This window comes from Triturus cristatus, chromosome 5_1 (assembly GCF_964204655.1).
Source record: "Triturus cristatus chromosome 5_1, aTriCri1.1, whole genome shotgun sequence".
Lineage (NCBI taxonomy): Eukaryota > Metazoa > Chordata > Amphibia > Caudata > Salamandridae > Triturus > Triturus cristatus.
In genome coordinates, this window is record NC_140587.1 from 748599918 (window position 1) to 748888275 (window position 288358).

General features: G+C 44.8%; 1 protein-coding gene across 3 annotated transcripts; it reads left to right on the plus strand.

Annotated features, from left to right (window-relative positions):
• Window positions 1-5595: 5595 nt before the first annotated feature.
• On the plus strand, window positions 5596-243246 carry LOC146831422 (aquaporin-4-like). Of its 3 annotated transcripts, none has more exons than XM_085605718.1 (5): window positions 5596-5741; window positions 179312-179726; window positions 231464-231628; window positions 239958-240038; window positions 240282-242836. In XM_085605718.1, exons 1-5 carry the CDS (start codon window positions 5710-5712, stop codon window positions 240540-240542), a joined length of 954 nt encoding a protein of 317 aa, XP_085461844.1. In that variant the 5' UTR covers window positions 5596-5709; the 3' UTR covers window positions 240543-242836. The 3 variants fall into 3 exon arrangements, with proteins under 3 accessions (XP_085461844.1, XP_085461843.1, XP_085461845.1); XM_085605717.1 differs by lacking the exon at window positions 5596-5741 and adding an exon at window positions 5970-6140 and having other exon boundaries at window positions 240282-243246; XM_085605719.1 differs by lacking the exon at window positions 5596-5741 and adding an exon at window positions 6230-6249.
• The last annotated feature ends 45112 nt before the right edge of the window (window positions 243247-288358 follow it).

The following is a 288358-nucleotide window of genomic DNA, read 5'->3' on the forward strand; positions in this document are numbered from 1 at the left end:
ATGATTCCATATCACAATGGCCATCCGTTGAATGATCTCACAATGGGGCTAAAAATCCAAGCAGACATCATCAAACAAAGGAACATTTAGCAATGCTTTTTGCTACTGATTGCTTGTGATGCGAAACGGGACAATTAGAACTGTTCTTTTCGCTTCCTTGGATGTATGTGCTTATGTGCTGGTAGTTGTATAGCGCAAACTTAGCTCAAGAGCAACAGAACAGTGAACGAGGGCATGCCCCCCTGGGAATGCAATAATTGGGAGAAGGTCAAATGTGCACACTATCAGGTCAGCAGAGGTGCTCTTGGAAGATGTGTGTCTTCAGCTTTTTTTTTAAATGTAGCAGTGTTGGTACTGATAGGATATCAACAAGCATTTGCAATGCAATAGGTATCGCATTTACGCGAGTTTAAGCTATTACCATTGTAAATGACAAAGCCTTTTATTTTTGTTTTAAAAAAGAAAACAAAAACAAAAGGCATTGTTATTTGCAATGTCAATGCTCAAAGTAGCGTAAGTTACCCACACATGCTTTTACAGTCCAGCCAAATACGGTACCATTTCTCCCTCTGAATACTGAGAGAAAAAACGCAGCTTCACGAGGAAGAGCGCATGCGGCTCAGTTGAGAGGAAAAGAACTCAAGTAAGCATCTTCGGTAACATCAGACAACGGTCTTAGCCAGGGCCGGACTGGGAACCCAAAGCAGCCCTGGCAATTTTGTTGTACCAGCCCCAGCACAGGGCGTATTGAGAAAATCTGACCACTATAATGGGAGTTTTGGGGGCCGTGCAAGTGTGAAGCACTGGCTGGCACCAGGAGACTGGGAGCAAAAGTGAGTGGATTATGCTTCCTTGCTGCTTTTGTTACTAGGAGCCGATATTGCAGCAACACTGCAAAACCAGCCCCTGGTAACAAAACTGGCCCCACCCTTTCAGCCTCCCAGGGAAATACCTAATGCCCGGTATGGCCAGTTCGGCACCGGTATTAGCACCAAAAGGGAAGGCGGGGCAAGAGGTCCTGCTTCTATTTTCGGTTTTCTAAAGGTTCTTTAAAATGTTGATATGTGTTTTTGTATAACAATGTTACGTCTATGAAATGATCTTGTCCACAACGGACTGCAAGGAAGCAAAAACATTTCTAGGAGCTTGTACGCAATAGGTGGTTGGCACAACATTCCTCACTACGCACAAACTTCACTTTGAAGGCTGATAAGGAAACATTCAGGACCATACAGCTGACAGCAGAGATGTTTGTGTCACACACAGTGTGTTGGGAGTGCTGAAGAGCAGGAATCTCACCTCCAGACCCCTTTCTTAACAGGGACTGCACGTGTACATTTATTTTTTGCTGCAACACCTCCCACAGCTTCCCTCCTGTACCGTGACAGTTTATTTTCTTTTTGTAGTTTTATAAAGCAAAAATTCAACCTGCTTCACATGAGTACCAGTTACATTACCCAAGTAGAAACGGAGTTTCAGTAACTTATATTGCACAACTGCTCACCAAGCTACAACTTACAACAAAAAACAGCTTATTATTTATCATATAGGCAAAACCTATTGCATTAACCAATGCTTAAATTACTTTTGATTTCTCTAATCTTAAAAGAAGCATTTCCTGCAGCAAAAATAAATGGATGCAGTGTCCTATACCTTGTGAAATACTCATGCAGCATGTCTTTACAAGTTCAAAATTGGCCTGATTTCCAAATGTGGGCTACTTTTTTAGCTAGCTGATTCACTAACGGGATGAGTTTTAGGGGCAGATGTACGACCCTTTCAATTAGCAAGCTGCAAATTGCGTCGTTTTGCGACTTACAATTTGTGACTCTTAAATTGGAATTTCCAAGTGTCTCAGACACTGTTGGAGATTCCTAATGGGATCGATCGCAAATTGCCTGCCTCGTTAATATTCATGAGGCAGGTGCAATTTACGACCCCATTGGGAATGGCCAGCCCCCTGGGATGGCGGCCTGCTGGGGTCAGCAGACCACCATGTCTGTGACTGCTTTTTTGGGTCTCGCATAGGCAGCGCAGTAATCAGTATTACTAGAGAAACTCCACCAATGGCGTTTCTCTTTTTTTTGTCGCTTGCCATTGGTGAAATCTGGCATTGCTCTTCTTATCTCGCTCATTGTTGGCTAGTGGTCCGATAGGTCACTTCCGTTTTCCTCCGTTTCTGGAGGAAGCAGCATCAACCAACTACAATGAACTTACGCTGCAGGGCGGTATCTTCGAATGTAGGGACCACGTCATTGCATTTTTTTTTCTATGGTGCCTGGTTCGCACATACATTTAATATGCACGGCCACTGCAGCGCGCGGGATGACGCCTCTGCTCAGCAAACACGCTCTTGTGCAGTAAATATGTCTCTTTCACGGCTCCATTGTTAATAATAACAAAAATACATCACTGAGCAGTGTTCATTACATAGTGCCTACCGCCGCACGGCCACCACGGCACGCGGGATGGCGCCTCTGCTCAGCAAACACACTCTTGTGATGTAAGTATGGCTCTTTCGCGGGTCCGTTGTTAATGATTAGAAAAATACGTCACTGAGCAGTGTTGATTACTTAGCGCCTGTCGCCCTGGACTTGCGGCTTCCCACCACTGTAAATGGCATGTTTCCATTGCCAGTAGGTGTGACTGTACTTATCAGCAAGTTGCCGGCCACCTCAGTGCAATTACTTTTCCGCCGAGGTCCGGATAATTCTTTTCCGCGTCTCCAAACTAGGCAATGAGAAGCATTCTGTGTTAAATGTGGTCATTTTAATCACGAGCCTAGTTTTCTCAAATGTAAAACAGAAGGGATGCGATAATAGGCGAAATGGTATTGCATTGAAAATGCATTTATGTAGCGCTTCATACTGCTGACTCGCTGTTGGGATGCTTTCAGAGAAAGGGTAGCATGCTGCTCCATATGTTGATAGTTGCCATGCTGTTAAAATTGTATTTATATAGCACTTACTACCCAGCCTATCTGTTCCACAAAATACAGGAGGTACAGACTGCCCAAAAGAACTTAAGGTAGGACGGTGCTCTCCCCTATCTAGCCCCATAATTCCAAGCCACATTTCCCGGGTCGGTGCGTTGATGTCTGACGTCCCCTGGTAGAATGCGTGTTTATGTTTCTCCCCCTTTCTTCCACTGTCCTATCATAGTGTCCTCTGCATACTTTCCTCAGGTTGGTGCGACAAGATTCTGAGACCGGCAGCACCTTCCCTGATACCTGACAGCCAAGGGTCAGGTGGAAGCTTGCAGCATGGGCAGCACCCGGGACACCACGAACCCCGCGGCGCGACCAGTGCATGGAAAGGCATTGACCCTATTCGCGCCATAACAATTTTACCAACACGGCCACCCACCCCCTCTAAATTCCTTGAATTCATGCATTCTCCTCTCTGTTTTTGTTTCTTGACGGTTTGTCCCCTCTTTTTGTCTGCCAAAATCACAGGCAGATAACCAAACATTCACAGCTGGTCCGTACCTCAAAAACATTTGCACACATAGTACAACACTATACATACACACACACCTCCACAGTCCACCTAGACCCATATGCCTCTCACACACATACAGACCCATGTCACATAAGAGTGACACATTTCACACAGACTGCTTTTCCACATATCACTCACATCCTACGTGAAAACCCTCACAACCTTTACACACATCAACACACTTTTCTGCTTTCCACTGCACCCCTCATATATAAAAAGCACAGCACTCATATGCACAGGCCACAGATTCTTCACAAATAGACCTTTCCAACATACACCCATAACCTTCACACAGACTTTCCCAACCGCCCCAAAAACTTTCCGTCAGCCATCACACACCAGATCGGGTTTCCTGAAGAGGTGGCGAAGGCCCAAAAATAATGTTGCCATATGAGTATACTGGCAAATAAATAATAAAGTGTCACAACTAAGGGGCATGATTCCATATCACAATGGCCATCCGTTGAATGATCTCACAATGGGGCTAAAAATCCAAGCAGACATCATCAAACAAAGGAACATTTAACAATGCTTTTTGCTACTGATTGCTTGTGATGCGAAACGGGACAAATAGAACTGTTCTTTTCGCTTCCTTGGATGTATGTGCTTATGTGCTGGTAGTTGTATAGCGCAAACTTAGCTCAAGAGCAACAGAACAGTGAACGAGGGCATGCCCCGCTGGGAATGCAATAATTGGGAGAAGGTCAAATGTGCACACTGTCAGGTCAGCAGAGGTGCTCTTGGAAGATGTGTGTCTTCAGCTTTTTTTAAAATGTAGCAGTGTTGGTACTGATAGGATATCAACAAGCATTTGCAATGCAATAGGTATCGCATTTACGCGAGTTTAAGCTATTACCATTGTAAATAACAAAGCCTTTTATTTTTGTTTTAAAAAAGAAAACAAAAACAAAAGGCATTGTTATTTGCAATGTCAATGCTCAAAGTAGCGTAAGTTTTCAAAAACAACACATAGATAAAAGGTTTGTCATTTACAATGCCAATAGCTCAAAATTCTGCAAATGAGAGACCTATTGCATTGCAAATGCTTGTTAAATAAATCAGGTTTTTCTTTTTTTTTTTAAATGCCTGCTCTTAAAATATATTTTCACTGCGAGTCACAAAGAGGAAGGTGTCCCCTCGGGACCCCTTACCGTTTGCGAGTGGCTTACCACTCAGTTGAAATGGGTGATGACCTGCAAGTGTTTTGGAGCCACAATTGAGGCCGCTAAATAATCTTATATTGAAGTGCGACTCGCTATTAGGAAGGGACGCCCTTGGCATCCCCCTTCTTAATAGCGAGTCGCAAACCCTATTTTGCGAGTCAGTAATAGGTTACCGACTCAAAAAATAGAGTTTGCAAATAGGGCAGACATATTTTGCAGTCACAAATGGGCCAATTTCCATTTCGCAACAGCAAAAAACGATCGTACATCTGGCCCCTATTTCAGAGTCCCGGAGTATTTTGTGTCCCAGTCCGACCCTGGTGACAAGATAAATACAGAATTTAAAGGCATCTTTATTTATTGCTTTGATTTTTGCGACCCACCAAAAATCGTCTCCCTCCAGTTTGGGAAACACTGTGTTAGAGTATTATTCTTTTTGAAAGGGAAGTAACATGAAGAATTTCACCACAGGCATCAAGCACAAATACATGCAGACCCCCCCCCCCCCCCATAGACCATGCAAATAGCATGTATTAAAAAGTATAGAGCTGCTTTGATTTGATCTTAGGGGGCACTTTTTTTTAATCAAATTTACAAACGGGTGCCACTTTGGTTTGGTCCCCAGGCCAATTTGTTGTCCTTTTCCGACCTTGAAGCTGTGAGGGACTTGTACCCCGTATTTAGGTAAAAAAAAGAAGCACGCGTCCTTCACAGCCTGGTCATGTATGGCACTTCTGGTAGTAGGTTCTTGTTGTAGTGTCTGAAACATGCAGTACAGAGCAGTAAGGAGGTGCATATTCCCCTGTCACAGGATCCCCAACTTGGCTAACCCTCTTCAGCTGCAAGAAAACAGAATGTCCTGCATGAAATCACATGATAAAGTGAGGGGGTATCCAGAGCTCAACTATCACCTGGTGGACTGCCACATGGGTGGCCCTCTTTCCTTTCCGCGCTTCAAAAACCCAGTCAGACGCACAGCAGTAATCTGATTCCCCGAGCCCGTTGCCGGCCCCACTGGCTGTCCTTTCCACTGCCCGTGGGAAGGCATGAGTGACAGACCTGCATCGAGAGTTTGGGGGTAAGCCCGGTCCTGTTCGCGCTGCTCTGCTGGCACGACGGGGAAAGGTGCACGGTTTAGGCAAGTGACGGTGTGCGCTCCGTTAATACGAGCTGTAGTAATACCTTGCTGCTCTCACAAATGACAGGTGCCGAGGAGGGATTAAAGTAGTTAGCGCACGCCGGCTGGGTCCGTTTGTTTCCACAGAACCGTCTGTTGCCCAAAGGGTTAAGTAAGGCTTCCGACCTCAGTCTGCGATAGAAATTAGCCACGCACGAGGGCACGCCGCTTTAGACCAATACAATGTCGAGAGCAGGGGGCGCGCGCTCACACAGATTGAAAACACAACTCGCCTTTAGAGTGCGCAGCATGTAACTGGAGGATGAGCAGCGCACCGGGGCAGCCTCCGACCCAGCCTAGGTGAGTTCACCCCCGCGACTCTGCGTCGCTCTACTGACTGAACTCCTAGCCTGCTGCTTCCGCGGAGGGTGGCTGCGCTTTCACGCAATGAGCCCAGTGAGCACGACGGGTTAGGACTGTTTGCTAGTTACAATTGCATATTTTAAAAAATAGGAGAACTTTTTGTAATATTTTTATGCAAAATAATGGCATGTTAATGAATGACTTTCAAAGGTCAAGTCAGACGTATGTGTGTTGTAAGTGGGGGGCTGTCGAACCTGCAAAATGTCATATTTCACTATTTTTAAATACCCTTCTCCATTACAGATGTGACATCCATCAGAGCAGCATGAGTCTATGGAACGGGATGACTTTTTTTTAATGTTTTTCCTATTAAGGTGTTTTCACAGTAGGCGATGCACGCACGGTAATGCCTTTCTTGTGCAATCCTTAGTGCCACACTGCAGACTGTCAGGAACGTAATTGGAGCTGATGTGGTCGTGAGTGCTAGAAGGTTAGATGGCCGAGTTAAATAGGAGTTATTTTCCAACACGAACGGTGTTATTTCGCCGAAGGCGTTCGCTCTTTTGGTATTCTTAGTTTGGTTCCTTTTGAGTCTTCTTATTGTTATGGCACCTGACTTCACTGATTGGGACCCATGTGACAACAGATGATTGATTCATGGAATTTAGAGATGGAAAGTGGTTTGGCGCCCGGTATCCTGTTAGGGGCTTGTAGTTTACTCAGTACAAAAATCCTGTCACCACATTTTAGGTAATAATAGGACAGGTGTGCAGACGTTCGCTAGTCTCGGATGGTCCCCACCTTTACCAGATGGACAGAATATCGTTACCCCTACTTAATGAAGCTAATGGAAGAGGTTGTAATTCTGGATGGATCCCCCCATGCACAGGGAAGAGATGAAATGGGAAATGGGACAATGTGATGGTTGCTAACAGTAAAACTGCATTGACTGTATCGGCCATGAGATGAAGTGTCAACCCATGACCGAGCCCCACTCATCAGTGAAAGCAGCAAGGAGTCAATAGCCACATAGTAGGTCGAAGGAACCAGAAGCCCAAGTGGCTGTATGCAGGAAGCAGACCAGCGAGGTTCAGGACAGAGAGAAGACAGTGCAGGACAGAACAAAGTGGTCCGAAATAGACTCAGGGCTGCACAGGACAGAGCAAAGAGAGCTGCTGGTTCTACGTGCCACTCATGCCTCGTTGTTTATCGTTGCCTTGGTATTTTATGGCACTGCGACTGCCCCCTGTTCTTCTATTATGCCATCCACGTCCTCAAGTGGCCAGAGTCCATTGAACCGGTCCAAGCACCCCGCTGCTGGGAGCCTTTTCACTGAGACAGCTCTGCCTGAACCTCTGCCAATGCCTGGCGCCAAGAGTCGCATACAAGGAAAGTGGGGAATGAGCTAATGCAGGGGATGAAAAGAAACTAAAGCAAGAGCAAGTGCAGGAGGTAGTCGCTTTATTTCAAAGAATCCTGTGGGGTACTAACACCTCTCTGGTGACGTAGTATAACCCCCTCCTGAAACAGTGTTAATGAAGACCACTATATTAAAAGCCATGGCAGGGTCCGTAATGTTTAACAGCACTCTTACTTTCAGTATCACAAATATTCCATTTTTCATATCAACTTTATTTTATAACTGTTTACAACTTTATGATATGGAGGAGTAGATTGTTTACATTTCTGTAACAAAACCACATTGTTGTGTTAGGCGTGACAGTGCCTTATTTGAGCCAGTGGTTTCCGGTGCTCGGCACCTATGGTAGTCTAGCACATGTTGGCGCCTCTTATCTTATTTAGAGATGAGCGGAACTACAGTTGTGTATATATTTAATATACATTGAAACTGGCTAATGCCCACCACCGAAGCCGATCTAATTGTTGGCCTGGAATAGTCTGAACTCTCACACTTGCAGGAGTGTTATGGTTAGTAGGGGTGTCTGTAATGCCATTGGCAGTGCTGGCAATGGATGGGGCAAGCTGAAGTAGCCCCTTGACCAGGGCCCTGGCACTTACTATTTTCACAAATTAATCACTGGGCTGCATTCACATTAGGGGTCAATATTAGAGACAACTTCACAGCCTAACTAATGCAAAAACCTTACTGAATACTTGACTGATTGAAAAACTGATTGAGAATGTCCCCATGAAGGCCAGTTTTATTGCAGAGAGTGATATCACATAATGATGGAGACGGATTGAGGTCGTCACGATAATTGCCATTGTTATTCCAGAGAGTGATACTAGATGATGACTGAACCCAATTGTGATTGTCACTAAAACTTCCAGCGCTAATCGAGAATGTGATGCCAGGTAATGATTGAGTCCAATAGAGGTTGTCACTATAGTTGCCAGTGTTGTTCAAGAGAGTGATGCCAGGTAATGATGGAAACTGAGGTTGACACTGTAATTACCAGTGTTAAGCCATAGAGTGATGCTAGATAGTGATTCAGACCGATTTAAGTTGTCACTGCCAGTGTTAAGCCAGAGAGTGATACCGGATATGGATTGAGGCAGATTGAGATTGTCACAATAATTGTCAGGGATATTCCAGAGAGTGATACCAGATAATGATTCAGACCGATTGAGGTTTTCACTTTAATTGTCAGTGTTAAGCCAGAGAGAGATACCAGGCAATGATTGAGATTGATTGAAGATGTCACTGTAATTGACAGGGATATTCCTGAGAGTGATACCAGATATTGATTCAGAACGATTGAGGTTGTCTCTGTAAATGTTAGTGTCATTCCAGAGAGTGATACCAGATAATGATGGAGCTCGACTGAGGTTGCCACAATAATTATCAGTGTTATCCCTGACAGTGATACCAGGCAATGATTGAGATTGATTGAAGATGTCACTGTAATTGCCAGGGATATTCCTGAGAGTGATACCAGATAATGATTAAGACCTATTGAATTGGCCTTTGTATTTTTCAGTGTTAGTCATAAGAGTGATGAAAGATGATTTAGCAAAATATTGCATATTTCACATTCTCTTCCCTCCTTGTCCCGCTCACCGTACACTACGTCATCTCAGGTTTGAGTCCTCATCATACAAAGTGTCCATCACTGGCCGACGAAAGTGGAAGAGACAGAGTTTACATTTGTCACTCAAGCACGTCCGCTAACGACCCAGAGAAGGGTTTAGACACGCTGCCATGCTTCACAGGTTGCACTGCAATGATTATGGAGTCCCAGATTGCACGGATGTCAGAATGGACCTTGCAGTTGATGTCTGATAGGTGCATGCATAAGAGATCTGCGTGAACCTGCCTGTCTATTGAGCTTCAGAGCGGTGGATTGCAGAACAGACCTTGCAGGTGATGGTCGATATGCACATGCACAAGAGATTTGCATATGCTGATGATCTCGGAAATCCCAGAAGGCAGGAAAGGCCAGGCTGTGCTCTACAGCTGATGGTTGATAGACTCGTGCATAGAGCTGTATAAGCTTGTCTGTCTATGCAATCTCAGAAAGCCCGGAGGCCAGAACGGACTTTATATCTGATGGTTGAGCGGCACCTGCAAAAGATAGCTGCATAAGGTGGCCTTTTATGGAGCTTCAGAATGTATGGAGTCCAGAATAGAAACTATAGCTGATAGTCGATAGGCACACGCATAATAGAGCCATAAGCTGGCCGCCTTTGTAGCCCCAGAATTGACCTTAAAACTGATGGTTAATAGGCGCATGCATAAGAGGTCTGCATACGCTTGTCCACTCTCATTTGCCACTATTGCGGATACTTGTAGAGTTACGAGTCTGACACAAAAAGACGGGTGAGAGTGAATGCTTGTGACAGCTTTCATGAAGGGGGCTCAGCACTGAGTGGGCATTTGAGCTTATTCACAAAAGGTTGACACGCTTAAAAACGTACTTACATATCTGCGATGAACCCCTACATTTTGATACTTTGGCGTCTAGGTGGGATTCCCCAGATGAGATGAAACGTCTGTATTCATAGAAAGATTTATTACTCCAAGTTGCAACATGGCATTTACCCTAATTTTCACTCATCTTAGAGAAGGAAAAGGGATTTCCGTTTTTACAAATCTGTACTAAGAGGGAAAAACAAATAACACTGCCAAGTGTGCTGTGGAAGCCAGTAGCTTGTTTAAGATTTGTGATAATTTCGATAGCGTTTATGCCACTGATAGGAACTGTGTACATAGCGAGGACGTGCCCTTTAGACATTGAGATCAGAGCTTGGCATGGTGTTTATTTCTGGAGAACTGCATGTACCCTTCATGCAGTGTCATTGAAATGCCACTGTCCCCGCTGACATTGATTGGCATGGAGTGTGATGGCGAGGACAGTGGCCATTTTAAGCAGATTCTGATGGAAAGAAGCCCACCTGCTCACCACAGGGAATGGGTATGAGTGGAATCAGGGCGCTAAGAGTGCCCCAGGCTCGCAATGTAGCAGGCTCTCTTGCACCCACGGCTCAGAGATACCCTGTGCCGAGTCACTGAAGAGATGCGACCTGACGATGTGTCATCCTGGCCATACCACTGAGAAAATAGGATCAAAGGTGATAAGATTCCTTCAGTGCAAATAATTATGCGTCATGATGTGGATCAATAGGTCTAGGTGTACTTTGGATAGGAAATCACAGGAAAGGGTCTGGTAATGCTCGAAAAGTCCTTGTCGCTCACAACTCAGCCAAGCTTGTAATATTTCCAGTGCTATTGCGATCCAGTGCCAACATAGGAAAGTATTCCTTTGACATCCTTTGACATTTGAGAGCTAGCTAATGCTGTGCTGGAAGGAGAATGAATGCACTCCAGTGGGAGGGAGCATGGCTCTCTCTCTTTGAATCGTTTATGAATTAGGGATATCATTAATGATGGAGTTGATGGGTTTACCAATTATGACGTGAATTGATGAAGGGGTTTGTATAGTATAGCTACAGTGGCGTCTAACAGCTTCTTTTGATCTGAGTTCTCGCCAGTCCAGCGATGTATAGAAGGCATTGGCTCACGGAGGAGCCTCTAAAGCAGCGGTTCTGCTGTAAAGCTCCCTGGTTTGAGAAGCCCCATGGCTGTCCATGAATTGATGGGGAACAAGCAGGTGTTTATGGTGCATACTTTGTTCTCTGTTAGTGATGCTCATGCTGTGCCATCAAACACAACACGTTAGCAGATGCACACCAATGTTCATCACTGTTATCCTTGTATTCTTGTATTCAAATGATTATGTTCTATTTGCGTGCAGACTGGCGACGTGACTCGCCTCAAAACACGTAAAGGAGTTCCATCAAACAGAGCAGCAATGTCGTTACTGCGTGTCCAGTCGCACAGCTTAAAGGAAATGCTCCAATTTTCTTTTGTTCAAAACTCCACTTTTATTGACTGTTATTCAAACTTTATCAACTGTTATTCAAACTTTGTCACACTTTTTTTCTTTACTCTTCACTATAAGGCTATCAGAAAACCCAATTTTTTCAAATGGAGCAGTTGTGCCCATCCAGGCCTCTTACTACCCCACGTGGGTAACTCAATTCATAAAACAGCTCAGATGTATCGATTTCCAATGCATTTCGGGCCCTTAATTTGGCCCTTCGTCAGGGAAAACTGTTTAAGAAAATGAAATAAAACCTCCGTTAAACTTCCATTAAACGAGCACTGCAATAATAACACAAATACATACTTTAGTGAAATGTTATCAAGATAACTAAACGCTTCAAACAAAAATTGGTTAAAAGAATACATTACACACTGCTGCCTACAATGCTTAAGTGAAATGCCCCTATGACAAGTGATTTACTGTGCGCCATAACCTCCCCCACATCCATCCACGATCTCATTCCTGCCATTTGAAATGCGCTGCTCAGTAAATCCTAAACCCCCTTCCAATTATAACTAAAGACTGTCTCTTATTCCTGCATTTAACCTGTTTCCTGAAAACATATATTCAATGCCCAGATATCATACATTCATATTTATACTTGGTAACTTCCCACATCCCAGTGTCAATAACGTACCTGTTCTAATTCCATTCAAAATATCTCCACCGCTCTAACACCTCCTTTCCTCATGACCGCCATTCAATCAACCTACTCCTCCCAGAACCAACGGTTTTATACTTAACCTGTGGCTGAATTCCTCCAATCACTGAGGCGCGAGCAGCTGACACTGCCTTCAATTTAAAGCTACATGAGCCCATTCTACCAAGATCAAAACTCGACCTAGGTTTTCACTCTCACTAATCCCCTCGTATATCGGACTCGAACATGCCCTTTTGACTGCGTCTACATTAATTGTGAACCTTAACTAATGACCTGAAAAACTACAAATCCCACAAACCCTTGTAATCAGACCCCTGATTTGTGCACGCTGTAAACAACAAATGTGATGCTCAATAACTCTTGATATACAGTCTTATGTTCGGCATCGGTATGGTAGACAATATTGTGGTCATCGACGTTTCATAAAGAGGGGCTAGGTCTGGATGCTGAAGAGTACAGGTGATAGGAGGGACTCCATATTCATTGTGCATGTCACCTCTAGAGAGCTGGTCACAACAATAGTGGACAAACCAGGCGAAGGAGTTTGCTGTGGCCCTGCATCTTTGCCAAGGCAGTATGCAAGATCTCTCCGGGTCCACAGTGCTAAATGTTTCACTAGGGCCTAGTAGTGCCAATAAGCAGGCATTAACTGGTATGAGCTTGGAAGGCTCCTGTTTTAGCACTGGTTGTTTGTGTGTCATGCTTTGTGCCTGATCCACACTGTTGTGAGTCCTGGTGTTTTTTGTTGAAAACAAAACAAGAGAAAGTTACATGTTTACTCAAGGCAACGTGTATAAACATGAATTGAAAATGTTGCATCATTCCTTTATGTTCTAGTACATGTGTAATGAATGTATTGCATAAAGTGCATACACAATTGTATGGTGTCCATGCACAGTTTTCACCAATGTGTATTCTCCTAAAGTTATACTCGCAACACTTATACAGTGGGAATATTATACAAATATAGGTTTAGGACAAAAATGTTTACCCTTTTCTACAAGTAAATTGTTCTTTTCTTACATGAAAACATTTATTCCACTTCCTGCAGCCATTTTGTAATTAGGGCAGTTAGACTCACCCGAAATCCTAGATGTCCTTCTTCTCACAGGCTACAGCATCCAGCCAGTGGACTGCACACAAAAGAAAGAACAGGCCTAAACATCATCCATAAGCCTTCCTGGCCCTTCGCCTTAGAAAATCAAGCAGTCCTTATCTTCATGAAGCTCTTCACATGCCACACCCCACTCTTCACAAAGCAGACTGACACCTTTTACCTCATCTATAGACCACTTGGACAGAACAGGGACTTAATAGACACATTTTCAGACTTCACAAACACATCATTCATCCCAAAAAATGTATATCAACATGGTGAGTGACTTCAACCTGCCAGACAACTCAATTGTGAAAAAATAGGAGCCACCCTAATCAACCTAATTGATATGCTTAATGTGGTACAGCATGTCATCCCATCAATATCATAAACAATTCAATGCCTGTCTCCCTTATACCTAGACAGGACCGATCACCTCACCACCACATTACCTTGTTCAGCATTCAACCAACACATCTAAGTTAACCTAAGATAAAACAAACTTTTAGATCCTACAAATCATTTCCAAAGAAAGATTGAACTCATCTCTTGCCCTGCACCCTCCACATCTGACATCATAATCTTTCTGGAAGACTTCAAGGCATTTGCAGAAAATCATATCAACACCAAGCTCCAATTAAAACACGTCAGTGCAAACATAATCATTCATCTCCCTGGTACTCCAAAGACTTCGCCAAGAATACATCCTCAATTTGCAGACAAGAAATAAAATGGTAGAAAAACAAAACCCAGGTGACCTCACACTACTGAGTTCTGTCACATAACATGCAGGCAACTCATCAGGGCAGCAAAAAAAAATAGTCTACCAAAATCATCAATGAGGCTGGCAACAAAAAAGAGAACACTCTTCAAAACAAACAAGCACTGCCCATCCCACTTACCTGGCTCTCCAAATACCAGTGCAATTCTATCAATCATTTTTTCAAAGACAATATATAGAACATCTATCAGCACATCAACAACATCCACCCTGATTCTCCTCTGACATCCACTGCTCCAGGCTTCAACCCACAATTTTCATCCTTCAAAGCCTTGACTCTGAAATGCCCTTGCTAAAACAGTCAACTCCTTCAAAGCCACCAAATATGAAGATGATCTCTTACCCTCATCCTTCATTAAATCCAGTGCTTGAGAAGCTCCCTCACCAGTAATAAACATCATCAATGCCCCCTCACTCAAGACACCTTTCCTGAGGCTCTCAAGACAGGCCAATCCTCCTACTCCTTAAGAAACATACAGTAGACCTAGACAACCTTGTCACCACCTGCCCCATCACTCATCTATCCTTCATTGGCAAGATAACCGTAAAAGATGTCTTTGCACAATTTCAAGATCACATTAATGCTAACAATCTCTTCTACAAATGTCACTCTGGGTACTTCTACCTTAAAAAGCCTAGACAATATTCTCTGGACCACAGAGAAAGATGACCACTTCCTCCTAATAAAACTGGACCTCTTAGCTACTTTCAACATTGTTGACCTCCTCGGTCTCATCGTGACCTTGAAGTCTTGAATAGGAATCACTGCAAAGGCCTTTCACTAATTTTCCTCCTACTTTTCTAACCAAGACAAGTTTATCCAACTGGGTACCTCCTGGTGGTGCGTCCCCGAAAATCAAATCAACAATATCGATGGGACACACAATATCAAGGACAGAATATCAAGAAAAAAAATACAAATAGGTAGGTCTAAAGTTTTTATACCTAATTCCACATATGTGTACCTTTGCAGTACATATATTCAAGGTATGTAGATTTGGAGTCAGGAATAGTTAACCTATACTTCCTTATGTGCACTTACCTCTTGAAATATTTTCCCTCAATATTCTGTCCTCAATATTAGTATGCCACAATATTGTTGGTGTCGATATACAGTAGTAAATACTCCAGGTCCCAAAAGACTCTGATCACCTGCGGAGTTCCCAAAGATTCCATCAGTCGCCTGTCATCACCAACTTCTACATAAAGACGCTTGGGATTCCACTCACAAATAACAACATCAAAATTCATCAATTTGCTGAGGATGCACAACTATATTTACATAGTCTCCTTTGTTCCGGAAATCCACTGCCTCAAACACTGCTCCACCTCATCCAGACCTCGATGTCAAGCACCTGCCTGAAGTCCACCAAATCAGTATGTCGGCTATTAGCCAAGAGCAACAAGCCTACACAATCATCCTCAATGACAGATAACTAGCCCAAACCTGGCTCAACAACATGGTCTTAGCCAGATTCAATACCAACTTTCACACAATGTAATCCAATGTCAAGTCACTTGGATTCACCATTGATACTGATCTTCCCTTTGAGGAACACATCACTAAGAAGACCAAGATAGCCTAATACCTGCTCTTTCTAAAAAAGAATGTAAAACTATTCCTCCCAGAAAGTGACTTCAGAACAGCTGTTTCAGCCCTTATCCTCTCATATCTGGATGGTGGCTCTGCCCTGTTCCATGTCATGTCAGACTCCAAATTGGCCTCCCTTAAAGGCATGTTACATGGCACAGCATTTATCATCAAAGGCCTGAAGAAATATGACAAATTACAACTCCCCCAAAATTAAACTCTTCTGTCTTTGCCACCTGCACCATCACCAAAACCAGCTGCTTCATCTACAAAGCCATTACAACCAGCATACCTACCTAGTTAGTTGACAATCCCACCATTTCCAGTGCACACCTACAGCATGGACACCATGAAACTGAGACATAGAAGTACAAAATACAAAATATCAAGGCAACAGGCTTTCTCATTTATGCATCCAAGATGTGTAATAATATACCCATGTCATTTCACCCTGTGTAGTGCACCCCTGAATTTCAGCTAGGTTTGTGCTATAGGAATACTGCATACATATTGTTGGACTTGGCCCTTCTGGCAGGTTCACCCCTGAACTTTTTTGCTTTTTATTGGTGACTTGGTGTGGTGATTTTTCGTTTCTGCGCACTTTCCCTGTGTCCCAGGGTAAAGTGCGTGCGCACTCTGAGTGCATGTGGTGAGATAGGCCTGCCCTCCCATAGAAATGCATGGGGAATGTATGTGTCCCTAGTAGTTCCTGATGCGTGGGGTGTGCAGGCCCGAGTTTGGTATGTGCGGACTCGTGTGATTGAATGCTGCGCGATGATGTGTGCGGCGTGCATGTACCTAGTGTGGAAGTGCCACTTCAAGAAGTGGGCACTTCGGTGTGCAGTGTAAAATGTGTGGCTTGTCTGGCGATTGGCTGGTGGAGGTCATGTGACGGACTAGGGAAATGAATGAATGAATGAATGAATGAAATGAATTTTGTAAAGCGCACGTAGCTGCCCTGGGGCGTCCAAGCGCTGGGAAATACCAACTGAGGCTAAAATTGCTTGAGGGAAGAAAACCAACCTAACTATTAATTAATAAACAAAAGCGTTTTCAGCTGTTTACGGAACGAACTAAGGTCGGGGTTGGATCTTAAATGTTGGGGAAGAGCATTCCACAATTTGGCCACGTTAAAAGAAAAAGAGCGGCCTCCCGATCTTGATTTCTTTATCTTCGGAACAATAGCCAGATTGGCAGAGGATGAGCGCAGATGTCTGACAGGCTGATAAGGTGTAATAAGGGGAAAGTTAATTGCTGGGCCTGAGGACCAAAAGGCCTGATGTGCAATACAAAGTGATTTGAAATTAACTCTTTCCCTAACGGGAAGCCAATGCAGTCTCCTTAGGCCGGACTTTACTGATGATCTGCGGGGGATTTGTAGAAGAGTCCGTGCTGCGCAATTCTGTATCAACTGCAGTTTGCGTAGAGTAAAGTCCGGAGCTCCCAGAAATAAAGCATTCCCGAAATCCAACCGTGATTGGATCATGCCCAGAACCACGGTCTTTCTTGCTTCGAAAGGGAGTAGAGGAAGGACCTTCCTGATGACTCTAAGAATGCCGAAACAGATAGCAGATAGTCTTATTGCCTGCTGATCAAATGACAGGGACCTATCCAGCCAAACACCAAGGCTCTTGATGGTATCTTTAGGCACCGGGGCCGGTCCCAAACTGGGTGGCCAAAGAGTATCAATGGAAGAAGGAGCGAGACGACCTAGGAGCATGAGCTCAGTCTTGTCTCCGTTGAGCTTGAGACAAGACTTGGTCATCCAACTCTTAACCATCTCCAGACAGACTGCAAGATCCGCACACACTAAGGATCCCCCTTCCTGTGCCAGAGAGACCACCAGCTGAGTATCGTCCGCGTAGGTAATGATCTTAATGCCATACGGCTGGACGATCTCAGCTAGTGGCCTCATGTAGACGTTAAATAACGTCGGGCTCAACGATGATCCCTGTGGGACTCCACATCCCAGAGGCTTACTGGTGGAGGTGACAGTGCCCTCATATACCTGGAAGGATCTATCACTCAGGTAGGACCTGAGCCACTCCAAGGCCTTGTCAGATATTCCGGTGTCCAGGAGACGTTGTAAGAGGATATCGTGATTGACGGTATCAAATGCCGCGCTCAGATCGAGGAGGATTACTGCCACCGATCCTCCCCGATCTAAGATCCTCCTGGACTCCTCTGTTACGGCCAATAGTGCAGTCTCGGTCCCATGCTTAGGGCGGAAGCCTGTCTGGGAGGGGTCGAGCAGCTGGTTTTGTTCGAGAAAGGTTGTTAGTAGGCCGTTTATATATTTCTCCAAGATTTTGGCTGCCCAAGGCAGCAAGGAGATCGGGCGAAAGTTGTTAGGATTCTTGGTGTCCAAATTAGGTTTTTTAACAAGAGCTCTCACCATGGCCTGTTTCCAGGCCACTGGGACTGTGCTGGTAGAGATCGAGGTGTTTAATACAGCTAACAGTGTAGGGAGGATGGTCTGAGTCGCAGAGACTAGAATGTGTGGAGGTGCTGGGTCCCTAGGGGAACCTGACTTCACCTGATGCATGAGGGAGGTGAGATGGTCCACATCCATCTGGGGAAATTCCGCCAGCACTGGGAGGCAGTTGGATATGTTTTCTTGTAGGGGACATAAGGATGTCTCCTTCAAAGTAGTCTGCTCTGAGGATGGAAAGGAAGAGTAAATGAGATTTATTTTCTGGAAGAAAAAATTGGCCAAATCTTCACAGCGGAGCTGAGGATTTTCATCAATAAGTGGAGGCGTTGGGAGATTAATAAGACTTTTTACAATCCTGTAAATCTCCTTAGAGCTGGAGCTCGCCTCTGCGATTTTGTGAGAGTAATATAAGGATTGTGCGCTCTTTATGTCTTTTTTATATACCCTAATAGCCTCTCTATAGATGGTTTTGTCTGCTCCCGCATATCCTAATCGCCATTTTCGTTCCAGTCTCTTACAGTGGCACTTTTTCATCCGTAAATCATTCGAATACCAAGGAGCTGAAATCCTAGATCTTTTTAAGACAGTTTTCTTCATAGGGAGCGTAGCATTTAGAGAGTTGTTTATCCATGCGTTAAACATTTCATTGGCCAGAGATGGAGTCTGACCAACTGAGGGAATTGAGTTTTGTAATTCCTGAGTCCACTGAACCAGCGGAATTTTTGACCAGTTGCGTGTTTCTCGCACTGTAGGTGCGAGGGACGGAGACTTATCAGTTTTCCATAGGAGCGGAATTAATGCATGGTCTGTCCAGGGGAGTGCTATAGGGGGGCAAACTTTCAGGTTGGGACAGTTGCTAAACACCGGATCCAACAAATGACCTTTGGTGTGCGTGGGGGATGAAACCAGCTGGGACAGCTGTAAAGCAGAAAAATCCCCAATTAGTTTATTAGCGATGGAGTCATCAGGTTCATCGAAATGAATGTTGAAATCGCCTAATAACGTAAAGTTGGAGGGTGAACAGGCTAGGTCAGCGACCAGCGAGGGCAGAGATTCGTGAAACTTTTTGGCTGGGCCCGGAGTGCGATATATAAGTGCACCAGAAAAAGTTGTATTAGAAGAGAATTCCAGAGAAAAAGACAAGCTTTCGCAGTCCGCGAAGGGATTCGGGGTGCAGCGACAGGTAAAACAGTCTCTGAAAATGATTGCCAAACCACCCCCTCTTTCCTTCATGCGGTCCTGTCTCACAATTTGGTAACCCTGACCCAGGGTTTGAATTAACTCCGGGTCGGATTGCGAAGTTAGCCATGTTTCGGTGAGAAAAAGAACATCAGGTTTTCTCTCCTCGAGTAGCAATGATAGTTCTGTGCAGTGTCTAGGCAAAGATCTACAATTTAAAAGGGACATTCTGAACAATTGTTGCCTGTGAGTGGGGGGCTTAGTAGTAAAAAGTATATTGCAGTCCCTGCATTGAATAGGTAGGTCAAGCGGAGGGTACTTATGTACGCAAGGCAGATTTACCTGTGAGTTAAGCAATCGTAATTCTGTAGAGGTGTATCTCCTAATATTTTTTTGTGTGGAGGTAAGGGGTATGGCCCCTGGTCCCGGCCCGTCGCGGACGGGCGCAGACGGGCTTGCCTTCGGCGCGCCAACGGCGCGCCCGCTGCGCTCGTCCGCTGCGCCTCCTGAAGTGACACATTTTTATGTGCTAGATGACGGTCAGGGGGGGCGTGGCCTCACAAGGGGGCGTGGCCAGCGATCTCGCCGGTGATGGCGGCGGGGTGTTTGCCTCTGCCCAGGGTCCGCAGTACGGCGAGGGAGAAGCGTGCAACCCCAAGAGGAGCAAGTGATGCAGTGAGTGAAGTTAAAACAGACAAAGTTAAGAGCAATAGCAAAAGTTAGCCTACTCCCGGCTTCCGCCTCAGGAGGTGTAATTTCTAGCGTCACTCGCGGCCAATAGCGTTTAAGTAAGGAGGGCGGGGGGCGTGGCCTCACAAGGGGGCGTGGCCAGCGATCTCGCCGGTGATGGCGGCGGGGTGTTTGCCTCTGCCCAGGGTCCGCAGTACGGCGAGGGAGAAGCGTGCAACCCCAAGAGGAGCAAGTGATGCAGTGAGTGAAGTTAAAACAGACAAAGTTAAGAGCAATAGCAAAAGTTAGCCTACTCCCGGCTTCCGCCTCAGGAGGTGTAATTTCTAGCGTCACTCGCGGCCAATAGCGTTTAAGTAAGGAGGGCGGGGGGCGTGGCCTCACAAGGGGGCGTGGCCAGCGATCTCGCCGGTGATGGCGGCGGGGTGTTTGCCTCTGCCCAGGGTCCGCAGTATGGCGAGGGAGAAGCGTGCAACCCCAAGAGGAGCAAGTGATGCAGTGAGTGAAGTTAAAACAGACAAAGTTAAGAGCAATAGCAAAAGTTAGCCTACTCCCGGCTTCCGCCTCAGGAGGTGTAATTTCAGGGTCAGGAGGAGTCACCCAGTGGTGAATGGGGAGTTTAGCATACTGATGGCTGGGGAGGAGTACACCTGGGTCCTGAATAGGACAGGGCTTTCCCCACACAATGCTGGCTCCGGCCCCTGTGGTGCGTCTGATGACCCTGGCCTGCCCAGTGAATAGGGAGAGGGGCTGAGCAAAACAAAGTGCTCAGGAACGTGTTGTAACTGGTTCGCCCCTTCCCTGCACCTTCAGACAAAGACTTTTACTGTATAAAAAGGGGCTGTGTCCCCTTACAGTTTGTTCTGCTTTTTAGATCCTGACAGGAGGGGGCTGCTGCTGCTGGAGGCTAGGAGGAACCGCCACTTGGGACTGCCTCCCTGCCCCGGAGGGCCCAGTGAGCTGGCCCTTGGCCCAGCCTTGCCCCCTTCCTAAAACTTTGCTGGACCTTCTCTTTTTCTTTTATTCTCCCCAAAGCGCCTGGAAGCGCTTTCATTTTACTTACAGCGCTAGGAGCGCTTCCTTTGGGACCCCAGCAGCGCTGAGCTGCGATCTCTCACGAGGGAACCCCGACGTAGGGATTCCCCCGCTGTGGCCGTGTTGGCGGGTGCCTACCCCGCCTATTTCCTCATTGCCGTTGGCGGGTGCCTACCCCGCTTATTAAGGAGATTAATATCCCTAGCGGGTGCCCAACGTCGCCCCCACCTTTGTTTAGAGCCCAGAGAGGCTCCATCGTTAAAGGCAGATTTGTTTTAGAGCGCTCGTGCGCTCCAACGAGGGCATAATTTGTTTAGAGTCCAGAGGGACTCCCAACGGGCCATATTTGTTCCAGAGCCTAGAAGGCTCCCACGACGGGGCACATTGTTTGTTTAGAGCCCACGAGGCTCCCACGCTGTTTTGGGGGCATCCTTCTTTCAGAGCCTAGGAGGCTTCCAGGGCGGACAGACTCGTGTTCAAGGCACAGTGGTGCCCAGGCTCCTTTTCCCAGATGCCCAGCACTTAGTGGGCAGCTGCAACGTGTAGGTTGTGCCCCCCCTTTACGCTTTAGCTTGTGCAGCCTGCGCAGCCTTCCCCTGACACTGTGACACAGGGCGTCCTTGCCCCGACAAGGCCAGTTGGCCTAGGGACTGCCACAGAGGGTGGCTAATGCGAGTTTGGCGCCATAGTGTTTTCCTACACCTCTGAATGTGATGCATCATGTGTAATGTGCGTTTACCCCTACAGGTATTGTGATACTTAGGTGGTTGTTTGTGTTCTCCTAGTACAGGTGGTGCTAGTGAGGTCATAGTTCCCTGCGTGACATTCTCCTAAGGTGGTTAGGGTTGCGTAGGTGGTACTTACCTGATACCAGTAGTTACTGGTTGTGTGCTATATATGTTATTTTTAGTGCTACAGTGATTGTATGTGCTATGTTCTAAAGTATTATTCTTATGTTCTAAGTGCTAATTTCTACCAAGTGCTAATTCCTGACAGTGGTCCATGTGGCCCTGTCCCCTGTAATATATAATCCCTTGTAAATTCTGCCCGTGCCTGTTGGCACATTGTAAAGTGTGTTTTTTTATCTAATGTGTTTTGGTATAATACAAAGGCTATTTTTATATAATACCTTGTGTGGAGTTTCCTTTGTGGTGGGCCTTGGGTGTTGTTGCTGGGTGCGCGCGCAAACGCTTTACACATTGCCTCAGAGATAAGCCTGACTGCTCGTGCCAAGCTACCAAGGGGGTGAGCAGGGGTTATCTTTGGCGTGTACCTTCCTTGCCCTGACTAGAGTGGTGGTTTATGCCTGGCTTTGGCGCAAGCCCTAGCCAACCAGAAATCCCATTTCTAACATTGGTGATCAGCGGTGGGATTTGGACTTGTGTTTGTGCTGTACCGCAGCGGCAACTGACCGCACTACAAAACTCTGCATTTAGATAAATCACAAGGTATAGGGATTATTGTTTTAAGTCTGTTTTTAAATGTCATTTCTTTGGAAATGTGTTTCTTGTGCACTGTGAGTTAGGTGTCCCTAGCTCGGGAGGGTAGATCATCCCCCTTAGTGCATTGTGTTTTCTGGATTCACCAGAGGGTGGGATCCAGTGGTGGCAGCGTAATAGTGTCCTGTACATTTGTCCCCCGCCCTGCGCCCAGAGTTGGTACCTGTGTCACGTGGTGGTCAGGTTGAGGAATCAGGGGTGGTAGAAACTGCCTTACCAGTCCGAGGGGAGGGTTGTGTGTGGATGAATGGTGTGTGGCACTAGGCAAGTGAGTGTGAGTTCTCTGGGATAGAGAGCTTGCTGAATCCTTTGTGAATTGTGTACTCCTGTGTTAAACGCAGACCCCTAGGTTCCCTGTGTGATCTTTTCTCTAGAACATCTGCCAGAATGGAGCCTGCTTTTGATCCCAGTGATCTAGTTTATTACAGTATGCAGGAGTTGGAAAGGTTCTGTAGAGAGAGAAACATAGGGGTGAGAGAGTCAGACACTGTGTACGAACTGAGGAACCACATGATTGGATGGCAAGCGGGTGAATGGAAACGTGAGCGCAGTGACGAAGACAGGGCCCGGGCCTCTCACCTGGAGGGTGGTGGGTCTGTGGAGAGCCCTGAAGATTCAGAAGAAGATGACAGTACCTGGACGCCAGTAGAGAGTGAGGACCCCGTAGGTAGGGAGTCCCTTGCTGGGTCCAGCGTAGGAGATAGCGCCTCATCCCTTTCCCTGTCCCCTGAGCACAGTGGTAGTTTTCTGGATTCCCCAGTGAGGGTGGAGTCCAGTGGTGGCAGCGATATAAAGTGCAGTATAGAGAGTCCCAGTCCCAGTTCCCCGAGTGTGGTACCTTGTTCCCGAGAGGAGGAATGTAGGTTGAAGTTCAGGGGCAGTAAGAAGCTGTCTCACCAGTCTTGGGAGGAGGCTGTGGAGGAATGTCATGATGCCCTGGTGGACTGGCTGGTGTTTAACCCGGAGCAGGATTTGGATGGAGTACTCAATATGATTATCAAAGAGCAGATGCTCAGTAGTTGTTCTCCAGGGTTGCACCAACACCTGTTGAGGTATAACTCTTTTTGTCCATGGGAACTTGCAGAGGAAGCAGAGCGCTGGGAAAGGGCCAGAGGTTCTCTAGAGTCATTAGTGAGTGATTCCAACAATAGTGGGTCAGAGATCCTCCAGCCCAGTGTGGTGGAGGAGGCTCAGTGTAGCCCAGCTAGGTCCCAGGATAGCGAGGAGGGTGTAGGGGCTTACTGCCTGGCTCAGTGGAGCGGGAGGAAGGGGGTGACCGAGGGTCCCCAGAAGCCCGAAACCCTGCCTCAGGACTTGGATGGTTTCATGAGGGAACACCAAGTTGGGGACCTAGGCTGTCCTGTTAGTCCACTTGAGGAAGATCTCTTAATGAGTAGAGGACCTGGAGCGCCTGTAAACAGGGCTCCTGTGGTTCTGGAGTCTGGCAGTACCGCTCCGGTAGGGAGGGTACAGGAGTCCAGCGTGAGGAGTGATTGGGGGATGAGTTCCCCAGTGGAAGAGCCGGTGGGTCAGGGACTACCCAGTTGGGCTAGGATCCCGTGTAGTGACCAGGGTGACACCACTTCTGTTCTGGGGGATCTCCGCGCACTGTCAGGTGGACAGGGGACGGGAGATCAGCGCCAGACAGACAGTCGCTCGACATATGTGTCATTTGATAGCCTCAGGGGGATGGAGTGGAAATCCCCAGAAGTCCTGGAGTGCCAGGCAATTATTCCACCAAAGGTTCTAGGCCGGAGGTTGGGAGGCCAGGTTCAGGATCAGCCTGACCTGAAGGGTGGGACGTCTGTAACCAGCGTCCCGACCGGTTCTTCTTCCAGAGGTACCGCCTCAATTGGTAGGGTGCAGGGCTCTGGAAGGGGGTGCAGAGGGTGGGAGAGCCCACCTCTGGCCCCGGTACAACCTGAGGGGTTAAACCCTGGGTTGGAATGGCGTTCTAGGTGTACCCCTCGCCGGAGGAGGAGGAACCCTAGGAGAAGAGGTGGGGGGAGGAGAGCCTTCCCTGAGACTCCTGGTCCGCCTGAGGGTGTAGACCCTAGGCTGGAGAACCAGTGGCAGTCTAGTCCTGTCTTGCAGAGAGGAAGAGTGGAGAATGGCCGCTATGTGCCAGGGGTTACTACCCCCCACTCTGTGATTAGGCAAAGACCGGTGGCACCTGGGTGGCCTAGGGCCTGGTCTTGGCCGCGGACAGCTTGGGAGTACCAGTGGGGTAGCCCAGTTGGTCCAGACAGTGGTGTTAGAAAGAATTCCATGGGTTCACCGTGGCGTAGAACCGGAGGGTGTCCCTGCAGTTGCGGGCCCGCGTCCGTGTTCTATCGCCCCAAGCAGGGATGTCCATCACGGTGGTGATTGGGCTGCCCTGCGTTTTGGCTGGAAGGGGGTTGTGTTGGACTTGGCCCTTCTGGCAGGTTCATCCCTGAACTTTTTTGCTTTTTATTGGTGACTTGGTGTGGTGATTTTTCGTTTCTGCGCACTTTCCCTGTGTCCCAGGGTAAAGTGCGTGCGCACTCTGAGTGCATGTGGTGAGATAGGCCTGCCCTCCCATAGGAATGCATGGGGAATGAATGTGTCCCTAGTAGTTCCTGATGCGTGGGGTGTGCAGGCCCGAGTTTGGAATGTGCGGACTCGTGTGATTGAATGCTGCGCGATGATGTGTGCGGCGTGCATGTACCTAGTGTGGAAGTGCCACTTCTAGAAGTGGGCACTTCGGTGTGCAGTGTAAAATGTGTGGCTTGTCTGGCGATTGGCTGAGGTCATGTGACGGACTAGGGAAATCCCCAGGGTCAGGAGGAGTCACCCAGTGGTGAATGGGGAGTTTAGCATACTGATGGCTGGGGAGGAGTACACCTGGGTCCTGAATAGGACAGGGCTTTCCCCACACAATGCTGGCTCCGGCCCCTGTGGTGCGTCTGATGACCCTGGCCTGCCAAGTGAATAGGGAGAGGGGCTGAGCAAAACAAAGTGCTCAGGTACCTGTTGTAACTGGTTCGCCCCTTCCCTGCACCTTCAGACAAAGACTTTTACTGCATAAAAAGGGGCTGTGTCCCCTTACAATTTGTTCTGCTTTTTGGATCCTGACAGGAGGGGGCTGCTGCTGCTGGAGGCTAGGAGGAACCGCCACTTGGGACTGCCTCCCTGCCCCGGAAGGCCCAGTTAGCTGGCACCTGGCCCAGCCTTGCCCCCTTCCTAAAACTTTGCTGGACCTTCTCTTTTTCTTTTATTCTCCCCAAAGCACCTGGAAGCGCTTTCATTTTACTTACAGCGCTAGGAGCGCTTCCTTTGGGACCCCAGCAGCGCTGAGCTGCGATCTCACACGAGGGACCCCGACGTAGGGATTCCCCCGCTGTGGCCGTGTTGGCGGGTGCCTACCCCGCTTATTTCCTCATTGCCGTTGGCGGGTGCCTACTCCACTTATTAAGGAGATTAATATCCCTAGCGGGTGCCCACCCCGCCAGGGACCTTGCCGTCTTGCTTAGGTGCTTAAACGGGAGCCTACCCCGTTGCTGACTATATTTCACCGTTGGCGGGTGCCCACCCCGCTGGTAACGTTGTTCGCGGGTGCCTACCCCGCTTGATACGCAAGAAAGAGGGAGCCCACCCCTCATTGCCGCCGGATTGAAATCACCGCCGCGGCCGGGCTCCCAGGAAGTCAGGCGCTGAGTGAGGACGGGGGCGGAGTCTGAACAGGAAGCGGACGGGAGCCTACCCCTCGCTCCTGTGACGGGAACCAGTAAGTCTGCGAGTAAGCGGGGCTCCCGTGTGCCAGGAGAGCCCCGCAGGCACAGAGGAGGTTGGAGCGCTGCGTGCTCCCTTGCAGCTGTCCCCATCGCCGGAGCAGCCCATCGAAGTCCGGTGAGTGAGGGTGCCGGTCGATGTCCTTGAGCCCCGAAAGGCTCCAACGTTGCATAGGTGTGTAGAGCCAGTGTGGCTCCACCATACGGGGGCATTTCCTGACCAGCGGAGCGGCCCTGAAAGGCAGCGGGCCGCTCCCACGTATACAGGGGCATTTTCTAGTCAGCAGAGCGGCCCCGGAAGGCAGCGGGTCGCTCCAACGTCGCCCCCACCTTTGTTTAGAGCCCAGAGAGGCTCCATCTTTAAAGGCAGATTTGTTTTAGAGCGCTCGTGCGCTCCAACGAGGGCATAATTTGTTTAGAGTCCAGAGGGACTCCCAAGGGGCCATATTTGTTCTAGAGCCTAGAAGGCTCCCGCGACGGGGCACATTGTTTGTTTAGAGCCCACGAGGCTCCCACGCTGTTTTGGGGGCATCCTTCTTTCAGAGCCTAGGAGGCTTCTAGGGCGGACAGACTCGTGTTCAAGGCACAGTGGTGCCCAGGCTCCTTTTCCCAGCTGCCCAGCACTTAGTGGGCAGCTGCAACGTGTAGGTTGTGCCCCCCCTTTACGCTTTAACTTGCGCAGCCTGCGCAGCCTTCCCCTGACACTGTGACACAGGGCGTCCTTGCCCCGACAAGGCCAGTTGGCCTAGGGACTGCCACAGAGGGTGGCTAATGCGAGTTTGGCGCCATAGTGTTTTCCTACACCTCTGAATGTGATGCATCATGTGTAATGTGCGTTTACCCCTACAGGTATTGTGATACTTAGGTGGTTGTTTGTTTTCTCCTAGTACAGGTGGTGCTAGTGAGGTCCTAGTTCCCTGCGTGACATTCTCCTAAGGTGGTTAGGGTTGCGTAGGTGGTACTTACCTGATACCAGTAGTTACTGGTTGTGTGCTATATATGTTATTTTTAGTGCTACAGTGATTGTATGTGCTATGTTCTAAAGTATTATTCTTATGTTCTAAGTGCTAATTTCTACCAAGTGCTAATTCCTGACAGTGGTCCATGTGGCCCTGTCCCCTGTATATATAATCCCTTGTAAATTCTGCCCGTGCCTGTTGGCACATTGTAAAGTGTGTGTTTTTATCTAATGTGTTTTGGTATAATACAAAGGCTATTTTTATATAATACCTTGTGTGGAGTTTCCTTTGTGGTGGGCCTTGGGTGTTGTTGCTGGGTGCGCGCGCAAACGCTTTACACATTGCCTCAGAGATAAGCCTGACTGCTCGTGCCAAGCTACCAAGGGCGTGAGCAGGGGTTATCTTTGGCGTGTACCTTCCTTGCCCTGACTAGAGTGGTGGTTTCTGCCTGGCTTTGGCGCAAGCCCTAGCCAACCAGAAATCCCATTTCTAACACATATGTACATACTTCACTGTCCTCCACATCTCACAACAGGTTAATCTGAGGATAAAAGGTGCTTACATAAGAGTGATGTTGGAAGTGGCCCTTTCTAGGTGCTTTTCCTCAACTATCTGCTTTTCTCCTTCCCAGCTTTCCACTGATCTAGGTGCTAGCCTTAGGACTTTGAGCGCATTTGACACTACCATTCAGTGCCAAAGCGCTGTGCTTGTCAGATACATACTTGTGATTGGTGTATACATAATTGGCTGATTCGAGTTAGCTGTAAGTCCCTTGTCTAGGGGTAAGACATATACCCAGGGCACATACCTCGAATACACCTTGGTGGGCCTGCAGCGCTGGTTGTGCCATCCTCGGAGGTAGCTCATTGATCGCGCCACAGGTTTGCCCTGGTGGGGTCTGGGGGCATGGGTTACTGTTGCTCGACTTGGCATTTAAAATGCTATGTACCAAGGCTCTGCATATCTTTTGCTGTATCAGAGTTCTCCCTGGTGACAGGGTTCAGTGTTGGAAAGGGGTAGGGCATGTGTGTGTATGCGTTGCATGCAAGGGAAGGGAATGGCACCAGAGGGTGTGTTCGGTATGACGAGGCCTGTTTTTTGCATTTTATTATCATGGGGGAATGTAAAGAAAGGCTGTTGATCAGGATTCCCTGTACAAAGTAGTAACAGTATAGTGTTTGGTATTGATGAGTTCGTAATGGCAAATCCTCTCTGGTAGTGCAAGTGGATTCAACATTACGTGTGTGTAAATGTCACTTTGGGAAAGTGAGCATTTTGATACTGCTCTGTGGGCCTTTCTGCCTGTCTCCAATTGAAATCTGGGTGCTGTGGGGACAGCCACATTTGTGCATTCCTTATAGAAGGCAATAAACTAGGGGCTAAAGGGAGACTGCGGACCTCAGACTCTGAGAGGCCTGTCTGGGGCAGTTATGTGGGGATGGAATTAGCACCTGCATTCCAAGGGCTAGGGTCTCGACCCCACTATAGATAGTGATATAACCTCCCAGGGTAGGATGGCAGACAGGACACAATTTAGAGAAGGCTTGCGCATTTCAAAGGCCTTTTGAACTGATTGTGTTGTCAAAGGCCATTGTGGGTATATTTATTGGGGCTCTGGCCTTAGAAGTTAGAGATGCTTTTGGATTTGGAACCATAAGACCCTGGTTCGGTGTTGGGACATTGACAAGAGGAATCATTAGGGCAGGAGGGACTGGAACTGGATTATCCACAGACTTGTGGTGACCTGGATGTTGTCTGGCTCCAGGAAGGGGACTATCACTTGGTGGATTTTGCCTGAACGATGCTGGCCTGTAGCTAAGTGCTGACTGTTCTGGTCCCTAAGTTCTCTCCAAGGGCCGGATGACAGGCCTCCTGACCACGAGATGCCAGGGTCACAAAGGATATTCCCAGTTCCACTAGACTGTGAGGACTTTGCAGGAGGCAGAGGAAATGGGTGGAAGTGAACATAAGTTGGGACAAGGACTTTCCTGACATACACCATCATCACACTGTACAAAGGAGTGTACTTGTAAAGATCAGCAGGCCACCTGAGGTCCCAGGACATGAGGAGTTACAGGAGTGTGGGGATGCTTGCAGAGTCCGAGGGACCTGTGCTTGCAACCAGGGGACCTGTGCTAGCTTGTACTCCAGAGCGTGTGGGTGTTTGAGGAGTGTAGGGGGGCCCAGGGCCGGACTGGGAACCAAAACCGGCCCTGGCAAAGTGCTCGGCTAGCCCCCCCGGAGGTTGGGGATGTGGCTGAGCTGTTTGCCAGGGCCGGTTTCGGATGATTTTGTTACAGGGGCGATATTGCAGCTATGCTGCAAATAAAGCTTTGTAACAAAAACGGCCCCCTGGGTAAACGCCCGGTGCCCGCTATGGCCAGTCCGGCCCTGTTGGGAGCTGAGACTGTCTTCCAACTCCATATCAGGAGAATGACAGTGCCTGACATCACAGCCTCCGTCACAAGATACTTTGTTGAAGAGAAGATTGTGAGGGGTTTCGCTATGCATTGTGAGCACCTACAACTGGCTGTCCGCAGCTACGGCAGTTCGCACCTCTGCCTGAGGGAAAACACTTCTCCATACTTAGAAGGGTGCCAACTTCCTGGGTCGCAACCTTTTGTCTATGAGGTTCCTGCCCTTGTGCAGGTGCCGCCAGGCAGCTGAAGGTCTCATTTGGATGGACAAAACTAAGTAACTGTTTATTTCCGTTTTAGGTGGTTCCGTCAGTCTAGTCAATGTTGCACCAACAGGGGAAAAGTGTATCGTTGGCTGGTGTAGTTGAGTGACTGAGGGGCTGGGTCATGAGGCGTAGTCAAAGACCTGTGACTTCTTGGCCATTGCTCATGTTGGGGCATGCGATATTGGGAATGTTGTGTTTGTTGATTATCTCTGAATAGGGCATATATGGTTATGCCATTCTGCTGCTAATGAGAAAGTTTGACAAATGAATATAACTGCAAAGTATATATTAAATGGACATTTTGTTTTGTTTCAATGTATATATCATGTTGATTTCGATGTGAGTGTAGTACAAAGACCAGTGTTTATACATATGGTGTGGAGACTTTTTGTTGCGGATGCAGTGTGTTGCAAGGGTGGTGTTCTGCCAGCACTTTACACATTGACCCTGAGGATAAGCCTGACTGGTCTATGCCAAGCTACCCAAGTGTGAGCACCTGTTATTGGACATGTGTATCATAGTAATCCTATCTAGGTCAGGGGATTTTGACTGGCTTCGATGCGTCCTAGCCTGTTGAAAACCACTGGGCCTCACAAGTGCCTAGTGCCTAGTGCCTAGTGCATGTACAAACATTGTGACTATCCAAAACCTTAATTCTTTGGTGTACAAGAAATGTGTGGTCACACATCTAGGTTCTATTGAATTTAGCCACTTTATGTTGCCCTGTTCTTCTACAGCTTTAATTTCAATGATGAGTTAGGGTCAACACTCAATTCTATATGTGTCATGCTCATGAGCAATGTAAAGCTTAGGCTTTTGCTTATACGTAGAGGATGAGCTCATTGGGCAGAAGGTATGTCTAAGACAATGTCTGAATAGAACCAGAGCCTGACAGGCTGTCCTAATTTGGAATTCAGCTTGCAGCACCTCATTTCTTTCTCTGCAACCCAACTCACCCTCCTTGCCCACACCGCTTATTAAGTATTGCAAATGGTTTGCCTTTGCCCTTCCCTTATAGATTCCCAAAAACACAATTGCATCCTATAAGCTTTGCCCGTTTGAAAAGCATGCCTTTGATATCACCACTGTTGTTCTATATAATACATTTAGGGCTGCTAAGTTTCCACTCTGCTTGCGTGTGACATTTTCATGTTGCAGTGTCCTAATGTGGAACCTTTCCCAGTCCCATGTGTGACACTTTGAGTGACACCTAGAAATAAACTTCACCCACAGGTACCAGAAATGTCCCCTGGAGATAAAGTCCGTTCCCTGCAGCCTCAGGAGTTATTCCAGCCAGCATCAGAAAATTACTTCACTGTGGCCTCTCACATAATCAGAAATTCACTGCTAGCAATCTACCCCTGAAGGCTGCGAGCCACCATCACCTGACTTGTAAATCAAAGGGCACAGCCCACTTCGGTAAGGCTCCTTGTCCTTGAATTGCACTGGTGGATTTTATGTTGGAAATCTAAAAAGATAACCAATGTTGTAGCATATTCCAGCTTTGGTGACTAAAAGCGACACAGTTCAATCAATTCACATTCACCCATTGCATTTTCATATTTGTAGTCCTAAAATATGGAGGAAAAAAACAAACTACTGAAACCAGAATGTAAATGACAAAAACAAGATTCCTGCCTCATATTATCACATTAGACAACGTTGGTTTTCCGTTTACCAAAGGTAGGCTTTAATGAGAATGTGTATTTATATTGCTGATGCTTTTTGTGTGAAGGAGGAACATTTTGCTTTGCTCACTTAACTTTAATTCGAAAATTTAGCAGGGGCAGTTTCTCCATTAGGTCTCTGGGACTGCGCCCCCTTGACATTCCTACACATTTACCTCGAAAAATATAAACTAGATCAATTTATTTAGAGATATGATTGTATCTCTAAACAAATCGATGTATGTAAGACTGGGCTGTCAATTTCAGGCTGCCTGTCATGCCTCGCTCTGATGCAGGAGACAGATGCCAGGCAGTAAATCAACCTTCTGCACTGTGATGCACGACGCAGGGTTTACCTTTTGAAAGCCCTTCATTTCCATTGTAGAATATGGTGGTATCCACTGTAGGCCAGTGGCGGTGTCAGTGTCACAGTTTCGGGCTTCAGAGTCTGCATTTCTGCATTAGGCCATACGTCTGTCGTTAAGAGGCATAGATACCACCCTTTCGCATTCGTCACATGATAGGAGCTGATGCAAGCACGTGTGATTTGGTGCCTTGTCCTCTGTAATGGTAAGTGTTATAATGCTAATCTTGTGTTATGTATATTATGCTGAGACCCCTGGTCATGCTAACCTCCCACAGTATGATACCCCAGGCCCTAGCTGCAGGTCGCTGCCCTATTTAGATGCAGAGCTGCTGTATGTGTTCCCTAAAAAATTGATCCAAAAGATGAGCTGGGTTTTTGTTCCCTTGCACAGTTGATCTAAAAATTCGAGTTAAGCGCAAAGGGAGAAATATGTGCTTTTAGTAAACACAGTTATCAGGTGTATGGAGTTAAAACTGACCCTATCTTCATGCCCTTAACAATGATGCCAAAAAACATGGACTGATTTGCCAACAATGAATGTTAAAGACATTAAGGTAAAATGCATGTCAGCGATTTATTTCCTCTCTTATTTCACGTTTATCTTAACTTGCATTCCTCAAGAATGTTAGCTGTTTCATCATGTTGTGTTTGCTATTTTTGTCTTGCATGTTATTACTCCTGTATAGTGCATACTTTAAGCTGTGCTAGGTGCATATGAGGGGCTTTGAATGAGAGCTCTGGCACTGAGAATGAAAGCAAAGCAAAGTACCTGTCAGTGGGTTGGAGCCTCTGCAGAGCACACAGATCAATGGCCATGTATCCCAGTTGCAATTGTGTGTGGAGGGGTACACAGATGTCATAATATTTACAGGGCAAAAGGAAATAAAGTATATAAATGTGAGTGAGTGCAGTGTATGTTGGAGTGGTAAAGTGAGGGAGATTCGATTAAGTGCATTCGGGGGGAAAAGTGAAACGAGGGTAATGAAGAGGAAAGAGAGGATGTTGAAGGTGTGCAGATGGACGAAATGTGCAGAGGAAAAGGGCATGCATCTCTAACATACAGGGCACATAACTGGCCTCCTTCCACAGCCCTCAATAATATTTCATTCACCTTCTCACCATTTCAGAATTGAAAAATGTCCAATGTTAAAAGTTTATAAAAAAATCATTGTTATTATTAATTTATCTTAAACAGTTAACAATCATTGACAAAGCCAATAGTACTGACAGGTATTAGGTGTATGTCAGAAGTTGTATTTTATATCTGGCTGCAAAAACATCTCAGAGAGAAACCGAAATACCAGTGGTGGTACACTATGGGAATCACAGACATTTATTTTCCATACATATTTCAAGACTATACGGTCCCACTGCTTTATAACCCTTGCCTTCTCACTAAATTCATTTGCTTTAAAATGCACCATTTGTTAGCTTTTTCAATTATGTCAAGGGAGGAGGACCCATCCTGGACCCCATGTTTGGTCATTATGCTTGTACTTACTACATAAAAGTCATATCCAACTTTTACGACCCATCACTTTCTAGAAGTGTTATGCTATTTTTCCACTTTCCCACTGTCACTTTTAACTATTCAAAGCATATTGATTGATTATCACCTCAGATTACTGTGGCTTTCAATACTGTAAAGTAACTTTAAGTGCAAAGTATTCCAGAGCAGCTAATCAAATTCTTGTAATTCTTTTATTGTCTGCTGTTTCTGGTATACATACTTCATAAATACACAGCTTTTAGCTACCAATTTGCCCTTTTATTGTGTGACACCTCCTTCTGTTTCTGTCTTTCCCATTTGCACTACATTTCATTCAGGGAATTGTAGTTTGACTTTTGCAACCAGGCTTTGATTTTAATTACCCAAATGCAAAAGTCATGTTTAGTACTGGCTGAAGGTGTTACATGTACTCAATAACTTGGCCGCTATCATAATGAAAGTCACTTACTTGATATGACTATAATGGTCTGCTGAGCTCCTTACCTTTCCCTAGTGTCAAGGAGCTTCTGTATTCTGCAGTCACCCATGACATCCCTGTCAGATCAGCTGAGTTTGAGATCTGAGGTTCCTGTGAATATGTTTTATATTTGTAGCATGCTGGCTTGCGGCAGTGGTGCTGGAACATTTTTTAGATTGTGGGTGTTGGGGGTTAGCTATATGTTGCACGTTGAGCATATCACACCCACTATATCATTAAGGTACTGAGCAGGGGCAGCTCCTCCGCTAAGGCAAAGGAGTTTTGCCCCACTGCTCTGTGAACAGGTAAAAAAGAAAAAAGAAAATTATAATAACACATTGTTATTATCATTTTATTTTTCTGTCCTTGCTCAGCTGTCTAGAGGCGGGGCAGGGCTGGCCTCTGCCAGAGGAACAGGGGAGGATTGGTGGCACTCTCCTAAGTGCGCATAAATGTTTGGCCGGCTCTCTCGGGCTGGCCATACAGTCATGCGCACTTTGAATGTTCTCCACCCAGGCTGCATTACAGCTTGGGTGGAGAACATGCCCAGGCTCCCTGTCCCCGTCTGAGCAACGAACCACGGCGCTCAGAAAAATCACAACGCTGCATTGCAGCATTGTGATCGGCTTTGGGGAGCCTGGACGCCTGTGTACTTCCTGTTCCTGCTTCCTGCCCTGGAGTCCTGGAAGCAGGCGAAACCAGGCCGAGAAGCGGCAGCGGGGGCACACAGGTGAGTTTTTCTTCTTCTTTTCATTCCCTCCCCGGGGGCCCCCCTCGCGACCCCTCCCCCCCGCCGTTAAGTAGCAGCTGCTACTGGTACTGAGACGTGGAATTAATAGTAATATATATCGCCCTATACATACTTACATTGGAGATATGGTGATAGTTGATGTAGCAAATGAGATACGTTTGTGGCTTGTTATCACTGATCTCAATATAGAATCTGCTCACTAAAATCATAGTGGCTTTGTGCAACCAATCTGTTTGAATTAATCGAGATTTGGAAGTTCTTTTAAAGTGTAAATTGTAATAACAAGTCAGTATGTAAGGGGGAAGGTACAGATTTTTAGGGTTACACGTAAAATTGTGGCTCAGATATTGGGTGAACAATGGCAAGGAATTAAAGGGTGCTATTGTCATATTGCTATTGTCATATAAGTACTAGTACAGAAAATCTGCCAACATTTTTAAAAGAGAGATTTGACCATCCCCTTCATTTCAACTGAGAATTTTAAATTATATTTCCCTAAAAGTATTACTTTAAACTACACAAATGGAGTATGGAAGAAAGTAAAAGGGACAATTTAGTCCAAGTAATGGACACACAGGATGGACACTGGATGCAAGAGATTGTCACACAGGTGAGGCACTAGATATAACCAGTGGTCTCTTGACAGGGGCTGTAGACGTAAGATGTCTGCACTCTGCATTTACTTATCACTAACAGACTTGCATTACTGCCCTAAAGTGGGTATACAGCAAACACACACATCTTAGGTCTCATAAGAGGGCAATGGCCCTCTGCTTTAGGCCACAGCCATAGCGTTCCAAGTTACACACTTGATTCACATGGAGGTTTTCCTTTAGTCTGCTCTTAGTATCAAAGTACCGCAGTCCGTAACATCACAGCAAATGACGTAATATGGCTCCTTGACATGAAGCTTGTAATTTGACCCAACATTCAAAGACAGTACAGGAAATTACAAAATACAGTCTGTGATTTGCAAACATGAATTAGCCTTACACTGTGGCTTAGCACTTTGGATATCACAGTGGCATTCAGCATAACTCCACCTTGTCTCTTGGTAAGGTCCAGTCTGACACCGCTCACAAAATATAATGCTCAGACTCACTAGTTCTCTGCTTGATATTGCTCAGGTTCACCAGTGTTGACTAGCCCCAGACTTGCCACAATAACAGGCTTCTCAAAAAGGTAGTATATGGGGTGCTTGAGCTCCGCACTCAATAAACAACTGTCCAGCTCACTGCTTGTCTTTACAAGAAAGAAAGTACTTTAATCACAGTTGTACTAAATACTGCAAAGAATACACTGGTCAGTGATCCTCAGTCCTCTCCCTTGTGGGCTACTCGCCCTCCTACTCCCTCTTTCTCCCATCTGGGTATTCCCTGCATTTCTGAGCTCCCCAACTCACTGGTAATCAGTTTGGTGTAAATTAGACTCCGGTGCAGTCAGTAAATGCCCATACTTCAATTGTGCTCCATCTATGTAGATATCTTACCCTTCAATGTGTAGGGGATATAAAATTCAAGTAGCTCATGCACTGTTCTGTACATTTATGGCCCTCCTACGCACATCAATGGGATCCACGGAAAGCCAGCATGTATTTTTGCATGCACCAGAGCTGGGCACAGGTTGCGTTCGGCAGTGCACACCCAGCCCTTCCTTCCAACATTGCAAAATCGAGCAATGATCAACGTCGTCATGGGTCTTGGCCATGGCGGGCCTTCAGTGATGTGGTGTTCTTTGTGCAGGTATAGCATGCTAGTCCACAGGTCAACTGTGGTCCCAGGCAGACCAAAAGTCCATAGATCACTTTCAAGTAGTCTGCTTCCTCCTGAATGTCCCTCAAACATGAGGACACACTGGTAATTGCTCATCCAAGACGATCTTACATCCTGCAAGGCCAGGCAATCTCCTTCTCTCTCCTAGTAGGAAAGCGGGCTTGTAGGCACTACAGGGCAGGTCCACAGCTTCTCTAGCATAAGGTCCAGACTTCAGGTGCTATCCCTTCACCTCTGGGAGACTGGCAGTCAGGCAAGCCCCAGCCCTGGTTCACAGCTGTCCTTTGAGTACTCTGCGGCATACGCCATTCAGTGGACATAACGGACTTGGAAGTGGGACAAAGTGGGGTGGTTTGGATTCCGGTTTTATACTCAACATTTTACAGGGGATGTGGATCCACTGTCTCAAACTATAAAACTGGTTCGGAAAGTTTCCCTTTCAAGTGTCCTCTCCACACTGTTTTCCAGTCACATGCTTTGTGTGGAGTGATGCTTCTCACAAGAGGTAGCACTGGGGCTGTCTCAATCCAGGACCACCCACAACAGAGGCCCAAAGAGGCATGAGGTTTCTGCAAGTGCCTGTCATCAGCCAAACTAAAAGATTAATCAGGGAAACACAAACGAGCAGGCTTCACCTTGAGTCTTACTCACCTTACAGAACACAGTTTATAGCCCTGCCTCTAACATCCCATAAAAGACAGTATTCCGGAAGACAGCAATTCATTGTTTTCCCAAAACGTATAGAATTTCTAAAGGCAGCCCAGTCTCTCTTTCATCACTTTATTATTTTCACATACATCAGCAGAGGCCTTTGCATCACTTATTGTCTCCCGACTAGATTTTGCCTACTTGTTGAGCCTCAGATTTCCCAATTACCTCTGCAGAGACTTGAAGCTGTCAGACCAGGCAGGTCACATGGTCATAGAAACTTCTATATTTTATCAGACCTATTCTATTCTCTCCTCCTTGCTTTGGTTCCTTCTGAAAGAATGCATCACCATTACAAAGTCTAGTTTATTTACTGTCCATCGCTTCCTTTATTGCCATTCTCTAGCATTTATATGTAGATGCATTCATAGGTTTACAGATCTGGGCCCAGGTTTGCATGCCCTGCTGTGACACAGAAGGCCTAACGGTGGCCCATTTGCCCAAGGGCTAGCAAACTCGGATTAGAGTTCAGGAGTCACTCTAAATAATATAATAAATAAATAATAATAGTAAAATACATATATATAATGTAAATAAAGGGGCCACGCCCGCCTAGCCACCTGTGGTAGGTTGCGGTCAGGCTCTGCAGCCATCCATTACTTCACATGGCTCAATGTCATACACATTGGGGGTTAACTGACTGTGGTGTGTTGTCTGCACATCCTGGATGTGAGCCAGTCCCCTCCACCATGTGCTGTGTACAGATGTTTTTGAAACCCACTCCTTCAACTATGCCCTCCTTGTCGGATCACATTGAAACCAGAGATCTTTGCACTGAGCTTTACTTGGTAACAACCTGCAACATTTCATACAGATCCATTTATAGGCACCAAATCTATTAGCAAACGAACACTGTCCCATCCCAGATTTGTATGAAGCTCAAATAGCAAGAGTAGGTTAAAATTGGTAAGTGTCTTTCCAGTTTTGTACAAATCTGTAGAACCTCAAAAAGGTATTAGCAAGTCAGTTCAGTTCACACAGCTTTATTCGATCTTTGTAAACAGACCATAAAAGCACAACAGTACATATAAAATTTCCGCACCAGTAAATATAAATATATATGAAGTTAAAATAAGCATTAAACAAATTTGCTGTGGACCAAATAAATCATTAAAAACATTTAAAACAATTTAATAAGTAGAACTACACAGTGCTACTCGGATGTAGACCCGCCTTTTTCCTCTTCCTAGAACAGGCCCATAAAAATGAGGCAACACAGAAGCAAACAAAAGGATCCGATAAGGCCTTTAGGAAATACATGGCGACCCGGCATTGCCTAAAATGCAGGCACCTCAAGATTGGGAGTATACATTTTTTTCTTTCCTCAGAGTAATTTGTACAGAATAAAAAGATGTGTAAGTCCATCTGTGCAGCATAATTATTACAGGGGCAGGGAGCGAGATCTGATAGTCTGTACGTGTTTTGTGGGTAACCCAGGAGTAACAGAATCATATTCAGTCAGAAGCACAATAAAATAAATCTATGCTGCGTGTTATTTATGCCTGATAAATAATGAAAATCTTCTCCTGGTATTGGCGGTACTTGATTGTAAGCAATAGAAGAACGAAGGGTACGATTTTTTTCCCTTCGCACGTAATTTGTTCTTTTTGTAATACAAATCCGTTAACCATGTCTTCGTGACCTTTTTGCATAAATCTGGGTCCTGAAAAAGTTTTACCAGCCCTAGGGCTTTCAATTCAGACTCGACATAGTTTAGCCACCCAATCCTTTTATAGTATTCTAATTTATAGCATTTCCTAATGATAGTTCGGGTCAAGTTCACTGTGGTTCTCTGCCATACTGAGAGCCACAGTAGGACTGGTGCCAATCTTATGGTGTCACTCAAATTGGGAAGCCACAATTCAAGATGTAAAATGTGATTTGGTGCTGATTGGGGTAAGGACACACACACTTTGAAGAAAGAATCTTCCATTTGCTGTAATGAGATCACGTTAGCCATCCCCCAAACACCTGCCCCATATGTTGCTGCCGACTTTCTTTTTGCTAAATAAATATTCTTAATCACATCTAGTGGGCCTCCTCCCAATTTTTTTAGCAAACCTTCCAACAGCATTATGGCTCCTTTGCATACCCTGGCCTCTTGTTTCCCCCAGTTTGGACCACTAGTGGTCTTTATCGAAGAGCACTCCAAGGTATGAAAAGGAGTCTCCCACCTGGATTTTCTTGCCTGCCAAGCAAAAATGGGGATGTTTCTCGCCTTTAGAAGCTCCAGCCAAGATTATGAATGACTTGGATTCATTAACTTTTAAGTCAAGGAAGGCCATAAAGATGGAATAGGCTTTAACTAATTTTTGTAGGGCTAACCCTGATCTAGCCATCAATACCGCGTCATCGGCGTACGCCTAGATCGGGAGGGGGGTTTGATCAATTTTGGGCACGTCCAGTGAAAGTGCAGACAGGGAGGACTCAACCCGTTCGTATAGAGAGAAAAAAGGAACGGGGCGAGAATACACCCGTCTTACTCCCTTTTCGATTTTAAAATAGCGAGTGCACTCCCCCTTCCTTCCATACCTTACACCGGCAGTGTGAATCCAATAATCGTCGGCTCAATGCCCATACCATCTATCATGGACCACATCCTAGAGTTTGACACACAGTCAAAGGCTGATGTTAGGTCCATGAAGGCCATATATAGTTTCCCACATTTCGCTTTCGAGTACTTCCCTATAGTTAGGGAAAGGTTTAGGCACTGATCAACTGTCCCCATTCCTCTGCAAAACCCATATTGTGCCTTCATGATTATGCTATGCGGTTCTGTCCATTCCTCCAGTCTGGCCAGGAGAACACGGCCCATTAATTTGGCAGTGGTATCGAGGAGGAGTATTAGCAAGTCAAAGATTCCTCCCTCCCTTTAGCCTTCCCTTCCCTTTTCGATCAGTGTGAAACCCGAGACTCTTACTTAAAGCTGAACATAACAACAGCCTTGCCAAATTAAATACAGATTGTTTAAACTTCACCAAAGTTAATAGCACATGAAAACATATTTGTTATCTTTAACCTTCCCTCTCTGTTATAGATCTGCTTGAAACGTGTCATACAAGTAGAAAATTAAACATGCTAAATGAAAGCATACCACTGCTATTACCAAATTAACACCTTTTTGCCACTGCGGACTAAACTATGCTCCCTTCATGATGTGTTTGCACCAATTTAATAATGCAATAATTTCATTAATTATATAACTGCCATTAAATAAAATAATTTTACAGATCATTGTGAAAAATGTGTTTAATCATAATAATGACAGCCCCCCTAACCACTCTGCAGACCTTTACCATTGTCAGAACCATCAGGATTGTGACACAATGGAGTATCAATTTAATTAAAAGTATTATCTAAACTATGAGATAAGAAAAGGCAAATTATCTGGCATTATTCAGCACATTTAGGTTAGAGACAACATTTTTCTGTTGACATATTCACATTTTGCGGCATATTATTTGTCTTGTACTGTAGTTCCATAACTATGCAGAAAATTCCACTGCCACAGAATCACATATTTCCACCAGCCCTGACCTTTGTATTTTGTTTTATCAACAATCAATTCAAGAAAGTTCAACAACACTTAAAACATTCTAATTCTAATTAGTGTCTGTTAGACCTGTCGTCCTTAGAATGGTCTTCTCCAAACTTTCTTACACATAAGCCACCCCTAAGGTAGGCCCTAGGTAGCCCTAACAGCAGGGTGCTGTGTAAGTAAAAGGTAGGATGTTTACTTTTATGTTTTGCATGTCCTGGTAGTGACAAACAGCTACATTTGTTTTTCACTACTTTGAGGCCTACCTCTCTCATAGGTTAACAGCGGGAATTCCTTAATATACATTTAAGATGTAATTTCTGATCAGAGAGGAGCGGTCCATTCATGTTTTATATTTTGGAATGGTAATGATGAGTCTTCCTTACTGGTGGAGTTGGATTTAATATGACTGTTTTAGAAATGCCACTTTTAGAAAGTGAAAAAGGGTCAAGGGGGTTATTGTCGAAAAAAGACACCAGGTATGGACGTATGAATACACTTAAGACGAAAAGGACAACCTGGCTGTCGGTTTATGAACCGTTATTTATTTAGGCGGACAAAAGCTAAGACTGTTCGGTTCTTACGCTTTAAGTGTCTTAATCACCTTCTTTTACCGTGTTAGACACATTTATGAAAACATTTTGCTCATGTCTGAGTTAAATACATTTTCAATACAAAACAATTGTGATACATATAAGGTGCTTTGTTAAATCAAACTGATGTGACATGAAAGTTGTGCAATCATATATAATAAACAACATTTGTAAACATTATACAAAAATTACACCAGCAGAATACTAGTATAAATGATAATACAAGGCAATTCCAAGGGGCCCTATAGGTTGGCACAGTTTAGGGAACTGCCGCCACACGGGATGAGTACTGCTCTGTGTGGTACATTAACTTTGAAAACCCTCTCCAGAGATCCAGAGCTTTTCTGAATTCCCTTTGTGGCACAAAAAGAACGGAAGTTGCCGACGCGTTTCCAATCCCAAAGAACAATCATGGGATTTTCATCAGGGCTAAGCACAGTGTAACCTGTAGGTTGAGATTGAAAAAAAATGTGTTACCTAAAATCAGTTGACCCCTTTCTCTTATGTTCAATTTAATAGCCGTTGATTTCCCGGATAGTAAGAGAACATTGTCTGCAGCAAGCATACATGCATGTACTCTCCCCTACCTTGTAAAAACAAATACTGCCCAATTTGAAAACCTAGTCCCCCATCCCTGTTTGTTAGCTATTAATTCAGTAATGGGTCCACTTAAATTCTAATACCCGCCCCACAGCTTATGTTCTGTCCAGGTCCAACCATGCCTGCTGCAATTATATTTGAGGAGCTACGAAGTGAGATGCACGCATTACTAGCAATCTTCCAATGTCTCAAGTCTGTGACTGTTAGAGGGCATTACTTTCTTGAAGTTACCATCAATCACAATGGGATTGGATGCAAAAAGGGTGAGGCTCCATTTGTGCCCACAGCACTTCTGTAAGCAGAAATGCTACATCCACACCTTGTGGGATAAGTGTGGGAAGCTAGTGGGCCCAAAAGGGCAGAGGTATTTTATGGGTACAAAGCAAGAGGAAATGAATTTGCCCTGGCGGCTTCCTATCTGATCCACATGTATTGTATATTTGCACCAGGCAGCCTTGGACCGTCCTTCAATTACTAACACACATACTTATTTAGTGAAATAAATCATGATGGTTTCTCATTGTAGGCAATGAAACAACGGTTTCTAAAATGCTGCCATTACCGGTGTTTTATTGCCCACGACAAGCTGCAGTCACGATTTATTTGGGGAAATAAGTTTGCGCCTGGTAGATTAACACCCAATGCTGTAATACAGATAAAAATTAATGGGGAAACGGAAGCTGGAAACCAACAATGTAAGCATTCCCTAGAAAAGTGTCATGCCAGAATGTTTTTCCAATTTTGGGGATATTCACAAGGACTTATCTCCGATTTATCTCCACCTTAACGCATCAAAAGTGGAGATAGACCTAACAGCCCATTCTCAAGCTGGTGCAAACTGCAGACATAGCCAGTATTCCCACGATAACTGCCCCAAATTAGATGCAGAGTGGGCGTCCCCGTGCAAAAACACACGAAAAAACCACAACACCACTTTCACAGCGGACTGCCAGATCTGCGAAGCGAACCAAAAACAGGCGATAAGCCGCGATAGCCACAGGTATTTAACACCTGCCTCAAGCAGGTGTAAAGATGGATGACTACCTGCAGTAGGCAATGGAGCCCCGCACACAGCCACACCCGAAGAACAAACAACACCATGAAGCTACTCATCATGCAGCTCGGAGCACCAACAGGGCCACAACACCCACCATCACCACCCCCAGGACTGCCACCACCCCCAGGACCCGCCATGCCGGACCACCACAGAGGCAGTGCAGAGTAAGACAGCGGACCTACCGAAAACGCACCACTCTCACAGACCTAATGCCCGAGGAAGTCATTGCCCACTACAGGCTCAAAAGGGCAACCATCCTCCTCATCGTGACCCACATCGCCCACAGTCTGATGGTCCCAACACAGCGGAGAACCAACATCCCTCCGCAGACAAAGCTGCTGGCTGTGCTGCACCTGTTGGCCTCTCGTACCTTCCAACCAACATCTGCCAGAGTCGGAGGGGTCTCACAGCCAGCCCTATCAAAGTTCATACCACCTGTCCTGGATGCCATCCTCAGCTTCCTACCCCAGTACCTTTACTTCCCCAACACTGCGCAGGAACAGCTGGAGACAAATCAAGGCTTCTACGCCATAGCCTGATTCCCGGCCGTGTTAGGGGCAATCGACTGCGCACATGTCCCACTTGTGCCCCCTGCGGATACTGCACACCACTACTGCAACAGAAAGCATCAGCATTCCATCAATGTGCAGGCAATAGTGGACAACTGGGGACTCTTCACCAATGTCGTTGTCAACTACCCAGGCAGTGTGCAGGATTCCTTCATCTTCCGACAGTCCGTCAGCGCTTCCAGGATGGCACATATGGAATGGGACTGCTCGTAGGTAAGTGCCAAATCAACACATCACACATCCCAAAGCCACCAACACACAATGCACAACTGTGGGAATGCACACATGACCAAACCACATACAACGTGTCAAACTACATGACCACCTACCAGACACAACAACACCACTCCATGGTCATCCTGGGCTACCCCTGCACCCAACCCAGCACAGCCACACAACAGCTGAATGTGTGGAGAAGCGGAATGCAGCCATGTGCGAGGATGCAAGTGACCTGTGAGTGGGAATGTACACAATGAGAAGTGCGGCATGGATGTGCAGGACAGTCATGGAAATGCAAACAACTGATATGTCCATGCAGACCACAACTGCTGGTGACTGGAGAGTAGTGAGCAGTGGACGCAACCATGTCACCCCAGGCCGTGTGACAGATAGCGGAAGTGTCGCATGCTGTGTCGCCCCCTGTGTGCGTGAGCGTAGTGGGTTGGCCCTGAGTATGCCAGGGCTGTGCAGGGGTGTGGTGACAAACCCCATTGAGCAGGGCATGGTCCATTCCCGGGAAGTCAAACGTCACTGACAGTGCAGCACCGCGCGGCCTTCCACGAGGCTGATGCCGTGAGCAGCGGGACCTGCAACCCTGTGCGCCTTCTACACCTCAGGACACTGATGCACAGACCGGGCCTGCCTGCCCCAGGGCACCAGGGCCGCACTGCTCACCTTCCGACACCATTGTGTGTCAACGAGGGCCCAACACGTGCTGGTGCAAGCACCAAGCCCCAGTCCCGCAACCTCTGCAGCCTCCGCAGACCATCGCTGCCCCCCCGACACTGGTCCACATCACTCCTTACCGGCATCCTCTTCGGCCCAGTAGGTCCCACATGTGGAACAGTGTCCTTAGTCTTGAATGGCAATGACCCCAAGTCCATGGCAGCGGCCACAGCACAAGACTCCCTTCGATCAGTGAGGCATAATTCCATATCGCAGGCCTGCGACATGTGGTGCCACTAACCCTGTGCACCATGAGTGACCGTCATCCTCTGGCAGAACATTGTTGGTGTCTGAGCCTGTGGCCTGGGGGTTGTCATCAGCAACGGACAGGTACGGACTTGGTGTCTGGCCTGGGCCTGTGGCATTCATATTCATCATGTTGCCGCACACAGCTGTCTGGCCCTCACGACCCTACCCCAGTCTCCCGCAGGTCAGCATCCCGTGGCGGTGGGCCCGTGTCGGCCGCTGTGCATCCGGGGCCCCTAGCCCTGGCAACTCGCGTCATTCCCTCTTGTTGTACTGACATTGCATTTCTGAGTGCCTGATGACTGTTGGAGTTGTTGCCAGCACCAGCTACTTCCTGAGGGCTGGCTTACACTCACCCCACACACAGCCAGCACAGGCGTCACTGTATTAGTGGGCCTGCCATCGCATCCTGCCAAACCAAGCATTGACTCTTTTCTCCCTGCACTGTCACAGGTGATCAAGGATATGCACTCTGCCCTTGGAAGATGACACCCCTCCGAGACCCAAACACACCCGCCCAGAGGCAGTACAATGCGGCCCACATACGCACAAGGGGCATCGCTGAACGCACATTTGGCGTGTTGAAGTCACGTTTCAGGTGCCTGAATGGCACAGGTGAAAAGCTCCTGTACAGCCCGGACATTGTGTGCAAGATGATCGTTGCATGTTGTGTGTTGCACAACATCTGTGTTCGCACCAATGCCCCATAGATCCCAGTTCCAGAGGTACTGTACGATGATGGTGATGATGGGGCAGGTGGTCCACATCCCACTGCAACTGCGGCAGGAATGGCCCATAGGAACTCCATCATTGACATTTACTTCTGATGATCACGTCACTTTGTGGCCGTCCATGGCACTCATGGGACAATGGAAGATGTCCAATTACACTGCATGTGTGATTAAAACATATTTGCAGGTTACAGGTTGTACTTGAACATTGTCATGTTACATTTTCATGCGGTTTCAGATGTGATTTGCCATGTTGTGCACATTTGCAGAACCAGTTGTGTCCTGTGTTCAGTTGTGGATGGGTTGCTGTTTGTACCCAGATGTTGTTAATGTCGAGGTGCACTTCTGCTTATGTGCGTATGCTGCATGGTGGACAAGTCGCTCCTGTGGCTCTGATTTGTCTGCCACTTATCTCTTTCATGCGGTGTGCCTGTTGGTTCTGTTCTTCCACGGTGCTTGGATGTTGTGGCGTACATGTTGTCCTCTGCAGTCGGTCAGGGTGCATCCGTGTTACTCCGCTGTTGATGTATTTTTTTCTGTGGCATTTTCCATATGCTGTTCTTGTGCATTTTCCCGCATTACGCGTGAGTATTGCTGCCCTTGCGCTGGTTGTCACTGTTTTCTTATCACGCTTTGGCCCGTTGCAGGTTTTTTGATGTTGAGGTTTGTGTTTTTATCTGCGTCGAGGTGGTTGTATCGCGGGCATTGGCCACGGTTTCGGCATACTATCGCATGGGGACGCCTTTTTGTGAATTCCACGTTGACACAGGGTTATTTTCCCACGATAGGCTGCGATATTGAGAGTTGCATTAAGCTACTCTTGTGGTAGTTATCACACGTTCTTGTGAATATACCCCTTTGTTTCTTAAACATGAGAAATGCATGGTCGACTTTACAAAGTAATGCATTGCTTGCTTACAGTGTTGGTTTATAGCTTCCACTTTCCCCTTTACTTTTACGTTTGCGTCAGGCAGCATATCACGCACACACTTATTTCCTGAAATAATCATGATAGCTGCTCGTTATGGGCAATAAAACGCCGATAAGTAGATAGTGCCAGCTTTATTGTCATTTTAATGCCCATAAAGAGGAGCCATCATGTTTTATTTTGGGAAAGAAGTGTGCGCCCAGTAGATTAATGTCCAAGGCTGTGTTATAAAGTATTTGGGGGAAAGTGGAAGCTGTAAACGTAGACAGTGAGCAACAAAGGTGTGCCCACTCCAGTCCTACCGAGATCCTTAGGAGAAACTACACTGACTCCATCGGAAGTAAAAAACAAAATTCAACTGCAACGTCTGTCTTCCTGGTATTCTGAGCATGCAGGCCAGATTAATTTTTTAATCTATTTATGAGTGGTGACAAATCAATGACTGGTACCTTGGAAACATGGTGATGGCCAGCGGGCCTGGATTCAGAGTGAACTTCTTGAAAAGGTAGGCCTCCATTCCAAGTATAGCCACCCTTACAGAAAACACACTCTCGTGCCTCTCTCTCTTCCACTTTGGTGCTGAGCACAAAGGGAAGAGGCGGGATAGAAGGAAAATGGCCTATCACTGCATGATTTCAAAATAATGCCATACAGTGATTGGTCTTGCTCGCTCAACCTATCAGCCCGCACTGCTTCCTATGTGCAGGGATTAAATGCCTATGCATGTCTCCTTCTGCTAATTAACCAATCTAGATGCTCATTGCTCCCTTGCTATTTGTGCTAGTAAACAGCATGAGAGGGCTACCTGGAGTGGCATGGCAAGCCATACGCTCCTTAGAAGACAGGGGACTGCGGTTGCTGTTCCCTGGCTCATTAACATGCGCAGATAGGAAGAAACCTCAAGTGAGCATGTCAGGCTGGACACAGAAACATACCTGTCCAACTTGACATGTGCACTTCAAATTCAAGACATGTCTGCTTCCTCTCAGCCTGGAGTCCTTAAGCACCACCCATACCCTCACAGGGTGGCTGAAAACGAGCACAGCAGCAGCAGTGTAGACAAAATGAAAACCCATTCATTGTATACTTAATGCCAGTACTAGACACAGGGGGGCAATGCTCCCATGCCATAATAGAGGGACCGCACCTGATCATCCTACAGAACCAACACATCGCCGCCCAGCGTCTCGCCTTTGGAGCCGATGCACTGCCACCACTGTGAGGAAAGGAATTGACTCACCCTACACCTGTGGGATCGACATTGAAGGATCTGCTGATGCATCTCACAGTTGCGATCAGAAAATGTACTTTGTTCATCGGGCCTGAGTGGGTCTGACAATTGTCCGGGCGCTCTATTGCGGTCGGCCTGTACCTTGTTTTAGCCTTGGTCCAGTGCGACCTCAAGTAACCCCTAAAGATCTATTTGCATGTAAGTGCTATTTTTCACTTATACTTGTAAAATTCATATCTCAACTTCTATACATTGGATTTACTTTGATTTGGTCTTGTTTTGTTCAGAATATAATAATCAATTTTACTAATCTTGTGTGCAGTCTTTTTGAGGTGTATTCATTGTGCTACTGTGTCCGTGTGTGTTGCACATATACTTTACACATTGCATCTTTAGATAAGCCTGACTGCTCTGTGCCAACTACCATAGTTCGAGCACAGGCTATCTTTTAGTGTGTACTTAGCTTACCCTGACTTGAGTGGTGGTTCCTACCTGGCCTGGGTGTATATCTCGGCCAAGCAGGATCCCAGTAATAACAGTGTCCATTGTTAAACAAGCTCTTCAGTGCCTCTCACAGGTAGTAAGCCTATATAAATGCTGCAACGCGATATATTTAAAAATACACCTTGAAGCGAACAGCTTCAAGGACATCTTCCTTCAGCTGACAGAATGTGCTTTTCAACAACAAACGTTTGTGTTTTCTAAGATTATCAATTCTTACCTCCATAATAATGTATTGTTCTCTTGATTTTAGTGCACATATTCAAACAGTACTTCCTGGAATTGTATATAATATTTTCAACAGCCATTTTCTTTTTTGAAATAAGCACCATTTTCAAGCTAACGGACCCAAAATGATTGCAACATAAAAAACTCAACAGCAGATAATCTGTCATAACATCCTACATTGCCATTCTGAATCCCACAATCACAGCTTCCCTTCAGGAATAGGATTCCACCCAACTCGAGTGTTAATATCTGGTCAATGGTTGGCAACCACAGTTGTTGTCCAAATCATTGATGCGTTTCGCTACGAATCCCAGTTAGGAGGGAATGCCTGCAATTCGTAATGAAACACAAAAGTAATTTTTCAAGCTGGAACGTCTGTTTGACTCACAAAATGTCTTTGAAAAAATTGCATCCTTGCACTTTGTTTCACAAAATTGTTGTAATTTTGCAAATCATAGGAAGTGTGACTGCAAAATGTATCAATACAATAGGCCCTTAGTTCTGACACACCACAACAAAGTCTGCTCTGAAGGCCAGCTGTTTCTAAATTGGCAGAGCAACTATCCCTTTCATATTTTTGTCAAATCAGCGGCTAATTGGATCCAAAATTAGCAACACGTCTGTAAAGAAATCTTATACCTAGTCAATGATACTGGGTGACTGCTTGATTAATTTATTGCTTACATATCAAGTGCATGATTTGTTGAGTAAAGAAAGTAACACTAAAATCCAATTTGACTAAAATACCCCTGTAGAATGTCAATTTATAATTAACTGCAAATGATTAATTTTGCTATACTGGTATGAAATGTTTATGCTACTGAGTGTGTTATACTCAGTTTACTTCAGTCTTTTCTTTACCGGCACCCGATCGGGGGAATGTCTCCCGGTGCGGCCATTTTATTGTGCCACGCACTTTCTAAAGTCAGCGCTCTAGTGGCTGCAAGAAGTCCTGCCTCCTTTCCTACTTAAAGGGCAGTGAACCGACGTGCAGTGCCTGACAGGTTTCTCCACCCGCTCCTTTGCACATTTACTGTTTGCACTAACTGAATTGTACTTTTAAATTAATTGATTTATACTCAGTTTACTTCAGTCTTTTCTTTACAGGCATCCGGTCGGGGTTTAGTCTCCCGGTGCGGCCATTTCATTGTGCGACGTGCTTTCTACTGTCAGCGCTCTAGTGGCTGCACGACGTCCTTCCTCCTTTCCTACTCAATGGGCAGTGAACCGAAGTGCAGCGGGTGCGACGATGGCGGCTCGAAGGCGTGCCAAAGGCAAGCCTGTCTATGCCTGTCCACGCCCATCTGGGACCAGGGGCCACTAACCTTGGTCTACAAAAGAATTATATGCTCTGCTACTCTTATGATCAACTTTTAGAGTACCGTGTTATGCCCTTGCCTAATTGCACTTTACTTGACCTGAATAAGGAGTCTACTAAATGTCTATGCTGTAAATTTACTCTTAATGGAGCCACTTTTAAGAATTCTACCTGTAGAAGAAACTCTACACAGAATAACTCCAAGATGCCTAACCATACTGATCCGCAGCAACAGTTTTCACAAAAGACCCCTCTTTATCCTATAAGGATTTTACGTTTTATAATATTAATTGTTGATCTCTTCCTAAACATAGGGCTGATATCTTTGATCTCTTGATCGATGAGCAGCAGGATGCTGTCTGTCTTCCAGAGACCTGACTCCAGGAAAGCTCGGGTCCTGATGTAGCCTCAGCACTTCCGTTAGATTATTTAATTGCTAGGAAAGACAGAGTAGTTAGGCTAGGGGGAGGCATTGCTATCATATACAAAAAATCTTTTGATTGTAAATTTTAGGCTATATCCTCTGCTGTCTGTGAGGCCGCTTTTTTCAAAATTACTCTTACCCCCCAGTTTACCTTTTCAGATATACTGGTCTATCGTCCTCCTGGACATTCTGGGCCATGGGTGGCGGCTCTTCCCGATCTGATAACCCCATTTCTTTTGAATGCTGCTAATTTCCCTGTTTTGGGTGATTTCAATCTCCATCTTGAAGACCCAACATGTGGAAAAAGTGCTGCACTCATTGCTGATCTTGAAGCAATGAACATTTTACTTTGCAATTCGGGCCGCACCCATGTTGCCGGTCATTAATTAGAACCTATCTTTTCTAAATTGCCAGATATTTGCTGTCCCACTGCCCTCCTACTATGTTGGTCTGACCACTTTGCTGTAGTCTTTCATTTGAAGGTTGTTTCGGGCTCCTCGGCTGCCATGAGGGGTATTAAGCCCAAAACAAGAAATTGGGGTAAGGTTGATATTGGAGCCTTAAATAACCTTTTAATCAATAGCACCCCCGCAATTGAACAAATGAGAATTGCGGACCTAGGGGCTTCTACGCTCTATTGACTCCTGTCTCCCTCTCACTAACAAACGGTTTAACAATCACCGCCCCCCTGCACCTTGGTTCATGGCAAGGCTTAAAAATGAGAAATCCAAATGTAAAACTTTAGAAAGATTATGGAGGAAGAATTACACGCTTGATACGAAAGGGACCTATAAAAAGGCCATAAGGGAGTATCGCTCTCTTTGCAAAGTAGATTATGCGGAATATGTCTCCTCCACTATCTCTCATGCTCAGAACTGTTCTAAGACCTTGTTCTAGGTGGTCAAGGAACTATCTGGAGCTGAAAGTCAGTCCAACCCTCCTATCCTCAATGAAACACAGAGCGAGGATCTGGCCCAATTTATTGTTAATGAAGTGGAAAACATATAATCTGCAATGATGGGTGCAAACCAGACTATTATTGCACAGCCAGCCTGTGCCTTTTCAAATGCATTCACAGACACTAGACTAGAGAATAGTAAGGACTCTAAGTCTAGCAATAACATTGTATCTTGGTCTTTACTTGATATCAGTTTGTTCAATCTTATCCTGGCTCACTTAAAATCTGGCTCCCCTTGCGATCTACTCCCTTTTTCCTTACTGAGACAACTTGAGTCTCCTTTGCTTATGCTGATTATGGACCTCCTCAATGCCTCATTACGGGAGGGAATAGTTCGGCCTGAATGGAAGCGTGCCATGGTGCTGCCCCTTTTGAAAAAGACAAATGCTGATCCCTCTCAGCCTTCGAATTTCCATCCCATTTCTCTTCTTCTGGTTTTTTCCAAGATTTTGGAAAAACATGTTAATTCCCAACTTTTTTCTTTTGTTGAGGCTCAGAATTTTTTACATCCTTCACAATCTGGCTTTAGAGCAGGATTTTCCACTGAAACTATGTTAGGAGTCACGGAACTGTTGTGACACCGTCTGGACATTGGTGACACGGTGGCCCTCATTCTTCTCGATCTCAGTGTGGATTTTGACACAATGTCTCACACCGTGTTAATGACAGCTATTGAGGGCCTTGCTCTCCAGTGGATTGCCTCTTTTCTTAAAAACCGCACCTTTCAGGTCTTCTCCAAAACACATCATTCCCCTATGGAGTGCCCTAGGGCTCTAGTTTGAGCCCTCTCCTGTTTAATATCTATGTTCGCCCACTACCCGTTATTGCTGAAGAGGCTGGGCTGTCCATTTTTTCGTATGCTGATGATACACAGCTAATTTTTACCCTTTTGACAGCAAAGGAATCTGATTCTTCTATTCTCCAGTACGGTCTGAGGAAGCTTGCGTCTTGGATGCAGGACAATCTAGTCAAGCTAAAAAGAGAAAAAACTGAAGTTCTGTTCCTAGGGAAAATACAAGATCTCTGTGGTCCTCAGTATAGGCCCCTGGAGATGGGTGCCTTACCTCAGCCTGTTCATGAAGTACGCAATCTTGGGGTGATTATTGACGTCCAGTTATCTATGAGACAACAAGTAGTGAAGGCGGCCTCTATTTGTTTTACTATTCTTGAATGGTTGAAGAGGATTCTTTGGATGCTGCCCCTTTCCATTCAGAAAACTGTAGTTCAGGCTCTTATAACATCTAGGCTTGACTACAGTAATGTCCTATATCTGCGCTGCAATAAGGAAGTTATACAAAGATTGCAGATTATGCAAAATGCAGCGGCCAGATTGCTCTGCCAAGCCCCTAGGACTGCTTCTACTTCTGGCTTCCTCCGAAGCCTTCACTGGCTTAAGGTGGAGAATCGCATTAAATTCAAAGCCTTGAGCTATATGTTAAAAATTAAAACTGGTTCAGCCCCTCAGTACCTTCAGTCTTTGGTCCAACCTTATTTACCTTCACGTACCCTTCGCTCCACTACTCAGTTTAAATTTACTGTTCCCAGAATTAGGCTGAGGCATATACGCGGTCAATATTTTGCTTACTTGGGACCCTCCCTGTGGAATTCCCTTCCCATTGCTTTACGTAAAGAATTATTTTTTTTCAATTTTCGCAAACAGCTGAAAACTTGGTCATTTAATTCATAGTTATTTTCCTTTCCCTTCCTTTTGTAAGGCTGGCGCTGGGAAACCCCTCAGGGTAGCTGTGCACCCTACAAATTCAATTAACATAACATATTTATAAAAAAAAAATTGCTACGACTGCGGGTACCATGAGGTGTAGGGAGGAGAGGTAACCAACGGTGCAAACCTGGAACATCTTGCTACTTTCTTGTTTCCAAACTTCATTAAGAGTATTCTGATATTCTCCCCTCATATCTGGTATATTATGTTGAGGCAATGTAAAAGCTATGCAATTTAAAGTCATTGGGAATGGTAACTGCCAACAATGTTTAGATCAGATACGTTTAGACAACATATAAAGTTCAACCTATTTACAGTAAATCGTTGTGAACAACAGAAGTATAGAAACGTATAAATCCTTAATAAGGTGACAAAGTAAATCAAATCCAAATGTCATAGCAGTATTCTAATGATGACTGTGATGAGCTAGTTTTGCAGGTAATTGTTTTACAATTGATACAAATGTTGAGGATTAAGAGCTGGACAAAGTAAAAGACCCAGGAGGACAGAAGAAAATGAATAGTACACAGTAATAAGATAGACATTTATTACAGAACAGAACACAGGATCAGTAGGATTGGGTTTAAAGAGGATTTACTGCTGTTCATTATTCCACGCAATAGCTTGAAACAAGCGATGCAGGTGTTTGATTTACCCTCCATTGACAGTGGCAATAGGGTGCTGACAGGTCTTGGCAATACATCTGCTGCCCCAATAAAAACTATGCAATACGTGACAGCCACATTAGTAGCAGGAGTCTGAAAGAGCGAGTGCATTTGTGTGTATGAGAGAGAGAAAAAGAGAGAGGCAGTTATAGAGCGTGAGAAAGTAAAGGGGAAAGACAGGGAGAGAGAATTAGTTGGGCAGGCAATGCAGTGCAACTTGGCAGTCAAAGTGCTCAGGGAATTGTACACTTGACACTAACAAAATGCAGTGTTCTGTTGGCCATGAGTTAGAATCCTGGCAATGGAGGCTCATACATCTATCCTTCCAAATTCAACAAATGGAGTTCCATACTTAGCAACAGTAACATTTTACAGCACTACTGCAGATGTGGAATAAGAACCATTGTATAAATAAGCTTTGTCAAAGCTAATGGGTCTATGTTTAATGTGGTAAATTGTGCAAATAGGGCTTTATCAAATTATAATCAGACACGTCTAAGAAATGAAATGCAACCTGTATTGAAGGCTCCCTTTAATTCATTACAGTTCTCTTTAAGTTTCTATGGAAACCGAAGCTCACATAGCAAAGGGACCTTCATTAAAGTCCTTCTCTCATTTGTTTTTTTTCAGTTTAAAAGAATTTTATTAAGCAGCAGAAAAGAAAAATGCAATACAAAATATCAATAGGAAAGGGAAGGGGGAAGGAGAGGAAAAGGGTGAAGAGGGAGGGGAGGGGATTGGAAAATACAATGCGTATAAGAGAATGTTCATCAGAGACAGTAAAACAATAGTCATGGGTATTAAAAAAGAAACAGGGAAATTACATCAACCATTAAAGAACAAGTATAAGCAAAGAGCATGAAAATAAAACAGCATGTTGACAAATTCTGAATGTGAGAAGGGTATCATGGAGGCTTAGGAACTTCTTGTTGAGCAGGTGATGGAGAGAAGGAACGAGCAACACAATTGTCTAGATATAACGTAATGGGGAGCCATAGGTCGGCAGGTCTAGTTGCTAATTGAATAGGAAAGACAAAGGCATTATCAAGTCTATGGTTATGACAGACATTATACCACCACGCCTTAAAGGAAATATTGGAAGCGTTTTTACAATTAACAGTAATCTGTTGAAAGGCAACAGCCAGTAATAAATCAACAATGCGAACACACATATCAACGTTGTCCCAATCAGGGGACAAACTGCCTAAGAAAAGGTGGGTTGGGGAAAGAGGAATACAAGTGTGAAAAATAACATTGACTTGAGCCCATACCTGTAGCCAAAAAGCATGTACGTGCCTGCAAAGAAATAACATGTGAAATAGGGTGGCATTGGGAGAATCACACGACCAACATTTGTCTGGGGTAGTGGGGAATCGGTTATGTAGTGTGGAGGGAGTAAGAAGTAATCTATTGTAAATAAAAAATAGCGATTGTGTCAGGGAAGCAGCTCTAGAAGTTTTACGTAGCTTTACCCAGATTTTGTCCCATATAGATGTCGGCCATTCCAATCCGAAGTCAGCTTCCCATTAAAGCTCATTTTTGGATTTAGGTCTAACAGACTCATGTGAGTGGAGGTACTTATAGATAAGAGATGCTTTGGGAGTATTACGAAGGAAAGAATGAAGTTGAAAGGTAGGAGTGCGTAAAACAGGGGGAGAGGGAAGAGCCGAGAGTCGCTCGAAAATCTCCAATACAGCAGCTTTAAGTAAAAGATATTTAGAGAGAAAGGACAAAGGTAGACCATAGGAAGAACAGATATCAGGGAAAGAGATAAAGGTAAGACCAGAGAAGAGCTGCGAAATCCAGATCAGACCTCGGACTCTCCAAGATTTCCAGTAGAAGGGCTTACCACCAATTAAGAGATATTTATTATGCCAGATGGGGGAGGAGAGGAGGTCAGCAGTGGTCAATGGGGAATCAGGAGTGACAGACAATAAAAGCTTAAGAGTGTATTTGTGAATAGAAGTAGGAATCGAAGAGGGCTTAAGGGAGAAAGCAAGATATTCAGCAAAAGAAAATGGAGATAGGAGAGTACGCTCGACCCTAACCCATAGAGGGCAGGGAGAAGTGGGGTCAAGTAACCAGAGGGAGGCTTGACGTAATAAAAAGACCTTCTGATATGCAGGAAAGTCAGGAAAATTGACACCACCCTCCGATGCAGGACGAATGAGCCTGGCAAGGGACATTCTAGGTTTTTTGGAGTTCCATAAAAACGAGGATAACGTTGAGTTGATTTTTCTAAAGAATTTCGCTGGGATAGACACTGGGATATTGGAAAGCGTATAGAGAACAATAGGGGAGATCATCATTTTAATAGTATCGAGACGACCCCACCAAGAAAGGTATAAGGGATGCCATCTAGCAGTGAGATCTGCAATCTTTTGTGTGCATTTGGACATACATAAAGAAACAGTGTCTGAAATGAAGGGGGTAATGTGTAGACCAAGATACTTAATATGTGAAGGACACCAAGTAAACCGAGAGTCACTGAAATCTTGTTTAAATGTAAATTTGGTCAGGGGAAGAATCTCGCATTTGTCATGATTAAGCTTGTACCCAGAGATAGAGGAAAAATGCCGAACTTCATCCATAAAAGCAGGAACGGATTCTGTAGGGTTGGAAAGAAAAAGTAAAATATCATCTGCATAAGCAGCAAGTTTAATATGAGTGTCTGCAAATTGGAAACCATGAATGGCAGGATTCTGACGCAGCCTGGACAGAAAAGGCTCTAAAGCGAGGTTAAAGAGAAAGGGAGACAAAGGGCAACCCTGGCGGATGCCTCTGCCGAGATCAAAATAAGAGGAAATTTGACCATTCGCAAAGACCGCCGCTCTAGGATGAGAGTATAATAGGGATACTAAAGAAATGAATCTAGGGCCAAAACCGAACCAAGTGAGAGTATGAAAGAGATAGCGCCATTCAACCCGGTCGAAAGCCTTTTCGGCGTCAAGGGCAATCGCAGCAAGTGGGTATTGACAGCGGGAAGACTTTGACAAGATGTTGAATAAGAGTCTAGTATTATCCGTGATGTAACGGCCTTTGACAAACCCAGATTGCTCCTCGCCTAGGAGATCAGGAAGAAGGTGATCTAAGCGGATCGCCAGCGCTTTAGCGAAAAGTTTACAGTCAATATTGACTAAGGATATGGGCCTGTAGTTTTTGCAGTACTGTGCGTCCTTCCCAGGCTTAGGTATGAGGCAGATATGGGCGTCTGAAAATGTCCCTGAGGAAGCACCAAGGGTAATAAAGTTGTGGAGAAGGGAATGCAATCGTGGAATCAGCAATTTGGAAAAGTGAAGGTAAAATTCGACGGTAAAACCAACAGGGCCAGGGGCTTTGTTAGGTTTGAGATGTTGCAATGCATTGAGTAATTCTTTTTGTGAAACATCAGATTCTAAAGAAGAGAGATCAATGGGGAAGTTAGGTGGTGCGCGAATAGTTGAGAAAAAACTAGCAAGGGAGCTAGGAGAAGAGTGGGTTTCAGATGTATACAAAGTCTCATAAAAACGTGAAAATTCAGCGAGAATGTCAGCATCCATGTGTTTTAGAGTGTCATCAGAGTCATAAATGGATTCAATATTTAACTTATTATGTTTAACCTTCAAATAATTAGCCAAGAGCTTTCCCGCTTTGTTCCGACCCCCATAAAATTTAGCAGTAGATTTCAATAAGTACAAGGAGGCATCCTCCGTAGAGTTCTCATTGAATTTCATTTTTGCTGCAACAAGGGCTGTCAAGCTATCAGCAGAGTGAGAGGTAAAATACGCATGTTCCAATTTCTTGATGTCAGAAAGGAGAATTTTAGTGAGTCTACGTGCATTCCTGTGTTTGTCCGCAACGTAACTAATAATAAAATCACGTGCTGCTGCCTTAAAAGCATCCCAAATAGTGTGGTCAGGGAGAGTAGCATCATCGTTAATCAGAAAGAATTCATCAAAAAAGGAAGTAAAGGTGGACGTAAACTTGGGATCGAGAAGGAGGGAGTTATTAAACGCCATCTCCTAGGGCCAGCATTTTTAGGGAATACATCGACGCTTGTAAGAACAGGGGCATGATCAGCAAGTAATATCGGGCCAATCTCGGAGTGTAAGAGTGATTGAGTGAGGTTGTGTGAAACAAATATGTAATCAAGTCGTGATTGGGATTGGTGGCAGGGAGAGTAGAAAGTATACTCCCGCAACCCTGGATTGCAAAGGCGCCAGGAATCTACTAACTTATGTTGCGAGATAGCATGGCAAAACAGCTTGTGAGGTTTGTTGGGAATATAAGAGGCCATGGACTTCCTATCGATAAAAGGGTCGAGAGGATGATTGCAATCCCCCGCTAGAATAAAATTATGATCCACAAATTTAGTTATAAGTGGGGAAAAATCAGCCCAAAAAGAAGGTTCACCCATGGTAGGACCGTAGACATTGAGGAGAGAAATTGGAACACCTCTGAGTGATAGCTTGACGTAAGCCCACCGACCAGAATCATCCGATTCATGGGCCAGGACCTGAGGATTGCCACACCATTGCGTTTGCCATCACCCTGCGAATAAAACAATTCACCAACCCAACCACGTCTAAGCTTACCAGATTCTACCTCAGGTAAATGCGTTTCTTGGAGGAATGCAATATCAACATTTAGTTTGGCAAGGTGCGATAAAATCCGCTGACGCTTAATCGGAGAGTTAATACCCCTCACATTCCATGATAGTATATTCAACGACATAACAGTAACTTATCTGCAAAACATGTGAACATTATAGCTAGTCAAAGGAACACCCATGAAGAGGAAAGGAGACAGAAAGATAAAGGAAAAACCAGTATAAACACGCTGAAATAAAAGAAAGGAAGCAAGCGATCAAGAGCGCAGGCCATAGCAGGAAAAGAAGAAGAAAATGCAACAGCGTCGAAGATAACACAGAAAGCCAGAAGTAAGGAAGAATTGGAGATAGAAGAATAGCAAAAACGGCAAAGAGTACCACTCACATCAAAAGTGAGAGCAAGAGCACTAGCACGAAAAAGAGAATATAGGGAAACATTATAGACACAAGAATAGAAAACCAGAGAGAGGAAGAAAATTGTAAAATAGGTAAGCTGAGAAGAACAAGAAATGTAACCCTTATATAGGCAAGAAGGTCTGGTCAAAGATATTAAATCACAATATAAACATATGAACAAAAACATGAACAAGGGAAGAGGGAGAAGGGAAAAAGAGGGGGAAAGACCAACAGATGCAATAGGAAGACAAGGGAGGGAATAGGGAAAAAACATACCTACGAAGGAGAAATACGAGACAGGGTGGAGGGAGGAAGGAGCCACATGGGTGGGGTAGCACATCCAGGAACGACGAGGCAGGGATCGAGAGACATCATCAAATACGGGAACAAAAACCTGTGATACGGAAAAAGGAGAAACAAAGGATTAAAACATGTCAGGGGAGCCTGTTGGAACCATGACTAACAGGGAGAACAGGGAACAACCATCATACATAAGTAATAAATAGTTAACACAGTGGGTAGTCGAAAAATCAGAAAAATTCAGATGAACTAGAAGAAAATGCAATAGCCATATGGGAAATATACAAGTAAATGTCAGCCATGAGCAGAAGATGAAGGACCGGAAGCATCCATAGCAGATGACCTGTGCGCATTAATAAAACTCTGTAGGCGCACTGGATCTTCGTAAGTGGTAGTCTTGTTGTTGTAGGTAACTTTGAATAGACATGGGTGGTAAAGGCCATATCGCGCCCCCATTGCCCGCAGATCCGCTCTAGAGTTCAGGAAAGCCTTTCGCCGAGCAGCAGTAGCCTTAGCGTAATCCTGTGCGAAGAACAGGGAAGAACCAGACCAGGTTAAATTTGGAGAAGATTTGGCTGCCGCTAAAACCATCAGAAGGTCGGTGTACTCCAGAAAGTAGATGATAACCCCTCTGGGTCTCTGAGAGGAAGAAGTAGAAGAAGGTGGTCGACCCAGCCTGTGAGCACGCTGAATGTTGAGGACCTTATCCTGTGATAGATGCAAGAGCTTGGGGAGGAACGACTTGAAAAAGGAGATTGGATCGGAACCCTCAAGACCTTCAACCAGGCCATAAATGCGAAGGTTATTGCGCCGATTTCTGTTCTCCAGCTGCTCCACTTGCTGTTGGAGATCTGAGACTTGAGACTTCAGAGTAGAGACCGCAGAGGATGTCTCTTGGAAGGACTGAACAGACTTTTCAATTGAAGTTACTCTTGTTTCCATTTGCGACCAATTATCTGTAAGAACCTGGAGTTTAATATTGGTCTCTTCCATGAATGGGCGCAAGGATCTTATCTCCTCTAACAACAGCTCCATGGATACTGGCCCCGAATGTTTTGGAGGAGAAAGAGAATTTGACTTAAGTCTCTTCATGTTAGATTTAGAATTGTCTTGTGGGTTTCTGGGAGGATCCATTGGCGTATCAGAGCCAGACGAGTTAAAAGAATCTTCCAATTGCGAAAAAGCAGAAAAAACCTTAGAGTTCTTCACAATCTGGGGCTTGGCGGAGCGGGGCAAGCGTGACATTGACTTAAATCTACCCATATAACAAAGCCGTAAAATGGCTAACTCAGTAGAGGACACAGGAAGTGAAGACGAAGGCTACACTAATATGACATAAGTGCGACGGTATCTGAATAATTCGTGAAAGGAATACAGCCAACTTCACAGCCGTTCAAGAGAGCTGTGAAAGGAAAAAAAGCAGTGATTATATGATACTATATGGTAGGGATATGGCACCCACTCACTGCGTGACCAAAAATGAGGCCAGAAAAATTGGTGAGGAGAAAAGACCTTTCGCCTGCCACACAAGAGTCCACTGCGAACGATGGAGCTGAGCGCACCTGGTATGCTTCAATACCGCAACATGTCACTAGTAAACCGTCAGAGAGGGCTCCATACCAGCAACGATGAGGTCATGACTGAACGGGCAGCACAGAAACAGCAGTATGGAGCGGGAGCAGTTCATGTGAAAACGACTTCCGTGCGCCCTTCAGGAAAAACATGTGTTCCAGTAATGCAATGGCTCCAAGTAAATAAGAGGAAATAACAAAACAGGCGAAATGAAAGTCAATTAAAGATGTGTGGAGTTAGGCATGAAGAGCGCTGGGTTAACGGTGAAGAACCGCAACATAATGCGCGTCACTCGGCGGATCCAAAATGGCGGCCGCACCCGAGTGAGTCCTGTCAGAACTTACGACAGGAGTTGCAGCGCCGCGGGACTTCAAAAATGCTTCCACCGAACATTGGGGATGTCAGGACATCTTCCGACACTCCTTCGGCCAGTCGTCCCCAGGATAGTCGAACGGGAACCCGCTAGTCTCTCTCCGCTGCCTCGGAGCTTCACTGGAACGCCGCCATCCCCTGCGGGCGCCAAGCCACGCCCCCCTCCTTCTCTCATTTGTATCTGCAGCACACATAGAAGGAGGAAAACGCCTCTTAGGACTTTTTCTGTGCAGGAAGGTTCCCCCTACCTGCGCAAAAACAATCCTGCCGACAACACAGGCACCCTTGCACCATGGTGTATGCGTGTCTGTATTGCTGCTAGCCTGTCGAAATGGCACCAGTGCAGGGGGAAAGGACAGGAATGCACTGTATTGCATAAATACAGTGCATTCCTGCCCTTTCACTTTGGAGTAGAGCAGCACAGCAAACAACACGGTGACTTACTGTGCTGCCCTACGCCAAATCCTCGTAAATGAGGGCCAAAGTGTATGACCCATGTATACAAAACATGGTCTGAAGTTGAAAATGCTGGCCATGCTTGGAAGATAAGAAATTGCACTTGCCAGTAATATAAAGGACCATTGGTTGTGTTTGGTTCATCTGAGTAGTTCACATACAGTATGACCTGCATTAAGTGCATACATCTTAAACTGTTCACATCATCTGAAGCCAAACAGTTAAGGATGCATTTTCGTCATATGCCTGGAGCAGGCAATGTATTGTGTGAACCAAACGTGTGCACTAAAAAGTGACCTCCAATGAAGTATCAATAATGAAAACTAATGCAGTCAAAAGAATACAAACCATACCTGCATTCATTAAAAATGAAAACGTAGCTACATAGTGATCTGAAAACCAAAAATGCTCTAACCAGTAGTAGAAAAGACCTTGAACGTTCTCATAATATGGAAAAAATTATAACATGTCTCTGTTGTTGAAATCTCTCTTACAGAAAATGTAGGGTTAACCAACAAATCAGTCTACAGTGAATATTCAATTAAAAACATTTTGCTGTACTAGAGCTGATGGAATCAACCAACTTAAAGTTTGTAGGCAGAGATTCATCTCTTGTAATCTGGGTCCTGGAAAACTAATTAGGGGACACTGCTATAAATTATGTACTTTCTCCAAATACCTTGAGATTCCTAGACTGTAGAAGAGATCAGGTAGAACAAAGTGGGATAAAACCTCATGTCAAGTTTTTCTAGAATAATATGTATGCTAGATACAGTGTAATTAACAGCCCATTGAGTTGGGAGAATCAAGTGGTGTGGCGAAGCATGGAGCCGACCCTCCATGTTTTTGGATGACTTACTTTATACTGCATATGTTGGTCACAATAATTTGACACACTTTCTCTTTTTCTGAAGATTAAGAGGCCCATTAAGATGTAGGGTGGATCGTCTCCGCCCGCATGGCGGAGGCAATCCGCCCTAAATCCTTCCCCGCCCGCCACCCAATTACCCCCCGCCATATTAGTATGGCGGGGGTACCGCGGCGGCCGGTCCGCCACTTTCCACTCGGTCGACAAGTCGACCGGGCGGTAAAGGGTTTAATATGGCAAAGCTTTGTCGGTTGTCGGACCAATTTCTTGGAATAAACTTCCTCTCGAGCTTAGGCAATGTCCAGAACATCTTAATTTTAGAAAAAAACTTAAAACATTTTTATTTTAGATTTAATTCATGTACCCTATGTCCATACTGAACTGAACTATAAGCTAAACTGTTGCTGCTGGTATCCTTCTTTCTCTCTCTTTTCGCTTTCTGTGCGCAGAGATACTCTGTATAGAGTCGATTCTAGCACGTTACAAACCATAAATAATAATAATAATAATAATGGTGGCGGTGTCTGCTAGCCACCGGCATCCATATTAGCATGGGTGCGGAAATATACCTTTCCGTGGCGGCGTTGCCGCCACGGAAAGGCATGCGGGATTCTCTTTCGGGGTCCCATTGAGGGCCTCCAGGGTATTGGGGGGTGGGGGTGCATGGGTGGGTACTTATGGTATCCCCCTGCATTGTCATGGACATGGTGGCAGGCACCTTGCGGTGCCTGTCACCTTGGGCATGACAAGGCACGCAGTGCATTCCCAGCATTGTGGCGGGCGGCGCTCACAGCACCGCCCGCCACAATGCTGGGAATGGAGGATGCCACCGCCACGGTGGCATCTTACTCGCATGTGCGGGACCGCATGTTGCAGATGATTGAATGTTCTGCATAACAGTAGGTCTGTTTGAAGTGGAGCACAGGGTGTGTGGCTGAAGACCATGATGAGCAGGGATTAGTGCGTGGATGAAGATCAGGCCATGCAGGCAAGTACAGCAGCTCACAGCAGGAGACCTTGTGCAGAAGGGTGGTTGTACTAATGTGGATGTAAGATAGCAACCTAAAATTCACTGAAACAATCTTAGGTAGCGGTACATAATGGTTTCTTCTGCTCACATTGAAACTTTAATGTTTTCTTAAAATACATTTCAATACTTAATTTAAAAGCACATGAAAAAGGCGTATAATTGTTAGCTACACATACCAAAATTCATGTTCTTGCCATACAAATGATAACTCTTCTCCCAAATGGAGTGTTCATTATCCCAAACATAACACTGACAGATGACATTATAAATTACGTTGTTTACATCACTGCTGACGTTATAGATAACCGTACTATTCACATTACAATCACATCATGTGAATTCTAAATCATTTCTTTCTTCGAATGCGTGCTTTTTTTTGATGATTTTATTGTTAAGTCCTTTTATTTATTTATGTAATATTACGAGTTCATGGGCAGTCAATCTGGGTGGTGAGTTATGGTTTTAGTGTTACAGGGAAGCTCAGATTTTACACACTCAGAACCATAGAAATTTAGCAGTTATAGCTATAGTTACCTCAAGTAACTAAAACTCGTGCCCTAAGGTAACTATAACACAGGCTCCTGCCATGCAGTTTTCTCATCAATAATTTCACTGTAATATTGCTGTGATGTTTTCAATGATGTCATGAGTGATGTAATATCTGGGGTAATTAGCAGTGCATGGCAAGAGCACGAGTTATAGTTACTTTAGGCCATGATAAAAAAAAGGCCATGGAGGATGGTATCTGCAGGGCCTAATAAGGTCCAAGGAGAAATAAATAAAGCCCTGTGGATGGGGTCCTAAGGACCTAAGGGAGGGGGCCATGCGTAGGTCCAGACTGGCCGTAGCAAGCACAGAGCATTTCCCAGAAAGGATGGGGCCCGTTTTGCAGTGGTGAGGGCCGGGTTTCCTCCACGCATGCCTCCATACATCCCCCCACCCAGGCTGGTCCCACAACAAAATTTGCAGACTGCTTTGAGTTGCCAGTCTGGCCCTTGGCCATGCAGTTCCCCTCCCTTTAAAATATATATAGCCCTGGGGACCCTAGGTTCTATAGTTTGCTCCCTCACCATGCACTGCTAATGTGCATAGCGAGACGCAAGTTATAGTTACCTGAGAGCACAAGTTATAGTTACATATGATAACTATAACTGGTGAACTTCTGTGTTTTTTAGAGTTTAAAACATTACATGGTTAATGAACATTTCACCTAACTTTAACGTTAATTTAACCTTTGTTTTTTCTAGTGAATATATATATATATATATATATATATATATATATATATATATATATATATATGAGAACACCCACTCTCGCCGTCACGCTGTAGCGTGACCAAGCCGTAAAGGTGAAACGCGTCGTTCTTGCACTTGAACATTAAAAAATCTGCATGCAGCTTCGGAGTCCGAGTCTAATTTTCGTGACGGCGAGAGTGGGTGTTCTCAAATATTAGGAATCCCGGTTTCCTGGCTCGGACCGCCCGTGACAGAGGGATCCCTTTTCCGGAACTTGTGGCTTCTCATATATATATATATATATATATATATATATATATATATATATATATATATAATCATACATTTTAAAGAAAAAGAAATACTTCACTGAGACCATCATTAATGTTATTCCTTCAAGACTGTAAGGTCGCGGCGAAGCAAAGAACATCTGTTTTTCCCATAAATAATAATGACTGCTCAGGGCTTGCTCTTAAATTCTACAATGTGACAACCATGCTTGTCATTTATCAAATCAATGTGCTCTATAAATAGTTTGCCCTAGTAAGCAGTGACTATAGTAAAAGGAACTTGATCTGGCTTTCTGAGTCTGTTTGGTATTAAACCCACGGGTAAGTATCACTCATTTAAAAGTTGCAATGCATTTTTCTGTAGATCTGATGTATGTGTCAAGGTCTTTACTTGTAGAATATGTGAGATGCCGACAGTTTGCCCTCCAAGCTCCTGTGCAAGGTCTTTGTCTCACCGCCTGCACAGTTGTACTTAATAACAGAAGCTAAATGTTAGCCTATCATTTACGATAACAAAAGAAGGAAAACAAACTTTCCACTGAAAGATAGGCTGAGCGGCTGATAAACGAGAGACGGACAGCCCTTTGTATTTTATTTCTCATGTGACATATTGGTGTGGCGGGCATGAACGACCCCTAGGCAGTATCACAAAACATTTTTATCTAGTGCTAACCTGTTCTTGGTGTTAAGGAAGGTGTCATTTAGGGGTAGGCAGGGGTCGGAGCTGTGACCTCTAGCTTGCTCCCTGCTCTTCCTGGCATTTTCTTTGCGACCCCTGGCCTCCGAGGGGGTAAAACCTTTCCTTCTCTGAGGTCAGGGGTCACAAAGAAAGTGCAAGGAGTAGCAGGGAGCAAGTTAGAGGTCACAGATGCGACCCCTGACTACCCCCAAATGACGTCCATGGGCGGTGCTAGATGCAAATATGCGGGTTACCACTGTATAATAACAAGTACTGACAAACCCAATAGGTCTGACCCTGTGTGATTTGTTTTTGATTCTTTTACAAATGTGCCACAAAAAGGAAAAGAAAAAAACAATAACATCAAAACATGACTGCCATATGCGTGCTTTATGAATTCTAAATTAAATAAACATTCACTAATGTGGCAAATTTACAACTGACATTTTTAAATACTAATCCTTTCAGCCGAACCGTGCATTTCATTATCATTGTTAGTTGTGAAGGATACAAAAATAATTCACCGCATAAACAAGCACTCAAATTGGAGTCAGGAACAGTGTAACTTTAAAAATAACATGGACAATCATCATCTAACTAGGCACCAAAAGTGCAGGCAAAATAAATAACTGGTATGTAAACTTAATATACATAATACATATAAAAAATTAAATAAAAAGTAAACTTTATATCAGCGTTATCACCCAAGGGAAGGGAATGATTTTTAGGTAGAAGTGAACAAAGCACACACGGTTTGAACAATCACTCAAAGTGAAGGGAGTCAATATGTAAAGTGGCTGATCCCCTACTAGCCCATGCTGGTTGGATGGAAATCCCCCCCAAGTATAAATATATATATACTCACTGAAAGCTGTAAGCTAAAAGTAAAACACAGAAATTCACCAGCTATAATTAGGAGTACTAACTATAACTTGTGTCTCCGCCGTGCACTGCTGATGTTCTCACATATTACATCACTCATAACATGTTCTATGGCATCATTTATGGCATCACTGATGACATCTCAAATGACATTATTGATGACATCAGTGATGGCATCATCAAGCTTCATTTTCCCGCATATTGTTTGATAAATTACTTTGGCATGCGAGGCCTGACAATAAGTACAAAATAGCTCAGGAGAATTTCAAGCATCAATAGTGCCATCACAGGTACAACTCCCATAGGTGTAAAAAGCAAGCATTATGTGCAACTTTGACCTTATACCATACACTTTACTGGTAGCATAATTCACATTAACAATCAACTCCAGATATATGGGAAACTCTCATTGAGTGTGGTGTTCAATCTGTATACATCAAAAAGCCAAGTTCCTAAAAATAGTGAATGTATTTTCCAAAGCAAATGCCCTACTATGGACAGCTTTGATCTGTATCAAACCCATGATACTCACCGAACCTATATTGAGAAATAAAGTTGATATTAGTAGAGAACTGGGGGCCAGATGTACGACCCTTCCATTTAGCGAGTCGCAAATTGTGTTGTTTTGCGGCTCGCAAAATTAAATGTACAGCAGTGTCTCAGACACTGTTTAAGATTTCCAATGGGGTCGCAAATTACCTGCCTCATTAATATTCATGAGGTACTTTGCAATTTACGACCCAGTGGGGATGGCCTGCACCCACAGGGATTGTGGCCTGCCAGGGTCAGCAAACCACCATGTCTCTGACTGCTTTTTAAATAAAGCAGTTTTTAAAATGTTTTAAATGCAGCCCGTTTTTCTTAAAGAAAAATGGAATGCATTTAAAAAAGAAAAATGAAACATTTCATCTTTTAAGAGTAGGCAGTGGTCTGTGGCCTGCTCTTCAAAAATATTTTCGCTGCCAGTCATAACCCCTTCCCGTGTGCAAGTGGCTTACCACTGTTTTGAAATAGGTGGTAGTCTGTGAGTGTTTTGCAAGCGCAATTGCGGTTGCAAAACAATCGTACATAGAAGAGTGACTCGCTATTAGGAAGGGACACCCTTGGCATGCCCCTTCCTAATAGCGAGTCACAAACCCTATTTTGCGAGTAAATGTATTTGTACTTATATAGCGCACTTCTACCCAGGGGTCTCGTAGCGCTGTATTCATACCGCTGTGGAACCCTTCCTGGTTTTCCTGTGAGATGTCCACTCCTGGGCACCCCCAAGGTGAAGTCAGGCATCCTAGAGCTGTGGGGCCGTTGTGGAGATTAAGCAAGCTATTGCCCAGAGTTGCACAGTGGGACCCATGATTAGAATAGGCACCGAGGCGAGAATTATCAGGTCCAGGGAAATTGAATCCAAGAGCTGCCGAGGCAGGAATTGAACCCTGGTCCCGGGCCAGACCTCTGCATCAGGGTCTGCTGCTCTAACCATTGAGCCACACTTCTCCACGACTCAGAAATAGTCTACCGGCTCGCAAAATATGGTTTGTACATTGCACAGACCTATTTTGCGGGCCGATTACCCGCTTGCCACTGCAAAAAACAGTTATATATCTGGCCTTGGGTTCTGTAATCAGTGTTTACTCTTTGCAGAGAGTTTATTCAGTACCATGCTCTTTGCAAACAGTGACACTGTCATGAGAAATACACCAGAGAGTTTAAAAAAAACTGCTAAGAACAGTGTACCCTCTATGCAACAATTGTAAACAATCATTTGCAATGCAATAGGTCTCGCATTTACGCGAGTTTGAGCTATTGGCATTGTAAATGACAAAGCCTTTTATTTATGTTTTGGTTTGTAAAACAAAAATAAAAGGCATTGTCATTCACAATGCTAATAGCGTAAACTCTCACAAAAGCGAGACCTATTGCATTGCAAATGCTTGTTTGAGTATGGGGTAAGGCAAAGGTACGTTTTAATGTGTTAGGGAAGTGACCATTTCGAAGGGAAGCAGTAGCAATGCAGGCAATATCTTTGGCTCAGGCTCCAGAGTTCATTTTCTAGATTCTGGCAGACAATGCATTTTGCAATGATCCAGAGGGTCTAGTTTTGAAACTCTCTTGATAAGATCTGTGGCTGAGATTAGCTCTAAGGAATTAGAATTGCAGGGGAAGTGGCAGGTGGAGGTGGAGCACGATATTTACCAGTCAAAGGAATAATTGGAAATGATTTTGTGACATCTTGGATTTTTAAGGCAAGTATGAAGTCAGTTTATTCCACATTGCTTAAGAGTTTAAAGTGGAGTGCAGGGGTAGCTACTGAGGGGTGATAGCCACGCTCAGATTTAAAGGAGTTGTGTGGCAATATTCTGCTGAGATCAATGTAGAAGGATCTCTTGACAGCACGTACTTCTCTTATATTTGGTGAGATGTGGTTTACAGGCTGGTTTGTCCAATTATTTGCTGTTTTTAGCCAGCTTCATACAAGCCTTCTGGTTTTAGTGGGGTGAGGTGCTGATTGACCGGGGCCTTCGGTGTGCTGTTTTTCATAGAGACTTCAGGCTTCAGAAGTGCTAGGTGAACAAGAACCAACTAGCATTTGAGGTAAAATTGGAGATGTGTAATGCACTGAAGTTAGAGCATTTGAAGGAATGTTCCTGTAGTTTCCCCATAGAAATGCAATGAGTTTGTTTGGAGGAGTGGAGTTTCATCCGGGATGTGGGTGTGAAATGAGAACATGTTATAAGTGCGTGGTTGGTACAAGAAAGTGGAGTGAAAGAGGGGTTTGAAGAGGGGAGATTGTGCTCTAGAATGAGGAGGACTGGGTACCAGGTTTGGCGGGTTGGACCTTTGGAATGTTGGGTGAAGCTGAAGGAGTCGATTAGTAAAAGGAAGTCTTTTGTGAGCAAATTAACTTTGTCCAGTTGAATCCTGAAATCGTCAATTAATAGGATTTTTTTTAGCAGTATCTCGTAGATGTTCACAAAGGCTGTGAAATTCTGACAGGAAGGTAGAACAGTGTTTTGAGGATTGATGAAGAACGGGTATATACACGCTGAGAATGCCCATGGTGTACTGCATTCCGCTGACGGGTATTCAGAAGCGACGAAAATGGTCCAGGAATTCTGTGAACTTGTCCACTGAGTTGTAAATGACAGTTACTCCTTTACCCTGCTATCTGTTGCAGCATAGAGCAAGGACGGTAGGTGGCAGGACTGCGTTTATCGTAACTTCAGTGTTTATTCGGAGTCATGCTTTTTTGATAGCTAGAATGCGATATTATGGAACTCTATGAGGAGTGTGTGTGTTTAACTGTTGAACATGCATTGATAAGGTAGTGTTGGTGGTGTCCAAAGCTCTGGTAGATGATGGACAGGGTCGAGTGCACCAAACTAAACTAGGGGAATCGTAAAAGGGAGGAGAAAGTGAAAAGTGAACTGGGTAGAGGTAAAAGAAAGAATAAGAGCAAGGAAGCACAACAGGAAAAGACAAGCATTAAAAGCGTGCGTCATCGCGATCGCTCTGAAAGCGAAAGTGATCGCGATGACGCACGAGTTTTCAAAGTGCTGCTGAAGGCTAGCAGTTCGCGCGTGCACGGTCGCATGAACGCAAGCGCTAGGCCAGTCAGCAGCACTTTGAACATTCACAAACAAAATGTCTCTCCGAGCCAGCGCATGCGCTGGGCTCAGCGAGACCTAAAAACGATGCTATTTGCCAAAAAAAAAAACAAGATCTGAAGGTGCTAAAGATCATGCTACTTGCACCCTTCATACTGTGGTGAAAACTATCCAGCTAGTCTGTCTTCTGAAGCAAGACAAGCACATGTACATATGTTAGTACCTGGTTCACACAGTCATCTATGTTATGTTGAAATTGTCATGGTAACACAATTCTCTCTAATAATTCAAGGATGATTACAAAGGTTAGTATATACTACGTAGAATCTTTCGCTTGTTGGAAACGTTTTCTCCAGAACCAAAAAACTTGTGTTGAACATAATGAAAGAAGTTAACTGTCACCTGCACACAGAATTACTCTTGAGTACAAAGAATTAAGAGTGTTCAATACCGCTATACACCTATGGTGCATAAGAAGCACAAGTGTTTTGTTTCCATTTTCACCCATTAGCTAGGCCCAAGCTGTACAAAATAAGGTAGAGAAGAAATATGGTACTTACCAGCCACTATGTAAACTATAAGACAAACTAACACATTCATTGTATGATTTCATCATTGATATCATCAGTGATTTCCTCAATTATGTTGTTTGAGATATCATCAGTGATATCATAAATGATGTCATAGAATATGTCCTGAGTGATGTCACATGTGTTAGTTATAATTAGCGCTGTTACTATAACTGGTGAATTTCAGTGTATTTTAGCTAAAAACATTATGTTGCCTTTGACAAATTCACCTAACCTATAACATTACTTTAACCTTTGTTGTTTCAGTGAATGTCTAAGGTTTAAAAACAAAATATGAAAACAGACTTTTTTTTCACACCTAACTGTAATTTTATTTTAACCTTCATTTTTTTCAGTGAATTTCTTTTTTTTTAAGGTAAAGTAATGTTTAATTACAATACGTATATCAAACCCTCTGACGCATACAACCATAAGTCATGCAAATTGGGGGGTTGGCCGCATGGTATGGCCTGTGGCCAACCCCACACATGCAGCCGACCCCTCACAGTATGAGGTTGGCAACATGGCCTGGCCCCAGGGACCCCATCCCCCAGAGAATTTTTTATTAAAGGGTATGGGGCCTGCGTGGCACCTTCCCTAAGCCTTGTTAGATCCTGGGGACCCCATTCCCGAGGACCACTCCTTTAAATAAAGGGGAGGGGACATGCTTGGCACCCATCCCTGGGTCAATTTCAGCCCCGGGGACCCCATCCCTTGGTGTGATTATCAGGTGAGGGCGGCTTGCTGCCCTAACACCCCAGACTGATTTTGGCCCCGGGGCTCCATCACTTGGGGCCTGACATAATTATCAGAGAAAGGGTGTCACACAGTGCTCCTCCCTGAGCCGATTTTGGCTCTGGGACCCATCCCTCTGAGCTGACTTTATAATCAGGGGGATGGGGACATGCTCCCCCTCCCACGTCGATTTCAGCCCCGGGGACTCCATCCCCTGGGGCCCAGCATTATTATCAGGGAGAGGGGTGGCACATGGCCCCCTCCCCAGGCTGATATCAGCCTCATGGACCCCATTGCCTGGGGCCCGGCTTTATTATCATCGGTAGGGGAAACGCAGCCCCTCTCCCTGGGCTGATTTCGGCCCTGAGGACCCCACCCCCCTGAGCCTAGCATTATCACACACAGCCCCCGCATGGATTTCAGCCCTGGGGATCTGATAACCTGGGGCCCGGTGCAATTTTCATGGGAAGGGGCATGCGGTTCCCCCTCCGAGGGCCATTATTGTCCACGGGCACCCCATCTCCCCGGGCCATGCACAATAAAAGGAGGGCATTCACCATAGTCTCGTTGGGGCTGCGGGGGGACCACCGTGGCCCCACAACCCCAGGCGGCTCACCGCATACAGTGGGAGTCGGCATTGCTCCAGCCCACACAGAACAGCTACTAATGCTGCTTCCCACGGACTAGAGCAAGTTTTTTATCTGTTTCCCTGTCTTCATCACTGCCGGCAGAGAAACAGATCAAAATTCTGCTCCCAGTGAGTGGGAACATTTTTTAAGCTTCCTCCAGCTGGGAGCGGACTAGGTGTTTACTTCCTCTTGGCTGCAGTTTTGAAAACACTTCCGCCAAGCGAGAGCAAACACAGGATTTCCTGCCCATGCCACTGTAGGTAGGGAAACCACTATGTCCCAGGGATGGGCTCCGCAGGACAGAGCATCTGAGCTGGCCTTGTGGAAAGGGGTCCCCAAGGCAATTAATGGATCAGGGATAGGAATAGGAACTGTGCAACCCCCACCCTTAAAGTAATCACCCAGGGGTGGGCTCCCGGGGCCTTTAGAGCCTCAAGAAGGGGATCAGCATGGCCACGTTGGGCCCCAGGTGATGGTGTCCCCAGGGCCAAAATTGACCTGGGGAGTTTTGAGCCCTCTTTCCCTGACAATCCTATGGGAATGGGGTCCAAGGGCCAATATTGGCCTGGGGAGTGGTCCCAGTTGCACTCCCTCCCATGTATTTAAAGGAGTGGCCCTGAAGGATCGTTCCCCATTGCCTAATAAGGCTTGAGAAAGGAGGCCACGTGGCTCCCTCTCCTTGAATAAAAAAAGTCTTGGGAATTGCAGTCCCCAGGGCCTAATAAGGTTCAAGTAAAGGGGGCCACGTGGCCCTCTTCCCTTTAATTAAAAAAAAGCCCTGGGGGATGAAGTTCCCCACGGGCTAATATGGCTTGGGGAGGGGAGCCACATGGCCACCCTCCTCCTTGAAACACATAAGGGCCTGTGACCACCCAGTTGGCTATGCGTTTGGTAATAAAATATTACTTTGCATTAAACAAACCAGAAATTCTCTGGAAAAAAACAAAGGTTAAATTAATGTTATAATTAGGTGTGATAAAAAGATCTGTTTTTGTTTAAAAAAACAACCTTAGAAATTCACTGAAAACCAAAGTTCAAGGTAGCGTAAATACATTTGAACTAAAAAAACACAGAAATTCACCAGTTACAGTTAGGAGAGCTAACTATAAGTTGTGCCCCCTCCATGCACTGCTTACAACCTCATATATTACATAATTCATGATATGTTCTATGATATCATTTATGACATCACTAATGACATCTCAAATGACATCATTGATGACAACACTGAGATGGCATGGTGACATAAGTGAGGTGGTATGGTTTGCAAAATAACGATGGCCTGAGATTCAGTCCAGAGTAACTACCAATGGCTGAGATTAATTCAAGCAGTCCACCTATCACTCTTTGTATACTTTAGCCTGCCCAGATTGGGGCATACCAGCAGTAAAATATATTTAAATTGGCTAATGAAGGTCATTCCTTGCTAGAAGCAGTGAATAATAAATAAACAACTCCAGATGCTCATTTATTATTCACGTTTTAAAATTATTTTTTGGGTGTCCTAGACCCACCAGGGACACCAACAGATTTAATATTCATTGTGGGTCATGGGGGGATCCCCAGTGCCCTGCCACCCCACCGGCTACCTGCAAGTGGTCCCATTCCACAGTAATAGGCAATACATTTTACATTTTTTTAAATCTGGGCTGCTACAGTGCCCACCCAGGGCACCCACAACATTTTTATTTTGGAGGGCATGGGGGAGCCCCAGTAGATCAGCTGGTCACCGGCAAGTGGCCCCATGGGTCACGCAGGAGCCACCAAAACTGTTTAAAATTTTATTTTAAATCTGTGGTGCCCATCTGAGGCACCCCAGAGCACTTTTGTCATTGGGGACAGGGAGAAAAAGCCCCAAGGTCCCTGCAGACCTGCTGGCTCCCTTGCCAGCACCCATCCCAAGTGTAGTGGGAGCTGGCAGTGCACCGAACAGGCATGAGCAGCTTTCCTTCCTGCTCCCACTGGGTGGAACCAATTCTAAGTTTCCCTGCTCATGATAGCATGGGTAGGGAGACTTTTGTTCTACCACCCAGCGGGAGCAGCTTTTTTCTCCCGCCGATTGGGAGCACATAAGACTTACCTGCCTATGATCTCACCGGAAGAGAAACTGCAGTGTCCCAGGGGTTGGGATCCCAGGGACATTATCCAAGAGTCTCTCCCCTTTAAGGTTAAGATGTGGCCCAGCGTAGGAGCCAAATAAAGGCCAAGGGAGAGTCTCCTGGGCCACATGACGGCTCAGGAAGAGGGCCTGATGCCCCCATCCCCCAATTAAGAATTTCACCCCGAGGGTGAGTTCCCATGGCCCTTTTTATAAACAACCGCAATGGACCGCACTCCGCTAGCTCCTCCTCCGGGTCGCCCCAAGGGAAGCTGGTACATGAAGTTCTTGAGTGGTTCACCCCAGTGGGTGCAAGTAAGTACTTGTAGAACTGATGATCTCTGATGGAGTTCTTGAGTGGTTCACCCCAGTGGGTGCAAGTAAGTAATTGTTGAACTGATGATCTCTAGACCCGATACATGTCCCGGGTTTTAAAATATCGCCCGAGACATGGCTCGGGTTTCGGGATAACTTCCCTCCTCAGAAGAGAAAATAGTTAGGGGTGGAAGAGAGGGCTGCCAAGCAACCGTCAAGGGCCTCAGTGCCCGCACAGGCACGCAAGTGCGTCGTCCAGGAGCTCGTCAGCTCAATGCTCGAGGGAGCCATTTTTATAAACAACCGCAATGGACCGCACTCCGCTAGCTCCTCCTCCGGGTCGCCCCAAGGGAAGCTGGTACATGAAGTTCTTGAGTGGTTCACCCCAGTGGGTGCAAGTAAGTACTTGTTGAACTGATGATCTCTGATGGAGTTCTTGAGTGGTTCACCCCAGTGGGTGCAAGTAAGTACTTGTTGAACTGATGATCTCTAGACCCAATACATGTCCCGGGTTTTAAAATATCGCCCGAGACATGGCTCGGGTTTCGGGATAACTTCCCTCCTCAGTAGAGAAAATAGTTAGGGGTGTAAGAGAGGGCCGCCAAGCAACCGTCAAGGGCCTCAGTGCCCGCACAGGTACGCAGGTGCGTCGTCCAGGAGCTCGTCAGCTCAAAGCTCGAGGGAGCCATTTTTATAAACAACCGCAATGGACCGCACTCCGCTAGCTCCTCCTCCGGGTCGCCCCAAGGGAAGCTGGTACATGAAGTTCTTGAGTGGTTCACCCCAGTGGGTGTGAGTAAGTACTTGTTTAACTGATGATCTCTGATGGAGTTCTTGAGTGGTTCACCCCAGTGGGTGCAAGTAAGTACTTGTTGAACTGATGATCTCTAGACCCGATACATGTCCTGGGTTTTAAAATATCGCCCGAGACATGGCTCGGGTTTCGGGATAACTTCCCTCCTCAGTAGAGAAAATAGTTAGGGGTGGAAGAGAGGGCCGCCAAGCAATCGTCAAGGGCCTCAGTGCCCGCACAGGCACGCAGGTGCGTCGTCCAGGAGCTCGTCAGCTCAAAGCTCGAGGGAGCCATTTTTATAAACAACCCCAATGGACCGCACTCCGCTAGCTCCTCCTCCGGGTCGCCCCAACGGAAGCTGGTACATGAAGTTCTTGAGTGGTTCACCCCAGTGGGTGCAAGTAAGTACTTGTTGAACTGATGATCTCTGATGGAGTTCTTGAGTGGTTCACCCCAGTGGGTGCAAGTAAGTACTTGTTGAACTGATGATCTCTAGACCCAATACATGTCCCGGGTTTTAAAATATCGCCCGAGACATGGCTCGGGTTTCGGGATAACTTCCCTCCTCAGTAGAGAAAATAGTTAGGGGTGGAAGAGAGGGCCGCCAAGCAACCGTCAAGGGCCTCAGTGCCCGCACAGGCACGCAGGTGCGTCGTCCAGGAGCTCGTCAGCTCAAGGCTCGAGGGAGCCATTTTTATAAACAACCGCAATGGACCGCACTCCACTAGCTCCTCCTCCGGATCGCCCCAAGGGAAGCTGGTACATGAAGTTCTTGAGTGGTTCACCCCAGTGGGTGCAAGTAAGTACTTGTTGAACTGATGATCTCTGATGGAGTTCTTGAGTGGTTCACCCCAGTGGGTGCAAGTAAGTACTTGTTGAACTGATGATCTCTAGACCCGATACATGTCCCGGGTTTTAAAATATCGCCCGAGACATGGCTCGGGTTTTGGGATAACTTCCCTCCTCAGTAGAGAAAATAGTTAGGGGTGGAAGAGAGGGCCGCCAAGCAACCGTCAAGGGCCTCAGTGCCCGCACAGGCACGCAGGTGCGTCGTCCAGGAGCTCGTCAGCTCAAAGCTCGAGGGAGCCATTTTTATAAACAACCGCAATGGACCGCACTCCGCTAGCTCCTCCTCCGGGTCGCCCCAAGGGAAGCTGGTACATGAAGTTCTTGAGTGGTTCACCCCAGTGGGTGCAAGAAAGTACTTGTTGAACTGATGATCTCTGATGGAGTTCTTGAGTGGTTCACCCTAGTGGGTGCAAGTAAGTACTTGTTGAACTGATGATCACTAGACCCGATACATGTCCCGGGTTTTAAAATATCGCCCGAGACATGGCTCGGGTTTCGGGATAACTTCCCTCCTCAGTAGAGAAAATAGTTAGGGGTGAAAGAGAGGGCTGCCAAGCAACCGTCAAGGGCCTCAGTGCCCGCACAGGCACGCAGGTCCGTCGTCCAGGAGCTCGTCAGCTCAAAGCTCGAGGGAGCCATTTTTATAAACAACCGCAATGGACCGCACTCCGCTAGCTCCTCCTCCGGGTCGCCCCAAGGGAAGCTGGTACATGAAGTTCTTGAGTGGTTCACCCCAGTGGGTGCAAGTAAGTACTTGTTGAACTGATGATCTCTGATGGAGTTCTTGAGTGGTTCACCCCAGTGGGTGCAAGTAAGTACTTGTTGAACTGATGATCTCTAGACCCGATACATGTCCCGGGTTTTAAAATATCGCCCGAGACATGGCTCGGGTTTCGGGATAACTTCCCTCCTCAGTAGAGAAAATAGTTAGGGGTGGAATAGAGGGCCGCCAAGCAACCGTCAAGGGCCTCAGTGCCCGCACAGGCATGCAGGTGCGTCGTCCAGGAGCTCGTCATCTCAAAGCTCGAGGGAGCCATTTTTATAAACAACCGCAATGGACCGCACTCCGCTAGCTCCTCCTCCGGGTCGCCCCAAGGGAAGCTGGTACATGAAGTTCTTGAGTGGTTCACCCCAGTGGGTGCAAGTAAGTACTTGTTGAACTGATGATCTCTGATGGAGTTCTTGAGTGGTTCACCCCAGTGGGTGCAAGTAAGTGCTTGTTGAACTGATGATCTCTAGACCCGATACATGTCCCGGGTTTTAAAATATCGCCGAGACATGGCTCGGGTTTCGGGATAACTTCCCTCCTCAGTAGAGAAAATAGTTAGGGGTGGAAGAGAGGGCCGCCAAGCAACCGTCAAGGGCCTCAGTGCCCGCACAGGCACGCAGGTCCGTCGTCCAGGAGCTCGTCAGCTCAAAGCTCGAGGGAGCCATTTTTATAAACAACCGCAATGGACCGCACTCCGCTAGCTCCTCCTCCGGGTCGCCCCAAGGGAAGCTGGTACATGAAGTTCTTGAGTGGTTCACCCCAGTGGGTGCAAGTAAGTACTTGTTGAACTGATGATCTCTGATGGAGTTCTTGAGTGGTTCACCCCAGTGGGTGCAAGTAAGTACTTGTTGAACTGATGATCTCTAGACCCGATACATGGCTCGGGTTTCGGGATAACTTCCCTCCTCAGTAGAGAAAATAGTTAGGGGTGGAAGAGAGGGCCGCCAAGCAACCGTCAAGGGCCTCAGTGCCGGCACAGGCATGCAGGTGTGTCGTCCAGGAGCTCGTCAGTTCCCATGGCCCTTATAAAGGCTCAATGAGAGGGTGCATGTCACCTCCTCTTGAATTGCAACGTTGACCCTGGGGGATCGGTTCCCTGTGTCCGCATGGAGGTTTGTAGAGGGAGCAGCATGCTCCTCTTCCCTCCAAAATAGAGTTTGTGCCCCCCCCCCAGGTCCTATCAACCTCAGGCAGTGTCTTTTTATAAAGCGCTGGAGCCCGCACATGTTTTAAGAAAACAAATGCACCTTGATATGATGGATCGGCTGTCAATTTGTAGTAAAATTCCCACAGGGTCCCATAGGCTTGGGGGGGGGAAGGAAATCCCTACTATGCCCCCTTATTGTTTTTTACTTTTTGTCTGGATAGGGGTCTAAGTCCCAAAGTCCTAAAATGGCTGCCGCCATGTTTTTGTTTATTTGGTGGCAGCCAATCAGATCTTATTTCAATAAGCTACATTGATTATTTTTTAATCCTAATTGCTCCCAAACTACTGAATAAATTGGCACCAATTCACAAAAAGCATGTTTTCTGGACCAAGATCTAGCTGTCTGCCAAATTTGATGTAATTTAGTATAGCTGTTTTGGATGTAGCAGTGTCTAATTTTTCCTATGGAACAATAAAAGGGGAATTTGTGTTTTGGTACCCCACCTTTTCTCTGCCCATGCTTGACTGGTCAGCTTTAAACTATCCAGGAATGTGCTCAGGTGCAGGAAATGTTTTTTTTGTTAGAATATTTCATGAAGATTTGTCAAACAGCCCTAAAGTTATAAACATACCAAACAATGCTTTTCCTACAGAAATGTGGTCTTAATAGTGACTATCTAGTATCGGCACAGACTCCTTTCTCAAACTGGGAAGGCACTATATATGATTAAAAATATATTATACACACCAATTAGGCAAACTGAACCAATATGATGTACTGGTTGAGAATATATCAATTTTCTCTTCAATGTGGGGATTAACTAAAGATACTTGCACATAAAAGAGAATACTATTAATCACATCCTCCGAATTGTGTCATTCTGTCATCTTAAATCAATAAAACTCTCATTGAAATAATGCAGTTATTCACTTTAAATGAACCGCAAATTCTTCATCAGTGTTAAGGCCATTTCACCCACAGGTCCCCAAACTGATAATGTATCTGGATTCAAACTGTTGTAATTAGAGCTCCACATCACCACCATGTGTTTCTTAGGTACTATGTCGATGTCAAAATAAATCAGTTGCCTGCAGTCACTATTATGTGCATCCTTCAAGTGTATCCTTTACGCAATCCTGCATATGACTGAAGTTTGTGTGCAGGGGAGGCTTGATGCCTGCAGCAGGTTGAGTGCATGGGCTTTCAAGGAGCCTAGGCTATGAGTCCAAGTCTTGATGAGGAATGGATGCTTGATATGGCCGGAGGCTATGACTGATATGTCATGAGTAATGTTGTCAATGATGTCATTTAACATGTCATAAGCGATGTAATATGTGAGGTCATAAGCTGTATACAATAGTTACAGTTAGTTTACTAATGTGTAACTGCTTGCTGTATTTTATTGTTTTTTGTATTTGTTAGCATTAGCTTATGTCTTATTCCAGCACCTAACTAAAAAGGTATAATTATATATATATTCACTGAAAAAACCATAGGTTTCACACATGTTATAGTTAGGAATTAGCATTTAAAAAACCTTGCAAATTCACTTAAAAAACCATAGGTTTCACACATGTTATAGTTAGGTGGATATTTCACTCGTAAAAAAACAATGAAATTCCCCCGTTATAGTTAGTTCAGATAACTATAACTCGCGCGCCCACAATCCACTGCTCATGACGTCACATATTACATCACTCATGACATGGTCAGTGGCATCACTCATGACATCACTGATGATATCATCCTTGTGATAGAGTGGCGGTCGCGCGAGTTATAGTTATCTGAACTAACTATAACGGGGGAATTTCATTGGTTTTTTACGAGTGAAATATCCACCCAACTATAACATGTGTGAAACCTATGGCTTTTTAAGTGAATTTGCAAGGTTTTTTAAATGCTAATTCCTAACTATAACGTGTGTGAAACCTATGGTTTTTTCAGTGAATTTGTACGTTTTTTTAAATGCTAATTTATGTGTGTATAAAACATTTTTTTTGGGGGGGGGGTTTCACCGTGCGCGCACAGTGCGCACACCCCCGCGATTTAAAAAAAAAATATATATATTTTTTTCTGCCTTCGGGGTCCATCTGGGACCTCCTGACAAAGGCTAGGGGGGCAGGAACTCTCTACCCTGCCCCCTTTTCACGTTCGCCACCTTCCTTTTTCACTCTCGCACTGAAAACAAACAAAATGGCGGCCGACACTTCCTGATTTCGACCGATTCGAACGTTGACTAACATGTAACCACCAATCAGAATTACGCTCGCGCGCGTTAGGGTGCTCGCACGGTGCGCGCACGGTGCACGCTTATAGATATTTATATGCTTTTAAATGCTATTTTCTCAGGAACTACTGAACAGATTGACACCAGACATGCAAAAGGCACTTCCCTGACCTGAGGACTACCTCTCTGCCAAATTTCAAGTAATTCTGTTCAGCCGTTCGGGCTGTACCTTCGACTAAAGGTCCTATGGAATATGCATGGGGAAAACGCGTTTTGGGACTCCCCTTTTTTCTCGGCCCCCGCTTGACGAATCACCCCGAGACTTTCAGGGTAGGAGCTGAACGGAGCACCCCATTAGTTTTGAAAATTTCGCGAGGATTCGTCAACCGGCGCCAAAGTTATTCAAAATAGAATTTTCAGATTTCCTATGGAAACTCGGTCCTAACTATAACTATCTACTGGCGACCGCCAGTAGATAATATATATATATATATATATATTCACTGAAAAAACCATAGGTTTCAGGCACGTTATAGTTAGGAATTAGCATTTAAAAAACCTTGCAAATTCACTTAAAAAACCATAGGTTTCACACATGTTATAGTTAGGTGGATAGTTCACTCGTAAAAAACCAATGAAATTCCCCCGTTATAGTTAGTTCAGATAACTATAACTCGCGCGCCCGCAATCCACTGCTCATGACGTCACATATTACATCACTCATGACATGGTCAGTGGCATCACTCATGACATCACTGATGACATCATCCTTGTGATAGAGTGGCGGTCGCACGAGTTATAGTTATCTGAACTAACTATAACGGGGGAATTTCATTGGTTTTTTACGAGTGAAATATCCACCTAACTATAACTATAACCTAACTTTTTTAAGTGAATAGTTAGCCCCCAGGGGCCTTCAGGATTGAAGGGGAATTATTTCCCCAACTTAAAACGCGCCACAGGGCTTGTTTGCACACGTTAACTCAGGCCCCGTCCCCTCCCTTCACCACTGTGTAAACGCGCCCTATGGCTGTTCTAAGTTGAGAGATTAAGTCCCCTTGAATCCTAAGGGTCCCTAGGGTCAAACTAGCCCACTAGGTACCTCCAGTATGCACCACAGAGCTGCGTTGCAGAGAGGTGTAAAAAGTGGCACGGCCTGGACCACCTCTCTGCAACGCAGCTCAGTGGCGCTTACTGGAAGCACCTGGTGGGCTAGATAGCCCCCAGGGGCCCTCAGGATTGAAGGGGAATTATTTGCCCCAACTTAAAACGCGCCATAGGCCGTGTTTACACACGTCACCTCAGGCCCCGTCCCCTCCCTTCACCACTGTGTAAACGCGCCCTATGGCTGTTCTAAGTTGAGAGATTAAGTCCCCTTGAATCCTAAGGGTCCCTAGGGTCAAACTAGCCCACTAGGTACCTCCAGTAAGCGCCACAGAGCTGCGTTGTATAGAGGTGTAAAAAGGGGCGTGGCCTCAGAACACCTGTCTGCAACGCAGCTCCCTGGCGCACACTGGAGATACCTGTTGGGCTAGTTGGTCCTCAGGGACCCTCAGTATTGAAGGGGAATTAATTCCCCAACTTACAACTGGCAAGGGGGCGCGTTTGCAGAGTGCTGCAAGGAGGGGGCATGGCCTCCAGCGCGATGCCGGTCTTTTATTTATTTTTGTTTTTTTAAGAAGGAGGGCTGTGTGGCCCCCCTTCTTTTGCTAATTTACTGGCCCTGGGGACCCCATCCCCCAGGGTCTGCACCCTAATTTTTTTTGTTAAAAAAAATAAATTTGGCCTTCCCAAGGCCTTAATCGGCCCCGGGTAACCCAACCCCTGGGTCATGGCCTTTTTTTAATTTAAATTCTTTAGGAGGGGGCTGCGTTGCCCCCCTCCTCAGGCCACTTATGGCTCCGGGGACCCCATCCCCCGGGGCCTTCCTTTGTTTTTTATTATTTTAAAAATATATATATTTATAGAAACACCTAGGACATGCTGGACAAACCGTATGTACCTATCACCATGACGATTTGCGTGATATTCATTAAAAGGCGACTATACATAGAATGAATCCACATGGAATGTATTTACACCGCTAGTGAAGCTCTGACGTGTCTGACGCCCTACCGTGCCTAATCCCGGCGCCCTCGCCGGTGGGTACTCTCCAAGTAGACACCCTTGTCGGTTATTTATACAAACATGGGTAGCTATTGACGGGCACATTTAATATACACGCACACCAAGCCATTCAAAGGGGATTAGACAAAAATTCGACCAAACTATGCAAGAAACCCCCCTCACGGTTAATAAAAAACACATCCACCGCCGGATGTGTAATACTTTTTATTTTACTCTCTGGAAAGGAGACGAACCTCACTTGAGAGTCACAGCGTGCTCCTGGCTGAGCCCAATGCTGTGTTACACCCACCAGTGCCCACCGATTGCCTCACACCTCTGTGTTGTATTCCACCAGCCCGTGCGTATGCTATGACACTCTCTAGCCCATGTGCACTGTAACACCACCCCGTGAATATGTCATGCCACACTTGCCTTTGCACGGGTTATATTGCCCCATCTAACGTGCCTTCCTCGATGTGTATGTTATAACGCACAGCGCAATGCCATACATATTACAATCTGGGATCCATATCTTTGTCACAGTGCATATGCAACGTTACACTCCCCAGCACATATTTTATATTACAACTTTAGAGACTAGTTATGTTACACAACACTGCCCTGTGCATATTACACTCCAAGGCGCATATCACGCGCTAGTGCCTGTGCTATCTCGCGCTCTCCAATGAATCTGTCATTGCGCACAATGTATTGCATATTATATTTCACGCCCCGGTTCATCTTATATCACACTTTTTGGTGCATAGTTTATAACATATACTACATCTAGTTTTCATTTTCAATCGTGCTCTCAGGACTATGTTCTATATAACACTGCGTCCACCTACCCTTTTCACGGGCATTACATTTTGCGATGGGGGTGGAGGGTCAGGGGGTGTTTCTGCCAAGTGAGCCCGGAGTCACAATCACAAACGTCCTCTTCTTCCTGAATAAAAGTGAGATTATGCTGCATACTTGTTCATATTTTAAGTAGTTCGCACAGACACACATTTTAAAAACAAAAAAGTTCCTAATACCCACCTTCTCTGAACAGTTAGCTTGCTGCCCCATCCATCTCCTCCCTATCCTCTGTTGTCTGAATCCATGGACTAGCCTCCTCCCTCCTGCCATGCATGGTCTGATGTGCTGCCACTGCCCTCCATTTAGCATGATGTACCAGTCCACTCCTCCTGCCCTCCATTGCCCAATTCTATGGCCCATCATTGACCTCCTGCTTAGCCTCTGTGCTTAGCTTGCTGCCCCTATTCTCCTTCCCCCTGCCCTCCGATGTCTTTGTGCATGCACCTGCTCCATCCTTTTTGCCCACTATGTTCCATGGACCTGCCACTCCTATCTACTCTGAGTGTTCTGTTGAGCTGCCACTCCCCTCCCACCTGCCTAGTATTGTCAGATGACTGTAACCTGTCCCTGCCACCTCCACCCTGCCTGTCCACATGCCATGCCCCTATCCCCTTCCTCCTGTCCTCCATGGTCCATTTTACTGCCACACCCTTCTGCCCTCCCTGATCTGTTGTGCTGCAACTGCTCCTCCTGCCTGCCCCGCGCGGTCTGTTGTGAGACCCCTTCCCCTGAACTCTCTTGTCTGTGCCCAGGTCCTGACCCTCCCTTCTATCCTCCATGGTCCTTTGTGCATGCCTCTGCACCCTCCTTCATTCCCATCATAGCCATTGTGCTGCCACTAACCCTCCCGCTTGCCATGCATGGTCTTCTGTGCTGCCATGGCCCCTCCCACCTTCCCTGTGTGGTCAGCTATCTGCCCCTGACCCCCTCCCACCTTCCCTCCATGGTCTGTGTGTATGCCACCATAGTTTCATTGTTGCTATCCATGGTGTGTCTTGGTTCTAGTGCCCATCCTGCCTGACCTCCATGGTCATCTTGCTGCTCCTGCCCTGCCACCTTGCCCCCAGCCCTCTGTTTCCATGTGCAGACCCCCTATTCCCTCCCTCCTGGCTTGTCTGTTCTATTGTAATGCCCCTGATCCGTCCCTCCTGCCCTTTATGGTCTGTTATGCTGCAGCTTTCTCTCCTGTCTGTCCATTATGGTCAGCTAGCTACCATTGCCTCTTTCCCATCTGTTCTCTGTTGTCCATGTGCATTGTCCTGTCCCCTCCCTATTGCTTTCTATGGATTGTTGTGCTGCACTCCCATCCCGCATGCACTGTGTGGTGTATTGTGCTGCTGCAAACCCTGATGCCTGCCCTGTAGGGTCAGTTTGGTGCACCTCTCCATGTCCCTCCTGTCCTCTGTTATCCGAGTCCATGTCCCTACCCCAATTCCTCCTGCCTACCATGATTCAATGTTCCATACTTGCGAACATTTTGAACTTGGTAAGAGGGAGATTTTGAAAAAAAACTGGGGTATTGATTTTCCCTTTGAGTTACATTGAAAAAGAGGAAATTGTAGACAGGAGACAGATCAAATAAAGGCCATTTGAGCTTAAAAACATTGGACGTTTCCTGGCTGAAACGGGTCTGTTGGCATGTATGGTTGTACTACCACTGCCTCTTCCTTCTGCCCACAATGGTCTATTATATTGCCACAGCCTCTCTTGCCAGTCCTGTATTGTTGGTTTGTTGCCCCTGCCCCCTTTCCACTGCCCTCCATAGTCTGTTGTGCTGCCACTGCCCTTCCTGCCTGCCAAGTGTGGTCAAATTGTTGCCTCTGCACTCTCCTACCTGCCTTCAATTTTCAGAGTCCGTGCCCCTGGCCTCTGCCTCTCAACAGTATCCCAATGAACAACTAGATTGCTAACATTCTATATTTATTACAAAAGTGTGGAACGCCTGACGTCATCTTGATGTAATCAAAACTGTAATACCTAGAGTATTTCCTTTAGAAATTACATATATGAGAGGGTCTTATTTGCATCAAAATTATGGTTAGTGCTCTAAAAAACTAAAATGAGGACATATTTTCTGAGTTTTCAAATAGCGACAAATAACTTTTAAATTATTTGTAATCTTTATGTTTTTTTATCCAGTTGACCACTTGATTAAATGTTGCACCTTGGCGAGAGGATGTGGTGTTACTTCCAGAGCTGCAGACTTTGCAACTGGGGAACCAGGTTGGAGTTTCTGCTTCAGCTCAACATTCTGTGATTGTGGTCAAATCACTTAATCTCCCCATGTCTACAACCAAAATGAATTTGATCTTGTGTGATGTAACCAATGCTCATGTAAAGCATTCCAATACCTGACAAATCTGCACTATATAAAACATAAGTGTTTTGCACACTTATGTCATTGGGCTACATGTGGGCTACATCTGGGTGATATTTGTGCTGCATTTAGGCTCTTTTGTGTCTGGTGGCCATCTTGGGAGATTTATTTGTTATGAAGTTTCCTAATTTCCTCATTTACTGCAGTCTCCTCAGTAGGAAATGCTTTCAGTTTTTTACTTTGATTCCATCAAGAAGGTATTCAGATATGTCACACATTTGCAATAAATTCTGAATGTTAGCACTCTAGTTACTTATTAGATCACTGTAGTAAAGCTACTGCTCACCAGGGAAGTCTGCTGCTGGTATTGAAAGTGCATGTTTCAGTCTGCGTGTCAGAAGTTCTTTAATGAAATAGAAGAGGATTTGAGAAGTCACTCAAAATGTGCCCTAATTTTTCTTTCTTCAGCACTAATCATAATTTATATGGCAAAATGAACCCCCTCATTTTGTTCCTTTTTAAATTAAATGTTTTAAGAATTACCACTTTATTCCAACCAAGATGGCTTCAGGTGTGCCATACGTTTGTCATAAGTAGGACTGTTAGCGCTCTAGTTGTTCTTTAGAACACCCTGGGAAGCTGCAGTAGAACACAAAGGAATCAACTGACAGTCTCTGCCCTTGTTGGGTGTACATGTTTTACTGAGAATGTCAGACTTCATTCTCACATGACTGAGAAAGATAATGTGAATTTACAGAAAATATGCTCTCAGTTAGCTTATAGATCACCTTCCAAACCTCTGTGGGAAAAGCATGAGAAAATAGTTTTCTCTCAAACATGATTCATGATATCACAGCAGATGGCTTTTTCACATGGTAAAATCACCTTAGAACACACGACAATTCCTAAAATGAGTATGGTACCATCAACAAATGATTTATAATGTAACTAAAGTCTTAAAACCTTCTATTAAATGCAATGCTTTTTAATGAGGTGCTATCATGTATATTGGTCCCAAGATGGCTGCCAACACTTCTTGGATGAAGTGCTGACAGTCAATCAGATCTCACGATGAGATGTGTGGTTAGGCTCCGCCCAGATATATATGTGATTTTACTTTTGATTTTCTCAGGAACTACTGAACGGATTTACACCATTTAAGCAAAAGGCACATGCCTGACCTGAGGACTACCTTTTGCATATATGGTGTCAATCTGTTCAGTAGTTCCTGAGAAAATTGCAGTTAAAAGCACATAAATATCTATAAGCGCGCACCGTGCGCGCACCGTGCGCGCACCTTAACGTGCGCGAGCGTAATTCTGATTGGTGGATTCATGTCAGTCAACATTCGAATCAGTCGAAATCAGGAAGTGTCGGCCTCCATTTTGTGTGTTTTGTGTGTGACAGTGAAAAAGAATGGTGGAGAACGTGAAAAGGGGGCAGGGTAGAGAGTTCCTGACCCCCTAGCCTTTGTCAGGGGGTCCCTGAAGGACCCCGAAGGGTGAACATTTTTTTTATTTTTTTTTCAAAAAATCGCGGGGTGCGCGCACGGTGAAAACCCTTAAAAAAACAAAAAAACATTTTCAATGAGCCATTCCATATTACAGGATACAGTCAATCTATAACTATATACATAGGTAGCTTATTGTAAAATAAATATATATAAAATATAATAAAACATACAAAACTTAGCAATTAAAAGACCTTACAAATTCACTTAAACAACCATAGGTTTCACACACGTTATAGTTAGGAATTAGCATTTAAAAAACCTTGCAAATTCACTTAAAAAACCATAGGTTTCACACATGTTATAGTTAGCTGGACATTTCACTCGTAAAAAACCATTGAAATTCCCCCGTTATAGTTAGTTCAGATAACTATAATTCGCGCGACCGCCACTCTATCACAAGGATGATGTCATCAGTGATGTCATGAGTGATGCCACTGACCATGTCATGAGTGATGTAATATGTGACATCATCAGCAGTGAATAGATAGATAGATAGATAGATAGATAGATAGATAGATAGATAGATAGATAGATAGATAGATAGATAGATAGATAGATAGATAGATAGATAGATAGATAGATAGATAGATAGATAGATAGATAGATAGATTATTATATTTTTTTTTGCCTACTGGCGGTTGCCAGTAGATAGTTATAGTTAGGACCAAGTTTCCATAGGAAGAGCATTTTTAGTTTTGCTTATAACTTTGGCGTCGTTTGATGAATCTTCATGAAATTTTCCAAATTAATTCTTTGTTCATATCAGCTCCTATGTTGAAAGTTTGGGGGTGATTCATTTGTCAAGGGGGGGCCGAGAAAAAGGGGGGTTCCATGCAATTTCCATAGGAAACTTTAGACAAGGCTACAGGTCGAACGGGTGAACAGTATTACCCCAAATTTGGCAGGGAGAAGGGTCTTGGGCTAGAAAGCACGCTTTTGTTTATTTCGTGTAAATCCGTTCAGTAGTTTTGGAGAAATATCTAAATTTGCAGATATCGATATTTGGGAATTCTGCCATCTGATTGGCTGAGGCGTTACAAGCACGAGCTTGCTGCTTATTGGCTGCAAGCTGTTGCGACTAGGAAGTGTTGGCAGCCATTTTGTGATTCCGTTGAAATGAGTAAGGGGAAAAAAGGGCGAAAAGAGTAGGAAACAGGCGGATAGGAGCACTGTAACCTCTGTGGGGGAGTGTGAAGCAAAGTAGTCACTCCTACCGGTCTGAAAGTGCGGTGTTGCTCAGAGTGACATGGCGCTGAGATGAGATGCTGCTACACTTGGGTATGAAACCGAGAGCCTAAACCATGAGCTCATTGCTGTAAAGTGATGTGCTCTGGTCTTTGTAGCATACCTGTGCAAGTAGTGTTAGTAGGCGTTTATACCATACAGGGAGTGGGAAGCGAACTACTGACCTCTACCATGCGTTTATGCTATACCGGAAGTGGGAAGCGAAGTACTCACGCCTACCAATGTGAAGACTCAGGGATCAAACCAAGCTGATTGCTGTAAAGTGATGGGCTCTGGGCGCTGTAGCAGACTGACCGCTGTAGTATAACTGTGCAAGTAGTGTTAGTGTGCATTTATACTATACAGGGAGTGGGAAGCGAACTACTCACCCCTACTGGTCTGAAGACTCGGGGATTCAACCGTGAGCTCATTGCTGTAAAGTGATGTGCTCTAGGCACTGTAGCATACCTGTAGAAGTGGTGTTAGTTTGCGTTTATACAATACAGGAAGTGGGAAGCGAACTACTCACCCCTACCGGTCTCAAGACTCGTGGATGAACCCATGAGCTCATTGCTGTAAAGTCATGTGCTCTGTGTAGTATTCCAATGTAAGTCATAGTAGAATGTTAGCATGTAATGCTACTAGAATGTAAGTATGTAATGTTAGAATGTAGGGCTGTCATGAGGGGAATCGTGGGGAGTTTGTACATGGTGCTGGAGAAGACGGTTGCCTTGCTGTCTGCTCTGGTCACTGTACAACACGTGTGCAAGTAGTGTTAGTATGTGTTTATACTAATTCTGTATTTATGCAGTAACCAATGCATCATGACCTTATGGAGCGATACCTCCTGGCGCAGCTCATACTATGTCCCGGGGTGTGCATCCGCGGGACATTTATGTTTGCTATTACAGCATGGCTTCCACCCTGTGATAGCAAATCCTTGTTTGCCTCGTTGAAGCGATGTATTCAGTGATGTCGCTGACCATGGCATGAGTGATGTAATATGCGGCATCATCACCAGTGCATTGCGCGCGCGCGAGTTATAGTTAGCTCAACTAACTATTACGGGCAGATTTCTCTGGTTTTATATGAGTCAAATGTCCAACTAACTATAACGTCCCTGAAACCTATGTTTTTTTCAGTGAATTTCAAAGGTTTTTTAAATGCTAATTCCTAACTATAACGTCTGTAAAACCTATGGTTTTTTCAGTAAATATATATATATAAAAAATATATATATATTTTTATTATATATTACCTTCCGCCAGTAGGTAGATATTGTTAGGACCTTGTTTCCATAAGAAAGACTTTTTTACTTGCCTATAAATTTGGCATCATTTTGCGATTTTTCACAAAAGTTTAAAAAAAAAGTGCACCGATGATTCTAATTGTGCATGGAAAGTTTCTGGGTGATCCGTGCAGTGGGGGCCAATAAAAAGGGGAGGTAAAAAAAGTGCATTTCCAATGTTAATTCTCTTGGAGATTTTAGATGACTACAGCCTGAACTGCTGGACTGAATTACACCAAATTTGGCAGAAAGGTAGATCTTGGTCCAGAAAGGGCCCTTTTTAGGTTGAGCCTAACGACAGCGTGCATACACTGCTCGCTCTGTGAGGCATGCTGTTCTGGAGTATGCTATTGAAGACCCTCCCACTCTCCACCCAAATTTATCATTGGCTTATGTCATTGCCCTTCGTAAAGTCTGGCTTATGATTCATACATAGGCTTGTTAGTTCCTCCTTAGTACTGCCTTCTCTTCACTTGTAACCTCCCATGAGGACTAGCCCTTTTGCTTCAGTTGTTACATGGTACGCTTTATAAGTTGGTGAGCATTACTTTCTTTTCGGGGTGGGCAGAATTTGCGTAGTCGTGCTATGCAAAGCTCCGCAAAATGGTAAAAAATGTCCGGAGCAGGCCGGAAATCCGCAAACACGCGGAATTGCTTGTTCGCGATGCTTTTTTCCTGTTTGCGAACTCTGTTTGCGTGCTTGGGGGAAAATATCTTGCGAACACGCATTTTGAGAATGCAAACAAGCAAAAAATTCCGCGAAGCCGCGGAACGCAGAATTCTGGGCAATTCGGCATTCTCCACGGAATGCAACATTACCCAAATTCCGCAAATTCCGCGAGCGGAACGGAATTTACTGCCCGGGCCTAGTTTCTTTAATGCTCTTCCCCATTCCACCCATTGCATCGGAGCACCCGCCCATTTTCTTTTCAACTGTAATTCATTTTATTCAAATTACAGCACCGTACGCTTTATAGCAGCCGCACTTATTTAATTATTTAATATACGGCACGGTCCGCATTCACTTTAGCGACTGCGCCTTTTTAATTATTTAAATATTTACTTTTCAGCGCCACCCGCTTTCACTCTAGCGGCCGCACAACAAAGTTTTTCAATATACTTTTTTAGGTGAAAGCACCATATGTGCTTTCACTATAATGGTGGCCATGCCCCTTTGTTTAGATGTCGCTCACAGTAACCTGAACATGCGAGCGGCATAAAAAAATAAAGTGGCGTGGCAACTATTATAGTGGTCTCTCATTTTAGAGAGTTTGAGCTCTTGGCATTAAAATAACAATGCCGTTTATATATGTGTTCCTTTTAAAAACATAAATAAAAGGCATTGTCATTTTCAATGCCAATAGCTTAAACGCTCACAAATGAGAAACCTATTGCATTGAAAATGCTTGTTGTTATTTGGTGTAAATCCGTTCAGTAGTTCTGGAGATATTGAAGAAAATCCATATTTGTATATCTATGGTTGCAAAGCCACGGTGAATATCGATGACCATGTACAGAGATCCGATTGGCTGCCAACACTTCAACTAGGAAGTGTTGGCAGCCATCTTGTGACTAGGCCTCAGTCAAGTCCAAAAAAGCCGTAAAAATAAAGAAAAGGGGACAGGGTAGCAATATCCCGAACCCCTAGCCCTGGTGCTGGGGTCCCCGAGGAGGGACCCTACGAAGGCAAAGAAAGCTTCTTTTAAAAAAAATGTTTGCTGGAAAATCACAATTATTTATTCATTATACAACCGGTGGGCCAGGTCCTGGAAGGGGTCTTTATATATATAAAATGGGGAGGGGGTGACCCAAGGGACCGCCACCTCCCAGAGGCAAGCTGATTTAATTTAAAGTGGAGGGGTGCCTCTCCTGAGGCTTTTAGAAGCCCCAGGGACCACCACCTCCCGGCTCTTTATAAAAAAAATGGAAGAGGGCCGGGCAGACCTCCCTCTGTTGTCGATAAGGGCCCCAGGGACAACCACACCCAGGACATGAATTAAATTAAAAGGGGGGCCGCTCAGCCCCCCTCCCCTTTACAGTCTGGGGACTACCTCCTCCCCAGGGCAGGCCCTACATAAACAAAGAAGGCACAGTAGGGCCCCCTCCTGAATCCATTAAGGGCCATGGGGACCGCCACTCCCCAGGGCTGGCTCTCTATGTCCAGGGGTTCCCACCCCAGGACATAGCTGTTTGATCTCACTTGGCTGGAACTTTGACAGCTCCCACGAAGAGAGAGCGAACAGTAGCTCTGCTCCCAGTGGGCGGGAGCAAGAAAACTGCTCCCGCTCACTGAGAGGGGATTTTTCATCTGTTTTCCCGACCGCTGTCAAGTGGGCAGCAAAACAGAAAACAGAATTGCTCCCACATGCAGGGAGCAGCATTCCCTATGTGTGAGACCATTACCACATTGAGGCTCCCCGCAGTCCCCAACATAATACACTCTGTGTCCTTGGTGGGGTACAGGGCACCCAGGAGCAAGAGGCCGGGCACTGGGAAATGGTGCCCCAGGGCTGAAATCAGTCTGGGAAGGGGGCCCACATGGCCCCCATACCTCATTCCCGATTGAATTTTGACCAGGCCCCAGGGGATGAGACCCCAGGGCCAAAATCTTACCAGGGAGGAGGGCTGTGCATCCCCCTTCCCAATTAAGGTTTGGCTGGGCCGTTCTGACCATGTTGCATATTTTACAGAAATTAAACCTCAGCTGGAGGCACTTACAAATATACACATTACAGGAGTCACAGTTGAAGCTTCACTCCTGTAAAGGACAAATGATCCTAACTTTCTGGGCTTGACCAACACAAAGCAAGTGGGTTTTTTCCGCAAGTCCACATTAAAAGATGATCCGAAATTCTTCGTGGAGGTGAATGTATAGTTGATCTATTGGAGCACAACCTGTAGTAACTGGACAGGGGGCTCTTTCTTGGCCTCTCCTGGTGAGAGCAGAGTCCATGGTTCTCCCTTTAAATTAGTAGTGTGCAAATCACCTGGAAGCTCTGCCCTTATGGCTGCGCCCCATCCACTTTAGTAGAATGCAAATATCTTCCCACCCCAGCACGTTTCCAACCAATTTTGGTGACACGTTCTTGATGCAGAAGAATGTGAGGACATCTCCACCAAACAAAGAAGCACTTGCTTCATATCGTTAAGAGGAAAGACCCTCGTTTGGTGGAGATTACCTCTTTGTAGTCATGTTCTCTTCTCTATAGAAGGATTCATGTTATCATATATTTCTAGATAATCACATTGCCGAATGCACACAAGGTCACTGGAGACATTTTGTTGTAGTCCATTACACAGATGTAGTATAGAATATGCACTGGACATTTACCCAAAGAGGTAGCACTTAGTAATTAAGCAGTAGAAAGTACTCCAGTTGGGTAGATACTTTGTACAAAACTGTGGTCTCTTGTTGGATAAAGAGGCATGTGAGGTTCCGTTCTGGCACATTCACTCACACAGCTACTGACACACCCACACTGATACTCAACCACCCACTCACACACCCCTACAGCCACTCCCATACACACAAAACTAACATACCCACTCACAGGCTGTTAGACCTGGCATCTTTTGGCGTGTTTCCCCTGTCTTTTTGCTTTCTGACCTCGGCGGTTTTAGTGTCTGTGTACTTTCTCACTGCTGTTCAGTGTTAAAGTGCAAATGCTCCTGTTGTAAATTGCTATTATGGATTGGTGTTTCCATGATTGGCATATTTGATTTACTGGTCAGCCTCTAGTAAAGTACACTGAGTGTGCCAGAGCCTGTAAATCAAATGCTACTAGTGGGCCTGGAGCACTGATAATGCTACCCAGATGAGTAGCCCTGAAAAGGTATCTCAGACCTGCCACTGCAGAGTCTGCGTGCAGTTTGTAACTGCCATGTTGACCTGGCAAGTGCATCCACTTGCCAGGCCCTAATCTTCCCTTTTCTTACATATACGTCACCCCTAAGGTAGGCCCAAGGTACCCCTGTGGGCAGGGTGCTATGTATGTTAAAGGTAGGACATGTACTGGTGTGTGTGGCATGTCCTGGTAGTGAATTACAGAGCATTACGTTTTTCAGTATGGAAAGGCCATCTGTCCCATAGGATACAATTGGAGTTTTGCTTATAACATCTTATAAGCATAACTTCCCATTGGGACAAGATGGGGAAATAGAGTTTAGTATGCTTGGACTTAGAATGTAAAAATGCATCTTTTAGTAAAGAGGATTTTTAGCTTCTGTGTTTGAAAATACCTCTATTAGAAAGTATACATTTTCTTGCTTAGCCATCCTGTGTGCCTCTGCTGCATTTGTGGATTGACTATCTGGCTTTGGAGTTGCAGAGTATGGGGATGTGCATTCTCTCAGACAGCCGCTGGGGGGGAGGTTGATATGTGTCCTGCCTTTCCTGAATGAGTCTGGGCTGGGCTGAATAGACACGGGCTGCATTCAGAGTAGTGGTAGAAGTTTTCACTAGCACCTGAATAGGTCTGGTCTGCATTCAGAGTAGTGGGAGGAGGTTTCACTAGCACCTGAATAGGCCTGGTCTGCATTTAGAGTGGGGGAAGAAGATTTCCTTTGCACCTGAATAGGCCCTGTCTGCCGTGGACAATGCTGTCTCCACCTCCTGCAGGAAAGCTGGGCCAGAGAGGACCAAACTGGTTTGGACTAAGCACAGACTCTCTCTTCCTGAGAGAACAAAGGCATTTTGAGTATAAAAATTGGTGTGTTGTTGCTTTGTTGGGTTGGCCTGCAGTTGCTGCTTCTGCCTTGGGCAGTGAAAGGACTGAACCAAACTTTCTTTACTTGTGCTGAGTATCTCCAAGGGCTTAAAGTACAGCTTGCCTCCTGTTCTGAAAACTCAGAGACTGCAAAGACTTCACCAACCTCTGGGTACTGCTTCTGGAACCTCTGTTTCAGTTACCAATGAGAAGGAAAAAGCAACCAACTTCTTCACCGGAGTTCAGCAAACTTAACAATACATTATGTATACTTTGAAACCAATGAAAGCATGCCCACCATGGAATTTTCCAAGCAGATGCAGCTGGACAGTAAATTACAAAGGAGTACTTTTCGATTATGAGGCCGGGCACACATTATCTGCTATTCAAGGTCATTCTGCTTGTGCCCACCGCTAAACAAGTGGGAGAAGGCCTACATCTAATAAGAAAGGTATGCGCTAATAAGAACAGTGTATTCATTAGTGTAGCAGAACTCAGCTCTGAATAAACGTAACCTAGAGCAGGCCGTTTCTCGGAAACGGCAAAGGATTAGTTTTGATTGCGATTTAAAATGGCGGCCATACACTAAATGGTGCAGTGACTGCTAACTTTACATAAACAATAATAAAGCATGTTTTCTATTCTAACACACCACAACCCTGGTCTCACTGATGACTACAGCTGCCTCTAATGAGCTGATGCTTGCACCGTGGCCTGTGGTCTTCGCATTCCACACCGCCTCGCTTCACTTCACCGCCCTGGTCCCTACAACGCTGTCAGTGCACGCTGACCGTGACCTCTGTGACCGCATCGTGGCTTGGGGGCACTGCTCGTAAGTCACATGACGCACCGCCCCAGCCTACACCACAGTCCAGACCGACCAACACCAGCTATCTGCAACCGGATCTGTCGCCTGCACTGTGATCTGTCAGCACCGCAATGAGCACCACTTTCACTCAGCACCACAGCCCAGGTCTTACTGATGCTGCTGGACGACCGTCACTGAGCTGCTGCCTGCACTGGGACTTGAAGGCACCGCATGCCGCACCGGTCCACTTCACACCGCGCCAGCGGCGGTTATCATGACCGGCCCGCATCAACGTGACAGCCGCAACCCAAAAGATACTGTTCATGAGTCTGTTGACACCCTTGACCAACGTGGTCAGACGGAACTGTTGGATTCTGTTGTTTACAGCACCACTGTAGCACCGGACAGAGCTACCGACATCAAGGAACTGTGTTTTTCAAGTATTCTTGCAAAGTGCATATTTTTAAAGTACTGTATGTTGGATCTTTGTCGTTTAGGTCTGGTTTTGGATATATAAAAATATTGGATAGTTTTCTAAACTGGTGTGTCCTTTTGTAGTGTTTTCACTGTATTACTGTTGGTTATGTGCGAATGCTTTACACACTGCCTCTGAGATAAGCCTGTCTGCTCGTGCCAAGCTACCAAGGGAGTGAGCAGGGGTTATTTTAGAACTGTATCCCTCTTCCCCTGACTAGGAAAGAGGGTCCCTATTTGGACAAAGGTGCCAACCATTGCCAACTAAAGACACCCATTTCTAACACAGGCCCATTCAGGCACTCTTACACTCTGTCACACACCCAAATAACTACTCAGATACCCATACAGCCATTCACACACCCATACATATACTCAAACACCCACTTACAGATCCATACAGCCACTCACACACCCACTTACAGATACAAACAGCCACTCACATGCCCATTCACATGCCCATACAGACAATCAGGTACCCTCCACAGACTCATACAGCTAGTCAAAAAACAGTCACACACCCACATAGCTACTGATGGACCCACTCATAGACCCATGATGCCACTCACACAGCCAGTCACCCATCCATACAGCAGCTACTCACACACCCACTCACAGACACATACAGCCACTCACACACCCAATCGCACAACTAAAAAAACACTCACAGACCCATAGAACCACTCTAACACCCAATCACCAATCTATACTGCCACTCATACACCCACTCTCAAAGGTTACAGGTGATAGATTTCAAATATATTTTTTTAAAGGTTACAAGCATGCTGTCGTTAGGAAATAACAGTAAAAAACTGTACAATATCACTAAAAAAACAAAGGCTACAAGGAACTTATAGTTAGAAAATAACATAAAAAACCATAGAAATTCACCGAAATAAAACCAAGGTTACAGGGATGTTATAGTTAGGAAATAAAAAACATCTTAGAAATTCACTTAAAAACAAAGGTTACAGGAACGTTATAGTTAGGAAATAAAATTTTAAAACCTTGAAAATAGTTAGGCTCAGATTTTACACACACAGAACCATAAAAATACAGTAGTTATAAGTATGTTAGCGAACTATAACTTACAGCCCCACAATGCACTGTTTATGACCTCACATATTACATCACTCATGACATGGTCAGTGACATCACTGATGAAACCACTGATTACATCTCAAATTACATCACTGATTACATCATCCAATGAGTGTAAGTGTTTTCTAAGAGTTTATGAGTGATATACATATATACTAAGCTACTACAAAAGTTAAATTAGTATACCTGGGGCCGGATGTCTCACCATTCCATTTTTTAAGTCGCAAATTGTGATTTTTTTGTGACTCACAATTTGCGACTCGCAAAATGGATTGTACAACAGTGTCTCAAACACTGTTTGAGATTCCCAAATGGGTTGCAAGGGACCTGCCTCATTAATATTCATGAGGTAGGTGACAATTTGCAACCAGTTGGGAATGAACGGCACTCACAGGGATGATGGAATGCTGGGGTCAGCAGACCACCATGTCTGTGACTGCTTTTTCAATAAAGCTATTTATTTTTTAAATGCAGCCCATTTTCCTTAAAGGAAAATGGGATGCATTTCAAAAAGAAAAATGAAACTTTTCAGTTAAATTTTTTAAGAGCAGGCAGTGGTCCATGGGAGCACTACCTGCTCTTAAAAAATATTTGCACCCAATATTCACAAAGGGGATGGTATCCCTTGGGGACTCCTTCCCGTTTGTGAATGGTCTACCACCAATTTTTCATTAGTAGTAAACTGCGAATGTTTTGCGACCGGATTTCAGCTGCAAAACATTCGTACATAGCACTGCGAGTCGCTATTTGGAAGAGACGCCCTTGATATGCTCCTTTCTAATAGTGAGTCGCAAACTCTCTTTTGAATTGGTACACCCTATAGACCTATTTAGAGGCTACTAACACCCCGATTGGCCATTTGCAACCACAAAAAACTGTTGTACAAGTGGCTTCTGGTGTACTTCTGATGAGTGATACTACTTCTAACATATATTATGTGAGTGGCTGTGTGACTGTGTGTATCAGTGTGTGAGTGGGCATTTCAGTGGCTGTATGGGTGTGTGAGTGGCTGTATGGGTATATAAGGGGGTGAGTGAGTAGCTGTGTGGGTGAGTGAGTGGCTGTGTTGGTGAGTGAATGTCACTGGCTGTATCAGTGAGAGAGTGGCTGTGTGAGTGACTGTATGGGTAGATGAGTGGGTGTGTGTGGGTGCGTTGGTATATGAATGGCTATATGAGTAAGTGACTGGGTATGTAAGTGGCTGTATGAGTGAGGGAGTTGCTGTTTGAGTGAGTGTATGAGTGGCTCTATTGGAGAATGAAAGTGTTTGAATGACTATATTGGTGAGTGAGCAGATGTGTACGTGTTGGTATGGATGTGAGAATGGGTATGCAAGTGGTTGTGTGGGTGTGTGAGTGAGTGTGTGAGTGGTTGTATGGGTTAGTCAGAGGCTGTGTTGCAGCCGCGGCCTGTATAGGGCTTGCCACTGGGCGGTGATGTGGGACGGGGAGGAGCAGGGTAGGGGGTTGTAAAATGCGGCATAAGGGCAATTTCAGGTAAGTAACAAAAAAAAAAAAAAAACTAATTTTGTTGCACGCGCTGCATCGCATTTGGCGATGCAGCGCACGCAACGAAATTCGTTTTTTTGGAATTGTTGGGAGCTCATTGGAGGCCATGCTCCCTTTCTCCACCAACTGTTTAGACTCATACAGCTACTTACACACCCACTCACAGACCCATAAAGCCACTCACAAACCCACACAGCTACTCACATGCCTACTTACATACCCATACAGCTACTCACACACCCACTCACAAACCCATACAGCCACTCATAAACCCATTCACACACCCACAAAACTACTCACACACCCACTTGCAGTCCCATATAGCCACTCACACACCCACTCACCTACCTATACAGCCACTCACACACCCACTCTGAAAGGCTACAGGTTACAGTTAGAAAATACAATTTTAAAAAATGTTGAAGTTCACTGGAAAAAACAAAGTTTACAGGGACGTTATAGTTGGAAATAGAATGCATTACTAATTTAGCTTATAGGTCACAAACACACCCATACAGGTATTCACACATGAACTCATACACCTATAGAGACATTCACACATACACCCACACATACACTCATACAACTAGTCAAAACCCCATACAGTCACACACCCATTTACACATGCAAATAGATGAATACACCCATACAACCATTCACACACCCAGTCATACCCTCAGACAGCCACTCACACACCAAGCCACACACCAATACAGTGGCTCATACACCCAGCTATACACCAATATACCCATCCACACACTCACACACCTACACCAATACAGCTACTGATACACCCAGCATACACTGATAAAACCAAATAGAGACCGACACATCCATGCACAAACCAATACAGCCACTGACACACCCAGGCATTTACCAATACAGTCACTGAAAGACCCAGGCTCACATTGATACAACCTCTCACATACCCAGACACACACCGATACAGCCACTCACATACCCAGACACACACTGATCCAACTACTGACACACCCAAGCACATACTCATACAGCCAATGACACACCCAGTCACATATATACAGCCACTTAGACATTCGTCCAAAGACTGATACAGCCTCTCAAACACTCATATACATACTGATACAATGTGTTTAATTACAGTAACAAAAATGTTATATATTTCACATTCATATATATATATATATATATATATCATCATGTGATCAAGGCTCAGGCGAGCCGAAACGCGTAATGGTGACAGAGGAATAAAGATTTTTGCACTAAACAAGTTGGGTCCGTGCCTTTCTCTTCAGGAGAGCCGCTAGTTTGGAAAGCTGCGGAGGAAAACTCGTGATATATATATATATATATAACCAATGCTGAGACTCGAAGCCTATTCTCCAGGTCTGAAGTTCCTTTCATCTTAGGCATAGGTGTCTTTTTGCTGTACCTCCTCCACTTGTAACCTGGCGCTCAGTTACGGATTGTATTTTGTTTCCGTGACGATCGTCATGTATTTACATTAAATTTTTTGCGTTTAATGAAAATTGCCATTTATTTACATTACATCTATTATTTTAACTGCACTGTTTTAACCGATGCTGAGACTCGAACCCTATTCCCCCGGGCGAAAGTCAGCATCTCTCGAGGTTATGTCACAGGCTCTATCATTGATTATGTTTGGTTGGCCAGCTCTGGTTTCCTTTGTTAGCAGTGCCAGTCGGCCAATTCCAAACCATTTACGATATGTGGTGACAAAACATTGCCCCTTTCAAGACCCATGAAGCCACCGGAAACAATTAAAGTAAACTCAATGACTGGAAACCACCACAGCCTGTGCTCCTACAGAACTCCGCTGAAGTTTCAAGGCACTACAGTCACACTGTGTAAGATAAGTGCATTATTTCCTGTGATGTTGCTGTAGCGTTCTGCTTTTACAGCTTAAAGGGCCAGATGCACAACCCTTTTTTGCGGTCGCGAACAGGAGATCGGCCCGTTTGCAACTGCAAAAAAGGCATCCAGGCATGTACAAATGCAATTTTGCGAGTCACTGGCTCGCAAAATTGCATTTGCGACTCTTGCTATTAGGAAGGGGCGTCCCTTCCTAATAGTGAGTGTCAATGCCATGTACTATTGTTTTGCGACTGCATTTGCACTCATAAAACACTCACAGTTTACCACGTACTTCAAGTAGGTGGTAAACCACTCGCAAACGGGGAGGGGTCCCCAGGGGACCCCTTCCCCTTTGTGAGTGTGTGCGAAAATATTATTTAAGATCAGGCAGTGGTTCCAGGGACCACTGCCTGCCCTTAAGAAATGAAACTGAAAAGTTAATTATTTTTTTTTCAAATGCATCCCGTTTAAGGAAAACGGGGTGCATTTAAAAAATGCTTTATTTAAAAAGCAGTCTCAGACATGGTGGTCTGCTGACCCCAGCAGGCCACCATTCCTGTGAGTGCTAACCATTCCCAATGGGGCCACAAATTGTGCTTGCCTCATGAGGCTTGCAATTTGCGACTCCATTGGGAATCACAAAAAGTGTCTGAGACACTGTTGTACATTCACTTTAGCAAGTCGCAAATTGGAAGGCGCAATTCAGCGCAATTTGAGACTCGCCTACATCAATGGTCTTACTTCTGGCCCAAAGACCTTAATACGAGTTGCCTGTTATCCAGACAACACTGTTGATTGATCTGGTACCGAGATGTGTGGTATTTAAAACATGCATTATTACCACATGAGTTTGCATTATGGACAACCAAATGTGGGTTAGCACACTCATGTGTGTTTTCTCTAGTCCCAGTGTGCACAGCCTCAGAATGTTCCGTTTTGAACACACAAATGCCTCCACGTTTTACAAGGGGAAAATCGAGTAGGCAAAAACGTGTGGGTGCAGTTAAGGCCCCGGATCTCAGAATCTTTATTGGGGCGCAGTCCTCTTTTCACCAAGTTCAGGATTACCAAAGTAGGGGTGCTGGGGTCGGTTGGGGGTAGGGGCGTGCTCTGATTCATCTGAAGGCCACTGAAAATACAGCTCCTTCGTCGTGCAGTGCACAAGTCATCCTCAACAGTTATTTATTCTTGTCTCTGCCTTTTGATTAAATTGATTTGTAAAGATCCTTGAGTGGCACTCGTTTTAACAAAATAAGGAGGGTCCATAGACCAAACAGATGCCATTCTAGCCCCCTGCTCACTCACATTACAGAGTATGCTTACCCTCTCTCTGTTGAGCCCCTGGCATCCACACAAATCACATTCTAGTGCATTACTTGGACCCCTGTGCTTAAAAATAGAGTAAATAGTGGACATGAGATTGATTTTTTTCCTCTTCCAAATTGTTACGTGTGGTTTATTCATAGTTACATTAGCAAACATTAATTTTGATAAACAATTGATTTTTAGGTCTCGCCTGACGCGGCGCATGGGCTGGTCTGGCGAGACTTTTAGTGACGGCTCAAAAAATGCTAACATGGCCAGCCTAGAGCTACAGTGCATGTGTGCGGGCGCGCTTAGGAGCAGAGGCACCATATGGCAAACCTTGTCATGCTCATTAAGCGCTCGCGATCACTTTCACCTTCACCCGCGATCACTTTCGCGGGGCCCCTTTGATGTTCTCGTTCAAAGAACATCAAACATCAAAGAACATGTTGTTGTGTTAGTGCTTTGCTGCGCCCGTTTGACCTACAATGTGCTTTCTCTTTCCACAAACTCTATGTTTGTGTTCCTTTATTTTGTTTTGAGATGCAACAACCACACACACAACCACACACACAACCACAACCACACTCACAACCACACACACAACCACACACACAACCATACACCCAACCACACATACAACCACACACACACACAACCACACACACACACAACCACACACACACATACAAACAAACACACACACACAACCACATACATACACACAACCACATACACACAACCACACCCACAACCACACACACACAACAACCAAACAACCACACACACAACCACACATGCACAACCACACACACAATCCCACACACAACCACAAACACACAACCACACACACAACCACACGCACAACCACACCCACAACCACATACAACCACACACACATACAACCACACCCAACCACACAACCACACACACACAACCACACACACAACCACACACACAACCACACACAAACACACCCAACCACACACACAACCACACCCAACCACACCCAACCACACACACAACCACACACACACACAACCACACACAAACAACTACACACACAACGACACACACAACCACACACACACAACCACACACGCACAACCACAACCACACACACAACCACACACACAACCACATCCAACCACACACACAACCACACACAACCACATCCACACAACCACACACACAACCACACACAACCACACAACCACGACCACACACACACAAATACACACATACACAACCACACACACACAACCACAACCATACACACAACCACAACCACACACAAACCCACAACCACACATACAACCACACACACACACAACCACCCACACACAACCACACACACACATACACACAACCACACACACACAACCACACACACACACAACCACACACACGCAACCACACACACAACAACCACACAACCACACACACAACCACACACACACACAACCACACACAACCACACACACAATCCCACACACAACCACACACAAAACCACACACACAACCACACGCACAACCACACCCACAACCATACACACAACCACAACCACACACACAACCACACACACAACCACACACACAACCACAAACACACACACAACCACACACATACACAACCACACACACAACCACACACAACCACACACACAACCACACACACAACAAACCACACAACAAACCACACACACACACAACCACATAACCACACACAATCACACACAACCCCACACAACCGCACACAACCACACACAACCGCACACAACCCCGCACAACTACACACAACCCCACACAACCACACACAACCCCCCCACACACAACCACACCCACACAACCACACACACACAACCACACACACAACCACACACACACAACCACACACACACAACCACACACACACAACCACACACACAACCACACACACAACACCACACACACAACCACACACACAACCACACACAACCACACCTCCACACACACACCCACAACCACACCCGCACCCACAACGCACCCACACACAACCACAACCACACACACAACCACACACACAACCACTCACACAACCACACACACAACCACACACACAAACCACAACCACACACATAAACACACACAAACACACACAACCACAACCACATATACAACCACACACACAACCACACACAACCACACACACAACCACACACACACAACCACACACACAACCACACACACACAACCACACACACACACACAACCACAACCACACACACCCACATATACAATCACACATACAACCACACATACAACCACACACTCAACCACCCACAGAACCACCCGCACAACCACACACACAACCACCCACACAACTACCCACACACACAACCACACACACAACCACACACACAACCACACACACACAACCACACACGCACACACACACACACACAACTACACACACACAATCACAACTGCACACACACACACAATCACAACCACACACACAACCACACCCAACCACACATCCACACACACACCCACAACCACACCCACACCCACAACCGCACCCACACCCACAACCATACACACAACCACACACACAACCACACACACACAACCACACACACAACCACACACACAACCACAACCACACACACAACCACACAAACAACCACAAACACACACACAACCACACACACACAACCACACACAACCACACACACAACCACACACACAACCTCACCAAGCATTGGCATAGCCAATAGGTCTCGCCTTTGGGACCTTATAAGTTTTTAGCCATGCAACAGTTGATGTGGTTGCACAAAGGATATTGTGCTGCATAACTAAATACGAGACCTATTGGCTATGCCAATGCTTGTTGCTTATTTGTTTTTATTACGTCATTTAAATCCGATAACACTACAAGTTATTATTATTTATCACAATCAATAAAAACAAAATGGAGTCTTTAGCCTCCCATATCAAACGTTACGCAACCAGTGTATTATTTTTTATTTGCAATTCAAATGCAAGGTCCACTGCTTTGTGTGCTTAACCTGTGGGAAGCCTTTTTTCACGGATGAAAGCCTGATTTTGTTTCAGTAAACCCTGCTTGTGATTGGTTAATTGAAATGGACGATAGAACTTTAAGCCTATTGTAATGTCTTGGTTCAGTGCTCCTGACAACCTAACTGTAATTAATTGCACTGATCCTGAAAGCCAAGGCCATTATTGACTGACCTTGAGAAAATGCCATATAACCATGGCTTGTCAATGAACATGAAAGCAGAGTGTGGACCTATTGATTTGCACAACTAAAGTCAGACTTTGGGAGCTTGAAATTTCTGATGGAGAAAGCCCGCTTTGTTACACGTGCACCTGCATGTTTTCGAAAGAAGTGATTGGTAGCGCACCCCCACCATGTTTATACCTTGAAGTAGTCTGGGGTCTGGTGAAAAAGATTTATTGTTCATGGAAATGTCTCTACGAGTAAACACAATCTATCTGTGTCATCCCATAAAGTGCAACAGTCCAGTGTAGTAAGTCCACTACTTTACATGGTAGGCAAAACATAGCTTCCATTTGTGCAAAGGTTGCAGTGGCACCAAGGTCTGAGGGGCCTACTGTACCCTGATTATTGCTGTATTTTATAATTCAGAGAGCAGGGGGGCACACTGGCTATGCTTCTGGGCAAAGCCTTTAAAACATGGTGTTGAGTGTAGGTTGGGAATATCAAGTCCCTAATCTCGATGGGACAGGATATCATTACAGCACCATCGAGTGACAAAATATCAAAATGTAAGTTTCTATATATTTCTATATCTAACTCAACATACCCTGATGCTATATATCTCCACGGTATGGAGATAAGACTAGTATATCCTTTCCTCCCGCCATGCATTTAACTTTCGATATTTGGTCTCTTTGTATTGTTGTAATGATATTCTGTCCTGTCGAGATTTGAGATTTACTGTTCCCCACTACATTTGGTGTAGGGATCTTCATGAGAGCCACACAGTGGCCACCTGTTCTGCAAACAATGTTTCATTGAGGGCATCATATTTCTCTGCCAGAATGGATTCATATTTCTACACAGATGTTAAAACTAGCAAAAAGAACCTGTCACTTGGGACAGCTAATATTCTTCTACATCTTATAAAGCACAATAATAAGATCGAAAAGTGGCCCTGACTTTTGGCAGACCACATTCTCCCTGACCGAGAAATAAACTCACTTGACAAGCCTAAAGACACATCTCAACTGATTAGTTGTGTGTAAAATATAGCCATTTCTTTTGCCTGTTGCAATTGGGGGAAGAGTGTAAGTAAAGCTCCTATTAAATGTATAATAAAACAAACTATTGGGCATCACTTATTTAACTCTGGTGAACTAGTCATCAGGAAAAGGAGAAAAGTTAAAAATGCCGAGGTCATAAAACTCTGGAGTGGTTGTTAAATTAATAGAAGAGACTTTCTTCATGTACCCAATGATATTTAGAGGGCCGCAGATGGGTGTACATAAGATAGACCTTATAAAAGATATATACCCCATGAACATGTACACTGCACACCACCCTCCTGCAAACATTTGCCTACAGATGTCACCCCTGAAACACACTATAGCCACATGCTTCTGGTATGCCTGTGCCTAATAGGAATCATCCTCTTTTTATCTTTGCAGATCCAAGCAGAGGCATGTTGATGTTTACCCTTTAAGTGGGGGGGGGGGGGCATATTTAAAATTGTTGCACGTTTTTGTAGATGCCCATCTTCCATTTTACAACTAAGGGGCTGATTACGATGGCTGGCGGACTTGGTACGCCTGCCATCACAGCGGTGTTTGGGACCGCCTGCCAGACATGCGGCCGTCCCACCAATGCGATTGGGATGCGCCTGCCATACTGGCAGGCGCATCCTGGGCTTTTAACATTGTGGGCGGTGCTGCTGGCTGCAGCACCGTCCGCAATGTTAAAAGTGCTTGCACTGCATTTCCCTGCACTACGTGGCAGGCACCATGCAGTGCCTGCCACTTGGTGCATGGCAATGCAGGGGATACCATGGGTACCCCCCCAGTGCAGCGACACCCCCAAAACAAGGGGGGCCAGCGACGGGCCCCCAAACCCAATCCCCACCAGCCTTTCCATGGCAGCATCGCCGCCATGGGAAGGCCTTTTTAAACCCACAGTCTAATTTGGAGGACGGTGCCTGCTAGGCACCGCCACCATATGAGTGGCCCTGCTCCGTCTGCCAGGCAATCGGTGCGATTGCTTTTGGCTGTGAAGCGGCGGACGGACTTTGCGTACACCGCGGTACCCACTGCCATCCTAATTTGGTGGTGGGTAAATCACTATGTGATGGCCCAGCCGGCAATGGCAGTCCTCCCGCCATCATAATGACCCCCTAAGTTTGGCTATATCCTGCCTTGTTCTGCTTAACCTCTCTCTCGTTCTTTACATCGGTAATTCAGACATGCACAGCACTAGTGAAATAGTAGCATATCATTAAAGCTTTGCTGCAGTTTATGCATTGCTTTGTTTCCACAACATTTGTGTTTTTTATCATAGGCTAGGGGGTGAAGATGAGACATTTGTATTTCACATTTACGGAGTTCTTTTAAAATGAACAACCTCTGGACACACAAGAACATGTTCTTTGAAGCAGGCATCTTAATCCATTGCGATACTTTAGCACAAGTGGCAACAACCACTAGATACAACTCTGATCTCTATCCTGCAGGAACATTAATTGCCAAAGTTACCTTTGCATTTTTATTGTTGCCCGAAAACCTCTGGACAGACAAAGACATGTTCTTAGCAGCAGGCGTCTTAATCCTCGGTGCTACTTTAGCATGAGTGGATACACCCACTAGATACAACTCTGAGCTCTCTCCAACAGGAACATTAATCACCAATGTTACCTTCAAGTTTTTATTGTTGCCTGAAAACCTCTTGACACACAAGGAACTCTACACTGGGTGCTTTTTAAATCTCTGATATTTCTCACCACGCTCCCCCTCCCCACAAGGTTAGCGCCAGGTGCGGCTGCACTGGGTGCACCGCCCGAGAGTCCGCCCTGTAAGCAGCGAGAGGAGGCTACCGGGTCTTCTCGGCGAACTCGATGGGTGCGTGCACCAAGCTGGCAAAAAGGATTACAAAGTAAGAACAGAAATTCTTGTTCCCTCAATGTGTTGTTTGGTGGCCCGCAATCCTAATATACATACTGGTGGAGTGAATTGTTAAATTGTTTTTGTACCCTTTCTTACTTTTTCCACAACTTGGATGGTTCCCCCTAACTGCCTTTTTAATCTTGTCGCATACAGTCTTTAATCACGCCTTTTTTTCTACCCAGAGAGCGGTCCAAATTGTGGCTAGATAAACATTCTGTTATGTGAATGCTTCAATACCTTCACAGAACATGATTTCACCAATTTAGTGGGTTTGGCTTCTGGATAGTGCATACAAGTGGCCACACAACATACCTGCAAGCATTGGTAAACATCACACATACACAGACATCCTTACCCTCAAATCCATTCCGCATAAATCCAATACACACAACACATTTTAACATCTTGTAATAGCATGCCACACAATTCAACTACACACACTCCGCACCACATCATTCCACTCCATGCCACACAATTACAAACCACCAACATAAACTACACATAATTCCACTCCACTCCAAACATATAATTACACTTCACACAACACAATTCAACTCCATATCATTTCACTACACATAATTACACTCCAACCTATATTGTGGTTCACACAACATATTTACACTGCACATATATCTACTCAATCCCATAACACATAATTAAACTCTACAAAACGAAATTGACTTTGCAAGATGCCACATAATTCCACACCATAAAATACTAGTCCACACCATGCCACATAGAACCACTACAAACCATGCAAAATAATTCTACAGAACCCTACATAATTCAATGCCACACAATTCTGAACCACACAACATGATTACACTCCACATAATACCACTCAGCTCCACATAACTACACTACACACAATTACACTCTACTTAATACAACATAAATACACCCCACATAAATGCACTCTATGTCACATACTAGCAATCCACATACATGCATTTCACACCATAACACATAATTCCAATAAGCATTATTTCGCTTAATGCCAACAATTCAACTCCACACATTTACAAAACATACCACATAATTCCACACAAAACCACATATTTCAAATACACAGTACAATTCCCAACACACCATATTCCTCCAAAACAACCACAAAATTGCTCATCGTACTACAACTAATAATTCCAATACAACCCACATAATTCCACGTCAAACTACAAACATCCACTACACTCCAAACCAAAACACATAGGTAAAAGACATTGTAATTCTCAGCACCAGTGGCTCTAACTCTTGCAAATGCAAGACCAATTGCATTGCAAATGCTTGCTTGTTTTTCAGCCTCAGGAGCTCGGTAAGAGCTTCCCCGGCTACCTGAGGGATTTTTTTTTCAATGTAATGACTATCGCGTGCATGCTGCATTGACGTCATTACATTGAAAGTGAAAGTGAAATGAGCTGATCGGCTCATTTCTCTTTCACTGCTTTGGTGCTCGCAGGGCTATCTCAGCCCCCGGAGCACCAAAGCACACAAGAGAGGTATCATTGGAAATTGGAGAATCTCCCCTTTCCATTAGGACCTCTCCCTAGTGGACTGCTGCTGGATGATCACCGCAGGAGGGCAATAGCCCTGATCTGCACCCCTCCAGAATGAAGGAGGATATAAACACAAAAATTAGGAAAATGGTCTCTCTCCCAGTAAAATCTCAAAACTGTGTTGAAAAATTTGGTTTTCTGGTTTAAGTCTTCCTGTTCCTGAAAGCTGGGAAGATGGTAATGTTAACACTGCAAACCCTTTATTGATGCCATTTGCAGGACAAAAAACAGATGCTTTCTTGTGCCACACTTTTTTCCAAATGTAGCTTTATGTTGGCTAATGTCTCGTTCCCTCCAGGGGGAATCCACAAACCCTGGGTACCTTTAGAATCCCTAGGATGTTAGAAAAAAGGACACAAATTTGTTATAGATACCTTATGTGGAAAAAACGTTATGGAGGCCTAAGCACAAACTACCCCAAATAGTCAAACAGAGGCTTAGCAAGGACACTGGCGCAACGAAAAGTGAGGGGGCCTCCCTGCACAGTACGTAAAGGGGCCACCTCTGGGATCAATCAGGAGCTCTCTGGCCAGAGTGCAGTGCCGAGGGGGCCCCTTGGTGCTTGGGCCCCCCCCCGCACCGCGGGGGCTGCAGGGGCCTGTGTTACACCCCTGAGCAAGGGGAAAAGACTTAACAACGAAAGGGTTAAAGAGCTGGTGCTGCAATATTTTGCCAACATTGAGAGTGGTTAATTGTTGTTTGCCATCCTAAGTTTAAAAGAATATGCTTCTTATGGCAGGACATGCAGCAACATTTGTTAACATGCTAAAGTAGTTAGTTATAAAGCAAAACAACAGCAAAAAACGCAAACATTACCTTGCGCTGCACAACAAAGCAAACAAAACAGAATTGAACACAACAACCATACAAAGGAAAATAACAGCACATTGCTAACAGAACTGGTACCCCACAGCAAAGCAAGCAAAGAATTGAACACAACCACCACAGTACAACAAAACAATAACGCAATAAATATTGCAGCAGGAAAATAAAACAGCACAAAAAAACAACTAATGACCACCCCAAAAAATGGCAAATATGTGCATAAAAGTGCTTGTCACTCATCACCTCTACAGACCTGTTTTCGAAATAAGGTGTTTAAATATGTTTGCACTGCTTTATTTACCACCAAGTACCTGTAATGGCGCCAGTCAATTTTTTTTTGTGATGTGTCCCACCAATCTCTGCAGACGAGTATCATTTTCCTGCACTGTGCTGGGCGGCGCCGTACTGTTCTGCTTTGAAATTAAATTACCGTGCTTGACATATTCCAAGTGGTTACATGCGCCCTCTCACGGCCACTGCGCGGTGCTTCGCGGCGGCGTGCCTTTGCTGAAGTACTCTCTCGTCTCTGTCCCTAATGGACTGAATACTTAAGGAACAAACACACTCAGGTGCACAGCCCACTTGTGACCTCTCTCAGTGGAAATATGCGTCGCGAGTGAGAGAGAGGTAACTGCGCGAGTTTGTTTGTGGATGAAAAATGAAGAGTCGGTACTTGAAAGTTCTGTTGCCAATATTGTCCTTTGCTTACGTTTTTTGATTACTCTGTGGTGCAATTCGTTTAGAAGTAACCCTTAGCCTGAACTTTAGTTTAAAACGCTGCCTTGCGGAATTTACAGGGCCGCGGCGGCAACCTGCACGTACAGCAATGCTTTCAAATGGCTTTTAAAGCTAATGATCACACCTTTGCAGTTTTCACGTTATAAACTGCAGCAATTCAAACTAGTAGAAATTCATGGGGGGAAATGTTCCTGAAAAAAGGCTAAACGTGTGGAATTTGGTGTGTTAAAAACGAGTCCATATGTTATAACCTATATCTTTTTTTAAATGTGGAATAGAAGGGATTTACCACAAGTGCTGAATACCCTACCCTGGGGTAAAGGTATTTCGCATGTGTTATAAATATTATCCATAGTCGGACAGACACATAATGAGGACCTAAATGTCTGATTTTTTCTAGCAAGCCCCCAACACCCAGCTTTTGGAGAATAGTTGTAGCGTCATTAAAGGAGTTCTACAGCACCCTGCATGAATCTTGCGAGAGACCATCATTGGCTGACGAACCCGCTGGGAAGGAGAGATTGTGAATCAGGTAGAACCTGCCTGGTTCCTTCTTTGGTACCAATACAAGCAGGGACTGGTCGAAGCCCTTGGGTTGTGAGTTATCAAAGAGGCTTTCCGATCTACTGGTCCATGCTTCCTTAACCCTGACTATTTCTGTTCCCTGCATCACAGACTGTTTTTTTTTTAGAAGGGTAGGTAATGGAATGGCATTAGATAAAATGCAGAAACCATCCCTTAAACATTAGTATCGTAGACATGCAGTTGGGCAGTTTTTATATCTCCCAAGCAAATGTGCTTCCTAGCTGAGTGCTCCTTCCAATGCTCTTTGAAACATATTGCTCTGGGATGGCCTTGAATGCTGCAATAGGAGCACATCTGTTTTAATTTAAAGTTGGCCCCTTTCTAGATGTTTCTGTGTTGTACTGCCAGCAGTGAGTGCTCTTGTCTCCTCCTGCATTGTAGCACAAAACAAATTAGGATATTATGGAGAAGGATATCCCATGTTATATTCTGCTTGCCATATATTTTTTTGTCTTTGGTCTCAGGTAGCTTCTGTGCTCATTGCCCTAATTTGCCTAAATGTGATTTTATATTGGAGCCATGCTGAGCCCATAAAGTCAGATGCATTGCTATTGGTTAAAAACATGTAACAATGTAACCAGTAGGCACCTGGACATCTGGCCTGCCACTTGCATGTGGCCTCCAGTTTCAGCTTATTCCAGACTGATCCAGTGACATCTCTGCTGCCTGGGATATCCCACCTGGATTTTCCCACTCACCATTCTTCCCACCAACAGAAGTCCCGCTTACCCCAGGACCTACTTAATGCAGGCCGCAGTGCGACGGTGCAGCGGCCGTGCCCCTGGCACGTCAAAGGGAAGCCCATCAGCGCTCATCTGCACCTGGATCGCACCCAGCACCACAACCCCTAAACCTCCCTCCCCGGAAGATACACCATCGCCGAGCTATACACCCCTGACCCTGGATGCCACAAAAAACACTGCCACCGCGCCGTCATGTTCCACAGTGGAACCTTTCACCGGCACCCACTGTCGCTTCACTTGCTACAGCACACACACCAGCCCACCGACCAGCCCCACCCGAACACACTACAGACACTGCCTGAATAAAAACACCAACTCAGATGCAGCCTTCTCAACACACGCTTACTATGCAAGCATTCCACCAAATTATGGGAGCTAATCCCAACGCTCGTACCCGACATCATCGTTCTCATCGAGAGCTCAACCTCACATCCACCCCAGATATTGCCACAGCGATCCCGGATGGATATAATATCACTCACCAGGACCGTACCAACAAGCCGGACGGAGGAACAGCCATCATCTACAAAAAGACTTTACAGTGCACTGCCACCACCAACAACACCACCACCCCCATAAAGCACCTCAGCTTCAAGCTCCACATGGATTACAAGACAACCATCAAAGGCAGCCTTGCATACCGACCCCCAAGTCGAATCTCCATCTTCTGCAGCACCATCGCAGACTTAATTGTGCCCCTAGCCCTGGTCTCCAAGGACTTCATCTTCCTTGGCAACTTAAATTTTCACATCAATGACCCCAATGACAACAACGTCACACACCTCCTCGACAGTATGAGCAGTCTCGGATTGACCCAGATTGTCCACAACCCTACACACACACACACCGCAGGAAACACGCTGGACCCCATGTCACCTCCAGCAACCACATCAAATACAGCCATGTCACAGAACTCACATGTACTGATCATTACATCGTCCACTTCAGCCTCTCATGCCCCCACACCACCAGCCCCAAGATGGCCAGTGCCCCCAACGGAGGTGTAGCAAAATCTCAGGGATTAGCTGGATGGGCGCACTCAACACCTCCAACCCTGCTACCGCCACCAACCTCGAACAAGGAGTGAAGAGCTTCAACGAATGGATCACCAATTGCACCAACAGCATCAGTCCCATCAAGAGCAACATCAAGAGAAAATCCTCCAAACAGGCCAGCTGGTACACCCAAGAACTCAGAACAAAGAAATGAGAAACCAAACAGCTGAAGAGGAGATGGCGTGCCAGCAAAGACACCTTTGACAGGGCAGCCTTCAAGTCCTCCTTAAACCTCTACCATCACCTGCTGAGGGCAACAAAGAAGACAGCCCTATCCGCACACATCGAAACCAGCGCGAACAACACCAAGAACTTTATAACATCCTTAAGGAATTCTCCAACCTGTCTGCCAGCGAAAACAACATCACATCCTCACAGAAGCTGTGCGACAAATTTGCTGACTTCTTCCATGACAAGATCGCAACCCTATACAGAAACTTTGAACCCAACCCACACCCACGGACTTCCTCAACAGATACGCCACCACACAACCCACTCAAACCAAAGACTGACTACCTGGAACTTTCTCTCCACTCAGGACTCCATATCTACCTTGAAATCCATCTACTCTGGAGCTCCCACAGACCCATGCCTGCACCACATCTTCAACCTCGGAAACCAAAGGACTGGCAAAGAACTCACCACCCTGCTCAATACCTCTATCATCACTCAATCAATCAATCACTGCATTTGTAAAGCGCGCTACATACCCGAGAGGGTCTCAAGGCGCCGGGGAGGGGGGGGGGGGGCTGCTACTGGTCAAAGAGCCAGGTCTTGAGGAGTCTTCTGAAGGCCAGCAGGTCCTGGGTCTGTCGTAGGATGGTGGGGAGAGTGTTCCAGGTCTTGGCGGCGAGGTAGGAGAAGGATCTGCCACCGGTGGTGGTTTTTCAGATGCGAGGGACTGTGGCGAGGGCGAGGTTGGCTGAGCAGAGGCTTCGGGTGGGGGTGTGGAAGCTGAGTCGGTTGTTGAGGTAGGTGGGTCCGGTGTTGTGCAGTGCTTTGTGTGCGTGGATCAGGAGCTTGAAGGTGATCCTTTTGTTGATGGGGAGCCAGTGCAGGCCTCTCAGTTGGAGTGTGATGTGGCTGTGGCGGGGGACGTTGAGGATGAGTCGGACCGAGGCGTTCTGGATGCGTTGGAGTCGTCTCAGGAGCTTGTTTGTAGTTCCTGAGTAGAGGGCGTTCCCGTAGTCGAGTCTGTTGGTGATGAGGGCCTGGGTAACGGTTTTTCTCGTGTCGAGGGGATCCATTTGAAGATCCTGCAGAGCATACGGAGGGTGTTGAAGCAGGACGCGGAGACGGCGTTGACTTGCCTGTTCATGGAGAGAGTGGAGTCGAGGATGACCCCCAGGTTGTGTGCGTGGTCCGTGGGTTCCGGGGCTGTGCCTAGTGACATGGGCCACCAAGAGTCGTCCCAGGCTGATGGGGTGGGTCCGAGAATGAGGACCTCTGTCTTGTCTGAGTTCAGCTTCAGTCTGCTGTCCTTCATCCAGTCGGCTACGGTCTTCATACCTCTGTGGAGGTTAGCTTTGGCGTGTGGGGATCTTCGGTGAGGGATATGATCAGCTGGGTGTCGTCGGCGTAGGAGATGATGTTGAGGTTGTGTTGTCGTGCGACGTCGGCGAGGGGGGCCATGTAGATATTGAACAGCGTCGGGCTGAGGGAGGATCCCTGTGGGACGCCGCAGATGATCTCGGTGGTTTTGGAGAGGAAGGGTGGGAGGCGGACGCTCTGGGTTCTGCCGGAGACGAAGGATGTGGTCCAGGCCAGGGCCTTCTCTTGGATACCGGCGTCATAGAGGCGTGCTGATAGGGTGCGGTGGCAGACCGTGTCAAGGCTGCTGATAGGTCCAGGAGGATGAGGGCGGCTGTTTCTCCTTTGTCCATCAGGGTCCGGATGTCGTCAGTGGCGGTGATGAGGGTGGTCTCAGTGCTGTGGTTGCTGCGAAAACCGGATTGGGAAGGGTCCAGGATGTTGTTAACTTCGAGGTAGTGGGTCAGCTGTTTGTTGACAATCTTCTCGGTCAATTTTGCCGGGAAAGAGAGCAGGGAGATGGGCCGGAAGTTCTTGATGTCCTTGGGGTCCGCCTTGGGCTTCTTCAGAAGGGCGTTGATCTCGGCGTGCTTCCAGCTTTCTGGGAAGGTTGCTGTCTCGAAGGAACAGTTGATTGTTTTCCGGAGGTGGGGCGCGATGGTTGCGCTGGCTTCGTTGAAGACGTGGTGAGGGCAGGGGTCCTATGGGGATCCGGAGTGGATGGAGTTCATGGTTTTGATGGTGTCTTCGTCGCTGACGCTGGACCAGACGGTCAGGTGACTGGTGCGAGTGGTAGTCGCAGGGGTGGTGGACTCGGTGGTGGGTGCGGGGGGGTCGGAGTTGAAGCTGTCATGGATGTCGGTGATCTTGCGGTGGAAGAAGGTGGCCAGGGAGTCGCACAGGTCTTGAGATGGCGGGATGTCATTGGTGTTGGAGCTGGGGTTGGAGAGTTCTTTCACGATGCTGAAGAGCTCTTTGGTGTTGTGTGCGTTGTTGTCTAGGCGGTCCTTGAAGGTGGTCATCTTGGCGGTCCTGATGAGTTGGTGGTGTCTGCGGGTGGCGCTCTTGAGGGCTGTGTGGTTGTCTGGTGTTCGGTCGTGGAGCCATTTCTTCTCCAGTTTCCGACAGGTGTGCTCAGAGATCCGGAGGTCCTCGGTGAACCAGGCGGCTTTCTTGTTGGTGTGGTTGGTTGTAGAGGTCATGAGAGGGGCGAGGGTGTTGGCGCAGTCGTTGATCCACTGTGTGAGGTTGGTCGCGGCGGTGTCTGGGTCGGTGGGGCCGGTGGGTGGTCTCAGGGTGAGGGCGGTAGTCAGTTGGTCCTCGGTGACCTTGCCCCAGCAGCGGCGTGGTAGCTGTTGGGTGCGGTGGTGTGTGGTGGGTTTTCTGAAGGTGAAGTGGATGCATCTGTGGTCGGTCCAGTGTGGTTCGGTGGTGTGGTTGAAGGAGACGTGGGGGCTTGCGAAGAAGATGGGGTTGAGCTTGTGTCCAGCGGCGTGAGTAGGTGTAGTTACGAGCTGTTTGAGTCCGAGGTTGGCGAGGTTGTCGATCAGGGCGGTGGAGTTGGCGTCATTGTTGTTCTCGAGGTGGAAGTTCAGGTCCCCGAGGAGGATGTAGTCCGTGGAAGCGAGGGCGTGGGTGCTGATGAGGTCGGCGATGGTGTCACTGAACTGTGGGCGGGGTCCGGGAGGTCTGTAGATGAGAGTTCCTCTGAGGGTGGTGTTGGGGTCGGTGTGGATTTGGAAGTGCATGTGCTTGGCGGTGGTGAGGGTGTCATCGGTGTTCGTTGAGATTTTGGTGGAGTCTTTGTGGATGTTGGCGATTCCTCCTCCCACTCCGTTGGTGCGGTCTCTGTGGGAGATCTTGTAGCCCTGTGGGATGGCTATGGCGATGTTTGGTGCTGAGGTGGCGTTCAGCCAGGTCTCCGTCAGGAAGGCGACGTCGGGGGCGGTGGAGTCTAGGAGGTCCCAGAGTTCGATGGCGTGCTTGTGAGCGGAACGGGTGTTGAGGAGGATGCAGCGGAGGTGGTTGGGTTCTCTGGCTGGTGGTGTGGAGGGTTGGATGCTGGTGAATCTGCAGTGCCGGCAGGTGAAAGCCCCCTGGGTGCGTTTCGGGGTGGCCTGGTAGCAGGGGTGGTTTCGTCTGGTGTTGAGTGCGTGGAGGGTGCTTGCGTCGTAGTGCAGTCTGGCGTTGTGGGGGGTGCGGGATACAGGGGTTCTGGCGCTGGGTGTGGTCCAGGCGCAGACGGGCGCAGACGGGCTTGCCTTAGGCGTGCCAGCGGCGCGCCCGCTGCGCGCGGCAGCTGTGCGGCCGCTTCGCGGCCTCCATATGAGGGCAGAGGGAGGGAGGAGCAGCTGGGAGGTGGGAGCGGGGCGGCCAATGGGAGTGAAGGGGGCGGGGCCGCAGGGGCTCAGCGGCGGGGGAAAACCCGGGGAAAAACCTGGGGAAAAAACGGCGGGAAAAGATGGCGGGAGAGGGACAACAGAGCACAGGGGTACAGAAAGCAAAACACAGGGGCACAGAATGAAAAAACAAAGTGGCACAGAAAGTCAAGCGCAGGGGTACAGAATAAAAAAGGGAGTGAGCAGTCAGGCGGCAAAGCGGCAACGGAGGTTCAACCCACAGGGGGCTGCGTGGCGGATGGGGGGAGCGACCTGCCTGGTGACAGGGTCAAAGGTCGCTCTCTACCACCGCTTCGCAGCCTCCATATGAGGGCAGAGGGAGGGAGGAGCAGCTGGGAGGTGGGAGCGGGGCGGCCAATGGGAGTGAAGGGGGCGGGGCCGCAGGGGCTCAGTGGCAGGGGAAAACCCGGGGAAAAACCCGGGGAAAAACCCGGGGAAAAAACGGCGGGAAAAGACGGCGGGAGAGGGACAACAGAGCACAGGGGTACAGAAAGCAAAACACAGGGGCACAGAATGAAAAAACAAAGTGGCACAGAAGCCAAGCGCAGGGGTACAGAATAAAAAAGGGAGCAAGCAGTCAGGCATCAAAAGCGGCAACGGAGGTTCAACCCATAGGGGGCTGCGTGGCGGATGGGGGGAGCGACCTGCCTGGTGACAGGGTCAAAGGTCGCTCTCTACCACCGCTTCGCGGCCTCCATATGAGGGCAGAGGGAGGGAGGAGCAGCTGGGAGGTGGGAGCGGGACGGCCAATGGGAGTGAAGGGGCGGGGCCGCAGGAGATCAGCGGCGGGGGAACACCCGGGGAAAAAACGGCGGGAAAAGACGGCGGGAGAGGGACAACAGAGCACAGGCGTACAGAAAGCAAAACACAGGGGCACAGAATGAAAAAACAAAGTGGCACAGAAAGCCAAGCGCAGGAGTACAGAATAAAAAAGGGAGCGAGCAGTCAGGCGGCAAAAGCGGCAACGAAGGTTTAACCCACAGGGGGCTGCGTGGCAGATGGGGGGGCGACCTGCCTGGTGACAGGGTCACTGCAACATTTCCCGTTGCCTGGCAACATGCCAAAGTCAAAAAGTCCTCTACAGACCCCAGTAAACTCAAAAACTATCGGCCAATCTCCCTGCTCCCATTTCCACCAAACATACTGGAAAATATCATCAATAAGCAACTCATGACACACCTGGAGCAGAACCAGCAGCTCAATGCCTCCCAATCCGGCTTCCACCACAATCACAGCTCCGAAGCTGCCCATACCGCAGCCATCAGCGGCATCCAAACCTTCCTTGACTGAGGAGAAATAGCTGCTCTGATCCTCCTTGACCTCTCACCAGCCTTTGACACTGTATCCCACACATGCTGATTGAAAGACTCCTCCACTTCGGCATCCAACGGGATGTGCTCAGATGGATTGCCTCCTTCCTCACCAGAAGAACCCAGAGGATCCACCTTTCACCTCCAAACCCAAGGATATTAACTGCAGTGTTCCTCAGGGCTCATCTCTCAGCGCCACACTCTTCAACGCATATATGACCCAGCTGACCAACATTGTCAGATCCCACGGTCTCAACATAAATTCCTACAGGGGCAACACCAAACTCATCCTCTCACTCACCGACGAACCCTCCACCACCAGAACCAACTTCCACAGCTGCATCACAAGCATCGCCAACTGGATAAGGAACGACTGCAAGCAGTTGAATACAGACAAGACAGAAGTAAAGATCTTCAGCAACTGCATCAACACATGGAATGACTCCTGGTAGCAATCAGACCTAGGACCCTCACCCACTACCTCTGACCATAACTAAAACCTCAGAATCGTTATTGACAAAAAGCTCACCATGAAATCACAGATCAACGTCATCTCCTTCACCTGTTTCCTCACTCTGTGCATGCTACCTAAGATCTTCAAATGGCTACCCCTACACACAAAGCGGTACAAAAGGGGGTGGTGATGGACGGAGCATCAGAACCAATCAAACACTCACACCCAGTCAACCGATCTGGGTTTGATCCATCACCGTTCTTTAGCCCACTCTGCCACCCCAGTTCAGACATGGCCATATGCAAATCAGTCTGACCCTGTGCCTCATGGGAACAGTCCAGCCCAAACTGCCAAGCCATGCCTTCCCTGGACCGGAAACAAGCTTCCTAGGACCGGTTTCTGGCATTTCAGCCGTCTTCAGCCAGGCATGCTTGAATCCAGTGGCAAAGTGAGCAAGGAACTCACGTCTGAGCATACCCTGCCAACTTAGGGCGAACAAAGCAAACACAAGGAGATGATGGACGGAGTACTGAAACTTTTCAAACACTCACCCCCAGTCACAGATCTGGATTGAATCTATCATCATTATTTAGATAAATTTACCTCCCCCCAATTGTTTCAATCAATCAATCAGGATTTATAAGGCACAGCTAATCACCCGAATCGGATTTCTAGGTGCTTGCAGATTCCAGAGGCTTATTTGAACAGGCAGGTCTTGAGAGCCATTTGGAATTCCAGAAGTGAGGGGAGGGTCTGGAGTTGAGTGGGGAGGCTGTTCCAGGTCTTTGCTGCAATGCGGGTGAAGGAGCATCCTCCACTTCTGCTTCGGTAGCTGTGGGGAGTATAGGTAAGTGAGAGGGAGGCAGTGCTTTGTCTTCTCAATGGTTAGTGGAAGTTCAGGTGGTGGTTAATGAAGCCTTGTGTGCATGGGACCACAGCTTGAATTGGCATCTCTTCTAGACTGTTTTGCATATAGCTGTGTCTGAACTGGGGTGACAAAATGAGATAAATAATGATGACGGATTCAACCCAGATCTGTGACTGGGGGTGAGTGTCTGAAAAGTTTCAGCACTCCGTCCATCATCTCCTTGTATTTGCTTTGTTCACCCTAAGTTTGCAGGGTATGCCCAGACGTGGGTCCCTTGCTCACTGGATTCAAGCTAGCCTGGCTGAAGAGGGCTGTTAGCCCAAAACCGGTCCCAGGATGCTTTTTTCCGGTCCAGGGAAGACATGGCTTGGCGTTTCGGGCTGGACTGTTCCCATGAGGCACAGGGTCAAGACAGTTTTGCATATAGCTGTGTCTGAACTGGGGTGGCAAAGTGAGCCAAATAATGATGATGGATTTAACCCAGATCTGTGATTGGGGGTGAGTGTTTGAAAAGTTTGAGCACTCCGTCCATCATCTTCTTGTGTGTGCTTTCCCAGGTGAATTTCCCTTTCAGGTTTTCTGAATCAAGCTCTTTAGTTGCCACTCTACCTGCACTTTAGGTTTGTTTTTACCATCTTCCCCAGTTTCCCCCTCCCTGGCCCCACCACGGTATTAATCAAATCGAACACATCACAAAGATTTCCTTTGCATTTCTTTTCCATTTTAACTGCTGGGACATGTCTGCTATAAATCGAGGAGAGGCCAACATAGGCGAGCTACTGCCAAACAGCTTTGAGCTAGAGGTTTGATTTGCTGGTGACTGGGCACTCAGTAGGGTTCCAACCACATCTGGGCTGGTGGGCTACTGAAACACCCCTGTATCCATGTCTGGACTTTAATCAACACGCTCAGCCTGTGATGTATGTACCCCAACCCCAGTGCTGTTTAGGAGGTAGCCATTGATTCTAGAATGCTACCAACTGTGGATGCTAGTTGCGTAAGCAATAGCACCTTTGATGTTGCATTGGACTACGGAGATGGGGTTGTTGTATCTAGTGTTGCTGTGGTGGTGATACCCCACGGGGTGGGAACAATGCATATATTGCTCTGACCCACCACACCCTCATTGGCTTTACTAATAGAACACTTGAATCTCTGCCTCCCTCAGGGCAGTGCTCACATTTACCAACCATCAACTCACTATTGATATTAGACAGAGCTAGTGGCAGAGGTGCTTCCCTGGCCCTAACTCCCAACAGGCTCCAGAATAGAATCCCTCTCGTGTGCTGGTACGTCTCATGCCCTCTTGGGAAATTTCTTGAGTGGCTGTGGCTCTGTCCCTCACCATGGACCCTCAAACAACTTCTGTAGTGTGTAGTCAAGGCTGCTTCCCAGAGCTCCTTGAAAGAGTGCAACTATGCTTGGATGGATCCACTCATGGCTTCTCATTCTTAGACACAATGTTAAGAAGTAAAAGAGACAGAATTAGAGTGCCCTTAAGCCATTTATAAATACCTCTCCTTATCGCCATCGGGGCTTCCTTCAGAGATCTTGAGTTAGCCATGCTCTGCTAAAGGAACTCTCTCTCAATGAGCACAAAATGTGTACCTTCCTTTTGCATGCACCACCACTAGGTTGCATCAACACACGTATAGCATAACCCATGACTAGTGGGCAAGCTTCCCTCTTTTCCAACACGCACATTGGGGATGAAAGTTTACTGATAAAAACCATCACCACTGAAAGACGGCAGTGCTCTCCTTTGCTTTTTTTCTTGCCCCCACCCACACTACCTAGTACAATCCTGGTCCTGTTCACAAAGGAAAGACACAGCTCAACCTAGCCAAGACATAGAAGATTGTTAAATTACTAAAACAGAAGGAGAACACAGATACCAGGCAGAGCAACATCCACCTCAGATGCCCCTGGCTTATACATTTCCCCATGCCTCTCTGCATCAGGGATGAACCGGAGTCAACAAGTGGCATATCTATTGCAAGAAATTGGTTCATTAGTTATGGGGTGATGGTCCACCTTAAGCAATAGTCACATTCCTTGTTAGGGTGAATCACTAATGTCAATAAATTAGCATGAACTCAACCCCCTAGTAGGTATGGAACAGAGCAGACAAGCTTAATTTAGAGGCAAAGTGTAAAGTATTTATGCAGTACATAAAGGTAATAAAGCAAAAACCCAACAAAAGAACATTTTCAAAGCAATTTAGAAAAAGCACCTACATTTTAATAAATAAAATGACAAATATTTAATAAGGGGAATCAGATATATGATTTTTTTTTAACTTTAAGGTTAGAAATAACACCTAATAAGTGCATACCACTGGCTAACTGGTCACAGTGACCAGGACCTAGGTGAGATTTCAGGCCAACCATGAAGTAGCGAAGGTCAGCTACAGCAACCAGTTATAACCAGGTGTTACAAATTGGGTTTCTGAATGGCAGAGGTATGCACCTTGTCCAAGCAGGAACCACAATCCTAGTCAATGTAAATCAGATGCACACCCTAAATTAACCTGTGCTCCGCTGGTATCTTGGTACAGAACAATCAAGCTTAAATAAAGAGGCAATGTGTAAAGTATTTGTGAACCTTCAAAGAGTAACACAGTGAATAAAACACAAAAACACTCCACAACAGTTTAGAAAAATAGATTATGATTGTATAAATAAAGCAAGGCCAAAATGAAAAAAAAATATATAAATAGAAGTCATGCTATACATTTTTAAAGATTAAAAGTGAAAAATAGCGCATAGAAGCAATAAGCGTCTATGAGGTTATCTGGTTTCGCTGGACTGTTTCAAAGTCAAGAGTTCATGCCAATCGCAATGTATTGCGGGCCAGATACAGGAGCCACACAAGGCCTGCTGAACAAAAGTACCTTGATCCTGGTCACAACAGAGAGATGTGGAGTGCAGCCAGGCAAAGCATTGGTGTCGATCCCACATTCGAGGTGATGCGTCCATTTCCTCCATCCAATGATTGAGATGTGCCATTACCAAAGAGGAAGCGCCGGGTCCGAGATGTGTTGGTTCTGCAGCCAATGTGCCAGGTTTCTCCACCCAGATGAGATTATAACATCGATTGTCTCTCACTGCAGCGGTGGAGATGTATTGGTTTCAATGCATCGGTTCTGATGGCGATGCAGTGGTTCCAAGTTTGATGTTCTTGTTTCTTTTCTGTAACAGCGGTGATGCATCAATTCTGGTCTCTTCCAATGGACCAGGCACACGGGCAGGGGGTAAGACTTTGATAACCCTGAATCTTAAAACAGGAGGCAAGCCAGCATGCCCTTGGAGATCACTTTGGGTTCAAGCAAGAGTCCATTCTTCCTCAGCAGGGAAGAGGGTAGAAGGGCAGGCCAGCAGAAAAGCAGTTCTTCCAGAGCAGCAGTCCCACAAAGTAGCAGTCCTTGTAGCAGCACAGCAGCCCTTCCTCCTGGCATAGTTCTTCACAGGTCTAGTGGTGTATGAGTTGGTGGTGTCAGAGGTCCACTACTTGTGCCCAGTTGTGCCTTTGAAGTGGGGGAGACATCAAAGACAGGCCTTTGAAGAGTCACTGCCCTTGCTGCCCGGCTCCAGATTCACTACATTTGGCTATGCAGTCCTTTGTATGTGGACAGGACACATCCTAATCAGGTGCGAGGGAGGCAGTGCTCAGCTCTATCCTCCCATCAACCCAGTTAAGAAACCAATAAGGTCCTTCAAGTCACACTTAAGCTCCCATTTTGTTTGGCTGTCTAGAGGGAATGCACAAAGCCCAGCTGTCATCCATCCTAGACGTGTATTCAGAGACAGGCAATAAGCACCTGAAAAATGGCAACTTACATTTCTAAGTTCTAGGTTTCTCAGGATGGGAGGAAGAGTACACTTTGATACAGCCCAGGTTTCCAGACTTCAGGTCAAGTTTAGATTTCAGGTTTAAAGTTAGAGTTCAGGTCTAAAGTTAGACTTTAGGTATAAAGATAGACTGCAGGTCTAAGTTTACCTTTGTGAATCGGGCCCATATGAGGCCCTATTCACAAACCTAAACTTAGACCGGAAGTCTACGTTTAGATTCAAAGTCTAACTTTACATCTAAAGTCTAACTTTATACCAAAGGTCAATCTTTAGACTTGAAGTATAACTTTAGACTTGCCGTCTAAAGTTAGACTTCAGGTCTAAACTTAGACTTCAGGTCTAAACTTAGACTTTAGGTCTAAGTTTACCTTTGTGAATTGGGACCTTTGTTTCATCACGATTCAGAATTACAAAAAGTGCTTCATTTCTGCTTTTCTAACTGCTTACATAATTTGAAATATGTTTATAGATCATCTACTAATTTTGTAATGTTTTCTATGAGAAAACAACTGACATCCTACAGCTTTTCGATTCGATTCCTGTACCACAACAGGATTGTCACCTAGATCACTTTTACAAAATCCTCTCACTTTGCAGTCAGAGAAATATAAGTACATTCCAGTTCCTAAGTAAGCAGCAATTTGTCAGAAGACATAGCCTGGCATTTGACCATTGTCTATGAATGCGCAGTAAATGTGACAAGATAAACAAAAAATGCATCTTTATTGCTCAGTAACCTTCTGAACCACAGCCTAATTGTTTCAAGGGGCACTGCAGCACTGCCAGCAACCCTACTTCCAGTGCCTATGGCCACTCCAGGCAAATATCTGAGTGTACCAGGTTATAGGGCAGGCCATCATTTATTACAATTGCTCCTAAGCAGAATTACAGGTCTGTCTGGGCAGAGGAGTGGGCAACAACATATTTATGGCCTTATTTAGAGATTGGTAGGTGGGATGGCCTGTCAAAACGTGATGGATATTCTGTCCGCCATATTACATGTGCCAAAGGCCTTAATGAACTTGTTGGATAGAGGACGGGCATCTGCCATGTTTGTGATAGAGTATCCTGTCCGTTAAAGTTTAAATTAGTCCTGACGTCTCTGGAAGTAAGTTGCCCAGTGAAGTCACTAGGTAATTTATTGTGGACTACATTCTATGATCTTTGATTGATAGTAGCAAACACTTATGTGCTCGCAGAAGTCTCAAACATGAAAAGAGGGTGCTGCACCATAGAGTGTGCAGAGATCATGCATGCTGAGAGGCTGACAGAAGGTGTTGGTGAGTGAAGCATAAGCTTTGAAACAAATTAGGGTTGAAATTTAAGTTAATGAAAAAAGATACTGCATGCCAGGAAAGTTGTCAAGAACCCAAGTACCATCCAATCAAGAAAGGGGGGAGCTAGAAGAGATAGTCATCCATTCATCTTCCATAGCTTATGTCATAAATCAAGGGGGAAATGGATCACTTGTAACTAGAAGTAGGGGTTCATAAATCTTAATTTGAAACTTTGACACCTGGATAGGTGTTTATGAGAACCCTCAATAGCGTATTTTAGAGTGGTATGGGCGGTTTATCTTGGTTCTCCGCCTTTAGAATACGCGCCAGCATTATCATTGGGTCTCTTGTTTGTCATGCTGCCTCCACCTGGAGGGAACCACTGCTTCTTAGTAGTGATCAGTAATCATGGTGCAAAAGTGATGATGGTGAGGTTAAAAATGTCACGCCCACACTGCCCTCAAGGAGTAAAATTTAATCTGGTGGGTGTGTGGGGAGACTTTTAAAAGTGATGGTGCTGTGGGTTAAATTTTGTAACCAGAGCACTATAAGTGTCCATATCAAGAGGTCGACATGTTTCTGCCCATCTAGTGCCCCAGGAGGGGGTCGTGGGGCATTCTTCAGGACCTATTTGTAGTGTGAGCTGGTAATGCCCAGTTCTAGAAGTTGAAATAAGGCTGTCTTCAACAATATGATAGATAGCAATGTCTCAAGATTATTGTTACCTGTAGAGAAATGAGTAAAGAAATAAAAAATAAAATAAGAGACAATCAATGATACAAGCACCATATTTAGTGTTGTGGTGGGCTTAGAAATTAGGTGAAGAGAATTAGTGGATAAGCAAAATGGCAATTCTTTGTGATACTGTAGAGCAACCTATACAATGGCAAATCTCTGATATAATCTGTAAGGAAGGAACCATGGAAATACATATCTATTAGTACGGTACGTGGATCATGGTGCCGGACACATGCTTTTGATATGTTTCCCTTGGTCTGTAAACTATTTGAAATCGCGAAAGTCAAGTTGAGATCTGCGCTAACTTGTCAACATGAACAGTTCAATCAGAAAAATCATTCTGTAATCCAAGCGATGTTTGCAATAAGTATACTTCATGATTGTTCAAACATTTAAACTCAATGCGAATCACAATGCAAAGCAGGAAATGGCAGATTACCTTGAGACGCGTCCGTGTTGCGGCTTTGCCTTGCCAGCATTAGTGTCTTGCCTGTATTTGTAAAGAGCGGGGACGGGGAAGACAGGAAGGGGAGGTAGGAAGGGGGAAAGGGGAGACGAGGGTATGGGAGGTTACAGATACCGTTAGATTGTTGAGCTTGGAAGCGGCTTGTTGATCATCAGCGGGATTGTCCTTCCGTACCTCATTTGCGGGCAGAGCATGACTTGTGCTGACGCTGGCTAGCAGGACTCGTGGAGAACGAGATTCCGTGTCTTGCCGGTTTTTAACTCTGTGTGTAAAAAACTGACAAAAGACTTCCGAAATGTTCGAAAGGAGTGTTCAATAAAAAGTAGTTGACAAATATTCTTATGGGTTGAAAGGGGTATAGCTACTAAGCATGGTTAGAATAAAACAGAGTTGATATTTTATGAGGGTAAGATACGTCAAATGCCAAAGTGGCCTGTGTGTGTGTACGATCTAAACTGGAAGAAAAGGAGCGAGTCAGAAAAACCACTTGTAGGCATGTAGGTCAATGTGCAGCGATTGGTCAGATGGCTTGTACATTATTTAAAAGTGAGCCAAGGTATATTATCGTTCAGATCCTTGGTGTCTGTACTAAGGCGGTGGACCCACCTCTGTTCCCTTTCAAAGAGAATTCTTTCAGCATTGTTCTTGCACCCTACTAAGGTTTCGATTATGATCCATTTTAGATCATCCACAGAGTGTCGCTGTTCAATGTAGTGACGACTCATTTTGGTAGTTTCACGTTTGCATTTTACATTACTTCTGTGTTCACAGATTCTCACCTTTATTTTCCTGCATGACATTCCGATGTACCTGAGGTTGCACGGACAGGTAATCATGTAGATTACAAAGGCTGTATTACAGTTGGTGTGCTGTTTTATGGTCCATTTTAGATTTGGTGTCAGTTGGATAATCCTCGTTGGTGTTGTGAGATGACACACTGAACACTGTCCACATGGGTAGTGACCTGTAACTGGTTGTAGGTCCCAAAGGGTATTTTTCAATTTGGGTGGAGCTGAAGGTCGTGTGTGCACCAAAATGTCTTTCATTTTCATGTGGACAGTGTTCAGTGTGTCATCTCACAACACCAACGAGGATTATCCAACTGACACCAAATCTAAAATGGACCATAAAACAGCACACCAACTGTAATACAGCCTTTGTAATCTACATGATTACCTGTCCGTGCAACCTCAGGTACATCGGAATGTCATGCAGGAAAATAAAGGTGAGAATCTGTGAACACAGAAGTAATGTAAAATGCAAACGTGAAACTACCAAAATGAGTCGTCACTACATTGAACAGCGACACTCTGTGGATGATCTAAAATGGATCATAATCGAAACCTTAGTAGGATGCAAGAACAATGCTGAAAGAATTCTCTTTGAAAGGGAACAGAGGTGGGTCCACCGCCTTAGTACAGACACTAAGGGTCTGAACGATAATATACCTTGGCTCACTTTTAAATAATGTACAAGCCATCTGACCAATCGCTGCACATTGACCTACACGCCTACAAGTGGTTTTTCTGACTCGCTCCTTTTCTTCCAGTTTAGATCGTACACACACACAGGCCACTTTGGGATTTGACGTATCTTACCCTCATAAAATATCAACTCTGTTTTATTCTAACCATGCTTAGTAGCTATACCCCTTTCAACCCATAAGAATATTTGTCAACTACTTTTTATTGAACACTCCTTTCGAACATTTCGGAAGTCTTTTGTCAGTTTTTTACACACAGAGTTAAAAACCGGCAAGACACGGGATCTCGTTCTCCACGAGTCCTGCTAGCCAGCGTCAGCACAAGTCGTGCTCTGCCCGCAAATGAGGTACGGAAGGACAATCCCGCTGATGATCAACAAGCCGCTTCCAAGCTCAACAATCTAACGGTATCTGTAACCTCCCATACCCTCGTCTCCCCTTTCCCCCTTCCTACCTCCCCTTCCTGTCTTCCCCGTCCCCGCTCTTTACAAATACAGGCAAGACACTAATGCTGGCAAGGCAAAGCCGCAACACGGACGCGTCTCAAGGTAATCCGCCATTTCCTGCTTTGCATTGTGATTCGCATTGAGTTTAAATGTTTGAACAATCATGAAGAATACTTATTGCAAACATCGCTTGGATTACAGAATGATTTTTCTGATTGAACTGTTCATGTTGACAAGTTAGCGCAGATCTCAACTTGACTTTCGCGATTTCAAATAGTTTACAGACCAAGGGAAACATATCAAAAGCATGTGTCGGGCACCATGATCCACGTACCGTACTAATAGATATGTATTTCCATGGCTCCTTCCTTACAGATTATATCAGAGATTTGCCATTGTATAGGTTGCTCTACAGTATCACAAAGAATTGCCATTTTGCTTATCCACTAATTCTCTTCACCTAATTTCTAAGCCCACCACAACACTAAATATGGTGCTTGTATCATTGATTGTCTCTTATTTTATTTTTTATTTCTTTACTCATTTCTCTACAGGTAACAATAATCTTGAGACATTGCTATCTATCATATTGTTGAAGACAGCCTTATTTCAACTTCTAGAACTGGGCATTACCAGCTCACACTACAAATAGGTCCTGAAGAATGTCCCACGACCCCCTCCTGGGGCACTAGATGGGCAGAAACATGTCGACCTCTTGATATGGACACTTATAGTGCTCTGGTTACATAATTTAACCCACAGCACCATCACTTTTAAAAGTCTCCCCACACACCCACCAGATTAAATTTTACTCCTTGAGGGCAGTGTGGGCGTGACATTTTTAACCTCACCATCATCACTTTTGCACCATAATTACTGATCACTACTAAGAAGCAGTGGTTCCCTCCAGGTGGAGGCAGCATGACAAACAAGAGACCCAATGATAATGCTGGCGCGTATTCTAAAGGCGGAGAACCAAGATAAACCGCCCATACCACTCTAAAATACGCTATTGAGGGTTCTCATAAACACCTATCCAGGTGTCAAAGTTTCAAATTAAGATTTATGAACCCCTACTTCTAGTTACAAGTGATCCATTCCCCCCTCGATTTATGACAAGAACCCAAGTACCTCATGGGCAGTGGGGCAAACTATGTAACACGAATTTCCTATTGTTTCTGCAACTTGATGTGCAAAAAAGTATTTTAATCCAACTCAAATTAAGGCTTTGTATTTGTAAAGGTAGCAACGTCGAAGAGACAAGGATCACTTTTGAAGATTGATGAATGTTTAGAAACTCAAATGCATGTACCACAGTGAATAATGCTAGATTATAATACTATCCAGTCATTGTTTTTTTGGAAAAGAATAATATGATTGGCGGTTAGATGCACATGCCTATTTTACTGTCACTAACACTCTGATTCAGGGTATGTGACTGCAAAGTAGGTTTTTCCTGTGCATTAATCACACTTTAGGAGTTGGTAAATGGTTATCCACTCCTAAAATGGGATTATGACCATATAACGATTTGCTATTTTGAACAGGTATGTTGTAGGCATCACTTCCTAATGCCAATTGGCAAGAGATGTATCAGTGTTTTGTAACTGAAACCCAGTTGCAAAACTTTGAAAAGTTACTGCCTCTCTTGTTGGGGTAGTAATCCATTTGCAAAAGGGAAGGAGTCCCAATACTCTTTACAAATGAAAACAAATACAAAAACAAATGTTGGTGTATAGGCAGTAGCATTTTAAGAAGAGAGGGGCTACATTTATATTTTTATAAAAAAAAGCTAACTTTACATCAATGCCATCGTGGGCATGGTGGTCTTCTGACTCTAGGAGTCCACTAGCCTTGTGATGGCAATCAAAAACAGTGAGTTGGAATTTGCTACCTACCTCATTATTATTTATGAGGTAGTTCAGATTACGCCCCACCTCAAATCAGAATTTTATAAATTGATCTATTATTGTATAGGTTGGTTCATAAAATTCTTGACTCGTCTCAAAAATAGTAGTTGCAAATTATGATCCGTTTTTTGCGATAAGTAGCTTTTCATAAATCAGGCCCTTACTTGTTTAAGAAAGTGATTATTTTTGAGACGGTGGTCTGTAGTTCTCCTGTGCATCTTTGGTCATAACAAAATCCACTTTAATTGAAGAAACAATTCAGAAAGGTTTACCATTTTAACAGTGAAGAGTGTTCCATTTTTCCAGAAATATTTGAGGACAGGTAGACATCACTCACATCTCACTGGAGATCAAATATAAAAGTACATAAAAGACAAAAACCTCTGGAATTAAGAACAAGGAGATTAAGTCTTACATCAGTAGCTATATAGAATATGTAAAAAGTAAGTACAGCTATGATAAAAGTGGTGTACTAGCCAACTGAATCTGCAACCATTATAGCTATGCAGTGTTTTTGAGATACTGCCTCTTAGGTCTCATGAAGTGGTAGCATATGATTTTCCACAAAGATGAGGAATAAACAAACAAACCATATTGTACCAACAAGACCTTGACCCTGCTTCTAAGGTGATTGAGAGGTGGTGGTCTTCCCACAAAAAAGGGCAAGATTTCACGAACAATACAAAAAGAATGCTGAGAAAATATTCCAATACTTGAGTGTCAGCTGGAGCATTATTTGCCTGCAAAATAAAACTATTCTTGTGTCTATCAGAAAATGGTGTTCAAATGTATCGTTGGATGCACAACAAACACATATGGTGCCATATAAATAAAGCACTAACTTTACACAGTGGTTCACTAACTCATTTAAAAAAAAATGGCAATCATAAATTGTTAGCCAGTAGAAAATACATTTGTGTTATGTATTATGTATAATGTAAATCATTGACTCCCAGCCAGTTAATAGAGCACCTAAATTCGGGTCAAGGTATGCATCTGATCTCCAATATTTAAGGGTGTTAGCAATTGTAAAAGTTTGCTATTAAAATAATCTATATTGCCCCAAATGCTTGGTGTGCTAGTCCACCATGGATGCTGCTCCAGATTTCATGTTTTTATTAAAACTGCGGGAGACCTATTTTTAAAAACGACACATTTCTGTATAAAGGAAGTCAGCCTTTTTCTTGGATTAGTGGAGTTGTTGGGACTACCTAGCAATACCAAAGGCGTTTGGGTTTCCGAATGACCATGATGCATAATGCTTGGGGGCAGATTTATGTTTGACTTGCGCCTCATTTACGCCGCCGTTGCGTCACTTTTGTGACGCAGCAGCGGCGCAAATCCTGCGCCATGGTGCGGGGTATTTACAACGTGACGCATCTGGGAGATGCGTCACGTTGTAAAGCCCTGCGCCACATGTAGGCATTCCAGGGCAGGTGGGGGTGTGCCGGCGCAGGAACGCCTCCTAAAAGTGGCTGAGTGAAATCTACAAGATTTCACTCAGTCACTTTTGAGCCCATGCTGCGTCAAAACCCTGCGCCTGCTTGAAGCAGGCGTAAGGATTGACGCAGCATTGTGCAGATGGGCCCCCCAGAGCATTGCTGGAGCTGCGTCGCGCTTACGACGCAACTCCAGCAATGCGCCACTTTTACGGCACAGATGCGTGACACATCTGTGCCGTTTTTGCCCCATGGTGCGCCGCATTATAAATGCGGCGCATCCATGATGGCGGAGCTGGGGCGCAAAATAACTGGCGCATCCCTGCTGATATGCAGGGATGCGTCAGTTAATATAAATATGCCCCTTGGTTTTTTGTACATGAAAACTTGGCCTCCAAAGACTTATTGAATCTCTGGGGTAGCTTGAATGAGCAGTTTAGACCTGGCTCTAAGGAAGTGGTTGAAAGGTTAAGACTCATCAGAGTTTAAATTAATAGTTGCATTTGAAAGAGAGGTTGAATGTCCAAACAGGATTATACTAATAACACCTTCATTATATATACTATAAAGTAAAGCAATTAGTACAAATCACAAAACATTATAAATACTATATTTGGCCCCCTTAGCATCAATTATTAGGAACTGTGGCTTTGAAACCATATCATACGCTGACGATACGCAGCTGATTGTACTCATTAGTAATGACCCCGCCAAAATGAAAGCCAGGTTTGCAACCTGTATGATTAACATTGCAGACTGGATGAGGAGACATTTTTTACAATTAAACTCCCCTAAGACCGAGATACTTTTTTTTGGCAAAGCTGCGGATCTGTGGACTCCAGACTGGTGGCCACTCGAATTGGGTGCGGCCCCCTTCCCAAGAAGCTGGGAGAAGAATTTGGGGATTAGGTTAGATAACCAGCTCTGAATGGAGATACAGGTGAAAATGCTGGCTACCTCTTGCTTTGGGACCATGCGGATGTTGAGAAAGATCTTCCCATGGATCCCACTGAGTGCGAGAAAGCCCCTTATCCAGGCACTGTTAATGAGTCGCCTGGATTATGGCAACTCCTTATTGGTAGGAATTAGGGAGGACCTCTTATCCAAATTGCAGGTGGTGCAAAACACAGCCGCCCGCCTCGCTCTTGACAAACCAGCGCAAACTCCCTCCTTGCCGCTTTTACGCCAATTACATTGGCTTCCAGTAAGGAAACGGGCCACATTCAAAATGCTGTGTTTGGTCTTTAGGTCCCTGCATGGACTGGGGTCGGTTTATCTGACTGATAAACTTAAATGGTATCAACCTACACTCCAGCTTAGATCCAGCAATCGTAAGACACTGTGTGGTCATAGAATTAGGAAGGCAAAGATGGGGGGTCGTTCCTTTTCGTATCAGGCTCCAAGCTGTGGAACAGCCTCCCTGAACAAATCCTCCAATGTTCAAATCTGGCTCAATTTAAAAAACTGCTCAAAACGTGGCTCTTCTAATGCTTTCCCCTCTCTGACTGCTAGTCTCTTTTTTCCAGAGATCCCCTTGGGGATGATTTGTGCGCGATATAAGTGACCTAAATAAATAAATAAATACTCAAATAAGCGACACGACGTACCCAAATAACGATTACAATAAACTGAGCATGTCCAATTTGCTGTGTTTAATCACATGTCCATATACAATAAGGGCGACGGTACTCTCTCTTTGGAAACACAGTACCAGGCTATCTTGTGAGAGTGGGTCTGACTACCAATCTTGACATCAAAGAAATACTGTAACCATTCTTGCCAACAAATTGCTACCCAGCTGAATCTCTACTCCCAGTAAAGCTGCTAATAATAATGATAATAATAATACTTTTAATGTACAGTTAAATAAAACCAATTATAATCTATTAAGAATGAACGAAAAGATAAAAGATACAATTGACAGTTGAATCTCATTAGTCAATCGCAATTAAATTAACAGTGGCGCTTAAACCTGCAATTAAAGCAATGAATCAGTTAGGAGGTAGTTGGTATTCCTGAGTTTATCCAATTAGTTTACTCTGTGCTATTTTTATGAATTTATTTAGACAAAAGGCATGTCTGTGGTGTTTACCAGAGAGGTGCAAGATCTAAACCCCAGTTGAGGAAAGGCTGGAATCAACAAAACTTTTCCTTCTGTTTGGAGACTATAATAGCAGCTAATGAAATGCGTGGAACAGTCGGATTTACTCTTCGATCTGCATTTTAAAGATGGAATCATAAAACTGATTTCAATGAGCCAGACTTTTTGCAGTTTTATTCTTAGGCCAGAAGCTAATTGTAGGTGATTCTTGCAAAAGTTGCTGTTTAGGCAGGCAACATTCTAGGTGCAGCTGTGCATGAGATGTAGAAGGTGTGAGAGAAAAAATGTGCCAGAATCGATTAAATTGGGTCACATCAAGCCAAGGTATTTGTGAGGCTTGGAATATTTTCCAGCCATTATTTAAAGCAGGAATGTATTCAACTCGGTGTCATCAAGCAGCAGCTTAAACACTGGCCCTGTCAAGTTGTTCGACAGCTTTATTATAGCAACCATTAGTTACTTAGGGCCTGATTACGATACCGGTTAGACCGGCTTCTGCGGTCCTGTCTGAGGCAGTCCGACTGTTGAGGTCTCGTCTGAAGCGGTCGGTCTGACCGCCAGATTATGATGCATGCCTCCTGTACTCCAACCGACCACTGAAAGACCGTTGACTCCGACAGCCATTCTCCGACTGCCAAAATGGTGGTCAGAGAAAAACAGCATCCGTAGAGCAGTGCAGGGATCTCCGACCACTGTCCAGATTACGATGTGTGTTTCCAACGACCCAACTGTGATTGTCTGACCGCCTGACTCGAGACCCCAGACAAAATGGATTTGGGGTGCATACTCACCCAAATCAGCTTCTCCCCGACAGTCTTGGACGTGGATCCCTTTCTCCAGGTCCCCCCTACACCGCAGCAGCTGAACCCCAAAGACTACAACCATGTGGGTGCCACAATGCAGGTAAGTCCGTAGGCGACATGTATCCCCATTGACTGGAATGTGCACAGATCGCCACGCTCCAGCAATGGGGTAGAAGGTGCATAAGTCATATCTACGCATATGTCATGCATGTGTGTACATATCACATATTTCCTGTGATTTTGCATGCACTTTCAGCAAAATATTCGGGGGTATGTGCACCACTGTAGATGAGACTGCTGCAGTAGCAGCACTTGCATTGTGGGGGTACATTTCCCGGCCTTGGCGTTCAGAATCGGATTACGGCCACGGCAGTTGGATGGTCAGTCCGACCAGCATCAAAATCAGTTCCTTAGATTTTAGTTTTAGTTTTTTGTGATAGCAGGTAAAACTTCCATTGACTTGGAAACAAATTCCAAGATATTTATAGCCACGTATGAGTGTATATTTTCCTAGTTGGAGACTCTTTGTTACCCAGTTTCACTTGTATCCATGTGTTAATATATAATCAGCAGTTTTGGATCTATGTCCCATGTGCCCAAATTTACCAAAAGCTTGTTTCTATCGATGCAATCAAATTATGTTGTGAAAGCACTGAAACAGGTATATAATTTCATAGATTTTGTTTTTGCATAATAGTTTGACAAAATTGGTAGGACCATGATGTTATCAAAAGTGATGCTGTTTGCGATAAACTCTGTCTGATACCACAGAATTAAATTATATAATCTGACAAATCTTTTTGGTTTTTTAACTGTAGGGATGCATAAAACCAAGCGACTTTATCAAGGAAGGCTATCATTTCATAGTTTGCTAGATCTACCATTGTGCTCTTCATATGCAGAGGACAAAGCAGAGAGCCCTTCAAGGACAGTGAAAGAGAGCCAGTTCACTGATCTTGCTTTCCTGATAGTGTCTGATACAGGTCTGACACCCTTCACTGTAGGCTGTAGATAGTGAAGGTATGCACGGTGCAGTGCAAGGGATGTCGTCTTGATTTTCAGATTCTAGGACTTTTTCTTTGCACAGAAAAAGTATATATTTTTCCAATACCCAAGCTAATGAGCAGATTGGGGGAGGTGTCCAATATCCTGTTCAGGTTATTGCCAGCATAGAAAAACAGTGTTGAAATACGGTAACAATTAATGATGCGGACACGTTATTCAAAAATAAATAAAAAATTGCATTCTTGTGTGATTCAGGTTACAAAAATTCAATCATGATGAGTGGATCAATGAACTAGTTGAAAAAACATTTTGGAGCTCTAGTCATTGTGCATCACATATATTGAACTTGTCAGAATATAATTCAATTATATTTAATAATAATATTGGAGATACATCCATAAATGGATCAAATGTGCCATTCTTATTTACATTTGAGAACAATGACAATTCATGCAATTTGTATGCAGCTATACCTAAATGTGAAAAAGGTAATGTCACTGTTGTGGTCGAGACAGAATCAACTAAGTCATCTCATAATCAAGTAAAGTTATTTATCTGGGTTAAGACCATTAGGTTAAAAAACTTTTTTTATTAACCATTGTGAGGCTAAAAGCACTGAAGGTAAGTTCTTGATCACCCCTTCTTCGATGATGTGGAACCTTAGATCAAAATCCAAATTGGAAGCATGTATGTGTATGTTTATTCTTCTCTAGAAAATGCATAGCGATAAGTGACTGCAGATCTCATCTTTTTATAGCTCTTGCATTGAGAAATATGTAATGTTAGTTTCCTGTGCTACTACTACTTCCAATCAATCTCAGTCAACAAGGGAGGATTAGGTAATATACCACCAAATTGGTGTCACAGGTGAAGAAATCATTGAAGTAGGTGTTGTTGCGCCCGCCTTAACGGTTTGATTTAGGTCATTGCATAGCCACATACATTATATTAATCAGGTATAATAACCTGTGGCTCTTGGTCATAAGGAGCCACAGTACATTTTATCATTAGTTGTTGCAAGGAAACTGTGTGATCTATTGTAAGCAACATCTTTAGGTAAGAGGTGAAAACTGTCCTAAAATCTTGTTTTCCAAATGCTTTTGCCGATGTCTAATCAAGACTTCTTTTGCCATATCATTGTATCTTATAATAGTGTCACTGTTTTTGCATTATTTTTCACAAAGTAGATCATTTACTTGCTGCTGTGAAATCTTAGTGAATAATCAGATTAGAATAATCACTTTTTGAAAAATCTCTGCGATGAGGTCCATTTTTTAAATTGGATTATCAGAGTAGTAACACCTTGCTCAGAACATTTCACCATAGAGTTATATCAAGTGGTGACTGTATGGTTGTAAAAATATTTGTACCTCTCAACCCACACTATAGCCATTTCCTGTGTCATTTACACGAAAGAAATGTCCATTGTATCCAAATTGTATGGAGTGCTGTAGGAAGATGTCCTATTCTAATTAAAATTCTTTAGTTTTGAACATATGCGCACAAAGATTTCCCTCAAGGCACCAGACGCATATTCAAAATATTGAGATTTTATTTTTCAGAGATACAACTTGTTGTTTCATAATTGTCTCTCATTTTTGTTGATGAGACCATCACCATACCAACCCCCATCCAGGTATATATATTAATCATGTAATAGTTTATTGGGCTCAAAGTCCATATAAATAACCACACACCAGTATATGTACCCCTTAATATAAAGAGATACATATTAAATGTTAACAAATAAAATACACACATCTAAGAAAACATGCCAGACGCTTAGTAAGAAGCTAGTGACTAATAGCAGGGGTTTTTGTGTCAATTTAGGACTGTAGTGTTTTTTTTACTGTGCGTTGTCCAGATTAGGTACAAACATTTACTATGTGAAGTGACTGTCTCTCTTCTTCCTTGCTCATCCACTGTTGTCACCATGTGGAATGTTTGCATTCATTGATGATGTAGTAGAATGTTGGTTTCCCTGCTCTGAAGAGTTCAGTTGGGAGCTTGGGGCTGAGCAGAAAGGAGCCTGCTCCTGGTGGGGTTTTATGTTCTTATTTACCATCTTTAAACTACTACCTATGGACATACCACCTTGTACCATCTACTTGAAATAAATACATACTTGAAACTTCATGAATCCTGATCATCTCTTCACTACAATTTTGGTGACGATTTAGTCTTTAAACCCTGCGTGGATTCAAATTCTATAGACTAACACTTTAAGTAAACTTCCTTCTGCAACTAAGAAACCTACAATTTTGGCGACGATTTGGGCCTCCTTCTGAAACGGACCTACAGTTATCTACTTCAACATGCCTCCTACAAAGACTTTCAATTTCAAGTCTATACAAGGTAATGAAGTTTGTTTTTGTCTGATAATTCACAAGCATATTGGCACATAAAGAACCCCAACAGTAACCAATTCACCAGTCGCCCTCATCCCAACAGTGCCAGTCCCTACTTCAATTATGACTGCCTTTCTCCCTTTCTACTGCCAAGAAGCGAGCATCCCTTTCTTCTTGCCCTGGGTGCACTTTCTAAACTTTCTGCACTGTGCCTTGAACGTTTACTCTGAGAGCACCTCACCACGTGTCACAACATTTGGTGAGTTTTTATCTGATCCATTTTCAGAACTAAATATGCTGTCCATATACGTGCCCATCGGACTCCCACTTTGTGACTTTGTCCTACAATGTCTGTTAGGGCACTCACATTTCAACCATGGACACTGGCTTTACAAAACAGTTTGTGATTGCACCATCAACTTGTTCATTCCCCGGCAGATTTACGAGTGTTCCTCTATGGCATATGACTGTGTTTGTGCTTATTTCCTGCGCTGAGTGAAGTTTAGTGCAACATGTTTTTTATCTTTGTTTTCATGGTGGCCAGTGCTAGGACCGGATGCCTACACCTTGCAAACTGTCACTTTCAAATTTCAAAAGTAAAGATCTGCTTGAGCTCCAGCGCGCTCTTACCTTCATCTTCCTGACGTGCTGATAGCTTTTGACATCCTCTGTGACGTTGTTGGTGCTGCTCAAAGCAAGTCTTGCTGCACCAGCATGCTGTGAACCACTCGGCATGCTGTCAAAAAACTTGCCGCCATTTTGATTTTTTTCTCCAGTCCAGTATTTCTGTTCCCTTGCTAGCACGGAGGTGGCACAATAAAGTTAAATTCCAAGGTGCGCCTTGCCTTATAAAGCTAAATTCATCGGTGCTCTCATTGAACGTAAAAGGGCAATATATTTTCTAGTCACTTCCCTGCCAAGCCCTGGAGCCTTTCGGAACAAGTTTATTAACAGAGTTATGAATGAACTGTGCATTCTGAATTTGACATCGTTCTCTTCAGCTCCTACACTTGGAAGATTAGCGCACACTCTACAGCGCACTTTTTGAAATGAAGCTACAATCTGCAGGAAACATCAATTTCACTTTTTGGACGCTGTGCAGTCAAGTGAGATAAGTGTCCGAGTGAAACATTTGCTCCTGTTCATTGCTGTGTTTACCTGCATTACTTAAATCCATTATTGTCTGTTTCCATTTTTCTTATATGCTCTTTCTGATTTGATGTTTTTTTTTTCTTACACAGTTAATGTTATCACTGGCACACCTCATGCTCTTGTCATATGTAGTACGTTTCTGTGCTTCTTCATAATTTTAGCTGTGTGGCTGTGAAGCTGTTTTTTTTTTCCACTTATAATGTGTGTATCTCGTGTTTAGCTTTTCTTCCATGTTTTGGGAACACTGTTCTTGAAATTGTTCTGTCTTTCTTCATGATGATACACATCTTGATTCTTTGTTATTCTATTGAACATCTCTTATATCATATTTCCTCTTTGACATCTTTCATAATTACTTGTTACTTGCTCTGATTCTTTTTCTCTTTAGGGTATTTATTGTGTTGGAGCTGGTCTTCTTACACCTATTTTATTTCAGTATGGGTTGGGTACACCCATTACACTTGATATACCCTATATATATTGATGTGCCTTTCACACTATTTATACTAGTTTTTAGTGCTCAAGGTGCCGTGTACCCTATTCATACATGTTTAGTGCTTGGTTCTAATTTCATTTCTATGATGCATTTCGCAGTTTTGCTTTCCAAGCTATTTAGGTGCCGATTCCGATCCTGTAAAACCCGGGTACGAATGGTCGTACGGAGCGTTTTTTCCGTCCGACTCGTACCCTGGAAAAACACCTTACAAACTCGCAAGTACGATTTGCACAGAAATACCATTTCCGTACGAGTCGTAAAAAACACCGACCGGCAAAAAAATACTTACAAATCTGATTCTGGACGGCACATACGCGACGTCCGGATGAAGTCAGGCAGCGTTCTACGGACCAGCAAGTACGATTCATGCCGACGTCACTCCGCACGCAGCAGTTTTTACGGAGCCAAAAACTGCTGGGAAATTGAGGACGACGCGAACAAGGAGCCCCGGTACGCGACGGACAGCGATGGACCCCAACCTACGCGTCATCCCGGCCCTCATAGCCTACCACCTCGTGTACAGAAACCGACGCAGACGCCGCAGAAGGTCAGAACAACCCCCAGGGGCAAAGGGTGTGTGTGTGTGTGTGCAAGGGGCAGGAAACATAACCCACACCCCACAAATTACTAAAACATCCTGCACATTAATTACCTCCATGGTCTGGTCACTTCGGGGGGCGTATCCACCAATCCCACGTCCCGCCACAAAGGAAGTGGACGTGGACGCGTACCCATCACCACCACAATGGTGGTACGGGATGTACCCACGCCCCCCAGAGCGTGGGTACGGACCGTACCACGCCTACCCCTACGTCACACCAACAATGGCGGTACGGCCCGTACCCACGTCCCAAAGGCATGGATACAGGCTGCACCCCCAAAGTTGGGGTGCCATAGGGGTACGGTCCGTACCCAGGCCATCAGCGCGTGGGGACGGCTCGTACCATGACAGTGGACACATACATAGGGGTGTGTGCCTATCACTCCCAGCAGTGCACAGACATATGAGGGGTGGGTGCCTATCAATCCCAGCAGTGTCCAGACATATGAGGAGTGGGTGCCTATCACTCCCAGCAGTGCCCAGACATATGAGGGGTGGGTGCAGAGGACCCCCAGCAGTGGACAGACATATGAGGGGTGGGTGCAGAGGACTTCCAGCAGTGCCCAGACATATGAGGGGTGGGTGCCTATCACTCCCAGCAGTGCCCAGACATATGAGGGGTGGGTGCCCATGACTCCCAGCAGTGCCCAGACATATGAGGGGTGGGTGCATATCACTCCCAGCAGTGGCCAGACATATGAGGGGTGTGTGCCTATCACTCCCAGCAGTGCCCAGACATATGAGGGGTGGGTGCAGAGGACCCCCAGCAGTGGACAGACATATGAGGGGTGGGTGCAGAGGACTCCCAGCAGTGCCCAGACATATGAGGGGTGGGTGCCTATCACTCCCAGCAGTGCCCAGACATATGAGGGGTGGGTGCCCATGACTCCCAGCAGTGCCCAGACATATGAGGGGTGGGTGCCTATCACTCCCAGCAGTGCCCAGACATATGAGGGGTGGGTGCATATCACTCCCAGCAGTGGCCAGACATATGAGGGGTGTGTGCCTATCACTCCCAGCAGTGCCCAGACATATGAGGGGTGGGTGCAGAGGACTCCCAGCAGTGCCCAGACATATGAGGGGTGGGTGCATATCACTCCCAGTAGTGGCCAGACATATGAGGGGTGTGTGCCTATCACTCCCAGCAGTGCCCTGACATATGAGGGGTGGGTGCAGAGGACCCCCAGCAGTGGACAGAGACATGGGGGTGTGTACATCACCCTCCGATGAGCAAAACCACATGGGTGCATGAAAGCATACACAATGTGCGACAATGTTGAGAGTGCCATGACAACACATCACTGACAGCAGTGTCCCACTCCCATGAGGATGGATGTCCTTCCCTCACTGCATGACACACCACATGTGGGTGTGATGACAAATTACACATGCATACCCACCCCTGGCGGAGGCAGCACAATACACACACTGAGATCATGCAACAAGACTGTATCCTCATGTCAAACACCACTAAACTAAGAGAGCCTAAGGGAACACACACTGTCACCCACATTCTAGGAATGATAGGAATGTACAGGTGCTGGGGCAGCCAACACGTTGTAGCCTCCCATGGAAGGAAAAGGGTGGAGTACAGACAGATACAATGCCCACAATTGTCAGTCAGGTGCCCAAATACCCTGCAGAACACATAACACATGTGTGTGAGGCAGGGAGTACACACATGCATAGTGCGGAAAAGGGAAAATGTCCACATGAAGTCATGTCAATATACTCCATACACAAGTACAGTGTCCAGCAAGGATGCCACAAACGATGCAGGAGGAGACATAGCAGAGCATACATGGCCAAAGTCGAAGGGATGTGTCACACACCGAGGAAATGTTGACACAGCTCAGCACAACAATTGGGAAACACCCTGCAGGGAAGATGTCAGGTGCCACAGAGGAAGGAACACACCTTGGGACAATGTCACCATGCAGTAAGAGCTAACATGACCTACGCATATCTGCAGACACCTTGTGACGGCATGCAGATACCAGGGTCCACCCCATGAGCAGCACACTACAACATTTCCCAGACACACAACACATCATCACCACCCCAACTCAGGGAGCAGCAGCACCAACAGCAATACCAGAAAAGCCATAGTGTGCAAAGGAAAAACAAAAAACCACATTCAGCATTTCGAAGAAAAGTAGCTACAGTACACTATTCACCAAGCCCATATGCAAAGTCCTGGGGGGGACACGTTGGGACGCGTCTCCCCTAGCTTGCCTGCACAGTGCACTGTACCATATCATCCACAGAAGGGGGGCATCATGTGGGGGGGAAGAACCAGGCACCGCAGGGACAGGAGGGGCACGGGTAGGTGTCGTGGGTGCAGGGACAGACGACTCCACCACAGGGGGTGGGGCAGCGCCAAAGGAGGAGGTCAGTATGGCGCTGCACATGGCAGCAAGCTCTTCCAGTGTCTCCCCTGCACCCGAAGGAACCACAGGCCCCAAGGAGGGGGGGTGGAGGGATGGGTCGCAGCGCAACTGGGGGAGGGTGTGGACAGGGGGGGGAATAAACTACCCTGCCCAGGGAATCCCTCAAACGCTTGCGGGGTGGTGTCACACTGGGGCTGAGGGACGGACTAGCCATGAAGGACTCTCTGTCCGACTGTTGGGCAGGAGAGCCAAGGGGAGTGGTTTTGGAGGTAGTGGGTCATGAGGACTGCGGACTCCTACTGTGACAGCGTGGCTGCTGTTTTCCCCCGACCCAGTGCCAGTGCCTTCTCCCCCCTGTGTGTGCGTGACAGGAGGTGTGCGCTTGGCCTTCCCTGGTGATGTGCTGCCTGTGTCTGGTGGGGTGCGTGCATGGGGACGTCTGGGTGTGTATGGGACAGGCATGGGAGTGGGAAGTGCGGATGGTGCCGGGGTAGGGGGGGACAGAGCGCTGCAGGAGACCCACTGCTGCCGTCAGTGACGAGTCAATGGACCTCAGCAACATCCGTTGGTCAGACATCGCTGATGACAAGCCCTCCATGTACGACACCATCCGTGTCAGCAGTCTGGTGTGGACATGGAGGACACGCAGCAGCGATGTCTGACCAACCTGCAACTGGCGCTGAATGTCCACAGACTCTGCATTGATGGCAGCAGGGGAGACAGGGGCAGGGGGTGCGGTGCCTGGCACGAAGGAGACATGTTTGGTGTACCCTCAGAACCCAGAACCCCTTATCCGACTAGCTTAGTGTCCCATTCTTTAGCCGAGGTTGAGCTCGGCGGTCCCAATGTATAGACAACCCAGAACAAGCGCATGACAATATTCTCAGGAATGGTGGGAATCAGACATTCCTATTCGTCATTATTCTCAGATCAGTCCACAACAGAATAGACACAGACACGGTAAAGTTGAAAGAGTTCATTCAATGAACCTCGCGTCCTAAGATGCAGTACTGTGGCTAACATAAGCAGACAAATGGTTAAGTTCAGAAGCATCAGCATTGTTGCAATATCATAGACAATGAAAGGAGCAATCATGAGAAAATGAGAGTGGAAACAGCAACGTTTCTGTCGCCAGTAAACCAATAGTAGTAACATTCGACTAATAGAAGGTCTCTAGGCTTGAACGGGGGACCCCCCACCGTACAGATGAGCTCAGTGGTATCACATCACAGGATCATCTAGTCTCTTCTCCTGCAAAAGTTCCCCATCACAATGAAACTAAAACGTGCTGCACTGCAATATGGCAAGCATTCGTCTATCAGGCATCTGCAGCTGCGTGCATGTAATGGCTAAATAGTGGGCCGATCAACCTGCACACAACAACATGCACCATCTAGTCACCCAGACTGTTTGTGTACACAATGTACAGTACAAGCTCGCCGCTCACTGTGAAGGATGTCAAACAACAGACAGTCCTCATGTGAAGCAAACTCGTGTAGGCATTTTAAAATTAATAACACGCAACTACAGTGTTGCGTGCAAAAGCAGCAAAATTGGCAAGATGGCTCACTAACAACTAACGCGGTGGTGCCAACTTAGCATTGTACATAGGAATCATCACTACACCCCCCCTTGTTCGTACCACTAACCACTAGGGGCGCAAATTCGAGAACGCAGAGTTCAAGTTTGATAGAACGGAACCAAGGGCATGAGCTGGAAGTCCATAGAAGGGAAGCGAAAAAGTCAGAAAAGAAATGTCAATTATGAACGATGTTGCAGCGAAATTAACCATGTAAAAGGGGAAAAAAAATAACATCGATGGATGCACCATGAAATGAGCAGGGCTAAAGTCAATCCATCAAGGTATAAGCACAATAAGTTGCAACAGCTTCCAAGAGGAAATCATTTGAACGTTCCGCAAAATTATCTGCCATCCAGTTCAGCAGGGGGAAAGAACACACGTGTTCCTCAACAATCGGGGCATCCAGCACCATTTGTGGACAACAGGTGGGGACATCAAGATAACTTCTGGATAAGAATTCAGTTGCAGCCGTTCCGATGTCCCAATTCCCTAGGACTCTATGTGCTGCAGCACAGGCGATAATCCTGACGCCAGAACAGTCCAACTCATGAGCCACTAAGGGGCTCATCAGTCGATCATAATCCGGGTCAGGAGACACCGAGTTAGACAGGCACAAATCCAGAGACCATTCGAATGGACAATCTAGGCAATGAAAGACAGGTTGCACGCAGGTAAAGAAGGGAAACCGGAAGGACAATCCATAGGCACTGCTTAAGGTCGCCAGCGGCAGAGTGCCGTAGAATTCAAGCATCTGTTTCCGAAGATGGAGCAGCCGGTGCATGCTGTCTTGTAACGCAAGTTGTGAAGCCACAGCGTAGTACGCAGATCAATAATAGCACCCCAGCCACGAGTGCGAGAAGCAAAGGGAGACCTCCGAAGACGCTCGAAAAAATCGAATGATGAAATGCGGGGATCACACCAAACAGAGTATGGAAGGAGGTCACGAGCCCGGAGCCCACAATTTAGAAAAAAACATCCAGGCCACTTGTTGACGAGGCATGATAGATAGTCTGAATCCGAGTCCCAAATATGTAGTGGGAGATCTGTGTCCAAAAGCGCTTGCACCTCTGTGCGCGTGTGAGCTACGTGAAGGACAAATGTTTCTCGGGATGAAGTCAACACGACTTGTTTTTGAGACAATAGAACCCTTATTCTGCTCATCTTGTTGAACTCTGCTTTCAAGGTTGGAATGGAAGGCCAGATGGATACATCGAGCCGGCCATGCGGGGGTGGGAAAAGGACGTAATGACAGAAAACCACTCGTAGTGATACAGTCACGATGTGAGGAATTCCCGGAAGCATCCCACAGCAAGCTTCATCATTGAATAGCACATAATTACCATCAGCAAGCAGCGTACAAGACGGGGTCATAACTGGCACACGAATCCCTTTCAGAATACAAGCTAAATCATGAGCGTGCATATGACAAGCACCATGCATTTGAATGTGCCTACACACCACAGAATGATCCGGAGTGGAAGTGCACCCTTCACCTTTTAAATACACCTCCTTGCCGTCTCTCACGCACCTGTTGTCGCATAGCACCGACACAAGGGACCCAAACAAGTGGGAGGGCGGTGATGGGACTGAAGGGTGCGGCGAGAGATGGAGTGCTGCTTTCAGCTCTGGGAGCAGTCTCCGTCCCCTCTGGGAGCTCTGCCTCGGACCCAGCAGCGTCATAGTCGGTGTTGGCAGTGGACAGGTCCTCCGCCTGACTCCCCTCGGCCTCCATGCCACTTGCTGCGCCAGACTCCCCAGCACTGGTGGCCCCGGTGCTGGATCCCTCCCCCACGTCCGTGCCAGTGTCTCCCTCGGTTTCCCCCGACGATGCTGTGGGCAAGGTGAAGAGACAGGAAATGATCAGACACCTGTATACATATGACACATGAGTACAAACTACATAGGACACAGCGCATAGCATGAACAGCAACATGAGTGACATCTACAATACTACAAACATATGTAGGCCCTGCACCACACAGTTGGTTTACCCACCATGCCACTGGGAAACAATGGGGAGCATGACACAACAGCAAATTACTTGATATCAATTGATACAGAGGAGCTACTCTCTGGGGACAGTCGAGCACTGCATCACTGGCATGGCACAGTCACCTACACCCGCAACTGTCCCCTGATGACAGGGGCACGGATAATAACACCTGACATGTAACTACCGGCGTTGCACGATGTGACTATGTCATGTGTGTGTCATGTGTTCCCATGAGCTTGCTGTAGTTGTTCCGTGACATGCATCTGCAGTTGCTGCATCCAACATGTGTGTGCGTGTCGATGGGCATGGCACACTATTACGCACACCAGGCCACATGTGGAATCAGACGTAACGGGTGTATGTATGCATCGCACATGGACTTGCGAGACAAGGACATATCTGCGTAGTCTCAATGTATGTGTGATCATTCCTGACATGTACCCCTTCATGGCAAGTTGTGTGGACTGTCCTATTTCAAGGACATGTGACCTGTGCCTCTAGTGTTCCGCAACGGGTCTGTATGATGAAACATCCTTCTTATGCACATATGTGGTTGTCTGTCACTCCTGTAATGCGTCTGCCTGTTCACTTACACTGGCCCACAGCTATGTCCATGGCATGTCATGTTGACCTTGAGCACCCACATGTGTAGCTGACTGTTGGTAGGGGTGTCACCTGGCTGGCATACGTGTCCTGGATGCATTGCACAGTACAGACTCTGTATGTAGCATATGTGTATTAGCTGTTGAACATGTGCTCAGTTCATTGCCAGTGGTGTAGTGCTGTACTCAATCTTCATTATTCCTTCCAAAATTCTGCAGGGCACCGCCTCACCCCCGACCAATGCCAGACTTGGCTGCCATGAGGGAACGTGACTGTATACGCCGCTACCGCTTCTCCCAACCGTTGATTGACAACTTGACCACAAGGGTTGAACCACACCTCCAACCACCACACGCACAGGAGGTAGCCTTCCGTAACCGCAAATATTACCACTCCATCAATGCCCTTGCTAACATGATGATATCCCATGTCTGTGCCTGTTTTCCAGGATCAGCACACGATGCCTACATCATGAGGCGTAGCAGGGTGCCTGAAATGATGCTGCAGCTGCGCAACGAACATGCATGTCTTGTTGGTGGGTATACTCTGTTAGTCCTGTATTTAGCGGTATCTTAATATCTTACTGCTTCTCCTGACCCACTTCTGTCCATGATGTTTCCATGTAGGGGACGCTGGCTATCCCAACATGCCATGGCTGATGACGCCTCTCCGCAACCCCAGAACAGCCGCAGAACACCGGTACAATGACACCCATGGGCAGACGAGGCGTGTGATTGAGAGGACGTTTGGCCTCCTGAAGAGCAGATTCTGGTGCCTCCACAAGACCGGCGGCGCACTCCCATATGCCCCGGTGAAGGTCTGCAAAATCTTCCTTGTGTGCTGCATGCTGCACAACATGGCAGTGGAGAAGGCTGTGCCACTCATTCTGGATCCGGATGAGCAGGATAATCCACCCGTGGAGGATGAAGGGCTCGGGCACGGGGCAAGTGAGGATGAGGATGAGGACATCCGGAGTCAGCTAATCCGCAACTTCTTCTCATGATGGTGAGTCCCTGTGTCTGAGTGTGCACGCTTAGAGCCTTGTGTGGCATGTGTTGCAATGTGTGTGTCGAGCTGACTGTGTGCTAAGTGACTTGGAGGTGTGTTCTGATGTGTCATTCAAGTGATGATGTCATTCCCCAAATTTTTGCAGGTACACAAAATTCCTTATTAGCATGGTGACAACATAAATCCTGTAGAGTGCATGTACATGTCTGCGGATTACTAGCTCTTTGCTGACTTGTTGTGTGTCTGTCCTCCCCAGGTTCCTGCGGCTGTCGTCTGCTCATGTCATCATTGCACTCTGCTATTCCTCATGAGTATTGCAACGTGTGCTGGATCAGAGTTACATGCACAGACATGGTGAAAAGTCATTTTGAGTAAGGAGTGCAGCAAGGCGTTTTGTGGGTGGTACGTGTTTGTGATATGTGGGGACTGCTCCTGTGCATGTTGTGTTACCATGGATACATATCGACTCACCATGGGCCACCTGACATGTTGCATGGCTCCCATGAATTGATAGTCACCCTTCCTGACAGTCATCTGTCATGGATTGTGGATTCTGATGAAGGCATCAATGTGTGTATAACGTCCCACAGGAACATACGGGATGCTAATGGTGGACATGGTGTGGGACATCCCCGTATGAGGCTCAATGGGGAATTGTAGACTCTCCGTGTGCAGCAAGGGGTGTGAGGCTCAACCCCTTCACTTGTGTGCCAGCTCAGTAGGATTTACCACATCTGTGTGTTGCAGGGGGTGTCCAGTGTAGGTCACACATGGTCAGCCAAATGACCTGTGATTCTGTTCCAATGGATGCAATTCCATTAGTGTGAGGCTGAGTAATAAAGGTGTTTGTCACACTCCAAGGTGCCTCGTCTCTGTCAATGCAGGTCTCTTGCCACTTGGCATGCGGCATCTCTGGCATACTTGCTGTCGATAATGCATAGGAGTCCATGTGTAGTTTAGCAACATGCATGCAGTTGCTCATGGATTAGGCTCTCTATTGGGCATGAAGTACATGGTCCTGTATGTTTTTTAGCAAGGTCGACCACACAATGGGCCATCACCAGCTGCTGAGGGTGTGTCTCCTGTGCGCAGGTCGCCCTTCAGTTTTCTGATCCGGTGTAATGGCTCTTTGGTGATTGTGCATGCATTGTCTCTGGGTGTGCCATGTGACACTGGACACTCCTTACTTTACACACGCGCCTGTTGCAGTTGTCCTTCTGACATGCTAGTCTTTGTGTGCAAAATGGGGCATTTTTCAGGGAGGTGGCGCCTGCTGCTGCGGGCCCTGCACAAGCACCCAGTGGCCACACACACAAGATGGTGTGCATCATATTTGGCTCGCTCACATATGCCATGCTAGTCCACAGCATCTGTACCTCATGCTGCAACGCCCTCTGCATTATGCACATGATCCACAGATAGATCCACTCCAAGTTACGACAGACCATCCCCCAGGTCCATGACAACATCCGTCTCATATACTGCCCTGCCCTCTACGGAGCAAGTACATCCAAACTCCCAGGAAACTGGTCCACTTCCCGGGGGCATCTGCACACCTCAGCTTCTACACCCTGCGCCCCAGCCACCTCACCGTCCACCATAGATAGCTGCAATGGATCACTGTCTGCTGCAGGATGACCTCCACACTCCCCAACCACACTCAGGAGGCAGTCCACGACCCCGACCCCAACCAACCTTGTACGTCTGTCATCCTAGATCCCGTTGGGCCATCTCCGTGCATCCCACCTTGCCCTGGCCACCGTTCTTCACATCCACCGTACTCCAGCATACAGGACATTGTTCTCCCACCTGGCCACACATACCTGGGACTCCCTCCCCGGGTACCTCCACATGGGCCATGACCTCTACGCCTTGATGATGATCTCCCAAATAGGTCTCTCCGCACAGTTTAGCAAGCCCCCCCTCAGCAGCCAGAGGCCATCACAGGTGAGTGTTGTGCTCCATGCCTACATTGAATGATACCTTGTGACCCATGTGTGTCCTGTATCAGACTCTGTTCCCAGGGTATGGATGGCTGGAGTTGGTTCGACACTCAGGCATAGTTAGACATTTCCACACACATATGTCGTTGAATAATGCAAAATGACAGCAACATCTCATGTGCAGAACAATATGAATTTATTTTTGGTGGGGTGAGTCTTTTGGTAGATGTGCTAAGGTGCTCTACCGGGGGAATAGAATCCAAAGTTCACAGGGGGAGATGGCATCCTTGGCATTGGAAGTCATCAGACTCCAGACCACAGTGTTGGTCATCATTGGTCAGACTATGACCAGCAAGTCCATGTGGCAGAGAATGTCATTGGGTGAGGTGCTGCTGTTGCGCCAGAGGGCCAGGTGCCAGGCCAGGTGACCTGGGAGATGGGGATGGTCCGCTGACTCTTACGGTCTTTTCCGTGGACGACCCACCTTCCTCCGGGGACCCTCAGATGCAGGCCTTGACGATGCTGGGGACGCTCCATCAGATGAATCCTCCTCCTCCTCCCTCCCTGTGTCTGGTGCTGGTCTACGCCTGGTGGCACAGGGAGGGTTTGCCAGACTTTGGGCGATCTGACAGAGTGATTGGCTCACATCCCTGTGCACCGCCAGGAGCTCAACCAGTCTTGCCTCCATCCGTCCTTGGTGTTGTTGATGACTGGCATGATGCTCGACCTGCAGGTTCTTTATCTCATCGAGGGTCCCCTGCATCCCGGAAAGTCTGGACACGACCTGGTCCATGCCTCTGGTGTCACGCCGGTATGAGTCCAGGATGTTGCGTATGTGTGACATACCGGGGTCCTGAGCTGGCTGGTCAGGTTCGCGCTTCCGCCTGCCTCCACTCCCACCACCCCTGCCCACACGAGTCTGGCCTGCCGTTGTGGGCACATCGGGTCTACGGGACCCCTGAGGGATGGCATTTGCAGGGTTGCCTGCCTCCTCCTGGGTGCCCGCAGAACCTTGTCCCTCCTGATCAGACTGGCTGTGTTGTTCAGTGCGAGCAGGGCTCCTGGGTGTCTCCTGGGATGTGGCAGGAGTGGGGGTGGGGGTTGGCACAGATGTACCTGACGCAGGTGCTGCAGGGACTTGAACACCAGAGGGGCCAGGTTGGTTGGGGTCATCCACAGAGTGTTGAGAGTCGTCGCTGCCGGTGGGATCGTCTTCACGCGGTGCCTGGGACTGTGATTCTTCCCCCCCAGTGTTGGGGGGAGATCGTCGACGTTGCCCTGTGTGTGAGAGAGAGACAATGTTAATGCTGTTTCATGCCACATCCATGTTTCATACATATTCAAGTTGACACAGTTCCCCCCGGTAGTTGGATGTCCCTAGCATTCCTCTCAGTGTCCACTTGGGGATGGGCATGTTGCGGGTGACAGATTGGGATGTTCTCCTGAGTGTGTGACCTGTAGATAGTTGGCTCTGATGCTTACTTGGCTCTGGATTGGTCTTGTTGTGTCACATGTCCATTGTGGGAATGTGTGAATCCGTTGCGTGCCCCGGGGGGGGGTGCTTGTGTTAGGGGGGGTGTGACCGGGCGTGCTGTTGTGTGTAGTGTGAGTTGTCATTGTGTCTCCCAGGTGATGTGTGTGTCCCCTCATGGTGCATGATGGCATGACAGTGTGTGTGAGTTCCTGTGCTAGATACCTGTGCTTGTGGAGTTGGTGTTTGAGTGTACAGTGGTCCCAGGAGGGCCTTGTGCTGCATACAGCAGGGCCCAGTGTCAGCTACCTTGTCAGTACTTTGCCAGTCCCTGTGCATTGTGCATGGGTATGTACCTATGCCATATGGGCTGAGGACATTGTTGTCTGCGTCTCATTTTCACAATGTGTTGTGTGGGGCCCACCCTCCCAGCCTCCCGGACATCCAGTCTTGTGTTTGTGGTTGTTGTAGCCTTGGACATGGCCTTGCCTTGATTTGTGAAGGGTGAATGGTGACATTAGTGGCATGGGCATGGTTTTTGGGTGTGGTTGTGTGTGGTGAGTGCTTGGGGTAGGTGCGTGCATTTGTTGTGGTTGGGGTGTGGATGCCATTCCCCCCAAGTTACGTGAGTTGTTTGTGTACTCACCAGGCTCTGCGACTCCTTTGACTCCGTGTAGTACCACCGGCAGTAGCATGGCCATCACCTTCTCCTCCCAGGGATGGTAGTGTACGGGTCTGCGGGGCGGCCCACCTCCAGTGATGTTGGTCTGGGCATGTTCTTCATTCATTTTCCTCTTGACCGCCCTGCGCAGATCGTACCACCTGGCTTGGCATTCATGCCTAGTCCTTCGGACGGGCGCAACAGCATTCACCTTGTCGACAATATCCTCTGCCACATGGCAGATTTTGCAGCTATGCTGGTCTGTCTGACCAATGTTCCAAACAGCTGTGGCTCGACTCTGATGACTTCGTTGACAAGGAGCTCCAGCTCCGCCGTGGTGAACTTTGGATTCTTGTCTGTGGGCATGGTGTGGGGTGTGGGTGTGGGTGTGGATGGTTGTGGGTGTGTAGGTGTGAATGTGAAGAGGGGGATGTTTGTGGAGGTGGTTGTGTGAAGGTGTGTGAGTGAAGTTGTCGCGAAGGTATGAGTTGTGTGGGCTTGTTTGTCAGTGGGGTCTGGCAGCAGTGGGTCTGTTGCAAAGGCTCATGGGTTGTGTGTGTGGGCCCTTTTTATTGGTCCATTTTTGGGTGTGGCTGTGTTTGAATTTTGGTTGGTGTGTTATAAGTGGTGGCTGTGATTTGGGGCCTCTGTTTGCCTGTTTGGATGTGCCAGGTCAGTCATTGAGATGTATTTTGTCATGTCGATGTGTTTTGTGGTGTTGTGCGAGTCGGATTGACCCTCCTTGTGCTGTTTTACAGTGTCCTGGTTCTGTAAGTGTATTTTTCGCGTAGGTACGATCCGTACATACGCGATGCTGGGTGAGGGTGCTGGGGTACGGTGTTGGTGTGCAGCGCGTACATGTGGTGCAGGGGTACGGTGCGTACATGCGGTGGGGGGCTGGGGGTACAGTGCATACATGCGGTGCAGGGGTATGGCACGTACATGCCGTGGGGGGGCTGGGGGTACAGTGCGTACATGTGGTGCAGGGGTACGGTGCGTACATGCGGTGGGGGGGCTGGGGGTACAGTGCATACATGCGATGCAGGGGTATGGTGCGTACATGCGGTGGGGGGCTGGGGGTACAGTGCGTACATGCGGTGCTGGGGTACGGTGCGTACATGCGTTGGGGGGCTGGGGGTACAGTGCATACATGCGGTGCTGGGGTACGGTGCGTATATGCGGTGGGGGGGCTGGGGGTACAGTGCGTACATGCGGTGCAGGGGTACGGTGCATACATGCGGTGGTACAGCGCATACATGAGGGGGTGCTGCGCGTACATGGGGGGGTACGGCGCGTACAGTTGCGGGCCTGGGGTGCAGTGCGGACAGGGTGTTGTACGGTGCTGACATATTTGGGGGTGGGGGGCTGTACGGCTCGTACATGGGCATGAGTTTACCCGTGTACATGTGTGCTACTGCGTTGGCTCCGTACGGGCCTTTTTACGTGCGATTGTGTATTCGGACGGGCGGTCGGGATCATACTTGCGCGCTCGGACTTGTGTTTTACGATTTGTAAGTGAAACTGTCCGGCTCACTTTCGTACACTTTTCCCGACGATATTCGGACGTGGACACTTTCCGACGCACTCTCATACACTTTTCCCAACACTATTCGTAGTTATTTTTCACGTTCGATTCGTACTTGGCAGTTTGTACGGTACTTGTGCGACTCGTACGTAAAAAAATACAGATACGAGTCGTACGGTATTTTTTTTTACCGGATCGGAATCGGCACCTTAATGTAATTTTCCATTTATTTCCTTTTCTACTGATTGAATGTACATTTTTGTTTCATATTATAATTGCTGACGTCAGTTTTCAACTTTGATGGTTTTGTGCACAGAACCTTCATTATTCTTCTTGATTATTCTTCTTTCATGAGCTCTGTGATTCTTCAACAATTCATATGCTAGTTTTCTCCCTAGCACAAAGATTTTATTCATTCATTTTCCTGGCAATTAAGGTTTTCCCTTAAATTTCATTTATGTTAGTATTCCTTTTAGGTGTCATCTTATCACCTTCCTTTCCGCTATTTAGCTAGAATTTTCTTCTTTCAGGAATACTTTTCGTATATATTATGGTTGTTTTCTTCTTATTTCAACGACGTTTTTTGGTGTTCATCTCCATACCTGTCTAGCCAACAGTTGTGTTTTGATGTAACCCTCAACGTTTTGCCCTGTATTTGTACTTTCTATCTCTTATTACTGTATGGTTACTTCTTCTCTAATGTTCAGGGAGAAGATTGTCTATCTCCTTTATCTTCCTTTTTCCTCTTATTTTCTATCAAATTCTTTCTTTCATATTCTTTCTTTCATCCTTACATTGTTTCTCTTATGAAATTCCTTCTCTTATCTCGTATCCTTATTTTGTTCTTTCATTCCATTCTTCCCTTTCTATTTTTATATTATCATTCCTTACTATTCTCTTTTTCTATTCTTTTCATGATGTTCCTTATTATTCTCTTTGGTTCTTTTGCCAATACTTTGTGACATCGCACATATTGTTTCAATATATAAAAGAGGGAGATGTGTAGTGACTGTCTCTCTTCTTCCTTGCTTATCCACTGTGTTCACCTTGTGGATTGTTTACATTCATTGATGATGTAGTAGAATGTTGGTTTCCCTGCTCTGAAGAGTACAGTTTGGAGCTTGGGGCTGAGCAGAAAGGAGCCTGCTCCTGGTCGGGTTTTATGTTCTTATTTACCATCTTTAAACTACTACCTATGGACATACCACCTTGTACCATCTACTTGAAATAAATATATACTTGAAACTTCATGAATTCTGATCATCTCTTCACTACACCATGCTCACCATCTCATTAATGATAGATTTCAATTAAACAGAATTGGTGTGAAACATACATTCTGATACATAATTTACTTTTTTCAGCCTTAATTCATCCTCAGACCATAGAACTGCATGTCCTCGCCGTATTTTAGGAACAGTCTAAAAGCATTTTCCCCATGAGACTGGTCATGGAGATGATTTATATTGTCTAACTTCATGAAAACACAGACTAGCTGTTAATTGTGTGTCGATAGATGATAAAAAATAAAAGTTTAGCCTTGCAGGTACACCTAGGATACTTAATGAATACAAACCAAGTTAAAAGTGCAAGCCTTCAGTCACAGATGCTGTCAGATGTGACAATGTACGTCTTAAGCACATCCCCTCTAATCTTCCCATATTAACCTTACCACCAAGACCCCACTTGCAGATGTCGTTAGATCCCATACAACATAATCTTCTAAGCAGATACCACTCAACTGATAATTTCACTAGCTGAAGCCCCCTCCAATACAGAAACCGACTTGTGCAGTGCCATGACCAACGTAGCCAAATGGATGAGAGACGACTGCCTCCAACTCAACTCTGACAAAACTGAAGTACTGGTCTTCAGGAAGAACACCTCTGCATGGTACTACAGCTGGTGGCCTGCAGAACGCAGACCCACACCAACCGACCATGCATTCAACCTCAGCATCATCCTTGTCAGTCAACAGACTATGAAACAAGATCGCCAGAGTCGCTTCCTCTTGCTTCCACACACCACATGCGCTGCAGAATCCCAACCAACACCAGAAAGACCATCACTCAGGCTCTCCTCACCAGCTGCCTCCACTATGGCAATGCACTCTACACTGGCATCTCCCCACAGCTCCTTACAACACTCCAGACTCCACTGAACGATGCAGCTAGACTCATCCTGTATCTCCCCAAATTAACTTGCATCAACCCCCACCTGAGAGACCCCCACTACCTCACCATTCAGAAAAGATGGCAGTTCAATATCTTCACGAATGCCTACAAAGCCCTTTATGACATAGGACCTGCCAACCTCAACCATCGAATGTACTTCCACCAACTCTCTAAACACCAGCACTCCTCTTTACTCGACCTCGCACACACCTCCCCACATCCACTGCAGCCACTGTGGGGGGCGCTTCTTCTCCCACATCACTGCCAAGGCCTGGAACAACCTTCACCCAGGGCCCTCTGTATCGGGCCCATGGGGGTACCCATGGGTCCCCTCTTCCCAACCATAAACAGTGTGGCAGGCACCACGGGTCAAGGTCTTCCCCAAGCACTCCTTTCTTCAATGGGAGCCTGTGTTCGCGTTCGGAATACAGGCTCTCATTGAAGTCAATGGGAGGTCGACCGAATCCGATTTAGATGCATTCGATGCATCGTACTCGGTTGGCCGGACTCCCCTGATCTGAGTTGCACAGAAAGCATTCCAGAACCAATTCAGTCGGTATGCTTTCCGAAAGCAGATACTCTCTTCCTTCCAAACACCTGAACCTGGGAAGTTTGTGTATTTACAGTAAGTTGCTGAAAATTGTATGTACAATGCGTCTAAAAAACCTATTATACTATTTTATGCATGGTTCTTACATTAATATATTATGTTAATTGATATATTTAACATAATTTTGTTTTTAAGCATACTTATTACTTCCATAATTGTGTTTCTCTGAATATATATCACCATCTTACTTTGAAGAACTGGTTTGGAATGTCACATTTCTACTAAATTAATCAGTTAAGGGATGAAAAATGGAAGGGCAGTAAGCTCTCCAGATAGACAATGTCTGTGTCCCCTGCATGAGATTCTGCTGAATTATGGTTAATACACTAATAAATTGCAAACAACATAATGTAATTAGGTTCACAATATGGTAATCAATATGTGAACCATTTTGGTTATCAGATTCCTGAAGACATGAAACTGACTTGCTACATACAATTAGAGTCAAAGAACGTCAAGAAGCTTGTTAATTTGAACAACTGAGTACTTTGCTGTGCAGTTATCAGGATTTGCAAAGTTCTGTTTGTACTCTGAAGCTCCCTAGGAATGTGGTCTAAGATAAATATGTCATCAGCAATGAAACATCAATGTGATAAAATACTATCTTTTGGGGAATACCATTGTTGCATTAAAGCTTAGGGAAGGAGTCAGTTGAGAAAAAAACGAAACCACAGGGATTTAAGAATATTTATTTGGAGTTGTAATCTTCATAGTGTACAAGATACTGGACCTACAACAAAGTGTAATTACACTGTCTTTATATCAGACTCAGCAGGCCATGTGAAATGTGCTATGACATCAGCTCTTTTTAAAGAGTAGCAGGGCCAGCATTTACCACTGCGGACATCGGTGGAAGATACCAGAGGGAATAAAAAGGTGAAACATCCTGATAGCAGGTCAAAAGCTTGCCTGCCCCCTAAGCATTGGCTGATTCTCTATGGCCCTCTACTTCAGCTAACAAAATATGAGTAAATAGTTTTGATACAATGTACAAAAGGGAAATTAACCTATAGTCTCCTGGCTCAGTCTTGACACCTTTTTTTAAAAAGGGTTGCTATGTGATCCAATCCAGCTTTTTTATATAGCATCTGAATGTATGATATAAGAAAAAAATGGACGATTTCTTTTGGCCACCATGATGGTTACAGTTTAATAACAACATTCAGGACCCCATTAGGGTCTCGAGTCGGAATCAATGACAAAGATTCAATAACTTCTATCAGTATTCATGCTATTGACAGATGTCTATAACTTTTGGTATTTCTGATCAGGGACACAAAAATTAGTTTCTTTATTCAAAGAGGTTAGAAGAGCTACCTATGCACCCACTGGAAGGACCTCGTCTGGGATAGTTTGCATGGAAACTGTACTTGTGACAGCTATCAACCAAAATGTCCTATCATTCCTAGTTTGAACTGACTCCTCCATCTCAAGTTCTTCTCCTTCGCAGTCTATTTTTCTAGAGCACGTTAGATGTTCATACAACCTTTTTTCAATGTCAGAATTCAGCAACTTATCATAAGAGGATTCCCAGAGATAAAATTGCAACTTTCTATGTAATCTAGCCTGTCAACTTGCAGTCTTTGTCAAACCAACACCTTGCACATTTGCCCCTATTTCCAGTAGAACGTGCTGTAATTCAAGGGTGGTATCACTTCGTGCTCATAATAACATTAAGCATTAGAAATATGCCTCTCTCCTTTAAATATATTTAGTAATCTGAATATTATTAATATTTTGAATAATATTCTCTTCTTTGTCCAAGGGTTTGGTGGTAATAGTCTCATTCCTTCCAAGGGACTCCAATATTTTAGAACGCAGGCAAATTATATTTGTGTTTCGCTGAATTAGCACAAGATGTGCTAAATCCTAATACACATATTCAAATGTTATTCTCTGGGTATCATATTTAGCTCGGCGGTAGAAACTGGGTTTACTTTTTTATGACGTTTCCACAATCACTAACATAGATAGCAAGACCGCCAGAGATCGGAGGTCTGACTGCCAAACTCATAGTAGGGAGGCCGGACTTCCGGTGCGGTGGTGCCCTCACCGCCACCGTGGCTATGACAGTCCATCGGGCTGCAGTAGTCTAATGGGGGCCTCCACATAAACAAAGTCAGCTGCATGTCATTCAAGCAGAGCTTAAAGCAAGGATGCCCTCTGGGTGATAGTCACACCTTATAAATACTAATAACATAACAAAGTATTACTTTTAGTTCTAGTTTAGAGGTAATTAGCAGAGCAGGTCACTGCCTGTCTGAGTTTTGATTAAAGTCTTCAATGATCTAATGAGAATTTCAGAATTTTTATTGAGTTTACAGCAGTATTGTTGCATCCCATTGCTAATCACAAGTAAAGCAGGTTTCAAGTTTAGAATTCAGACCACTATGAGGTTGGGTCTGGGTTTCCCGTTTCTGGCCCTGCTCCAAACACGAACTGCACTTTTGATGCCTGTTTATCATCCCACAAAGGAGTAGCTCCAGGATTGCTTATCCATAACATAGTTCATGGGGAAAGGAGATTGGCAGTCCTTAATGTTTTTGAATGTAATATATTCCCTTCATCTTCTGTCTGCCTTAACATAAATATAATGTTCATGACTAGCTATGGATAATGCTAAAGACATTTATACATTCACTTTTTCACTCGTATATGTGCCGATGGTTATTATCATGTATTCCCAAGATAAGGTGTGGAAGGGGCCTTCTTTAAACTATGACTTGGGGATACTCTGTTGTCTTCCTTGTTCCACCTTTTAGTAAAGGAGGATCTGGGGAGCATCACATTTCCAGGTAAAATTATCCTTTGGATTAGAGCCAAAAAGTGAAATGTAGAGGGTAACATGTGTGGCAAAGACAAAATATTGTGATGGGAGTCCTGGAGTAATTCCCTGTGGACGTCATTCTCACTAAGGGGTCGATTATGATCACATTCAGAAGGGCTCTGAATCGGATTTGCATTTGCCAAATCTGATTCTGTACCCTTGTTCCCAACTGAATCATGCACAGTTCTGATTGACTGATTACAAGGCCCGAAAACCATAAGGGCTGTCCGAATCGGTTCTGAAAGGCATTTGTATAGTTCGAGCCTTTCGGAGCCGAATCGTACAGCTCTATGGACTCGGTTTCCGTGCGAGCGATAACGATGACCGATTCGGACAGCCGTTCTGATTCAGTTTGCCCAGATCGAAACGGCTGTGGAGATCCGTCTTTGGGGGCCTGTAGCAAGCCCCCTTCACCTGGGGCCTTCCAAAATCGGGCCCGTGGGGGTACCCAGGTGTCCCCTCCTCCCAACCATGCACAGTGTGGCTGGCACCATGGGGTGCCCGCCACAGGGTGCACATTTTCCCCCAGCAACCCCTTTCTTCAATGGGAGCCTGTGTTTGCGTTCGGAACACAGGCTCCCATTGAAGTCAATGGGAGTCTGACCAAATTGTATCCGGAAGCATCCTGATGCATCCAAATCACTCAGTCGGACACCCCTGATCCAAGTCATCCGGAAAGCATTCTGGAACCGATTCAGTCGGAATGCTTTCCAGACAAGATCGTAATCGTCCCCAAAGGCTACTTTAGATAAATGCAGCAGTTATTGAATACAGTAATGCACAAATGACCATTTTTCAATTCACATGCGTGAGCATCTTAATAAGATAAATCAGCTCATATGGCACAATACACAAAGCGCTTGATTGGATTGTCAGCAGTCTGATCTCAAACAGATGTGCATGTATTTGCTGTAGGTAAATTGTTGTCATAAATTTACTGCTGATTTCCAGTGCACATACTAGGTGGAAAGCTATATGAGCCTAATGTCAATTAGAAAATGTATTTTACTCCAATGCAAAAATATATTTTCTGAATGAAAACCCCTCCCCTTTACATATGGGAGTCTTCTCTCCTAATTCAGATTTTTTAAGGGAAGCTCATTTTTGCGTGTAAAGGAGCACATTTTGGTGTTTCAAGGGTGAGCAATTGCCTGCTAAAATAATGTGAATACCCACAAACATAGAAGTTAGCGGATATTCACCGGCAGGTTACCCCATCACAAATTGCCCATGGTGCTCTGGATATCATAAGCTCACTATTTTGTTCATGCAGTTGGCTTGCCATTTTCCATATACATTGGCCAGATTCTATTGCACATTTGATCCTAGTGCAATGCCTTAACTTTTTCACACATTTTATTCATTCTGTTTTAGAACTACACTTTGAATACAGCACAAGCTATATAAACACACTGTGGGGCCTACATTTACTCATACACTTTTGAGTTACATACTACTTTTGGCTATTCACAATTTGTGAGTGTAAAGTTACTCAAAAGTGTCTTACATGTCCCTATTCCCTGAAATAGAGGGTGGAGTCAATAAGAACACAAAATTCAACTGTTAAGTTAATACTAGTAATTATATTACAACTGCAGTTGGTTTCTTACACACGTAACGAAGACCTTCAAAATACGAGAGGAGATCTCCGTATGGTAAAGTATAAGGACAATTATAAAAGTACACTAAACTATAAAAAATGAAAAAGTATTTTTATGTTTACTATTAATGTTAGTTAATTTTATATATATGATGGTAAATGTACAACATTTAAAAATGATGCAGCATTAATGTAATCTTAAATTAAAATTATAATTATTTTGAAAATCTTAATTTAAAATAACATTACTTTTTTGAAGTGTAAATAAAATAAAATTCTACCTAAATTAAAAAAAAATGTTTTATTACATATTGCAATGTATAGAATTAATTAGTAGTAGTTTAATTATTTTTAATACCTATTAATGTTACATTATATTTGATATTTAAAAGGGTTAATTAAAGATTTCAAAATAAAATAACAATTGTGTTTTATTTACAGAACAGTAACACTACCCTATGTTTTATATATTTTTACATATTTTAAATAATGTAATAGTTCTTCTGTTCTTCTGGAGTTTTATTTAAAGTCCCTACCTTCATTATTTCCATTGAGATGGTGTTGCAGTACCAGTAGTTAAAATAGAACCCCACAAGAAAAAATTTAAATTAATTTAAATTAATTTCGAATGATTGTATACATATTGTCTGTAATTTTTAATACATAAGAGGTAAACAAAAACTTTTTTTTTTTAGGTGGGATTTTTGGAATAAACTTTAAAAACTAATATATATTTTGTTTAATATATGTAAATTCATTTATTAATTATGTAAACAAAATGTTAATTGTTTAAAGTTTAAAGTTGCTACTCATACTTTTTCACAGGTACGCTAGGGTCTAAACCACTTGGGTTAAAGTATACAGAAAAGTGACTAACGATAATACATTTTAAACACAGAAAATAAATATTAATTTAACCTAGTAATGTTAACTTTATATATTAGTTTTTAATTTTATAACAATATAACACATGTTACAGCATTATAAATATAATTGAAATTTAAAACGTAACTATTTCTAATATATGAAAGTAAATTAAAAAATGTTTTCTGAAGTTTGAATTATAAAAAATCATTCTAACGTAAAAAATATTTTATTATATATTAAAAGTTTTAAAAGTCATATATCGAATTAAGGGTAATTTAATTCTATTTTAATAAAACAGATTGTTAAAATATATTTAAATTTTAAAAAGGGTGTTAAATTATGATTAATTAAAATAAAGATTTGTTTTATTTTTAGATCATTTATTCACATTAAATGAAGTTTATTTTATTTTTATTTTGAAATATTTTAAATAATTTAATTTAACATTATTTCCCATAGTGTTTTATTTTAAATCCCTTCCTCCTTTATTTTTTATTGAGTGCTAAGGGGCGGGGGTTACAGTGCTAGTGGTTGGTGGAGTGTGGTGCTATACTTAATTCAGCTCTGGGTACATATAAAACTGTTTTGTGTCCTGTTGTGAGGTTTGTAGGGCCCATGCACAAATACTCCCATTGTTACATTGTGGTAAATATTTAAATTACCTGTACTATTTTTTATGCGGAAAAGTCTAGTAAGAATAACTCAGTCAAAATAAGAGGCAGAATCCGTGGTATTAGAGGTTCTGAAAAGGGCTTTATTCCTTACAAAGGAATTATGGTTCGAACCAGGCAATCCTATTCCATCACCACGAAGGTTCGGGAAGGGATAGACAATACATTATTGACAAGTAACAATATATATATGAAAAGCATTGCATTAAGACAGATGCAGGAGGCGTAACAGCTGACAATACAGATAAGAATACACATACGTAATGAAAATGGGCGTAATAACAGGCGTATACTAGAAACGTCATTTAAAATGATGTCACAGGTGGGTGGATCCATAAGAGAATCCTGCAGTGTCAGCAGAAATATTTGGCAGAGATGCGCGCGCAGCCGCATGACGTGTGATTGACGTGCAACTAGAGGGTGAAGGGGAATTTGACATTTAGCTCTACATGTGGAGACAGAAGTCTGGGGGGGTCAGGTCAACCTAATCCCAAATCGTATCTAATATCTTTGTTTAGGGAACTGTTTTATCCAAAAGGAAAGGTCTCTCGGACGGAATCTACTCTATACTGACTGTTAGTGCATGTACAAGCGTCTATGTGTCTACATGAGATGCGAGGGGGCAGGAATCTTTCATGGTAACAGGGGCTATGAATTACTTGCATAAAGACAGCGAGGCCGAGCTCTTTGCTCGGTAGCTGGAAGGATGTTTACCTAAACTACTAGACAGGAATGCATTGGATGAGGAGCGGAGCAGATAACTTGAAGGCTGAATACAGTTTTTGGCAGGCAACAGGCCGCGTCAGGCACCGTTAGCCGCGCAGGGAGTAGGACAAAGTTCAGGGATACGGATGCAGGTCCAGGCCGGAGCATTTCAGAGGTAGAAGCAGGAAAAAGGCTTGATGGCAGAATTCAGGGCCTACTCGCCTGAACTGTAAAACGTGAAAAGTGAACCATATAAAGTCGGTGGCCAATCATACTTAGGAATGGAATATTCGACCCATTCATGGCGGATCTGAAAGAGGACAGGTTAACGTTGGACGCACATGTATTTGCGTCTTCATAGCTGGAACTGGAGGGAACATACATGTCCTTGTAGCATGTACATGGAGCCGTTGGGGTCTAAGATAGGGGACACAATTGACCATAAAAATTCATATTTCCTCATTCCCTCCTTGTTCCCTACGGACCCTTATGAAATATCCATCTTCATCAATCCATCAATCTGTTCATATAGCATCATTTGTTCTTCTTTCTTCTTCCGGGATCTTGAATGAAAATTCGAAGGCGGGATACACGATGTGGCACACAGACCACAAATCGCTGGCCCACATTGTAGACACAAGCAGCAACTGAATAGAATGAGAAAGCCAATACCTAGGAAGGATAGGATCCTCCATCCCCAGGCTGACAACACGCTCCAGAACCAACCGGACCAAGTCCAGGTGCCTGGATTCTGGTGTATCTGGCTTACGATCTTATGAAGTCGAGTTATGGCTTTATATACTGACGGCGCGTTTTCTGGTATGAAAACACAGCAACTTGATCCGATGACCCTACAAGCTCCGCCCCTATCGGCCAGGATGACGTCAAGGACAAGACGATTTTGAAGAACAACAATCCGCATCGCAGACTGCTCCTCTGTTAAGTTGCCTAAGGCGGAAGTAGTTTCATTCACTACTGCTTCAAGGGTTCTAGTTAATCTACGTATCAACTTACTATTAGTGACTGTACCTATGTAGGGAAAGAAACCTTTATTGAAATCTGTGTATTGCTCCCATGCTGTTTCGGTGTAGTCGACTATCGGGAGATCTCTCTGCTGTCTATTGTGTACTAAATGGGTATTCCTATGGTAATCAGGCGGGGCTAGGAAAACAGGTGGCAGAAGGAATGCAATGTAACAGGTACCATCCCAATCTAGGGGTAGGCGTATGTATGCGGTGTGACCACAGATGAAGTAGGAGTGACGAGAAGCTCTAAATGTAGATTTACCTTTATCACTGAATTCTATTACAGTGGTACATTTACTATGGCCCATGTGTATTGAACCATTCTTTCTTACACATAATTCGCCTCTAACTGGAAATACTGACATAGCGGGAAAGATTGGTGTAGCTTCAGATTCAACATTCAGGATCATGAGATTAAGTGTAAAGTTACCTAATCCATATACTTCATTTTCTAGATCAGTTCCTGTTCTTTTGGGAAGTCCCTCCTTGTTAGGGTAGCAGACTTTAAGTAAAACTAGGTTCAGGTTTCCCCAAACCCAGTTGTCTTGGTAAACTACTGAATTTGAATCTAGGGAATTAATCAAACTAAACCATGCTCCACAGGAGCCATTGTGGGTGAATGGATACGGAAAGAGAGGCAGAACTCCCTTGTATTTCTGATAGGGAGGGAGTCGGCCACATATCCAACAATTTGTAGCATTGCTGGTCTGATGAGAATGATGTAACATACTAATGAATGTGTTGTTGCGCAGCGCAAATCTATAGGACAACTCATGCGGGGGTAATTCGCTAAAAGAATGTTCGGCAGTAGCATTGAAAGCACGCTTGGAAATAGGGTAATACATGTGTAATAATATACTGGCAATGATAATCAGAAGACTTAGAAAAAACATAATTAACAATGTCACTATGCAGTGACTACGAAGTGATTTACAGTACGCATATTTCTTGAGCTGTTTCTGTCTATTTCTCTCTCTATTTCGGTCTAGAGGATACATGTCAGAGACAAATTCAACCGATTCACCTTGGAGAGGACTTAAACAATCAAATTGTCTGACTTGCTAGACCTTAGTTTCAGTTTATAGTTTTCCTTTTCTGTCTTGTCAACCAGGGGGAGTTTTGATTCAGTCTGTGAGGGAATGCAGGGCTGATAATTCAAGTCGGAAGATAGTCCATGAAATTTTTTGATATGGCTCGAGTGCAACCACCCTTTACGTCCCTCAATCTTCACAGCTGTCCTTGTGGTCAATAAGACGAGTTTAGGCGACTGCCAGCGAGGCTCCAGCGGGTTCCTTCTGTCGAAGTTCCTTATCAGTACAAGATCTCCCGGAACCACGTCATGGGGCTTCACCTCAGTGTTATCGGGAAAAGCTGCAGCTACCTGTGAACGACAAGATTGTAGTGCAGACATCAAGGAAGCCAGGTAATCTGTCAGCATATTACAATCAACATCAATTATTTTACGGGGTATAGGCGTCCCCCACATATTTGGTGGTCTACCGAAGATCACCTCATACGGGGATAGCCCTGTTCGAGAATGTGCTACCATTCTCATGTAAAAGAGCGCAACTGGTAAAGCTACTATCCAGTCGACACCTTTTTCTCTACATACTTTGGACAGTCTAATTTTCAAAGTTTGATTATGCCGCTCCACGAGACCTGCTGCCTCGGGATGTCGGACACAGTGGAATTTCCATTGATAGCCTAACAAAAGTGAAACATGTTTCATTAGCTCGGATGAGAACGGCTGGCCATTATCTGAGTACACAACACGGGGCAAACCATACCGTGGGAAGAATTCTCGAACTAACTGTTTGGCAGTAGTCGGGGCAGTGTAATCTGAGACGGGATACGCCTCTGTCCACCGGGAAAGAGCGCATACAACTACGAGGACATATTTGAATCCTCGACATCGTTCCATCTGGATATAATCCATCTGGAGGACTTCAAAAGGGTGATCGGGGGGTTGAAATCCACCCTGTTCTACAGGTACGCCTTTTCCTGGATTGAACTGACAACAAATCATGCAGGTACGTACTTTCTGTTTAGCTGCTGCTCGCAAGTGTTTATTGAACCAAATGTGTTGAATACTGTCTAGCATAGCTTTCTCTCCTAGGTGCGCTGGACTATGTATTGTGTTAATGATGACTTGAACCATTGAGTCGGGGAGAAACCATATAGATTTTCCCTTCGTCATCCATCCTTGATCCGTTTGGATCCCTCCTAATTCAGTCCATCTCTTTATTTCTTCTGGTGTAGCATGTGTTTGTATGTCAATTACATCAAGGGCGGGATCCTTAACTGTCATGCAGTGTGTTGGTGTCGGAACTATTGTCTTTGTCGTGTCAGTTGTATGAGTCTGATTCTGAGCAGTCTGTTTAGCTGTTCTGTCAGCTAGGTCATTACCCTGAGAAATAATGTCAGTCACTTTTGTATGGGCTTTACACTTCATAATCGATATTGCAGTCGGCAGATGTATTGCATCTAACAGAGCTTGAATAAGGGGACCGTGCTGGATGTGGGCACCGTGAGAAGTTAAATAACCTCTCTCTCGCCAAAGCACGCCGAAGTCATGGACGACTCCGAATGCATAACGTGAATCTGTGTATATGTTGACTTTCTTATTTTTGTCTTGAATACAGGCTTGTGTCAGAGCGATGAGCTCTGCTGCTTGAGCTGACAAGGTATCTATACAATTTGTTTCAATAACTTCAGTGTCTGTTGTGACTGCATAAGCGGCCACTAACTCTCCTGTACTTGTTCTCATGCATGAACCATCTACATACAATGTCAGGTCTGGATCTGATAATGGATATCTGTCAAGTCTTGTCTGGGTTTCGTCGTAATAGTGATGACTTCAATACAATCATGTGTCAATGGGTCTGTTCCACTTAATGGCAAAAGTGTGGCAGGATTTAATGTACTACAACGTCTGATTTCTATATGTGGCTGGAACAATGTCAATTCATAACCCGTCAGTCTTGCTATAGTCAAGTGTTGTGTTTGGGTCCGGTTCAAGAGAACCTCTACTGCGTGTGGTACTTGTACTGTCAATTGATGTCCTAACACTATGGCATCACTTTGTCTGATTGCTAAAGCTGTTGCTGCGACTGATTTCAGGCACGCAGGAAGAGCCTGGGCTACGGGATCTAATGTACTGGAAAAGTAAGCACATGGCTTGTGTGATCTTGCTTGTTCCTGCGTGAGTACTGACAAAGCAGTACCTTCTCGTTCTGTAACAAAAAGTGTAAAACGTTTGCTGTAACATGGTGTTGCTAAAACAGGTGCTTGACATAAAGCTTTCTTTAAGCTTTCAAAAGCTTGCGTATGTTCCTGAGTCCAAGGGAGGACAGTTGATGTCGCTGCCTCCTGTGTTGTCAACTGAATGAGTGGTTTTGCTAGAAATGCATATTGAGGGATCCACTGCCTACAGTACGAAGTGAGGCCTATGAATGCCCGTACCTCCTTTTGTGTCTTGGGTGTCGGCATGTTAACAATTAACTGGATACGGTCGGGTGTAAGCTGTCTTCCCCCCTTGGACAGCAAGTGCCCAAGGTACACAACTTGCGGGACACAGAATTGTAGCTTTGAAGGAGACACTTTGTGCCCCTTGTCGGCTAAGAAATGTAAAACCGTCAGTGATGCTTTTTCACATTCAGGTTCGCTTCGGGCGGTGATCAGCAGATCATCGACGTATTGAAGCAAAGCAGTGTTAGCGGGCATATGGATACTGTCAAGTTCTCTTTTCAGTGCTTGGCTATAGATGCTGGGGCTTTCTGTGAATCCTTGAGGTGCGCGTGCGAATTTAAAACTTCGTCCATTTAAACTGAATCCGAACAAATATTGGCTTTCCGGATCGATTGGGACGCTAAAGAAAGCGTTCTTAAGATCAATTACAGTAAAGAACGTTGCTTCTGAATCTATGGCTGTTAGCAATGAAGAGATATCTGGGACCACGGGGTATTGTGGTACAATGCATTTATTTAATTCTCGTAGATCAATAACTAATCGATATACTGGTGGTGCTTTTGGATCAGTTCGTTTAAGAATCGGAATTATCGGGGAATTACATACATTGGAGTCCGTTTCTACAACCACTCCTTGTGCAATGAGCTCGTCAATGATTTGCAGTAAAGCCACTACAGCATCTGGGGGTAACTTGTATTGTCGTATTCGTGGCAATACCACTCCTGTTTTGAGTGTGACTCGATATGGTGTAATGTGCATACAACCTACATCAGTGGGGCCTTGCGCCCATAAATGTGTGGGTAAATTCTGTAACCGGTGATCCATGTCTCTGGACACATAGTGACCTTTGAAGTCACGCAAAAATAGTCGTACTCCTTCCGGAGAACAACATATTACAGCTCCTAGAGCCTTCAATGTTTTTATACCTAACAAGTTTTCTGGGCATGATTTTGTGAGCAATAGATCTGTAGTCCGTGTTAATGGACCGACTGTGAATGCAAGTGGCTGCGATACTTCGTTGATAGTGGGCTTTCCTGAAAAACCAAGGGAAATATTTTGTGAGCCTGAGAGGGGTACCCCTGGGACTTCGCTGTGACGGATAGTGGTTCTGCTTGCCCCTGTATCGAGTAGAAACTTTCTGTCTTTCCCTAATACTTGACTCTGTACGTAAGGACCTTCTTGATCTACGGGAACCTCAATAAGGGGTAGGCCAACTTCCCTCTCTAGGCTATTTCATGTGTAGCGCTGATACTCTGGATAGTCATTTTGTGCATACTGGTACATCTGTTGTGTCGTGTTTTGTGTTGCAGCAATAGGCTGTGGCTGTTGTTGTGGTTGTTGTTGTGGTTGTGGTGCGGTCTGTTGTGGAACTGGCATAGGCTGTATATTCTGAGGTACTTGTTGTTGGATCTGATCCTGTCTAGGCGGGCGTGGTCTCTCTTTCGTTATACCCGTAGAGATATTATGTTTTAGAACTGCGCAATCGTGTATATAATGACCTGGCTGTTTACAATAGTTGCATGTCCCTCTAACAGGACCTACTGAATCATTGGACTGTGTTGTACCCTTTTTATGACCGTCAGCTGGAACTGACTGAGCAACAAGCATTTTCATTTTCGTGTCTTTCATACGTCTTTGTTCATGTTCTTGTTCTTCTCTAATTCTATTGTGATGATATTGTAACATTTGTAACATCTGTGACGGTGTGTTACCTTGCCAAGTACTCTCGAATTTTAATACTCTACTCTTAACTTGGGGCAGGGAATTCTCAACTAATTTTGTCACAAACAGATGTGGATACGACTCACTACTTGCTTTTATGCCACTATTAATACCAAAACATTTTTCAAATCGGGAATAGAAATCACTAGTGTCTTCATCTTGTTTCTGTTTACAGGCTGAAATTGCACCCCAGTCTTCCTTTTTCGTAGTTAATAAACGTGGTAGTACCTGCACTAATAATCCTGGTAATGCTGTAGTCTTTTCCCCAAGCCCTGAACCTGCAGCTCGGGCTTTTTCTTCGTTTTCTAATGCTGTCCACTCTATCTTTTGGTCTCCCACCTCCCATTCCTTTTCTTTGAGTTTCTCGTAAATACCGGCAGGTAATAGAACTTTCAATATTTTCATAATGTCAGGATAAGTATACTCTCCCATGAGTAACATGTCTTTTATTTCACGGTGGAAACCTGCTGGATCTTTGTCATGGCTGGGTACTACTTTCTTCATTTCTAATAATTCAATTTTGGTTATGGGCGTGTACACAAACACGCGTTTAAATGTATTGTCTTCACCTCTGATTGGGTGTACTTCGCGTAAGGGATTCTGTCTGTCTATGTGATACGTTTTTCTTTCCAACTTGGGGGGAACTGAAACATGTTCTGGGCATACGAAGACAATGTACTGGTGTCGATATTCTAGAATTTCTTTAATTAAATCAGTACCTGAACCTCTCCATTTATTCGTGAGTAATTCTATCAATATATCAGGTAGGGGACCAGGATCGGAACGTTGGCTTCTATACAATATAACGAGGTGTTGTATCATGTATATACCAGCTACACGCTGTTCGTCTGGGGTAAGATTCAAAAACGTGTGTGCTAGCGCATCATCACTGTATTTTTCAGAACTGTCAGCCCATTGTACTGCTGGCCTGGCTAATTCTTGTTCATCCATAGAATCGAGCATGTGATACCCCCTTCGGTCTCGGAGTAATTTATCAGCAGCCTGGAACAAGTGTTCAGGGGACTTCGTATTTAGCATAGGGGCTTGAAAATGTCTGTTACATTCTGGACGTATCGGACGTATCGGGTCATTAAAGTATCTGGTATTGTTACAAGGTCTTCCCCTACCTACATAAGCAATCGTTTCTAATTGTCCTGTGGGCATTTCTGATTCTTCCTCCTCCTCTCCCTCTGATTCAGTTTTGTCTGCCTCCGATCTGGCTTTATGTGTTCGTTCTACTTCCTTGCGGATCTTTCGGCACATAGCTACTATACATGTCTGTTTATCGTGTTTTCCCTCTGATATATTCTGACCCCATCTGGTAAGGACTTGCATTTCATCCTGATCTACCTCGGACCTATCTCTGTCTCTGATCAAGCAGTTTATGAAGAAGCGTAACAGTAGTCTCTGTACATCCACTTTCTGGTATTCCATGGCTTCGTCAATACTTTCAGGGCCTTGCCCCGTTTGGACAAAGCGATATATATTGTCTAAATGTTGAATCATTCCTGGTAGTGTCGTTAAATACATTGAAGCTCGTCGTATACGTAGTGATGATAGCAGCATTCTGTCATTTTTACCGGGCACTGGATCATATCTACAATCTACAAGATGTTCCTTAAACATGTCGGACGTTGCTATTTGTGGTGTACGTTGGTTTGCTAAATCTCTAAGAGACGATTTGCTTCGTAATGGTGGTGTGGCGAAAATTGCTGCCGCACCTCCTGTCGCACCTTCTGAGGTGCTAGGCATAAAAGGGTTTGTGGGATGTAAGGTAGAAACTGTGGATGCAGGAAAAGTTGAATTTTGCGGAGGAGTTTGTGGTTGCGGAGTTGGGGGCGGATGATCTCGGCGTTGAGCACCATCGACAGGTGGTGTGTGTGGTGGAACATTAGCATATTCGGGAGCTACATCGTCTAAATAGGAGGAAAGGAAAATATATTTTGCGGTCTTGGGATGTGCTTTAATCGGGAGTAAAGGGGGTGGCAAATCTTTCGGTATTTCCGGGGTGGCCTTAGGTAAACCTTCGGCCAAAAGAGGATACATACCATTCATAAGAGTGTTTCGTTGTCTGTCTACTTGTTCTGTTTTTACTCGGGTACCTTCCTCGATTAACATATTTTCTCGGGCTTTATTTAAGTTCTCCCTACTTTTCTCTTCCAGTCTGAGCGCTTTCTCTGTGCGCCTATGCGACTCTTTACGCCATAACTCAATGGCATCCTTCTGTGACTGTCTGGCTTTCTTTTTCCATAATTCTTCTTCTACTCTCATGATGCAATCTGCATCCCATGTCCCAGCTACGGGCCACCTCTGACTTTCTGCTAGATCCTTGGTGTAGTCCACCCATAAATCAAGATATAATACGGCATCTAGGCCATGCTTATGGTACATAAAATACCCTGGAGTGTCCTTAGGTGGAATGGGAACAGCTTCTTCGAGTACTCCTTTTCTAGTTTTGATCTGTCTTAATTTTGAAAAGAACGGCATCTTTAAACCTTGCTACTTGATTCTTACTTGAACTGGGTTTAAACACAATTTAATACAATAAACACAATAATGAACACTCATTCATACCACAATTTTAAACACTGTAAACATTTAACATTTAACATTTAACGAACAATGATAATTAGAAGAAAACTAGTTACTGACATAATACTAATACTAGATAATACTGAATTATATACAACACATACTGGATATACTGCTAAACAGTACAGATACACTGCTAAAACAGTGCAGACCGGATCTGTGTACCCAAACCCGTCAGGACCGGCACAAATTAATGCGCACGTCTAACTGCCTCCCCAGCAACGGTACTCACCGGGTAGCACGGAACGGAAGGCCTCGGAACTGAACTGAACTGGACCGGACTGGACTCGACTGGACTCGGAACTTCGGAACCTGGTGGGCCTCTGTATACCTCGGATCTTGCTCTCTCAGCTAGGCTCTGGTCGGGATAATTCGCACTTCTCACCGCCTCGTCTGGGTGTTGATCGCAGCCTTAGTCACCCCCGCTTGGCCGGAGGGAGATACAGGAAATCCTGCGGGTACGCGTTTTTGTCCGTTCAGCTGTGGCAGGGGACCGGGGCCTGCAACGCACCTCCGGCGCGTGAGATGAGAAAGTGTCCCTGTTCGGGCGCCAATTTATGTGGTAAATATTTAAATTACCTGTACTATTTTTTATGCGGAAAAGTCTAGTAAGAATAACTCAGTCAAAATAAGAGGCAGAATCCGTGGTATTAGAGGTTCTGAAAAGGGCTTTATTCCTTACAAAGGAATTATGGTTCGAACCAGGCAATCCTATTCCATCACCACGAAGGTTCAGGAAGGGATAGACAATACATTATTGACAAGTAACAATATATATATGAAAAGCATTGCATTAAGACAGATGCAGGAGGCGTAACAGCTGATAATACAGATAAGAATACACATACGTAATGAAAATGGGCGTAATAACAGGCGTATACTAGAAACGTCATTTAAAATGATGTCACAGGTGGGTGGATCCATAAGAGAATCCTGCAGTGTCAGCAGAAATATTTGGCAGAGATGCGCGCGCAGCCGCATGACGTGTGATTGACGTGCAACTAGAGGGTGAAGGGGAATTTGACATTTAGCTCTACATGTGGAGACAGAAGTCTGGGGGGGTCAGGTCAACCTAATCCCAAATCGTATCTAATATCTTTGTTTAGGGAACTGTTTTATCCAAAAGGAAAGGTCTCTCGGACGGAATCTACTCTATACTGACTGTTAGTGCATGTACAAGCGTCTATGTGTCTACATGAGATGCGAGGGGGCAGGAATCTTCCATGGTAACAGGGGCTATGAATTACTTGCATAAAGACAGCGAGGCCGAGCTCTTTGCTCGGTAGCTGGAAGGATGTTTACCTAAACTACTAGACAGGAATGCATTGGATGAGGAGTGGAGCAGATAACTTGAAGGCTGAATACAGTTTTTGGCAGGCAACAGGCCGCGTCAGGCACCGTTAGCCGCGCAGGGAGTAGGACAAAGTTCAGGGATACGGATGCAGGTCCAGGCCGGAGCATTTCAGAGGTAGAAGCAGGAAAAAGGCTTGATGGCAGAATTCAGGGCCTACTCGCCTGAACTGTAAAACGTGAAAAGTGAACCATATAAAGTCGGTGGCCAATCATACTTAGGAATGGAATATTCGACCCATTCATGGCGGATCTGAAAGAGGACAGGTTAACGTTGGACGCACATGTATTTGCGTCTTCATAGCTGGAACTGGAGGGAACATACATGTCCTTGTAGCATGTACATGGAGCCGTTGGGGTCTAAGATAGGGGACACAATTGACCATAAAAATTCATATTTCCTCAACATGTTCTCATTAAAAGTTGACATCTTTTTAGACAATGGCATTTAGCACATTTTGCTTGCATGCACTAGTGTACTTAGAAAGTGTTTTGATTACAGATACATTTCTTCATAGGCACAATATCATGCCATCGTACATCTTGTCGAATGACCAAGTACACTGCACAAACTGCCCTTGTATAGTATTGTCTGTTTGGAGACAGCTCTGAGTTGGTAGAATCAACAAAGACAGCTGGATCTGAACTCAGATCGGTGTGAATGGGCCCAGTTTTCATTATTTACACTTCCCCAAGCCTTGGTTTGGCAGAGGAGCATTTCCATGGTTTGTCATGGTGGCCCGTGCATGAATTCTGGCCCAGCTGAATCTCATCACTATCCTGAGAGGGACGTTGGCCCTTTTGTACACCAGACTGGCTTCCATTAACACACACATACAAGTAAATGGGGAGTTTGACTACTCCAAGGTATCTGACAGAACCGTATTCACCCTATACTCTATAGGATAGGTAGTACTAGATAGGAGTGCAATTATATATATTCATATAGTCAATGCAATAATCATAATGGTTGAATTATTCATATTTTTCACCATTCTTATAATGCTGGTTACAATGCTTTCTTTCCTTCTACTGATCATTGCAGCACACTCATTTTGCACAAGAATCCAATTGCTTCAAATTTTTTTGAAATAAATGCCAATTTGTGTATTTTTTGTGTCTCCATTTGAGCATGCCTGAGTTAACTAAGAAAGGGTAGATCTGTTTCCACAATTTCCTTAGGAAGAATTAGGGTTGTCATTTTCTGATGTTGCAGTTACCCTGTGAGGTTTTGGGGTCAAGATGGCCTACTGTCAGCTATCCAGGAAACGGGCAAACATATTCTGATGGTATGAGTGGACGCATTCCCCATAGTTTTGACGCTTATGTTGTCCAAATGCACTGTCTTAGTGAATTAGTAGAAACCGCATGACAGTCCCTTTTCACTGTAGTATCTTTAGGAGTGCTCTATGTGACTATAAATGTTGATCGATAAATGCAAGGCTGTCCCTCACTCTGCATCTATTTCTCTTCCAATCCTTCTATATGCAGACGATGTGGTTTTGATGGCCAGAACCCTGATGGCCTTGCAAAGTTCTATTGCGAACTACTCAGCCTCTATGGCGGCCTAGGATTTGCATGTAAATAAAACAAAGGGCTCTAATACGATACGGGCTGGATCCCCACTGCTGGGACGGCCGCCAAATATCCCTGGTTCTCCCCCCGCCATATTAGTATGGTGGAGGACACCGCGGCGGAGGAAAGACCGTCCTCCGCTTTTCCACTGGTCGAATTGTCGACCGGGCGGAAAAGGGGCACAATATGGTGGCGGTGTCTGCAAGACACCGCCATTCATATTATGACGTAGGCGGAAATTGGCCTTTCCATGGCAGCGCTGCTGCCATGGAAAGACATGCGGTATTTGATGTTGGGGGCCAGTTGCGGGCCCCCAGGCTGTTGGGGGGCTGGTGGGTGCACATGGGGGGTACCATACTCATTGCAGTATACAACGTGGCAGGCACCACGTGGTGCCTGCCATGTTGTGCATGGCAATGCTGTGCTCAATCCTTTTACATTGCGAGCGGGGCTGCAGCCAGAAGATCCAACCGCAATGTAAAAGGCCCAGGATGCGCCCACCAGTGTGGCGGGCACATCCTAATTTGAATGGCGGGACCGACGCAACATCGGCAGTCGGTCCCGTGCTTCGTTGCGATGGTGGGCGGATCGTAATAGAGCCCAAAGTGTTTTATCTTGGCGACGGGTGGTGGCAAGAAAAGAGCAATGAGGTTTCACATTGAGGGCAATAGCATAGAATGTGTTGACAAATTCTCATTCTTAAGCATTCTGTTTGAAAATAACATCACATGGGAAGAGATGGTAATAAACAGAGCAAACAACATGTCGAAAAGTATAGGCACACTTTTTAGATTTGTGAAAAATCTAGGTAATAAGCCTATCCAGGAAATGATTAAAATCTATTTAGCAAAACCCATATCTATAGCGACATATGGGGCAGCAATATGGGGCACTCCACACGTTGAACGCCTAAAATCATAGAAGACAAGTTTGCCAAAAGGCTATTGTCCATCCAGGGTTCGTGCCCCAATATTATTGCACATAAAGTACTAAGCCTGCCATACATTATCGATAGTATTAAATTAGCCTCGCTTTTGTTGTGGCTATCAATATGGAAACGAAAAGAGGTTCTACTTAACCAACACATTATAAGGGTTGTTATGAACCTTGATCACGCTGAATCCATTCCCTGAATTACATATGTGAGAGAGACCTTCGCCTCGTTGGGCTTGGCACAACTTTATGAAAATCCTGTTAGTTTTGTAACTTAACCTAAAGCTAGATCGAAAGATATCTTTTTAACTAAATGTTCTCATGCAAGATGGGAAAGGAATATGGCAAAATGCACAGTAATTGTATAGCAAACTGTCCCATCTGGGTTGCCTGGGGCTTCTTCCTATTTTTCCTTTGTTGTGAACCCCCACCATTGCTACTTGCTGACAAGATTACGTTTAAATTATATCCCTTTAATGTTGGGTCATCCGGCAAATAAATACTCATCAAACCATCTCCCTGTGTGCCCGTGTGATGCAGCATCTAAACAAACAACCTCACATATCTTGTTTTTTTGTGCTTTCCATGAAAAAGAGAGGAAAACGTGTATTGTACCTTTCTTGCAAAAATTTAGTATACTTCAAAAGAGAGGAGGAACCAAGAGCTTTTTAATGAGGTCCTGCACCGTGCTCCGAGGAATAGAGAACAAAACCAAGGGATGCAGTTCCTCTAGGATAGAAGGGGGGTGGGAGGGGGGAGAGCGATTAGTCTCTATAGAATGCCCTCACACACCTAGCAAGGTGTCATGCTTCATCATAGGGCTGTGCTCCTCGTCGGGCCGGCGCTGCAATGCCCGACGGGCTCCCGCGAAGGGGCTCTTTTTCGGAGATCTTTTATAGAGACAGCCGTATGGGTGCGTGGGGGTCAGTGCAACAGGTGTAGTGAGTGGTGGTGTAGTGAGTTAAAATAGGTATGGTATTGCCAGACAGTGAACCATTTTATTCTGATGGTATACCAGCCTAAGTAAAAATAGGTGATCCCAAGGGATTATAATGATCCCTAGGGAGATCAGACGGTCGACATGTTTCTTGCTCTATGCCCAAACGGGTCGGTGGCAATTCATCAGGACCAGGTGAGAAAAGTGCTCATAAAATATATAAATAAACTCTACTACATAATTGGTGATGCATAAATTATAAATACATCACCATGCAATCCATTGGGTCCCTAAGAGGAGTGGACCCGTTGTTGCGGTACCTAGAAGAAAAAGGAACAAAAGAGGACAACACAGACACATAAAATTTAACAGAATTTTAGAATTAGGTGCTACTGGGCTCCTGAAGGGAACCGTGCGTGTGGTGTGGCTACCCATTCAATGTGCTCACACAGTGACTCAGAACAGAGTCGTGTCCACTCCTATAAGTGTTACCACAGAGGTGATAAGTACAGAAGCATGACGAATGCTCAAGTGTGCAAAACAATGTGTACAGCTGGCACAGAGGACTAGCAGACGTGGAGCATGCCTTAACGTAACAGGCTTAACGAGATGCGTGAGGCTATGTGCACTCCATATATGCCAATTACGCCACAATGCTATAATGTGCGTGACGACATGCTCTAAGGTGGGCGGATAATGGTGAGACTACGTTCTACTGTTCAGCCCTTCGAAATCGTGAAACACACTAAATTGGAGGTGTTGGGAGATCGAAATGACAGTAGTGGTGGAAACACTGTTTCCATGGATACTAATGCTCCTGGCTCGAAGACCAAGATCGTAATGAAAGTGGAAGGTCCCGTACGGGGCAAACTCACCCCCTTTGGGACAGAACTTGTTGTACGGGTTCACCTGGCGGCCAGGGAGCGCCTGTCCTAGATTTTTAGGAGAAGACAAGGGAAGGTTTAAATGCCTGGCACGTTAAGGTACATGTAGCCAGACCCTAGGGGAGGAGAAGTACTTACAGATTGTGGGCGCATTCACGGCCGGAATAGTACTGCGGCTCAGGCTTCCGTAACACACCGCTGGGGTGTGTTACTGATAAAGGACGTGATCATTAAGGTGACTAACCTGGGTTAGCGCCGATAGTTGCAAAGATCTACAGACATCATTGTGGATACCCTAGACAAGACCCATGGGCTTGTCAGTCTGACATTCAGTTTAGACACTTGTATTTCCTGACAGAGCCTATGCCTATGTCCGACTAGGGGATATCGAGCCACATACTAGTATTATCACACTCTGACTTTTTAATTAACTACATATCCCATACACGCCTTGTCCCCTAGCGCGCTCGTGTTATGACCTGAAACGGGCCGATTTGTCGATCTTCACACCCCGTGCGCAATAAAGTTTTGTGACACCTCCAATATGGCCGCCAATGATTGCGGTCTAGTCGCTGGCCTGGGCTACGTCCGATCACGTCCTTTATCAGTAACACACCCCAGCGGTGTGTTACGGAAGCCTGAGCCGCAGTAGGATTCCGGCCGTGAATGCGCCCACAATCTGTAAGTACTTCTCCTCCCCTAGGGTCCGGCTACATGTACCTTAACGTGCCAGGCATTTAAACCTTCCCTTGTCTTCTCCTAACAATCTAGGACAGGCGCTCCCTGGCCGCCAGGTGAACCCGTACAACAAGTTCTGTCCCAAAGGGGGTGAGTTTGCCCCGTACGGGACCTTCCACTTTCATTACGATCTTGGTCTTCGAGCCAGGAGCATTAGTATCCATGGAAACAGCGTTTCCACCACTACTGTCATTTCGATCTCCCAACACCTCCAATTTAGTGTGTTTCACGATTTCGAAGGGCTGAACAGTAGAACGTAGTCTCACCATTATCCGCCCACCTTAGAGCATGTCGTCACGCACATTATAGCATTGTGGCGTAATTGGCATATATGGAGTGCACATAGCCTCACGCATCTCGTTAAGCCTGTTACGTTAAGGCATGCTCCACGTCTGCTAGTCCTCTGTGCCAGCTGTACACATTGTTTTGCACACTTGAGCATTCGTCATGCTTCTGTACTTATCACCTCTGTGGTAACACTTATAGGAGTGGACACGACTCTGTTCTGAGTCACTGTGTGAGCACATTGAATGGGTAGCCACACCACACGCACGGTTCCCTTCAGGAGCCCAGTAGCACCTAATTCTCCAATTCTGTTAAATTTTATGTGTCTGTGTTGTCCTCTTTTGTTCCTTTTTCTTCTAGGTACCGCAACAACGGGTCCACTCCTCTTAGGGACCCAATGGATTGCATGGTGATGTATTTATAATTTATGCATCACCAATTATGTAGTAGAGTTTATTTATATATTTTATGAGCACTTTTCTCACCTGGTCCTGATGAATTGCCACCGACCCGTTTGGGCATAGAGCAAGAAACATGTCGACCGTCTGATCTCCCTAGGGATCATTATAATCCCTTGGGATCACCTATTTTTACTTAGGCTGGTATACCATCAGAATAAAATGGTTCACTGTCTGGCAATACCATACCTATTTTAACTCACTACACCACCACTCACTACACCTGTTGCACTGACCCCCACGCACCCATACGGCTGTCTTTATAAAAGATCTCCGAAAAAGAGCCCCTTCGCGGGAGCCCGTCGGGCATTGCAGCGCCGGCCCGACGAGGAGCACAGCCCTATGATGAAGCATGACACCTTGCTAGGTGTGTGAGGGCATTCTATAGAGACTAATCGCTCTCCCCCCTCCCACCCCCCAAAAATTTAGTATAACCATTACACCTCACCACTTTCAGTTCTTCAACACCTGGAAACGTCATTTGTGTGTTTTGTGATAGTATAATTTTTACAAGTGACCATAACAATTTAGAAGGGCCTCCACCTTATAAATTATCCTGCCTAAATGTACCGGAGTTTGGATAGGAGGGAAATGGCTATGCACATTTTTGCACTGTTGAAATATATATTTTACTATTTATTGCAGTATATATGTCATTTACCTTTAGGAGCGCCTGCCATTAGCTGTATTGGGTTATGCTTGATTTGATATTTTATAGATATTTTAAAGGGTTATTTACTTGGTCATAAATTATATATTTTTTAAAAGACGGAGATAATGTATAAATAATTGCTTGAAATTATATTCTATGTCCTTTTATGCATTTTAATGTGCAATAAATGTTTTGTTAAAGGGTGCATGTCCCACCCTACTCCTTCCCTTACTTCTCCTTTAACCCCTTCCATTTTGTGGTAAATAGTCCCCATTTTCCAGCCACTTCCCTCTATCCCTTCACTTTACTACAAAAAAGTCTACTCACTTTTGCAGAGACTCTCCAGTCATGGCAGAGATCTCTGCAGAGAAAAAATGGAAGCAGAGGCGGAACCTCCACATTTAGGTTCTTGAATAACATTTTGTAGTACGTTAGTAGTGCTACGAGAGTGCTATCATAGTACTACTAAATGTACTGCAAAATGTAATTTGTCCATAGGCTCCATTATTATTATACTGTACAATCAAAACACAAAAGAAATTCAAATTAAAAAATAATCCGACTAACTGGAAAACACCTGCAAAGAGAAAAGGGCCAAGTCATGTTGTATGCCTGTTAATTACCTCTTTCAGCCTTCAGTCACCAGCCATCCAATCAGAAGTCATCCCCCCTTCCCACCATAAAGTTATTACAATTGAAGAAATACCGTGAGCAAAAGGGCCGTTTTTAGTTTACATTTTATTTAGAAACTATAATATTATCATAGTGCTAATATGCTAATTTGGTAAGAAAACGCCAAAAGTAACAGCCAATCTCATCTCAAATATCAATGCATATACTTCCTATTACATCACATAGCACTGAAACAAATCTTAGAACAAATCAATTACAATTTCTGTTTATCCTTCTCTATTCTTTTCAGTAAGTGTGGACCTTCGTGTAAATGTGAGAGCATCATGGTGGCTTGCAAAGGTATCTGGACGCAATCCTTCTGGAAAGCTGTTTCAGGAGAATTTATAGGTATGCTGATTTTTGTACTTCTCAGCCTTGGCTCTACAATCAACTGGAGCAATGAAGAGAACCCTCTCCCTGCAGACCTGGTTCTCATCGCACTCTGTTTTGGACTTAGCATTGCTACCATGGTACAGTGCTTTGGACACATCAGTGGAGGGCACATCAACCCTGCGGTGACTATTGCAATGCTCTGCACCAGGAAGATCAGTCTGGCCAAGTCCATTTTCTATATAATTGCCCAATGCCTGGGGGCCATAGCAGGTGCAGGAATTCTCTACCTTATCACACCGGCAAACGTGGCCGGTAACTTAGGTATCACCACGGTAAGTCGTTTTTTTAAAAAAACAACTCCTTCCTGCTTACAAAGGATTGATGATGTATGTGTTTTCTGCTTACATATTGACATTGATGTCGTTTTCAACTTTACAAATAGAAGGTTTTCAGCCGAGATATTCAAAGCCTTGTGATTACAAACCCTGTGATTTTTATAATTTCAGGATTTGCAACCAGAAAGGAGCTTTATGCTTTGCACTAACCCATTTTATGAGTCAGAAAAGTATGTTTAACTAACATAATGGGTTTCGTGACTAATTCTAAATTGCACTTACAAGGGGTTATGAAAGGGGTGTTCGCTCCTAACTAAAATTCAGAACGGTATATATCAGTGGTTTGCAATTGCAATTGTGTCCCCACACGAGTGAAAAGTATTCTAAGGAGGTGGTCACAGATTTGCAAAGGGGATGGGGTTTGCCTTGGAAAACTTCCCTTTTGGGAATAGTGTTAGGTAACTTCAGGAGGACCAGGTAGTTGTCCAGGGGACAACAGCCTACTCCACCTGATATGTTTCCAAATAGAAATGTATTTTTAAAACCACACCAGCTTATTTAAATTAAAATATTTCCCCTGAAGGAATTTCAACTTAAGGGTTGTGGTCTAGTGTTCCTGTGTTCCTTGCAGGCCACCATTCCTGCATTTGCAGTCAATCTCGAGGGGTTACAAATAGTGACCTGCCCAATTAAAATTAATTAGGCAGATCATTCTATAATCCTGCAATTAGATATTTTGTGAAATGACCTACTTTCGTATAGGTCACATCACAAAAATACATGTCTCAAAAAGTCAGTGCAAAAAGAACTTGGTAATTACTTTTGGCCTGATTACGAGTTTGGTGGTGTGACAGTGGGCCACCACGCCACTGCCCTGCTGCCACACCACCAAATCCGAACTGAGACAGCCCGCCGTTTTCCGAGTGGAATAAAGGTGGGGTGGCCCAGTGATGTCTGGCCCATGGCAGTGCCTTTTTATAGGCTCGTATGAGCCTTAGCAAGGCAGTGCCGGGGGAACGCACATCGCGTTCCTGCATGACATGGACTGTTAAGTCCATGCTGTGCCGGAACTGGAGGTGCATGCATAGAGGGGGGCACAACATGGGCCCTGAGGCAACAGGAGGCCCTGTAGGTCCCACTTAGTTTCTTCACCACCACACTTTTCATGGCGGGCTCACCGCCTTAAAAACTGTGGCAGTGAGGAAAATCATAATGCGCTTGGTGATGCCACAGCAGCACTGCCAGCATATTGTGGGCATCAGACCACTGCAAGACTACCAGGGATCATGGATCTCTGGCAGTAGCAGTGATCCTTTGGCGGCCCAATCACCAAACTAATTTTAGGGCAGTCGGATTGCCAGTGCAGCTGTGCCCGCACCGCGACTGTTGCTGGACCGCCGTAGGTTTAAATAAGGTCCGTTATATAGAACAGTGGAAAACGTCATTACCACATATTATTCTCCATTAATTGGTATTACTGTTTTTTAACTACTATCTATATCTGTTTCTTTCAACACCATGGGGGATATTTAGAGTATTGCAGGATGACCAAACTTAACTAAACCAGCTATCCTCCTATCCCACAAAACTTGCAGTTCTGCTGAGACATTTACAGGTGGAGGTACAGCAGATCGATAGCCTAGAAAATCAACTTTCTGCCCTCAACACAGATGTGGTTTTCATGCACTAGGAGCTTCACCTTATTGAGGGAGGTCCTCTTAATGTATATTTTCTCTACTGGCTCCGCCATGTGATGTATGTTGGATATAGGCAGGGGGAGAACAATGGCCCCTGATGGACATGGAAGAAAAGTCCCTGTGTGCCAGGGCCATTTTGGTTTGTTTTTTCAAAAACATACTGTTCATTTAGGCATTTGTTCCTGAACAAATAATTTGAAGCTAAGTGGTCCACACAAATATGGTGGACCACTTAGCATTGTGATTTGCTCAAAGTGCTAGCTTCCAGCTCAAGAGATCCACAACAACTTGGTGGAGATCTCTGAATATGGCATGTGGTTCTCTGCAGGTTGCCCAAAGAAGAATATTTGCTCTTTTAAATAGGTGTTGCTACTCTTCTTTTTACTAAACTAAAAAGTTCTAATACACCCTAGTCCACAACTGAGTGAGTGTTTACTGAGACATTTATATGATGTAGACCCATTTTTACATCTAGCATTAGCCGAGATGTTTTGTTTTTACTGTTTAAAAGAAATGTATGCACAGTATACTTATTTAAAGGGGCATTCAGCCAATGGTATTTTGTTGTGTCATTCACATTTTGCTTCCACCCACTACTGCATGGGGCAGGTTAAAGCTCGTTTTAGGCACTGGATCACTTCACTTTGAGTGACTGCATTTTGCTCTTTTAAAAGGAGCACCTCTGCATACAAGCTAGTTCCCTTCTGTTCCAGTGTTTTTTTTAATGTATTACTTTGATGTTGCCTTTGTGTTCAGAGTCTGATGTGACAGCGGGATTTATTACCAGATGTGAGCACAGGCCACATTCCATGCATTATCACTTCCTGTCTCCTGCCAATGCTGTTGTAAAGTCCTTCTAGAGTTTCCTTTGTTTATTGTTTGACTACTCATCTTTCACAACATAACAGACTACCTCCATTTGAAATTGTTCTATATTAAGTTATGGAAAGCTTCTATAGTATACGTGTCAATTAATAAACAGACAATTCTCCAGGACAGGTCTACTCTGGACTCAGTTTCACCAAGGGTTCTTTAATAAACGTTTCTCAGGAGGAAAGAGACCAGCCTTCATTGTTTTTAATTTGCAGCACTTGTAGCACTTTTTTAATTGCCTACTTTCCTTTCTTCTTTCTTTCTCACTTTTCTTCCTTCTCCCTTCTTTCTTTGTTTCTGTCTTTTCTTCTTTGTCTCTCTTTCATTCTTTCATTCCTCTTTCCTTCTTTTAGTCTTTCATTTCTTCTTTCTTTTGTTTATTTCATTCTTTATTCCTTCTTTCCTTGTGTTCCATTCCTTTTCTTTCCTTTTTTCTTTAATTTCTTCTTTCCTTTTTATTGTTTTCCTTTTTGCATCATACCATCTTTCCTTCTTTCTTGCTTTCCCTTTTCCTTTCATTCTTTGATTCCTTCTTACCTTTGTTCTTCCTTTTCTTTATTCTTTCATTCCCTATTTCCTTCTTTCTTTTATCTTTCATTCCTTTTTTCCTCCTTTCTTGCTTTTCCATTCATTATTTCCTTCCTTATGCTTTATTTTTCTCCTGCCTTTTTCTTTCCTTCTTTTCATTCCTTCTTCTTTGCTATCTCTCTTCCCTTCTTTCTTTCCCTCTTACTTGATTCCATTCCTTCTTTCTTGCTTTCATACATACTCTCCTGTGTTACTTCTTTTTTCATTCTTCACTTCTTTCTTTCCTCTCTTGCCTTTCTTTCTTGCTTTCCAACATTTTTTGCTTTCTTTTTCTTTCATTTTCTTTATTCTCTTTCTTTCTTTCTTTCTTTCTTTCTTTCTTTCTTTCTTTCTTTCTTTCTTTCTTTCTTTCTTTCTTTCTTTCTTTCTTTCTTTCTTTCTCTTTCTTTTTCTTTCCCGCTTCCATTTTTTTTCTCTTTCTCTCCTGCTTTCATTCCTTCTTTCCTACTTTCTTGATTTCTGTCCTTCTTTCCTTTCTTCCTTCTGCCTATGTTCTTTCTTTCTTTCTTTCTTTCTTTCTTTCTTTCTTTCTTTCTTTCTTTCTTTCTTTCTTTCTTTCTTTCTTTCTTTCTTTCTTTCTTTCTTTCTTCCTTTCCATCATTCCTCCTTTCCATCATTCTTGCTTTCCTTATTTCTTTCCTTTTTCTATTCTTTCTTTCCTTCTTACATGCCTTCCTTCTTCTGGTCCTTCTTTCCGTCTTTCTTTCCTTTCTTTCATTTTATTTCCTTCATTCTAGCCTGCTTTCCTTTTTCTTTCTTTCTTTCTTTCTTTCTTTCTTTCTTTCTTTCTTTCTTTCTTTCTTTCTTTCTTTCTTTCTTTCTTTCTCTCTCTTTCTTTCTTTCTTTCTTTCTTTCTTTCTTTCTTTCTTTCTTTCTTTCTTTCTTTCTTTCCAGTGAAACAGCCAAATTGGCATATAAGAAATCACTGAAAGATTTCCACAAATTGGTGAGAGTGGCAAGGAGGGAATATTTGGTGCAGCGCATTAATAATGCAGAAAATTTGAGTAAGGAATTATTCAGGGAATTATTCAGGGTTGTCAGCTCCTTCACCAAACCGAGGGAGCCAGAAAATGAAATTCAGTCGTCCCCCTCTCTGTGCGCAAAGATATCAGACTTTTTTTATACTAAAATCCGGAAAGTCTACAACACCTTCACAACAGTGGTGGAGACCAATAAAACAGAAGTAAGGGGGAGTAGTGATTCTGAATTTTCCTTCACAGAATTCCTTCCGCTCTCCTAACAGGAATCATTGGTAGAGATCCTGAGATGCAGGTCAGGATCCCCAGAGGATGCATGTACTCCTAAGCTATGGAAAGAGGTAGCCCATTTAGTTACTCATGTTTTGAATCATATATCGAATACATCTCTTGCATCATGGAAACTTGCCGTGCTACTCCCCTTCAGGAAGAAACCCAATGTGGATCCAGGGGAGCTTAGCAACTATCACCCAATCTCAGTATTGACAGCACCAGCAAAAATGCTGGAAAAATTGGTTCAGCGATAGTTGACTAACTTTATTGAGAGCTATGATATTTTACATGATACTCAATCTGGCTTTCGGACTGGCTTCAGTACCGAGACTGCTCTGTTGGAGGTGGCAGAGTTAGTTAGAATGTCTGTGGATATGGGATCATCAGCTATGCTGGTTCTCCTAGACTTATCCGCAGTGTTCGATACGGTTGACCATCAAATTCTGGTACAGAGACTTCAAGCAATATAAATTGGTGGGGTGGTGCTCACCTGCCTGAAGTCCTTTCTTAAAAATCGTATGCAGAAGGTCGCCCGGCAACCCCACCAGTCAGAACCAAAACAACTTTGGTGTGGGGTACCACAGGGGTCGGCTTTGAGCCCACTTCTTTTTAATGTGTACCTGGCCCCTCTGTTTTCATTCATAGCTAACTGGGGAGTGAAGATAATATCATACGACGATGATACCGAGCTGGTGTTTTCTTATAAAGACCAGTCGGTGGATTCCTTCATGAGATTTAAGGGATGCCTGAGAGACATCGCCCAGTGGATGAACAACAATAAACTTAAACTTTACGCAGAGAAGACAAAAGTGCTGTTCTTCTGCAAGGATCCACCGCCGGTAGCCAATATTTGGTGGCCGGCTGAAATGGGCCTGCCACTAAACCCCAGCAACTATGGCAAAAAACTTGAGAGTGAAATGGGAGGTAGATCTCTCGTACACAGCTCAAATTTGGCAGGTGACAGCCTCATGCTTCAGTAAATTAAGAAACCTGAGGAAATTTTTACATCTTTTCCTGGAGGACTGTCGCAGAGTCATTGTCCATGCCACAGTGACATCTAGGCTGGACTATGCAAACTGCCTATACCTGGGTCTGCCCGCTTACTGAATCAGGAGACTGCAGATGGTACAGAACGTGGCTGCGAGATTGATTAGACATGTACCGTTTCGTCATCATATCTATACACATATAAAATGGTTTCTCTGGCTGCCAGTAGCAAAAAGATTGAGTTTAAGGCTCTAACTCTGACTTTTTGAGCAATTCATGGTAAATGCCCAAGTTACCTGAGGCACTGGCTACATTTTGTTTTCATCTTGCTTTGTTGCCTGCTGTCATAGCGCAGGGACACCTTTTTTGGAGGAAGCTGTGCTTTATAAATGTCTGTATTATTATCACTGTTATTCTTTCTTTCTTTCTTTCTTTCTTTCTTTCTTTCTTTCTTTCTTTCTTTCTTTCTTTCTTTCTTTCTTTCTTCAAGGCAATAGGCTGGCAGCCAAAGCCACAATAATTGGCTTTTTTTGGTCGGTGTTAACCAAGACCTTTTGACTTTACTAACATTATGTGTATATCATAGTTACTAATGGGGGTTTTCAGCCACACTTTATCCATTTGCCTGTAGTTTCATTATTCACATTTATCTCCAAACCACTCGAGCATGTATCAAAGGGCAGCGTGTCACCCCATTCCAGACTTTGACTGATTTCACTATGAGTTATGCCATACTGCCCTTTCACAAAACAAACATTCACACACAAAGTAGTTCCATTGAGTGCCAGGATGTACGATGGTAACGTGTTCTTTTTAAAAAAAATAATCATTTTTTTTGTGCCTTTTTCAATGTAATATTTTAGATTGACAAACTCTTGGCAGCTTCCCAAACAATGAAGTTTTACAAAAGCCATGACAAAACAAAACAAGAACTGCCAAAAGGCTGGCCGGCAACACAAGAGTAGAGTTTTCTGCACTCCGTGAGCTGCGCGAAGTGCAGAAAACTCCACAAACTCCACAAATAGAGCACAATTCACCACCCAGGCCTAATATACAGTTGATAATAGCAACACTCAGAAAGTCTGCCACAGGGCACGGAGCTGTTTTTTCCTCCACTGTGCCCATATTGTTTCCTAAACCATTCAGACCGTTTCATTTTTTAAAAATATGTCTGAATTCTCCCAGGAGAAAACACGCTACTGGATATGTACCTGCTTTGATCTCATTGAAAAGATAACCATTAGCTGAATGCATTTTAGCATTTATTCCTCTCTTTAAAATGGATACTCTAGTTTGTTTCTCTTGCCAGTACTCCATGCTCAGCAAGATTTCGGTGAGCCAGTTTTGTCACAAGATATAATCTACAGTGACCAATGATATATTTTTGTGAACATTTGTAAATGTTTGTAGGTTCTTGCTATCCACATTGATTTGATTCACAAAGATGTTATGGTAAAATAAAACCTGCCATGTTCTAATGGAGCTGCAAAGTGTGGCAAGCTAGTGCCATCATTTTTACTATTTTCCTGAAAATGTATGGAAAGATCCTTAATGTCTGAAATACCTGATACAATGAATGTATATTCCCTTCCTCTGAACTTTCCCAGTTGGGTGAATAGAGGTGTAGTCCATATTTTTATAACAGGCAGATCTTTAGAGGAACAAGTTATCTTCATGAGGAGCAGAGCCCACAAGATGTTCTCTCTTACAGGGGCAAGGCTGCTTTCAATGTTATAAGAGAAAAAATAAGGGTCCCATTTGCCCTCCCTGATTGTCAACCAACTTATTAATGGATTAGGTGAGTCAATGAAGGGAGGTAAACCAACAGCAAAGTTGTCTCGGCTGCACTATTGCGTATGACATTCATTAGTGTTGACACCAAGGAAAAAGATGCATCGCTAACCTGGCTGGTCCACTACTATTTTCTGTATGTTAACAGTGTAAAGCACTGCCATGCATCTGATGAGTATTTCAAGAAAAAAGTCTAAAGTGTACCAATACTCTAAAAGTTGGGAATCCCATTCATCATACACCACTTCTTCAGGGCTACATCCCATTACCCTATATGCTGACAGCCATGCCACAGGTAAGGGAGAAATTCATAGCACACAATTTTCCCTCCATGTTACTCCTTCCATGGCAGGAGCTGCTCCTTGCCGTGCTGGCATATTATTAAACTATAGCAGCCCTTCCTTTTCCACTGTGGTGAAGGGGTGAAGGTAGTACCTCCGCCACTCTGGTGATCAGAACCTCTGCCTTGTTAAACACAATTCAGCAAATTAAAAATCTTTCACAGACTCACACATACAAAAACTCATAAACCTGGAATTGTCAGGTATTATGTCTTATCACATGGAAAATTTTCCCAGGTTCTCACATCCATCAGCCATTCAAGTAACAAAGAGGATCATATATACCTGTGTGCAATCAACATGCTACACGCAGTCAAGTGTCATATCACTTCACATGTATGTTAGACTGCTGTGCACAGAAATGCCATCAGCAATTAATAGTGTGTCCTAAACATTATTTACAAAAATATGTGCCCCATTCAGATTTTCTAATATTAACTCCATAGGGAAAAATATTTTGGTTGATGTAAATTAGGATACAATATTTCTGTAAGCCAATATTCTGACAACAATAGTCTGGTACTACATCCACATCACATATAGCATCATTTGTATATCCCCCTAAAGAGCAGTTGGACAACCACAAATCAGCTGTCATGTCATGCTCAAGTGCTTTATGCAGAACACCTGAGTTTATAACTCCATACCCAAGCCCTCTAGAACTTTGACCAAACCTTTGCTAGTAGTCATGTCACATTAGATATAAATTTTACAAATATGTCCTGTCCATTCATTTAGTTCTAGGTTAGCAGTCAGCAGGGCTTTAAGTGGGATGGGTCCCTCAAGGTCTGAGACTAGCAGAAATTGAAAACTGACTTTGAAACGTTCCCTCTCAAGGCCCTATATTGATCCTATTTAACTTTACAGGCAAAAAAATCATTGATCGATTTCGCAACAATGACTGTAGAATCAATTAAGATAATTTTTGTCAGCAATGATTTCACATGAATGTACACTGCCTTATAAATACTGGCTGGAAATGTACAAGGAAATGCAATGCTTACAGTTGAGTTGATGTCTTGCGTTTGTGTGGGAAGGCGGTGAAGTGAAGAATGTGCAATGAAGTAAGTATAGAAGATGATAGTGAAAAGACAGTACTGAAGAGGAAAGAGATACAGTTTAAGATATGCCAACGGGGATTACAGAAAGATGTTGGGAGACAATAGGCTTAAGTGTCAAACAGAATGAAAGACTTCGTAAGAAGTGATGTGAATGGAGAACAGGAGTGAGCGGTATCTTTTGCAGTGGTGTTCAAGGCGGCAGCAGAGCACCGCGATACCAATGGAAGCTGCTCCTGCAGTATGGAACGTGGCGATGCACACGGCAGCGGCCAAGCATCGAGAGAAATACAGGAAAATTCAGAGACGGAGGGAAACAGCGAGCCGCTCCAACAAGGAATCCAGAAACAAGTATCTTCAAAGCCAAGCAACCTGAAGTTGCTTCAGGTGAGTTAGATATAGGACCACCCCCATCTCATGGTGACTGTGGGCCCAATGAGGAAGGAGAACGTTTTTTAAAGGACCTGTACCAAGAAAGGAATTATCATTCTTACAAAGGAAAAGGGAGACATGACATCGAGTGGTAACACCCAGAGTTAATGCACAATTTTTAAAGTGAACTACGTCTACTCGGAGAAAGTGACATGTGCTGTGAATTGCAAAAGATATCAAATAATATTAACCGCATAATTGATTGGTGGTTAATCAGGGGTCCTGGTGTAAACACACTATCCACAAGTGTCTGTTTCGATACCCCCCAATCTTCTTTAAGGTGGCATTTCTTAGTTCTGAAAGTTATTGAATGGTTTGGATTATACCTGGGAAACTCAAACAAAAGTAACATGTGCTCTGAGGTAGAATGGATTTTAATCAATATTAAGGCTCTGTTCACATTATGAAGTGCATAGAGACATGTGCGTTGAGATAAGAGGATGTTGCTTTATGTTAAAACTTTGACTCACAGAATGAAGTGCATACTGCTCATACGTGCCAAAGGGGGAATGGTGGCATGTCCTTGTTCTGCAAAATATTGAATGGCTTACATTGTACCCTGGGTATGCAAATGAAAGGGACATGTGCTCTGAGGTAGAATGGATATTAACCAATGTTAAGGTTTCAATTCACAGTGGCATGTCTTGGTTCTGAATGTTATTGAATGGCTTAGATTGTAACTGGGATATGTAAAGAAAAATAATGTGCTCTGAAGTACAATAGATATTAATCAATATTAAGGCTTCAGTTCACAGAATATATTGCATAGTGACGTGCTTTGAGATAAGAGGATGTTACTCTATGTTAAGACATTGACTCACAGAATGAAATGCATAGTGCTCATACATCCCAAAACGGGAATGGGGAACTACAACTATGTCATAAAACACAATAGCATGCCATATTGATGTCCATACAAAATACATGATAAAATCTCATTTTAAGAGGCAATCAGGGAAAGCATGTTAAATTGCACATAAAGTACTAGCTATTTAACATGACCTGATCACATGTTATTCTAAAATGCACCCAAAGTTGTGGCAAAATTAGATTGTTAGATCTTAAGAGACAGTCAGGGTAGGTATGACAAATAATGCTTTAGAATAGCTATAATACATAGTCCTCACTCAAATGCAGATGTACATGTAGTTCTGCATCCATATTGTTCCCCCAAGGGGTTTTTGTTCTCAACATCATAATGAGTCTCGATTCCTCTTTCTTTAGTTCCTTTCATCTATTCCCTTTCCCGGAGTCCATTTTGTCAAGCTTGATCCCATAATATTTGAAACCAGCCGAGGATCACTCATGATACTGTTCAGTATGGCATGCCATGGGGTAGCTTCTATCTCAATTCCTTATGGCTCCTATATGTTTCAGGATCCGGATCCTAAGTCTATTAATCGTACTGCCCAGGTACAATTTGTTACAATCGCATCTCAGCACATAAACAACATATTCAGTGTTACAAGTGATCCGATCCTGAATGGTGACATTCCGACCTTCAAATGTTTTATATGACTTCTAATACAAACCAAATTGAAAGACCTTACAAGAGTTACACTTAATAAAATTGTTCATGTTGCTGGAGAACCAATTTCTTTTATTTCCTGGTTCTAAAACACTTGGCGTCAGGCTGTCCCCCGGTGATCTCGTTTTTCTTCAGTTTATCTGGGGTCCAGAGACAATGACCACTTTCAGGTGGTCCTCCTTCTCAAACATGTGCCAGTTCTTTTGCAAGATTTTTTAAATGCTAGGTTAGGCCTGATTGTACTGCAGGAAGAGTCTCTTTTCCTTCTCATCTTTTTGACCATTCTCCCTCTCTTTTTGATATAGTAATTGGTGCCTTTGTCTTTTACTGACCCTTTCCTTAGCATCTTTCAGGACATTCAAAGGGTACCAACGTAGGGCAAATCATTTTGTCATCTTAAGTAATTCCCCCTCAAACTCCTCATCTGTGGAACAGATCCTCCTTCCTCGCAACATCTGTCCATATGGAATACTCCATTTTAGTATGGCTGAATGACCACTAGTGCATGCAGTATAGCTGTAACTTTCCAATGTATTACAGTAGTCAATTTTTCATCTCTCACATGGAGTTCAAAATCCAGGAAATCACAATGTGTTTCACTGATTGTGGCAGTAGATTGGAGGTTCAGCTCATTAGAATTCAATATCTGTATGAAATCACATAGTTTTGGTTCCTCTCCATCCCACAGGATAAACAGATCGTCAATGAACCGAGCCAATCATGCGACCTTTCTTATGTATAGATCGTTCTCCTTGGCCCAGGAGATATATGTATGTAACATAAAATATAAAACTATTTACAAATAAATTGCAAAACATTAAATAAATGACCAAATTAATAAAAAATATAACATCCAAATAAGAGATTAAAAAGTTATATATATATATTTTTTTTTCTCTGAAAAAACCATAGGTTTCAGGGACGTTATAGTTAGTTGGACATTTCACTCGTACAAAACCAGAGAAATTCCTGCATTACAGTTAGTTCAGCTAACTATAACTCGCGCCCCCGCAATGCACTGCTCAAGACTTCACATATTACATCATTCATGACATGGTCAGTGACATCACTTGTGACATCAATGATGACATCTCAAATGACATCACTGATGACATCACTGAAGACATCATCCATTGACTGTGTTTTTCTTTAAAGTTTAAATATGTATTACATATATGCCAAGGTGTATTGAAGAATGAGTGGGTGTATAAGTGTCTGAATGGAGGATTTAGTATGTGCATGACTGACAGTTTAAGTGAGTGATTAAACATGTCTTACTAAATGCATGGGTTAGTGACTAAACTGTGTGAATGTCTGTATCAGTCTGTCTGTTGTTGTGTAAGCTGCTGTATGGTTTGGTCAATAGCTACATGAGTGTCTATATGGGTTATCTATTGGTTGCCTGAGTATTTGTATGGATGCCTGTGCATGTGGGGGGCTGGGTGGGAGGTGTGTGAGTCTGTGCATAGATGTTTTAGCAGTTTATTCACTGTGTGTATGGGTTCAAGAGTGCATGTGGAAACAGCTGTATGGGTGGGTAAGTGTGTGTTTGGGTGTGTTGGTGAGTGAATGAATGTTTCAATGGTACATGTTCAAGTATCTACATATGTAAAAAGCAGTGTATGTGAAAGTTGAAGTATATAAATGACTATTCATGAGAGTCAGTGATTGTGAGAGTGGCTGTATGGATGATTGTGTACTTGTATCAGTGATTGTAGAAGAGAGTAAGTATGGATTTGCTTCTGTTTGAATAAGTGATATGGTGTGTGTATAACTGTATAGATCAGCAAATGGAAGTGTGATTGATTCTTTGCACAACTGACTAGGTGTGTGAGTAACTCTGGATGAGTGGTGGTGTGTGAGTGTCTGTATAGGTTTATGAGTGAATATGATAGTGTTGTATTGATGAGTGACTGCATGAATGAATGATTGTATTGGAGAATGAGTGGATATGTTGGAGACCTAGGAATCAGTGAGTGCGTATGTAGTAACTGGTATTGGTGTGTCGATCATTTCAAAAATGGTAGTCTGTATTTTACAGTGGGTGTATCAGAGGTTATATTAGAGTGTGAGGAGGTGGATCAGATTTCCACGTGATGATGTCATCAGTGATCTCATTTGAGATGTTATCAGTGATGTCATCACTGATGTCACTGACCATGTCATGAATGATGTAATATGTGACATCATCAGCAGTGCACTGCGGAGGCGCGAGTTATAGTTAGCTGAACTAACTATAACGGGAATTTCTCTGGTTTTGTACGAGTGAAATGTCCAACTAACTATAACGTCCCTGAAACCAATGGATTTTTCAGTGAATATCTAAGGTTTGTTAAATGCTAATTTCTAACTATAACGTTCCTGAAACCTACGTTTTTTTCAGTGAATTTAAAGGTTTTTTAAGTGCTAATTTCGAGTTGTAATGTTCTTTAAAGCTATACTTTTTTAAGTCATTTTGAATTTTTTGGGCAATATTTTGTAACTTTCATATCTGAAAAATAGTTTTTGTAATTTTTTTGGTTTGTTATTAAAATGACATAATGTCTTCTGTTTTCTTAACTATTAATATATATATTTTTTTGAGAGTCGCGCACCCATCGTGTACCTATCTCGCTGGCTGTCTGGATTCAAACCGCCATATTGGTAAAGTCATGAAGGATGCGCGTTTCAGCCAGCCCACTCCGCTTACGCTTACAGGGAGGGAACTACAACACTACATGTCCCAGGTCTTCCCTGTAGTGATCTGCTGATAACAGGTCTAGTTGTCAGCATGCCACAGCCACTCCCTCATAGCTGCTTTACACCCATACCGCACCCATGCAGCACAGGCATCACAGGACATGTGACCCTGCCAATAAATAGGGCCGTGAGCACGTGCTTGATGCCATTTCCACTCTCTATCTGGGTGTATCTGTGTGCCTATTATGTTGGTGGCAGCCAAGGCAATTTGACCGACACTGGCCTCCCGCTACGTCGCGATGAGTTGAGGTACACAGATATGGTGGCAGCCGAAGCACTTTGCCAGACACTGGCCTCCTGCCACGTGATGATGACTTGAAGTGCACAGAGTTGGTGGCAGCCAAGGCATTTTGGCCGACATGGGCCTCCCACCACGTGGCAATAACTTGAGATGCACTGAGTTAGTGCCACCAGAGCTTAGCAGGTGTGCAGCTTCAATGATGCGTGGCCTCGATACGCTATCCTGGCAATCAAGACCCAATTTAAATTGTGAGCTCGACTGGACCGCGTGTATGCCAAAGGCAGCTGGCTGTACAGACATGACTCCTCAGCGCAGTGCAGCAGGATGCGCTGGGGGCCTGTGCTGCGAAACCCAACGACAGCTGAGGAGGTTGCTCTGGCACATGGTGGGCCCTCTTGGAGACATGCCGGTGGCGGCAGGTGAGCATTGAGGTCTGGGTGCGTAGGGTCGGGCAGTCATTGCTGGGCGGTGGACTGGTCTGGGGACCAGGGCTGGGATGCTTGCAAAAGATGTAAGAATCATGCACAGTGCCTGAGAAGTTTGCGACGACATTAGTGTACAGGCCCCGGTGGTCCAGTTTTGCCTGCACATTGTTGGAATGCATGTGGATTCTGTTGCGGTGATAGGGTGCAGTGTCGGCAGGGGCCACTAATAGTACATGTGAGCAGTCAGTTGCCCCCAACACATGCAGGAAGGCTGCTATGGCGTGGTTCCCTTACTTGGTCTCCTGTTGTTGCTGCGCAGTTTAGGTGAAGTTAACATAGATGTGTATCAAGCTGGAACGAACCCTGATGCTTACAGGTGTGATAAATCCTGCATAATGAGACAGTAACAGACGTTCATGTGGTTGTAACGTTCCTTTTCTTTCCTACGAAGGTTACGACCACACAAGCTTCTGTTACGGTCATTTTGTGCAGGATTGATCATACCTGTAAGCATTCCGGCTTGTCCAAGTGCAATACATTGTACCATATTACGTTTGTGACCATACTAACGCTTGACCATTATCTTCACTTAGCCAACAGGTTTCTGAATATGGACTTTTGGGATTTCCAGGACGATCTACAGTTATTCCGATCCACAAGTTGATGCTCCCCGTTGTTTGATGTTTTTGTGTTGTTAATTTATGTTTTTCTAATAAAGTACTATTTTTCCACTACTGTTGACTACTAGACTTCGTGACCTGGCGCACCCCCATTTCAGTGACTACAATCTTGGATCTGGAGCACGGAGGCGTCAAATAACAGCTGGAGTTGGGGTTGGTTGTGCAGGAATACGACGAATTTCAACGAGCGGGTGGTGCGGATGCAGGAGCCCTAAGTTGGTTTTGTAGACATGCATCCAAGACGTGTGAGGAAGTTTAATAGGACTGGCTGTGAGACTCCTCCGACTCTCGCAGTTGATAGTTGGAAGATACAAGAGGCCAACAGGTGCAGCATAGCCAGCAACTTTGTCTGCGTAACGATGTTGATTGTCCGCTGTGTTGGTACCGTCAGCCTGTGGGCAATGTGGCAGTTTACACCAACTTGAGAATGGAGCGATAATTTTTTCGCCACTTCTGCTGTACTAAACACTAAACTGCCAATAACTCGGCGATAAGTCCCAACTGTTGGGTTATAGGGTGACTCTAAAATGAGTCCTGGTGTTTATTAGGACTTTCTTGTAGCTACATGCGAATCACAAGAAAAAAGATGAAAAAACAAGAAAAATGGGCAGGGTAGAAACACCCTGACCCCCTAGGCCTGCTCAGGGGATCCCACAGACAGCCCCAGGGCTAGAAAATTATTACTATTTTTTTTTTTTTAAAGTGGCTGAGTGCACGAATCTGGACAAAAAAAATTAAAAAACGATGGGGTGTATCCTCAAGAACTTATCGCTGAGTTATCAGCACTTTACCGCAGCAAAATAATTATCATCCCATTCTCAACCTGGTGAATATTGCAGATATCGCCTGTTTTCCAGCGATAGCTTCCTCTATAAAACATCGCCACCAATGAGAGCGACAACTAACGCTAATGATATGCAGACTAGGAGTTACCGTGTAAAAAAAATCCATGAAAACACCACTTCCCGATATTTTCGACAACCATCGAAATCTGCGATGCGATCCAAAACCAGTTGATAAGTTGCGTTAGCAGTAGGAATTTAACATCTGCCTTTTACTGGTGTAAAGCAGGGCAACTACCTACAGTGTGAAAGGGAGCCCAGCCCAGAACCAAATCTGAAGACCAACACATGTCATGGAGCTACTGACCATGCAGCTCCGACACCCAAGAAGGCCACAACACTCACCGCCACCACCCCAGGACCTCTCCCTCGGACCACCCCCCCTACTACCACCGAGGCAGCGCAGAACAAAACAGCGGACCTTTCTAAAATGGCATGGCCCCTCAGCCACACAATAGCTGGATGTTGGGAGACGTGGGAACTAAGTATGTGTGAAGGAGGCAAGTCACCCATCAATAACAATGCACACAATGCCAAGAGTAGCGGTAATGTGCTGGACAGACCTCACTATGCAGAGCACAGACCTCTCTATTTGTACATATACTGCTGTTGCTTGTACTGTTGTGGACAGTCGATGCAACCATGTTACCTCAGGCAGTGGGGAAGATCTCGGTCATGTAGCTGTGTCATCCCCCCTGTAAGCGGAACCGGAAGCACAGTGGGCTGGGCTGGTCCAACGTACACCACTGCAGCGTAGGAGTGTGAATAAATAGGCCGGGGCTCTGGGCGTGGTTCACTTCTGGGAAGGCCAACGCATCTGCCAGAGCGGCGGCCATCACCCTGCTACGAGGCCATCGCCATGATTGCCAGCCTCCTCGACACAGGCTGCCTGCGAACCCAGCGGCACAACACCGCAGAGTTATGTCTGTACAGACTACTGCCTTCGATGTACACTGCAGACAGCAGGGCTCACAATTCAGATCGAGTCGCGATTGCAGATGACACAGTCCAGTAGGCAAGAGACATTGCTCCCAGTGCGGCCTGCCCGGACCATGAATCATCGCAGGCTACACAGGCTGAGTGCTTCAGGTGACACAAACTCAGTGCACCACAAGCCATCGCCACATAACCTTATTAAGGCAGAATTAATTAGGCAAAATACATTGCTACCAGTGCGGCCCGCCCAAACCACACATCATCGCTGGCAGCGCACACCCTGAGTGCTTCAGGTACCACTAACTCTGTGCAGTTCAAGTGAACACCACGTGGCTGTTGCCTCTTCCTGTCCGCTGCCTCTGGCCTACACTGCGGTTGGCAGGGCTGAAAATTCAGATAGAGTCGCAATTGTAGATGACGCAGTCCAGTAAGCAACAGACATTGCATCCAGTGCGGCCCACCCAGACCACGCATCATCGCTGGCTGCGCACACGCTGAGTGCTTCAGTTACCACTAACTCTGTGCAGCTCAAGTCAACGCCACATGGCTGTGGGCCCTTGCTGACCGCTGCCTCAGACCTACACTACGATCATCAGGGCTCACAGTTAAAATTGAGTCTTTGATTCATTTGTTTCAGAGTCCAGCAGACAACTAACTATAACATCCCCGAAACATACATATTTCATCTTTTGTTCCATACGCCTGCACTGCGGTGAGCAGGGCTCACATTTTGAATTCAGTCTTGATTTATTAATTGCAGAGAGAATTGTAATCTATGTCCTCGGATTGTGTCAAGAAGAATTGACAAAAAGCATTCCTTGATGTCTGTGCTGACTACTGCCTTCCATCTACACTGCGGACAGCAGGTCCCACAATTCAGATCGTGTCGCGATTGCAGATGACGCAGTCCAGTAGGCAACAGACATTGCTCCCAGTGCGGCCTGTCCACACCACACATTTTCGCTGGCTGCGCACACGCTGAGTACTTCAGGTGCCACAAACTCAGTGCACTGCAAGTCACCGCCACGTGGCCTGATTGACGCAGAATTCATTAGGCAAAAGACATTGCTCCCAGTGCAGCCCGCCAAGACTACGCATCATCGCTGGCTGTGCACACGCTGAGTGCTTCAGGTACCACTAACTCTGTGCAGCTCAAGTGAACGCCATGTGGCTGTTGACCCATCCTGTCCGCTGCCTCTGGCCTAAATTGAGATTAGCAGGGCTGACAATTCAGATAGAGTCGCGATTGCAGATGACGCAGTCCAGTAGGCAACAGACATTGCATCCAGTGCGGCCCGCCTGGACCACGCATCATCACTGGCGGCGCACACGCTGAATGTTTCTGATGCCACTAACTCAGTGCACCACAAGTCACTGACACGTGGCCTTATTGGCGCAGAATTCATTAGGCAAAAGACATTGCTCCCAGTGCGGCCCGCCTGAACTATGTATCATCGCTGGCTGCGCGCATGCTGTGCAGCACTGTTGCCACTAACTCAGTGCACCACAAGTCAACACCATGTAGTTGTAGGCCCTTGCTGACCACTGCCTCCGGCCTACATTGTGGTCAGCAGGTCTTACACATATCCAATACTGTCCTGCAAGGACACACCATCATCACTGGCTGCGCACACGCTGAGCTCTTCAGGCGCTACTAACTCTGTGCATCACAACTCATGGACCCTTTATGATTGACTTTTGTGCTGTAAACACCGGATGCAACAATGTCACCTCATGCAGCAGGAATATCCCAAAGGGACGTTAACAATTTCTTCACATCAGCACGCCCATCTCTGGTGCCCCTACGTCAGTGCACCACAAGTCATGGACCCTTTACGATACAATCTTTTTATGTGTGATTTTAAGATCTGGTACCCCTACCTTAGTGCACCACAAGTCATGGACCCTTTATGATTGAATCTCTGTGTGTGATCGGATTATCACAATTGTAGTTGTTGCCAGCACCAACCAGTCCCTGGGGGCTGGCTTACGCTCACCCCCCACGCATCCAGCACAGACATCACTGGTCGCTTTCTGAACCAAACTCTACCTTTTTGCCAAATTTGGTGTAATTCCGTTCAGCAGTTCGGGCTGTAGCCTGTAATGAAATTTCCTATGGAAATTAACATGGAGAAAACACTTTTTGGGACCCCCTTTTTTCTTAGGCCCCGCTTGACGAATCACCCCTAAACTTTCAGGATAGGAGTTAACCTGGATAGACCTTTTTTTTTTTTATTTCGCGAACATTCATCAAACGACGCCAAAGTTATTAGCAAATCAAAAAATGCTTTTCCTATGGAAACTAGGTTCTAACTATAACTACCTACTGGCGAGCACCATTAGGCAATACATATATATATATATTATATATATCCTCAACACAGGTTCTTCGAATTTCATCCAAGACAGTCAGGGCATAAATTCATTAATCATGAATATTTATTTTTCAAGGCAACACCAAGAAAACATCCCAACGCGTTTCAAAACAAAGGCTTCTTGCTCACGGGTCAGTTTACGTTATCAGTACACCACAATAAATGCATGTGATTGACCATCACCATCAAAATAGGACATAACAGGACATTCTGTTGTGCTAATCATCTTTTAACATGGGAAGAATACTCATAATTGCCCACTGCATATATATATAGAGAGAGAGACTGTAAACCCATACAGAGTCACTTACATAGCAGCTAGACTATGATGTACACACCACACTATTCATTCTTCAACCCCTGTGATTGATATGCAGACTAACCAGTTTGGGACCTAAATTAATCTTCACAGGAAAATAACAATTAGTCCCTAGTGGGCACTCCGACAATTAAATCAGTGCCCAATTTCGCCCAAGTGGACAACTTAACACTACATCCCATTATGTCCAAACATCACCTTTTTAAAGCGGGCATTGCCCAGCTCCGCTGTAGAGCATCTTCCCCGAGATATTGGCTATTTGTATTTCTTCATGCCCTTTTTGACCTACAAGAAGATAAAAACAATGTTAGATCAGCTTGCATATTTTCTCTTTTTTCTCATTCTTCTGTAAACTTGTTTCCTTCAAAACTCATGTCGAAATCAATCTCCTATTACAGGAATTTAACACACTCTCATGAAACACCTCATTTACCCCAATTGTACGGATAATTCTTCATCCCTATTAAGACCGTTTGGGAACATGGTTTCATATTTGATGATCATTTTCGATTCTAATCTGCAGAACATTTGAACTCTGTTACCCCCTCTCTCTAATAATACATGCCTCCTCGAGCTGGGGGTTGAGGGAGACCTAGGCAAATAAAAGTGACTTATTCCAACAGCTTTCGTGTACGTGCCTTCTTCTCTGGGAGCAGGACTGTTTGGTTTTTTATATATATATATATTTTTTTTTTTTTGAGACGGGCTACAGCCCAAATTGCTAAACGGAATTACCTCAAATTTGGCAAGAAGGTAGAGGTTGGTTTAGAAAACAACCCTTTTTTAAATGGTGTAAATCCGTTAAGTAGTTGCTGAGAATTTCTTTTTTAAAAAGTTTCGATATCTAGGGCAGCGATGGAGTCGCAAACCCTCCTGGCCACAAGCCTCATTCTAATTGGATGCCACGACCACAAGCTTCATTCTAATTGGCTGTCAACACTTCAAACCAGGAAGTGTTGGCAGCCATCTTGTGACACGGTAGAAGCGAGTCACCAGAAAACAGAGAAACAAAGATATAAAACAAGAGAAGTGGGCAGGGTAGGAACACCCTGATCCCCTGGGCCTGCTCAGGGGGTCCCATAAGGACCCCCAGGGCCCACAAAAATATTTTTTTATAAATGAATTTGGCGCAATACGTGCTGGGGTTGCGAATTCCACTGAAATTGTTTAAAAAACAATGAAGCACGGGTTCTTAGTGTCCAAGGGTGCCCGACCCCCGGGACATGGCTGTTTGCTGTGACAGGGCAGGAGCCGCGTGGCTCCTGCCCTGTCATAGCAAACTTGCTTTGGATTTTAGAAGCCTGCTCTCGCTTCCAAAATACAAAGCTGATTGCTTTTCCATACGGGGAGCTGCATGTCAGCAGCTCCCCGTGTGGAAAAGCAATGCCGGCTCCCGCAGAATGCTGAGGACAGGCCCCTGGGGATGGGGTCCTCGGGCTGGAATTGGCCACGGGAGGGGGGCCGACACGGCCCTCTTCTCATTTAATTTTTGCACGACTCTCAGCACGGCACTCGAGTACTTCTTAAGTCTTTCAAACAACAAGGGGTATATTCTAAAGGACACATCGCCGAGTTAACGGCACTTTATTTCAACCCTAAATGGTGATAAATTTAATGCACCATTCACAAGCTGGAGCAAACAGCCCATATCACCAGTTTACCAGTGATAGCAGCCTCAAAAAGCATCATCACGGATGACCCCGGCAAATATTGCGAATGAGATGTAGGGTAGGCATACCCGTGCAAAAAGCAGCGAACACATCACTTCGCAAGTTTCTCAACCACCAGCAAGATCGTTAAGGAGAGTACAAAACAGGTGATAAGGTGTGTTAGTAGTAGGAAGTTTACACCTGCTCTGAGCTGGTGTAAAGTCGGACTACTACCTGCAACATGAAAGGGAGCCCAGCCCAGATCCACACCTGAATGACAACAGATGCAATGGAGCCACTGATCATGCAGCTCGGACACCCAACACTGCACTGACACCCCACGCCACCAGCCCCTTGTCCGCCATCCCCCCTCACCGCCACCCCTCACAAACAAATGTGAGAGTAACCTTAGGAAATCTGGAACATAACAAATTGGGTGATGTCGCACAATTAGAATTAAGAACATGCATGTGAGGTTGGACAAATAAGAATCTCAGTCATCTATGGATTTACATATAAAACATTTTATTTAAACAAAACAACAAAATAAAAGTAGGTATAGGCATGGCGTGTCATACCTCGACAATTTGTGAATCACAGCCTGCAAAACAAAAAGAAAGATAAGATTGTGCGTCTTGCGTCCATCAAAGGAGAGAGAGAGAAAGAGAGAAAGAGTGAGAGAGAGGAAGAGAGAGAGAAAGAAAGAAAGAGTGAGAGAGAGAGGAAGAGAGAGAAAGATAGAAAGAGAGAAAGAGTGAGATGCAAGGAAGAGAGAGAGGAAGAGAAAAACAGGGTGAGAGAGAGGAAGAGAGAGAGAGAGAAAGAGTGAGACAGAGAGGAAGAGAGAGAGAAAGAAAGAAAGAAAGAATGAGAGAGAGAGGAAGAGACAGAGAAAGAGAGAAAGAGTGTGTGAGAGAGAGAGATGAAGAGATAGAGTTAGAGAGAGAAAGAGTGTGAGTGACAGAAAGGAAGAGATGGAGAGGGAGACTGAGTGTTGGCACTGGAGAAAATCCTCACAGCTCACCTTTCTGCCACCTGTGTGTCTCCAACCATGTGCCGGGACATAGTGCAGTCCTCAAGTTTAGTCATCTGAAATATAGTATAGAATCAGTAATGGCAGAGTACTTACAACTGCACATGCGTAATTCTCTGTTACGCCCCTGCGCACCCAGGCTGCTGTACCCCATTGACTCTCACCGCCCAGAGGTGTCTGTCTGCCCTGCGCACTCGGGCTGCTGCACCCCATCGACTACTGCCGCCCAGAGGTGTCTGCCCGCCTCTGCGCACCCAGGCTGCTGTACCCCATCCACTCCCACTGCCCAGAGGTTTCTGCCCGCTGCTGTGCACCCAGGCTGCTGCACCCCATCAACTCCCAGTGCCCGGAGGTGACTGCCCATTCCTGCGCACCCACACTGCTGCACCCCATCCACTCACACTGCCGTGAGGTGTCTGCCCGCTCCTGTGCACCCAGGCTGCTGCACCCCATCCACTCCCTCTGCTCGGAGGTATCTACCCGCTCTTGTGCACCCAGGCTGCTGCACACTATCCACTCCCACTGCCGAGAGGTGACTGCCCGCTGCTGTGGAAACAAGCCTCTCTGCTCAACTTCCAACACCGGTGTTTGTGTAAGAGTGTCCACCACGTGCCGAAGCAACCTCCTCAGTCGTTGCATTCACGCAGTCAAGCCAAGCTCACAATTCAGGGTGGGTGTTGATTGCAGGATGGCCACGCATCATCGCAGGCCTGCTAGACAAAAAACAAGATAAGATTGTGCGTCATGCGTCCATCAAAGGAGAGAGAGAGAGAAAGAGTGAGAGGGAGGAAGAGAGAGAGAGAGAGAGAAAGAAAGAAAGAAAAAGTGAGAGGAAGACAGAGAGAAAGAGAGAAAGAGTGAGAGAGAGAGGAAGAGAGAGAGAAACAGTGAGAGAGGAAGAGAGAGAGAAAGAGAAACAGTGTGAGAAAGAGGAAGAGAGAAACAGAGGAAGAGTAAGAGAGAGAGGAAGAGAGAGAGAAAGAGAGAAGCAGTGAGAGAGAGGAAGAGAGAGAGAAAGAGTGAGAGGGAGAGAAAGAAAGAGATGGAGAGGGACAGTGAGTGCCCAAACTATAGACAAAACCCTCACAGCTCACCTTTTCGCCACCGGTGTGTCTCCAACCGGGACATAGTGGAGCCCTCAAGCTCACTCATCTGAAACATAGTACAGAATCAGTAATGGCAGAGTACATACGACTGCGCATGTCTAAATGGCTGTCCCGCCTTTGTGCATCCAGGCTGCTGCACCCCATCCACTTCCACTGCCCAAAGGTGTCTGCCCGTTGCTGCGCACCCAGGCTGCTGCACCCCATCCACCCCCTCTGCCCTGAGGTGTCTGCCCGCCCCTGCACACCCAGGCTTCACTGCTCACCTTTCCGCAGACAGGGCAACCTCCATATCATGCAGCCCCGCTCCGCAGGCCACCAGGTCTCATATTTGGTGCTGCGTCTTGATTTTACCATGGCAGAGGACATAGCAGTGCACCCGCCATCATCGCAGGTTGCACACCCACTCAGCCCTTGCAGTGCCACTAACTCTGTGACCAGTGAGGCCATGCCACGTGGCGGTAGGCCCCCGCTGGTTGATGGCTCAGACCTACACTGCGGTCCAGCAGGGCACACAAAACCTGACCTGTCCGGACCACCAGGACGGGACCTCATCGCAGGCTGCACACACGCTCAGAACTTACAGTGCACCGAAAGTCACCATCCCGTGGCGGTGTGCCTGTCCTGGCTGTAGTGCATCCGGTGCACCAAGTCTGAAATGGAAATGGCGTGGAGCACGTGCGCCCTGTCCTTTTTATTGGCAGAGACACGTGTCCTGTGATGCCTGTGCTTGATGGGTGTGGTGTGGGTGTAAACCAGCCATCAGGGAGTGGCTGTGGTGTGTTGACAACTAGACCTGTGAGCAGCAGATCACTACAATTAAAATCTGGGCCATGTAGCGTTGTTGTCCCTCCCTGTATGCGTAAGCGGATTGGGCTGGCCTGGTGTATGCCAGTCCTGCGTGAGGCTGTGAACAATGACTCCGGAGGTCTGGGCGTGGTTCTGTCCTGGGCTGTATGAGGAATCAACTGATGCGGGTGTCCCTGTTGTAGTGCTGCTGCCAGCCGTTCTGCAAGCACCAATGTGTCACCCTGTGACCCAAGTCTAAAACATGGCCATCATGGAAGGTAGGGAGAATCACTGACCCTACATTCATCCATATTTCCACACATAAAAGATCGTGCACATGACATATCTATGTGGCTATGAATGTTTATTACATATTCAGTGGAGTGTTGCAGCTGTAGCAATACAGGGCCATGTAAAGCACAAATTTCCATTTTTGGCACACTGAGGGCAGCCAATTAGAGACAAGCTTGTGCTCGGGGGTTAGGCTCCATTAACATATGTACTTATCCAATCACTCCGCCAATTCCGAAGCACTTATAAATTCACTATACACTCTCATTGCAGTACTATAATGATCCAGTCTCTACCTATGTACTTATACAGTGACCGAGACAAAGTTACATACCCAAAGTTTTCCCCACTGCCAGAGGTAACATGGTTGCGAGCACTGTCCACAGCAGAATGTAATGTGGTAGGGCCCAGGGGCAGCATCATGCATAAATAATGAACATACGGACACAGAGATAGATAGTGGAACTGGGTACGGGCACGTGCGCTCGGCCCCTTTTTATTACCAGGGTCAATTCAATCAAGCTTTATTCGGCAATTAAGTCATAAAAGCACATTTACAAACATTACATAAAACAATTAATAAATTACCTAAAAAGTTAAAATTACAATTAAACAACCGTCAAGCTAGGTATTTTTAAAACAAAGAAGAAAAAAGAGAAAACATAATTAGTGGGGGCAGCCCATATGGACTTATATTACACAAGTATTAGCATGGTATAATTTGATGGTCACATTACTTTAGCTACCTACATATGATAGCTACATCAGATAGATTTTGGCTGGATACAATATTATTTTAGGGGGAGAAAATTACAGCGTGCCTCAATTACAGCGTGCCTCAGAGCTTTTGACCTTATGCCCCAGGCCCACCCTAAGAATTTGGCCACAGCTATACAGATCGGTGGTGCGGGATCTGTGCACAGAATGCGAAGGGCTATAGCATATCTACTGATGCCCAGAAATCTACAGATTGGTTTTATCCATATTTCCCGGGGTGCTACATACATTGGACAAAAAAATAATACATGTCCTACATTCTCACATTCTTCTACACATCTATAACACCTGTTGTTCTTGGTTCCTTGGCCCCCCAATCTGGAAGTGAATTCTGCAACAGGTAAAGTGCCCACTCGTAACTGGAAATATAATTTACGATCTAGGGTTTTTTCAATGATATCCCAGTACTTCTCTGAGAGAGGATAGGCTTTTAAATCAAGGAAACGGGATGATAGATGGGTGGAAATGCCTTGGGAGATTTCCGACTTATAGACCCATTCCCAATACATTATTTTCAGCTTTTCTTTGGATGGGAAAACAACATTTGCAGGATCTTTCCAAAGTTCAATCAAGCCTATACTACCCAAAAGAGATTCAATCCCATGTAACCATGTTATTTTATGGAACCTATCAGATTCTATTATGTCCACAAAGCCACTCCTGTAATGGGCAAGTTCGTCTGTACACCAGAGCCGACGCTAATACAGTATTGGACGAAGCTTCACCAGATGTTCAAGTGGCTTTTTGCCAAGGTCCAACAGTAAAGGTCGCAGTGGCGTGCTAGAAGGGAGGTTTGTGATCTTGCGTAAAAACGCATTTTCTAGTACCTTCAGACTGTTCAGGTTACCAAAGCCCCAGAGCTCAGCCCCATAAAGGCATGAGCTCAGGACCTTAGTCCCATAGATTTCTAAAACTGGAGAAATTGGCTTGGTGTGTGAGGTTTTAAATCTAGACAGAAGAGCACCTGATTTTTGTTTATGTTGTAACACGGCACGATCTAACTGGCAGCCCCAACGCATATCTTTCTGTAGTGTTATGCCCAGATATGTAAATGAGGTAACCTCCTCCAAAGGTAACTTGTTCATATAAATTTTTCCTTTGAAGGATTTGTGGGCATTAAATGACATGAACTTCGTTTTCCCCGTATTGATTTCCAAACCCCTTGCTGTACAAAATTCTTCAAAGCACCCGAGAGCCTTCTGCAGGCCACTTGGGGTCTTGGAAATAATTAACGTGTCATCCGCAAACATGAGGATAGGAATGCGTACTCCTGCCAGGGCCGGCGCATCGGTGGGGGTCAGTGAGAGGTGACCGGCCACCCCGTTGACAAAGAGCGAGAACAGAGTCGGGGCTAAAACACACCCCTGCTGCACGCCCCTGCCAACCGGGAAGTCCTCTGTCACCTCCCCCACAACCCCCACCGCACCCGGGCAACATTCCCCTCATGTAAGCGGATAATCACGGTAAGAAGCTCAGGTGCAATACACTTTTCCCTCAGAACCTGCCAGAGCCTTCTACGTGGAACCAGGTCGAAAGCTGCTTTTAGGTCCACAAACACCGCATATAGGGCGCCGTTCCCCAAGACCACCGTCTTCCAATACAAGTTGACAAAACGGAAAACTTGGTCAATTGTACTTGTCCGGGATCGGAACCCTGCCTGCATTGGGCTTAAGATATCCTGGTCTTCTATCCATATTTGGATTACATGGAGGAACATGCGCCTATAATCTTTTGAATCGAATCTATTAGGCTGATTGGCCTGTAATTACTTGCGATTGATTTATCCCCTTTTTTGAATACTGGGACAATTTCTGCGCCCTTCCACTAGGCCTGGGCAAAAATTTCGTTCCGTTCGCGGAAATTGCGATAATTTGACATTTTTGCGTTCCGCGGAGAGCGCGAAAATGTCAAAAATTCCGGTTTCCGCAGCTTGGCGATAATTTGTTTCTTGCTCGCGCTGTAAAATAATACATTCTCGCGCGCGCGCGATCGCCTTACCTGAATCCCTGCGTTCGCCGACAAGTTTTCTTGATCCGGTCGCGTTCTCCATGAGATGTTGTATTGTTTTTAGCCATTTGCGCTGTCTCGCGACAGTTCGCGCCCGCAGTGACGTCATGCGTTGCGCGATCACGTCTTTCTTCTCGCGATCATGCACCGCGAGAACAACTCAAATCAAGATGGCCGCGCCCGCAAGCAACCACATGGGTAAGTTGGCGACCCGCAACCATGCAGAAAATCTCGCGAACATGCCGGAAAAAAACTTCCGCATCTTCGCGATATTTCTGCTTGTTTGCGATAATTTTAAACATTCTCGCGATAATTTGCGAAGGTTAATTCCGCAAATTCCGCCCACCCCTACCTTCCACGAGGGGGAGATATCAGCTCCCTGGGCAATTGCATTAGCAAGTCGCATAATATAACTAGACCAGAGACTTTTGCCATTGATAAACACGTCCGCAGGAATTCCATCCATACCAGGAGCTTTTCCCCCAACCACTTTATCTAGGGCTCTATCTACGTCTTTTAATGAAAATATTGCCTTATCATAATAAACATGGCTAGAAGTCTCACTGAGGGTATTTTCACCGGGTGCAGCATACTGGGGTTTGAAGTAGTCAACCCATGCATTCTGCGCCACGTTGTTCTGTGGCCGCTCTGCTATGCCACCCCTGTCCCATTTGTATGTATCCCAAAATTCCTTGCTATTCTTGTTCCTGCAAGCATGAAGGATATCCTTCCACATTTCATTATCCCATGTTTCCTTTGCCTCCTTCAATATCTTCCCATAATGTGACCTAGCGGATCTTACAAATAGTGGATCTTTCTGTTTGAGTGCGCTACCAAGTTCAACCCGGGCTTCCCTACAAGCAAGATTATACCATCCCTCTTTTTTATGGTGTTTGGAATTTCTTTTTGAAATCGGTTTAAAAAAATATTTTCTCAAACCCGCAAAAAGCCTGTTATGAACTTCCACCACTATCTGGCGGGAGCTTTGGCCCTCTATTACTCTCCCCGGTACTTCAAGTGCACCCGTTACTTCTTCATTTATTGCTACCAGGGTCTTTGGGTCTTCTGCAATCCGGTCCCATTTTAAATAACGCATATTGTTAGACAGTAAATGTTCAGACTCTTGAGTGCCTTGCTGCAATGATGGATAACCAAGCAGGGACATGCTAAATGATTAAGCTAATGGGTGGTGGTCGCTCTCAATTCGGTTGACTACCTTCATGTCTCTGAAGTGGGGCCAAAGTGTAACATGAATGAGCAAATAATCTATTCTACTTGCCCTACGACCATTATCAAAAGTATTAGTCCCTAATTTATCGGACAAACTTCTACCATTGGCTGCTCTCATATGGTTGCCTAAGCACAATCCATTTAGCTGGATTGCCGCCTCCGTCCACCTTTTGTACAGGAGCGATCTCAAGAAGTGGAATTCCCCAACTAGCATCTTCTTCTGCAGTAAGCTGAGGTGTGTCATGATCCAGGGGCTCAAAGGATGTATTAAAATCACCTGCTACAATAGGTAGAATATTCGGGGGCAGGGAGTCTATTACGTCTTCCAGTAACTTTACGACTGGAGACTTTTTGCCCCCCGGCAGACCACGTGCATAAACGTTAAAGATTTCTAACTTAATCCCAGACTTTGAAGCAATCTTTACAGATAAAATATCGTCACTAATTCTGGGTCCTTGGGTAACTCGACATCCCAGGTCTTGCTTTATCCATATGGTTAGCCCGCCGGACGGGCGACCTCTTACGCTTTTTAAAGCTGGGATATAAAAGTTAGGAAATCCATTACATAACAGGGGATCTATTAGCCACGTCTCTTGAAAGAGACATATGTCAAATTTAGATATAAAACCCAACCAATCAGGGTCTACAGCTTTTGGGCCTAGACCTGCAATGTTCCAGGATATTATGGACATTGAGCCGCTCCTACTGTTTCCTCCCTTGATAGAGCTTGGGCTCCATGGTAAGAGGCTTAAACTATGCCTTTCTAAGTGAGCCAGTTTATCCTTAGTGGGAGTACTTACGCTGGTTATAACACCGAGCTCTACTTCTCTACCTAAATCTATGACACAGCTTAATGGGAATATCACCCCGGTCCCTGTGGTTGGACGGCTTTTCTCCCCTATCTGATACTGCTCAAATGTTGTTTTCTCGGCAGATTCATTACCTACTTCAACATCCTCAGTTGCAATGGTACAAACTACCCCTTTTTCTGCAGAGGTTATAACTGGTTTACTTGTTTTATTCCTCTTACTGTGGAGGTTTGGACGTCAATCACAGTCTTCCAATCCAGAGGACCCAATTGCCTCATACTGCACATTAGGTCCTCTGGTATGCCTGGGCCAAGTATCAATACCTCTCTGACTACAGTCCACTAGGTTTGGCTGTTGATGGTCACAATAAAAGAAGGACAAGGGCAGGGAAAGAATAGGAGTACGAGAATTGGTATTCTGCCAATTGCAGATGTGTTCCACTGCCCTGGTGTCTCTAAAATTAATTATTATACAGTCTCCCTCTATTGTTTTCCTCTTAGACCCTACCCAGTTAACACGTCGTGCGAAAAGGATTTCTGTTGAGACGTGCTGGGGTAAGGGGCGGTTTAAATTTAACCAGAACACACATTTATTCTTCAGTTCCCTGTAGTCCTCCCTTTTGTCTAAACCCAGAGGCTTGACCCCTGCCAATATTATCACATAGGGTCTAGACTCTGGAGGGAGGTGTATACTTGGGAATTTTCTTGTTGCCGGAATACTGGATGTTTCCCTCCCTGGTTGCTTAGCTACTAGGCTACCGCTTACTGGTACCATTGCGCTCCCCGCACTCTCTACATTACATGTAGTAATCTTGGTAGTATCCCGAGTTGTCTGCCCCGTTAACGGCGGATTAATTTTAACTACGGTGGGAATAGAAGTTGGGGCGACATTAACATTTATAACACTTTTTTCAGAGGACATAACAGGTAACTTGTCGCACGCCTGACAATTACTAACATTTTTTTGGCGAGTCTGTGTTGACGAGTACATCAACTCCAAACAGGTCAGTCTATTTTCAATGCCATTCAGTCTGTCGTATATTGGTTGGCATGTTTTGTAGAATATTGACTCTATCTTTCCCCAAAAGTCATCTCCTACGTTTTGGAATTCCTTGGGTGGGACTAATGAAGATGGTGTTGGTGCTCCATCCTTTTCACCAACTAGGGTTACTTCTGGGAGAGCGGGGGACATCTCAGGAGTATCCACGGGAGTAATTTGCCTTACCTTTGCAGTTTGACCTCCGTTTAACGGTTCTCCGCGTTTCCTTTTGGGTCTCTGATTTTTCATGCTCACCCTGTTATTTGGAGGAGGTATTTTTACCTTTGGGTTCGTGGCAGACCGAGTCTTTACACTCTCAGGCAGGCCAGCGATTTGAGTAAAGTCTGTTTGGCCCGTTCTTGGTCTGGTAGTGAGGTTAGCTCCTTCGGATTCCGGAATGCAATGAATAGAACTTCCATGGGAGGGAGAGTTATTTACCGGCACACATATCACGGAGCCCACATCATTGTCAGATCCCTGTTTTGTGTTGTGGACCGGGGAATGTGCGTAAGTCAGATGGCCCAGAGAGGAGCGTTTGTCTACAAAAGATCCCAAGGATAGGCGTTTCTCGGTATAATCTATTTCCTTATCCAAGATGGAAGACACTCTTACCAGGAATTGGTCTAATGGGGTCATATGTCCAGTGACATGTGTGCTGGATGCTAGTGGGGTGAGTGTAAGCCAGCCCTCAGGGAATGGTTGGTGCTGGCAACAAGTACAACAGTAATCATCGGATCACACACAGAGATTCAACCATAAAGGGTACATGACTTATGCTGCACTAAGGTAGGGGCACCAGATGTGAAATAATACACAAAAGATTATATCATAAAGGATCCATGAGTTGTGGTGCACTGAGGTAGGGGCATCAGAAGCATTCCGCGTGTGCACAGCTAGCGATGATGCGGGGTCCGGGAGGGCTGCACTGTTAGCAATGTCTGTTGCCTACTGGACTGCGTCATCTGCAATTGCAACTCGATCTGAATTGTGAGCCCTGCAGTCCGCAATGTAGATGGAAGGCAGTAGTCAGCACAGACATCGAGTACAATTCTGTCTGCAATTAATAAATCAGGTCTCAATGTAAATTGTGAGCTCTGCTGACCGCAGTGTAGGTAACAAAAGATCAAATATGTATGGAATACATTGTCAAAATGTGTAGGGTTCGGGAACGTTTTAGCTAGTTGCCTACTGGACTCTGCAATTAATGAATCAAGACTGAATTTGAACTGTGAGCTCTGCTGGCCGCAGTGTACACTGCCATTCAGTGTTCCTTTGGACTTGCAAGATGAATTTGGTCATTTTACTAAAGCTATAATTGGCATCAAAAAAGTTCTTGAAGCAAGGATACTAAAAGGATATTGTGTAGGTTTCAGGGACATTGTCGTTAGTTGGCTACTGGACTCTGTAATTAATGAATGAAGACTCAATTTTAATTGTGAGCCATGCTGACTGCAGTGTAGGCCTGAGGCAGCGGTCAGCAAGGGCCCACAGCCACGTGGCGTTGAGTTGAGCTGCACAGTTAGTGGCATCAGAAGTATTCAGCGTGTGTGGAGCCTGCGATGATGCGTGGTCTGGGCGGACCGCACTGGTAGCAATGTCTTTTGTCTAATAAAGTCTGCCTTAATAAGGCTACGTGGCGATGACTTGTGGTGCAGTGAGTTAGTGGCACCCGAAGCAACCAGCGTGTGCGCACCCTGCGATGATGCGTGGTCGGGGCGGGCCACACTGGCAGCAATGTCTTTTTTCTAATGAATTCTGCCTCAGTAAGGCCACGTGGTGGTGACTTGTGGTGCACTGAGTTAGTGGTACCTCTGGCGCTCAGCGTGTACGCAGTCTGCGATGATGCGTGGTCCGGGTGGGCCGGACTGGGAGCAATGGTTCTTGCCCACTGGACTGCGTCATCTGCAATCGCGACTCCATCTGAATTGTGAGCCCTGCTGTCCGCAGTGTAGATTGAAGGCAGTAGTGTGTACAGACATAACTCTGCGGTGCTGTGCCGCTGTGTTCGCATGGGGCCTGTGTCGTGGAGGCCCGCGGTTATGGCGGCAGCCATGTGGCAGGGTGAGGGCCGCCGCTCTGGCAGACGCGTTGGCCTTCACAGAAGTGAACCACACCCAGAGCGCCGGACTATTTATTCACACTTCTACGCTGGAGTGGCGTACGTTGACCAGCCCACTGTGCTTCCGCTTACAGGGGACGACGACACAGGTACATGACCGAGGTCTTCCCCACTGCCCGAGGTAACATGGTTGCGCCCACTGTCCACAACACTAAAAGCACCAGCAGTATATGTACACATGGAGAGGTTTGTGCTCTGCATAGTGAGGTCTGTCCATCACATCTCACAGCATTCAGCTATTGTGTGACTGAGTGGCCATGCCGTTTTTGGAAGGTTTGCTGTCCTGTTGTGCGCTGCCTCGGTGGTAGTAGGGGAGGTGCTGAGGGTGGCGGCAGTGGGTTTTGTGGCCTTCTTGGTTGTGGGAGGTGCATGATCAGTAGCTCTATGAAATGTGTTGGTCTTCAGATGTGATTCTTGCCTGGGCTCCCTTTCACACTGTAGGTAGTTGTCCTACTTTACACCAGTAAAAGGCAGATGTTACATTCCTATTGCTAACACAGCTTATTTCCTGTTTTTGGATCGCACCGCAGATTTGGCTGCTCGTTGAAAATATCGGGAAGTGGTGTTTTCGTGTTATTTTTGCATAGGAATGCCTACTCTGCATATTATTAGAGTTAGTTGTTGCTCTCATTTGTGGCGATATTTTTTTGTGGAAGCTATTGCTGGAATACTGGCGATTTTGGCTGTTTTCACCAGGTTGAGAATGGAATGATAATTTAAATTCACTGAAAAAACTATAGCTTTAATGAACATTATAATTAGAAATTAGCATTTAAAAAACCTTTGAAATTCACTGAAAAAAACATAGGTTTCAGGGACGTTATAGTTAGAAATTAGCATTTAAAAAACCTTAGAAATTCACTGAAAAAGCCATAGGTATCAGTGACGTCATAGTTAGCGGGACATTTCACTCGTACAGAACAAGAGAAATTCGAATGTTACAGTTAGTTGAGCTAACTATAACTCATGCCCCCGCAATGCACTGCTGATGACGCCACATATTGCATCACTCATGACATGATACAAAAATATTACTCCCTAAGGTGTATAGCCAATTCCTCATCATAATTGAGGCCCCCGGATCCTTGGTTTGAAAATCCAAAATGTATTTAGATTCTCTTTGCCTTAATCTCAACACCCTATTCCCAACCCTTGGATTAGTCAGAATTTGTTCCAATATGAAAAATCTGAGTAAAGTGGGGTCGGAGTAGTGTTCGTCTCTAAAATGGCGTGTCACTGGATATTTCTCATCCACATGTGTAATGGCTCTACTGTGTTCCAGTACCCGTTGTTTTGCCTGAAGAGTGGTGCTACCTATGTACCAAAGTTTGCATGGGCACTCAATCACGTAAATAACAAAGGTGGTACTGCATGTAAGGAATTAATTAATTTCTTTGTCAACCCCATTATAGGTAGTCTTCTTGAGGAAAGTTTTCACGTGAACAAATGATCAACATGTATTGTGATTATGTACTAAACATGTATAGTTTGACCGTTCCAAGATGTCTGCCTTTGTTGCAATATGCCTACTGATGAAGTCCTTTCTCTATGACTACAGTCTAATGCTTTATCAAGACACCAGTGTATGCACAATTATTCACGTTGTTGGAAACCGGGCAACCGGGTTAGCAGTCACCAGGTTCCCAGCACAATGGTAGCTTGGCTCGAGCGGTAAGGAAGACAGGCACCGTGTTAAGCGTACGTCACACCCTCACAATAACCATGCGTTCATCCGTTCCAAAAACGACACTACACCGTAAAAATTATGAAAGAAAGTAGTTTGTCTTTATCTTATTTTCTCTTAGTTGCAGGTTTCAAAACATACATACAATACCATAAGACTTTTCCTGAAAATAGCAGGTCAAATAAATAATACCACAGTGGGGTTTCAATAAATAGGATCAGGTCATAAATAAGCAAGGAATAAATAGGGGTGCAATAAATACAGAGGGCAAATAAATACTGTCAGACAATAAATACAATGCAGGAATAACTACAGTCAGACAATAAATAAAACGCCTTCAATAAATAATATAAGCAATCAATAACAATTGCAAATCAGATCACATTTATGAGGTAGTTTGGTTTTACTATGCCCAAGTACAGCTTGTGGTCACTGGGGTGGCCTGGGGATGTCCCACCTAGAGTGGTCAAGGCTGGGGCCTAAGCTGAGGTAGAATGAGGGTAACCTAAGGTTCTGGCTCTCCCAACTACACAGTCCCTCACACAGGTCCCTGCACCAGTCTCAGTTCACCCCCTAGCACTCCCAGGCTGGTCCTAACACCCCTCTAGCCCCTAGAATGGTCTTTTAGGGCTCCACAGGGCCTCAGATGCCCTTTCTACCACTTACTGTCCCTTCTGCGAATATCGGCTCTGCTGGCGCCGAGTCGACGCCGTGAGACAGTTCCGGTTCGATGTCGCGTCGATCTGTTCCACTTGACGCCGTGTCGATGCCGTCTGGCGGTTCCGGTTCGATGTCGCTGGGCGGCCTCGGTTCGATGTCGCGCCGATCTGCTTTACCTGATGCCGGGTCGGTGCCGTGAGGCGGCTCCGGATCGATGTCGCTGGGCGGCCTTGGCTCGATGTCGTGTTCCGGCGTCACAGGGTCACGGTCTCCCCGCTTCCGGGTGTCTCCGGAGTGCGACCTCCACTCCCGACCTCCGTCGGCTCCACCTCGGGTTCCGGCGACTCCGGAGTGCGATCTCCACTCCCAACCTCCTGCGCGCTTCACCTCGACCTCAGGCGACTCCGGAGTGCGATCTCCACTCCCGACCTCCTGCGCGCTTCACCTCGACCTCAGGTGACTCCGGAGTGCGACCTCCACTCCCGACCTCCTGCGCGCTTCACCTTGGTTTCCGGCGACTCCGGAGGGCGGACTTCACTCCCCCGTCGACGCCTCACCTCGACCTCAGGTGACTTCCTACTCGACCTCCGGTGACTCTCCACGACCTCCGTCGGCGCCCTCTCTCGACCTCTGGCGGCTCCGGGTACGACGTCTGCTTTCTGTCAGCGCCGCTTCTCCACCTCGGGCTCCAGGTCTCCAGGCTTCTCGACGTCAGGACTCCAGGAGGACACTGCTGTACAGGTCAGGAACTTGCTGTTCTTCCTTTGTAAGGCCTGTTCCAAATGTTCAGGTCCTTAGGATGGTTTTTCTGGTCTTGGTCCCACACAGGGCTCTAGGCTGGGCTTGGTCAGTAGGGACTAGCATCAAGGGTGGGTTTCTGGACCCCACTCCAAGCATTGGTTTCCACCCCTGCTGCCTCACTCCTTCCTCCTTCTGAATCTCTGTCCTCTCTCTTCTCCAGTCAGCTGCCAACTGCCACACTGAGATGGCCTCCCAACATTCTAAACTGCCTCCCTCTGTCACAGGGTTCTAGAATGTTCTGGAAACCTCCAGTGGGTTCTGGTGATGTCACAGGTGACAATGGGTGGCCACCATTTTGTGTCTCAGGACCTCAGACAGAAGTTCCAGGGGTAGGGAAAATGGCTCCCTGACCCTGCATCAACACTAAAAAAGTCTGGTGGTTCCCAAAAAGGAAAAATTATAACAGGGTTTGAGGCAGAAGTGGGACAAAATAAATAATGATGAGGAGGGACCACCCAAAGGGCTGACAGGTCTAACACACGTGATCAAGGCTTTGCAGCCGAAACGCGTTGTGAATAAAACACCTTTTGAATCATCTGATCTGGTGGAGTCTTTTGCAACTGAGAGCGCACGATATTGACTTTTTGATTAAGGATTACGTTTCCGCGTGTTCCGCCGGTGTGTGTGCCACTTCCCGCGGGTCCCGAAGCAGCCGAAGCAGTCGGAAGGAGCGTTCTTTGTAAACAATATATATATATATATATATATATATATATATATATATATATATATTACCTACTGGCGGTCGCCAGTAGGTAGTTATAGTTAGGACCACGTTTCCATAGGAAATCCGCAACATTCTATTTTGAATAACTTTGGCGCCGGTTGACGAATCCTCGCGAATTTTTCAAAATAGGTGGGGCGCTACGCTCCGCTCCTTCCCTGAAAGTCTCGGGGGGATTCGTCAAGCGGGGGCTGAGATAAAAGGGGGGTCCCAAAACGCGTTTTTCCCATGCATTTTTCCATAGGACCTTTAGACACAGCTACAGCCCGAACGGCTGAACAGAATTACTTGAAATTTGGCAGAGAGGTAGTCCTCAGGTCAAGGAAGTGCCTTTTGTAGGTTTGGTGTAAATCTGTTCAGTAGATCCTGAGAAAATAGCATTTAAAAGCATATATATATGTGGGCGGAGCCTAACCACACATCTCATCCTGAGATCTGATTGGCTGTCAGCACTTCATCCAAGAAGTGTTGGCAGCCATCTTGGGACCAATATACATGATAGCACCTCATTAAAAAGCATTGCAGTTAATAGAAGGTTTTAAGACTTTAGTTACATTATAAATCATTTGTTGATGGTACCATACTCATTTTAGGAATTGTGGTATGTTCTAAGGTGATTTCACCAGGTGAAAAAGCCTTCTGCTGGGATATCATGATTGAGAGAAAAATATTTTCTCATGCTTTTACCACAGAGGTTTGGAAGGTGATCTATAGGCTAAACTGAGAGCTTATTTTCTGTAAATTCACATTATCTTTCTCAGTCATGTGAGAATGAAGTCTGACATTCTCAGTAAAACATGTACATCCAACAAGGGCAGAGACTGTCAGTTGATTCCTTTGTGTTCTACTGCAGCTTCCCAGAGTGTTCCAAAGAACTACTAGAGCGCTAACAGTCCTACTTATGATAAACGTATGGCACACCTGAAGCCATCTTGCTTGGATTAAAGTGGTAACTCTTAAAACATTTAATTTAAAAAGGAACAAAATGAGGGGGTTCATTTTTCAATAAAAAGTATGATTAGTGCTGCAGAAAGAAAAATTAGGGCACATTTTGAGTGACTTCTCAAATCCTCTTCTATTTCATTAAAAAATTCTGACATGCAGACTGAAACATGCACTTTCAATACCAGCAGCAGTTTTCCCTGGTGAGCAGTAGCTTTACTACAGTGATCTAATGAGCAAAAAGAGTGCTAACATTCTGAATTTATGGCAAATGTGTGACACATCTGAATGCCTTCTTGATGGAATCAAAGTAAAAAACTGAAAGTATTTCCTACTGAGGAGACTGCAGTAAATGAGGAAATTAGGAAACTTCATAACAAATAAGTCTCCCAAGATGGCCACCAGAGACAAAAGAGCCCAAATGTAGCCCAAATATCACCCAGATGTAGCCCAAGTATAGCCCAATGACAGAATGTCCCAGAATGTTCTTAAAAACAACTAGAGCGCTTACTGTCTTCATTATGACAAAAGTATGGCACACCTGAAGCCATCTTGATTGGAATAAACTGGTAACACTTAAAACATTTAATTTAAAAAGGAACACAATGAGGAGGTTCATTTTGCCATAGAAATTATGATTAATGCTGAAGAAAGAAAATGAGGGCACATTTTGAGTGACTTCTCAAATCCTCTTCTATTTCATTAAAAAATTCTGACATGCAGACTGAAACATGCACTTTTAATACCAGGAGCAGACTTCCATGGTGCAGTAGTTTTACTACAGTGATCTAATGAGCAACTAGAGTGCTAACATTCAGAATTTATGGCAAATGTGTGACATATCTGAATACCTTCATGATGGAATCAAAGTAAAAAACTGAAAGCATTTCCTACTGAGGAGACTGCAGTACATGAGGAAATTAGGAAACTTCATAACAAATAAATCTCCCAAGATGGCCACCGGAGACAAAAGAGCCCAAATGTAGCCCAAAATCACCCAGATGTAGCCCAAATATAGCCCAATGACAGAAGTGTGCAAAACACTTATTATTTTGTGTTTTTGCAGTGTAATATAGTGCAGACTTGTCAGGTATTGGAGTGCTTTACATGAGCATTGGTTACATCACACAAGAACACATTCATTTTGGTTGTAGACATGGGGAGACTAAGTGATTTGACCAGAATCACAGAATGTCGAGCTGAAGCAGAAACTTCAACCTGGTTCCCCAATTGCAAAGTCTGCAGTTCTGGAAGTAACACCACATCATCTCCCCTAAGTGCAACATTTAATCAAGTGGTCAACTGGATAAAAAAACATAAAGATAACAAATAATTTAAAAGTGCTTTGTCGCTATTTGAAAACTCAGAAAATATGTCCTTATTTTAGCCTTTTAGAGCACTAACCATAATTTTGATGCGAATAAGACCCTCTCATATATGTAATTTCTAAAGGAAATGCTCTAGGTATTACAGTTTTGATTACATCAAGATGATGTCAGGCGTTCCACACTTTTGTAATAAATATAGAATGTTAGCAATCTAGTTGTTCATTAGGATACTGTTGAGAGGCAGAGGCCAGGGGCACGGACTCTGAAAATTGAAGGCAGGTAGGAGGGTGCAAAGGCAACAATTTAACCACACTGAGCAGGCAGGAAGGGCCGTGGAAGCACAACAGACTATGGAGGGCAGTGGAAAGGGGGGCAGGGGCAACAAACCAACAATACAGGACTTGCAAGAGAGGCTGTTGGAGGCAAGATCTATTACGGGTCAAGGAAGCTAGGGGCGGTCCCCAGATCCCCGGGAGCCACCACAGAACTGAGCAGGAAAGTGAGTCAGGGACAAAAGGGGCACCTTAATTTGAGCCGGGGTGCCTAGGAACGCTTGCTCCAAAAATGAAGAAAACAGACATATGAGACATGGAATTGGAGGCAGAATACAATGGCAGTTTAATGAGAAGATGCAACTTCAAAGAAACCGCAGAATAGAGACATAAAGTACAAAATACAGAATCCAGATAATCATACAGCTGTCATGATATTCTCTGTATCTCAATTAAAGTACTGACAGAGAGAGAGAGAAAACACATCTATAAATGCATCATGAGAAACAAGTTACACCAAGGAAAATGTTACCTAGGAACACTCACGTTTACTCTTAGAGCAAGCATTCCTGCAATTACAATACAAAATCTTTTAAATGCAAAAGTAAAGAGAACAATGGTTAAACATAACATGACATTTCATATAGGTAAAATAGAATAAGATACTTCAAGCAAAGCAGAGCAAGACATTTTAAGCAAAGGAAGACAAGAGCTCCCAGCTCTTGGGGAAAACCTGCACTGCCTGTTAACCTACATACAGACGGCGAGGTAGTCCGTCGATATCTGTGGGTGCTCCCTTTTTATATCATTTTGTGGGCTCCTTTGCACGCTACATCTACCTACGTATGCTACCCAAAAGCTTCGTCCGCAGATTTTACCAGACATTTCGTCATTTACCCACTTAATGCTGACAATGGACTGGGTGAAAAGGTCAGTCTCTCAGGCCAATCGCTTATCGTAAGTTCCATAGAGCAAGCAGAAAATAATGGGTATTGTACGGGAATTCAATATATTCATGTATAAAATCTCCTCAGTTCTCCTAACTTGACGCTCTGCGGTTGCCACTTCCTTAAAAGTGGGAAACCTGCCCAGGAAGCAAGTACCAGTCCAGGATGCAGCCTACTGTATGTCGACAGCTTCAGGGGGATGTTGAACTTTGATACCGAGCACGGAGCACTCGGGTAGGGTGGGGGCTACTGGTTTGGGGTAGAAGGCCTCGCAGACCTGCCTTCAGACTGCTATACACTAAAATTGCAGAGCTATGGTCAATTTAACAAAGAGGCCTACATATTGAACAGAAGGGCCTACACAGGGGTTTTATACTGGCTGAGTGGTAAGGATGTCTCAGGATAATTATATAGCAACACAGGACCCGCTGGTCAATTTAATACGGCCTACAAATGCAGCTGGCAGGGCAAGGACAAGGGTCTCATACTTCAGGTGTGGACAGAACGGGCCAGGGGCCCCCTGTGATACAAAATCTACCCTCCTTCAAGCCTGTGGCAATGTAATAGAACATTGTGGGCAGAAGGAAGAGGCAATGGTAGTACAACCATACATGCCAACAGACCCGATTCAGCCAGGAAACGTCCAATGTTTTTAAGCTCAAATGGGCTTTATTTGATCTGTCTCCTGTCTACAATATCCTCTTTTTCAATGTAACTCAAAGGGGAAAATCAATACCCCAGTTTTTTTTCAAAATCTCCCTCTTACCAAGTTCAAAATGTTCGCAAGTATGGTACATTGGATCATGGAAGGAAATGGGATAGGGACATGGACTTGGATAACAGAGGACAGGAGGGACATGGAGAGGTGCACCAAACTGACCCTGCAGGGCAGGCATCAGGGTTTGCAGCAGCACAATACACCACACAGGGCATGCAGGACGGGAGTGCAGCACAACAATCCATAGAAAGCAAGAGGGAGGGGACAGGACCATGCACATGGACAACAGAGAACAGAGGGGCAAGAGGCAATGGTAGCTAGCTGACCATAATGGACAGACAGGAGAGAAAGCTGCAGCATAACAGACCATAAAGGGCAGGAGGGACGGATCAGGGGCATTACAATGGAACAGACAAGCCAGGAGGGAGGGAGTAGGGCTGGGGGCAAGGGGGGCAGGGCAGGAGCAGCAAGATAGCCATGGAGGTCAGGCAGGATGGGCACTAGAAGCAAGACACACCATGAAGAGCAACAGTGAGACTGTGATGGCATACACACAGACCATGGAGGGAAGGTGGGAGGGGGTCAGGGGCAGCTAACTGACCACACAGGGAAGGTGGGAGGGGCCATGGCAGCACAGAAGACCATGCATGGCAAGTGGGAGGGTTAGTGGCAGCACAATGGCTATGATGGGCAAGAAGGAGGGTGGAGGGGCATGCACAAAGGACGATGGAGGATAGAAGGGAGGGTCAGGACCTGTGCACAGACAAGAAAGTTCAGGGGAAGGGACCTCACAACAGACCACACGGGGCAGGCAGGAGGAGCAGCTGCAGCACAACAGACCAGGGAGGGCAGAAGGGTGTGGCAGTACAATGGACCATGTAGGACAGGAGGAAGAGGATAGGGGCATGGCATGTGGACAGGCAGGGTGGAGGTGGCAGGGACAGGTTACAGTCATCTGACAATGCTAGGCAGGTGGGAGGGGAGTGGCAGCTCAACAGAACACTCAGAGTAGATAGGAGTGGCAGGTCCATGGGACATGGTGGGCAAAAAGGATGGAGCAGGGGCATGCACAAAGACATCGGAGGGCAGGGGGAAGGAGAATAGGGGCAGCAATCTAAGCACAGAGTTTAAGCAGGAGGTCAATGATGGGGCATAGAATTGGGCAATGGAGGGCAGGAGGAGTGGACTGGTACATCATACTGAGGGCAGTGGCAGCACATCAGACCATGCATGGCAGGAGGGAGGAGGCTAGTCCATGGATTCACACAACAGAGGATAGGGAGGAAGGGGATGGGGCAGCAAGCTAACTGTTCAGAGAAGGCGGGTATTAGGAACTTTATTGTTTTTAAAACATTGTGTCTGTGCGAACTACTTAAAATATGAACAAGTATGCAGCATAATCTCACTTTTATTCAGGAAGAAGAGGACGTTTGTGACTGTGACTCCGGGCTCACTTGGCAGAAACACCCCCTGACCCTCCACCCCCTATCGCAAAATGTAATGCCCGTGAAAAGGGTAGGTGAACACAGTGTTATATAGAACATAGTCCTGAGAGCACGATTGAAAATGAAAACTAGATATAGTGTATGGTATAAACTATGCACCAAAAAGTGTGATATAAGATGAACCGGGCGTGAAATATAATATGCAATACATTGTGCGCAATGACAGATTCATTGGAGAGCGCGAGATAGCACAGGCACTAGCGCGTGCTATGCGATATGCGCCTTGGAGTGTAATATGCACAGGGCAGTGTTGTGTAACCTAACTAGTCTCTAAAGTTGTAATATAAAATATGTGCTGGGGAGTGTAAGGTTGCATATGCACTGTGACAAAGATATGGATCCCAGATTGTAATATGTATGGCATAGCACTGTGCGTTATAACATAGGCATCGAGAAAGGCACGTTAGATGGGGCAATATAACCCGTGCGAAGACAAGTGTGGCATGACATATTCACGGGGTGGTGTTACAGTGCACATGGGCTAGAGAGTGTCATAGCATATGCACTAGCTAGTGGAATACAACACAGAGGTGTGTGGCACACGGCAGGCAATGGTGGGTGTAACACAGCATTGGGCTCTGTCAGGAGCGCGCTGTGACTCTCAAGTGATGTTCGTCCCCTTTCCAGAGAGTAAAATAAAAAGTATTACACATCCGGCAGTGGATGTGTGTTTTATTAACCGTGAGGGGGGTTTCTTGCATAGTTTTGGTCGAATTTTTGTCGAATCCCCTTTGAATGGCTTGGTGTGCATGTGTATTAAATGTGCCCGTCAATAGCTACCCAAGTTTGTATAAATAAACGACAAGGGTGTCTACCGGGATTAGGCACGGTAGGGCATCAGACATGTCAGAGCTTCACTAGTGGTGTAAATACATTCCACGTGGATTCATTGCATGCATAGTCGCCTTTTAATGAATATCACGCAAATCGTCATGGTGATAGGTACGTACGGTTTGTCCAGCATGTCCTAGGTGTGTCTATAAATATATATTTTTTAAAAATAATAAAAAACAGTGGCCGGCCCTGGGGATTGGGGTCAAAAAAATATAATTAGGAGACTGGCCCTGGGGGATGGGGTCATCAGGGCCAATAAATTAGAATAAGAAGGGGAACCAAACAGCCCCCCTTCTTAAAAAACTAAAATAAATAAAAGACTGGCATTGTGCCGGAGGCCATGCCCCCTCCGTGCAGCACTCTGCAAACGCGCCCCCAACAGGTATATCCAGTATGCACCAGGGAGCTGCGCTGCAGCCAGGTGTTCTGAGGCCAAGCCCCTTTTTACACCTCTCTGCAACGCAGCTCTGTGGCGCTTACTGGAGGTACCTAGTGGTCTAGTTTGACCCTAGGGACCCTTAGGATTCAAGGGGACTTAATCTCTCAACTTAGAACAGCCACAGGGCGCGTTTACACAGTGGTGAAGGGAGGGGACGGGGCCTGAGGTGACGTGTGCAAACACGCACTATGGCACGTTTTAAATTGGGGATATAATTTCCCTTCAATACTGAGGGCCCCTGGGGGCTAACTAGCCCACCAAGTGCTTCCAGTAAGCGCCACTGAGCTGCATTGCAGAGAGGTGGTCCAGGCCGTGCCACTTTTTACACCTCTCTGCAACGCAGCTCTGTGGCACTTACTGGAGGTACCTAGTGGGCTAGTTGGACCCCAGGGACCCTCAGGATTCAAATGAACTTAATCTCCCAACTAAAAATGGACACAGGGCGTGTTTACACAGTGGTGAAGGGAGGGGACGGGGCCTGAGTTAACGTGTGCAAAAACGCCCTGTGGCCTGTTTTAAGAGGTAGTTTTAATCCCCATGCCCTCTTATATACTAGGGGCTTACAGAGGAGGTCATGCTAATCACAGGGGGACCCCAACGCATAATGTTCCCTAGTGTATGTAGGTGTTTTCACTGTATTCTAAGTGTCTTTTAACATAGCACTGGCTCTAGGACTGGTTAGTCAGGCTCAGTTACCACCAGTATCCGTCTGAAAAAGTTGAGGGTACAGGATGATTTTGCAACAAGGCTTCTTTCTGCTCTTCTTTTTGTTCTTTCTGCACGTTATCCTTCTTCCTGCACTTATCTTCGTATTTGAGGACTTCTGTTGCTTCTTTCTGCACTTCTTTTGTTTCTTTCTGTGCATTTTTTCTTCTTTCTTCACATGTCCTATCTCTGTAGGCATAGTTAGAAATTAGCATTTAAAAAACCTTTGAAATTCACAGAAAAAACCATAGGTTTCAGGCACGTTATAGTTAGGAATTAGCATTTAAAAAACCTCAGAAATTCACTGAAAAAACCATAGGTTTCAGGGGTGTTATAGTTAGCTGGACTTTTCACTTGTACAAAACCATTGAAATTCCCCCATTATAGTTAGTTCAGCTAACTATAACTCGGGCGCCCGCAATGCACTGCTGATGACGTCACATATTACATCACTCATGACATGGTCAGTGACATCACTCATGACATCACTGATGACATCTCAAATGACATCACTGATGACATCACTGATGACATCATCCTTGTGATAGAGTGGCAGACCTCCTCTCACCCTAATATAACCTTTGATACACACATTCAAAAATAGAGACTAAAATTTTCAAAACAATGGACATACCAATACCAGTTACAACAACCTCTTCAGTAATTCTAAGATCCACATACACATCCACTCATTCACCAACAGTCCTATACAGTCACTCATAGATGTACTCACTCATCATATGTACTCATACACATATACATCCTGTTACACAATGCCACTCATCCATAGAGTTACTCACACACATAGTCACTCATGTTAATAAAGAATCAAACATACATTTACTTGCATATACAGTTATACACACACCACCATACTTACTTCTACGGAAACTTACACATACTTAGTCTTTTAAACAATCACTTATAGAAAGACATACTTATTCATACAGGAACTCTTTCAATCTCTCACTCTCACATATACTCACATATATACACCAATAGTCACATATACTAGTTTAAAACATATGTAGTTACTCATAAAGACACTATTGAGACAGTCATTCACTCACTAACACACCCATACACACACTCATCCACCCATACAGTCCTGCACACATGCTGTGTTCAACACATACAAACAGTGAGTCACTCATTCATGCACCTATGCACTACGTAATACCCCCCACCGAACCATGCAGACACTCAGACTGATACTCAAAAAAACAACTAATAACCTATATAGACACCCATGTAGCTACTCACCAACCCATGCAGCCACTTATACACAAAGTGAGAGACTGATACAGATATTTACATATTTAAACATTACTCACTAAGCCATGTATTCACTATGATACACTTAATCAGTCAGTTACACAATCAATTTTTCAAAAACAAATCATCCATTTAGACACTTATATACCCATTTATTCTTCCATCGACCTTGAGATATACATATATAAAACATATTTAATTTTCAGAAAAACACACATTCACTGGATGATGTCATCAGTGATGTCATCAGTGATGTCATTTGAGATGTCATCAGTGATGTCATGAGTGATGTCACTGACCATGTCATGAGTGATGTAATATGTGACGTCATCAGCAGTGCATTGCGGGCGCCCGAGTTATAGTTAGCTGAACTAACTATAACGGGGGAATTTCAATGGTTTTGTACAAGTGAAAAGTCCAGCTAACTATAACACCCCTGAAACCTATGGTTTTTTCAGTGAATATATATATGTATATATATATATATATTTATATATTTTGTGTACTGGATAGAATCCCTTTATTAGAGAGAGGGGGTATCGGAGTTCAAATGTACTGCAGATTAGAATCAAAAATGATAATCAAATATGAAACCATGTTCCCAAACGGTCTAAATATGGATGAAGAATTATCCGTACATATATATTGAAACAGAAGAGAATGCTGCAACCCAGTTCCAGATAACAACCACAGTGGAAGTGGCTGTATGCACATAATCCTGAGGATTTTGGCTGTAATGCATGTATCACAGGTGAGTGATTCACAGTATACAAGACACAGGTGTTTTTAAATCACTTACCAGGTGACTCTGTAGTAAAGTCATACATCTCCCAGAATGCATCAATAATGTTCCAATAAATCTCTGTACTGCAATGCAATATTTTGGTCATGCTGAATAGTGTTAAACCACCACAATTACATTTCATGTTAATTACACTGAATGCAGTGTCATTGGAGTAAGGTGACCACATGCTTTTCATTAAAAATTAATGTGCAATTGTAATAGTCTTGAAAACACTTGTGTATCATTGCTGCTGCCACACTTGTATTTCAAACACAAAGGAGTCTGAAACTGACAAGAAAGAGGTGAAAACCGCTCTCGCATCCCTTTCTCACCTCCGTAGCCAGTGAATACAAGGCTAGATGCCTAGTCTTGTACAGAGGCAAGCAGGTCGTGCCCCCCAATCACAATTTCACTGAGCAAACTCAAACGACGGGGGTCCCCGACCTTGCAGGGCGACTTCAGCTGACGGGGGCGGAGCATTCCGTTAGTGCACATCCAAACAGGAGAGAATGCCAAAGCCCAGTTCCAGATAACAAACAAGCATTTATTCACAGAAAAAGTGGCTGCACACACATAATCCTGACACGTTTTGGCTATCATTCCTTGATCACAGTTGAGTGGTTCACAGTATGAAAGACACAGGTCTTTTTATTTAAACGATATTAAGAAAAGTATTGAAGTCTGGAAATAATAGATACACTATTCCCTCTCCAGTTTATGAATCTGTGGGGAAAGCGTTGGACTTCGTAGGGCTAAGATTTACAATAACCACTCCAGTCTGTTCAACAGTAGGGAAAGCATTGGACTTTAAGAGATTCATTTTTCTATTTCCACTCTAGTCTGTGCAGCAGTAGGGAAAGATTTGGACTTCGGAGGTGTTAAATTTACTGTACCCACTCCAGTCTGTGATTTAGTAGGGAAACTGCTTCCCTTCAAACACATTACATGTCTGAATAACACTATTAATTTAGAACAAACATAAAACTTTTAATATGAACATTATTAATTAACCAACAAAACAAAAACTGTATATCTAAAACATTTAACAAATTTAAATGATTATTAAAGAACTTAATAATGAATTATCAATTTTAAAAATAATTGGTATTTATTTGTTATTTACTTAACTTTCCATATCCTACCCCCATAAACCTAGAAGCCCACAATTAAAATATAACTAAAATAAATAAGGTTTAACAGAATTTGCATAGATTATAATCCATTAACGTTTACTTAACAATTAATAATTCATTGTTAATTCATCATTACCTAATTGAAATCCAACCCTATACCCCTACAAACCTAGCAACTAAAATATAACTAAAATAGGTCAATATTACACAAAGTGCATAACTGATTAGCAATTACATAATTAAAAATACATAATTGATAATAAATTATTACTTAACTTCCCACCCTACATCCCTACAAACCCAACAGGTTGCAACTAAGATATGACTAATTTATAAAGTTATTACACAATGTACGTAAAGAATAATCAATTAAATTATCAATAATACATTTCTAATTAATTATTACATAATTAACTTTCCACTCTATTCCCCTACAAACCTAGCAGCCTGCACTCAATATATAACTAAAGAAATATAATGATTCCACCATTTGCATGAATATTAATCAATTAAGTAATAAATACTCCATTAATAATTAATTGTTAATTATTTATTACTTAATTAACTTCACACCCAATACCCCTAAAAACCTAGCAGCCCACTACGACACTATACATTACGATTAGTAATTGCATTAAAAATTATAAATCACTTAAACTTACAAACCACATTTTAATATTTTACTAACAAATATACAAACAATAATAACACATAAAATTCATATATGAACTAAAACACATTAAAATAATTGCAAAATTATATTTTTTACAATTATTTTATTGAAAATGATATTAGCAACAACAATATTCTTGATAATGATATTACTTACCTGTAAATATCAATATTCTTGCCAACGATATTTCTGCATCACAATATTTTTGTATTATATTTTTGTTTGGATATTTCAGCATCCCATTTGTTCAAATACTGCTGCAGAATGCAGCACACATTGAAAGAGGTAAAAACGAGAACATATAAACATATTTCTCCTCATTATGCCCTGGAGAGGAGAAGCATTTTGATGTATTCCCAGGCCTACCACTAATGGTAAATCTGGGAATGCGCCAAAATACATGGGTAGATGCATGGTAATACCCACACTCTACCCATGAAGTTTCTGCATTGAGAACATTGGACAGTATTACATCACTATTGTTGCTCCTAAGTGTTGCTTATTTGTATAATATATGTATAGCACATTTTTCACATATAACCACGAAGTCACTTTTTGCACTTTAATCACTTTATTATCCTACTTTGTATTGTTGTATTGACAGCCATGTTCAGTAATTTATGTACAATACAAAAAGATGTTGTTTGACTAAAAACTAATTGTCCTTGTGGTGTGTTAAAGCAGTACAGTTTGGTTCTCCAGTAGGGACGGTGAACCTTCCATATAAATCAAAGTTACTTCACAAAAAATCAAACATGGTGGATACAGTGATTTCACTAGTCCAAAGCAATTGACACCTTACCGACAGAACTACTTCTTTATATATCATCCATACCCAGGTTCTGAGGGACACAGGGTCACCCCATTTCTTTAAATGGTTCTGCAAATCCACTGGCAAGTTTTCTGTTTTAATGGCTAGGTCTAACCTGGCAACAGATTCTGGGGAATGCAATTTAAACTTGGTGTTGGCTGCCTGCATTTCAATTCCACCACCATTCTGCGTGCAATAGATGATGCAGTTGAGTTTGCAGTGTAAATCACATCCAAGTAAGCTTACAGAGTTTGGTATACTGTTTATTTCTAATGGCTATGACTTGGACTTCTTTTGCAGAGAGAGGTATGTTGGGGACCTCAACTGTTCTAACCATTGAATGAGTGACTCCTGTGTCTATTAGGGAAGAAACAGGATGTGGATTATGGAAGTCCCAAACATCATGGGAACCATACCTCCTTGTGATATCATCAGATTTTGGGTACACTTTGACTCGCTTGGAGATTGGGAATACCTCCCTGCATCTGCACTGAGTTTAAGGAATTTGGCAATAACTGAGGTTTAGGGATGATCGGGGTGGTCATAGGAGGTCAAAGTATTGGGGGAAGCTCTCCGTGGCCTGCTGGACTCACACCTTGATATTCTGTCATAATTCAGTCTGGATTGCAAAGGCTATCCCACTTCCAATGCCCCACTCTGTTACAAATGTTACACAGGGTAACTTTCTTTAGGGCACTTATACTGATCCCTGCCATATCACCTCGACCTCTCCCTATTCCTGAGACATTCCAACTGTAGTTCAGAGAGACTCCTTGATTTGGCATTCCAAAACAGGGGTCTAACCAGGTCTTTGAAATGGAACTTCGAACCCCTATTTTCATATTGAAAAGACAGTTTTTTTCCTTGTATGTTTATTGATTGGAAATTAGTTTGTTACAAGTTGCTTTGTTCCCTAACCTGGGGAGTGTTTGAAAGATGAGGCTATCATTCTGAGGAGAAATTCTGAAGTTGTACTTAGGGTTTTAGAAATCTTTCAACTCTATGGTAAATTTGTTTGCAATATCTTTTTTCTTTTTTTTTGTCCTCATATTAGCAAAGAAAAAGCTCTTGATGGGATTCCTCCGATCTATCCAAGCAAACTATTACTGACCCTTGGGTGAGGCATATGGAGAGAAAAGAGATGTTTCCCTCCAAGATGTTACCTTTTCCCACTCCTGTTCGCATTTCGTGGAGCGCCCAATATTACTTAGGAGGACAGGACCAACGGTACCTTGGCTTAATCATAGGACCAGCTTTACTTTTCCCTCCTGTCCACCAAAGCTGCCCAAATCTTGCTTTCACTTTTTTGGTCACAAGCCACATCTAATTTGCTGGTATAAATAATGTTCTTTAAGCAATCAGCAAAAATCGGGGGGGGGTTCAGATTTCCATGCCCTGCAAATTTCCCTCCTAGCAAGAATTACCACATAAAACACAAACTTGGAAGCAGATGTATTCATAGAGTAACCATTTGGTAAACTAAAAAAAATCATATTGAGACTTACTTCCATCTGTTGATGCAACACAGCTTCCAAAAAAATGCATACCTCGGTCCAATACTGCTTCATTCTTGGACAATCCATGAACATGTGAATATCATCGGTGGCAGGGCACTTACACCTGGAGCAGATATATTCCTTCCCCGTGGCTTCAATAGACTCTGTAGGCTGTGTAAAGACGGTTCCTCCTAAGTGTGGCTGGTTTAACTATTGCCTGCACCATAGAAAAAGAGTCAGACCATATTTTATAGACTTCCTTTTCTCTGCCTCTAAATTCTTTGCCCCACAGTCTTATAGTTTCAAGTTCCACATCCTCACCAGCTGCCAGGAGGGCCCAATACCAAAAGGAAACTTCCCTTTTCCATATGCTTGTTCTAGAAACTAGATCAAATTTCCAGTTCGTTTCGTCTTTGCCCCATGTCTGCGTTGCCCACCAGGAGGATAACTGATAAAACTTGAACCTAGTCAGCGTCCCTCGAGTTAGGCTGCTTAACGCCTCCCAGCTTATTAATTTCGAATCCTCTTGCAGGTCTCCCCAAAATTTTATGCCTCCCCTTTTTAGCGGTTGACAAAGTTGATCTTGTAAGCATTCCGGTGTACCCGGAGAGTCCCAGACTGGAGCCTGTGCTGCATAATACGGAATTTTCATTCTTCTCCTGATTTGCATCCAAGTCTTTAGTGCCGCCCCAAAATCTTTAGTCTGACTTTTTTATAGAACTTTGGGTCTCCATACTTATAAAGAAAAAACTTCTGCCCATACTCTACATTCTTTAACATTGCCTCAAACAAAAGACCTAATGATGAGGAATCAGTTTTGTTGGTCAAAATTCTAAAAAAATGTAAATGAAAAGCGTAACAGTAAATAAGTAGGTCGAGTAGCGCTAACCCACCAACAGTGAGGCCTCTCCTTAACTTTTTCCACGCTATCCTGGGGCTTTTTGTAGCCCAGATGAAGGAGCCTATTTTACCCTGTAATTTAGCGATATCCTTCACCTTAAATAATAATGGGACAGAGTTAAATAAAAAGGTGATTTTCGGCAAAATAATCATTTTTACAAGGTTAACCCTCCCATAGATGTTTAAACGGAGGTTAGCCCATCGTGTTAGTAAACTTACCACCTCTTTGGAAACCCTCTTCCAGTTGATTTTGGTGATATCTTCTAGATTCTGAGCTAAATTGACTCCAAGATACCTCATTTGGCTCTTAACCCCCTGACTGCCATTAGCTTGATTCCATTCCATTATTTCTGTCTTTTCTTTATTAATCTTATATCCTGAAACTCCTCCAAACATATCTGCCTTCTCAAATAGCCTGGGTATAGCTTCTGTCGGGTTTGATGTAAACAGAAGCAAGTCATGTGCATAAAGAGCAAGTTTTAACTCTAGCTCTGCGATTTTAAAAGGATGAATAGTTGGATCTGCCCTAAGCCAACACAAAAACGGCTCAATGTATAGGTTGAACAAGAGCGGTGACAAGGGGCACCCCTGCCTAGTGCCCCTTGTGATGTTAAATTTGGTTGCAATATCTGTGAAAATTAGGGGGCCAATTCCCCAAATCATTTATGATTATGAATAGTAGTATAAAAGCAGTACACTTTTATTTAGTCGTACATGCCTTTGTGAATCTGCCCTGAAATGTCCATCTCCCTATAAGTAAAAGTGCAATGAGGGCACAAACATTTCTATTTGTACTAATTCCATAATAATATTCGCACACTATTCCTAATTTATTCCCATTTTAGATTTTTTTCGACTTATTTATATAAAAGTATACAAAACAGTACTCCTAGAGTGCTATTTTATGAATTTCAAAATGTGTTTTGAATTAGGAAATCCCCCCTTAAGTCAACATGTTTGAATGTTTATATTATATTATTTTTCCTTTTTAACATATTTGACCTAAAGGCCTACAAAGTACATATTTATTTCTGTTTAATGCTCCATAGCACAATAAAATGGATTGAATATGTCTCAGATCAAATCATCTTTGTGTGATCACGAAGTGCTGGTTATTAGCCATTGAAATAATTATGTTTTTCTGTTTCTTTTTAAGATTGAGGGACGCTTGTCAGCTGGACATGGGCTGCTTATTGAATTGATCATTACATTTCAATTAGTCTTTACTATCTTTGCCAGTTGTGACTCTAAGCGAATGGATCTCACTGGATCAGTAGCCTTATCAATTGGATTTTCTGTGGCTATTGGTCATTTATTTGCTGTAAGTACAAATTGTTTTATGTTCTGGTGACAAATTTACCTCCATGTGATCTTGACTGCCTGTCGATGAGAATTTGAACTACTGCTTCTGTATGTTATTTTTAAATATGCATATTCAGTGATTTAGCGAAGGCAGAAAAAGACATTGTCTGACTCTTTTCCGTAAGTGAAATCAGAAAGACCGCATGGGTGAAATTATTTAATTTGTGAGAAGGGTCCCATGCTGAGGTATGTGAGTTCTATGGCTAAAGCAATTGGTTGGGAGGATATGTTTTCATCCCCATCCTCCTTACCAAAGTGGATTTTTCAAGGTCTTGCATCTTCTTATGATCCATAGCTGGGCTTCTAGGGAGCAAGAGCAGCTAAGAACATCTCTCCTGCAGGACTATGTAATTATACAAACTTCACCTAATCTTGAGCAATATTTGAGCAGGGATGTGAGCCCCTGGGAAAGATCACTAGCATCCAAGTTTCGTTTAGGGACTATAAGATCTTTACTTTGTTTACCCTGGGGCAATATGTGTCTGCTGTGCAATCCCTTGAGCACTTTGTCTTCTTCTGCAAGTACTATGCGCCACTAACTCGAACGTTTTTAAAACCAATTCTTAAGGTGTTCAGATTTCAACAATGGAAGCCTGCACTGTACTTTTTATGTATGTTGCCTAACATTCAATAGGGCTTAATTATAAGCCCCTTGAGCCACCACTGCATCACTTTTAATATGGGAAAAGGGGGAGTACTTCCAGTGCAAGGGGCTTGTAAATTAGTAGTCTCTAAGCGAAGATCTTTATTTATTTGTTTTGTGGTTTTTAGTATATGTAAGATTTTTTTATTGTTTTATCTGAACAACTGTGGATTTGATGTTAGTGATCCTTTTATGATTGATTTAAGTAACTGAAAAATGCTTTTTTCATGATGATGGTGATGGTGATGATGACTCCCTGTTGATGAGTATATGAACTACAGTTCCTGTGTGTTATTTTTAATTATGCTCATACAGTGATTTAGCCAAGGCAGAAAAAGACATTGCCTGACTGTTCTTTAAGTGGAATCAGAAAGACTACATAGGTAAATAATTTTTCTCATCAAAAGCAATTTATACAAACACATTTATTTATGTGTTTTAAAACCTATACAATTAGGTTATATATCTGTCTAATTCAGGATCTGCACATACACTGTGAGGGGTGATGATGACTGCAAGGAACAATGTAACATAAATCAAAAGAGATAAAAAACATTATGTTCAGATAATCCAATTTCAAAAACGCATAAGAATGCATTATCAAACTTGTAAAAGTAAACAATATTGCAAGCAGAATTTAATATTAATCATTGACCACTGTCAAAGATGATCTGGATATTTGGAATACATTTTAGTGTAGGTAGTAATTAAAATAAATAGGTCGGTCAAAATATGTGTATTTGAGAAGTCCTAGCAGAGCAAGGCTCTGTTGCAGAGTCAGGGTGTAAAGATTCTTAGCTCACTGGTAGTAGAGGTTGTTTCAGCTGAAGAAGTCACCCTCAAACTTACAGTGCGATTAAGAGTTTGGCAGGCCGGTGAATGAAGTGACCAAGGCTCTTATGTCCTTGCCTCGGCCCGCATTCCAAATACAGAGTTGACTGTGGGATCGGTTTCCACAAAACTGCTGCAGCTCACATGCCAGAAGGGATTTCAACAAAAACATGTCATTTATTTTGTTTTCTCTGAACCAGGGGTTTGTTTTGGAAAACAAAAGAGATATTCTACCTTGCATCCTGTCTGGTAACACACAATGGCAGTCACTTACAGGAAATTTTGTCTGACATGACGTAGAAACTCAGTGAATGGATTTTTTTTGATGGTTTGACACATTTTAATTATTATTATTTATTTATGATTTACCTTACCTTTCCAAAATTCCCTCTTAAGGACACATTAATAAGGCATCTTCCTTGAGGCAAATACATTGGTCTAAATGAACTCCGTCTGTTCCCTAGTCTCCAACAATAGTTATTTCAGTTATTAACTTTATATTCATTTAGCCCTCTTAAGACTTTTAGTTCAGACACCGGATATGGGTGAGTGAAGGTGTGTAGGACCTTATGAGTAATAGAAAAACATTTTCTAGGGAGCTCTGGCTTTCAAGAGATGCTACTGAAGCTTTAAATCAGCAGAAGAAATAAGTTGACTTTTTTACCCCATGAGGAATTGAGCTGCTGCCTGTATTACTACCGTCAGAGGGTAAGATGAAATTTGCAGAAGAGAGTTACCAAAGTATGATCTTGCTATCACAAGAGATTAAACCAGAGTGTTAAAGTTCTGTTCAGAAATGAGCTGATGAATCTGCCTAAGAAATGTTCGAAAAATACATGCTTTTGGCCAATACGTTGATTTTTAGTTGCATGTGACGGGCTAAATTAGGGGCCCGATTCACAGAACTAACTTAAGACAAAATCCTAAACTTACTACCATTTTGGTATTCACAGAAGGCACTTACTCATTTTGGTATTCACAGAAGGCACTTACTCATTTCGGTATTCACAGAAGTTAGGAGTCCTAAGTTTAGGACTCCTAAATGCCTTCTGTGAATACCGAAAGTCTTAAAATTAGGATTTTTCTCAATTTAGTAGTCCTAAATTTAGGACTCCTAACTTTAGGACTCCTAAATGCCTTCAGTGAATACCGAAAGTCTTAAAATTAGGATTTTTCTCAGTTTAGTAGTAGTATAGTTAGGACTCCTAACTTTAGGACTCCTAAATGCCTTCTGTGAATACCGAAAGTCTTAAAATTAGGATTTTTCTCAATTTAGTAGTCCTAAGTTTAGGACTCCTAACTTCTGTGAATACCGAAGTGAGTAAGTGTCTTTTGTGAATACCAAAATGAGTAAGTGCCTTCTGTGACTACCAAAATGGTAGTAAGTTTAGGATTTTGTCTTAAGTTAGTTCTGTGAATCGGGCCCATGGAGTTTGCCAGACGGGTTACTGCATCACAAATATAATTGTGTTATTAAAAGTATATTATATCCTATGGCACTTGTAATAAGGTGGACTAGACGCTTAATTTGGCCCTAAGTCTGTTATCTAAGGTGAAGTCCAAGGATTTAGCTCTCTCAGTGATTAAAGTGAAATTGGATGGTAAGGTTGTTTGACAGGACAAGATGAGGAGAAACACAGTATTTTTTAATAATTACATATTAACTGGCAAGGTGTAGAACGTCCTCTGGAGAGATAATTTGAAGATAGAATTGTGCATTTTAAACATACCAATAAGGTATGATTTCTGAACTCTTCAGCATGACAATAAAGGGTTTTAAACGATCGTATTATTTTTGTACCGTAGTGAGCAGAGATATGCTCATTGTATCAAATGCTGCTGAAAGATCAAAAAGATCCAGGGGACAGGAGTTGCAGGAGTAATGAAAGCATATTGCATCATCTACTACCTGGCGCACAGCAGTTTTTGTGCTGCAGTCCTGTCTGACACATGACTAAAACCCTTCAGGAAGATTGTTACCCGAAATGTGATGTGTAAGCTGCATTTCAAAACAACTCTCAAGGACTCTTGCCAAGAAGGAAAGATCTGAGCCAGCATGAAAATTGTTTAGTTAATCTGCGCCAGAAGATAATTTCACTCAGTCGAGGTGTGACTTGATCAATGTTTTGGCATTAAGGGAACACTCCTTTTGCCCAACAGAGGTTCACTAACACAGTCCAGTGGGGCTTACAATGGAAAGATACTCATGTAAAGAATCTCTAGAACCCATTCCTTGAAGTGATTAGAAGGCTAACTCTAGCCATAGTTTTTTGAAGGTCATTTTCCTAAGAAGGGTTGATCTCAAGCCATTTCAAATTGGCTTTACATAGGTTGTCTAGGCCTTATTGGAGATGGAAGATGAAATAATGAATCAATGAAGTTGACGGAGGATAAATATTGGTCACTGTATATCTAAGAGTAGTTTTATGTGGTTCTTCTTTGAATCAAACAATCATGAAATTAGGGTACATGGGATGTGGGTTATTCAGATGTTTCAGCATAAAGACTCTGTAAATAGTAAATTACAATAAAAAAATAAGATAATAAAGAGAAGGGTATCCCTCAACCACCAACAATAAATGTATTTATATGATTGTATTGTATGATTGTATTTCTCCCTTGTCTCTGCTGACTGCTCTGTGCCCTTCTCCCTGTTTGCATAACTGTTGTATTCCTCAGGTTCCCCAGTGCCCGCCGGCTCCGGATCGTCACATTCCTGCCGTTTCCAGCTTCCCGCTGCTGCGTCCCTGCAGCCCGCCCCCCCCGCTTTCCCATTGGCCACCCCGCTCCCGCCTCCCAGCTGCTCCTCCCTCCCTCTCCCCCTCTTATGGAGGCCGCGCAGTGGTGAAGGAGTGACCTCTGACCCTGCCCGCTGGTAGGTCGCCCCCACACCACCACACGGCTGCCAGCTGCTCGCTGCCTGTATCTTGTGTGCTTCCTGGTCTCTGCTGACCGGTTTTTTCTGTGCCCTTCTCCCTGATTGTATTTCTCCCTGGTCTCTGCTGACTGCTCTGTGCCCTTCTCCCTGTTTACATAACTGTTGTATTCCTCAGGTTCCCGCCTCCCAGCTGCTCCTCCCTCCCTCTCACCCTCTTATGGAGGCCGTGCAGCAGGCGCGCCACTGGCGTGCAGCAGGCGCACCAAAGGCAAGCCCGTCTGTGCCCATCCGAGCCTGGACCGCGCCCAGTGTAAGACCCCCTGGACCCCGCACCCGCCGCAACGCCAGACTCCGTTACGACACCACCAGCCTCCACGCTCTCAACACCGGCCGAGACCACCGCTGCTTCCAGGCCGCCCCGAAACGCACCTACGGACCCTTTTCCTGCCACACCTGCAACTTCACATGCAACAGAACTACCAAACCTCCAAGGATCGGACCCAACCACCTCCGCTGCCTACTCCTCAACACCCGCTCCGCACGCAAACACGCCATCGAGCTCTGGGACCTGCTCGACACCTCTGCCCCAGACGTTGCCTTCCTGACCGAGACCTGGTGGAACGGCTCCTCGGCACCTGACATCACCATAGCCATCCCGGACGGCTACGAGATCTCTCGCAGAGACCGCACCAACGGAATTGGAGGAGGAATAGCCATCGTCCACAAATCCACCCTCCAGGTCCACACCCTCGCTGACGACTGCCTCAACTCTGCCGAACACCTTCACTTCCGGATCCACACCGACCCTAACACCACCCTCAGAGGAACACTCGTCTACAGACCTCCTGGACCCCGGGCCCTCTTCAGCGACTCCATCGCTGACCTCGCCAGAACCCACGCACTCGCCTCCACTGACTACATCCTCCTCGGGGACCTGAACTTCCACCTTGAGAACAACAACGACGCCAACTCCGCCACCCTGATCGACAACCTCACCAACCTCGGCTTCCGACAACTCATCACTGAACCCACCCACGCTGCCGGCCACACGCTCGACCCCGTCTTCTCCACAAGCACCCACATCGCCTTCAACCACACCACCAAAGTCCACTGGACCGACCACCGATGCATCCACTTCACCTTCAAGAAACCAACCATGCACCACCGCACCCAACAGCTGCCTCGTCGCTGCTGGAGCAAAGTCACCAAAGACCAGCTGACCTCCACCCTCGCCCAGTACCCACCCACCGACCCCACCGACAGACGCCGCTGCCCGAAACTTCAGACAGTGGATAGACGACGGCACCAACATCCTCGCCCCGCTCAAGAAACCCTCCATCAACCACCCCAGCAAGAAAGCCGCCTCGTTCACCAAAGAACTCCAGACCTCCAAACGTACATGCCGGAAGCTGGAGAAGAAATGGCTCCACGACCAAACACCAGACAGCCACGCAGCTGACAAGGACACCATCCGCAGACATCACCAACACATCAGAACGGCCAAGAGATCGTCCTTCAAAGCTCGACTTAACAACAACGCACACGACAGCAAAGAACTTTTCAACATAGTGAAGGAACTCTCCAACCCCAGTGCCAACACCAACGACATCCCGCCCTCGCAGGATTTTGGCAACTCACTGGCCACCTTCTTCCATCGCAAGATCGCCGACATCCACGACAGCTTCAATACCTCATCCACCTCGACCGCAACAAACCGCACCCTGAACACCACCTGCACCAACCCACTGACCTCCTGGTCCCATGTCAACTACGACGAGACACGCAAGGTCATGAACTCCATCCACTCAGGATCTCCATCAGACCCCTGCCCACACCACGTTTTCAACAAAGCTAACGCAGCCATCGCACACCAACTAAGGAAGGTTATCAACATCTCCTTCAACACAGCGACATTCCCGGAAAGCTGGAAGCACGCCGAAATCAACGCCCTCCTCAAAAAGCCCAAGGCAGACCACAAAGACCTCAAGAACTTCTGGCCCATCTCCCTGCTCCCCTTCCCGGCGAAGGTCATCGAGAAAATCGCCAACATACAGCTGACCCGCCACCTCGAGGACAACAACATCCTAGACCCATCCCAGTCTGGATTCAGATGAAACCACAGCACCGAGACAGCCCTCATCGCCACCACAGATGACATCAGGTGCCAACTAGACAACGGCGAAACCTAAGCCCTCATCCTCCAGGACCTGTCAGCCGCCTTCGACATGGTCTGCCACTGCACACTAAGAACCCGCCTCCGAGAAGCCGGAATCCAGAAGAAGGCCCTGGACTGGACCACGTCCTTCCTCTCCGGCAGAACCCAGAGAGTCCACCTCCCATCCTTTTTGATCCAAAGCCACCGACATCATCTGCGGCGTACCCCAAGGCTCATCCCTCAGCCCGACCCTGTTCAACATCTACATGGCCCTCCTCGCACAAGTGGCCCGCCAGCACGACCTAAACATCATCTCCTACGCCGACGACACCCAGCTCATCCTCTGCCTCACCAAGGTCCCGCACATCGCTAAAACCAACCTCCACGAGGGAATGAAGGTCGTCGCTGAGTGGATGAGGAGCTGCCGTCTGAAACTGAACTCAGACAAGATGGAGGTCCTCATCCTAGGCCCCACCCCCTCTGCATGGGTCAACTCCTGGTGGCCGACCACACTGGGAACAGCTCCAACACCCACGGACCACGCACGCAACCTAGGATTCATTCTCGACTCCTCCCTATCCATGTCAGAGCAGGTCAACGCCATCCTGCTACAACACCCTCCGCATGCTTCGCAGGATTTACAAGTGGATCCCGACCGAAACCAGAAGACCGGTGAACCAAGCCCTCGTCAGCAGCAGGCTGGACTACGGCAATGCACTTTACGCAGGAATCCCGGCCAAACACCTGCGACGACTACAACGCATCCAAAACGCCTCCACCCGACTGATCCTCAATGTCTCCCACCACAGCCACATCACCTCCCACCTAAGAGACCTGCACTGGCTCCCCGTCAACAAGAGGATCACCTTCAAACTCCTCACCCACGGACACAAAGCACTTCACAACACCGGACCAGCCTACCTGAACAACAGAATCAACTTCTACACCCCCGCCCGCCAGCTCCGCTCCGCCAGCCTCGCCCTCGCCGCCGTCCCGCGCATCCAACAAACAATCTGCGGCGGTAGTACCTTCTCCTTCCTCGCCACCAAGACCTGGAACACCCTCCCTACCCATCTGCCGCAGACCCAAGACCTGCTTACCTTCAGAAGGCTCCTCAAGACCTGGCTCTTCGAGCAGTAGCAGCACCTCCCCCCCCCCACCCCCAGCGCCTTGAGACTCTCACGGGTAAGTAGCGCGCTCTACAAGTTCACTGATTGATTGATTGAATGATAAAAGTAATGAAATTAACTAAACCTGAAACATTATCAATTAGCATTAACTGCTTAATATGGGAAATAATTAATATTATTTCTTCACATGCTTCGGCAATAATTCTGTTTTGTAGTCTTACTCTAAAAACAAATACACGACACAACATAGTCCCTGCTGATGTAATTTACAATGGAGCAGAATGGATGTCATTGAAGGGCGGGACCACAAAGCTAACAAAATGTCCAATTCCTACCAAAAATAGTGTTGTCAAAATGCGTGATGCTGCCCTCTAGACATTAGAGAGTAGTTTGCATACTCTCCAGGACAGAAGAGAACAGTTTTGTGGTTATCTCCATATACTGCACTGATATATTCAATAGCATTTGTTGGACAACCACTGTCTGGGATGACGTTTTAAACAGTGCTGGAAGATAATGTATTATACAATGGGTTACTGTATATGGAAGGTACATTTAGATAAAAGTCAAGTTTTGACAATTGCTGTAGAAAGTGGATCTAGAATGTCCTGATTATAAGTTGATAATACAATGCTATATTTCTTTACATAGATCAATTACACTGGTGCCAGTATGAACCCAGCAAGATCATTTGGGCCTGCTGTCATTAAGGGAAAATGGGATAACCACTGGGTAATTATTTCACATTTTCACTATTACTACTATCTTTACCCATGACCATCAAGTTACCTATTTAGATTGTACTGAGTTCATGTTTTTCAGTGTTTCTATTTTGTATTAAAGAATATGCTTAGTAAAGTAAGCAAACATATGGTCATATAGAGTCAAGTGTTATGTTATTTAAACATTCAAGATGAATACATAAAGTACAAATTTTTTTCCACATGCTTATTTTTGTATTTTGCCTTATTACAGATTTACTGGATAGGACCAATCATTGGAGCCGTCATTGCAGGAGGTCTCTATGAATACGTCTACTGTCCTGATAATGAGCTTAAACAACGATTTAAGGAAGTGTTTAGCAAAGGAGGCCAAAAGTCAAAGAGAAAATGCGATGAAGTGGAAGAGAACCGAGGGCAGGTGGAAACTGACGGATTGATCCTGAAACCTGGAATTATTCACATCACTGAAAAAACTAAAGGGAAAGATCCAAATGAAGTGTTGTCTTCTGTATGACTAGAGGAAAACACTGAAAACAGAAAAGGGTCACACAAAGCCTACATAGACTTAAGTTCCATTAGGGAGACAGACCTGGTATGAAATCCATCATCTAGACAGAGCACCTGAAGTAGATAGAGAGGTGACGATTAAAAATTATTGGCGCCCTCTTGAAATTTCTTGATGGGTTAGGTAGTCATAATAAGGCAAAAAGGGTATAGTTGTATAGTTGTTCATTTCTTAATAGTGCCCCATTAAAGTGTATATAACAGTAAAACAACTATGTATATTAAAGACAATTAATAGTGAGCCTTTAAAAAGCTGTATCCTATATAAAGATAAAAAACACAGATCTTATGACAATCTAAACAGCACCCAGCTAACTGAAACCCTTCATTTACAGATTTAGCACTGAAGCAAGGTACAACTAGCAGCTGGATACTTTGAGATATTAACAAAATCACCTATTTCTCAAAGTTGCCATCAAATGTTTAGAACAATGGCATGCTGAAAACCCAGTGCATCTAAACAACAGGTAAATCTTAAAGATGTTCTAAAATCAAACATTCTTTGTACTCTAATTTGGCTCATGGTAATATAAATAAGCTGTGAAGAGGAAGAGGTAGAAAATACCTAGTGTGAATGGGTAACAGCATCCACTTAACTATGCAATAGAAAACTGTGTTCACAATAAAAGCCTTCACACTATCCAGCATGCTCTGCAGGCCTTTATAAATCTAGATTGAAGACATGAGCAAACGTCACACATATGCAAAGATGAACAACCACATTTAGCTTTAGGGAGCCTAAACAAAAGCTCAGATTATTCTCCAATTTATAAAGAACTGCTTGATAAAGATGATTGACTCTGCTATTGTAGGAAAAAAGAGCAGTTCTCAGAACTACACGCTCTTTCCCAGATATTGTGTTTGATCGAGTCGCAAGCATGCTTTCAAGCACTACACAAAGGGAGTTTATATCATGAGGCACATAGGAGCAGTTTTCAAATAAAGTCTGGAGAACATCTTGTAGAGCTTTGCATGATGTAATCCATATTCAATCTCTGTTAAGCTTCAGTTATAGGTCATTAGTGACTAACAGGTTTCTGACTCATGATCAGAGGTTCTTGTCCATAATCGTCACCAGAAAGATGTGCTCATAGTTCTAGTCTGAGAGAATTTTTTCTGTTTTCAGTGTGTATTATAAACTTCTATAAAATGTGTATGAGTAAAGATTCAGATGAATGATTTTTTTTTTCTGTCCATGGATAGTGGGAGCGGATAACCAGGCAAATCCATTTTTTGGGGATCCTCCTACTCACCCAGGGTCAGTAAAATGACGAGGAGATAGAGGTTGAATCATCCAAAAGTCCAGGGACCATTGTAAGATATCCTTTTTTCCAGTTTCCCTACCCAACCCAGTGGTACAACCTGTACCTTGTAATACCACAGCAGGATTCCAGTTTAAGTCAATCTGATTAGTCTCTCATAGAATAATCAGATTTAGATCCTGTTTTACACGATTCATATTAGCTATTTATCTGGGGCAGCCACAACATTCTTGTACTCTTAAGGCTCACTAAGGCATGAGCAGGCAGGTAAGTGGTTAATGTTCAAGCTCAAATACCACTGTTATATTTTAGTTTGCCTGCAGAGTCCATCTTCGCAGTGATGTAAAACAAGAGTTATCCACATAAGAAAACAAAGGGGCATTTGGCAACGTCCATTTTCCCAGAAGCTTTTTGCCCACAACAACTTAAGAACTCCAATTGTTCAATGTAATATATTGAAGGATTTGTTATTTTCAAATGTCAACTAATCAAAGTTTGGTTGCAATGTCTGTTTGTAGAGATATTCAGCTGCATGTGCATGCATGTTTTATCGGTGCTTGATTCTTGATGACTATTTTAGTGTAACTTTGATTGTATTTTGTTTGCTGGCTGCTCTTTTGCTAGGGTGTCAGAGTTTCAGGCCATAACTGTCTCAGCAACAATGGTAGCTTCTATTTGAAAACACTGTAATACATATTTTATTTAACCTTCTGGAGTTGGCTTGAGCGAATATATTCACATATGGTTTGAACCTTCTGGGGTTGTGAACTTCATGTGGTCATGCAGTTATTTTGATTTGTGTATGAACTATGGAACATGGTTGCATGCAGAAAACATGGGTTCAAAGACTTACCGCAATCTCCTGCCTGTTGCATGTGATGATGATGATAATACTAATAATAATTAGCTTATTATATTGAAAGCAAAATGGAATAATGAGTCAACTCTGATTGTGTATTTTAGTACATAACACCAAAAGACATAACACAAAAATATGATAATATATTTACCAAAGCTAATTGAGTTTTTAATCATATTGGAATATGTAACAACAGTTTCTTCAGCAATATAATCCAATTGAAGATGATATAATACTGCACAGCCATCAAACTTCATGTGTGCTATTCCCAGGTTTAGTGGTATTCATCCAAAAAAGTTTGCATACAGCATATGACAACAATGCATCAAGAAATCCATTTGACTATCAACCATCTACCAAGTACCCATATATTGAAATTAAATCTAATCCAATACCAAATTACAGTTAAAGACCTGGTTATTCAAACTGTGATCCCTCTTTCTATCACTTATTTTTGAATGACTTCCGCACCAAGAACATTATGCAATTGTGCAATTTTTAAATACACCATAATAAATGATGATTTATGTAGTGGTCCGTGGATCTTTTAAAATACTTTTCTATTCCTAGTTCTTTACAGTATTATAAACTGTTTACATAGCATCTCAATTAGGCTCTATGTTTCCAGTCCTTATCCATCTGTTCATAGCTTTTACTATGCTCTTAATTGCATTTTTTCGAGAAGTCAAAAACATTTTATTTCAATGAGAGCTATCCTTATAGAATGCATTAGCCTCCTTTTCTTACATTACATCAATTCTTCCGTCATTGTTCTATGTTACATCTGAGCGCCCATTAATAAATCACTGTTTCTTGGTTAACATCCTCAAAGACAGAACAGCCTTCTAGGGAGTTGTTCTTGATTGGCTCACTTCCTACTTGTCTAATTGGCCCCAGGTGGTTAAAATAGTGAATTCTATTCCACTGTGGTTATGGGTCAACAAGGTGTCCCCCAAGGCTCCATCCTTTCACCCACCGTGTTCAGGCTCTACATGGAACCTCTGAGGGCCATCCTTAAGAAGTTGAGTATCATTTATCCCCAATACAATGGTGACACTCAGCTGCACCTCAAGACTTCCTCTATTAACAATATCTCCAGCCTCTCTAAAACATTGAACTGAATTTCTTGTAATTTCACTTTCTATATTGTCACTATGCCAAATCACTGGGAGTCATTTTTTAAAACAGACTCAAACTCCAGACCAAATCAATACCTTGTTCAGGTGTTCTCCCTCCACCTCAGATGACCTTAGATTATCAGATATTGTATTCCTCAGGAGGAACAGAAGTCCTTTGTTCAAGCTCTCTTTTTCTTCAGGTTTGTTACTGCAACCAACTTCTCACATGATTTCCCAGAGTCCAATTTGTCCATCACAGGAAAGTGATGAATACAGCTGCTCGATTTGTCTCTGAAAGCAACAAGTTTGACAATATTACTCCAGTGCATGGCAATGACTTATCATTGAAGGTAGATATTTTTTTATGATAGAGTGTATCATCCACAAAGCAACCCAGTGCTATGTGGCTGAAAATTCTTCGGTGGGCAGTCTCTCCTGTGCAACTAAAACTCGCTGCTACTTGAACTGCTAGTCTTCAACTGAAGAGAAACTATGCCCAAGTCTTTGGTCTTTTTTTGGCAATGGCACCATACTTTGGAACTCCTATCCTCCTACCCTGTTTACCATCTCCTGCCTACCTACACTCAAAAAGAAATTGAAAGTTCTCTTGTTTTAGTGTCATTTCCTTCGCATGATCAAATTTACCTCTATGAACCTCCTCGTTATTGCTGCTGTGATTCGACCATCCTGCTCCAATGTTCTTATTTTTGTCTGTGCCTCATTTTGGAGGCAGACAGTCCTCTTGTTTTTACTTTATTTTCAGTAAGAAAATTAAGTTGCTAGGGCCCCAGAAGGATCAAAATCATGGTCTATTGCTGCTTTAAACATTAGGAACTAGGAGGCTCATTAGTATAGCGGGCGGATCGCCACCGCCCGTATGGCGGTGGCGATCCGCCACTAAAAACCTCCGCCCGCATTCAATTACCCCCCGCCACATTACCATGGTGGGGGGACCCCGGCAGACGGGAAGACCGTCTGCCGGTTTTCCACCGGTAGGTAAACCGCCCAATTGCCTACCGGGCAGAAAAGTAGTTTATATGGTGGCGGTGTCTGGTAGACACCGCCATCCATATTACTATGAAGGTGGGGACCTGCCTTTCTGTGGCATTGGCAGACGGTGTTTGACATTGGGGGCCCGTATCGGGTCCCCAGGGATTCTAGGGGGTGGGGGGTGCACATGGGGGTACCTATGGTACCCCCTGCATTTCAATGTACAACGCGTCAGGCACCGCGTGGTGCCTGTTACATTGTGCATTGAGAGGCACAGGCTGCCTCTGTGGCATTGCGGCGGGTGGGGCTCTCTGCACTGCCCGCCGCAATGTTGCAGATGCGCCATGCACCCGCCAGTGTGGCGGGCGCATGCTAATCGGGAGTGTGGGACCGCCACACCCTCAGCGGGCGGTCCCGTTTCCCGAGTGTATGGCGGGTGGACAAAGTCCGCCCGCCATACTAATGGTGCCCTAAGGGTCTGATTTTGAGTTTGGCAGATGGTTACTCCATCGCAAACTTGACTGATATACTGTCCACCTTATTACAAGTTTATTATATACTAATACTCTTGTAATAATGAGGACAGGATATATTTCACATTTGTGATGGAGTGTCTGTGCAGCAAACTCTTAATCAGGCCCTGTATTTATAAATGACAATATTTAATCCATCCTGTTCAGGAGGACAGGCTGGGTCATCTCTAAAGAGATTCAGGCCTGTCACCTGATGTGATGAAATCTAGGTACCAGTCTCCGTCTTACTTCTTCGTGCTTGCTCTTTTCTCCATAGTGATCCTCATTTGCAGCAGTTCCCTGCATCCTATTCTCTTTTTTCTTTCACGCCTATTTTTTAAACTATTTTTCTGCTAATCTCTGCACCACTTTCCCAATTTCCTCCAGTGATTTAGGGCTCTGGAACACAGGGGCGGCTCATCCATGTGGACGGAGGAGCGTCGCCCCACTGCTTTCTTGCAGTGCGAGAAGCAGAAACACAAAATGGTATTATAAATACCATTTTTTGTTTCTGCTTCTCGCAGTGCGAGAATGAAGAAGAGTTTGGTTGAGACGGGCGGGTGGGCAGGTCTGCTCGAGGGCAGGGGAGGAGCGGCTTGCCCAATACTGGGGACCCTGACTGTTTGGTGGACCCTCTGGGTGGACCAAACCAGTCATGTGCACTCTCCCTTTTCTCCATGTAGACTGCATGCAGCCTACATGGAGAAAATGGCCTCCCCATAGACACCTGTGTGGTCAGCGTCCCAACCAATGGCTTAGGGGAGAGGAGGGAGGCTGCCTGCTTCCTGTTCCTGAAGAGGCAGGAAAGCAGGAGCCGCCAAGCAGTGAAGAAGCAAGACCCGGGAAAGGTAAGTTAAAAAAATATATATATTTAATCCCCACTTCCCTCGCAACAACTCGCCCATCCCTCGTGACCACTCGCCCGTCCCCCCACTTGACGTGCTCCCCTCCCACCCCGTGCGACCCCGTGTCCGCCCCTACCCGTAAGCCATGTCGGCTGCGAATGCTGGAACATTTCCTTGCTTTCACAAGTCACCAAGGGAAATTCAGTTATCTGATTGTTATGGCAAAACCCAAAACTCATTCCAATGTTGGTAAGAGAGGTGTGAGTTTCTCATGGACAACCAAGCATGATGTTTAACCAGGTCTTTTCTGAACTTTTATTGGCAGGATTCACTAAGAAAATAAGGCAAACCGTCATCAAAGCAAACACTATAAAGCACTTGACTGGCCACAGCAAAATTCAAAACACAGAGCCTGATTTACAAAAGTAAACATATACTTTTGTGTATTGACTCTTTTTTTGTATTCACTAACTACAGTTAATAGTAATCAACAGTTAGGCCTGTCCTATCTTTTCACGTGCCGCCTATTCCCCCCCAACTACGGAGTCTCTGCATTTTTAAATTTACTGTTAACTCATAGTTTGTGAATACAAAAAAATTGAAAACTTACACAAAAGTGTAAGTTTATCTTTGTGAATCCGGCCCTCGTCTCTCACTACTCCAGATTTCACAAAAGGAGTAAGGCCCCCAATTAATTATATCTCGCTTCTAGAATACAAAAACTGTGATTGTTTGGTAAAATTGTTACTTTCTAAAGGTAGCAGTTGACATTCTGGGACTTATTCAGAAAGGTAAACTTACACTTCTGTGTAAGTTTATGATTGTTTGCTATTTACTATGGTATTTTACTAATAGTATTGTTACGACTTCGGTGTATCCGCACATACAAATATAGGACTGTTCCAACTTTTTATGTGCAGAGACTCCGCAGTCGGAAATATACTACTAGTAGAATACCTTTGTGAATAGCAAACAATTGTAAACTTACACAAAAGTGTAAGTTTACCTTTATAATTCAGGCCCTCGACTTTTTTCAATTCGTAGCAAAATTATTGTAGAATATATTTTTGTAACAAAACATATTGCATAGGGGCAGCTCAGAGAAGAGAGAGTATACCTCACAAGCCTGCTACTAGCCCAGTTTGTATATATGTGTTAATGATACCTTTGTATGATAATTTGATGTGTGTAGCTTATGGAAAATAACAACAGCTGTTATAACCTGTCTGCTGTACCTGTACCACAGAATCAGAACTGAAAAGCTGGTTAAATAATGTTTTTTATATCTGCCATCTATTAAATTGTTAGCTTTGCTTTATTGCACATTCAGCCATTTGACATGTTTATGGAATATTTATCTGTGTAAGTCAATAACTGTAAATAAGAACATTTAAAAAGTAATTATTTTCTTTGTGATTGAAATATAATTATTTGTTAGGAGTGCTGATCGCTACTGAGAACCAAGTAAAGAAGTAATGTGTTACTTCCGTTATTTTCAGGCACTGCGGGTGCATGATCTTCTAGTGTTCACTTTAAATTTTCTACACTATTAGCTATGCTCGTTTTTTTTTGCATGTTATAAACAATGATGTACTTTAGAATCTTGCTCCTCATACTATGATGTATTGGTATCCACATTTCATTAAAAGAAATCTTTTTATTACTTTTATCGAAAATATGTTTACCGTACTTATGTATGTGAAGTGCTGTTTAAGTCTCGTTGGTAGGTGATTAATAAAGTATATTTTGTGTGTTTGTAACAGTACGCCCACCATTGAAAGGACTAACGAAAAGAATGAATGGTACGTTGACGTTCAGGACCTCGAGACTATTCTTTGGAAGTTATTCCATCTGAAGCTGGCCCTCTGTGGCGACATTTACTGATAAATACTATGCTTCACAACAGCCACCATTCAGAATTTCGTCCTGTGCCAGCTTGACAACAGGCAACCTTTTAAAGCTAAATAAAATTGTACCAATTACCTCGATTCAAGAAAATCCGGAGAATGCATTAAGCAGTCAATGAGATTCAACTGTATTTGAAACACAAGTGCACCTTTAGCGTCACTAAATATATTGGGTAAACTGGCAGTACATGGTGGCTCTATTTAGTGAAGTCCTGGGCAAAGGTCTGCACAGACACTACTTCTGCTCTAATTTGAGTAGCATCACATGACCAGGTGGACGTGTTGTGAGGTCCATCACCCTAGGAGTATGCTCAGTGTGAGAATATGTTTAGAATACATGGGAACCTGTAATCCTGTACAGAATCCCATTTCCAATTTTAGTACCATGGAGTTGTGACATCTCTAGTCACATGGTCTCAGCGCCTTGAGACGCACATGTGTGAGTAGCACGCTTTATAAACCCCCGATTGATTGATTGATTGATGGAATAAAAAAATGGCAATGTTGCTCAACCTTAATAAGTTCCTAAATTGAGTTCTGATATCACAATCTTGCTGCCAGAGCCAACAGTCAAGGTGAAAGGTAGGTCACAGAGCATAATTATAGCCGCAGTTTAAACAAGGAAAACGAGAACTGATTTTTCCTATTTCTGAAATATTTTTCCATAAAAAGAAGAGCTCAGAAGAAAGATATCTATGTCAATGTTACATTTTCTCGATGCTGTAGTTAATGGCAGAACATATAGGACCTCTGCATGTTTCTACAAAATCTGAGCCACAGCATTGTTTAACCAGACTTAGAGGAAATTACCTCCAATCCCTTTTTGGAAAAATGACTAACTGCTTTTTGGTGTTTTTAATTTTGGAATGCAGGTTCTGCTTTTATTCTTCTTGGGCCCGATTCACAGAACTAACTTAAGACAAAATCCTAAACTTACTACTTTTGGTATTCACAGAAGTTAGGATTTTGTCCTAAGTTTGACTTAAGACAAACTTAAGACAGACTTAAGACAAACTTAAGACAAACTTAAGACAAACTTAAGACAGACTTAAGACAGACTTAAGACAGACTTAAGACAGACTTAAGACAAACTTAAGACAAACTTAAGACAAAATCCTAACTTAAGTCTGTCTTAAGTCTGTCTTAAGTTTGTCTTAAGTCTGTCTTAAGTCTGTCTTAAGTCTGTCTTAAGTTTGTCTTAAGTTTGTCTTAAGTTTGTCTTAAGATAAACTTAAGACAAAATCCTAACTTCTGTGAATACCAAAAGTAGTAAGTTTAGGATTTTGTCTTAAGTTAGTTCTGTGAATCGGGCCCCTTGTGTGCAATGATCTTGAAAGAACAAGACACCAAAGATCTAAGAGGTTCGGGGATGGGTAATCAAAATTCTATGTGTTATACGTAATAAAATACACTTTGCCATCAATGTAAAGGATATTCCAATTCACCTCAGAGTTCCAGGTGGTTCCTTTATATGGTCATTGAACTCCTCAGTGACTTGCAATATTCTTATATTTTATAGCAGGGGGTTATTTTGCCCATATATATCAGCCAAGTACACATTCTGAAATTGCATTGGCTTGTTTTCAGTGAGGGTGATGGGTGCAAGCCTTCCTTAAAAAGCAACTCAATGTGTAGAAAATATGAATACAATGAAAATTGCATAGGCATGGTTTCATTGAGGGTGATGGGTGCAAGCTTTTCGTACAAAGCAGCTCACTGTGTAGAAAATATGAATAAAATAATGTAAAAATAATCAAATGTAGGGGGCGCTAGAGGGCGCCTGGCAAGATTGCTGCATCCTGATGTAGCTCTGCCCGGCTGAGCTGCTATTCGCCTAAAATCTGCCTTATAATCGCTGCATCATAGTTGGAAAACGTACGATCTGCAAGGCGAGTCACTCTGGAACTCATCGGCGGCACTGCGGTGGTCTAAGCTCTTATAATTGGGGTGTTGGCAGTGGGGCGACTGAGAGGCGCGACAACAACATGGCGGCCACCTGCATCGGCGCTTGAATGGCGGTGCGGTCCGGTGGGCTACGGAGCGAGTGCACTGGGTCCCGGGTGGGTGCAGAACACCTTGGTCACTACTGGAGGCGGCCGGTTCTGACCCTCGATGCACAGCTGCCTAAGGAGTCCCGGGGGCGGCGGGGAGGTCGTGCCCCTCACCTACAGACCCAACACAGCTACGGCCCGAGTCTGGGTGCAGAGTGCGGAGTGGAGGAGTCGCCCAGTGCAGGTTGGAGTGCCGGAGAGTACCCGCTGTAACCTGAAAGCACTGGGGAGAGCTATACGGCGCTGGCAGCCGACTGCGGTGAGCGGGACGCAGTCTGGCCTAGGACCGCAGCTGCGGCGGCGGTCAGCAGAGCTGCGGTTGCATGCATTAGTGTATCGTGAGGGATCCACCCCGGCATGAATACTTCTGGGCACCCTGCGGGGTCCTACATGTTGGGCCCACTTAACATCATCGAGGGGCTGGTGTGGTCTCCTGTCTGTGGTCCCTGCTTCGTGGTCTGGTGCCCTCGTCACTTGCCTTGCCAGCTCCGGTCGCGGGTTGATATTTAAGGGGCCCTGCTTCTGACTTGCTTGATAGCCCTGGGTCGTGGTCTTGCCGCGTTGGATATCTCATGAGCTGAGACCTGGCACAGACGCTCACCCTGTTTCAGCGCGCTTGAGGTGGGAGGCGGAATTCAGTGGAGCTGGTGCCCCTGTCGTGGCGGGCCCTGCTGGCCTGGCCCTCGTGTGACTGATTGGCGATGGCTGTGACCACATCGGAATGTGGAGGCCCTGATCTGTATCTGCTGTGCCCACAGAGGTGCGGTGTGTGCTCACACTTCAAATTGTTTCACTGCACGATCAGCCGTACCCCAGTCCATCCTCCTTGTCTGGGTCAAGGCCCGGGATGGGGAAAACATACCGGTCTCAGCCTTGCCTCACTTTCGAGGCGCGAAAGTCATATAAAGCGCAACAAAAGGCGGCCTCTGACTCAGAGGCAGACGGCCAGAATGAGGGCCCCTCCACACTTGAGACTACACTGGTGGCCATGCAGAAGAGTTTACATGCCATCGAGGGGAATATGACCGCCATCAATCACAGGCTAGACCACATGTCGGCGCAACTTGAAAAACAGAACACGAGGATGGGCGAGTTGGAGCAAAGAATATCCACGACAGAAGACGGTCTGAGTGAGGTCGCTGACAAGACAGGAAATATGGAAAAAATGATGGTGCTAATTCAGGCAAAGAACAAAGATTTGGATGCGAGATTGCGCCCTAATAATGTGAGAATTATGGGACTTCCTGAATCCACCAATACCAGCAAGATGGAGACCTACATTGAGTCACTAATAAAAGATGTTTTTGGCACTGATCGGTTGTCCGCCATGTTCATAGTCAAGCACGCCCATCGCTCTCTGGCTGCGAAACCGGTGCCGGGCGCCCCACCTGACCCATCATAGCGTGGATCTTAAATTACAGAGACCGCAACGCCATTTTGAGATTGGCCAGGGAAAAGGGCACAATTGATTATTAGGGGAATTCGTTGTCCTTCTTTCCTGACTTTACTGTCGCGGTCCAAGCAGCTCGGCAAGAGTTTGGGACTGTGAAGAAACTCTTGCAGTCAGAGGGCATCCCCTATGCCATGCTGTATCCTGCGCACTTGAGGGTTGGCCAGGGGAACGCCTTTAAAATCTTCACCACCCCAAAGGGGACAATGGAGCATGCCAAAAAACTGAAAAGGCGCTGTGACGAGACCCCGGCTGAGATGGATCTGGAGGAGCAATGAATCGGTTGTGTGGGGACAGTTTATCTGCTCTGTTATCGTTGACACGGTTTTCTGTATATTGGGGATGACTTCAGTGTGCAATGCGGTGCTCTAGGTTGTCAGGGTACCAAATGAGGTTGAGGGCTTGTCTCCTGTTGATGATGGTTTGAGTCCTTTACTTACTGCCCATGTCCGGGTTGTGGGTGGCCAAAGCAGCAGTGCTCAGTGTGCTGGCTCCTTGTCTGTTGAGTGTAGATAGTGGCCGCTTGCTGGAGGTTGGGGTTGCATGATGGTGGTTTCAACTGTGTGTTCATATCCTGGCACAGGTAAAAGTACTGTTCAGCCACCTCCTACTAATAGGAGGCTAGTAGCTCTCTGATGCTCTCCACATGGGAGTTTCCCATATGCTGCATGTTGTTGGTTTTCTACGTTGGGGTCCTTTTTCTCAGGGCAGGGAGGGCTTTGGCAAGTTTGGCTCGCTGAAGTGGGTGGGGGTGGGGCAGGGGCAGGGAGGGGAGCAGCAACGGCTTTTCATTATGGCACTGTTTGTGAACCCTGGAAATGCACTGTTGTACTCAGATGTCTTATTGTTTCACATAGACAGTTATCTGTAGGGTACAGGTGGTAACTTAAAGTTTTTCGCATGGAATGTTCACGGCTTAAATAACACCAAGAAAATCCATTCTGTTCTGGCCCAGCTGGACAGATTAAGTGTTCAGGTAGCCTTTCTGCAAGAGACACACCTTACAAAGCTGGCTGAGCATAATGTGGGTCAATGTTGGGCGAGGGTTAGGGTTGCCTCCTCCTACACCTCCTACTCTTGTGGGGTGCTGATCCTTATCAAGAAAGGGGTTCCTTTTACTGTATTGAGCACTGAGACGGATGATCAGGGCAGAGTGGCTATTGTGCATGGCAGGATTGGAGGAGTGGGAGTACTATTAGTCAATGTGTACGGCCCGAATGTGGACGGCTATGCCTTTTTTGCGAATGTATGGCGTTGTATCACTAGATTTCCTTCCGCTGCAATTATATGGGGGGGATTTCAATACTTGCCTTGATACATCAGCAGACAGGGTGGGCAGCGGGGAGGCGCGATGCCGACAGGCGACAGACGCGCTATAGGGGCTGTTGGATGCTGGGGATCTCTTTGATGTCTGGCGCATGCGACATCCTGAGGCACGTGAAAGCAGTTTTGTATCCACGGTGCATGGTACGTGGTCACGCCTGGATTACTGGCTCATCTCTGAGGCCGTCTGCACCTGGATGGTTGATGTTCGTCACTTAGCTAAGACACTCTCTGACCATTCCCCAGTGCTGCTCGACTTGCAGGTTCCTGAGTGTGAGGGGCCCCCGTTTGCGAGGCGTTTACAACAAACCTCATTGACTGACCCAGTTTTCAAGTGTACAATTGGCGAGGTGATTTGCAACTATTTTAAGGAGAACGCTGGTACGGTGGATAGCGCGGGGCTACTCTGGGAGGCATTTAAGGTCATGATACGTGGCGTTTGCATAGGGGCATAAGCTGGGGTATTGAAAGACTTACGCCATTGAATCAATAAGCTCGCTGTAGAAATTTCAGCATTGGAACGTGACTATGAGCGGAATCCTGCTCCGGAAACGCTGACACAGACTTGGGACTTGGTCTCGGAACACATGAGACCGCAGATCAAGTGCTGGCACACAGGTCTCGCCATAGCAAGGCCCGTTATTATGGGGAGGCAGGACAGCCTGGCTGTTCCATGGCGCAGAAACTAGCCGCACCCAGAGGGCAGGATTATATCACAGAAATGCTTGACAAAGATGGTGATGCACACTTTAGTTCCCCAGAGATTAGCAAGGTGGTGCTTGATTTCTACCCTGATCCATACGGTGGTTGACCTTCGGCGCCAATTGATGACATCAACCGCTATTTTGATGACATAGCGCTGGGCTGGCTCTCTGTCAATGAGCGTGAATATCTCACACAGCCCTTTGACGTAGAGGACGTTAAAATTGCTATCAAGTTGCCACAAACCTGTAAAGCGGAAGACATTGATGGACTCCCGAGCGAGTTCTATAAGACCTACGCCGAGGATCTAGCCCCTAGACTGCTGGATGTCTTTGCTGAGGTGTATGATACCGGCAAGCACCCTCCCTCCCTTAGAGAGGCTTTAATTGTAATGCTTTTGAAACCGTATAAGGCCGCTAATGTGTGCGATTCCTATAGGCCACTTTCTATTACTAACATTGATGCCTAGGTTCTGGCAAAGATGATAGCCAGTAGGCTTCAGCCCCTGGTCCCTAACCTGGTGCTCCCGGACCAATCTAGCTTTGTACCCAGCAGATCGACGGCACATAACCTGCATACTTTGTTCGCCTCGCTGCACTACTTTGATGCGGATTTTCAAGCAGTAGCGATTCTGCTGGACGCCACTAAGGCATTTGACTCTATGCAGTCAGAATATATGTGTGCGGTGCTGCTGTGTATGGGTCTGCCACAATTCTTTCTCAAATGGATCCAGCTCCTTTACGCAGCACCGATGGCCCATGTCCGTGTGAATGGCTGGGTGTCTGACGCATTTCCAATACACAGATGTACACGGCAGGGCTGCCCCCTGTCGCCGATACTTTCTGTGCTGGCACTAGAGCCTCTGGCATGTAAGATGCGCCAGTGACATGCGCCAACAGCATTGCGGTTTCATCAGCGGCCGCTGATAGTCTCGCTGTAGGCTGACGCTATGCTGTTGTATGTCCACGAGCCAGCTACGTACTTACCAGAATTGCTCCCTGAATATTTTTTTGCCATTGTTAATCTTTATTTCGGCTCCAAGGGCCATAAAAGCAACATAGATTATCACAATTTACAGTTTAAAATATACCCATTAAATCACAATTATAAAATATTACATAAGATTCGGACACCACAGAACTCAGTGAAAACTACAAGAAATTCCTACGCTTTAGCCACATTGCATTTAGAAACCGGGAAACTGCAAAAACTATTCCCTGGCGGACAGAACACTTTCGACAGTTTTTCTACTAACTGTAGGTGGATGCCTGTAGGTTCGATCACCTGTTCTGTGGTGATTCGATTTAAGCCAACCTCAGACATTTCAATAAGATGAGGTATGGCGAGGCAGTAAATCTCTGAAATTGTGTTTTGGCTTGCAGCAATACGGGGCCATCTGACCCTTCGTCCATTATTGCGCAAAATTAAAGGTTGCGCAGATGTGGGTGCTGTGGTATCATTGCTACTGCTGCCAATGCCCCAGCTTCCTGGTTTGAATGTTACGGCCAAAGCATTGTGATCAATGTCATCACGTTCAATTACATTAAAATCGAGGACCTTGTCCCACAATCGCGTTTGAATAAAAATGTAATCAAGAATAGAGGTGTGTCCAGTTCTATTAAAAGTAGCTCGGCCAGGTCTATCAGAATCGAATCTCCCATTACATGCCCTCAAAGATAATGAAAGAACAAAAGCCGAGATTTGGAGAACCAAGGGGGTCCAGGCTTTGACCTTGGGGATCATGGGATCGGGAATATTCCAATTTTCGTTTTCAGCAGTTGGGTCATCTAGAACCGACACACTAAGTGGTTCATATTGGCAATTAAGATCGCCTCCCACTATTATAGAATATCCGGGATCCAAGGACAGGATAAATGTGTTTAGCTGTTCGATGACCATGGATTCCCGACCACCCTGTGAAGGTCTAGAGTAGACATTCAGGAGAGCCAAATAGTTGTTATTGGGCAGCTCAAGCAGGACACATTGGATATCATCCGAGGAGGTGTTAAGTTGTCTTGCTGTGGTGCCCAGCTGGAGACCCACCCAGATAGTAAGGCCCCCCGAAGGTCTACCCATACCACTAGTTACTGCTAGTGTATTGAAAGTTGCAAAGCCTACCCTTTGGAAGTTTTCAAGGGTCCACGTCTCTTGCATTATGCAAATATCAAAATTGTCTATAAAGGTGCCCCATTCTTCACACAACAATTTGTTCTTAAGACCTGCCACGTTCCACGAAAGCAGGCAAAAACTCGACTTTAGTTTGGTTGTAACTGGAATCTGGTCAACAGCAGAACTGGTGTTTGGTGGTAAGGTAGTTGTCCTATTTAGTAATTCCTGCCCAAACCCTTTTGGTGATTCATCCAATTCTATCGGTCCCCGCAAGACTATGGGAGGGTTCAAGACACTACAATTTGGGCGTCAGTCCACTTGATCAAGAATACTATATCTATTGGTATGCTGAAAAGCTTCAAGCGGAGGTAGGTTGAATCGGTCAAGCATGAGAGTTCCATTAATAGGGCAAGGGGGGGGTGGACCAACCCTACCAATTCTCACACTATCTACCCTTCCCCTATAGCGAGCATCAGTGCCGGGGTTCTGGGGTCCCGGATAAAAATAGGTGACTGGGAGGGCTTTAATTGCTGAATAAGGGATAGGATAGGAACCCGACTGGAATGTGCAGATATACCTAGCAGTGTTAGGATTCCTAAAATTAATTACTACACAGTCGCCAGGGATATCCTTGGGTCTGCGGCCAACCCAATTGACCCTCCTTACGAATAATATCTCGCTTGTGCACTGGTTCGTAAGCGGTTTATTACAATTTAGCCAGTGCGTGCATTTGTTCTTTAAATCAAGGAAAGACTCCCTTGATCCAGGGCTCAGGGAAGGGACCCCAGCAAGAACCACCGCATACGGGGCAGATTCAGGGGGGAGATTCAAGAAAGGTAGATTCGAATCAGAAGATGGCTCTGTCAAGTTACGTAGGAGATGTTCTGGGCCACTTAACTCTTTCGACGGGTTGCCAATAGCGGGGCACTTCCCACTCCTTAGGTTCCTTGTAGCCAAAGGTGAAGGAAGAGGGCACGGGACAATGTGGGGCTCGTTTACCGTAGCCTGGACTTTGCTCTGTGTGGTGGGATGATCTATTATGTCTGCCGGCGCATTAGACGCATTGGGAGCGGGCCAGGCAGACTCAACAACACTTTCATTAGTTCCCCCTCTAGCCTCCAGCCCCTTGGCCCTGTTCAATATAGAAAACATTGATTCCAAATTTGTAAGTCTATTTTCCGAGGAGTCAAGTCTATTACAGATAGGGCGGCAGGTCGCAGTTAGTAGCTGTTCCATCCTAAGCCAATAGTCGTTGTTTAGTGCAGAGCCCTTCGGGGCCTCTGGACCTCCAGCGGGTGGATCTATATTGCGCGGAGGTTCAGAAGTTCCAATATTTTGCAGTTTTTGGGTTTTAGGTCTTTTGTTAGGCAACACTGTTTCACCCCGCTTACGTTTCGCCGCCTTTTCAGACTGCTTGGCAAAGGTAGCATCAGAGCGAATGGGTTGGCCGGATCTAGTTGTTCCTTCATGGGACATGAGAATAGAAACATCAGGTCCTTGGAGAACACTTTGTTCAGGCACAGAGCAGACAGTGCTAGTTGCCGTTACAGCAGCAATTTCGCTCAGTAGCGGTACACCAATATCAGAGGCTGGAATAGATAAGTTTGAGGCTACTGGTGACTTAGCTCGAGCAATGTTACCCAAAGAGGAACGTTTATTGTGCACTAGATCGAGAGAGAGTCTTTTCTCAGTGAGTTCAATTTCCTTCTGTAGGACTGACGCGGCTCTCAATATAAAATTGTCCAAGGTTCCGGCTACTCCTGCCCCGCTAAGGGACTTTCGACCCTTCTTCGTACCAACAGAAGCCATTTAGTTTTGTGTGAGTTGGTGAGGTGCAAGTCACCGTAACAGGAAAGTGACGGATAGGCGTCCAGGCGCAGCAACTCCAATATTAAAACAACACACTGTCAACAGAAACTCAGTTACACATGGCTCACCTGGAGAACCAAGATGTGTGCCCCGTCCCGGCCTCAGTCGGTCTCTGACGGGCTCAGACGGGCCCGCCCTTGTCCCGGGCTTCGCCCGCGCTGCATTCCGCGCTGCGGAAATACGTGCGCGGGATTATGAGGATGCACTAGGGGCATGGTCCAGAGGAAGAGGCGGCAGCGGGAAGGTGGAGGGCTGCTGGGCCTCGCAGTCCTCAAATACTGGAGTCCGTTTGCACCAAACACAGCAACTCGAGCGGCTCCCGCGAAGCGGGGGCCGCGAGGATTAAAGTACTGACCAGGGGCGGATCCAGAGGAAGAGGCGGCAGCGGGAAGGTGGAGGGCTGCTGGGCCTCGCAGTCCTCAAATACTGGAGTCCGTTTGCACCAAACACAGCAACTCGAGCTGCACCTCCCTGAATATATAAAGTGAGAACGTTACTCTGGTCTGAGCACCAATTGGACAAAATCAACGGTGTTCCCATTAATGGTTGGTACCCGAGAAATAGATCTGAACTTCCCTTTGACGTGGTCCACGGACCCGGTCAGATAGCTAGGTATTTGGTTGCATAGGGATCCTGAGGTTGTGATCTCCTCGAATTGTGGCAGGGTCATCTCTAAGATTACTGACCGGGCTGCCCGATGGGCTAAATTACCACTTTCGTTAGCAGATAGGATAGCGGTTCTCAAAATGTCGGTACTACCCAAACTACTGTACCTGTTCATCAATATTTCGATTCGACTGAATATCGCCTTATTCAAAACATTGCAGTCAGCTCTGTTGTCGTTTGTCTGGGGGGGCAAGAAACATAGGTGCAGTTGGAACCTGCTGGTGAAGTCATTTCAGCGCGGAGGTTTTGAAGCACCCAATATGAAACTCTACTATTTGTGTGCCCAGGCGCAGTTTGCACATTATTGGTTTTTCCCACAGCGGTTTCAGCCACACGTTGCTGTGGAGGAGGATTCAGTGCTCCCTGTACCGCTGGTATCATCGGCCATAACGGGTGGAAGGGGTGGGCCATGGACTGAAATCAACCCTGTTCAATGCACAGCGTGGTCTTGGAAAGCTCTTGCTAGAAGGGCACAATTAGACTACCTCTACGCTCCTGCCACTAGTGGCTCACCCGCATATTTCTGTCACACAGGAGCAGGCCACAGTAGGTGTGCTGAGAGCAGCGGGGATTGCCAGGGTGGGTGATCTCTATAAGAATGGTCAATTCCGGCCGCTGTTGGACATACAGACTGGTCGGTAACACAATATGATGCTGGGGTTCACCTATGTACGTGGCGAGGCAGGCTGTCCGAGATATCTATCCTGATTATCTTGCGGAACCGAGGGCCCTGAAGCCACTGCAGGCGGTGCTGTCAGGCGGTTCTCATAAGGGCATTATAACCAAGCTATATAATACATCTATGAGGGAACTGGACTTTACCTGAAAGTCACTCCTATACCAAATGGAATGCAGAACTTGGGGCCTCATTTACGTTGGATGTCTGGGAGTTATCCACTTTAAATACTTACACCAGTTATACTACACGCCTCTCCAGCTGCGCAAATTTGGTCTGCGGAAAATGCTCGCTGTGTGAGATGCGGACAGGATGATGCAGATTTTCTGCATTTAGCATGGTGCTGCGCTGGTATGTATGCATTTTGGAACCGGGTTGCGGTGGTCTTCTTGGATGTTGTGCTGGAGGCTGTGATGTGTGAGCCGGAAGACCGCCTACTAGGCTGGGTGAAGTGCTTGAAACCATGCAATCGCAGACTGGTGGTTGTCTCTCTTCAATGGTTGCACAATGTTGGGGCCCCAAAGCTATTCGGACAGTAAAGAGATGGGTCCGTGAGCTTCTGTACTGCAGGGAACAATTGGAGACGTATGCTGAGGAGTTACCAGAGGCTTCACGACCTAAGGACTTCTGGGCTCCGCTCACGGGGTACCAGCTTTGGTCATCCAAATTTGCAATAGCTAATGTAAACAAGATACTGGATTGCTTGGGGTGCCGTGACAATGGCCACTTTCCTAGAGTATTTGTGTCTAGATTGTCTGAGACATTGGGTTCCAGGACAACTTATTAGTGCCGAGGTTCCGGGTGGGGAGGGTGGTGGGATTGTTCTTCTTGGGAATTGTTGTTTGGTGGTAAATCACACAAAAAAATGCTTGTATTGCCTATTGCTGCAGTCAAATTTCTCGTCCCCGGTTTCCGGGTTTTGTACTATTCTGTTGCAAGCGGATCAATAAAGAGATTTAAAAAAATAATAATAATAATCAAATGTATTAAATTGGTTAGACACAAATAATGTGGTATAAAGTGCTTATGTGTTCATCAGTAGCCAGTCTCACATAAAAATAAGTTCTGTTCTGATTCACACGCTTGTCATTAAGAAGAAATGCTCTTTCTTTGTTTAAGACCGCAAGTGGCATGTTTAGCAGGTCTTATCTAACAGCACTCACAATTACCTTCTAGCTCTCTCCAATAACAATAAAAAATGTTTGCAAAATGAGTGGAAATGAGTAAACACTTGCAGATGTGGGTGCATATTGATGAAAATAGTGGCGTAGAGCAACTGCTGCACTGCGCTGCGTCACCGGGAATGGCCAGGAATGTGCATTATTTAAGCAATACGGTGCATCCCGATCCTTTCCTCCCTGTGCTGGTGCTGTTTTAACAGCCTAGTGCCAATGCAGGCACCCTTGAACCATGGTGCAAGAGTGCCTGTGTTGTAGGCAGGATTGTTAAAGAGGACAAAATTAGGCGAAATAAAGATATTTATCCTCGTTACGCCTCATGTGGGGAGGAGTAACTTTTTAGCGCATTCACAGGTTTACCAGGTTTGATAAATCTGCGAATGCTTCAAAAGCCATGGAATTTGGCTGGAACACCAACCGCTACGCCCGTGGAACGCCTCTCTTGTGAATAGTAAGGCAACACAGATTTGCGTTGCGTTGCTTAACTCCAATATTATGAAGCCACTCAAAGCCGCGCAATGTGTCTTTGCATAGCTTCATAAATCTGACTTAGGGGCTTGCGTGATGCAAAATTGGTGCAAGCCTCTCATGAATATGCCCCCTAGAGTGGACCTACAAAAGACAGCCCGTAGGACACTGGTATAAAGGAAACGCTTACAGCATCTTATTGGGCTTACCAGAAGGAGTCAGTGGCACAGAACGGTAATCAGGTAACAGAGATGAGGTGCAGTTATACATACCCATGCAATGTTCATAATCAGTCTGCATGTGAATATGTGTAAATACTGCTTTCATGTTCGCTTTGTAAAAACGATTTCTGCTCGCAGTTGTAGAAAGCACATGGAAATGACAGGTACATTTGCAATAAAGATCTCCACTGCAGTTTGCACATACGACAAGTGAGCCTCGCCGTGTAAATGTACAGCTGCAAAATTCACCATTTAATGTACCCTCTGGTGTCCTCGGAGAGCTTCTGGTGTAACTTCAGCAGAGGGGGCTGCCAGTCTATTCGTTTTCATTTCATGTGCATGGAGTGACACTTGCATGATGACTGGAGTCATCTTCCTCTCATGGCTCGAGCAACGGGGACTCCAGAAGGCCACCCCCAAATGTACCCGACAGCTAGCAGGCTATACTTTGATTTTAAAAAGACAACTCAGCTTGTTATTCAAAAATTCACTTGAAAATAATTTCAGCATGCAGGCTAAAGGGCTCGACCTGTACTGCGTTTGCGATGTGACATTAAAGCAACGATCTTTTCTTTATTTGGAGCGTGACAAAATCTGTTTTACTTTTTTTCATCTGCATTTTCTCCTGCAAGTGGCCCAGAAGATGGCAAAGTACCTTGCAACCCTGAGGATACTAAATGCACGGTTAGAACTCAATGCAAACTTGTAAAAAATGCTAACAGGTTTCAAGTGAAAGACACAAGTATAAGAAGTGCAGGTTGAAAACTATACACATGAGGAATATACTACTGCAGGCTTACCTGGGGAATGCAAAGCGAAAATGTAGGACATTCAGGTTTGAATTTGGGCTTGACATGCAGGAGTACACAAAAGGCAGACTGGGCTTGCGAATCAGTTTCAGGGAAGCATGAAATGTGGACCAGAATTCACAATACAGTGAACGAGTGCATAACATACAATGGGTCATAGGATCAGGATAGTTACTTTCATTAAATGCAACCGAGGCTTTGGTGGCCAATGTGTACATTCTTGACATATAAATAAAGCTTTGAAAATCTATTCTGAAAGCATATAATGCATATTGGACACAAAGTGATGCTGTGCATAAATTACAAACAAGTTGGATTCAAAGTGTAGGGTTGTGAAGAATCGCAGCTAGACTTGGATGACGTTAATAGCACTAGAGCCTGGACTGGGGCATTACAGAGGTCAGCTTTGATATAGGAACGATTTAAAAGGCTTTGCAATGGCATGTCGCTATAAAGCGTTTTCATGGAAGGAAGTGCTGAGCAAGACAGTTTTTGAATAAAGCCCTGTCAAAGTAAATAACGCAAAATAGAGAGTGAATCAAAGTACATCAAATAATGATGGATGTGAGTCAAATAGGGGACTTATCAACCCTTGCCAGCAGTATTTAGTGCCCAGTGGTCTTTCCAGATTTAAAATGTATTCCATTGAGAAATGTTCCCATTTCTGTTATAGAATATGAGCTGTGAACTTAAGAATGAAAAGTGACCTCAACAGTACATCTGGGATTCTCTTGTTTACCTTGTACCCTAAGCACAAAGGTTATGGACATTGTTGCAGCTCTTCTGGCAGCTCTTCTGCTAGGACCATGGTGGCGTTGGATAAAATAGTAACGTTGACATTTAAATATCCATTTTTAGTTGAAAATGTGTGTGATTTGGAGAGTGTCGTTTTGGGAGTGAATGATATTGGTGTTTGGCAATAGAGGGAAGATGGTGGTTTGGGAAGGGCGTTTAATTAGGGAAAACCCCATATTAGGGCGCCAGTGTGCCTACAGTTAAAGTTTCCAATCTACTCCCTAGCTACAACCCATGTTTTATCACTAACCTCTCTTGGCTTTCTTCTTTTAGATTTGTACACGCCAAGCTTTTTTCTGAAGAGCAATTTTAAGAGCACATCGCAGTAGTTTTATGATCCCCGTTACATAGATGAGGGTGTTTTTACACATCAACATAGAGATTAAGAAACTTGACAATCAATGGAAAAAGATGCATTGCCTAGAATCAATCTTACCTTAGTACATCCTATCGCTCCTCTGCTCTAACTATGCACAAATCTACAAAGACTTTAATATGCTCTGACAAGTGCTTCCCCTATATACTAACATCCAGCTCTCTCCAAATGTAGTGCTGATCAAGGTAGTGGATTCCTTCCCCAAGCAAGGAGCTGCTCTCCTCTAAGCCCCATTGAAACTTCACCACATCGATGAATAGGATGCTCACTAAAGATCACAAATGCTGACCACCCTGAACTTTTTTAAATACCACTGCTTAATTCTTTTCGTGCTGTTGAACACGTACATTTGTCTAACTTATTCTGGCTACTGCCCTCTGAGACCTCATAGTTGATCTCCTCCTGGTTGAAAAGGATTTGCTGCATAGATCACAAATGCCGTTCACCCGGTCCTTTTAAGCTCTACTGTTTAATCTCTTCTTTTTGCTGTAGAATAACACTAAAAATCTCTATCCCTACCCCCTTCTTCCTTTTCTCCCACAGCCCCATCTTGAGACCGAACATGTACCCCCCAAACCCCTTCACTCTCCCCCTGATCCTGCTCTCTCCAAACATGGCCCCAACTCTTGGAACATCTTCTACTCGTCTCATCTCTCAAAAAGCGCCAACATTTTTTTTAAACATAAACTTTTGATTCGTCACCCCGAAACTCTAATTGTTGATACCTACCATAGCCCCTTCTCTCCTATGAAAATGAATTTTATTTTCTACCCTAAGCGCCCCTTTAAATGGAAAAACATTTTCCTTCACCACCTTACAATCTCTAAATCAATGAAAATCCCCTATGGACTCAAATGATCCACCACCCCATCCCCTACCTTTCTTGGTACAATTGACATTTCCATTTTCAAAACTGGTAACATTTTTATTCAAGCTTCTGAATACCACCTCAACATTTTTGGCAACCACTTCTGTTCCCTTTCCTACCAAATATCCCAACCAGATCTTAATCCCTCCACAATCCAACTGCCCGACACCCACATATTTTCTCCCATCCCCTGTACTGACCTCCCCTCCTATACACAGCTCAACCACCCCCAACGTTGCTGAAGAGACCCCAATCCTTTGTGCTGGATCCCCCCACACTCCTCCTTAACAATTGCTCTCTCCCCTACTCAAAACCGATTTCTTCCGCTCTGCCCCTACCCTCTACCCTGACTCTTCCCACAACTCCTCCCCTACTCTCGGGCACCTCCCCAAGTCATCACCGGTCCTCTCCCCTTTGTCCAAGCCCTCTTCTGCTCCTCCTACTCCTTACATCGTCAGCGTCAGTTCCCCTTCCGACCCCTCCTCAACCCCTGAACCTCCCATGACATCTCCACCAACTCACTGTCCTCCCCTTGGATCCCCCCCTGTCCCGTCCTCTTGTTCCCAAGCTCCCTTTCCTACTCTCTCTACCGACCTCTCCCCTCTAACCCCTACCTTCCTCCGATTCTCTTCCTCTAACCATTCTTCGACTTTACGGTCCCCACCCCGGGACTGTCCTTTTTTACTTTCCCCTATGCCTAACTCTCGATCACCTAATAGCATCCTCCCCACTCAACCCGAAGTGCTTGTTCCCGATATCCCCTAATGTCTCCTATCCTCTCCCATCACATTACCTGAATCTAGTACTGAACCGCCCTTCTCCACTCAAAATCCTGTGTTCAACAACCAGAACACTGTCCCTACTCCTGCCTCCTTCCTCACCCGCTCTCTGCTCATTAGAGTACCTTCCTCTGTCAACACATACCCCTACTCACCCCCCCCCTTCTCCACGGACTCCCTCCTTTATCTTATAGCACTGACACTAACCAACATAGACTGCAAACTCTCAGACATGACGACTGAAATATCACATCTCAGGGAGAACTATCACGCCCTCATCTCCAGGACCTACCTCAATCTTACGGATTCATTTTGCTCTTCCTCCCGCAACATTTCCCAGCATATCCGAAGGTGCACTATCCCCCTCTGCAATCAACCTCACAGACCATTCCGTGCGGTTAGCTAACTCTCCACTTCTGACCTAACAAACCTAGTCAACTTCTATCTACCTAAACCTCTAATAACTGACCACCCGTGCCCCTTCTCAAGCATTCCAGTGATTATGGGCATGAACAGAATCCCTTCCTCTCCCATCTCTCCTCGACCCCCAGCCCAACGTACCTTCATTCACTCTTGTAAACCTGCCAGAGTCAGCCCTAATCCTCTTTCTTGCTTTCTTATTAATTGCAGATCGGCAGTCCGACATGCCACGGAAATATCAGAAACTATCCTCAATGAGACTATTGACATCCCCTTCCTTACAGAAGCCTGGCTCAATGAACACCCGACAGCTATCCTTGACTTACCCCCGGCTACTCCATCATTAGGAAAGACAGACCCGACAGAAAAGGGGGTAGACTAGCCATAATCTACAAAAATGAACTCCATCTCACCACCTTAAAAAACTCTGATCATTCAACTTTTGAATACCTTGGTGCTGAACTCACCATTCAGGGCTCCCCCCCCTATTAGACTACACAACATCTACCATCCTCCTAGCGAACCTCTTCTCTTTGCTGATGAATTATCCAACCTTCTTTCACACTCCTCTCTTTCTGACTCGAAAAATCTTTTCCTAGGAGACTTCAACATCCACTGGAATAATCTTGATGATCCCACTGTCAGTCGCCTCACCAACCTTCTAGAGATTAATGACCTGAAGCAACTATGTTCCAAAGCAACTCACATCAAAGGGGCCACACTTGATACCATGATTTCCAACTCAGACTTGCCCTCCCTTTCTAGTATCATCCCCATCAACTGGTCCGATCATCCCTCATCCTATTTAAGATTGCTTCCAATGCCCCACTACCCCCTACTATATACACCAAACACTTGAAGTGGACCAGAAACCTCAAACAAATCCCCACCGGTGTTCTTGAAGCTTAACTCCAAGCACAACTTCATTCCCCCTCTCCCATAATGCTAACAAACTCACAGAACACTTCAATAAGACTATTAGCGACGTCCTGGATCAAATTCCCCCTCTGAAACTGAAGCATCAAAGAAAAATCAATTCCAAATCTTGGCTCAATCCGGAACTCAATCACTAAAGACAACAACTTAGACTGGCAGAAAGAACATGGAGACAACACTCTCTCCCTCTTATCCCTCCTCAGATCAGCTAGATCAACCTATAAGAAACACATTTTCACTGAAAAAGCAACTTGAGCGTACTACAAATAGGCCCAGAGAACTGTTTAACATTGTTTGAAAACTAACGTCATCCACCCCTCCTGAGTTGTTGGTCTCAACTGAGAGATGTGAGGAAATTGTCGATTTCCTCTTGGCCAAAATCGCCAAAATTGACCAATCCTTCCATCTACCTCTTGTCCCAACCAGCCCCCCATATACCCTTAACGTTACCAATGACACTCCCCCCTCATTAAGTCCACCTCAACCACTTAATCCTCCCACTTACCTACCCACCACAAACTCTCCCGATGACAACCCTCCCAACGTCCCTCTGAAAAACAATGCCTCCTGACATAATTTTCGTCCTATGACTGAGCTTGAAATGTTCAATATAATTTCTAAACTTAAACCAACCTCACATACTAAAGATCCTCTCCCTTCTAACCTTGTTTATGAGCTTAACCACATCATTAACCCCGTTTGGACTAATATCATCAACTCCTCCCTTGCCACTGGTTGCGTACCTGACTCCCTTCAACTGGGTCAAATCACACCCATTCTGAAAAACCTCACTGCTGACCCCAACGATCTCAACAATCTCCCCCCTATCTCTAACCTGCCACTTCTATATAAAGCACTTGAAAAATGTGCATTGCTCCAATTGGACAAACACATTGGTAATTTCAATTTACTTGACTCCCTTGAATCCGGCTTCGAGAAAAGGCTGCAGTACAGAAACCGATATGCTAAACAGTGTGGATGACATTCAAGGTTCACTCAACAATGGTGAGACCTGCCTTCTTATACCCCTTGACCTCCCTGCAGCCTTTGATACTGTTAACCAAGCTTCCTTACTGAATTCACTTAATACTCGCTTCGGCCTTAAAGGACAGGTTCTCAAATGGTTTGCTTCTTTCCTTCAACATAGAACACAATAAATCGAAATCAAAGACTGCCTCTCCAATTCACACCTGTCTCCCTGGACGTCCCCCAGGGCTCTATTCTCTTCCCATCCCGCTTTAACCTCTTTATGGAACCCCTTACCCTCCTTTTGAAAAAAGCTGGAATAAATGACCACCTTTATGCCAATGATACCCAACTCTACTATAAGATTAGATCCCACTCAGACATACTTCATCTCAACAACACCCTGAGTAAGATCCAAGCCTGGTTCTTCTCTAACCATCTCAAACATAACTCTAAAAAAACAGAAATTATTCTCTTTTCTCCAAAAAACAACCGACTCCCCATCCAAAGCTGGATCCTGGACCTTAATGTCCTCAATTGCTCGCTCTCCTTTTCCAAATCGGCAAAATCACTTGGTTTCACTCTTGATAAAAAACTTACTCTCAATGACCATATAACATTTCTGCTACAGGAGCTCTTTTCACTCTCTGACACCTCAAGAAAATCAAACCCTTCATTCCATTAGATGACTTCCAATGGGTTGTCCAATTTCTAGTTCTCTCCAAACTCGATTATGGCGACACTATCCTCACCGTAACCCCTAAAGTACATCTAGCCCCCTTAGAGCTGTGCTCCACTTGGCGGCTAGGCTCATTACTGACTGCAAAAGATTTGACCACATCTCTCTGACCCTCAAAGCCCTCATTTGGCTACCCATTGAAGGAAGAAGCCTCTACAAGACTGCATGCATTATGCACAAAGCTCTTTACCAGCAAACCCCTTCATACCTTACAAACAAACTCAACAAAGCAGGGGCTCCCAACCGATGAGAAGCACCAATGCTAACTTCCTCATTCCCCCTCTGTTTAAAAAGAAATCCACCCAATCTCGCTCCTTCTCCGGGAATGCTCCGAACATCTGGAACTCACTCGCTAAGGACATGTGCTGTAACACCTCCTACTTCAGCTTTAAAAAAGATCTTAAATCTCACCTCCTCAACACATACTTTGGTCCATAATCTCTACTCTGAACCTACTCTCTACCTCCCCTTTACTGATGATCCTTTGTGTTTCCCCTTGCTCTCTCCTCTCTCCCGACATTACACATTCATCTCTTAACTGCGAGCTGTCTACTCCGCCCAGATCTTTGACCCCCCACTTTACTCAATTGGTTGAGCTCCACCTGTGTGTTGTTATTACCTTTGTAAATTTGCTTTACCTTATTCCCTATTCTCATGCAAATTGCTCTTCCCCGTCTCTCCTTAGCTATTTAGCTATAATCCAATTGTTGTGTTTTTAATTGACTGTTCATGTCTTACCCTTATTCCTTCCTCTCATGTAAATTTCTTTTTCCCCGTCCCTTTTTTACTTTCCATTTCAGTTGTGGTGTTGTAATCAACTGTTTATGCTTTACTCTGCCCTGAGCAAATGTTTTTATTTTTTGTACTGCATCTGCTCCTGTAAAGCGCTCTGATACCCACGGGTCTAGCCAGTGCTGTATAAAACCTTTCAAATAAATACATTAAACGTGGCACACCGAATACCAAGGCCAGTAGTCTTCAATCCACTACCAGACACTTCTGCCTCTTTTTTTCGCTCTTGCAGGTTCCTGCTTTTTCCTTTTGTGATGGCGTTGCGGCCTTTCTCTTCCTCTGTCTTTTCGATCTGTATGTTTTCCCCTCTTTTTCTCCTGGTAAACATCTGATGTGGGTAAAAATAAGTGCTGGTGCTCTAACCAGTAACTACCAGCTCAAATTAAGCATGGATTCTACTATTTATGAACTAATGTTAACAATAACAATGCAGTACAATATACTCTGAAATGCATATGCAATTTTCCCAACAGTGATACATTTAAAGGTTCTTTGTTCAATAATATATAAGCTAGAACGATTTCCCATATTTAATTCCAAATTCAGTGAGTTCACTGCTCCTCTAAAGCAAAAAATAAATTATGTTAGGATCAATAAATGATAACCTATGAAAAGACAAGTAGGAATTTAAAGGGGTAAAAAGGAAGTAAATAGTGGATCTTAGAACCGTTTGCCACAAATGGATAGGAATGCTACTCTCCAATTGAGTACAGTGCAAATATTGTACAACATATGAAATGTTGGCATCCAAAGAGAATGAGGTTTGAGATAAATTACAAAGTGTTATTTAAAGTTTTGAGGATGAGAGACTCAGTCAAAAATTGGTTGCTATCCCGATCCTTGTATTACACATGCTATAGGCTATCTCACACTTGTAATATCCTAATCTATGTATTACGCGTGCCATAGGCTATAGCGCACTTGTAATATTCTGACAGAATATCCTGTCCTCCATATTCTAAATAAGGCCCTAAATAAGTACAACTTTTTTAAAGATAAAAAGTCTGTAAATTAGATCATGCATATTACAATGCATGCCTTTGCATGTTCTTTATCCCAGTAAAATTTGCAGAAGAGTCAGTCTACCACTACAAGAAATAGATAGATTTAAATTGTATATTTCTGGTGTGAGAAAGGATAGTGGTAACATTGAGCTAAAAAGCAGCTAAGTACATAAGGTACACATATGACACAAGTGATATGTGACTTCTGAGACAGACATCTAAATTTTTCAAACTTTACAGTTGCATCCAGAATTGATGCAGGTGATCGGTTGAGATGCCTCTGTTCAAGATAACATGAAATTCATCCCTGTTTCTATGAAATTTAATTCACAGATGCCATCTATTTACTCAGGGCCGGACTGGCCGTAATGGGTATCGGGTGATTTTTTATTTTATTTTCACTATTCCGTCATCTGTCGACTACCCCGCCCCCCCCCCGTTCTTACCTGCACGGAAGCGCCCAGCCCACAGTAACAAAAGCAGCAGTACTTCACACCTGCAACACCACTTGTGGGGTGCTGGTCTGACAAAATTGCCAGCCACATCGGCGATAAGAACACAAAACATGCGATAAGGTGCGTTAGCAGCAGGAACTTAACACCTGCTCTGACCTGGTGTAAAGTCGGATGCCAACCGGCACCAGACAAGGGAGCCCAGACCACAGCCACACCTGAAGACTAACAGAAGCCATGGAGCCACTGATCATGCAGCACGGAGCCTCAACAGGGCCACAACACCTACCGCCACCACACCCAGGACCGCACCCTCGGACCACAACAGAGGCAGTGCAGACCAAGACAGCGAACCTCCAGGAAACAAACCAACCTCACAGGCCCAACACCAGAGAATGTCATTGCCCACTACAGGCTCAAAAGGACAACCATCCTCCACATCCAGACCACCATTGCCCACAGGCTGACGGTACCAACACAGCCGACAACCAACATCCCTCCACAGACAAAGCTGCTGGCTGTGCTGCACATGTTGGCCTCTAGTACCTTCCAACTAACAACTGCCATAGTCAGAGGAGTCTCACAGCCATCACAATCCAAGTTCATCACTTCTGTCTAGTATGCCATCATCAGCTTGGTACCCCATTACCCATACTCCCCCCACACTGCACATGAACAGCTGGAGACCAAGCAAGGGGTCTACACCACAGCTGGCTTCCCGCACGTGTCAGGGGGGAATCGACTGCACACATGTCCTACTTGTGCACCCTGGTGATACTGCACACAATTACCTCAACAGAAAGAACACGCATTTCATAAATGTGCAGATAATAGTGGACCACCGGGGACTCCTCACCAATGTCGTCGCCAACTACCTAGGCAGTGTGCATGACTCATACATCTTCGGACAGTCCATCACCAACCGACGCTTCCAGGATGGCACCTACTTAAATGCACTGCTCGTTGGCAAGTACCAAATAAACACACCACACCCCCCAACTCCACAATCATGCAATTCACAACTCTGGGAATGCACACGTCACAGACTCACATTCACCATGCCAAAAAACATGCTCACCCACCAGACACGATAGCACAACTTACTGCAGAAACCTGGGCTAGCCATGTACATGAGCCATCTACGGCATGGCACCTCAGCCAAACAATAGCAGAATGTGGGGAGAGGTGTGAAGCAGGCATGTGCGATGGAGGCAAGTGACCCATGAATGAGAAGGTACACAATGCCAAGTGTGGCGGAGATGTGCTGGACAGACTGCAGTATGCAGACCACAGGCATATCCATGTCCACATACACCTCTGGTGTATGGAGTGTAGTGGACAGTGGACGCAAGCATGTCACCCCAGCCAGTGGGGAAGATCACGGAAATGTAGCTTGTGACGTCCCCCCCAGTAAGCGTGTGCGGAGTGGGCTGGCCCAGCATACGCCAGGCCAGCCTAGGGTGTGAATAAAAAGCATGTAGCTCTGGGCGTGGTTCTCTTCAGAATGCCCAACGTCTCTGCCAGGGCGGCGCCTCCCAGCCCGCCACGAGGCCGATGCCGTCGCCGTGAGCAGTGTTGCATGCGAACATGTGTGCCTGCTGCACGCCGGGCCGCTGGTCCCTGTCCCGTCATGCCTGCTCCGTGCAGCCAGGCCTCACTGCTCACCTGCCGACACCAGCGTGTGTCAAGGAGGGCCTACCACGTGCCGGCACAAGCCCCAAGCCTGAGGCCCGCGAGCTTAGCAGTCTCCTCAGACCAACACAGCCTCAGCGACACAGACCCGCTTTACTCCTTTCTCATTTACATACTCCACCGGCCTACACAGCTGCCAGGTCGGTCACACATTTGGAACTGAGTCTTGATTACGCAATGGCTGCGTTTATGTCACTATACTCCCTTCGATGTGGTGCCACCAACTGTGTGCATAGCATCCTGCACAACACCTGTCTGTGGTCCCTTTCTGACTACTGCCTTTGGCCTACACTGTGGTCGAGTAGGTCACACAGTTGGAACTGAGTCTTGATCTGTGTATGGCAGAGTTCATATCATTGAACGCATGGAGAGGAGTAAGAGGAAGACGTGGTGCAGTCCGGAGGAAAAAAGGATCCTCGTTATGGAGGTGATCGAACGCTGCTCTGGTGTCACTAACTCTGTGCATAGCAAGCCAACGACACATGGCTGTGGGCCCCTGCCGACCTCTGCCTCGGGCCTACACTGCGGTTGAGTGGGTCACACATTGGGAACTTAGTCTTGATTTATTTATGGCAGTTTTCATATAATTTTACTGGCCGGCCTCATCGCAGACTGCATACCCCTTCAGCTCCGGTGCCACTAAGCCTGTTCCTCGACAGCCATGGACAATTTCTGCTTGAACTTTGGTTGCGACTGAGTCTGTGGACTGGGGGTTGTCTTCATCTTCATGTCGGTGATACTAATTTCCAGGCAAAAACGAGGCCTTAGCATTCAACTCCTCAATTTGCCGCTTCCGGATGGCTTCTACCCTCTGCATCACGCCCTGGAGGACACCTTCCACTGTCACCCACAACCCTCTGCCATATTCACCTCGGGCATCAATGAGGACCCGCTCAGCTCGCGTGGCCCATCTCACATGCACCGCAGGTCACCGTCCCGTGGCGGTGTGCCTGTGCCCGCCGCAGTGCATCTAGGGCCACTAACTCTGTGCAGCTCAAGTCAGAGACACTGTCCCATGAGATATTGGATGGCCTCTGAGACGATGGCCTTGGGGTCCTCAACGCCATGTGTCTGTGGCCCTGTGCTGTCTACTGCTTCCTGACTCAAATGAGGTCTACCAGGGCTCACACATCAAATTGAGTTCTGACCGTCCCAGATGTCGCATCACCGCAGGAGGCACATGCCAGGACCACCTCCGAACGCCAACTGCCAGAGTCGAAACAGCAGTACTGGCAGACTAACGGAGTTGCTCACACCTGTTGAGGATGCCATCATTTGTCTGATGCCCTGCTCAGCACTCCAGAGGCCACTGACTCATGGGCCATTTCTGAATGAGTTGTGTGCTGTGGTGAGCTCATGCAGCAATGTTACCTCAGGCAGTGTGGGAGACCTGGGACGATGATGAAGAAGATGATGCATAAGTAACACACCCCACTGCAGCTAGATCAAGAATACCCAAAGGGACACAATCCTTGACATTTTTTCACATGAGCACGCTCATCTCTAGTGCGCCAACCTCAGTGCACTGCAACTCACGGACACTTTTGTTTGCCGATTGGGTGACCTCTGCACTTGCTCTGGCTACCACCATGATGCTCCGCAGTTGTATCTGTTATGCTGGTGTTTTCTGTTTCCGTTTTAATGGTGTTCACTGTTCAAGTTATTGCCAGCACCAACCACTTCATGTGGGCTGGCTTACACCCATTCAGCACAGGCGTCACTGTACATGTGACCCTGCCAATAAAGGGGCTGGGCGCACGTGCCCATAGCCAGTTCCACGAACTATCTGCGTGTGTCCGTGTGGTCATGATGTATGCATGAGGGCCCACGGGCCTCCAACATTACATTGTGCTGTGTACACCAGACGCAAACATGTCACCACTGGCAGTGGCTAAGACCTTGGACATGTGGCTTTGTCGTCAACCACTTAATGCATAAGAGGAGTGGACTGGGCCATCGTACCGAGGTCCAGCGTTGGGGTGTGAATGATGATGGGACTTGAACACCCACGTATGTGATCTAGTTTGGCTTCCATGAGCTCTGACCCCACCCGTACCTGTTTGGCCACCTCCTTTTGGCATTCTGACACCTGGATTGGAATCCGATGTGTGCCTAGGTAAAGCGTTGGGAACCAGCCATAGTGGCCGGTCCTCCCTGCTGTGTGGTATGTGCAGGGGCTGGGGTCTGCTCTGTGTGGCTTGACTGCCCTGCTCCTGGGGGTGGGTTGCCTAAGATGTCCATGGGCTGTTGTAGGGCGATGGTGTGGTGGTCCTCTCCAGCATCACAGATGAGTGGTCTCGTCTGCTCTGCTGGAGGTGTTGTTTGTCCATCTGCAATGTGAAGGGGATATGCATGTTGATGTTGTTTTGACATGTATGTTGGTGCATTGCTCTAGTTTACATGCAGGCTGTATGACAATGTACATTGTGACTGTTTGGGAGGTGCTGTATATTTGTTGCGGGACAGTGGACATTTGGACTACATGACGATTGTGTTGTTGTACACGTGAATTTCCATCTCACAGTTTCCTGCTATGTTAGATGTGATTGGCCTGTTTCTGCGCATGAGAGGACCCAGTTGTGTCCTCTGTTCTGCATTGTTGGTGTTGCACTTTGGGCCACATTGTCGTCGGATTTGCTGTTATTGCTATGTGTGTGTGCTGCAGTGTGCCACAATGATCAGGGACATGATCCAGGGTCATTGTGGGTGTGCAGTGTGCTACACATCTTTGTGCATGTGTGCCATTGTGCCCATCTCCCTCCGTCCCCCTAGGCCTTAGTCGTTACTCACCCTGTTGATGTTGTGTCAGGTCCTATCGAGCTGTGTCCGGACTCCCAACTCCTTGTACCGTCTCCACCCTGATGACTGTGGCCTCCGTTTTCTCCAGTTCCTCCTGTGCCGCAGGACTCCCACCTACTGTTGCCGTTGCTGCCTTTCTGTTGGCAGCGGGCTTGTGCTTGGTTTGGCTTTTCAAATCATGCCAGCGCCTCTTGTCCTCCTCCATGGACCTCCTCGACCCTCTGACATGTTTGTCATTTTGACGTTCATTGGGTGGTGGTGTTCTGTCGCCTCCGTGATGCTGATCTGGTTTTCCTGCTGACTGCATCCCATCTGCCTCTTCGTCTTCTCCTTGGCCTTCCCCGACCACGAGGGTCCTTGCTGGTGATCTGTGGGGCTTGGGGGTTCGCGTTGGCCTCTGCACTCGTTCCGGGTGCATCTATAGTGCTTCGCAGTTTCTTTTTTTCTCCTTTTTTCTCTCTGTTTTTGTAGTGCATTTTCCCGCATGCCGCGTGGGAATTGCAGGCCTGTCGCTGGTTTTTGCTGATTTTTGTATCGCGATTGGCCTCATTGCAGCTTTTTTTGTGTTTGTGTTTCGCATTTTTGTGGCATCGCATTGTCTTTATCGCGGACATTTGACGCGTTATCGTGTGCCTATCGCATGGTACCGCCTGCTTGTGAATACCTGTTACCTCATTGTTAATTTGCCCGCGATGGATATTTTTGAGACTATCCCCAAAGTGAATTATATGACAATCATCCTGGGGTAAAGGAAAGGCTGTAGAATTAAATGTTTTGGGTAATGTACAACAAAATGTAAATACCTGTAAATTAACTGTACGCATTCACCTGTTAGAAAAGTAACAATGAAGCACATTTTTTTGCAATATTAAGTGTGATGGAAGCAAGGATTTCGAAAGGTTCAAAACAAATCAAGACACTCAATTTCCATACATTGTCATATGTGTGCAATATAGTTTTCTCTGAAAAAGTGTATGTCTGTTCAAACTTAGTGGTCATTTCAATTGAAAATGTGCTGCCTGTAAATGACAGTGCGCTAGCACACAATTACATTAAAAGATTGCCCACCTCATTCTTATTAAAGCTAGGTTGGTTCCGAAAGTTTGTCATTCCAATAATTGGGTTGTGGTTTTGAAACGTTTGGAAAGTACTGAAATAGAGGACCACATCCGGTGACCCAGCCACACTATCCAACAACAGACCAATCTCCCTCCCACTATGCCCAGTAAATTAGTAAAACTATTCAATAGATGCCTCACCGACCACCTCAGCAACTACAATGCCACTCAGTTCATATTCAGGCCCAACTACAGTACAGAAACAGAACTTATTGCCACCACAGACGACATCTGCATGACCCTTGACAGAGGAGACACAGCAGCCCTCTGTCCCCTGGACTCTCTGCAGAATTTAACACAGTCTCACACCCTATCCTTATCAGGCACCTACACAAGATTGGCATCCAACTCAGGAACAGAGGAGGCTCTGATGCAATATGATGGGTCATTGTACACCTTAGGATTGATGTAAGAGAATGTTCATCCTCTGATCCAGTTTTGTGTATATGTGGGATGTGTGTGAATAGGAGTCCTAAGGAGTGGAGATGTGTGGGTGGTTGGTAGAAGGAGATGCAACTGTTCAATTGGATGGGGCCTTAATTGTGTAGTGCCCTGAATGTTTGTGAAGACTTTGAATTGAGCACTCTTGTATAGTGGAAGCCAGTGTAGTTATCTGAAGTGTGGTGTGGTGTGATGTGATTTCTCTGTGGGAGTTTGTGGATGAGTCTTGCTGCTCAGTTCTCCATGTTATATAATCTTCTAGTGAGTTGCTTGGTGATCCCAGGGTCCCATAGTCGAACTTGCTGGTGACTAGGGTGTGAGTGACAGTTTTTTTAGTGTTGCTTGGGAGCTATTTGAAGATCTTTCTCAGCATCATGAGGGTGTGGAATCAGGATAAAGTAACAACATTGACATGTCCTGTCTGCTGTCAATGATTAGTCCAAGGTTCCTGGCTTGGGTTATGGGTGTTGGTGTGGGTCCAAGTTCGACCGACCACCAATTGGAGTCCCATGGCGAGATGTTCTTGACAAAGATCACTACTTTTGTCTTGGTGTTGAGTTTGAAACAGTTGGCTTTAATCCAGTTAGCAACTTCAGTCATGCAGGTGGTGCACTTGTTTCTTGTGTAGGGGGTCTTGTTCCAGAGAAATGACTTTCCACAGCAGAGCATCCTCCTCTCTTCTTGAATTTAGCAAGAAGTTGAAGACGTTGCTTTTCAATTAACCCGCCTACACTATGCAAGGCTAGGCACATAAATCTGCTCAGCTCCAGGATATCCTCGTGGGTGATAGTGCTCTTTAGAAATACACATAACATAACATAAGAGGATTGAACCTGTTGTATATTGTGCATTTTTCACATGATGTTCTTCATAATTTAATAATTAGTTATCTGGTCGTGATACTGACAAATTTAGTTTGCAGAGAGAGGGGGGGAGCAAAAGAACCCTCACTATATGTTTCTGTATCATGAAAATGTGTATTGTCTAGAACAGGATTCTCCAACCTTTTCTATAGTGAGAGCTACTTCTGATCGTTGAAACCCTTCGTGAGCCACTGTCTAATATAGAGATATGGTAAATGTATCCAGGGGTTATATAACTTAAAGAGAGCATAAACATTAATGGCACAGGAGCTTTATCACAAAAGGTTAACAATAGGGGTTCCTAATGATCAGTTTTTCCCTTTGCTCTTGAGACAGTAAAGGGCGAAAGAGGGAGATATAGAGAGAGACAGAGACAGAGGAACGTGAGAGAAAAAGGAAAGAAAGAGAGAAGACAAGGAGAGAAAGAGCCAAAGAGAGAAAGAAAGACAGCATGAGAGACAAAAGGCAAGGGAAAGAAAGGGAAAGAAGTAAATAAGCAGAGAAATACTGGGAAAGAACAAAAGATAAAATAGAGAATGAGGAAACAAATGAACAGAGAAGGTAGAAAAATAAGGAAAGGAGATGAAGGAAGAAAGAAAGAAATCAAAAAGAAACAGAAACAGAAACAATGAGAGAGGATGGGAGAAAGTAAGAATGACAAAGGTAATAGAAAAAAAAGGAAGGGTATGAGAGAGTAAGAAATCAAGAGAAAAACAAGAGTGAGATGGAAAGCATGGAAAGGAGAAAATGAGAGGAAGAAAGAGAAGAAAAAAGGAAATAAAGAGTCATTCAGAAAAGAAGAAATCTGAGGGAGAAAGGAGAAAAAGAAAGAAAAGTATAGAAAGTAAATACAATAAGAAAAAGAGAGACAGAAAGAATATCAAAGAGAAGGAAAGATGAAGACAGAGAAAGAAGATAAAAATAAAGGAAAGGAGGGAAAGAAGAAGAGAAAAAGGCTGAGACAGAAAGAAGTAGAGAAATAAATATAGTGGGTATGTGCATGCACTGTTCGGGAGATGTCAAGGACCAGCATCTTTTGCAGAGAGACGGGAGGAGCAAAAAGACCCCTAACTTGCTAGTCTCCACTATAAAGTTCAAGACTTTACACTGCTGCGGGCCCGTCTGCACCCGGAAGAGACTGGGCCACCCCGTTTTATTATGGAGGTGACTTTGAACTTTTATGCATTCCAAATTGCTGTAAAGAGCAGGAGGGATTGCTTGGGTGGATTCACTTGTTTCTATGTGTGAGGGAGGACAAACGGGCAATTGTTTTGCTGTGCACTTTCAAATTGCTAATATGGAGCACCTAGCCCTTAGTTGCGTTTAGTTTTACACTGTTGAGGAAATTGTAGTGAGATTATTTTCAACAAACATGGGCAAAAAGAAAGCGGAAGAGCCCCCCAATGGGTAGGTGTAAATAAATCAAGTCTGTCAAACATGCTGCAGAGAATTGTGCCTCACAAAGAGAATGATGTATTAATTGAGGAGGTAGAGACAATATGTAATCAGGAAAAAAATTCAGATAAGGATGTAACTAAGAAGAAAAAATCCTCCTCTGCAAAAATGTTGGGACATATTATCAATACAGGCGATAAAATTATCGCCGCTTTAGTGGCAGAAAACTGCAGTTAAAACAGCGATAATGGACTTGATAATATGCTTTATAGAATTCCAATTGAAGCCCATGTTAGATGTGAAGGACACATAACCTGAGCTTCAATTGGAGTTCCATAGAGCATATTATCAAGCCCATTATCACCGTTTTAGCGGCAGTTTACTGCCGCTAAAGCGGCGATAATTTTATCGCCTGTCTTGAAAATATGCCCCCATATTTTTTCTTAACGATCAATCCAAGCAAGTATCCAACAGGTTTGGGTGGATTCTGATCCTTAAAATCACCTCCCTTAGGTCGATGTATGCCAGTAGGAGGCCCAAGTGATTTATTGCAGGGTGTTATATTGCATCTCAGTGGCTCTGCTGAACCTAACTCGCAAGAATCACAATTTCATCGCAATTTAGTAATGACAAATGCCCTAGAGAGTGTGACTCTGTTGTAAACCCTTCAGTTATGTATGCAAATTTATTTGCGCCATTGACTGATTCAAATAATGATAACTAGGGCTGTGGGCACCTCACTCGAGCCACTCAGCAAAGTAGTGAACACAATGTAATTGTGAGACTTGGTGCGCTAACTAATGTACTTAAAGAGATGATGGGCATATTTGTGACACTGGCAGAGAAGATACAGAAATTGGTAGTTTTAAGAAATGTTAGCAACAATGCACATTTATTTATTGATGGTGGGAGTTCATTGGGAAGGGATGGTTTAACCTCTCGCCTTATAAACCGTGAATGAATTATCTGGTACTTCTTGTAACAACAATTTGAAGTCCACAGAATTTAGAACTAAGAGGTACTCTTGGAGATTTGGTACCCAAAAAGTGGAATTATCTATTCGATGAATGTACTGAAATTTAGGAAGGGTATCAAGGAAGACATGGACTCCCTTATCAATAAGGTCATTTACTGGATTAGGAACCGGTAGCATTGGCTTTCAATTGGCCACCCAGATATAGTTCTTGCAGAACGGCTTAATAGTCCTGCAGCCTTGTCTGACAATATCAAACTGACTTTTTCAAATTTTTACCATGTAGATAGGCTGTTTTCTTTAGATGCTTGGACAACCCCTTCCCCTGGTTGTAATACTCAATTTCGACTTAATACCCTAAACTCTGCTTTACTTCCTGTTCGAAATACAGATATTCCTCAAAGCCCATATAGGAAGACCACTGGGATGTTTAGCCCTTCTGACGAAGCATTAACTACAGCTGATTGACTAAATAAGCTCCTTCCTTAATGGGAAGAGATGCCCGGATGAATTTGTGACGACAAGTTGGCATTGGAACAGGTAATGCCCCTTTAGCAGTCATCTCAGGATCCCTTAATGAGACCCAAGTAATTTAGATCAGCAACACAGATGCGAAGGGTGAAAGTAAATGATCAAGGTGGCTCAGAGACTGTTTCTAAGCAAATACATGTTTTGTTGTGGAATGTAGCAGGGCTTGGTATTAAATTGGTAGATCTAGCATGGGCCAATTTTATTGATTTTTTCAGTTTTGTTTTTTTCAGGAAACCTGTGCAATGAAGCCGATACACTGATCAGGATGTTGAATCTTTTACACCAATTCTCATCCTTCAACTATGAGCCGTGCATTGGGTGGACTTATTTTGATTAATATTTTGTTTAATCATGTTATTAAGGAATTGTGTATTCATTTTCCAGGTATACAGGGGCTGAATATTATGATAAGAAATCGATAATCAATAAACAAATAATATTTATAAAAGATATGCAACCAGGAATTAAGAGTCTACCACTCTTCTAATTTTGGAGGAATACCTACACCATCCTAGAGGTAGCTCCTTCTTTGTTTTAGCAGGATACTTTCATACAACCTTCAGCCAATTGGCTGCATTAGGTCCTTCATTGAACAAGAGGACACGTCTCTGGATACTCCCACCAGAGATGCAACTCTCTTAAAAAAGTGGTCGGTAGCTGCTATTCAACTAGCCTCATTAACTACCACACTCAGATTATGTGCTTGCAACGGTCAAACAGTGCTGGACAAGAATGGGGCTTATTCCTTCTCTAGAGGGCATTCCAAAGGCGGGATAGATTACGTCTTATTAGATATAAGATTGTGGGACAGGCTAGTGGACTTTTGCCTAGAAATGACTATGACCACAATGCTCACCATCGAACAATGAGGAAAGGCCATTTACAAATCAACATCATCCAGAACTTAACACCTACCAGTGAGCTGATAACTGGGAATAATAAGAAGGCAATCAAGTGGCCCAAGATAAAAGCTAATGCTTCCAACCTTATAAGAATATATACCCTTTTCAGTTCTGCCTTAACTCCATTTGTGGACATGCCTTAATTCCCATTGTTTAAACTCACAGCCACCTGTTTGAGGGATTAACTGGAATCTTTGTAAAGGCTCCCACGATTCGTAAATTAGGCTAAATAAGGAAAATGACTGGTATACAAGTGAGTGCTGGAAGGCTAAATAGGATCTTATTTTAATCACAAAAACTTGTGATCTGATAGTAATCCATGCTGCAAGAGGTCAATATAAGTGAATCTGGCCCACCAGTAAAATTAAATAGAATGGTGATTGTGGAAAGACTTATTAGAAGCTTACCATAGAACGGACAACAACTCAGTTTTTTCACATTTGGCACAGTGTAGTCAGCTTGGGTGTACACCAACGGATCATTATATCCAGTCTCAAGTATGGGTCAATCATTTCTCTAAATTATATGGATACTAAGAGAGAAAGTTTGGATATCTGCGACATCCGAGATTATCAAAGCACGTTTTCTGCATGCAGGGGTGATATCAAATTTTGCATTAGTGATGTGAAGGCTATTAAATCACTCTGTGGGGGTAAGGCACCAGGTCCTAACAAAGTGCCTGGAGATCTTTATCGCTTGGGTATTGCAGCATGGGCCACATATATTCATCTTTTGTCAAGTGCCATTATGGTGAGAGCTCCTATTAGTCATTCCTGGGCTGGTGCAGAAACGTTTCCCATATACCAAAAGGTACAAAAGGAGTACACTCTCTAATTATAAGACCATTCGTTTGCTGGATTTTTTGCAGCAGGTTTCCTGGAAAGAGGTTCTGGAAAATGTGCAGAAACGTGAGGAGGAGATCTTATCGCCCTTCCAGGCTGCCATCAGACTTAAAGTCAAAAGATTGGACCAGGGCTATAGACTGGCCCTTAATTTTTGGAAATACATCAAGTTATCTAAAGAACATTTGTATGCAACTTTTGTAGATTTGATGTAGACTTGTTCCCAGGGTAAAACTCTGGGACTCCCTCAAGTCAATGGGTGTCCCTCATGAGCTGCTATGTGTTATTGTAAGGCTACACAAGCATAACTATGCCCAAGTGAGATGAGAGTATCAGGAATAACCAACCAATAGACTTCCTATCAAGCAAGGCATACACCAAGGCTGCATCCTTGCTCTATGTTTTTTTCTCCATCCATCAATGACGCATTTAGATATTTATCACAATGTATTCACAATGCTCCTGAGCTTGATGGTAAATTTACCCCACCCTGCTTGTTTCAAGGACCCCAGTGGGATTGCAAAATATGTTGAACAGATTTCAAGTCTTTTGCGATTCAAGTGACTTGGAGATTACTATCCTTAAAACAAAGTTTATGACATTTAGATATCTTAAACTTTTTCATAGCAATTTGAGACTGGGGGATACCATCCCTGAAGAAATAGACCATTTTGAATATTTAGGAATCAGGCTAGACCATGCATTAACATGGTCCCAACATATACAGAAAAGTAGGGCAACAATTGTACATATAGCCTCAGTCACTGTGAAGCTGTATAGATCCAGTATAACTAGATTGATATCCACAGCTATAGAGGTCTGGGAAGCAGGAAACATTAAAGAGCTCACCATTTGCAGGAATAACTTTGTTAGATCCTTATTAAATCTACTGCAGAGCACCCCCGACCTTCCATTCCATTTTTAATGTATCCTTTAAACAAATTGAGAACCTGGTAACCATTAGACCATTGCTGTATTTGGTTAGACTGTGGTAACCCCAGAGCTGGAATCTTACAGGAATGGACTAAGATATATTTTAAGGATGGACAGGGACCTTAACCTGAATGGGTTATGTCATTATAAGTCTTAGTGTATTGCTCTGTATTGCTCTGTGGCTGGAAAGAATATGGACTGACCATACTTCTATGAATTTAACAGCAAGATATACTATAAAGAGGCCCTTTTTGGTCTATGTTGTAGAAAAGTGGTGGGTAAATATACAACCTGGTTGTCTGTTGGATATAATTTGGGGTATTAAACTAAATGCCATATTTTGAAGCACATCAAAATGAAATTGTTCCCTACAGGGCTGAAACATATACATGAAGTTTCGATTTGGCACTTTAATAATGCCTAATTGTTTTACCTGTAAGTGGGACCGTAGACAGATCAACAATGGTTTGTGCAAGGCATGTGGTTCTTGGAAAGAAAATATTGAACATGTTTTTTGTCCCATTTACTCATCCGCAAAACTAAAATGGATTTGCCCCCTTTCTTGTAATTTGGGCCAGCCTTGTGAGTATTTAGGTCTGATATGAGTACCACAATTGTTTCGGGCATAATTAAATTACTACTTTCTCCATGATTTCATCGGAAAAGATTAGGGCTAAGCTTTTAACTCCCTTTCAATCCTGTTCTTATTACCAATTTTAATCAATACAAATTGAGTGATTATCACATTGTATGTAATAGTTTTATGAATTGTGTGCATATTATCAAATGTTCTTTTTTGATGGCTTATGTGTTATGAGACATTACACCAAAATAAACTTTTTCTACTACTACCCAAGTATTTTTGAGAAAAGAAAAGAAGTAGAGAAGGTGGGAAATCAGGAAAGCAGAAGGAAAAATAAATAGAGAAAGAAAGAAAGAAAGAAAGAAAGAAAGAAAGAAAGAAAGAAAGAAAGAAAGAAAGAAAGAAAGAAAGAAAGGAAGAAAGAAAGAAAGGAAGAAAGAAATGAGGAGAGAAAGAAAGAAAGAAGAAGAGAAGGAAGGTGAATGTGAAAGATTTAGAGAGAAAAAGAAAGACTCCGAGAACAAAGTGGAGAAATAAAGATAATGGAAGAAGGGAAGACTGAAAATAGAAAGAAGCAAAGAAGACGAAATGGCAAAACATAAGAAAAGTAGAAGCAGAAATGAGAAACAAAGACTAAAGTTGCGAAAAATAGTAAGAGTAAAAGAAAGACAATAAAAAAGAAAGAGAAACATTGAGAGAGTGGACATCAAAGCAGGAGGGCAAGAAAAAGAAATAGAGAATGAAAGAAGATGTGTAAACATGATAGGAAGAAAGAGAAAGAATGAGGAAAGGAAAAAGGGGATGAAATAAATTGAGAAAGGAGTGAAAAAACATAAAGCAAGGGAAAAGGAAAGAGAAGAAAGGAGAGAAAAAGAAGTACATAGATAATTTTTCAGGCTTATGCTCCATCATCCTGAACCGTCAGCTTTCGAACCCTCACAGCTTCCTTATCAAGTAGGCACTGTATATTCTCAAGTCTGCTGACTGACATTTATCATCTATGACCTACTCAGTGGCACCCTGTGACCTACTAGTAGCTCACGATCGAACTGTTGGAGACCCCTGGTCTAGAGGTTTAATGAATGTACTGAAAATCCAAGGCTTACCTCTCATACTGTCATTGTACAATGATTTTGTTATGTCACTTCAAACGTAGGCTAGCTTCACTAGAATATCTATAGTAATTACTCATATCTAGTACACTTCTTTGTCGGGTGAGATGAGTGTGAATGACTCTCCTGTGGTGTATTCCTTCCAGACATGGGGACAAAAGGGCCTTGGGTGTGGGACAGGGTGTTTCTCTCCTGAACAAGATATCACTGATGTTTTACTCAGCCCGTTCTGACCTTCAAACAGTAGCCTCAGTGCTATGCCCACCCCCTTTCTGACTTCTAATGGCTGCCTGCCCTGCCACTGACAAATGAGACTCACACGAGGCCTGCCTACGTTGGTCCCCGTTGACAGATTGAAGGCAGACCTAGAACCCAAGAAAGGTGGAAGGTTAGAAAAGGGGCATCCTTAACCCAAATGATGTCACTGGGTATAGGAATAGCATCTTCAGAACATCTCCTCAGAACACTTCTGGACCTGTAACCAGCACCACCTGGACCTGCCCGATCTCTGCTGCTGTCCTCTGCTGGAGTGAGTCATGATGCCAAAGAGGTGCCTTCCTGGTCTTCTTGGCTGCCATCAGAATGTACTCCTGAACTCCACGTGAAAATCCAGACTGTTTGTGCCAAAAAATGACCCTCTGCAAAGACTCCACCACGAAGCTCCAGCAATGACCTGCTCTTTGCGTCAGAGATGATCGTCCATATCAGTAACAACCGTAGCTCCAGTGAAGGCCTGCTCTTCACTCCAAACGCGACTTTCTGCATCAACCACCAAAGTGAAGCTCCGCAGCGATCTTCTCCTCTCTGCGACAATGGACTCCTCTCAGCCCCCGCCAACATGAAGCTCCAGCTGAGACTTTCTGCATGGACTCGCACTATGAGAAGGTAAACTTTTCACTGGGACAAAACTGGTACCTGTATCCAACAACACTCTATCTCGGTCAGCTTGAACTTCTGACTTTGAACCGGTCCAGCACATCATACACTCACAAGTGGCGTTTTGGACTTTTTGGTACTATTTCCATCTAAAATTTAAAAAATCTTAAATCCAGTTCTACTTATTGGATGTTTATCATTCTAGTATAATTTTCTTTACTACATTTTATTCTATTATTTAGAATTGTTTTGGGATTTTACTTGTGTTATTCTTTCACTCTATTACTGTTTGAGTGCTGTATAAATATTTTACAAATTACCTCTAAGTTAGGCGTAACTTATTTGGAGATACAACAGCAGAAGAAGGAGTGGGAGGGTTGACCCAAGAACTTATGATTGTTAACCTCTCCTCTAGAATGCTGTCTGAAATTGATGTATCTGTACTGAGTAGAGGTTTGGGGTTTTGCCCCACCCAATTTGGAAATGACACAGATATTTTTGTTGATTTGTATAAATTCACTAGAATCTTAAAATTGAAAGATCACTTTATTCGGAATCCTGTTGTGTGTGCTAAAAATATGGGGGATTATGTACCACCGACCCACACTGTTTCAGATTTGCATACTTTACAGCTGATGATGTCATTACAGGATGAAATACCGATTGAGGTGGACATGTTGAGAGCTGAATTGGACATCTCAGAAAATACGCAAGTTGATAGTGGTCTCAAGTCTCGATCTAAATTCATCCCAGTAGGGACACACCCCAATATAGACCTCTTCAGGGAGAGAGTCACTGATGGCTTTCATAAAATCCTGGAACATCCTACTCCCCAGAATAGTATTAAATTCAATCTCTCAGTGGAGGAAAATCAGGCACTGAAGGGTTTCGGAACTGACCTCTCCATTGTCCTCTGAGAGGCTGACAAGGGAGGGAACGTGCTGATAATGGACAGGGAGAGTTACATGAAGGAAATCGACCACCAGCTGGCAGATTCCCCCTGCTATAGGAAGGACCCGGGGAATCCCATTAAAACATTAAGTACCCATATCAACATGAGACTAGTGGAATGGCGGGAGATTGGTTTATTAAGTGATGAAGAGTATAGATACATGATGGTTGGCGAACCTTCATTTCCTTGCATATATGTGCTCCCCAAAATACACAAGGGGGGCCAATTTCCACCTGGACGCCCCATCATCTCGGGGGTTAATTCCCCCACAGAGAAGCTGTCTGAATATGTAGATCAATTTCTACAACCTCTAGTACGCAACTTGCCGGCTTACATCAAAGACGGTTTTGTATGGTCTGAAAATCTTCTCTTTGTCACTATGGATGTGGCCAGTCTATATACTTGCATCATGAAAGAATTAGGGGTGAAAGCTCTGGAATTCTTCCTGGGATTAGGAACTGCAGACCACTATATGCATAACGAAGTTCTATTGGAAATGACTGATATCATTTTGTCGAAAAACTTCTTCCTGCATGATGCCCAATGGTACCACCAAATACAAGGCACGGCGATGGGCTCCAGGTTTGCTCCTGCTTATGCCAGACTCTTTATGGGCTGGTATGAGCGGGAGCATGCCTGAGGCCGCCGTACTGCAAAGTGGACTGACCATATTATATTCTGGGGCAGGTACATTGACGATGTGGTTATGTTCTGGGATCCACCTGCCTCAGATTTGCTGGAGTACCATAATTTTCTTAATGAAAACCCATTCAATGTGCCATCCACTATTAACTATAGTGGTGAACACATTTATTTTCTGTACATTACATTCTTTGTTCAAAACAACTGTATTCAAAGCTCCCTTCATCGAAAAAGTACAGCATGAAATAGTTTCCTACACTCAGGCAGCGCACATCCCCGACATGTAATAAACAACATCCCATACGGAGAGATGATATGCATGAGGAGGAGTTGTAGCACGGAGGAGACTTTTGTTGAAAATATCAAACAGACTAAACGGCGGATTTTAGCATGTGGCTTTCCCTCTGGTACATTAGAAGAGGCAGAGAATAGAATCTCTGAAATATTTAGAGACAGCACCCTGAAATCAAAGGACTTAGCTAAATCCAAGAAGACCCCAGTCTCTTACAGCACTCAATTCAACAGCCAAAGTGACAGGGTTTACAATGTATTACGCAAATATTGGCACCTACTCATCAATGTACCTAGTCTAAAAGATAAGCTAGTCCCCCAGACCCAAAATGACATATAGGAGGGGGAGGAATGTGAGAGATCTATTGTGCCCTTGCTACATTACTACGCCAAGGATGGCTTCCTGGCTATCCCATACAACCAAAGGTTTTTATACCTGTAAAAATTGCAACATCTGCATATTTGGGAAGGATAAAACAAAATCGTTCAACTTTAATACAAACAGGGTTTATCACTTTACCATCTACTTAATTGCAAAACGAAGTACGTAACATACGTCCTGGGCTTCCCATGTAATAAGATCTACGTGGGCAGTACCATAAGACCCTTAAAAATGAGAATTCAGGAGCACCTGCGTGCGATACGCAATTGTGATCATAAATACCATATTACTTTTCATATGCAAGAAAACCACTGGACCAACAACAATGTATGTTTATGGGCATTGATCACATACCGGCCAACGCGAGAGGGGGAATAGGGAACTTTTCCTAAGGAAGAACGAAGCAGGCTGGATATGCAAACCCCATAGTGTGGAATTGGGGCATAAAAGTGATGAGGAAATGCACTACTTCCTCTAAAGAGAGGAGGATTGTCAAGTGGCTATGATGTCTGGGCTCAGATTGTATGCCATGTATTTAGGGTTCCATAGGTATGCACAATGATGTATTTACCAATGTGACACATTAGGATTTAGACTGGATGCATACCTGTTTTCCAACTTGACATCTGTTTGCAAAATGAAAAAAGTGCCTAATATAAATGTAACTCTACGATTGGGGTTTGTTCCCCTTCTACTCTGTCCCTCTCAAATGGACTTGATGAATGTGTAACATTGTATTTGCCAATTTGACTGATTAGATGTTAGACCGGGGACAAACCTGTTTTGTGATATCTGTTTGAAAAATGAAAAAGTGTTCTCTACTCATGTAACTTTCTGATTTGGATCTGCCTTTCTTCTATTGTATCCCCGTTTCCTTTCTGGCCTAACTAGGATGGGGCTTAACATATTGTGTCTTAATTTATGCCATTGTGGAACTATACTAATGTATTCCCGGTTTATTTCTGGCCTAACTAGTATGTGATTTGGCATATTATGTCTTAAATCTATGCCATTGTGGAACTATACAGTCTAACCTCCTAAAATATATAGACACCTCTCATATGGATTAGTTTACTCATATAGGGGCATATCAGCAACAACCGGCGATAATTATCGCTCAGCGCTCTTAGCGTGAGGATAATTATCGCCGGGTAACGTGGATTTTTATCGCTGAGATAGCGTGCTATTAGCAACGCTTATCTCCTCAGTGATAAAAATCCTAGAGCTAACTGCCTAACGTGAGATTATCGCAGGAAACCCAGCGATAATCTCACGTAGTGTGGCGTTAGCTTGCTGA

Coding starts and splice junctions, on each gene's coding strand:
- LOC146831422 (XM_085605717.1), top strand. CDS start 6,103: ATGAGCAGCGCACCGGGGCAGCCTCCGACCCAGCCTAG. Junction 6,141..179,311: donor CAGCCTCCGACCCAGCCTAG/GTGAGTTCACCC, acceptor TATTCTTTTCAG/TAAGTGTGGACCTTCGTGTA. Junction 231,629..239,957: donor CTATTGGTCATTTATTTGCT/GTAAGTACAAAT, acceptor TTCTTTACATAG/ATCAATTACACTGGTGCCAG.